The following is a 288,358-nucleotide window of genomic DNA, read 5'->3' as shown; positions in this document are numbered from 1 at the left end:
AGGGTTGGGGCCGACCATGACTCATGGCCCTCCTGCCTTGGGCGCTTTGGCATTGGAAGGATGAATGAGAATGGACAGAGACTGCTTGAGTTGTGTACCTATCATAACCTCTGCATCACCAACTCGTTCTTTCACACTAAACCCCGTCACCAGGTTTCTTGGAGGCACCCAAGATCACGTCGTTGGCACCAGCTGGACCTCATCGTCACAAGGCGAGCCTCTTTAAACAGCGTTCAAATCACACGCAGCTTCCACAGTGCGGACTGCGACACCGACCACTCCCTGGTGTGCAGCAAAGTTAGACTCAAATCAAAGAAGCTGCATCATTCCAAGCAGAAGGGCCGCCCGCGCATCAATACTAGCAGAATTTCTCATCCACAGCTGTTACGTAAGTTTCTAAATTCTCTTGAAAAAGCCCTCCAAAACACTCCTACAGGGGATGCAGAGACCAAGTGGGCCCACATCAGAGACTCCATCTATGACTCAGCAATGACCACCTATGGCAATCGTGTGAAACGAAATGCAGACTGGTTTCAACCTCACATTGAAGAGCTGGAACCTGTCTTAGCCGCTAAGCGCATCGCACTGCTGAACCACAAGAAAGCCCCCAGCGAATTAACATCCACAGCACTTAAAGCTGCCAGAAGTGCAGCACAAAGAACAGCCAGGCGCTGCGCAAATGACTACTGGCAACACCTATGCAGTCATATTCAGCTGGCCTCTGACACAGGAAATATCACAGGAATGTATTATGGCATTAAGGGAGCTTTTGGGCCAACCGTCAAGAAGATTGCCCCCCTCAAATCTAAATCAGGGGACACAATCACTGACCAACGCAAGCAAATGGACTGCTGGGTGGAACACTACCTAGAACTGTACTCCAGAGAGAATGTTGTCACTGATACTGCCCTCAATGCAGCCCTGTCTCTGCCAGTCATGGATGAGTTGGACGTACAGCCAACATAATCGGAACTCAGTGATGCCATTGATTCTCTAGCCAGCGGAAAAGCCCCTGGGAAGGACGGCATTACCCCTGAAATCAACAAGAGTGCCAAGCCTGCTATACTTTCAGCACTGCACGAACTGCTTTGCCTGTGCTGGGACGAGGGTGCAGGACCACAGGACATGCGTGATGCCAATATCATCATCCTCTATAAGAACAAGGGTGACCGCGGTGACTGCAACAACTACCGTGGAATCTCCCTGCTCAGCATAGTACAGAAAGTCTTCGCTCGTGTCGCCTTAAACAGGCTCCAGAAGCTGGCTGAGCGTGTCTATCCCGAGGCACAGTGTGGCTTTCGAGCAAAGGGATCCACCATTGACATGCTGTTCTCCCTTCGCCAGCTACAGGAGAAATGCCGCGAACAACAGATGCCCCTCTACATTGCTTTCATTGATCTCACCAAAGCCTTTGACCTCGTCAGCCGACGTGGTCTCTTCAGACTACTAGAAAAGATTGGATGTCCACCAAAGCTACTAAGTATCATCACTTCATTCCATGACAATATGAAAGGCACAATTCAGCATAGCAGCGCCTCATCAGACCCTTTTCCAATCCTGAGTGGCGTGAAACAGGGCTGTGTTCTGGCACCTACACTGTTTAGGATTTTCTTCTCCCTGCTGCTCTCACATACGTTCAAGTCTTCAGAAGAAGGAATTTTCCTCCACACAAGATCAGATGGCACGTTGTTCAACCTAGCCTGTCTAAAAGCGAAGACCAAAGTACGGAAAGTCCTCATCAGGGAACTCCTCTTTGCTGACGATGCTGCATTAACATCTCACACTGAAGAGTGTCTGCAGAGACTCATTGACAGGTTTGCGTCTGCCTGCAATGAATTTGGCCTAACCATCAGCCTCAAAAAAACGAACATCATGGGACAGGATGTCAGAAATGCCCCATCCATCAATATCAGCGACCATACTCTGGAAGTGGTTCAAGAGTTCAACTACCTAGGCTCAACTATCACCAGTAACCTGTCTCTCGATGCAGAATTAAACAAGCGCATGGGAAAGGCTTCCTCTGCTATGTCCAGACTGGCCAAGAGAGTGTGAGAAAATGGCGCACTGACATAGAACACAAAAGTCCAAGTGTATCAAGCCTGTGTCCTCAGTACCTTGCTCTACGGCAGCAAGGCCTGGACAACATACGTCAGCCAAGGGCGACGTCTCAACTCATTCCATCTTCGCTGCCTCTGGAGAATCCTTGGCATCAAGTGGCAGGACCGTATCTCCAACACAGAAGTCCTCGAGGCGGCCAACATCCCCAGCATATACACCCTACTAAGCCAGCGGCGCCTGAGATGGCTTGGCCATGTGAGCCGCATGGAAGATGGCAGGATCCCCAAGGACACATTGTACAGCGAGCTCGTCACTGGTACCAGACCCACCGGCCGTCCATGTCTCCGCTTTAAAGACGTCTGCAAACGCGACATGAAGTCCTGTGACATTGATCACAAGTCGTGGGAGTCAGTTGCCAGCAATCGCCAGAGCTGGCGGGCAACCATAAAGGTGGGGCTAAAGCGTGGCGAGTCGAAGAGACTTAGCAGTTGGCAGGAAAAAAGACAGAAGCGCAAGGGGAGAGCCAACTGTGTAACAGCCCCGACAACCAATTTTATCTGCAGCACCTGTGCAAGAGTCTGTCACTCTAGTATTGGCCTTTATAGCCACTCCAGGCGCTGCTTCACAAACCACTGACCACCTCCAGGCGCTTACCCATTGTCTCTCGAGACAAGGAGGCCAAAGAAAAATTCAAGGTGGGGGAGGCAGAAAACAGGTAACTATAGGCCAGTTAGCTTGACATCTGTCTTGGAGAAGGTGTTGGAATTGATCATTAAGAAGGCTACAGCTGGGCATTTAGAAAAAGTCAAGGTATATAAAATTATGAGAGGCATAGATAGGGTAGATAGCCAGAGTCTGTTTCCCATGGTAGGGGTGACTAAAACTAGAGGGCATAGATTTAAGGTGAGAGGGAGGAGGTTTAAAGGGGATCAAAGGGGTAAATTTTTCACACAAAGAATAGTGGGTATCTGGAATTTTTTTTTATTCATTCATGGGATGTGGGTGTTGCTGGCGAGGCCAACATTTATTGCCCATCCCTAATTGCCCTTGAGAACGTGGTGGTGAGCTGCCTTCTTGAACCACTGCAGTCCATGTGGGGTAGGTACACCCACAGTGCTGTTAGGAAGAGAGTTCCAGGATTTTGACCCTGGACAGTGAAGGAACGGCGATATAGTTCCAAGTCAGGATGGTGTGTGACTTGGACAAGAACTTGCAGGTGATGATGTTCCCATGCATCTGCTGCTCTTGTCCTTCGAGGTGGTAGAGGTCGCGGGTTTGGAAGGTGCTGTCTAAGGAGCCTTGGTGCGTTGCTGCAGTTCATCTTGTAGATGGTACACACTGCTGCCACTGTGCATCGGTGGTGGAGGCAGTGAATGTTTGTGGATGGTGTGCCAATCAAGCGGGCTGCTTTGTCCTGGATGGTGTCGAGCTTCTTGAGTGTTGTTGGAGCTGCACCCATCCAGACAAGTGGAGAGTATTCCATCACACTCCTGACTTGTGCTTTATAGATGGTGGACAGGCTTTGGGGAGTCAGGAGGTGAGTTACTCGCCGCAGGATTCCTAGCCTCTGACCTGCTCTTGCAGCCACGGTATTTATATGGCTACTCCAGTTCAGTTTCTGGTCAATGGTAGCACCTAGGATGTTGATAGTGGGGGATTCAGCGATGGTAATGCCATTGAATGTCAAGGGGAGATGGTTAGATTCTCTCTTGTTGGAGATGGTCATTGCCTGGCACTTGTGTGGCGCGAATGTTACTTTCCACTTATCAGCCCAAGCCTGGAGATTGTCCAGGTCTTGCTGCATTTCTACACGGACTGCTTCAGTATTTGAGGAGTCGCGAATGGTGCTGAACATTGTGCAATCATCAGCGAACGTCCCCACTTCTTACCTTATGATTGAAGAAAGGTCATTGATGAAGCAGCTGAAGATGGTTGGGCCTAGGACACTACCCGGAGGAACTCCTGCAGTGATGTCCTGCAGCTCAGATGATTGACCTCCAACAACCACACCCATCTTCCTTTGTGCTAGGTATGACTCCAACCAGCAGAGAGTTTTCCCCCTGATTCCCATTGACTCTAGTTTTATTTTATTTTATTTATTTATTTTTTTAGAGATACAGCACTGAAACAGGCCCTTCGGCCCACCGAGTCTGTGCTGACCAACAACCACCCATTTATACTAACCCTACAGTAATCCCATATTCCCTATCACCTCCCTACACTAGGGGCAATTTAAAACGGCCAATTTACCTATCACCTGCAAGTCTTTGGATGTGGGAGGAAACCGGAGCACCCGGCGTAAATCCATGCAGACACAGGGAGAACTTGCAAACTCCGCACAGGCAGTACCCAGAATCGAACACGGGTCCCTGGAGCTGTGAGGCTGCGGTGCTAACCACTGCACCACTGTGCTAGGGCTCCTTGTTGCCATACTCAGTCAAATGCTGCCTTGATGTCAAGGGCAGTCACTCTCACCTCACCTCTTGTGTTCAGCTCTTTTGTCCTTGTTTGAACCAAGGCTGTAATGAGGTCAGGAGCTGAGTGGCCCTGGCGGAACTCAAATTGAACGTCACTGAGCAGGTTATTGCTAAGCAAGTGTTGCTTGATGGCATTGTTGATGACACCTTCCATCACTTTACTGATGATTGAGAGTAGACTGATGGGGCAGTAATTGGCCGGGTTGGACTTGTCCTGCTTTTTGTGTACAGGACATACCTGGGCAATTTTCCACATTGCAGGGTAGATGCCAGTGTTGTAGTTATACTGGAGCAGCTTGGCTAGGGGTGCGGCAAGTTCTGGAGCACAGGTCTTCAGTACTATTGCCGGAATATTGTCAGGACCCATAGCCTTTGCAGTATCCAGTGCCTTCAATCGTTTCTTGATACCACGCGGAGTGAATCGAATTGGCTGAAGTCTGGCATCTGTAATGCTGGGGACTTCAGGAGGGGGCCGAGATGGATCATCAACTCGGCACTTCTGGCTGAAGATTGTTGCAAATGCTTCTGCCTTATCTTTCGCACTGATGTGCTGGGCTCCCCCATCGTTGAGGATGGGGATATTTGTGGAGCCACCTCCTCCAGTTAGTTGTTTAATTGTCCACCACCATTCACAACTGGATGTGGCAGGACTGCAGAGCTTATATCTGATCCGTTGCTTATGGGATCGCTTAGCTCTGTCTATTGCATGCTGCTTATGCAGTTTGGCACGCAAGTAATCCTGTGTTGTAGCTTCACCAGGCTGACACCTCATTTTGAAGTAAGCCTGGTGCTGCTCCTGGCATGCCCTCCTGCCTTCTTCATTGAACCAGGGTTGGTCTCCTGGCTTGATGGTAATGGTAGAGTGGGGGATATGCCAGGCCATGAGGTTGCAGATTGTGATTGAGTACAATTCTGCTGCTGCTGATGGCCCACAGCGCCTCATGGATGCCCAGTTTTGCATTGCTAGATCTGTTCAAAATCTATCCCATTTAGCATGGTGATAGTGCCACACAACACGATGGAGGGTATCCTCAATGTGAAGGCAGGACTTCATCTCCACAAGGACTGTGCGGTGGTCACTCCTACAATACAGTCATGGACAGAAGCATCTGCGGCAGGCAGATTGGTGAGGACAAGGTCAATTATGTTTTTCCCTCGTGTTGGTTCCCCCACCACCTGCCGCAGACCCAGTCTAGCAGCTATCTCCTTTAGTACTCGGCCAGCTCGGTCAATAGTAGTGCTACCGAGCCACTCTTGGTGATGGACATTGAAGTCCCCCACCCAGAGTACATTTTGTGCCCTTGCCACCCTCAGTGCTTCCTCCAAGTGGTGTTCAACATGGAGTACTGACTTATTAACTGAGGGAGGGTGGTAGGTGGTAATCAATGGGATGCTACCTTGCCCATGTTTGACCTGATGCCATGAGACTTCATGGGGTCCGGAGTCGATGTTGAGGACTCCCAGGGCAACCCCCTCCCTACTGTAGACCACTGTCCCACCACCTCTGCTGCGTCTGTCCTGCGAGTGGGACAGGACATACCCAGGGATAGTGATTGCAGTGTCTGGGACATTGTCTGTAAGGTATGATTCTGTGAGTATGACTATGTCAGGCTGTTGCTTGACTAGTCTGTGGGACAGCTCTCCCAACTTTGGCACAAGCCCCCAGATGTTAGTAAGGAGGACTTTGCAGGGTCGACAGGGCTGGGTTTGCCGTTGTCGTTTCCAGTGCCTAGGTCGATGCTGGGTGGTCTGTCCAGTTTCATTCCTTTTTATTGACTTCGTAGCGGTTAGATACAACTGAGTGGCTTGATAGGCCATTTCAGAGGGCATGTAAGAGTTAACCACATTGCTGTGGATCTGGAGTCACATGTAGGCCAGACCAGGTAAGGACAGCACATTTCCTTCCAGCACATTTCCTTCCCTAAAGGACATTAATGAACCAGATGGGTTTTTACAACAATCGACAATGGTTTCATGGCCATCATTAGACTAGCTATTTTTTAATTCCAGATTTTATTAATTAAATTCAAATTCCACCTTCTGCTGTGGTGGGATTCGAACCATATCTCCAGATCAATACCCGGGATCTCTGGGTTATTAGTCTAGTGATAATACCACTATGGCACCGCCTCCCCCAAATGAGCTGCCTGAGGAGGTGGTGGAGGCAGGAACAGTAGCAACATTTAAAAGGCATCTGGACAGGTTCTTGAATGAGCAAGGCATAGAGGGATATGGAATTAATGCAGGCAGGTGGGATTAGTATAGATAGGCATTATGGTCGGCATGGACGCAGTGGGCCGAAGGGTCTGTTTCTATGCTGTACGTCTCTATGACTATTAATTGAGAATAGTCTGCATGCCTTTGTGAAAGGGAGACCATGTTTAACTAATTTATTGGTGTTCTTTGAAGGAGTAACGTGCCGTGGATGAAGGGGAGCCCATTCACGTACTGTACTTGGATTTCTAGAAGGCATTTGACAAGGTGCCACATAAAAGGTTATTATGCAAAGTAGCAGCTCATGGTGTTGTTGGTAACATGTTAACATAGATAGAAGATTCGTTGGCTGGCAGAAAACAGAGTATGCAAAGTAGGTGTGGAAAGAGATGCAGTGGTTTTTGGCAAGGTTCATCCCAAGCAGCTCTGTAACACAGGAGTCTGTGCTCTACGGGCTGTTCCCAGGGACACACACTGAGATAAACATCAACTGCTGCTGGAGGACTATCAATTCGGTGAAAGACGCCCTTTGGTCTGCCCGAAACTTGCTGGTCTTCCAGCGCAAAGAGTTGCCCACAACCGAATGTTGCGGATTGGCACATTCCAAGGTCCAGGACTATGTGCTGAGGGACGCAGTAGAGCTAGGGGCAGCTGCGGCAAAGGCTCAATGGGGAAAGACCACTGTGTAAGGTCCCCCCCTACCAAGGTGAATTAAGGGGCTGGATCCATGGGAAACCCCTCAACTGTATCCAGAAAATATTTGTTTTGCAGTAAAATGTACCTGGCATGTAAAATGAAATAAAAGAGTTGTGAGGCAACTCACTCCTGTATTGAAGGAAACTGATCTCTTTTGCACTCTTTGTATTGTTTGACTTTGTGCTTTTTGGAACTGTTTTGTAATGTATTTTTCACAGTTTTTTATGAATAATGTATATTTTGGAAATAAAGAAAAAAAAGGTTGCAGACTGATATAGATAGGTTGAGTAAGTGGGCAAAAATCTGGCAGATGGAGTATAATGTGGGTAAATGTGAAGTTCACTTTGGCAGGAAGAATAAAAAAGCAGAGTATTACTTAAATGGAGAATGACTGCAGAATTCTGAGGTGCAGAGGGATCCAGGTGTTCCACTGCATGAGTCACAAAAAGTTAGTATACAGGTACAGCAAGTAATAAAGAAGGCTAAAGGAATGCTATCCTTTATTACCAGAGGATTTGAAAATAAAAGTAAGGATGTTATGCTTCAGTTATACAAGGCATTATGTGAGACCACATCTCAAATACTGTGTGCAGTTTTTGTCTACTTATTTAAGGTAGGATGTGAATGCATTGGAGGTGGGTCAGAGGAGGTTTACTAGATTGATGCATGGAATGAGCGGGTTATCTTATGAGGAAGGTTGGACAGACTGGGCTTGTTTTCACTGGAGTTCAGAAGAGTGAGGTGGGGACTTGATTGAAGTATATAAGATCCTGAACAGTCTTGACAAGGTGGATGTGGAAAGGATGTTTCCTCTTGTGGGGGAGTTCAGAACTAGGGGGCACTGTTTTAAAATTAGGGTTGCCCTTTTAGGACAGAGATGAGGAGAATTTTTTCTCTCAGATAGTTGTGTGACTTTGGAACTCTCTGCCTCAGAAGGTGGTGGAGGCGGGGTCATTGAATAATTTTAAGGTGGGGGTACAAAGATTCTTGTTCAGGAACAGAATCAAAGGTTATCAGGGGTAGATGGGAGTGTGGAATTCGAGACACAAACAGATCAGCCATGATATTATTGATTGGCGGAGCAGGCTAGAGGGGCCGAATGGCCTATTTCTTCTCCTAATTCCTTTGTTCGTGTGTTTGAATTAATTCCCAGTTAAAAGCATCTTAGTTCTCGAGGAAAGCTAAAAGAGTCGTCACTCTACACTTCAGAGAGGTGTAGACTTAGGGATGATCGGATTAAAGTTTATAAGATGATGAAAGGAATATATTGTGTTTGAACCAACAGTTTTTTCCAATTAAATAGGACAGAGAGCATCTGGGGTCACAATTTGAAGTTGTACAAGACCAGATCTAGGTTAGATGTCAGGAGTTGGTTCTGGAGAACATTGGACTTCTGGAACAGGATTTGCTGAATTCCTTCAAGCGAGAGTTGAACCTGTTTCTGCTGAGGATGGAGATTATCTTGTTCAAAAGGTCGGTACTGTATGGAAGTATCATGGCCAGAGTGATCTGGACTGGTTTTGATCACCTGGGGGGGGATTAGAGAGGAATCTCCCAAACTTGTCCCCACTAAATTGTCCTGGGTTTTAATCTGTTTTTTCTTGTCACTCCCACAGAACAGACAGATCCTGGGCAGGGTGAGGAATGTCAGTAGTATGATACATAAGGTAATTCTATGATATGGCACAGGCTGCTAGATGGACCAGAGTGTCTTTTCCTGTCTCAATGTTTGTGTGTGTTTGAAACTGAGCCCAGGATAAATGGATGATAGAGAAATCCACTTGGAACATGAATCAATTGAAACTTGAGGTTTCAATTGGGGTAATTGGCACTTCAGGTGGGGAGATGGTGACTTAGGGCAATGTCACTGGACTAGTAATCTAGAGGCCCAGGATAATGCCCAGGGGAAATGGGTTCAAATCCCACCACAGCAGTTGGTGGAATTTAAATTAAATTAGAGTCATAGAGTTATACAGCACAGAAACCGGCCTTTCGGTCCAACGCGTCTGTGCCGATCATCAAGCACCCATCTAACCTAATCCCATTTTCCCACACTTGGCCCGTAGCTTTGTATGCTGTTTCAAGTGCTCATCTAAATACTTCTTAAATGTTGTGAGGGTTCCTGCCTCTACCACCCCTTTGGGCGGTGTGTTCCAGACTCCAACCACCCTCTGGGTGAAAAAGGTTTTCCTCAACTCCACTCTAAACCTCCTGCCCCTTAGCTTAAATCTATGCCCCCTGGTTATTGACCCCTCCACTAAGGGAAAAAGTTTCTTCCTATCTATCCTGTCAATGCCCCTCATAATCTTGTATACCAAAATCAGGTCCCCCCTCAGCCTTCTCTGCTCTAAGGAAAACAACCCCAGCCTATCCAGTCTCTCTTCATAGCTGAATTAATTAATTAGTTTGATTAATTCATAAAAATCTGGAATTGAAAGCTAGTCTCAGTAATGGTGCCATGAAACTATCATCGATTGTCATAAAAACCCATCTGGTTCACTCATGTAATTTAAGGGAAGGAAATCCACTGTCTTTATCTGGTCTGGCCTACATGTGACTCCAAACCCACAGCAATGTGGTTGACTCTTAACTGCCCTATGAAATGACCTAGCAAGCCACTCACTTCAAGGGCAATTAGGGATGGGCAACAAATTCTGGCCTACCAGTGACGCCCACATCCCATGAAAGAATAAAAAAAGCAGTTTCAGATACCAGCATAGAGCAACTGGGTATGAGTGTGGTTAAACAGCAGTGTGGTAGGCAATGGAATCAACCACCAGAGGTAGATGAGGGTGGCTCTCACTTCATTTATTAAGATGTCATCCTACTAGCATACTGATGTTTCAGAAGTTTTCTCTGAGCTGAGCATTTAGGTGAAGCAGCCAACATAGCAGTGGACGTGGTCAGTCATCCCTTGTTCGCGTTCATGAGTGCAAGCTGCACCTGGAAGTATTTCAGATACTTTGGGGGTTCAGAGTTTCCAGAAACAGACCAGAGTACCTCTTCATATCAGCATCAGGTTGCATAATTCTATTCAACGACAGACAAAATTAGCCACAGCTGAAATTGTCTCTCCTTCTCTGCACACAAAGGTTGCTGTGGTTGCATTTCCTCAATTTCCCTGAATCTCTAATAGCTCAAAAGATATGATAAACAAAACAAAAAATGTCCTGGCAATCTCTGATCAATCCCAAAATCTATGGTTTCCCAACATCATGACACAATGCCAGTTATGTTAATAATTTGCATCATCCACACACCACAGTCCTCACATCTGTCCTATGGGCTGGGGTATAGGTTTTGGAGATAGTGTGAAGAGGTTTTGTAGTTTAAGGTTAGCTTTAGGTCAAAACAAGCTGGCACAATGGTGTTCATCCAGGGGATTTATGCAATGCGGGACTAAGAAACCACATGGGACACCACCAACCTGCAATATATTAACAATATTTCCAGGAAATTTTCTTAGAATTTATCAAGATAAACTTTATTCATGTGCTTTCTGAAGGACAATTTGAAGGAAGTTGCTGTTTTTTTTTATTTATGGGGTGTAGATGTTGCTGGCATGGCCAACATTTATTTCTCATCCCTAAATGCCATTGAAAAGATGGTGGTGAGCCACTTTCTTGAACTGCTGAAGCCCATGTGGTGTCGGAACACCCACAGTGCTGCTCGGGAGGGAGTTCCAGAATTTTGACTAAATGACAGTGAAAGAATGATGATATATTTCCAAGTCAGTATGGTGTGTGGCTTGGAGGGGAACTTGAAGATGGTGGTGTTCCCATGCATCTTCCGCCCTTGTTCTTCTAGGTGCAGGTTTGGAAGATGCTGTCAAAGGAGCCTTGACGAGATGCTGCCATGCATGCTGTAGATGGTACACAAAGCTGCCACTGTGCAATGATGGTGGAGAGAGTGAATGTTTCAGGTCGTGGATGGGGTGCCAATCAAGTGGGCTGCTTTGTCCTGGATGGTGTCGAGTTTCTTGAGTGTTGTTAGAACCTCACTCATCCAGGCAAGTGGGGAGTATTTGATCATACTCCTGACTTGTGCCTTGTAGATAATGGACAGGCCTTGAAGAGTCAGGAGGTGGATTACTTGCCACAGAATTTCCAGCCTCCGACCTACCGTAGTGGCCACAGTATTCATGGTCCAGTTAAGTTTCTGGTCAATGGTGACCCACAGGATGTTGATGGTGGGGGATTTAGTGATGTTAATGTCGTTGAATGTCAGGGGAAAGTGTTTAGATTCTGTCTTGTTGGAGATGGCCATTAACTGTCACTTGTGTGCGTGAATGTTACTTGTCACCTATTAGCCCAAGCCTGAATGTTGTCCAGGTCTTGATGTATGCAGGCAAGAACCTCATTATCTGAAGTGCTATGAATGGAACTGAACACTGTGAAATCATCAGAGAACATCCTCAGTTCTGACCTTATGATGGAGGGAAGGTCATTGATGAAGAAGCTGAAGATGGTTGGCCCGAGGACACTACCCTGAGGAACCCCTACAGCGATGTGCTGAGGCTGTGATGATTGGCCTCCAACAACCACAACCAACTTCCTTTGTGCTAGGTATAATTCCAGCCAATGGAGAGTTGCCCCCTGTTTCCCATTGACTTCAATTTTAATAGGGTTTCTTGATGCTACACTCAGTCAAATGCTGCTTTAATGTTAAGGGCAGTCACTCGTACTTCACTCTTGGAATTCAGCTCTTCCATCCATATTTGGATCAATGCTGTAATGAGGCCAGGAGATGAGTGGCTCTGGTGAAACCCAAGCTGAACATCTGTGGTTTTGGTAAGTAAGTGCCACTTGATAGTACTGTTGCCACACCTTCCATCATTTTACTAATGATTGACAATGGACTAATTGGGCAGTAATTGGCTGGTTTAGACTAGTCCTGCTTTTTGTGGACAGGACATACCCGGGCAATTTTTCATATTGTTGGATAGATGCCATTGTTGGAGCACAAGACTTCAGCACTACAGCTGGGATGTTTTCAGGTCCCATAGCCTTAGCTGTATCCAATGAGCTCAACTGTTTCTTGATATCATGTGGAGTGAATCGAATTGGCTGAAGACTGTCATCTGTGATGCTGGGTATTTCAGGAGGAGGCTGAGATGGATCATCTACTTTTGACTAAAGATGGTTGCAAACACTTCAGCCTTTTATTTTTCACTGACATGCTGGGCTCCGCCATCGTTGAGGATGGGGATATTTGTGGAGTCTACTCCTCCCGTTAGTTGTTTAATTGTCCATCACCACTCACAACTGGATGTGACAGAACTGCAAGGCTTTGATCTGATCCATTTGTTGTGAGATTGCTTTGCTCTGTCTATAGCACATGTAATCATGCGTTGCAGCTTCACCAGGTTGGCACCTAATTTTTAGTTATTCTTGGTTCTGCTCCTGGCATGCTCTCCTACAGTCCTTATTGAACCAGGGCTGGCATAGAAGGAGGAGTTCGTCTTATGAGGAAAGGTTGAGCAGGTTGGGCCTATACTCATTGGAGATCAGAAGATTGAGAGGTGATCTTAGTGAAACATGTAAGATTAGGAGGGGCTTGACAGGATAGATACTGAGAGGATATTTCTCCTCGTGTGGGAATCTAGAATTAGGGGACATAGTTTCACATTAAGGGGTCTTCTAATTAAGATGGAGATGAGGAGGAATTTCTCCTCAGAGGGTCATTAGTGTTTGGAATTCTTTTCCCCAACGAGTATTGGAGGCTGAGTTATTGAATATATTCAAGGTTGAATTAAACAGATCTTTGAATGACATGAGAGTCAAGGGTTATGGGGGACAGGCAGGAAAGTGGGGTTAAGGTCACAATCAGATCAGCCATGATCTTATCGACTGGCAGAGCAGGTTTGAGGGGCTGAATGGCCTACTCCAGCTCCTATTTCTAATGTTCTTATGTTCATTTGGCCTGTTGTGTCTGCGCTGGCTCTCCGAAGGAGCAATTTACCTAGTGCCACTCCCCCACCTTCTCCCCATAGCCCTGCACATTCTTCCTTTTCAGATAACAATCCAATTCCCTGTTGAATGCCTTGATTGAACCTGCCTCCACCACAATCTCAGGTAGTGCATTCCAGATCCTAACCACTTGCTGCATGAAAAAGTTTTCCCTTAAATCTGTGCCCTCTTGTTCTCAATCCTTCCACCAATGGGAACAGTTTTTCCCTATCTACTCTGTCCAGACCCCTCATGATTTTGAATAACGCTATTAAATCTCCTCTCAGCCTTCTCTACTCCAAGGAAAACAGTCCCAACTTCTCTGAGCTATCGACATAACTGGAACCATTCCCGTGAATCTTTTCTGCACTCTCCCGAATGCCTTCACGTCTTTCCTAAAGTGTGGCACCCAGAAATAGACACAATACTCCAGTTGAGGCCGAACCAGTGTTCTATACAAGTTTAACATAACTTTCTTGCTTTTGTACTCTATTCCCCTATTAATAAAGCATAGGATGTTGTATGCTTTATTAACCACTCTCTCAACCTGTCCTGCCACCTTCAATGATTTATACACATAATAACCCAGGTCTCTCTGCCCCTACATATCCTTTAGAATTGTACCCTTTATCTTATAGAGGCGCTCCGCATTCTTCCTACCAAAATGAATCACTTCACACTTCTCTGCGTTAAATATCATCTGCCATTTATCTGCCCGTTCCACCAACTTGTCTATGTCCTTTTGAAGTTCTACACTATCCTCCTCATAGTTCACAATACTTCCAAGTTTCATATCATCTGCAAATTTTGAAATTGTGCCCTGTACACCAAGGTCTAGGTCATTAAAATATATCAGTCAGAGCAAAGGTCCTAACACTGACACTTGGGGAACTCCACTACAAACCTTCCTCCAGCCCTAAAAACATCCATTAACTACTACTCTGTTTCCTGTCACTCAGCCAATTCCATTTCCATGTTGCTACTGTCCCTTTTATTCCATGAGCTACAGCTTAGCACACAAGTCTGTTCTGCAGCACTTTATCAAATACCTTTTAGAAGTCCATGTACACAACATCAACAGCATTGCCCCCATCAACCCTCTCTCTTAGCTCATCAAAAAACTCCAGCAAGTTAGTTAAACACAATTTGCCCATCACAAATCCATTCTGGCTTTCCTTAATTAACCCTCATTTGCCCAAGTGATGGTATCATTTCTTGAATCTTCCCCTACATCAAGGTTAAACTAATTGGCCTGTAGTTGCTGGGCTTATCTTTACACCCTTTGTTGAACAAGGGTGTAACATTTGCAATTCTCCAGTCCTCTGGCACCACTCCTGAGTCTGAGGAAGACTGGAAAATTATGACCAGTGCCTCTGAAATTTCCACACGCACTTCCCTCAGTATCCATGGATGCATTTCATCCAGTCCAGGTGTCTTAGAGTCATAGAGTCATAGAGACGTACAGCATAGAAACAGGCCCTTCGCCCCACCGCGTCCATGCCGACCATAATGCCTATCTATACTAATCCCACCTGCCTGCATTAATTCCATATCCCTCTAAGCCTTGCTCATTCAAGTGCCTGTCCAGATGCCTCTTAAATGCCGCTACTGTTCCTGCCTCCACCACCTCCTCAGGCAGCTCATTCCAGATATCCACTATTCTTTGTGAGAAAACTTACCCCTTTGATCCCCTTTAAACCTCTTCCCTCTCACCTTAAATCTATGCCCTCTAGTTTTAGTCACCCCTACCATGGGAAACAGACTCTGGCTAGCTACCCTATCTATGCCTCTCATAATTTTATATACCTCTATCATGTCCCTTCTCAGCCTCCTTCGCTCCAGGGAAAACAGACCCAGCCTATCCAATCTCTCTTTATAACTCAAGCCCTCCAAACCAGGCAACATCCTTGTGAATCTTTTCTGCACCCTCTCCAGTTTACTCACATCTTGCCTGTAGTGCAGCGACCAGAACTGCACACAGAACTCCAAAAGCGGCCTAACCAACGTCATGTACAACTGTAACATGACTTCCCAACTCTTGTACTCAATGACTCGGCCAATGAAGGCAAGCATGCCATACACCTTCTTCACCACCCTGTCTACCTGTGTTGCCACTTTCAGGGAACTATGTACTTGCATCCCAACGTCTCTCTGCTCAATAACACTCCCCAGGGCCCTGCCATTCACTGTATATGTCCTGCCCTGGTTTAACTTCCCAAAATGCATCACTTCACACTTGTCTGCGTTAAATACCATTTGCCAATCCCTTGCCCACTTTCCCAGTTGATCTATATCCTGTTGTAACCTTAGACAACCTTCTTCACTGTCCACTATACCACCAATTTTGGTGTCATCTGCAAACTTACTAATCATGCCCCCTCCATTCACATCCAAGTCATTAATATATATGACAAACAACAGAGGGCCCAGCACTGATCCCTGCGGCACACCACTGGTCACCGGCCTCCAATCTGAAAAACAACCCTCCACTACCACCTCCTGCCTCCTATCACCAAGCCAATTTTGTATCCAATTTGCTAGCTCACCCTGGATCCCATGTGATTGAACCTTCTGGACCAGCCTACCATGCGGGACCTTGTCAAAGGCCTTGCTAAAGTCCATGTAGACAACGTCCATCGCCCTGCCCTCGTCAATCCTCTTGGTCACCTCCTCGAAAAACTCAATCAAATTCGTGAGACATGATTTCCCACGCACAAAGCCATGCTGACTATCCCTATCCCTGGCAGACTTGGAGGGCGGAGTTCCGGAGCGGTGAGTATATAAAAAAACTTACCTCGGAGATTCTTGGAGCAGACTCGGAGGGCGGAGTTCCGGAGCGGTGAGCATATAAAAAAACTAACCTCGGAGATTCTCGGAGCAGACTCGGAGGGCGGAGTTCCGGAGCGGTGAGTATACAGAGTAAGTTACCTCGGGTGGAAAAAAAACTGAAAAAGTGACGTCACAGGAAAGCTGTGACCTGATTGGCTGGTAGGGAATCTGTACCGAATTTGAAAATAAAACTGATAAAAATTGATTAAAACACTAATTAACTAATTAATAAGTAGAGTAACTAAATCAGAGGGAGGAGATTACTGTATTTAGAAAGCATTTAATATTTATTGCAGAAATCTAGCACTAGGGACAACATAGTGAAGTGTATCATAATTTAGTAAGGATTTAATAAGTATTTATTTATTTTATATCAATTAACTAATTAGTGATAGAAATGTCAGTTAGAGGGGTGAAGTGCTTCACCTGTGAGATGTGGGAAGTCCGTGACGCTTCCAGCATTCCGGGCGACTACATCTGCAGGAAGCGTACCCAGTTGCAGCTCCTCACAGACTGCATGGATCGGTTGGAGCGGCAACTGGATGCACTTAGGAGCATGCAGGTGGCGGAAAGCGTCATAGACAGGAGTTTTAGAGAAGTGGTTACATCCAAGGTGCAGGCAGATAGATGGGTGACCGGTAGAAGGGGCAGGCAGTCAGTGCAGGAATCCCCTGTGGCTATCCCCCTCTCTTACAAGTATACTGTTTTGGATACTGTTGGGGGGGATGGCCTATCAGGGGAAAACAGCAGCAGCCAGAGCAGTGGCACCACGGCTGGCACTGTTGTTCAGCAGGGAGGGACAAAGCGCAGAAGAGCAATAGTTATAGGAGACTCTATAGTCAGGGGCACAGATAGGCGCTTCTGTGGACATGAAAGAGACTCCAGGAAGGTATGTTGCCTCCCTGGTGCCAGGGTCAAGGATGTCTCTGAACGGACAGAGGGCATTCTGAAGGGGGAGGGTGAACAGCCAGAGGTTGTGGTACACATCGGCATAGGCAGGAAGAGTGATGAGGTCCTGCAGGGGGAGTTTAGGGAGTGAGGTAGTAAGTTAAAAAACAGGAACTCTAGGGTTGTAATCTCTGGATTACTCCCTGTGCCACGTGCCAGTGAGGCTCGAAATAGGAAGATAGTGCAGCTAAACACGTGGCTGAGCAGCTGGTGTAGAAGGGAGGGTTTCAGATATCTGGACCATTGGGCTCTCTTCAGGGACAGATGGGACCTGTACAAGAAGGACGAGTTGCATCTAAACTGGAAGGGCACTAATATCCCGGCTGCAAGGTTTGCTAGCGTCACTCGGGAGGGCTTAAACTAGTGTGGCAGGGGGGTGGGAACCAGAGCAGTAGGACAGCTAGTGAAGTAAATGAGGAGGACATAGTAAATAAGGCCAGTAGGACTAAGAGGAAGAGCAGGCAGGGAGATGTTGCTGAGCACAGCGGGACTGGTGGTCTGATGTGCATTTGTTTCAATGCGAGAAGTATAACAGGTAAGGCAGATGAACTTAGAGCTTGGATTAGTAATTGGAAATATGATGTTGTTGCTATTACAGAGACTTGGTTGAGGGAAGGGCAGGATTGGCAGCTAAATGTTCCAGGCTTTAGAAGCTTCAGGCAGGATAGAGGGGGATGTAAAAGGGGTGGGGGAGTTGCATTACTGGTTAAGGAGAATATCACAGCTGTACTGCGGGAGGACACCTCAGAGAGGTCATGCAGCGAGGCAATATGGGTGGAGCTCAGGAATAGGAAGGGTACAGTCACGATGTTGGGGGTTTACTACAAGCCTCCTAACAGCCAGCGGGAGGTAGAGGAGCAGATATGTAGACAGATTTTGGAAAGATGTAAAGGTAACAGGGTTGTAGTGGTGGGTGATTTTAACTTCCCCTATATTGACTGGGACTCACTTAGTGCTAGGGGCTTGGATGGGGCTGAATTTGTGAGGAGCATCCAGGAGGGCTTCTTAAAACAGTATGTAGATAGTCCAACTAGGGATGGGGCCATTCTGGACCTGGTACTGGGGAATGAGCCCGGCCAGGTGGTCGAAGTTTCAGTGGGGGAGCATTTCGGGAGCAGTGACCATAATTACATAAGTCTTAAGGTACTTGTGGATAAGGATAAGAGTAGTCCTCGGGTGAAGGTGCTAAATTGGGGGAAGGCTAATTATAACAATATTAGGCAGGAACTGAAGAACTTAGATTGGGGGCGGCTGTTTGAGGGTAAATCAACATCTGACATGTGGGAGTCTTTCAAACGTCAGCTGATTAGAATCCAGGACCAGCATGTTCCTGTGAGGAAGAAAGACAAGTTTGGCAAGTTTCGGGAAGCTTGGATAACACGGGATATTGTGAGCCTAGTCAAAACGAAAAAGGAAGCATTTGTAAGGGCTGGAAGGCTAGGAACAGATGAAGCACTTGAGGAATATAAAGACAATAGGAAGGAACTTAAGCAAGGAGTTAGGAGGGCTAAAAGGGGTCATGAAAAGTCATTGGCAAACAGGATTAAGGAAAATCCCAAGGCTTTTTATACATATATAAAGAGCAAGAGGGTAACCAGGGAAAGGGTTGGCCCACTCAAGGACAGAGATGGGAATCTATGCGTGGAGCCAGAGGAAATGGGTGGGGTGCTAAATGAGTACTTTGCATCAGTATTCACCAAGGAGAAGGACTTGGTGGATGATGAGCCTAGGGAAGGGAATGCAGATATTCTCAGTCATCTCATTATCAAAAAGGAGGAGGGGTTGGGTGTCTTGCAAAGCATTAAGGTAGATAAGTCCCCAGGGCCTGATGGGATCTACCCTAGAATACTGAGGGAGGCAAGGGAAGAAATTGCTGGGGCCTTGACAGAAATCTTTGCATCCTCATTGGCTACAGGTGAGGTCCCAGAGGACTGGAGAATAGACAATGTTGTTCCTTTGTTTAAGAAGGGTGGTAAGGATAATCCAGGAAATTATAGGCCGGTGAGCCTTACGTCAGTGGTAGGGAAACTATTAGAGAGGATTCTTTGGGACAGGATTTACTCCCATTTGGAAACAAACGAACTTATTAGCAAGAGACAGCATGGTTTTGTGAAGGGGAGGTCGTGTCTTACTAATTTGATTGAGTTTTTTGAGGAAGTGACGAAGATGATTGATGAGGGAAGGGATGTTGTCTACATGGACTTTAGTAAAGCCTTTGACAAGGTCCCGCATGGCAGACTGGTGCAAAAGGTGAAGTCACACGGGATCAGAGGTGAGCTGGCAAGATGGATACAGAACTGGCTCAGTCACAGAAGACAGAGGGTAACAGTGGATGGGTGTTTTTCTGAATGGAGGGATGTGACTAGTGGTGTTCCGCAGGGATCAGTGCTGGGACCTTTGCTGTTTGTAGTATATATAAATGATTTGGAGGAAAATGTAGCTGGTCTGATTAGTAAGTTTGCGGACGACACAAAGGTTGGTGGAGTTGCGGATAATGATGAGGATTGTCAGAGGATACAGCAGGATATAGATCGGTTGGAGACTTGGGTGGAGAAATGGCAGATGGAGTTTAATCCGGACAAATGTGAGGTAATGCATTTTGGAAGGTCTAATGCAGGTGGGAGGTATACAGTAAATGGCAGAACCCTTAGAAGTATTGACAGGCAGAGAGATCTGGGCGTACAGGTCCACAGGTCACTGAAAGTGGCAACGCAGGTGGATAAGGTAGTTAAGAAGGCACACAGCATGCTTGCCTTCATCGGTCGGGGCATAGAGTATAAAAATTGGCAAGTCATGTTGCAGCTGTACAGAACCTTAGTTCGGCCACACTTAGAATATTGCGTGCAATTCTGGTCGCCACACTACCAGAAGGACGTGGAGGCTTTGGAGAGGGTACAGAAGAGGTTTACCAGGATGTTGCCTGGTCTGGAGGGCATTAGCTATGAGGAGAGGTTGGAAAAACTCGGATTGTTTTCACTGGAACGACGGAGGTGGAGGGGCAACATGATAGCGGTTTACAAAGTTATGAGCGGCATGGACAGAGTGGATAGTCAGAAGCTTTTTCCCAGGGTGGAAGAGTCAGTTACTAGGGGACATAGGTTTAAGGTGCGAGGGGCAAAGTTTAGAGGGGATGTGCGAGGCAAGTTTTTTACACAGAGGGTGGTGAGTGCCTGGAACTTGCTGCCAGGGGAGGTGGTGGAAGCAGATACGATAGCGACGTTTAAGAGACATCTTGACAAATATATGAATAGGAAGGGAATAGAGGGATACGGGCCCCGGAAGTGCAGAAGGTGTTAGTTTAGGCAGGCATCAAGATTGGTGCAGGCTTGGAGGGCCGAATGGCCTGTTCCTGTGCTGTACTGTTCTTTGTTCTTTGTTCTTTGTTCTAATCAGACCATGCCTTTCCAAATGCATATAAATCCTGTCTCTCAGAATCCCTTCCAATAACTTTCCCACCACTGATGTCAGGCTCACTGGCCTGTAGTTCCCTGGCTTATCCCTGCTGGCCTTTTTAAATAAAGGCACAACATTAGCTATCCTCCAGTCTTCCGGTACCTCACCCGTGGCTAATGATGATACAAAAATCTTTGCCAGGGCCCCAGCAATCACCTCCCTTGCTTCCCATAGCATCCTAGGATACACCTAGTCAAGCCCTGGGGATTTATCCACCTTAATGCACTTCAAAGCCTCCAACACCTCCTCCTTTGTAATGTTGATATGCTCCAGGATATCGGTGGTCCCTCCCTTGGACTCATGACCTTCTCCACGGTAAATCCGGATTAGAAATATTCATTTAAGACCTCGCCCATTTCCTGTGGCTCCAGATTGCCACACTGATCCTTAAGGGGACCTACTCTCTCCCTAGCTACCCTTTTACTCTTAATATACTTATAGAATCTTTTAGGATTCTCCTTTATCTTATCTGCCAGGGAAATCTCATGGCCCCTTTTTGCCCTCCTAATTTCCTTCTTAAGTGTAGTCCTACATCCCCTATACTCCTCGAGGGACTCGCTCGATCCCAGCTGCCTATACCTGACATATGCCTCCCTCTTTGTCCTGACCAGACCCTCAATATCCCTCGTCAACCAAGGTTCCCTAAACTTGCCAGCCTTGCCCTTCCATCTAACAGGAAAATTCCGGCCCTGAACTCTTCCTATCTCACTTTTAAACTTATCAACTTTAATTACAGGCAATCTATCTTATACCTCAACATCATCAATTTTAAACCCTTCAAGTGTCTGAATTACTCCTCTTTCCCCATGATCTGTGCAGAAACTTCTGCCTTGGCAAAGAGAGATGCAAAATATTTATTTAATACCTCAGCTATGCCCCTGCCTCCATGTGTAAATCCCCTTGTTGGTCCCTAATCGGCCCCATTCCTCCTTTTACCACCCTTTTCTATTTATATGCCTATAGAAGACTTTTGGATTCCCTTGTATATTTGCTGCCAGTCTCTTTTCATGCTCTCTCTTTGCTTCCCTTATTTTCTTTTTCACTTCCCCTCTGAACCTACTATATTCAGCCTGGTTCTCGGCTGTATTGTCCACCTGACATCTGTCATAATCACACTTTTTCTTCTTCATCTTAATCTCTATCTCTTTGGTCATCCAGGGAGCTCTGGATTTGTTTGCTCTAACTTTTCCCTTCGTGGGAATATACCCTGACTGTACCCAAACTATCTCTTCTTTAAAGGCAGCCCATTGCTCAATTAACATTTTGCCTGCCAACATTCGATTCCAATTTATCTGGGCCAGATCCATTGTTAGCTCATTGAAGTTGGCTTTCTCCCAGTTAATTATTCTTACTCTGGATTGCTCCTTGTCCTTTTCTGTAGCCAACCTAAACCTTATGATAAAATGATAACTGTCCCCTCAATGTTCCCCTGCTGACACTTGATCCACTTGACCCACCTCAATCCTAAGAACCAGGTCTAGAAGTGACTCTTTTCTCTTTGGACTGGAAACATACTGCTGTAGAAAATTTTCCTGAACACTCTAGGAACTCTTGCTTCCCTCTGCCCTTTACACTACTAATATTCCAGTCTATATTCGGATAATTAAAATCCATCATTATAACTACTCTATATTTCTTGCACCTCTCTGTAATTTCCTTGCAAATTTGTTCCTCTACATCTTTCCCACTAGTTGGTGTCCTATAGACTACACCAAGCAATGTAATAGCACCTTTTTGTTCCTTAGCTCCAGCCAAATAGATTCTGTCCCTAACCCCTCTGGAACATCCTTTCTCTCCAGCACTGCGATGTTTCCTTAATCAATTCTGCCACCCCTCCCTCTTTTCTTCCTTTCCTAACTTTCCTGAACACCTTGTATCCAGGAATATTTAACACCCAGTCCTGCCCTTCTTTGAGCCAGGTCTCCATTATATCATAGTATCATATTTCCACACAGCAATCTGCACCTGTAACTCACCAATCTTATTTACCGCACTCCGCGCATTCACATGCACGTACAGTAACCCTAATTTAGACTTAATTACTTTCTCCATTACTCTGATCCCACCTAATAGCTTACTATTTCCTACTCTCCTGCTATCTGTCTCTCCCAGTATTCTATGCACCTCTCTGATATTACCTCCTGGTTCCCACATCCCTGCCAAGTTCATTTAAACCCTTCCCAGTAGCACTAGCAAATTGTCCCACAAGGAAATTGGTCCCAGCTCTGTTTAGGTGCAACATATACAGCCTGTACAGGTCCCATCTCCCCCAGAGCTGGTCCCAATGTTTCAGGAATCTAAACCCCTCCCTCCTGAACCATCCCTCCATTCATCTGCTTTATCCTTCTATTTCTATACTCACTTGCTCGTGTTACAGGGAGTAATCCAAAAATTACTACTTATGAGGTCCTGCTTGCTAATTTCCTACCTAGCTCCCTAAATTCTGACTGCAAGACCATATCCCTCTTTCTACCTATGTTGTTGGTACCGATGTGAACCACAACTGCTGGCTGTTCACCCTCCCCCCTCAGGGTGCTCTGCAGCCATTCAGTGACATCCTTGACCCTGGCACCAGGGAGGCAACATACCATCCTGGATTCTGGTCTGTGGCCACAGAAACACTTGTCTGTTCCCCTGACTATTAAATCTCCTATCATGATCATTCCTCCACTATTCCTTTGCCCCCTTGTGCAACTGAGCCAGCTGTGGTACCAGCTCTGGCAGCACTCCCCAGATGAACCATCACTTTCATCAGTATTCAGAAATGAATACCTGTTGGAGAGTGATATACATTCAGGGGTCTCCTGCACTATCTGCCTTTTTCTTCTTTACTGTCTGGTGGTCGCCCAGTCCCTCTCTCCCTGCATACTCTTAAGCTGTGGGCTGACCACATCTATAAATGTGCTATCCATGAAGCTCGCAACCTCATGGATGCACTGCAGTGATGCCAGCTGCTGCTCAAGCTCTGAAACCCGGAGCTCAAGCTGCTGCAGCTGGTGACACTTGCTGCATATATGGTTATCCAGGACACGAGATGCATCCTGGAGTGCACTCGAGAAGTCAGAGCAGCCTTGCCATTCCTGTATCTATTAGATAATAAAACTTATTACGACTAATAAATGTTATTACTACTAATAAACTTTAATAAACTGCTGGATCTATTCTGAATGTGTCCCATTTAGCACAGTGGCGGTGCCACATAACACGGTGGAGGGTGTCCTCAGTGTGAAAATGAGACTTCTTCTCCACAAGGACTGTAATTGACCATGAATATAGCTTTAGTGTGATGCCATTTTGCGATTGTTTTTTTAGGTGTAAACAATGCCACAAAACTTTCAAAAGCCAACCTTCTCTTTAGCAGAAGTAATAACTATACCTTCAAGATTTTCAGTAGTGACAATAGCTTTGGCAAGGAACTCAAATGAGCAGCTTCTGGAGGGGTAGGACGACATTTCTCAAAGTTGTATTTAGCATCTCCAATAATGGATTTATGGAAGTTACCAGCAGACTCAATCTTGGCAAAGGATGGTTCAGACTGAACAAGATGCGATAAGCAGACCTTTTACAAGACAGCAGAGGAATAGAAAGAAAGAAAGACTTGCATTTATATATCACTTTTCACAACCACAGGACATCTCAAAGCTCTTCACAGAGGATGAAGTACTTTTGAAATGTAGCCACTGTTGTAATGTAGGAAACACAGCAGGCAATTTGCACACAGCAAACACCCACAAACAGCAATGTGATAATGACCAGATCATTTTTTTGTGATGCTGTTTGAGGGATAAATATTGGCCAGGTCACCAGGAATAACTCCACTACACTTCTTTGAAATAGTGCTATGGGAAGTTTTACGCAAAACTGTGCATCTGCGCAAGCAGATGGGGCCTCAATTTAACATCTCATCCAAAAGATAGCATCTCCAACAATGCAGCAATCCCTCAGTGCTGGAGTGGAGTGTCAGCCTTGGTTTTTGTGCTCAAACCCTGGAGTGGGACTTGAACCCAGGACCTTGAGACTTAGAGGTGAGAATGCTACCAACTGAGCCAGGGCTAAATGAGTGAACCAAGCCGTAGTATCAGATCTGGCAGAAATGGAAGATTTGAGCTATGAAATGTTCCATGGAACAACGTCAGTTAGTTCAGTGGCCCAGGTAGAAAAGTATGAGCAGAAATCAGACCAAGGAGAAGTGTCTCTAATACTGTCCTGGTTTGGTGGCTTCTCATGTTTCTACCTTATGTGAGCAGCGTTTGCAAGAATATTGGCATGTTTTTACATTGATTTTATTTCTAACAACGACAAAACAGTAATGTAGACAGAATTGGTTTAAATCGTGCTCTCAAAAAACCTGACTTTTCCCCTCAGTAATGCTGATAATGTTAGAGAAGGGATGAATTTCCAGACCAAGGACATTATACTGTAATATGGCTCATAATAAAAAGCTAGGTAGAGAAATATTGAGTTTAAAGAATTAAGATTGAAACACAAACTTTCAGGATATAGGCTTTTCATTACAGCAGTGGGTAGTGTAAGGGAAGGAGATTGCTGCAATATAAAATAATATGTCATTATGAATACATGCATGACAATAAAGCTATAACTCAGGAAAAGCAATGATAGAAATTAATTCTGAAGAAAGGTCACAGACTTGAAATGTTAACTCCTTTTCTCTCTCCATAGATGCTGCCAGACCTGCTGAGTCATTCCAGCACTTCCTGTTTTTATTTATGATAGAAATTAACAGTATGGTGTAATAAGGCTTGGGGCTTCTCATTTCTGTCTGGCAATCCGTTCAGAAAACTAGGTGGTCATCCAGCAGGCCAAAGGCCATAAAGGAAATGGATAAAAGAGATGCCATGTTTTTACCTGGTTGGAAAGAGACTGTTGATGCCTTTGTGAACTGTTGGTGTAAACTGGCTTGGAGAAGTCACGAACTTCCTTATTAAATCTACCCACAAAATTTAGATACAGGCTAACGTGTGCTACTCTGTACGGGTGTTTAGGATTTATGCTTTGACAATAATAAAGTAAATTGTCAAACAAGAGAGGAGGTGGTGGCGTTGTGAGAATGTCGCTGGGCTAGTAATCCAGATGCCTCGACTAAGGGTTTGGGGACATTGGGGTTAAATCCCACCACAAAAGATGGTGAAATTTGAATTCAATTAATAAATCTGGAATTAAACAGTGGTCTAATTGTTGTAAAAACCCATCTGGTTCACTAATGTCCTTCAGGAAATGAAATCTGCTGTCCTTGCCTGGTCTGTCCTATATGTAACCACAAATCTTGACATCACCAGAGGTAGTGGCACACTTGTGTACCATTGGGAGGGAGTTGCCCTGGGCATCCTCACATTGACTCCAGACCCCATAAAATCTCATGGCATCAGGCTAAACATGGGCAATGAAACCTCCTGTTGATTACCACCTACTACTCCCCCTCCACTGATAAATCAATGATTCTGAACATCAATGGGAAGAAGACATAGGGCAGCAAGGGCAAAGAATGTACTCTGGGTGGGGGACCTGCGATGTCCATCACCAAGAGTGGCTAAGTAGCACCACTACTGACTGAGGTGGCTGAGTCCTAAAGCACATAGCTGCTACACTGGGTCTGCAGCAAGTGGTGAGGGAAAAACATACTTGAATTCGTCTTCAACAATCTACCTCTTCCAGATGCATCTGTCCATGACAGTATAGGTAGGAGTGACCACTGCACAGTCCTTGTGGAGACGAAATCCTGACCTCACATTGAGGATACCCTCCATTGTGTTGTGTGGCACTACCCCCTGTGCTCAATGGGATAGATTTCGAATAGATCTAGCAACTCAAAACTGGGCATCCATGAGGCATTGTGGGCCATCAGCAGCAGCAGTACTCAACCACCATCTGTAATCTTATGGCCCAGCATATCCCTCACTCGACCGTTACCATCAAGCTGGGGGACCAACCCTGGTTCAATGAAGAGTGCAGGAGGGCATGCCAGGAGCAGCACCAGGCATAACTAAAAATGAGGTGTTAGCCTGGTGAAGCTACAACACAGCACTACTTGCATGGCAAAGAGTGGAATCAATATGTGATCGACAGAGCTAAGCTCTGCAGTCTGCCACATCCAGTTATGAACGGTGGTGGACAATTAAACAACTAAGAGGAGGAGGAGGCTTCAAAAATATCCCCATTCTCAATGATGGGGGAGCCCAGCACATCAGTGTAAAAGACAAGGCTGAAGCATTTGCATCCATCTTCAGCCACAAGTGCTGAGTGGTTGATCCATCTTGGCCTCATTCTGAGGTCACCAGGATCACAAATGCTAGTCTTCAGCCAATCCAATTCACTCCATGTGATATTAAGAAAGGGCTGAAGGCATTGGATACTGCAAAAGCTAGTAACAACATTCTAGAAATAGTACTGAAGATTTGTGCTCCAGAACTAGCTGCACCCCTATCCATGCTGTTCAGTACAGCTACAACACTGGCATCTACCTGGCAATGTGGAAAATTGCCCAAGTATATCCTATCCACAAAAAGCAGGACAAATCCAACCCAGCCAATTACCGCCCTATCAGTCTACTCTTGATCATCAGCAAGGTGATGGAAGGGGTCGTCGACAGCGCTATCAAGTGGCACTTGCTCAGCAATAACCTGCTCACTGACGCTCAGTTTGGGTTCTACCAGGGCGACTCAGCTCCTGATCTCATTACAGCCTTGGTCCAGACATGGATAAAAGAGCTGAAGTCCAGAGGTGAGGTGAGAGTGATTGCCTTTGACATCAAGGCAGCATTTGACCGAGTATGGCATCAAGGAGCCCGAGGAAAACTAGAGTCAATGGGAATTAGGGGGAAAACGCTCCACTGGTTGGAGTCATAGCTAGCACAAAGGAAGATGGTTGTAGTTGTTGGAGGTCAATTATCTCAGTCCCAGGACATCACTGCAGGAGTTCCTCAGGGCCAACCATCTTCAGCTGCTTTATCAATGACCTTCCCTCCATCATAAAGTCAGAAGTGGGGATGTTCGCTGATGATTGCACAATGTTCAGCACCATTCACGACTCCTCAGATAATGAAGCAGCCCCTGTCCAGATGCAGCAAGACCTGGACAACAACCAGGCTTGGGCTGATAAATGGCAAGTAACATTCACGCCACACAAGTGCCAAGCAATGACCATCTCAAACAAGAGAGAATCTAACCATCTCCCCTTGATGTTCAACAGCATTACCATCACTGAATTCCCCATTATCAACATCCTGGGGGTTACCATTGACCAGGAACTTAACTGGATCAGCCATATAAACACTATGGTTACAAGAGCAGATGAGAGACTGGGAATTCTGTGGCGAATAACTCTTCTCCTGACTCCCCAATGCCTGTCCACCATCTACAAGGCACAAATGAGGAGTGTGATGGAATACTCTCCACTTGCCTGGATGGGTGCAGCTCCAACAACACTCAAGAAGCTCAACACAATCCAGGACAAACCATCCCACTTGATTGGCACCCCATTTACCACTTTCAACATCCACCACTTTCACCACCGAAGCACAGTGGCAGCAGTGTGTACCATCTACAAGATGCATTGCAGCAATGCACCAAGGCTCCTTCGACAGCAGCTTCCAAACTTGCGACCTCTACCACCTAGAAGGACAAGGGCAGCAGATGCGTGGTCAACACCACCACCTGCAAGTTCCCCTCCAAGCCACACACCTTCCTAATATGGAGCTATATCGCCGTTCCTTCACTGTCGCTGGGTCAAAATCTTGGAACTCCCTTCCAAACAGCATTGTGGGTGCGCCTGCACCAGATGGACTGCAGCGATTCAAGAAGGCAGTTCACCACCACCTTCTCAAGGGCAATTAGGGATGGGCAATAAATGCTGGCCTAGTCAACAACGCCCACATCCCATAAATGAATTTTAAAAAAATTACTGTCTCTATCTAATTTTATGAATCTGTTTAAAGGTTAAAGGACTTATCCAACGTCATTGACACTCAATGCAAACTTTTCTTACTGCTGTTGACATTCTAAAGGTAAACAATTTAAGCTTCATATTTCTGTGTATTCTTCTTTTAAATCCACTGCCTCCTGTTGCAGCTTACTAAATGCAACATTGGTTCAATGGCACAGCAGGAGCCCCACAACTGGCCCAAACGTCGGGGGCCACCGCACCTTGCCATTTGTGGGAACCCCAGGTGCATTTTTCGGCCATCCAGCAACTAATTAGCTGCTGTTGGGGCTCCCATCCCTTTAAAGGATGGCACCTTCCCCCAGGAGCTGCTGGCCAATTGGAGGGCTGGCAATTCAGCAATCTCAGCAGCAGCACCAGGAGCATGGCCACTGCTGCAACTGAGCCTGGAAGAGAGGGCGCTATGGGAGCAGGCTGCCCTCCCAAGCAGGTAAATGGGGTCTGGGGACTGCTGGGACCAGTCAGGCAGGCCCCCATGAGGGGCGGCTGGGGGGATGGATGAGGAAGGGGATTTGCCATGGGAGAGCCATTTCCACCGGGGGGAGTCTCTCCATGGGCCACAGAGTGCCTGAATAAGAGAGCCATCCCTGAACCCGTAGAGAGGCTGCTAGGGGTCACCAGGCGGTCTCTGCACACAGTAGAGGGCTACCTGCTGCTAGTAAAATGCCAGCGGTAGTTGGAAGAGGCCCTTAATTGGTCACAAATGATTGAATTAGCCTCTGGCCGTGGGGCTGTTCTCCAACTTCCCTGCCTTCCCTTGCAATTTTATGCACACCCCCCCACCCCCCACATCCCACCCCATCCCCAAAGGGCTGGTAAAATCCAGCCAATTTGTCAGTGTCATGGCACAAAGCAAAGGCAAGATGTGAGGATGCTGATGGGGGTCAATTTCCAGCACTGTGTGTGTAAGATGTCAGGTGACAAAGCCTCTGAAAAAATCTTTTGGACCCATCTGAACAGGACCTGAAAGTAGCAGTTTGGGTAAAATAAAATAAGTAGAGTGGGTCAGGAAGGGACAGAGAGCTTAATAAAAATAACAGAGCATTAGTGAGTAAGGTGACATCAGAGAAAAATAGAAAAATGTTAAATCTAAAGACACTATATCTGAATGTGAAAAGCATTAGCAACAAAATAGATGAATTAATAGTGCAGATAGAAATTATGGGCACATGGTTGCAGAATGACCAAGGTTGGGAACTAAATATTCCAGGATATTGACTTTTAGAAGAGATAGATAAAATGAAAAAGGAGGTGGGGTAGCCCTGATAATAAAGGATGGGATAAAGGCAGTAGAGAGAAAGGATATTGGCTCAGAAAATCAATGTAGGATCATTTTGGGTGGAGCTAAGAAATAATAAGAGGCAGAAAATACTGGTGTGAGTTGTTTGTAGGTGCCCTAACAGTAGTTGTAGTGTCAGACACAGTAAAACCAGGAAATCAGAAGCACATGTAACAAGGGTAATACAGTAATCAGGGGAACTTTAATCTTCATATAGACTGGGCAAACCAAATTTGCAGTAATAATGTGGAGGACCAGTTCATGGAATGTATGCAAGATAGTTTTCTAGATCAGTATGTCGAAGAACCAACTGGGGATTTTAGACCTTGTATTTGCAACGAGAAAGGGTTAATTAATAACTTTGCAGTAAAGGGGCTTCTAGAGATGAGTGATCATAAGTGATAGAATTTTATATTAATTTTGAAAGTAATTTAGTTAAATCAAATATTTAGGTCTTAAATCTGAACAAAGCAAATTACATAGGTATGAGGGGTGAGTTGGCTAAGGTAGATTGGCAAACTACATGAAGATATATGACAGTAGGGAAGCAATGGCTAGCATTTAAAGAATTAATTCATAATTTGCAATAGATATTGTTATGAAGGTGTTTCCATGTTTTAATATTTTTGAGGACTTGTGGGTAAAAGTCAGTGGAAATATTTGACGAGCTGCTGGGCTTGTTTTTTTAAATAAAAGGTCACTGGAAGGACTTGAGATTTTTGTTTAAAGACAATCCTTACATGGATGTCACATGTCTTCAGCTAAATAAACAGCAGGAGCCTTGGTGACTAGGGAGAGTTGTTTACAGAGAAGTGACATGTCAAGATTTATAGTGGTCAAGAGTTGGTTTCATTTTGGATATTTTTTTGAGTCAGTTGGGGGTCAGCCTGCTTAGAGAGAAGACACCAGTTCATCCTTTCTCCACCTCTTTGAGAACCCTGAGAATCCACTGTGAAAACTGAAACCCCTGATGCCTGCCAGACTAATCCTTGACGTCACCTGAAGAGAACAGCTCCAAAACATCCCAGTGACAGCCATCAAAGCATATTTGGGATGCCAGAATAAAGGGACAACTGATATCATTCCATATCTTCTGGAGTTAAACAAAGGTAATTATATAGGCATGAGAACAGATTTGACCCGAGTGGACTGGGCAGGAAGACTACAAGGTAGGACAGTTGACGAGCAGTGGCAGATGTTTAAGGAGATATTCAATTTATTCCAACTAAAATATATTCCAGAGAGGAAGAAAGATTCTAGGAGGGGGAAAAACATCCATGGCTAAGCAAGGAAGTTAAGGATAACATAAAGATAAAAAATAAGGCATACCATATTGCAAAGGCCAGTGGCAGGCTGGAAGATTGGGAAACTTTTAAAGATCAACAAAGGGTTACTAAAAAAGTAATAAAAAGCGCAAAGGTAAATTATGAAAGAAAACGAGCGCAAAATATAAAAACGGATAGCAAAAGCTTCTATAAGTATATAAAAGGGAAGAGAGTTGCTAAAGTGAATGTTGGTCCATTGGAGGATGAGACAGGGGAGTTAACAGAAGGGAACACAAATGGCAGTGACACTAAATCAGTATTTTGCTTCAGTTTTCACGGTGGAGGACACTAGTACCATCCCAATAGTACTAGGTAATGCAGAGGTTATAGAAAGGGAGGAACTTAGAACAATCATCATCACTAGGGAAAAATTACTGAGCAAACTATTGGGGTTGAAGGCAGACAAGTCCCCAGGGCCTGATGGCCTACATCCTAGGGTCTTAAAGGAAGTGGCAGTGGAGCTAGTGGATCCATTGGTTATAATATTCCAAAATTCTCTGGATACGGGAAAGGTTCCAGTGGATTGGAAAAAAGCTAATGTAACACCCTTATTCAAAACAAAGTGATTGATGACAACGCTACGTCATCAGGATGCGCCGCGGTGCGCACGTGCGCACACGGTCTCAGGCCCTCTGCGCATGCGCTGTGGTCCGAATTGCCAGGACCAGTTTGCGCATGTGCAGATGACGTCATCGCGTAACGTCATCTTCCTCGGGGAACACGCCAGGTTGGCCTCTGCGCATGCGCAAACTGGTCCTGGCAATTCGGACCGCAGCGCATGCGCAGAGGGCCTGAGACCGTGTGCACATGTGCGTCAATCTTCCGAAAGCTTCGGCGTGAGTTTTTGAAAATGGAAGGAGGAGAGGTTTCGTCGGGCATTTTATCTCAATTATTTAGTCATTTTGGACATTTGCTTCATTTTTATTAGACAGAGGAGATTGTTCCAAGGTAAGTTGCTCTGAAAATATTTACATTGTCTGGGGCACCGCATGTGCTCCAGTCCCTGTTGTTAAGTTGGTCTGAAAACATTTCAAGGGAGGGAAGGGAGGGGGGAAGGAGGAGGGAAGGGAAGGAGGAGGGAAGGGAAGGGGGAGGGAAGGAGGAGGGGAGGGAAGGAGGAGGGAAGGGAAGGGGGAGGGAAGGAGGAGGGAAGGGAGGGAGGGAAGGAGGAGGGAAGGGAGGGAGGGAAGGAGGAGGGAAGGAAGGAGGAGGGAGGGAAGGAAGGGAGGGAGGGACGGGGGGGAAGGGAGGGAGGGACGGGGGGGAAGGGAGGGAGGTCGGGGGGGGAGGGGGGAGCAGCGGAGCGGAAGGGGAGTGCCTTTTTCTGTGCATGCGCCATAAACACAAGGACTGGCCGATGAGATGGAGCCAATTAATTTGCCCAACAATTGCCCGGAAGCACCTTCGGATGGAGGTGGCCACACGCTGGACATCAGTCGCGTGCCACAATCCATGGATCCTGAGCGTTTCACCCCCTGGCCTAATGATCTGATGGACCATACATACGCCTGCCTGTTCAAAGCTCCACTTCCCCCACCTATGGTACCCTCTCCTTGCTGTTCAGTTACACAGTCACCTGTTCCTGCACCCATCCAAGCAATGCAAGTGGACACACAGCCACATGTTTCTCCATCCGCCCTTGAAACAACCATGCAGAGCCTTGTGAGACTCCGCAATTGCCAGCTGCTGTCTATCAAGCAGAGAAGGCGTCCAAAGGGGTCAAGCACTTGGGGAACATTCAGCAAGAAGAGACTGAGCACTAAAAGAAACAAGCATGCCGTGTCCAGTGGTAGCACAAATGTGAAAGCTCTTGCTGCGTACACAACTGGTGAGGTGGGAGTGCAGCCACACCATTCTCCATCCTCAGTGTTGCTTTAAGGCAAAGGTAGATAAGAGTGAAAGAAATGGAAGATGATGCTGATAGTAGTAGGCAGGATTAAATGGGAATGGATGGGAAGACGCACGAGTAGCATAACCACTAGCAGGGAACAGCTGGGCTAAATGGCCTGCTTTATGTTCATAGTCCAAAAGAAATGTGCTTCTTTTTCCAGCACCCTCACATCATTCATGTTTTCCCTGAGAGCAGCATTGAACCATCACGAGATAGGGGCAGTTACATCATCCTGACTCCTGCAGCTGAGGTGGGTACTAAGTGATTCATTGGCCTATACTGCAGAGCATAAAGCATGCGCAACAGTAATTTCATTGGAGGGAGGGAAGCTCTGACACTGATGTTCTTTCATTATTTCCTTTCATGTAAAATGTGCCCTTGAGAAAACAATCCTTGACAGTTAAGGACGGCATTCAAGCAAAGGAGGCAGTGCAGGAGATGACGTAAGGATGTGATGATTCCTGCATCTGAGGTGGGTAATAAGTGCTTCATTGGCGACGTTATCAATTGGTGCCTTCACTGCAGAACTTAAAAAGGTGTGCACAACAGTAATTTCAGTGGATGGAGGGAGGCAAGCTCTGACTCTGATTTGCTTTTCTTCTTTTCATGTAAAACATGCCGTTGAGAAAACAATCCTCGAGACTTACGGTCAGCATTCAAGCAACTAAGGCAACTGGATCATGCTGCGGAGCTCATCACGATGTGGAAAGGAACATTGCATTTATGGATGAATTGGGAATGCACATTGGGATGCGCTTGGGGAACATTCACCAAGAATAGACTGAGCTCAGACTCTTGTGACTTTGCCTTCTTCACATGGACAATACAGTAGTGGAATAGAGAGCCAAGCGTTCATTCACCACAAGGCTCTCCAGGAACAATCTCTTTAGCTGTGCATAGCAGAGACTCGGCCTGTCTGTCTAACGGGAATGCTGGACACACAACACTCATGTATCCATGCACAGCAGTTCCTCAGATACTTAATGAACTTAATAAAACTTTTCAATAATTAAACCCAGAATTGTTGAGGTTTTGTTTTGCATGCTATTTCCCCGACTTTGCAACTGCACTTCAGATATTCAACTATGGTGGAGGGGTGGAGGTAGGGGGGTAGAGGGAGGGGTGGGGAGAGCAGGGAGGGGTCGGGAGAGCAGGGAGGGGTGGGGAGAGGGAGCATGCAAAATGCAGGGACCAGACAGTTGCAATGCCTGAAGTACTGTGGAGAAGGGGAGAAAGCAACTGGATTGGGCATCCGCAGCTGGAGGGAACGGCTGAATGGAGAGGGCCGGAAGCGAGAGGCCGTAGAGAGCCACGGGGAGCGAGCGTGCGAAGACCTTGGTGTCACCGGGTCCAGGGACTGGCCGGTAAGTCTTTTGCTGTTGTGTTTATGGCGCATGCACAGAAAAAGGCACTCCTCTTCCGTTCCGCTGCTCCACCCCCCCCCCACTCTCTCCCCTTCCTCCCTCTCCCTCCCTTCCTCCCCCCTCCCTCTCCCCCTCCCTCTCCCTCCCCCTCCCTCTCCCCCTCCCCCTCCCCTCCCTCTTTCTCCCTCCCTCTCCCTCTTTCTCCCTCCCTCTCCCTCTCCCTCTTTCTCCCTCCCTCCCTCCCCCTCCCTCTCCCTCTTTCTCCCTCCCTCTCCCTCTTTCTCCCTTCCTCTCCCTCCCTCTCCCTCTTTCTCCCTCCCTCTCCCTCTTTCTCCCTCCCTCTCCCTCTTTCTCCCTCTCCCTCTTTCTCCCTCTCCCTCTTTCTCCCTCCCTCTCCCTCTCCCTCTTTCTCCCTCCCTCTCCCTCTTTCTCCCTCCGTCTCCATCATTCTCCCCCCCTCTCCCTCTTTCTGCCCCCCCCGGCACCGCTACCGCTGGTCTCCCCGCGCTGCTCTCCCTGGCCCGCTCCACTCTCTCACTCCGGCCATTGTATTCTGCCACGTGTTTGTTCGGTTTCATCTCTGTGATTCTTTGAGCAGCGCCATCTTTAGTCCTGGCAGCTGCTACAGTCGCAAGCTGTGACGTTTTCGTGGCACATGCTGTATATGCGCATGTGCCAAAACAGCGCCACCTACCGATCGCGTTGTCAACAATTGCGGTCTATTCAAAAAGGGAGGGAGGCAGAAAGTAGGAAACTGTAGACCAGTTAGTTTAACATCTGTCATTGGGAAATTGTTAGAATCCATTATTAAGGAAGTAATAACAGGACATTTAGAAAGTCAAAATGCAATCCATCAAAGTCAGCATGGTTTTATGAAGGGTAAATCATGTTTGACTAATTTGCTGGAGTTCTTCGAAGCTGTAACAAGCAAAGTGGATAATGGGGATCCTGTAGATGTAGTTTATCTGGACTTCCAGAAGGCATTTGATAAGGTGCCGCACAAAAGGTTAATACACATTGTAAGTTCACATGGGGTTAGGGGCAATTTATTAGCTTGGATAGAGGATTGGCTAATCAACAGAAAACAGAGAGTCAGGATAAATGGGTCTTTTTCTGGTTGGCAAGATGTAACTAGTGGGGTGCCACAGGGTTCAGTCCTCGGGCCCCAACTATTTACAATTTATATAAATGACTTGGATGCAGGGATAGAAGGTACTATAGCCAAATTTGCAGATGACATTAAAATAGGTGGGACAGTAAGTTGCAATAAAGAAATAAGAAATCTACAAATGGATATGGAGAGATTAGATAAATGGGCCAAAACTTGGCAGATGGATTTTAACGTGGATAAATGTGAGGTTATCCATTTTGGTTGGAAGAATAGAAAGGCAAATTATTATCTAAATGGAGAGAAACTTCAGAATGCTTCGGTGCAGAGGTTTCTGGGTGTCCTCATGCATGAATCGCACAAAACTAGTTTGCAGGTACAGCAGGTGATAAGGAAGGCCAATGGAATTTTGGCATTTATTGCTAAAGGAATAGAATATAAAAGTATGGAAGTGTTGCTGCAACTGTACAAGGCATTGGTGAAACCGCACCTGGAGTATTGCATACAATTTTGGTCCCCTTACTTGAGAAAGGATGTAGTTGCATTGGAGGCAGTTCAGAGGAGGTTCACTAGATTGATTCCAGAGATAGGGGGGCTTGTCTTATGAAGAGAGATTGAGCAGTTTAGGCCTTTACTCTCTGGAGTTTAGAAGAATGAGAGGAGATCTAATTGAGGTATATAAGATGATTAAGGGGATTGACAAAGTAGATATAGAGAGGATGTTTCCTGTTTTGGGGCAATCTAGAAAAAGAGGTCATAGTTTTAGGATAAGGGGTAGCAGATTTAAAACAGAGATGAGGAGAAATTACTTCTCTCAAAGGGTCGGGAATCTGTGGAATTCACTACCCCAGAGTGCAGTGGATGCCGGGACGTTGGGTAAATTTAAGGAGGAGATAGATAGATTTTTAATTAGAAATGGGTTGAAAGGTTATGGAGAATGGGCAGGAAAGTGGAGTTGAGGCCAAGATGAGATCAACCATGATTGTATTGAATGGCAGGGCAGGCTCGAGGGGCTGAATTGCCTACTCCTGCTTCTATTTCTTATGTTCTTATGTTCTCTTTTTCCGTCAAGAATTAACATGTATTTGGCCAAAGTATTTTTTGTCCTTTTTGTAAAAAGATCTCTGCAGAGAAAATGTCTTGTTTTTTCTTTAACCGGTGTATGTGTGTGTTGTTATGAGTGCTTATATATTTTAAAGTTTTTTTGAGGATTCAAGTATTTTAGAGCTGGACATTGGTTTATTTTGGGAAAACTGAAAAAACTCCATGGATGGGTTTTTACAAGGGTCACTGAGAGGTCTGGCTTTGAAAACAAACAGTTTCAAATAGTTTCCCAGCAGGGGTTGTTTTTGACTTGGGGAAGATGTTTTCAGAGAAGTGACAGGTCAAGATTTATAGAGGTCAGGAGGCTTGTCTCTTGTGACATTGTTTATGGTTTCACTTTGGACAGTGAGTTAGGATATGGACAATGGTTTGAAAAAGACAGTTGGAGAAAATTTGCCAAGAAGAACAAACCACCCCAAATCAGTCTGTTCCAGCAGTTTGGAAAAAGCCTGCCAGTTTTCCATCTCTTGAAGAGTTAAAAAGCAAGTGTAAGAAGCAGACTAAAACTGTGGCTACAATCCTCCTGTAAGGCCTGTGTCTGAAACCTCCATTGCTGCATTTCCTGGAAGCCTACACAAACGGATCTTCAACCTTGGCTGAAAAGAACTGTTCGAGGAAGATCCCAGTGACAGCCATCTATACGCATTTGGGATGCCAAACCAAAATAAAGGTCATCTTCCCATATCTTCTCTTTCTTTTTCAAGGATTAGCAAGTAGTTAACCCAAGTGTTTTTTTTGTCTTTTTTTTGTAATAGAGCTCTAAAACGCAAATTCCTTTATTTTTCTGGTTAACTGGTGTATGTGTGTGTGCGTGTGAGGGGCTAAGGTAAAAAGGGAACTTTAATATTTCAATCTATGTTTATGCTTTACTTTATTACTGGTTAAGAATTGTTTTATAATAAACTGATAATTTTGTTGTTTATTAAAGAAACCCGGTTGGTGCGTTTTATTCTGGGATAAAAATAGAGTCTATGATTCACTGTATCCATAAGTGAGAAAAAGTTAACTATATGTTGTGACCTGTGGAGAAGTGGAACTAGAATAAATAGAGAAAGACAGATCTCACAGACACTTGAATGGGCCTGAAGAACTGATCCAAATCTCCCAAAAGGAAAGGAACCAGCTGAGAATATTACTACCCACCAGCCTTTCTAACAAGTTTTAGCTAGGTTACAACAACCTGGATATTATAAGGGCCTGAGCATCTCTCCTCAATAATGAACCTCCCCACTTAAGAGTGTACGGAGATGGGTTCTTGGGTTTGAGATACAGAAGACTATATGAGACAATATATTTTCTAAATTATGTAAAAGTTTATTAAAGAACCAAACATGCAATTCACATTTGATGGGAAAGTCAATCGCAACGTTAATAGTTCTAGGAAAAGAAAGTGTAATCTTAGTTCTAGTAGAGAATCCAAGTTTTAAGTTTCAATATTGTGACAGTAAAATATTTAATATATCCATCAACATTTAAAGTAACAGTTACCTTAAATCCCTGAGTAGAAAGCTACAGATTTTAGCGAGATCTCTCTATCCTAATTAAAGGGAGAACTATCGTCGCTGCGCCGCAGTAGCTGTATCTTTACCGTGAGAAACGCCGGAGTGAATCCAATGAATCTAAAGATCCACTGTGTGGTTCCAATATTTATACTGTTTCTAAGCTGCATAACGTTTTTTTTACATATAGGGGTGTTACCTCTTTGCAAGTTGGTTTATCCCCTCTATTTCCCAAATAAGGCTGCACAGCTGTTAATTTTTAGTTGAAATCTACATTATTTAATTTCTAAGAAAGGTTGAGGCGCAGGAAGCTGTGGGCACACGTGCTGGTCAACATCCTTAGAATCAGCAGGATGCTTGAAGTTGCAAATGGTGGTACATTTCCGAGCCACCTGATTGTGTTTTAAGATATCCAGCTTCCTGAATTTAGTTGACAGGTGATTTAGGTCCATCCATAGAAAATCACGGCATCAATTGTTAAACTATGGTAACTTATAATGATTATTTATGAAACTTGTATTATCAGTGCCTTTCTGAGGTGATGATGCTGATGACTTCTTGAAGCAAGTTCTTGTTTTTCAGAACCTGCCATTGTATTCTCAGGAAGAGGCAATTATGCTGCATCCTCGACCACAGGGCCATGTTACAGGCATGCTTATGAAACCTTTTTTTTAACCTTCCAGGCAGATCAACCCTGATTTTAATTTTTTAATTCCTAATTCATAGGAAAATAATTCTTTTAACCTTATAACCCTTTATTATGGCTAGATTCCTTCACAGGCTTTGATCCTTTTGCCAATCACCTTAAATCTGTGCCCTCTGGTTCTCAAATTTTCTGCCAATGGGAACAATTTCTCTTTATCTACTCTGTCTAGATCCCTCATGATTTTGAACATCTCTATCAAATCTCCCCTCAACATTCTTTTCTCTAAGGACCACAACCCAGCTTCTCCAATTTATCCATGAAACTGGCGTCCCTCATCCCTGGAACCAATTTCATAAATCTTTTCTGCACCCTCCCTAAAGCCTTCACATCCTTCCTAAAGTGTGGTGCCCATAATTAAACACAATACTCCAGTTATGAGCAAACCAGTGTTTTTATAAAGGTTCTTCATAATTTCTTTGCTTTTGTACTCTATGTCTTTATTTATAAAGCTGAGGGTCCCGTATGCCTTTTTAACCACTTTCTTGACCTTTACTGCCACCTTCAACGATTTATGCATATATACCCCCAGGTTTCTCTGTTTCTGCACCTCCTGTAGAATTGTAAGCTTTATTTTATATTGTTCCTCCTCATTCTTCTGACCAAACGTATCACTTCGCACTTCTCTGCATGAAATTTCAACTGCCACATATCCACCCATGCCCTCTTGAAGTCTATCATCATCCTCCTCTGAGTTCAAATTTTTCCACGTTTTGTGTCATCTGTAATGCCTCCTACACCCAAGTTTCAGTCATTAATATTTATCAAGAAAAGCAGTGGTCCCAGTACCAACCCCTGGGGAACCCCACTGTATACCTTCCTCTAGTCTGAAAAACAAACATTCACCACTACTCTCTGTTTCCTGTCATTCAGCCAACTTCGTATCCATGCTGCTATAGTCTCTTGAGCTTTAACTTTGCTGCCAAGCCTATTATATGGCACTTTATCAAACACCTTTTGGAAGTTCGTGTATACCACATCAACTCTCTCTGTTACCTGATCAAAAAACTCAATCAAGTTAGTTGAACATAACTTCCTTTTAGCAGATCCATGCTGGCTTTCCTTAATTAATCCACACTTGTCCAAGTGGCTCTTAATGTTGTTCCAGATTATTGTTTCTAACAGCTTTCCTACCACCGAGGTTAAACCACATTTGCCTGGATAGGTGCAGCTCCAACAACACTAAAGAAGCTTGACACCATCCAGGACAAAGCAGCCTGCTTGATTGGCCCCGCATCCAACACCTTAGACATTCACTCCCTCTACCATCGGCAGCAGTGTGTACCATCTACAAAATGCACTTCAGAAACTCATCAAGGCTCTTTTGACAGCACCTTCCAAATCCACAACCTCCATCACCTGGAAGAACAAGGAAAACAGACACATGGGAACACCACCAACTGCAAGTTCTCTTCCAAGACTCACACCATCCTGACTTGGAACTATATCGCTGTTCCTTCACTGTTGCTGGGTCAAAAACCTGGAACTCCCTTCCTAACAGCATTGTGGGTGTACCTGCAGCAGATGGACTACAGCAGTTCAAGAAGGTGGCTCACCATCATTTTCTCAAGGGCAATTAGGAATGGGAAACAAAAATACTGGTTCGTAGGCTGCAATAGGAAATTGCTCTTCCTGCTGCAGCATGGGCCCAGCAACAAAACCATCTCTGAGGCCTAGCAGTGAGGCGCATTGTTGGTGAAGCCAGACTCCCCATTGATGTCATTTGATGAAGACATGCCCCTTGAGGTCAAGCAATCAGTGAACTAATGTTCAGGTGGGTGCTTTATAATGATTTTAAGGTGTTTTGAACTCTCTTAAACACATTTAATAGCTTTTAAAAGCTTGTTTAACCTTTTATTTCACACTATCACAGAGAATCAGAGAATTGTTACAGCGCAGGAGGCCATTCAGCCCATCGTGTCCTCACCGGGGACTGGATTTTATTCTCCTCCTGTATCAGGTTCTGTGGTGGGTGGGGCCAGAAAATCGGAGCGGCAGCGGTCCACCACTGAACCCGATGCCAGGAATGCTGGGCCCAATCATCCCGACGGCGGGGAAGCTCCATGTCGGCTCTTCCAGTACTCTATGACAGGACCCGAGTTTGCATATTTAAATTACATCTTTGCATTAATTAAAATGTAATCCGCAGTGATCTTACCTCAGTTCCCAATTGTCATGGTCCTGTAGTTTTTTTTTTCTCTGGAGAATATGTGGTGTGTCTTTAATGCTGGAAAAGGAGCCGTACAGCTTTAAGAATCAGCAAGCCTCAGGAGTTAGAGAAAATGCATTTTTGGTTGCCGTTGGATACAACCATTCGGAGACTGTGATTCAAAGGGTGCATTCTCGTTATTTTGGATATAGCCACTTGGACTGAGCATCACGCAATACATTTGTTACAATTCAATACATTTGTTACAATTCACCTGAGGGATAGGATCTATTCCCATCTGGAAGAAAATGGGCTTATCAGTGATAGGCAACATGGTTTTGTGCAGGGAAGGTCATGTCTTACCAACTTAATAGAATTCTTTGAGGAAGTGACAAAGTTGATTGATGAGGGAAGGGCTGTAGATGTCATATACATGGACTTCAGTAAGGCGTTTGATAAGGTTCCCCATGGTAGGCTGATGGAGAAAGTGAAGGCGCATGGGGTCCAGGGTGTACTAGCTAGATGGATAAAGAACTGGCTGGGCAACAGGAGACAGAGAGTAGCAGTGGAAGGGAGTTTCTCAAAATGGAGACATGTGACCAGTGGTGTTCCACAGGGATCCGTGCTGGGACCACTGTTGTTTGTGATATCGATAAATGATTTGGAGGAAAGTATAGGTGGTCTGATTAGCAAGTTTGCAGACGACACTAAGATTGGTGGAGTAGCAGATACTGAAGGGGACTGTCAGAGAATACAGCAGAATATAGATAGACTGGAGAGTTGGGCAGAGAAATGGCAGATGGAGTTCAATCAGGGCAAATGCGAGGTGATGCATTTTGGAAGATCCAATTCAAGAGTGAACTATACAGTAAATGAAAAAGTCCTGGGGAAAATTGATGTACAGAGAGATTTGGGTGTTCAGGTCCATTGTTCCCTGAAGGTGGCAACGCAGGTCAATAGAGTGGTCAAGAAGGCATACGGCATGCTTTCCTTCATCGGGCGGGGTATTGAGTACAAGAGTTGGCAGGTCATGTTACAGTTGTATAGGACTTTGGTTCGGCCACATTTGGAATACTGCGTGCAGTTCTGGTCGCCACATTACCAAAAGGATGTGGATGCTTTGGAGAGGGTGCAGAGGAGGTTCACCAGGATGTTGCCTGGTATGGAGGGCGCTAGCTATGAAGAGAGGTTGAGTAGATTAGGATTATTTTCATTAGAAAGACGGAGGTTGAGGGGGGACCTGATTGAGGTGTACAAAATCATGAGAGGTATAGACAGAGTGGATAGCAAGAAGCTTTTTCCCAGAATGGGGGATTCAATTACAAGGGGACACGAGTTCAAAGTGAAAGGGGAAAAGTTTAGGGGGGATATGCGTGGAAATTTCTTTACGCAGAGGGTGGTGGGTGCATGGAACGCATTGCCAGCGGAGGTGGTAGACGCGGGCATGATAGCGTCTTTTAAGATGTATCTAGACAGATACATGAATGGGCAGGAAGCAAAGAGATACAGACCCTTAGAAAATAGGTGACAGGTTTACATAGAGGATTTGGATCGGCGTAGGCTTGGAGGGCCGAAGGGCCTGTTCCTGTGCTGTAATTTTCTTTGTTCTTTGTTCAATTTTGAACTGGCTTTTTAGTTGAAGACAGTCTGTTCTAACAGACAACACAGACAGATAGCTGGTGTTAGCACCTGAAAAAAGAGCTCTCAGCCACTTAAACTGAAGGAAGAGGATTTAGTCTGTTTAATTATTATTTTCTCTCAAAATTCTAAAAAAAAGTCAAGCCAAAACGGAGATCTCTGATAATTTAAACTGAAGGAAGGAAAGCAGCACTTACTGCTGGAATTAGACTATGGACTGTTCTACTGTGGAAGAAGCTTTTTTCCCCATCGGACGGCTGTGAGGTCTTAAAGCAACATTGGATGGTAAATTTGCAAGGACTCTAATTTTTTCAATTTTAAATGTTTATATCTTCATAGTGTTTAAGAATTTAGTTTTTCTAAATAAAAAGTTAATTTGTTGATTTAACAACACCTGGTTTGGTTAGCCTCATTCAGGGGTTAATAGATGGTACAATCTGGCTGGGTCTTTCTTTAATTTGGAAAGTATAAAATGATACGTTTGTCGATCTGTGGAGGGACGGAATTGAATTAATAGTGCATTTCTCCCACCACAATCAGAATCATATATTTTGATTGGGCGCTTTGACTGGAGCAGTCGGTCGTAACATATTAATTGGGGGCTCGTCCAGAATTTGAATAACATTTTAATTGGGGGCTCGCTTGAGATTTGAATCACATATTAATTGGGTTTCTGGATTTGAATCATATCTTAATTGGGGGCTCACTTGCAGATGAATCATATTTAATTCGATGGCTTGCATCTGGGATCATAGCAATTGGAACCTCAATTATTGGGATCTAAATCTGACACCAATTACAAAGAAATTAAAAGAACCAAGTCTCTTGTATGATAAGGTACAGTCTATACCATTGTAATGGCATTAATGGCTGTTGCAGAGCTTTTGGGAAAGCAGAATAACTCCCTGAGTGACTTAATAACTTTAACTAAGAACAAATTAAAAGAATTGGCAGCGAAATTGGGGTTGGAGTTGGAATTGAAATCAGGTACCAAAAAAGTAGAGATAATTGACATAATAGCCAAACATCTGGAATTGGTAGAAGATGATGATGATACAGATGAAGGGCAATACGAGGAACAAGGAAAGGAATACGAGAGACAAGAAGGGTAGTAGGTCCGAGAGTAATGCAGTGGAATAGGCTAGGATTCAGTTAGAAATGAAAAAAAACTGGAGCTTCAACAGGAAAAAGAAAAAGCGATAGCAATAATAAAAATTGAACTTAAAAGAGAAAGTGAAAGGGAAGAGAGGGAATTTAGGCTAAAAGAGATGGAACTAAGACAAAGGGGTAGTCTTAAATCCAAGGAAAATTTGGGTCAGGAAGAATCTGAATTTAGATCAGGACCCAACGAGAAGTTGTTTAAATTTATACCGGCTCTTCCTAGGTTCGAGAAAAGGGATGTAGAGGCATTTTTCATATCTTTTGAAAAAATAGCCAAACAGATGAAATGGCTGAAAGAAAGCTAGACACTGCTCATGCAGGGCAGGCTGGTAGGCAGAGCTCATGAAGCTTATGCCATGCTTTCTGAAGAGGTTTCTGCAGATTATGAGATGGCAAAAAAGGCTATTCTTGCTTGCGCATGAGTTAGTCCCTGAAGCTTACCGTCAGAAGTTTAGGAACTTATGGAGATTGACTGGACAGATATATTTAGAATTGGAGAGGGTGAAGCAAATGAATTTCGACCATTGGATATGGGCATTAAAGATATAAACCACATGCGAGAACCTTCAAGAATTGATTCTCTTAGAAGAGTTTAAAAACTCCATTCCTTCAGTAGTGAGAACTCATATAGATAACCTGAAAGTTTTGAAAGCTAGGCAAGCAGCAGAGATTGCTGATGATTTTGAGCTTGTGAATAAGCCAACCTATTTTGTCCATCACCCCCATAACCCCAAGAAGGATAGAAAGTGGGAGAGTGAAAGGAAGGCAAGTAGCCGGGACAAGGAAGAATAGCTGTGAATGCCCCAGGATCACCTCCTCAGGTCAGAATGGAAGGTGCTGAGGGTAGAATTGAGGTTTGCAAGCCAAAGTGTTATCATTGCAACAAAACGGGTCATCTTCGTTCAGTGTGCTGGAAATTGCGAAGTAAACCCATAGGACCTTTTGGGGTACGCAAAGTTAGTGCAGAGGAAAAGACTCTGACTGAGAGTAGCAGATGAGCTACAGCTGTGAATGTGAAACCAGATACTAAAACTAAGAGGAATGTAGAGGTTAAGAATAAAATACCTGAGAGTTATAATGATTTTTTGTCAAAGCGGAGAGTAACTCCGTATCCTGTAAGTGAGGCAGGAAAACCTATCATTATACTCAGGGATACAGGAACAACCCAGCCACTCTTGCTGGGGAAAGATATGAGGTTTCCACCAGAGAGTGCCTTGAATGCTAAAGTTTTAGTAAATGGAATTGGCGGGTGTGTATACCCGTACCTTTATATAAAGTATGCCTAGAGAGTGACTTAATATCTTGGGTAGTAACTGTACGTGTTGTCCACAGTTTACCAGTAAAGGGAATTGATCTATTCCTAGGAAATTATTTGGCTGGATCAAAAATATCAGTTTCTTCTATAGTTACAGAGGAACCAAGTGAAATTAAGGAAACGGAGCAATTACAGGAGCAAGTTCCGGGAATATTTCCTGCGTGTGTAGTTATCTGAGCAATAGCTAAACAGGATCCATTGTCAGAGGTAAAAGGGGCACCACAAATAGATAATCAGGCATCTGAAACCTTATTTGGGGATTTAGATAATCCAAATGAGATGTTTACCAGATCGTCTATCATTGCAGCACAGCAAGCTGATCCAGAGATCTACCAAATAGCACAGACGGCTCTGTCAGAAGCTGAGGTGAAAAGAGTTCTGGAAGGCTATTATATGGCAAACGGGGTTTTGAGGAGAAGATGGAGACTGCCTCATAGACCTGCTGATGAAGACTGGACAGTTGTTGAACAGCTAGTGGTACTACCTAAATATCAACTAAGGTTATTAAGGTTAGCACACAACATTCCTTTTTCAGGACATAGGGGAATTTGGAAGACCAAATCACACATAAGCAAACTGGCCAGGAATACAAAGGATGTGAGACAATTTTGTAGGACATGCCATACCTGTCAAATGGTGGGAAAACCACAACCTACCATAAAACCAGGGGATGAAGTATTAGTGTTGCTACTATCGCAGAGAAAATCATTAAAAGCATGGTTCAGTGGCCCATATAGAGTCATCAAAAGAATGGGTAAGGTAGATTACTTGATTGACACCCTGATAGCTGGAAGAAGAACGAGTTGTGTCATATTAATGTGCTCAAACCATATTACCGCAGGGAGGAGGATAACCCAGTACAGGTATGTCAGGTAAGCAGGACTGTTGCGAAGTAAAATAATAGTGATGATGAGGCAGAAGTAGGCCTAGGAAATTCTCAGATTGAACCTCCAACTATCCAATTAGTGAATGCAGAATGGCTAGGAAAATTAAAGAATAGGCTTTTACACTTAGAAGCAAAACAGGTTTTCACAATGTTTCGAAAAGTTTGTGGGGATAAGCCAGGATGTACAACCTTAGCCACATATGATGTAGATATAGGGGGAACCATTCCTTTAAAACAACATCTTCATGCTTCGGTCCAGACAGAGAGGCCCAAGTGGAAGCAGAGGTACAATGCATGCTGAAGGGCAGCTTAGATGAACCTAGTCAGGACAACTGGAATTCACAGATGGTCTTGATGTCTAAACCTGGTGGGTCAGCTCAAATTTGCATAGACTCTGGAAAAGTCACTGTGGTAAAGAAGGCAGACTCCTATCCAAATTTTCATTTAAAGGACTGTAAGGACAGATTGGGCAACACAATGTGTCTTAAAGAGACAGATGTGTCGGAGGGATACTGTCAAATTCCATTGACACACTAGGGTAAGAAAAAATAAGCTTCTGTTACACCGGACAGGGTTTTCTAGTGTCAAGTGATGCCACATAGGTGTAGGGGTACTTGAGAAACTTCTCAGAGAATAGTAAACCCAGTGCTCCTAGCTGTGTAGTTCACCTGGTTGAAGTAATGGACCATAGGGACACTTGGAAGGAAAACATGAAACAATTGAATGATTATGCTTGTAAATTTGAAATGGGTTAATTCGAACAACCTTTTGAAAATTTGAAGCTGAAATGTTCTGGTGGAACTTATTGCTGCAGTCTTAACATTTTAGAAGAGTATGCCAGTAAATGTGTAGAAAATGTGTTAGTATTTTTTCAATTTGTATTTTTTTACCCATTGTAATGAAACGCATTTCAGGAATGTACTGCTTTAAGAATCAGCAAGCCTTGGGAGTTAGAGAAAATGCATTTTTGGTTGCCGTTGGATACAACCATTTGGAGACTGTGATTCAAAGGGTACATTCTAGTTACCTTGGATACAGCCACTTGGACTGAGTATCACAAGATACATTTGTTACAATTCAATTTTGAACTGGCTTTTTAGTTGAAGACAGTCTGTTCTAACAGAGAACACAGACAGATAGCTGGTGTTAGCACCTGAGAAAAGAGCTCTCAGCCACTTAAACTGAAGGAAGAGAATTTAGTCTGTTTAATTATTATTAGCTCTCAAAATTCTAAAAAAAAGTCAAGCCAAAACGGAGATCTCTAATAATTTAAACTGAAGAAAGGAAAGCTTCATTTACTGCTGGAATTAGACTATGGACTGTTCTGCTGTGGAAGAACCTTTTTTCCCCATTGGACGGCTGTGAGGACTTCAAGTAACATCGGACTGTAAATTTGCAAGGACTCTAATTTTTTCAATTTTAAATGTTGTTTATATCTTCATAGTGTTTAAGAATTTAGTTTTTCTAAATAAAAAGTTAATTTGTTGATTTAAAGACACCTGGTTGGGTTAGCCTCATTCAGGGGTTAATAGATGGTACAATTTGGCTGGGTCTTTCTTTAATTTGGGAAGTTTAAAATGATATGTTAGGCGATCTGTGGAGGTATGGGATTTAATTAACAGTGCATTTCTCCCACCACAATCAGAATCATATATGTGTCGTTGGTGGTAACACTATCTTCAGCATGATGTGTGGCACTCACACGCCTCTACTTTCCTGTCCTGGGAAAGCTGGCGCCACCGAAGTGGGGAAGCACTATGTACTGTATAGGAGGGAGGGGTCAACTCTGCACTATGTACTGAAATAAAAACGAGAAATGCTGGTAATACTCAGCAGGTCTGGCAGCAGCTATGGAGAGAGAAGCCGATTTCAGGTCAATGATCCTTCTTCAGTTCTGTTGATGGGTCACTGACCTGAAACGTTAACTCTGCTTCTCTCTCCATAGATGCTGCCAGACCTGCTGAGTATTTCCAGCAATTCTTGTTTTTATTTCAGATTTCCAGCATTTTTCTTTTATATTGTTGCACTATGTACTGTATGGGGGGGGGAAGAGGTCAACTCTGTGTTATGTTCTGCTGTTTGGAAGGCTGGCAGCCTTTTAAAAATAGCACCAGCATCTGCTCCTTCAACAGGTGATGCCATGAATGGCTTCGCCAAGTCTACCCTGGCCACTTGATTGGGGAGTGGGGGCGTGGCAGTTGGATGCATATGCAAAGTGCCTGCCAGATGCAAGGTCGCAGCAGCACAGCAGAGTGGCAGCGTGGTGCCCGTGCGTGGCGGCCACCATTTTCTGCACCCGCCGCCGGGACCGGTGGCAGGAAAACAAGATTCAGCCCCAGCTCTCCAAATGAGGAATTTAATTTAAACTGTGAAAACTTTTAAGATAAATGGAAAAGTGCATTTGACAGTCTATACAAAGTTGAGATGGCTTAGTAATATAAGTAAAGCAGTTATTCGAAAAGCACTTATTTACTTGTTTACAGAAAAGAGGATGGCAGCATAAAAGGAGAACAAGAAGAAGAGGTCTCATAATTTTGGTGATTTAGACCTTGACATACTTCTCATTGATGTGGAAGCGAGGCATCTCCATCTTATCGGTAATGATAAGTCCAGGGCGCCTCGAAAAGTTAGCATCTTGGTGTGGAAGGAGGTTGTAGAGCAGTGACTGTTAATAGCAACTCACCACGGACCGCAGAGAAATGTTGGAAAAAACGGAATGATTTAACGTAATCTGCCAGGGTTTGTGTAGTTATCAATTAAAATTTTTGAACTCAAATTTTAAGACTTAAAAGATTAAAGGTCACGAAATGTGGATGGTTGTTTAGTGAGGTGTTCATAAAATACAGTTGCTTTTGAGATAGTGCTAATTGCTCATCTCTTATTTGCACCCCACAGAGTGGAGCTGTGAATTAGTAAATGTAACCCTGTCTCCAAAGCTTGTAAAATGTCTCACACAAGCCAACAAAGCACAAAATAATATTTATTTTGCATATCTCTTCAGGGTAAGACAGCTCATAATGCCCGGGAGCATTCATTAACTAGGGGTGTTGTGGCCTTTCTGAAGGATCTCAACGAGCGTGAATAGAGGGCAAGGCAGCTTCTGGGAATCCATCATCCTTCAGTGTCTACTGGTCAATCAGATATTGGAGTGAGAATAGGTGAGTGTCACCAGCTGAATGTTTAAACCATATAGGAGCATATGAGCTTCTGTAATGTGACAAATAAACATGCATCATCATTGCAAATGCTTTGTTCTAACAAGTACACAGCTGTCTTTGGACATACCGGCTGGTTATGGTGGTGAATCAGTGGCATCAGCCGAGGGTGTCGAAAAGGAGCCTGGGGAAGGCACTGAACCGCGGGTCACAGAGGAAAGTGAGATGGTAACTAAGCAAGAGGAGGAAGGGGGGCAGCATCCAGACAAACAGAAGGGTGCATACCCAGGGTGGGAGGGCAGGCAAAGTGGTGCTGTTACTTCTGTCCTCATGTTGCACCTTCAGGATGTTGATGTGGGGGGAGGTTGCAATCCTGTGACAATACTCACAGGCAACCTCTCCATCTCCTGGCCCCTCTTGCTCTGAACGAGGCACAGGTAGATGCCCAATGGGTAGCTCAGAAGCTGATGCCGTGGGGTCATTGGCAGGTTATGCATTACACTGGCCCGAACTCTCAGGTGGTGAGGGACCTTCAACACTTCAAATACTTGTTCCGCAGTCTTTAGTGACACATAGACTACATCAGACCCATGTTGAGACTTCAGAGGAAGAGGTTTTTTGCAGGAGTGAGGAATGTACTGGTGGGTCGACAGGACAGGCAGCTGGACTCTCTGGACTTGATCAGACAGGAGGCAAGGGAATTGAAGACGGGAAGTCTTTGTCAGGGAGGTGAGGTAGTTGAAGCAAGAGATGATGGAGTTGTGCACAAGTCTTTGTCAGCAGCTGGCCCTTTCTATTCAAAACCTTACTAAGGAAATGGTTAGCTTAGATGACTAGAGTATGGTGCAGAATAATGCCAACAGTGTGGCTTCAATTTCTCGACTGGTTGAGGTAGTTTTTGGGGCCTGCCTCCTTGCATTGCCCCATCACGATATCATAGCATAAGCCAGGATTAGCAACCCTGAGGAAGCTACATAGAGAGAGATGCTACAATGCAGACCCAACTCAAACAGAGATGCTGCAAGTTACCTTCGATAAACATCAGTCCAAACACGCATTGTATGTAGCTGTAGTTGAACTGACAGTTACTGAGAGTGAGAAAGACCTTCGGGCAGCTTCGTGGTTGGTTAGCTTTAAAAAAATCGGAACTGTCACTTAAAAGTCCACCGGAAAACATGAAGCTGCCCTGAAGGTCGGAAGCAGCAGTTCCTACTCACAGCAACGATGTTTTTAAAAAGACAGTCTTTTGGGTCTGAAAGGAAGAAACCAATGGCAGATTTCTGAAACCTCAATGTTGGAAATCCGCCATTTAGCAGAAATTTCTCATCCTTATTCTTTGCCAGTCTTATTTTCCTTTTCACCTCCCCTCTCATTATATTTGGCCTGGCTCTCACTTGAAGAATTCACCTGACATACATCATACACCCTCTTGTTTTGTTTCATCATAATCTCTATCTCCCTCGGCATCCAAGAAGCCCTGTTATTGGTTCCACAACCTTTCGCACTTGTTGGCGTGTACGCAGCCTGTACCTGAAGCATTTCTTCCTTAAAGATAACCCATAGTTCTGTTAGTTTTTCCTTTCATTCTTTAGTTCCATTATATTCTGGCTAGATCCTTTCTCATCGCTTTGAAATCTTCCCTCTATCTTATATCGTTCTTTGTTCTTCTGCATTGAGTCTAAACCTTGTCCAACACCACATCCAGCAACGCCTCCTTTCTAGTCGGACCGAGAACAAACTGATCAAGGAAGTTCTCTTGAACACAAACTGGAAATTCCTCCCCCCTCCTTTCCCTTTATTCTAAAATTATCCCAATTGATATTTGGGTAAAGTCCCTCAACATCACCATTCTATAGTTCTAGCAGATCTTTGTGATTTCCCTGCAGATTTGCTCCACTATTTCTCTCACTATTTTGACACCTACAGAATACCCCTAGTAACTTGATCATACACTTTTTGCTTCTCAACTCTAACCAGATGGATTCTGTACTTGCCCCTTCAAGGACATCCCCTCTTTCCAACACTACAATGTCTTCCCTTATCAGTACTGCCACTCCACCTCCCTTTTTTCCTTCTCTATCTTTTCTGAACACTTTATATACTTGTATATTAAGTGCCCAATCCTCATCATTTTAAATCCAAATTTTTGTTACTGCCATTACATCATAGTCCCACACTGCTATTTCTGCTTGTAGCTCACGAACCCTATTTATCACATTTTGTGCGTTTACATACATGCATTGTAATCCTGTCTTTGCATTCCTTGTAGCCCTTCGCAGTCTGCTCCCAACTAACATGGAACTAATTCCTATTCGCGTTAACACTCTCACATCATGCACTTTATTCCTCTTTTCTACTTCTTTATGCTCGTGCCCACTCCCCTGCCAATTTAGTTTAAACCCTTCCCAACCAACCAGTGAACTTCCTTGTGAGGTCATTGGTCCCAGTCCTGTTCAGATGCAACCCGTCTTTTTGAATAAGTGCCTTCTGCCCCAGAACTGGCCCCAAGAATCTGAAGCCCTCCCTCCTGCACCACGCTTCAAGCCACGCATTGATCCTATCTTCCTATTTATACTCTCGCTAGTGCGTGGCACTGAGTAACCCAGAGATTACTACCTTTGAGGTCCTACTCTTTAATGTCCTCTCTAGCTCCTGAAAATCTGACCATCGACTGTGGGAGACCAGCCAGGAGGGTACTGAAACAGTCAAGTCTAGAGGTAACAAAGGAATGAATGAGGGTTTCAACAGTAGATGAGCTGAGAAGGAAAAGAACTATAATGGAATTAACCTTGGATTTCTGTAAGAAACAAAAGTTGAGAGCAGGTTGACTGAACATGAAATGGACAGAATCAAGATTCAAAGGAAATGCCACAAATATTGTAGAAATGTAGGTTAAACCAAGAGAAAGCAATAAGCACTTGCACATGTTTCAGAGGCCATAGCCAATTGTCATCTCTTTAACTATTCATGATATTGAAAGGAGAAAAATCAGAAGAGGCTAATACTGCAGTATCAAGGGTGGGCTGATAAATTCCACAAATCCAAAAGCAGTTGTGTTCCCCCCCCAAATATGAGAATATCCACATATTAAGTACAGATGAACCTGTCCTGGAAGAATCATGCCTATTTTCACTGATCAGTATGAACAAATCCTGCAAAGCTTTCCGATGGGGCTTCCAGAAATACAATGTACTGAAGTTAAGCCAGTTTCAGATTTCCTTTGGTCCTCCCTAACCACAGGCAAAAACATTTATAGATACAAAAGCGGAGATGTGTTGGAAAAAAAATTGGATCTAAAGAACTCAACAGATATGTCAACAAACTAGAAATAATGGTTGTTTGGTTAAGACTTTATCCATCTCAGGAATGAGAGAAAGCCACCTAGTACACATAAACAAATTCATATAAACTGTAGGCCCAACCACGTTATTGAAAAGTAATCTAGTAATTTCCCACTGCAGGCACACTAACTGTACTAGTGCGTTTTAGTCATGACCTTTGTTGTATAGGAACATGAAGTTCAGCTGGTTCTAGATTCCAGGAAAGCAATACACAGCCCAGGATAGTCTGTCAATAGGAACATAGGACTTAGGAGTAGGCCATTCGGCCCTTTGAGCCTGCTCCGCCATTTCATCGGATCATGGTTGCTCTGGTTGTGGTCTCAACTCTGCTTTCCTTCTGCCCCCCAAAACCCTTGTCTATCAAAAATCTATCTAACTCAGCCTTGAATAAATTCAATGACCCCAGCCTCCACTGCTCTCAGAAGAGAATTCCACAGACTAACAACCCTTTGAGAAAAGAAAAATCTTCATCTCCGTCTTAAAAGGGAGACCTCTCATTTTTAAACTGTGTCTCCCAGTTCTAGTCTCCCCCACACAAAGAAACTCCTCCCGGTATCCACTCTATCAATAATCTTGGAAACAGCCATTTCCCATTAAATAATTTGTTACCTAAAAAAAAAGGATGAATAATTTTCAATCAGTATTCATCTGACTTAACAAGACCAGTATGTAGTGCATCAGCAAATAAAAATCCCACTTTTTGGTAATAACCCACACCTCCTGCATTTTTAAAAAGGTGCTTATCCAGATAGTCATGCACTCAGGTATGTTGGATTGGTTTATCTTTGAAGTAGCTCCAAAATGAGATGTAGATCAGGGTTGGCCAACCTTTTCAGGCAGAGAACCGCATTGCGATTTTTGCACAACCCAGGGGCACATTTCGAAAGACAAAGGGATGAAAAATTTATCTTACTGATAAAAACAGTAACAAATGTGCATTTTTGTGAAGAAGCTTCAAATGAGAAGACTAATTTATTGACTTACTTTCTCGTAACTCTATTGAAAACTGATTTAGTGACATATCTTGCATTGTTTTTGCTTTAATCAGTAGTCAGTTTCTGCCCGCACATTTGATGTAGCGATGCAGAGTATTCTGGATAGATGTCCACCTTTTAGGAGAGACCTTGATCTCTCTTCCCCCCTCTCCTTGCCCCGTGTGTGTCTTGTTCTCTCTTCCCTCCTCTCTAGGACGAGGCGACACAGATTGAAAGTTTTGTGCAAAAGATGCACTTTTTTACGCAGTGGGTGGCAATGACCTGGAACTCACTGCCCACAAGGGTAGTGGAAATGGAGACTATCAATTACTTCAAAAGGAAGTTGGATGGCCATCTGAGAGAAATAGACTTGCAGGGCTACGGGATTGAGCCAGGGAATGGGACTGACTGCATAGCTCCGTGGAGAGCCAGCATGGGCCCAATGGACAGAATGGCCTCCTTCTGTGTCGTAAGTAAATAACTCCCCCCCCTCTCTGTCTCCGTTCCCCCTCTCTCTTTGTGGCCCCTGTATCTCTGTTACCCACTTCTGTATATTCCCCCTCTATCTCCCACAGTTGCAGAGAGTGGAACGCTCTTTTAAAGGTCATTCTTTTAAAAAAGATCGTTGTCAGTTTCACAGGTGACAGCCGCTGACATCAGGAACGGCCGTTTCCCAACAGACCTGGGGTTTTCCGGCTGGCCTTTTAAAAAAAATCAGAACCCGCCAGAAAACCTAGCGTCTGTTGGGAAACAGTCCTTCCCGATGTCAGCGGCTGTCACCTGTGAAACTGACAGCGCAATAGTTTAAAAGCCGGTTCTGACAATGGGAAATTTCTCATCTCCAGTCACGGTGAAGATGAGGAATGGCCCCAGGAACAGTTTACACCTGCGGGCCGGATGGAAATGTTTGGCGGGCTGGATCCTGGCTTGCGGGCCGTATGTTGGACAACCCTGATGTAGATCATTTAGAGTTATACAAGTATAGAAAACATTTCAACTGTTATTGAAGTAGCGCCAACGTACTCAGTCACTTTACCATAGTAGGTTGACTTTTCTACCTATGTCTTGCTGCTATTGCATGCAAAGGAGGGAGGCTCCTTTTAAATGTAAATTTTCTTCCTAAGATTTTTCAGTGATAGTTAACGCTGATGCAAAACATTATAATCTTAATTTATATCAGTAATCATTTTTCATACAACAAAACTGTTGTACCATTGTTTTGAGTAAATTAGGCCAATAATCTGTGGAGTTTAGAAGAATGAGAGGTGATCTCATTGAAACAGGCTTAACAGGGTAGACACGGAGAGGTTGCTTCCCCTGGCTGGGGCAGCTAGAACACGGAGGCGGGGGGGGGGGGGGGGTGGCACAATCTCAAGATGATGGGTCAATCATTTCAAACTGAGATGAGCAGATATTTCTTCAAAGGGCTGCCAATCTTTGAAACTGTCAACTCCAGAGGGTTGTGGATGCTCCATCGCTGAGTATACTCAAAGCTGAGATAGACAGATATTTGGTCTCTCAGGGAATCAAAGGAGATGGAGAACCGGAAGGAAAGTGGTGTTGAGGCAGAACATCGGCCATGACTGTACTGAATGGCAGAATAGGCTCGAGGGCTGGATGGTCTACACTTGCTCCTATTCCTCATGTTCTTATTGTTATAAACAGACTTTAAGCATTTAGGAACAAAATTCTTTATATGGTTACGGAATTGTGAAGACTAACTCAAAAATGACGACTTTTTCTGCAACTTTTTCCCCCCAGATAATTTTAAAGTAAATTTCAAAACCTAACGTAAACAGTTTTTTTTCTAAAGACTCAAGTTCACCAAGTACTATGCAAAAATCACATGGTTATGCACTTTGATCCATGTTCTTACAAACTCTCTGGTTACACTTTTACATAGTGGCTTCTACTTTGACACCTGATGCAGCTATTCTGTTCTTTCTTGGTCGCCTTTGCCTTTTCTTTTTGTTTGGTTGTTGTGGTTGTCGGACCTTCTTTTTCAGACAACTGAGAGGATTAGGGCCCCCCCTTCTCTTGCGTTTTTTGTGCCTAGCTTCAGATTCCTTCAGCAGGCCCTGCTCTTCTTTCAAGTGTTGGATAGTTTGCTGTAGATGTACAGGGACAAGCTGATTACCATGCAAAGACTGTAGTTGTGCAATTGATTTGGGAGAAGGTTTATCCAGGACCATAGTGTTCTGTATAATGTACATCAGAGGGACTCCTGACAACTTCTTAATTTTCACGGTTAATTCTTGATCCTGTTAAAACAATTGAGACACATTTAATGAACATATTAACACTACAAGAAAGAAACTATTCAGAGGTAGAAATGAATTGATAACCAGCTGGTCTAGTTAAACATTAAATAGGTGAACTGCCGATTCGGAGAGCCAGTGCAGACACAATGGGCCGAATGGCCTCCTTCTGTGTTGTAACAATTTTGTGATGACAGTCTACATCAAATCTCCCATCTCACATCTCTAAACTTGCGTTCCTGTTTAGAAGTTAAATATGTGCTAAATTTAACATAGATAGACAATCAGATTTTGTTACTGCTGGTTGCGATCTCCCAGTAGAAAAAGAAAGAGATTTTATTTCAGAAGTTTGCATATATTTGCTTTTGGTGCATTTTCACAGGAAGAAACAACTAACCATCCGAGCCATTAACATTAATATATTAGAATACCCAGGGCCTCTTGTGAATTGAATTAAATGAAAACATGGTCCCAAATATCACTGAAATTTGTACCCACCAGTCGCCATCCCTGGCAGCCACTTGTAGCGTGCAAATGGCATTAACCATTTGCCATTATCACAGACATGAGTTACAAGGGTGCTGATTAAACCCTGTAAAGTACACTGACTATTTTCAACAGTTCAAGCAGCTGTTCACTCACCTGCCATCTGCCCTCCTTCCCCCTGTTTTAATGTATTTGAATCACCTCATAGTAAGTGTTAATTTTTGAAAGACATTCGGCAGGGCAGGGGAATTTTATTTTTATTTTTTAAAGTGGTTCTGAGTGGAATTAAGACCAACCAGTCTGTACTAGTATAAATATGATGTGGCTTAATGCTAGATTAGTACAAGGAAACAGCAGCAACTCCGTCATTCTGTTCAGGTATTTTAGAGGACGCTACTTTGAACAGAATGATTTCCAATTTTATTGACACTACCACTGTATACTGGCCATCGCATACATTGAGCAAACTGCATTTTCACAAACAAGCCAGCTGAAAGCGATGGGGACTGCATTGCATTATTTGTTCCAGCTCTGCAAGCTTTTATCTTATGACAGAACATAAACTGAACTAACATTTATAGTAATAATAGCAGCAAAATATATCAGTGGAGGAAAAACACAAAAATGGACTGCTTAGGTCAAAAAGCCTATTTCCATCTTGTAATTTGTATGTAATTCAATAATACACTTAAGCAAGCTTGTGCGCAAACTGCTCCCAAATCCCTCCCAACCCTACTCGGAAATGCTTAAGAACCTGGCTTAATCCATTCAGGAATTTAATACAGCAATTCTATTTTAGGGCAATTCTTAAAGATTGCAATCACGAATACCATATCACCCTATTGGTGATTTCATAAGAGCATAAAGCCCACAGTAAAAAGTCCAGTTAGCCAAATCAAGCCTGCTTCATTCAGTCAGTGGTCGATTGCTTGATCTTGTGAGGACAGAGTTCGTGCCTCACCTACTGATTCTCTATTTTAGGTAATGTTAAGTTCCTTCTTCTACTTCGTTCAAAATCAAATCGACTCCATGAAACTGTACGCATATAATTACATTTGGTTATTCATCAAATGAAGACCAACCCCGTTTTGATTAAAAACAAAAAGTGCTGGAAATACTCAGCAGGTCTGGCAGCATCTGTGGAAAGAGAAGCAAAGTTAACGTTTCAGGTCTGTGACCTTTCATCAGAACTGGATCCTTTTTGACGATCCCATTTGGGTAATTTACTTCTTTTTTTTTTAAGTTTACAACTAATTTGCACAATTCTCTACTTGTCCACAATAACTTCATCTGTCAGTTGCTGATATCTACCATTTGACAGGCAATTTACCTAAAAACCGAAGAGTTGAAATATAATGGCCCAAAGCTTCCTGCAATAATGCAGCTTGTGGCAACAGACATGAACTGGACTTCTTGCCTCACCCTTCAGGTAGCACTATATTTGCCCAGCAAATTGCTGGAAGTGTGAATTATTAATGGGACAGCAACATCAATTGCAAATCTAGGACCTCATGAACATCATGCCCAATGGTCAACCAATTAAATTAAAGGTACATAAAGAAACTGAACAAGTGACAGAAAAGGAAATAGGGTGACTGTGAGTGAAATTAGATGCAGAAAAAGAAATAAGGAAAGGGAAAGTGGAAAAAGAGATAGAAGGAAAAGCAAGAAAAAAATTAACAAGCAGAAGATGTAGTAACCTAGCTGTGTTTGGGAATTGTTGAGACGTTAATGATGACTGAATGACAGGATGTGTGTGCAAAATATACAAACATTCCCAAATGTAAACAGTGTAGATGGAAGCATAATCTATCAATGTCTCTTTATAATTTTAAGTGAATGGGCAAAACTTGTTGAAAATGGATTTTGATGTAGGCAAATGTGAGGTCATCCACTTTGTACCTAAAAAGGATAAAACAGGGTACTTTCTAAATGGTGTAAAGCTAGAAATAGCGAAGGTCCAAAGACAGTTGGGCGGGTGGATCCAGGCACACAGATCATTAAAATGGCATGAGCATTGTTACGACCGACCGCTCCAGTCAACGCCCCTAATCAAAATAAACGATTCTGATTGTGGTGCGAGAAATGCACCGTTAATTCATTCCCATCGCTCCACAGATCGTCTAACATATCATGTTAAACTTTCCAAATTAAAGAAAGACCCAGCCAAATTGTACTATCTATTAATCCCCGAATGAGGTTAACCAAACCAGGTGTCTTTAAAGCAACAAATTAACTGTTTAATTAAAAAAAAATCTTAAACACTGTGAAGATATAAACAACTTTTAAAATAGAAAAAAATTAGAGTCTTTGCAAATTTACAGTCCAATGTTGAAGTCCTCACAGCTGTCCGATGGGGGAAAAAAGGTTCTTCCACAGTAGAACAGTCCATAGTCTTAATTCCAGCAGTAAATGATGCTTCCCTTCTCCAGCGAATTTCAACAATTAACAATTTGCAAACACTTTCAATAGAATCAATCTGACTTTAGAGTTTTTGAGGGATAAAAGATGGTCACAGTTTAACTTCCCTTCCTTCAGTCTAAATTATCAGAGATCTCTGTTTTGGCTTAACTTTTTTTTTAGAATTTTGAGAGATAATAATTAAACAGACAAAATTCTCTTCCTTCAGTTTAAATGGCAGAGAGCTCTATTTTCGGGTATTAACACCAGATGTCTGTTCTCTGTTAGAACAGACTGTCTTCAACTAAAAGCCAGTTCAAAACTGAATTGTAACAAATGTATCACATGATGCTCAATCCAAGTGGCTGCATCCATGGTAACGAGAATGCACCCTTTGAATCGCAGTCTCCGAATGGCTGTATCCAAGGCAACGAAAATGCACCTTCTCGGTAACTCCGGAGGCCTGCTGGTTCTTAAAGCAGTACCGATCCTTTGCAAGCCTTAAAGGTATACTGCATATTCCCGGGGGAAAAAAAACTACAGGACCATGACAACATGTACAGAAAATAATCAAGAAGATTAATGGAATGCTGGCCTTTATATCTAGAGGATTAGAATACTGAGTAGAGTGCAAGTCATGCTTTAGCTATACAAAGCCCTGATCAGACCACACCTGGAATACTGTGAACAGTTCTGGCCATCACGCATTAGGAAGGATATACTGGCCTTGGAGGGACTGCAGCGTAGATTTACCAGAATGATAATTTAATCCTTGAAGTTCAGGTATGAGGAGAAATTACACAAATTAAGGTTGTGTTCCTTGGAAAGTTAAGGGATGGTTTGATTGAAGTTTTCAAAATATTAACAGATAGGGCAGACAGAAAGAAATTAGCTCCACTAGTTGGGGATGAGGGAACATAGTCAGAAAATTAAGACCCAGAGCTCTCAGGAGTGAAATTTAGTAAACACTTCATCACGTAAAGCCTGGTGGAAGTTTGAAACTCTCTTCCACAATCAGAAATTGATGCTAGATAAACAGTTAATTTTAAACTGAGATTGATAGATTTTTGTTAGCCAAAGGTATCAAGAAAAATGGGGCAAAGGTAGGTATATGGAGTTAGATCAGAGAAGCCATGATCTTACTGAATGACAGAACAGGCTCAAGGGGCTAAATGACCTCCAATATTACTCACATAATGTACTGCAAAATAAATGCTCTCACTAAGCTGTGTAGCCATGCAGCAACCCGAAAGTTGGCACACAGGTCACACACAAGCCAGCCCTTTCTAATTACTGTGCATGCACAGCTGCGCAAAAAATTTAAAGGTGCCTTGCATTTAAATAAATCTCCTGCACACTTCGTAAAAAAGGAAGTGTTGCCCAAAATCGAGGTCTTTAGAATTCCAAACTGGTTTGATAGGGTAACTGTAGAAAAGCTGTTTTCACTTGTGTGTGGGAATAGGGGGAGGAAAGAGTCCAAAACTAGGTGTCATAAATATAAGACAGTAACTAATAAATCCAATAAAGAATTCAGGAGAAACTTCTTTACCCAGAATGTGGAACTCACCACAAGGTGACGTGAGAGTGACTGTCCTTGACATCAAGGCAGCATTTGACTGAGTACGGCATCAAGAAGCCCTAGCAAAACTGCAATCATTGGGAAATCAGGGGGAAAATTCTCCATTAGTTGGAGTCATACCTAGCACAAAGGATGATTGTAGTTGTTGGAGGTCAATCATCTCAGTCCCAGGACATTACCGCAGGAATTCCTCAGGGTAGTGTCCTTGGCCCAACCATCTTCAGCTGCTTCATCAATGACCTTCCTTCAATCATAAGGTCAGAAGTGGGGATGTTCACTGATGATTGTACAATGTTCAGCACCATTCGTGATTCCTTAGATACTGAAGCAGCCCGTGTAGAAATGCAGCAAGACCTGGACAATATCCAGGCTTGGGCTGATAAGTGGCAAGTAACATTCATGCTACACGAGTGCCAGGTAATGACCATCTCCAACTGAGAGAATCTAACCATCTTCCCTTAATGTTCAATGGCATTACCATCGCTGAATCCCCCACTAACAATATCTTGGGGGTTACCATTGTCCAGAAATTAAACTGGACTAGCCACATAAATGCTGTGGCTACAAGAGCAAGTCAGAGGCTGGGAATCCTGCAGTGAGTAACTCACCTCCTGACTCCCCAATGCCTGTCCACCATCTACAAGGCACAAGTCAGGAGTGTGATGGAATACTCTACACTTGCCTGGATGGCTGCAGTTCCAACAACACTCAAGAAGCTCGACACCATCCAGGACAAAGCAGCCCGCTTGATTGGCACCCTATCTACAAATATTCACTCCCTCCACCACCGACGCACAGTGACCGCAGTGTGAACCATCTACAAGATGCACTGCAGCACCTCACCAAGGCTCCTTTGACAGCACCTTCCAAACCCGTGACCTCTACCACCTAGAAAGACTGGGGCAGCAGCTGCATGGGAACACCAACACTTGAAAGTTCCCCTCCAAACCACACTCCATCCTGACTTGGAACTATATCGCCGTTCCTTCACCGTCACTGGGTCAAAATCCTGGAACTCCCTTCCTAACAGCACTGTGGGTGTACCTACACCCCAAGGACTGTATTGGTTCGAGAAGGCGGCTCACCACCACCTTCTCAAGGGCAATTAGGGATGGGTAATAAATGCTGGCATAGTCAGCGATGCCCACATCCCCCAAACAAAAAAAAATATAAGGAGCAGTTGTGGTGAGTAGTGTAGTTGCCTTTAAGGGGAAGTTAGATAAGCACGTGAGGGACAAAGGAATAGAACGATATGCTAATAATGGTAGATGAAGTAAGGTGGGAGGAGGATTGTCTGCAGCATAAACACCAACGTAGACCAGTTGAGTGAATGACCGGTTTTGTTGCTGTAAATTTTGCGTAATTCTATTTTCTGAAATGACTATCTAATTTGTATTTCTGAGTGTCAAACAGCTTTGCATCCAGAAAATTATTGCCTTCTGGATGGCCAGATTGGCATAAAAATACTGTGAAGATAGATTTAAAAAAATTCTAAAGAACAATTCACTACTGGCTGGAGTGAGATTCCAGAGTTTCATCTATTCTCTTTCTGGGCTTCCACAGTTGAGTTTCATGTTAGGATCATAAATCACATCATTAACAGGGTCTTTACATGACTTAAAAACAAGAAATGCTGGAAATACTCAGCAGGTCTGGCAGCATCTGTGGAGAGAGAAGCAGAGTTAATGTTTCAGGTCAGTGACCCTTCTTCAGAACTGACAAATATTAGAAATGTAAAAGATTTTAAGTAAGTAAAGCGGGGGTGGGGCAAGAGATAACAAAAGAGGTGTAGATAGGACAAGGTCACAGAGAATAACTGACCAGAAGGTCATAGAACAAAGGCAAATGGTATGTTAATGGTGTGCTGAAAGACAAAGCGTTAGTACAGAGAGGGTGTGAATAGATTGTAAAGCACAAAGCACTCCAAGCACAAACATTAAAAAGATTAAAACAGAAACAGTGGGTAAGCACAGTAGAAATAAACTAAACACACTAAAAAACCTAAAATAAAATAACCAAATAAAAAAAAAATAACTAAACATAAAAAGGGGCTATCATGCTCTGAAATTATTTAATTCAATATTCAGTCCGGCGGGCTGTAGTGTGCCTAGTTGGTAAACGAGATGCTGTTCCTCGAGCTTGTGTTGATGTTCGCGGGAACACTGCAGCAATCCCAGGACAGAGATGTGAGATGTGAGCAGGGGGGTGTTGGGAAAAGTGTTGAAATGGCCAGCAACCGGAAGCTCGGGGTCATGCTTATGGACTGAGCGGAGGTGTTCCGCAAAGCGGTCACCCAATCTACGTTTGGTCTCCTCAATGTAGAGCAGACCACATTGTGAGCAGTGAATACAGTATACTACATTGAAAGAAGTACAAGTAAATCGCTGCTGCACCTGAAAGGAGTGTTTTGGGGCCTTGGATCGTGAGGAAAGAGGAGGTAAATGGGCGGGTATTACACCTCCTGCAATTGCAGGGGAAGGTGCCTTGGGAAAGGGATAAGGTGGTGGGGGTAATGGAGGAGTTGATGAGGGTGTTGCAGAGGGAACAATCCCTTTGGAATGCTGACAGGCGAAAGGAGGGGAAGATGCATTTGGTAGTGGCATCACGCTGGAGGTGGCGGAGGATGATCCTTTGGATGTGGAGGCTGGTGGGGTGGAAAGTGAGGACAAGGGGAACCACAGAATAATACAGCGGAGAAGAGGCCCTTCGGCCCATCGAGTCTGCACCAATGCATTAAAGACACCTGACCTGTCTACCTAATCCCATTTGCCAACACTTGCCCCATAGCCTTGAATGTTATGACGTGCTAAGTGCTCATCCAGGTACTTTCTGAAGGATGTGAAGCAACCCGCCTCTACCACCCTCCCAGGCAGTGCATTCCAGACCGTCACCACCCTCTGGGTAAAAAAGTTCTTCCTCAAATCCCCCTTAAACCTCCTGCCCCTCAACTTAAACATGTGTCCCCTAGTAACTAACCCTTCAACTATGGGGAACAGCTGCTCCCTATCCACCCCCCTCATAATCCTGTACACCTCGATCAGGTCACCCCTCAGTCTTCTCTGCTCCAGCGAAAACAACCCAAGCCTATCCAACCTCTCTTCATAGCTTAAATGTTCCATCCCAGGCACCATCCTGGTGAATCGCCTCTGCACCCCCTCCAGCGCAATCACATCCTTCCTACAATGTGGCGACCAGAATTGCACAGTACAGTACTCCAGCTGTGGCCTTACCAAAGTGCTATACAACTCCAACATGACCTCCCTGCTTTTGTAATCTCAGCCTCGATTGATAAAGGCAAGTGTCCCATCTGTCTTTTTCACCACCTTATTAACCTGCCCTTCTGCCTTCAGAGATCTATGGACAAACACGCCAAGGTCCCTTTGTTCCTCGGAACTTCCCAGTGTCAGGCCATTCATTGAATACTTCCATGTCACATTACTCCTTCCAAAGTGTATCACCTCACACTTTTCAGGGTTAAATTCCATCTGCCACTTTTCTGCCCATTTGACCATCCCGTCTGCATCTTCCTGTAACCCAAGACACTCAACCTCACCGTTAACCACTCAGCCAATCTTTGCGTCATCCGCGAATTTACTGATCCTACCCCCCACATAGTCATCTATGTCGTTTATATAAATGACAAACAATAGGGGACCCAGCACAGATCCCTGTGGTACGCCACTGGACACTGGCGTCCAGTCACTAAAACAGCCATCTGTCATCACTCTCTGTCTCCTACAGCTAAGCCAATTTTGAATCCACCTTATCAAGTTACCCCGTATCCCATGTGTATTTGCTTTCTTGATAAGTCTCCCACGTGGGGTTCTGGGAGGGAGGGGAAGGGGTGAGGGTAGAGCTGCGGGAAATGCGCCGAACATGGTTGAGGGCCCTGGGTGGGGCAATTCTCAGTTGAAGAAAAAGGAAGACATATCAGAAGCACTGTTGTGGAAGGTAGCATCATCAGAGCCGATGGGTCGGAGACGGAGAAACTGGGAGAACAGGAGGCAGGCACCCTGTCTGTAATAACGCTTTGTCTTTCAGCACAACATTAACATACTGCTTGCCTTTGCTACATGACCTTCTGGTCAGTTATTTTCTGTGACCTTGTCTTACCAACGCCTTCTCTTTTGTTATCTCTTGCCCCACCCCCGCTTTACTTGCTTAAAATCTTTTACATTTCTAATATTTGTCAGTTCTGAAGAAGGGTCACTGACCTGAAACGTTAACTCTGCCTCTCTCTCCACAGTATTTCCAGCATTTCTTGTTTTTATTTCAGATTTCCAACATCTGCAGCATTTTGCTTTTATTTTCTTTACATGACTTAGCAGCCCTAAGTGGCACCAGCAAGATTCATTTGCATTTACAGTGCAAATCGAGCAATTTCCCGCCACACAATTCATTTCCACGTAGAGGCTCACGCTGAGATTACAGTTTTGGCAAGACGAACAGCAAATCGTCGAGCGATTTGTTGAGAATCGGATTTCAAGGCGTATTTCTTTTTTGTCACAAACTGATTGATTTTTATTCGCACTAATAATGCCAAACGCCATGAACTTGCCATTTTTCAGCAATTTCTGAGCCAATGGTTAATGATGCGTACAAAACGCATACCTTCCCCTTAACTCAATACATTTTTAAAGTTACCTGTGTGGCCACAAAGTAATGATGAAGATTGTTGTTTTCAACCATCGACAACAAACACGTTGAGGCATCTACAGCGTTTTTCAAATGTGGGCAATTTCTAACTTGAAATCGTTGAGCAATCAATTTTGCACCATACAATTCTTTTCCGAGTGATTGCAGCTCTTTCAGGACGCAACTAGAAAATAAAAAGTACAAGATTTGATGTTTTGCTCTCCATGCATTGCAGCGACAGCAATGTACAACGGTTGATAGTTCTGGGAGAATTTACGCCAGAAGCAAGGAAGGGTGTTCTAAAACAAAACTAACGTTTGCCGTATTAATTATATGCTGGCCCCCAGTGCCATGAGAACACTTACGACGTTGTACACAGCTGGACTTCTCCCATCAGATACTTGGGCATCTGCTCTTTGATCTGGATTTTATTTTTCAGTGCGGCCTGGCAAAACGTCCCATCGAGAAGGACTTGGAAAGGTTCGCGGAAGCCGTAGTTATATTTGTAAAATGCAAGAAGTCTTTTGGCGGTTTTCTGTCGCTTAATTTTCATTTCTGGATCAAACAAAAGAAACCTTCAGAATGTATACGCGTTAATAATGATGATAAAGCTCCCCCATTCACTGTTGCACATCCCCTCCAGGTGCTACAATTCTACTGAGACTGGACTGAGCTTCTCACGCACCCCGCCGCTTGGAACCTTGGCCCAGATCTGCGCGCGCACCGAGCACTACACCCACCGCTTCCCCCGACACAAAGCGCTGCAGCAACAGTTTAACTGGTTAAAATAACAACACATTAAATGTTTAGCCCCGAAGTAGATCGCCCTCGGTGTTGTTAGATATCAGGAGTGAAAGAATCTAGTCAAATTCATTGCAAAGCATCCCGGACTGTTTTCGTTTTTAAAAAGTAGGGTGAGCGTTGTCAAAATTGACAGCGCCGGATCGAGGCACTCTCGCCCTTGGCTACACTTTTATTTTGAAAAAGCAATCTTAAAATAAGCCACGTATGCTGCAATTGTTTTTTGTTATTCCAATTTCCTGAATGACAAGGGTTTTGCTGAAGATCTGCTTACAATATCTGAGTAATTTCCCCCCCCCCCCCTTTAACTTTCTCCCGTGTCATGTTTCCAGCGGATACATTTCCCTGCGCTCCCGGTTCCGGTTCTTTCTGCGGCAAGATGGCGTCTCGGAGAGATGGTGGTGTTGCGGCTGCCGGGACCGCGGCGGCGGCTGCTGCTGTTGCTGCGGTGGCAGCGGCGCTTGGCTCTCCCGTCAAACAGGTTCAGATCGATGGGCTGGTAAGTAAAGACACCCGGGCTCGGGCGGGGATGAAACGGAGCCAAAAGCTCAGCTGATGCCGGCTGCCACAGGTCCGTGTGTTAAGTTGGAGTCCATGCCGGCGATAAATAAAGAGCATTTTAAAATATTATTTATTAATTTCCTTCCTCGCCTTTTGAAGGTGTTGACTGCTCAGATAGAGGTCGGTAGTCTGGGTACCTCACCAAAATGACGACCATTTGAGTGCCGGCTGGCTGTTATTCCGCAAGAGTGTATCTGCAGGGGCCTGATGTGATGTCCAAACACGTGCGTTTTTCTAGCAACCATCGCTTTCTTTTTGTAACTTACTTATCCGTTCCCTTAACTCGTACTTTCAATCAGTTCTAAGGCACATACATGTGCACCATAGGCCAACTTATTCCGGACCTTTTTCAACTTCATCTTACCTTTCTTGACTTTGTAATCCCCATCAAATTCTCCTACAAATCCCAGTATATATCTCGCTCCCATTGCTTCAGTTTTCTCTGTCAAGCCCTATCAGTCGCTGCCTAGAATATGCTGGTGCCATTGTAACTCCTGGTTTGGCTGAAGAATTACGACTTAAGACTGTTGTTTCTCAAGTTCAAAGCCTATGAAATCTCAACCACTGAATCCCACTCCTGACACCAATTTGTAAGATTTAGGTTCGGGAGTCACAGATACCCAAAGAAGGGGATTGTGTTCATAATGTTTAAAATAGTTTATTAAGAAGCAAACGTTTAAATATGCATAAGCTAAACAGAGAATAGATATACGACCCGTAACAGATTGAACAGATTGCTGATCCCAGTTCACACAGTAGGGCAGAATGGTATTGGCAATCTCCCTGACGGATGAGGCAGGTAAGGCTTAGGTGGTCTCTTTGGTCCTCAGTGCCCTCAGTCTTCTTGAGCTAACCAAAGCGTGGGCCAGAGCCAGGATGGATTCACCTTGAGAAGCTGTTTTCCATCCTAAGAAGACCCCCCATTTCTCATGAGCACCTGTTTATATACTTTATTTCTGGTGGCTGGTGAGTGTACCATGTCAATCATATTCAAGGTAATCCCTCCCATTTTTGTTCAGAGCTCATGGAGTCATCTCATGGCTCAGCGCTTGCTAGGACATTCTGTTTAACCTTTACTCATGGGATCCCACCGTATCAGCTTTAGGAATGTCTTGTTTCAGAGGCTGTGCTAGAATCATGTCCATGGCAGTGATAACAAGCTTACATTGTCCTGGCTGCCTGCCATAGGATCGTTCTCAACGGAGAGAGGCAAGCACGATATTATGTCTATTAATTCCATAAGAATTCTATATTCTGAAAATGATCATTTATTAGAGGACCCATTTCTTATACTCCCTCCCTTCTTGAATATTGGTGTTACATTTGCAAACTTTCAATCTGCTAGGACCGTTCTAGAATCTAGGGAATTTTAGAAAATCATAACCAGTGTATCCACTATCTTTGTAGCTACCTCTTTTAGACCCCTAGAATGCAGGTCATCAATTCTTGGGGATTTGTTGGATTTTAGTCCCTTAAGTTTCTTCAGTACTTTTTCTGTGATATTAATTACCTGAATTTCCTCACTTTTGTTAGCCCCTTGGTTACTGTCTGTTTCTGGTATGTAATATGTGCCTTCTACCTTGAAAACAGACACAAAATATTTGTTCAAGATCTCTGCCACTTTCTCATTCCCCATGATAATTTCTCCTGTCTCTGCCCTCCACCATTTTAACAGTTTCCAATTTCCTGGCTGTAACTGTCTCCTTTTCACCATGGACGTCCAATCCCTCTATACCTCCAACTGCTGCCAGTATGGCCTGAGGGCCCTCAACTTCTTCCTTGAAAGGAGGCCCAACCAATCCTTATCCATCAACACTCTCCTGCATTCGACTGAAGTTGTTCTCACATTGAACAACTTTGATTCCACTCATTCCAAATAAAAGATGTTGCTATAGGTACAGTATGGATCCTAGCTATGCCTGCTGATTTTTGGGATATGTGGAAAATTCTTTGTTCCAGTCTTACTCAGATCCCTTTCCTCACCTCTTTTCCCAATACATTAATGACTGTAGAGGTGTCACTTCCTGCTCTCACCCTGAACTGGAAAATTTCATCAACTTGGCTTCCAAATTCCACCTTTCCCTCGCCTTCATATGTTCTATCTCCGATTCTTTCCTTCCCTTCTTCGACTTCTCTATCGCCATTTCTGGGGATAGTTATCGACAAATATCCACTATGTGCCCACTGATTCCCACAGCTGCCATGACACCGCTTCCTCCCATCCCCCTTCCTGTAAGGACTCCTCGCAGTTTCTCCATATCCATTGCATCTGTTCCGACGACACCACATCCCATACTAGTGCTTCTGATACGTCTTCCTTTTTCGTCAACCGAGGATTTCTCTTCACCATGGTTGACAGGGTCTTTGACCCTGACCCATTTTCGGCACTTCTGCTCCAACCCCTTTCCTTCCTTCCCAGAACCATGATAGTGTTTCTCTTATCCCTGCCTTTCACTCCGCCAGCAACATCCCTTTATAATTTTTTTCTTGTGCACAGTCTATTCACTTGTCGGTGCAGCACTTTTAAATTTACTTGTACAGCCACGCATGTGCAGTGTCAAACGGGATGACTTGTGTGCAGCCTGCGTGGTAGCTTCTGGATTGCTGTGAGGCCATGCATGCGCGCAGCCTAGAGGGAACATTGTCCACCAGCCTCCACATTCATTTGATCTTCCTTTGCCATTTCTGCCACTTTCAATGTGATGCCACCATCAAACACATCTTCCCCTCCACTCCCCTTTAATTAATCTGAAGGGAAAGTTCCCTCTGCTTCACCCTGGTTCATTCTTCAATTCCCCTAACACAATCTCCCCTTCCCACAGGATCTTGCAATGCAAGTGCAGGAGCCCTTTTAGCTCCTCCCTTCTCATCTTCCAGGTGAAACAGCAATTTACCTGGACCTCTTTCCATTTAGTATACTGTTTTCACTGCCCATATTGTGGTCTCCTCTGTACTGAGAAGACCAAACACAGATTTGGTGATTGTTTTGTGGAACACCTCTGTTTAGCCCTCAGGCATGACCCTGAGCTTGTGGTTGCCTGACATTTTAATTCTCCGTCCCACTCCTACTCTGACCCGTTTGTCCTTGGCCTCCTACACTTTTCTAATGAATCTCACCGTAAGCTCAAGGAACAGCACGTCATCTTTCAGTTAGGTGCTTTACAGCCTTCCAGACCCAATGTTGAGTTCATCAATTTCAGATCATAACCACTGCCCCCATTTCTTCGGACAGCTGCTGTTGGTAATTATTCTGCTATTCCCATTTATACCACAAAAGACCCATCTTTTGTTCCTTTACTTGTCCCATTATTGTCTCCTTTTGCCTTGCACCATAATCCCTTTTGTCATTTAATCGCTTCTGCCTTCCACCCTGTCACAGGCCTTCCCTTTTCTTCTTTCCTCTCTTCCCTGCTTTCCCTGCCTCTGCTTGCTTAAAATCTCTTACATCTCTGACTTTTTCCAGGTCAAAGGTCATCGACCTGAAATGTTAACTTTGTTTCTCCACAGATGCTGCCTGACCTGCTGAGTTTCCAGCAGTTTCTGTTTTTCAGTATTTCTCACGAGATAAAGTTCTGCTGTACTTGACTTGTTCAAGAAAGGGAATAGGGATAACCCTGGGAATTATAGACCAGTCAGTCTTATGTTGGTAGTGGGCAAATTATTGGAGAGGATTCTGAGAGACAGGATTTATGATTATTTGGAAAAGCATGGTTTTGATTAGAGACAGTCAGCATGGCTTTGTGAGGGGCAGGTCATGCCTCACAAGCCTTATTGAATTCTTTGAAGATGTGACAAAACACATTGCTGAAGGAAGAGCAGTGGATGTGGTGTATATGGATTTTAGCAAGGCGTTTGATAAGGTTCCCCATGGTAGGCTCATTCAGAAAGTAAGGAGGCATGGGATTCAGGGAAAGTTGGCTGTCTGGATACAAAATTGGCTGGCCCATAGAAGTCAGAGGGTGGTAGTAGATGGAAAGTATTCAGCATGGAGCTCGGTGACCAGTGGTGTTCCACAAGGATCTGTTCTGGGACCTCTGCTCTTTGTGATTTTTATAAATGACTTGGATGAGGAAGTGGAAGGCTGGGTTAGCAAGTTTGCCGATGACACGAAGGTTGCTGGAGTTGTGGATAGTGTGGAAGGCTGTTGTAGGTTGCAACGGGACATTGACAGGATGCAGAGCTGGGCTGAGAAGTGGCAGATGGAGTTCAACCTGGAAAAGTGTGAAGTGATTCATTTTGGAAGGTTGAATTTGAATGCGGAATACAGGCTTAAAGACAGGATTCTTGGTAGTGTGGAGGAACAGAGGGATCTTGGGGTCCATGTCCATAGATCGCTCAAAGTTGCCACCCAAGTTGATAGGGTTGTTAAGAAGGCGTATGGTGTGTTGGCTTTCATTAACAGGGGGATTGAGTTTAAGAGCCGCGAGGTTATGCTGCAGCTCTATAAGGCCCTGGTTCGACCACACTTGGAATATTGTGTTCAGTTCTGGTCGCCTCATTATAGGAAGGATGTGGAAGCTTTAGAGAGGGTGCAGAGGAGATTTACCAGGATGCTGCCTGGACTGGAGGGCATGTCCTACGAAGAAAGATTGAGGGAGCTAGGGCTTTTCTCATTGGAGCGAAGAAGGATGAGAGGTGACTTGATAGAGGGGTACAAGATGATGAGAGGCATAGATAGAGTGGATAGTCAGAGACTTTTTCCCAGGGTGGAAAGGGCTATCACCAGGGGGCATAATTTTAAGGTGATTGGAGGAAGGTTTCGGGGAGATGTCAGAGGTAGGTTCTTTACACAGAGAGTGGTGGGTGCGTGGAATGCGCTGCCAGCGGTGGTGGTAGAAGTTTAGAGATACAGCACTGAAACAGGCCCTTCGGCCCACCGAGTCTGTGCCGACCATCAACCACCCATTTATACTAATCCTACACTAATCCCATATTCCTACCACATCCCCACCTGTCCCTATATTTCCCTACCACCTACCTATACTAGGGGCAATTTATAATGGCCAATTAACCTATCAACCTATCAACCAGCAAGTCTTTGGCATGTGGGAGGAAACCGGAGCACCCGGAGGAAACCCACGCAGACACAGGGAGAACTTGCAAACTCCACACAGGCAGTACCCAGAATCGAACCCGGGTCGCTGGAGCTGTGAGGCTGCGGTGCTAACCACTGCGCCACTGTGCCGCCCTCGCCACTCTGCCGCCCTAGCAGATACATTAGGGGCATTTAAGCGACTCTTGGATAGGTACATGGATGATAGTAGAATGAAGGGTAGGTAGTTAGTTTGATCTTAGAGTAGGTTAAAGGTTCGGCACAACGTCGTGGGCCGAAGGGCCTGTACTGTTCTATGTTCTATGTATGGAAAAGTATGAATTTATGAAAGCATCAGTAAATATAGAACAGAATATGACTTGACAGTAATAATTGCTGTTGTTACATCAAGTGTGCATTTAAAGGTGCAGTAAACTTGTTTTTGGTTTGCTGAGAGCTATTCAATTACACCACAACGAGAGCTTGCTTTTATATTGTACATTTAAAATGGTAAGACATCCCAAGGCATTTTGCAGGACTATCAAACAAATATTGGCACAGCCATATGAGGAGCTATTAGGGGAGGTGATCAAAAGCTTGGTCAAAGAGGTAGGTTTTAAGGAGTCTCTTGAAAGGAGGAGAGCTCTGATTCGATGAGAGAGAGATTTAAGGAGTGAATTACAGAGCTTGTGGCCTGGACCGCTGAAGGCATGGCTGCCAATGGTGGAGTGAAAAAAATCAGCAATGCTCAAGGGGCCAGAATTAGAGAAGCGAAGAGCTCTCTGAGGGTTTTAGTGCTGAAGGAGGTTCCAGAGATATGGAAGGGCAAAGTCAGGGAGGGATTTGAAAACAAGCAAGCACAAGGGAGATGTGTGAACGGGACTTAGTGCAAGTTAGGATATATACGGGAAATAGAATTTTGGATGAGCTTAAGTTTATGGAGGGTGCAAGATGGGAAGCCAGACAGGAGAACATTGGAATAGTTGAGCCTAGAGGTATTCAGGCATGGATGAGGGCTTCAGCAGCAAATAAGCTAAAGCATGGGCAGAGATGGGTGAAGTTAGAGGCGGAAATAGGCAGTTTGGTAGTTGAGTAGATATGGGGTTGGGAATTGAATTGGGGTCAAATAGGACACCAGGTTGAGAACAATCTGATTTAGTCTCAGACAGTTTCTAGGAAGTGGTGTTTGTTGCAGGGACCAAAGACAGTGGCTTTGGTCTTCCCAACATTTATTTGGAGGAACTTCCTGCTTATCCAATACTGCATGGTGGACAAACAGCGTGACAAATCGGGGATTAGAGGGGTTGAGAGAGGTAGTGGTAAGATAGAGCTGGTGTCACTGTGTGTTTGAAACCTGATTTGTTTTCAAATGATTTTACTGAGGGGCAGCATGTAAATGAGAAATAGGAGGGCAATGTTTGTGAATGTGTTACTTAGTTAATATTCCATCCAGTTTTAAATATGCAACAATCATCTCTCAGAATCCATATATATTTTGACAAATATTGCAGATGCTAGCGATCTGAAGTAATATAAGGAAATGCTAGAAATAATCAGCAGATCAGGTCGCATCTGTAGAGAGAGAAGTAGTTAATGTTTCAGGTCGATGACCATTCATTAGAACTGGAAGAAGTTAGCAATTTAATACTTTACAAGCAAGTGCAGAGCCAGGGAAAAGCAGATGGGGGAGGAAAGAACAAAAGGTGAAAGTCTTTTATGGGGTGGAGGGCTGGAGTGGTTAAGTATCAAAAGGGATAATGGTGCAAGGCAAAAGAGAGTGGTCATGGGACAGATAAAGAAACAAAAGATGGGTCCAGCGGAGGTGTAAACGGTAACAGCAGACTAATTCCAGCACTAGCTGCCTGACAAAATGAAATGGTGGTTATGATGTGTTGAACTCCGTGTTGAGGTTGGAAGGTTGTAAAGGCTGTAAAATGTCTAATTAAAAGATATTGTCCTATTCCTCGAGCTTCTCTTAAAGTTCATATGTATTTGTACATCAGGCAGCATCTTTAGGGAGAGAAAAACAGAGTTAATGTTTCAGGTCGATTACCTTTCACCAGAACTGGGAGATGAACTGGTTTTAAGCAAGTGCAGATGCAGGGATAATGTCTATGATGGGGCAAAGAGGAAGAGGCTCCTACGGCCTGAGAATGTTGCCATTTTATTGTTTCAAATGATTTTTTTTTTTTGCCCTCCTGGGCAAGTTAATTTTGAAGTCATAATTTAGTTTTATTTTGAATTTTACATTGATTCTCTAGTTTAAAGAAAAATTCAGTTTTTTGTGGTCTTGCTACTCTTACTGAGCCAGCCTACTCCTTTCCCTCTGGCCCTTTTGTTGTACTCCCCATGCCTTTAAGGGTACTTCTGTGGCTCCTGCGCATGGCCCTGCTCAGCCTCTCCCCACAATTTTTGCATCCATTTTCACTTCTCTTGTTTGGCTGCTCCACTGCTCCTTTCTGTCCTCTCTATTGGGCCTGACTCTGTCTCTTTCCTGGTGTTTCAGCTATTGTCTTTCCAGTTGGCTGGCTTACTGCCCTCCCTCTCTATAAACAATATGTTATCGCAAATAATATACCAATAGCATAAAATTACTTATCGCACCATGACTGTCCTTTACATAGAATGCCATGCGTAGAGAGGGAACAGTGATGAAATATGAAATGAACTAGAGGAATTATGAAATAGCCAACTGTTGAACTGAATACAAAAAAAGGACACATTTGTGCAACAGGCAAGATGGAGTACAGATCAGGTGACCCCTCCTGTACTGTCAACAAACATGTTTGTCTGTTGAAGATGAAACCCATTATCCACGTCTGAATTAGCTTTGGGGAAAACACATTGAAATGGAATAGAGCCCATTCCATGCTAACAACTCCTATCTGCAGGAACGGAACTAACAAAGACGTTTGCGGACAGACTGACTCCACAGCCAAGACTTCCCACCTGTCCTGTCCGTAACAATAATACTGTATAGTATATGGATTACAATATGTGTATCACTAATACATGCAAATATATATTTGTCCATTAGGGCCTCTTGGAACCCAAAACTAGGTCCAATTACAGCAAGCTTCTCCTTTCATCATGAAATTTTTGATTAAACTGATCTCGTTGTTGATGTGTAATACAGGAGTCAAGCTCTGAGTTTTGCTCTTTTGTTACATATCATACATCTCCAGCAGAAACTGATTATCCAACTAGTGACTTTGATATTAGCAATTATTCAATTGTAGGAGTATTGAATGAAATCAAACTACTGCAGAAAAATTAAATGGAGTGTCTCATTATCAAACATTTTCAGTTTGCCAATATTACTAGAAACAGTTAAATAAAAAGATTTGATTGATTTTAGCAAACATGCCTTTTAAAACGAATTTGTGCTAAACTTTTAGACACCTACTCTGTTTATATTTAGCAATTATAGTGCATATCATATGCAAAAGTAAATATGATAGTGCTTTTTGAGGTATTTATTTGATCACTGTTGCACATTGTTATCAATCAGATAACAATCTCTTTGAAAAGCACTTTACAGGTGAGGATTACTGGGATAGCTGCTGGGCAATGTAACTAGTTGATAACTGTCAAAATCACCACACTTTTAACAAGACAAATGCTTTCTCATTGTATATGAGGTGCACAGAATCATCCTGGTCATCATGTAATTTCACACCCTTCACCACACAAAATATGGTAACACCTGCAGCTTCCATATTTTTAAGCAAGTTTTTTCCGAAGGCCATGACTTTACAACAGTTTTTTCAACAGTTGGTGTCGGCTGTGGCTCAGTTGGTAGCATCCTCGCCCATGAGTCAGAAGGTTGTGGGTTCAAGTCCCACTTCATGGTTTGAACACAATAATCTAGGCTGACACTCAAGTGCAGTACTGCGTTGAGTGTTGCACTGTCAAAAGTGCCATCTTTCAAATGAGACGTTAAACCAATACTCCGTCTACCTACTCAGGTGGACGTGAAGGATTCCACAGCACTGTTTTGAAGAAGAGCAGGCGGGTTCTTCCCGGTGTCCTGGCCAATATTTATTCTTCATTTAACATCTCAAAAATTGATTATCTGGCCATTATCACATTTATGTTTGTGGGAGTTGCTGTGCACAAATTGGCTGCTGCGTTTCCTACCTTTACAGTGACTGCACTGCAAAAATATTTTATTGGCTGTAAAGTGCTTTGGGATGTCTGCTGCTCGTGAAAGATGCTATTTAAGTGTAAGTTTTTCTTTTTTTATATCCACACAATACTTTATATAAATTATCTGGGACTTGTATATGGGTATTACTCTGGCGCATTTAAATGATGTCTTTGCTAATAATAAAAGTTTTCTTAAGTATTTGGTGTACCAATCGATTGCGCACAAGTTGAGGGCATTGAAGTAGCTGGCTTCATGTTGAACTTTCAGACTTGCTTTACATGGATTGCTGCATGTCACCACATGTGCCTTCTCAATTTACTATCATAGTTTTAATTTTAAAACATAGCACTGTGCAATACCATCTGTTTTCTTTATTTTAATGAGCGTGATACATTCAGTTCATCCTGTTCTGGGCTTCTGTTTGGATAAAGCCCATTATTTCAACTTTAGAAGCTGCACTTGAGTGGAAGATTAACAGCAGTTGGTATGCAATTCATGTACTGTGGGAAGTACCACTAATACCTTTAATATTCAGATTCAGAAATAAAGTAGTAATTTAGAACTATCATCATATGCTGAATCTTCATGCAAGGTAATTAACATAATTTGAGCCTAATTTTTCTTATTTGTAGCCTCCTGGGCCACACGAGTAACTGTGGCTAGGTCGGTGTTTTCTGCTAGAACAAAGAACAAACAAAGAAAATTACAGCACAGGAACAGGCCCTTCGGCCCTCCAAGCCTGCGCCGATCCAGATCCTCTATCTAAACCTGTCGCCTATTTTCTAAGGGTCTGTATCTCTTTGCTTCCTGCCCATTCATGTATCTGTCTAGATACATCTTAAAAGACGCTATCGTGCCCGTGTCTACCACCTCCGCTGGCAACGCATTCCAGGCACCCACCACCCTCTGCGTAAAGAACTTTCCACGCATATCCCCCTAAACTTTTCCCCTCTCACTTTGAACTCGTAACCCCTAGTAATTGAATCCCTCACTCTGGGGAAAAAGCTTCTTGCTATCCGCCCTGTCTATACCTCTCATGATTTTGTACACCTCAATCAGGTCCCCCCTCAACCTCCGTCTTTCTAATGAAAATAATCCTAATCTACTCAACCTCTCTTCATAGCTAGCGCCCTCCATACCAGGCAACATCCTGGTGAACCTCCTCTGCACCCTCTCCAAAGCATCTACATCCTTTTGGTAATGTGGCGACCAGAACTGCATGCAGTATTCCAAATGTGGCCGAACCAAAGTCTTATACAACTGTAACATGACCTGCCAACTCTTGTACTCAATACCCCGTCCGATGAAGGAAAGCATGCCGTATGCCTTCTTGACCACTCTATTTACCTGCGTTGCCACCTTCAGGGAACAATGGACCTGAACACCCAAATCTCTCTGTACATCAATTTTCCCCAGGACTTTTCCATTTACTGTATAGTTCACTCTTGAATTGGATCTTCCAAAATGCATCACCTCGCATTTGCCCTGATTGAACTCCATCTGCCATTTCTCTGCCCAACTCTCCAATCTATCTGTATTCTCTGACAGTCCCCTTCGCTATCTGCTACTCCACCAATCTTAGTGTCGTCTGCAAACTTGCTAATCAGACCACCTATATTTTCCTCCAAATCATTTATGTATATCACAAACAACAGTGGTCCCAGCACGGATCCCTGTGGAACACCACTGGTCACACGTCTCCATTTTGAGAAACTCCCTTCCACTGCTACTCTCTGTCTCCTGTTGCCCAGCCAGTTCTTTATCCATCTAGCTAGTACACCCTGTACCCCATGCGACTTCACTTTCTCCATCAGCCTACCATGGGGAACCTTATCAAATGCCTTACTGAAGTCCATGTATATGACATCTACAGCCCTTCCCTCATCAATCAAATTTGTCACTTCCTCAAAGAATTCTATTAAGTTGGTAAGACATGACCTTCCCTGCACAAAACCATGTTGCCTATCACTGATAAGCCCATTTTCTTCCAAATGGGAATAGATCCTATCCCTCAGTATCTTCTCCAGCAGCTTCCCTACCACTGACGTCAGGCTCACCGGTCTATAATTAGCTGGATTATCCCTGCTACCCTTCTTAAACAAGGGGACAACATTAGCAATTTTCCAGTCCTCCGGGACCTCACCCGTGTTTAAGGATGCTGCAAAGATATCTGTTAAGGCCCCAGCTATTTCCTCTCTCGCTTCCCTCAGTAACCTGGGATAGATCCCATCCGGACCTGGGGACTTGTCCACCTTAATGCCTTTTAGAATACCCAACACTTCCTCCCTCCTTATGCCGACTTGACCTAGAGTAATCAAACATCTATCCCTAACCTCGACATCCGTCATGTCCCTCTCCTCGGTGAATACCGATGCAAAGTACTCGTTTAGAATCTCACCCATTTTCTCTGTCTCCACGCAAAATTTTCCTCCTTTGTCCTTGAGTGGGCCAATCCTTTCTCTAGTTACCCTCTTGCTCCTTATATATGAATAAAAGGCTTTGGGATTTTCCTTAACCCTGTTTGCTAAAGATATTTCATGACCCCTTTTAGCCCTCTTAATTCCTCGTTTCAGATTGGTCCTACATTCCCGATATTCTTTCAAAGCTTCGTCTTTCATCAGCCGCCGAGACCTTATGTATGCTTCCTTTTTCCTCTTAGCTAGTCTCACAATTTCACCTGTCATCCATGGTTCCCTAATCTTGCCATTTCTATCCCTCATTTTCACAGGAACATGTCTCTCCTGCACGCTAATCAACCTCTCTTTAAAAGCCTCCCACATATCAAATGTGGATTTATCTTCAAACAGCTGCTCCCAATCTACATTCCCCAGCTCCTGCCGAATTTTGGTATAGTTGGCCTTCCCCCAATTTAGCACTCTTCCTTTAGGACCACTCTCGTCTTTGTCCATGAGTATTCTAAAACTTACGGAATTGTGATCACTATTCCCAAAGTAGTCCCCTACTGAAACTTCAACCACCTGGCCGGGCTCATTCCCCAACACCAGGTCCAGTATGGCCCCTTCCCGAGTTGGACTATTTACATACTGCTCTAGAAAACCCTCCTGGATGCTCCTTACAAATTCTGCTCCATCTGGACCTCTAACACTAAGTGAATCCCAGTCAATGTTGGGAAAATTAAAATCTTCTATCACCACCACCCTGTTGCTCCTACATCTTTCCATAATCTGTTTACATATTTGTACCTCTATCTCACGCTCACTGTTGGGAGGCCTGTAGTACAGCCCCAACATTGTTACCGCACCCTTCCTATTTCCGAGTTCTGCCCATATTGCCTCACTGCTCGAGTCCTCCATAGTGCCCTCCTTCAGCACAGCTGTGAGATCCTCTTTGACCAGTAATGCAACGCCTCCACCCCTTTTACCTCCCTCTCTATCCCGCTTGAAGCATCGATATCCTGGGATATTTAGTTGCCAATCGTGCTCGTCCCTCAACCAAGTCTCAGTAATAGCAATAACATCATACTCCCAGGTACTAATCCAAACCCTAAGTTCATCTGCCTTACCTACTACACTCCTTGCATTAAAACAAATGCACCTCAGACCACCAGTCCCTTTGCGTACATCATCTGCTCCTTGCCTACTCTTTCCCTTCGTCACGCTGACTTCATTATCTAGTTCCTTACAGGCTTTAGTTACTACCTCCTTACTGTCCACTGACCTCCTCATTTGGTTCCCATCCCCCTGCCACATTAGTTTAAACCCTCCCCAACTGCGTTAGCAAAAGCACCCCCAAGGACATTGGTTCCAGTCCGGCCCAGGTGTAGACCGTCCAATTTGTAATAGTCCCACCTCCCCCAGAACCGGTCCCAATGTCCCAAAATCTGAACCCCTCCCTCCTACACCATCTCTCAAGCCACGCATTCATCCTGACTATTCTTTCATTTCTACTCTGACTATCACGTGGCACTGGTAGCAATCCTGAGATTACTACCTCTGAGGTCCTACTTTTTAACTTGGCTCCGAACTCCCTAAATTCTGCTTGTAGGACCTCATCCCGTTTTTTACCTATATCATTGGTGCCTATGTGCACAACGACAACTGGCTGTTCACCCTCTCCCTTCAGAATGTTCTGCAGCCGATCTGAGATATCCCTGACCCGTGCACCTGGGAGGAACATACCATTCGGGAGTCTCGTTTTCGACCACTACTCCCCTTACAATCGAATCCCCTATGACTATAGCCCTTCCACTCTTTTTCCCGCCCTTCCGAACAGTAGAGCCAGCCACGGTGCCATGAACCTGGCTACTGCTGCCTTCCCCTGGTGAGCCATCTCCCTCAACAGTATCCAAAACGGTATACCTGTTTTGGAGGGAGATGACCGCAGGGGACACCTGCACTGCCTTCCTGCTCTTTCTCTGCCTTTTGGTCACCCATTCCTTTTCTCCCTCAGCAATCCTAATCTGCGGTGTGACCAATTCGCTAAACGTGCTATCCACGACCTCCTCAGCTTCGTGGATGCTCCAAAGTGAGTCCACCCGCAGCTCCAGAGCCGTCGTGCGGTCTAACGAGCTGCAGCTGGACACACTTCATGCACGTGAAGGAGTCAGGGACATCAGCCGTGTCCCTGAGATCCCACATTGAGCAAGAGGAGCATAACACGAGATCATCTGCCATTTTTAATCTTAAGCTTAATTTAGATAAATGAAAAAGGAACGAAAAGTTTTTACCAATCTCACGATTAAAAAAAAGAGAAATAGAAAAAGCCTTACCTTATCTACACACCACCAAGTCCTTTTTTTTTGGTTAGAGGAGGAGGGCGGGTGGGAGACACTACATGTGTAGTGTCTCGGGTTCAGAAACAGCCCAAATATATAAGTTTTTACTTACCCAGCAGCCCCCTGGTCCGCCGAAAACAAAAGGAAAATTAAGTTTAAGTTGAAACTGACCTTCCCAGCTGATTACTCGCTCAGCACTCTCTGCTTCCGAATAAGCTGCTGCATGGTGATAAGAGCCTTGAGAAACCCAATATTCTGTTAGCATTTGTGTTGTTGGCACAACCTCTTCTGCTTGAGCCTGTGCTTGGTCACTTTATTCCACTTCACAACTTCTTAAACCTCAGCTGAGTATGTTTAGCCGAGCTAGGATTTGAACTTGGGACTTCATCCTGCAGGACAGTAGACTAATTTGTTTTCTTTATATTATCAACTATATCTTTAAATTATTTTGGATTTTTCATATCACCTTAAATTTTCACTTTCCAGAAATACCCTGTTGCAGACCATCTGCTACCACATTGTTCATTCTGGAGCAGAAACATAGTACAATAGGCCTGCCCATACAAAGAACAGCAGGTGCACTGTGGAAGGCTTTGAAATACAGAAATGTACCATCTGTTAATGATGGTGTGTTGGAATCGATAATAACCTAATGTTGTGCTGTTTGTGCTGAACAGCATTCATCAGTGATGAAGTTTAAAGGTTTTGCACTATGGTGGATACTTATTAGTGAATGAGGAAGTATAGGTAAAAGATACCATCTGTTATGATTGTGTTTTAAATTATCTATGTTGTACAGCTCATGACTTAAAATCCTATTCTGTATAACAGACTAGACTGAAGTCTAGAAGGCAGTGGTAATGTGCCTCAGGAATTTGATGTGAAAATTAAATGAATGCCTGTTGGAATTATTAACTATATAATTGTTTTCGGATATGAATTAATTTAAAATCCAGGGTTAAACTGACGGTGACAAATTATACTTGTGTATATACAATTAGTGCTACTCTTGCTGGAAAATGTAAAGTTCTGGAAGCTGAATAATAGTAATCCTCAATAAAACATTTAAGAAAAATGCACAAAATTGAAAACTTAAGTAACATCTCTTTGAAATTTATAAAATGTAATAGATTTTTCGCGGCCCTTTGAGAATAAAGAACATTGCAGTTTTCAAGTGTGGGGATTTCATAAAGTGCTAGAAATTGGAGCTATGGTAATTGGAAAAATAAGCTGCCTTCTGGTATGCTCAGTAAGCAGTTAACTGTTTTGTGTAAAAACAGAAAGTGTTGGAAATATTCAGCAGGTCTGGCAGCATCTGTGGAGAGAGAAGCAGAGTTAACGTTTCAGGTCTGTGACCTTTCATCAGAACTGGCAAAGTTTAGAATTGTAATAGGTTTTAAGCAAGTGAAGTGGGGGTAGGGGTGGTGCGGTGTGGGGAAGAGAACAAAAGGGAAGGTGTGTGATGGGGCAGAGGGCAGGAGAGATTAAAAAGATGTCACGGGACAAAGGCAAAGGGTGTGTAAATGGTGTGGTGAAAGACAAAGCATTAGTCCAGAGAGAGTGTTAATGACATAATGAACAGCTTTGTCCAAAAGCACAGACGTGAAAAACCAAGTTTAAGGCAGGCACATGGTTAAAAATAATGAAAGAAAATAAAAATAAAATTTAAAAAAGGCCAGTCATGCTCTGAAATTATTGAACTCAATGTTAGGTCCGGAAGGCTGTAGAGTGCCTAATTGGAAAATGAGATGCTGTTCCTCAAGCTTGCATTAATGTTCACTGGAACACTACAGCAGGCCAACACAGAAATGTGGGTATGGGAGCAGGGTGGTGAATTAAAATGGCAAGTAACCGGAAGCTTGGCGTCATGCTTGTGGACTGAGCGGAGGTGTTCTGCAAAACGGTCACCCATCTGTGTTTGGTCTCCCCAATGTAGAAGAGAGCACATTGTTAGCAGCATATACAGGATACTAAATCAAAAGAAGTACAAGTAAATCATTGCTTCACCTGGAAGGAGTGTTTGGGGCCTTGGATGGTGATGAGAGAGGAGGTAAAGGGCAAGGTAATACACCTGCGATTGCATGGGAAGGTGCCGTGGGAAAGGGGCGAAGTGTCAGGGGTAATGGAGGAGTGGACCAAGGTGTCGCGGAGGGAATGATCCCTTCAGAATACTGACTGGGAGCTGAGGGGGAAGATGCGTTTGGTGGTGGCATCAATTGTTTTGAGTACTTGGCTCATTTGAACAGTGTTTGCGTTTGGTGTGACAGCCAAAGGGAAAACTGCTGGAGTGTTTTGGATGAATTTGAGGTAAGAAGTAGGTGTTTACTTCCAAATGTTTCAACATTTTCTAATTTACATATATCTCTCATCTTTGGAAGTACAGTGCAATGCTCTAAGGCCACATGCACAAGTGAGTTAGGCAACCAGCCTTCATAAGTCCCTACCTGTTGTGGATTATAGTCAGCAGAATGGGTGTCAACGTAACAGATCTTTTAATTACTTAACATGGTGCTGTGCTGACCAATTCTAAACAAATTTCATACAAACCACTAATTTCGGACAGTTAAAGACACTGCTTTTGTCATTCACTAAGGATGCTAAAACTAAGCATTGTTATTTCACTTTGATTTATTTTGTGTCCATCGCTTCTGTGGCACCTATATTCAATAGTTAAACATTGGTATTATCAATGCTTTTATTTACATTTATGTGCTCATCAAAGCAGGGAATGTTTGTGACTGGGCATTTTTTCCCCCCCATTTTAGCTGCCCAGAGTCAGTATCCAGCATTTCCAGGTCAGGTATAACACAGTCATGCTGACTAGGAACTGGATTGAGACTGCCCAAGCTAATTTCATAAAGGGTCCTTACAGCATGGCGACTGTTGTTCTATCCATCTAGAGCAGATATGAATCCATATCCTAGAGGTGAGAGGCCAACATCTAGCCATCTTCTCTGCTCCAACCTGTGCCTTACCTCTGACTGTCAATTGCTATTGAATTTGGGACAGTTTTGTGCTGGTTAGGAACTGGATTGAAATTGAATTGATTAATTAGTGCTAGAAATGTCAGTTAGAGGGGTGAAGTGCTTCACCTGTGAGATGTGGGAGGTCGGTCCGTGACACTTCCAGCGTTCTGGACGACTACATCTGCAGGAAGTGTACCCAGTTGCAGCTCCTCACAGACCGCATGGATCGGTTGGAGCAGCAACTGGATGCACTTAGGAACATGCAGGTGGCAGAAAGCGTCATAGACAGGAGTTTTAGAGACGTGGTTACACCCAAGGTGCAGGCAGATAGATGGGTGACCGCTAGAAGGGGCAGGCAGTCAGTGCAGGAATCCCCTGTGGCTATCCCCCTCTCTAACAAGTATGCCGTTTTGGATACTGTTTGGGGGGTGGGGGGGGAATGGCCTATTGGGGAAAAAAGCAGAAGAGCAATAGTTATAGGGGACTCTTATAGTCAGGGGCACAGATAGGCGCTTCTGTGGACGTGAAAGAGACTCCAGGATGGTATGTTGCCTCCCTGGTGCCAGGGTCAAGGATGTCTCTGAACGGACAGGGGGCATTCCGAAGGGGGAGGGTGAACAGCCAGAGGTTGTGGTACACATCGGTACCAACGACATAGGCAGGAAGACTGACGAGGTCCTGCAGGGGGAGTTTAGGGAGTTAGGTAGAAAGTTAAAAGACAGGACCTCTAGGGTTGTAATCTCTGGATTACTCCCTGTGCCACGTGCCAGTGAGGATAGAAATAGGAAGATAGTGCAGCTAAACACATGGCTGAACAGCTGGTGTAGAAGGGAGGGTTTCAGATATCTGAACCATTGGGATCTCTTCAGGGACAGATGGGACCCATACGAGAAGGACGGGTTGCATCTAAACTGGAAGGGCACAAATATCCTGGCTGCGAGGTTTGCTAGCGTCACTCGGGAGGGTTTAAACTAGTGTGGCAGTGGGGTGGGGACCAGAGCAGTAGGACAGCAAGTGAAATAAATGAGGTGGAACTAGTAAATAACGCCAGTAAGACTAAGAGGAAGAGCAGGCAGGGAGATGTAGCGGAGCACAGCGGGACTGGTGGTCTAAAGTGCATTTGTTTCAATGTGAGAAGTATAACAGGTAAGGCAGATGAACTTAGAGCTTGGATTAGTACTTGGAACTATGATGTTGTTGCTATTACAGAGACTTGATTGAGGGAAGGACAGGATTGGCAGCTAAATTTTCCAGGATTTAGAAGCTTCAGGCAGGATAGAGGGGGATGTAAAAGGGGTGGGGGAGTTGCATTACTTAAGGAGAATATCGCAGCTGTACTGCGGGAGGACACCTCGGAGGGGTCTTGCAGCGAGGCAATATGGGTGGAGCTCAGGAATAGGAAGGGTGCAGTCACAATGTTGGAGTTTTCTACAGGCCTCCCAACAGCCAGCGGGAGGTAGAGGAGCAGATATGTAGACAGATTTTGGAAAGATGTAAAGGTAACAGGGTTGTAGTGGTGGGTGATTTTAACTTCCCCTATATTGACTGGGACTCACTTAGTGCTAGGGGCTTGGATGGGGCAGAATTTGTAAGGAGCATCCAGGAGGGCTTCTTGAAACAATATGTAGACAGTCCAACTAGAGATGGGGCCATTCTGGACCTGGTATTGGGGAATGAGCCTGGCCAGGTGGTCGAAGTTTCAGTAGGGGAGCATTTCGGGAACAGTGACCATAATTCCATAAGTTTTAAGGTACTTGTGGATAAGGATAAGAGTAGTTCTCGGGTGAAGGTGCTAAATTGGGGGAAGGCTAATTATAACAATACTAGGCAGGAACTGAAGAATTTAGATTGGGGGCAGCTGTTTGAGGGTAAATCAACATCTGACATGTGGGAGTCTTTCAAATGTCAGTTGATTAGAATCCAGGACCGGCATGTTCCGGTGAGGATGAAGGATAAGTTTGGCAAGTTTCGGGAACTTTGGATAACGCGGGATATTGTGAGCCTAATCAAAAAGAAAAAGGAAGCATTCGTAAGGGCCTGGAAGGCTAGGAACAGACAAATCCCTTGAGGAATATAAAGACAGTAGGAAGGAACTTAAGCAAGGAGTCAGGAGGGCTAAAAGGGGTCATGAAAAGTCATTGGCAAACAGGATTAAAGATAATCCCAAGGCTTTTTATACGTATATAAAGAGCAAGAGAGTAACCAGGGAAAGGGTTGGCCCACTCGAGGACAGAGAAGGGAATCTGTGTGGAGCCAGAGGAAATGGGCGAGGTACTAAATGAGTACCTTGCATCAGTATTCACCAAAGAGAAGGACTTGGTGGATGATGAGCCGAGGGAAGGGATGTAGATAGTCTCAGCCATCTCATTATCAAAAAGGCGGAGGTGTTGGGTGTCTTGCAAAGCATTAAGGTAGATAAGTCCCCAGGGCCTGATGGGATCTACCCCAGAATACTGAGGGAGGCAAGGGAAGAAATTGCTGGGGCCTTGACAGAAATCTTTGCATCCTCATTGGCTACAGGTGAGGTCCCAGAGGACTGGAGAATAGCCAATGTTGTTCCTTTGTTTAAGAAGGGTGGCAAGGATAATCCAGGAAATTATAGGCCGGTGAGCCTTACGTCAGTGGTAGGGAAATTATTAGAGAGGATTCTTCAGGACAGGATTTACTCCCATTTGGAAACAAACGAACTTATTAGCGAGAGGCAGCGTGGTTTTGTGAAGGGGAGGTCGTGTCTCACTAATTTGATTGAGTTTTTTGAGGAAGTGACGAAGATGATTGATGAAGGAAGGGCAGTTATCTGTATGGACTTTAGTAAAGCCTTTGACAAGGTCCCGCATGGCAGACTGGTGCAAAAGGTGAAGTCACACGGGATCAGAGGTGAGCTGGCAAGATGGATACAGAACTGGATCAGTCACAGAAGACAGAGGGTAACAGTGGATGGGTGTTTTTCTGAATGGAGGGATGTGACTAGTGGTGTTCTGCAGGGATCAGTGCTGGGACCGTTGCTGTTTGTAGTATATATAAATGATTTGGAGGAAAATGTAGCTGGTCTGATTAGTAAGTTTGCGGACGACACAAAGGTTGGTGGAGTTGCGGATAGTAATGAGGATTGTCAGAGGATACAGCAGGATATAGATCGGTTGGAGACTTGGGTGGAGAAATGGCAAAGATAGAGTTTAATCCGGACAAATGTGAGGTAATGCATTTTGGAAGGTCTAATGCAGGTGGGAAGTATGCAGTAAATGGCAGAACCCTTAGGAGTATTGACAGGCAGAGAGATCTGGGCGTACAGGTGCACAGGTCACTGAAAGTGGCAACGCAGGTGAATAAGGTAGTCAAGAAGGCATACGGCATGCATGCCTTCATCGGTTGGGACATAGAGTATAAAGATTGGCAAGTCATGCTGTAGCTGTACAGAACCTTAGTTAGGCCACACTTAGAATATTGCGTGCAATTCTGGTCGCCACACTACCAGAAGGACGTGGAGGCTTTGGAGAGGGTACAGAAGAGGTTTACCAGGATGTTGCTTGGTCTTGAGGGCATTAGCTATGAGGAGAGGTTGGATAAACTCGGATTGTTTTCACTGGAACGACGGAGGTGGAGGGGTGACATGATAGAGGTTTACAAAGTTATGAGCGGCATGGACAGAGTGGATTGTCAGAAGCTTTTTCCCAGGGTGGAAGAGCCAGTTATGAGGGGACATAGGTTTAAGGTGCGAGGGGAAAAGTTTAGAGTGGATGTGCGAGGCAAGTTCTTTACACAGAGGGTGGTGAGTGCCTGGAACTTGCTGCCAGGGGAGGTGGTGGAAGCAGGTACGATAGCGATGTTTAAGAGGCATCTTGACAAATATATGAATAGGATGGGAATAGAGGGATACGGTCCCCGGAAGTGCAGAAGGTTTTAGTTTAGGCAGGCATCAAGATCGGCGCAGGCTTGGAGGGCCGAATGGCCTGTTCTTGTACTGTACTGTTCTTTGTTCTTTTCCCAAGCTCATTTCATAAAGGAGATGTTATTTATGTCTGTGCTAATTCACTTACCCAGGTTATTAATTAGACTGAATTCAGGTAGAATTTTATGGAGGTAGGTAGATAGTTTCAAAATCCACGAGCTGACATTTACACTAAAATCCTGCTTTTACCTTAATGACTTGTGTCAAATGTCTCCAATCAGTTCATACAAATAATTTAGTTTGAAGTTATTATGGAGGCACACATGATGTAACAGCATTGCTTTGGTACTATTTGAAGGAGGAATTTTGGTTAAGAGAATGGGAAATCTCACTGCTCCTTCAGATCATTCCTGAGGATCTTTTAAATCTAGGGGTCCAGAACAGGCAGATGGGACCTTAATATAGCATCTTATCTGAAAGATCGACTCCTTCTGCTTCCGCAGTATTTTGCTTTCATCTGAAGGATGACTCCTTCCAAATTGCCCTGTCCAACAATGGATTGAATTGGAAATTGAGCCCAGAAATGAAAGAGCTAGAAAATGAGCTCAGCTGATTTTCCCAAAAAGCTGGTTATTATTACAGAGGCTCAGGCCTCCACTAAGCTAAGCTCCAGCTGTTGGGATCAAGACACCACAAGTATCTGCCTGAGTCTGCAAGTGTAATAGTACCCCTAGAATCTCTGTGCACACTTTTGCAGCAGGTGACGCATGTGAACTTCTTTCTCTGGTAGTTCAGCTGTTGGTGAGCTGAGAATATCAAATAAATTTGAGTTTAACTTGGATTTTGAGACAAGTTAATGGGAGTATTTGTGAGAGCCTGTTATAGTGAATAGACTCGCTTACTGAATGTAATATTTGAAACTTAGGACCTTGGTTGACACTATTTTATTCTGACTTTAAATTTATTTCAAAAATAAAATCATCTGTGTTTAGTCTGTTTTATTAAATAAGGAACTAAAATGAATGAACAAACATTGACATGCCTTTTCTGTCAGGAGTCTGGGCATTAACCAGCCTGCAATAATGGGAAAGGAGCTGGTGCTTTCAGCACAGGGAGGGTGCCCTCGGAGGATGCTACATGGGTGGTGTTGCTGATGTCATGAGGTGCCAAAGGATAGTTATTTGCAACTTTCCAATTGGCATTTTGGACTCAATACTGAACTTTGTAAAAGATGTATGACGTAGAAGAATTATTTTTCATCTTTAAGAGTGCAAGTGAAAAGATTCTCCCTCAACAGTGAACAACTTGCATGCAAAAAAAATCCCAAATATTGAATATTTCAAGAACATTTTGAAGGGGAAGCAATATTAAAAGGGCATTTAGATCTGGAAATTGTTTTACTCTTGAACCAAAGAGATGTGGAAATTATTTTTTTATCTTCTATAGAAAAGTAGGCATCCAGTTTTACTTGTCCATCATCCCACCTGTGTTGCCAAGATTTCCATGTAAATCATCTAACTCTACTATTCTGTATTAGTTTGTAGGCAGTGTGTAGGTGCGACCTTTGTGGTCAAGTTGAAGCAAAATAAAAATCTTCTGCATGACTGGCCTGCATCTGAACCTTCCAAATTCTGCATGTGGTCCTTTTTTAAATTTGTTCATGGAATGTGAGCGTCGCTGGCTAGGCCAGCATTTATTGCCCATCCCTAATTGCCCTCGAGAAGGTTGTGGTGCCGCCTAGAACCGCTGCAGTACTTGGGGTGTTAGTACACCGAGTGCTGTTGGGAAGGGAGTTCCAGGATTTTTCCTAACAAACCACAGCTGCTGTACAAAGGACCGGAGTCTCTTAAAATTAGCTTGCTCAATCAGGCGCATAAATGCAGAAAAATGAAGGTGAAATATTTTATTTTCAAAGATAACTGCTAATATTTGACCTAATTGGCTTCTATTTCAAAGAAAATAACCTTCCCCCAAGCCATGGGTCTTTTGCTGTGACTAGTCTTAGCCTTCTCATTTCTTCTGCTCTACAACCCCACCCCCTCCACCCCACCCTAATATTTGCACAACTTCCGACCCCTCACCCTGCCAGTAAAAATAACAACCTGGTTCGGTGCCCTGAAGTTAACCTTGGACGTTGACCAAACCATCCATTAAATAAGAATTAAAAGCAGGGCCTTAATCTCGAAGGAGCAATGGGCTTGTAGATGAGGAGGCAACCCCCACCCAGGTCTTCAGGAGCGATGAGAAATAAAGAAAAACCTGCCTCCACTCAAGGTAATTCAGGCGGTCAAATGGAAATGGAACATGCACCAGTGTGAAGAAAACCCCTTTCTGCAGATGGGAAGGGGTGCTGACAATGTCACCTTCTGCCCCTGAGTGAGCAGAACAGCCAGATCTACGTAGACAAATGTAGGCCCCTTCTTCTCTCTACACCCCCCATACTCCCCTGCTGGTCCTACCCTGCTCCCCACCTCTCCTGCATCATCATCCTTCCCTTCCTCTCTATCCCCCCCCCCCCACCCAAAACCCGAGATAAGTTCCCTGCCTTTGTTTCCCCTGACCTAATAACACCTATCCACTCTTCTTTTAACCCCCCCCCCAAAATTATTTTCTGCCCTTCTTGATTATTTTGCATTTTTTAATTCATGTATCTATGTATATATCCATATTGGATTCAAAAAACTTGGATATTGAGTTTTTATTGGCATGTCACCATGTTTGAACTATAGGTCGTGCTGAAGATTATCAAACATTTCCAGGAGGAGGGTCAAGGTAATGAAGTGGTCCAAGGAGTTCTTCTGGGACTCGTGGTAGATGATCGCCTTGAAATTACCAACTGTTTCCCCTTCCCTCAACATACAGAGGAGGATGCTGACTTTGATGAAGGTATGTTGCGGCTGGTACCTTCTTTAAAAATTTAAATTCTATTTCAAGCTCTTAAAATATTGTATTGCTCTCTGCACATCTTGGTTGGTGTCTGACAGTGTTCAAATGCCAGTTTGAATTTAACTCTGTTGCATGGTATAGGCTTCCAGTCAATGTAGGAAAATGTTTTTTGAATTGTAGCAGACTGTACTTGTATTGCCACTGAGACTTGTGTTTGTACCATTTGATGGCAGTCATCATGTTCAGTTATATAAGGCCTGCTATTGGCAGATTGGAAACTAAAAGCTCATTAGTTTTCAAAATTGAAAATTGGGCTTTGAATAATTAATCGTCACTTAAATCTTCTCTCTCATTGTGAATTCACTGGTAAAGTAATTCATTCACCATCCCACTAACACATGCCCCGTGCACATCCGTCTACAAATACATGCACACACATGTATCCATGCACACAAAAAATTGATGGTAGCTGTGAATACTCGCAGTACAGATGAAGGTGGTATTAGTATTGAATTTATTTAACTTATTAATTCCAACAGGATGATAAATTCACTACATCCAACAATCCTTTGCAACTTGAAACCACTGTGCCTATGCCCTCTTTGGTAGTTAATTGATGCAGTTCAAGTAGTCACTAATTACTATCCAGTCAGTGCTACAATACACTTTACTGAATCTTCACTTCATTAAAACCTTTTCAGTTTTTCAGAAATTATGAACCAGTTGTGCCACCATTTTGCCATGTGTTTAGTTTTGAATTGGTATTTAAAACGGCTTATTGATGGCCCATAGCTCTCAACTACTTGTGACACACATTTATCAGCAATCAGTCAACCTAGATCATATTGAGTGTGTCACTTATTATCTTGCCATCCTTTTCTTGTATATCAGGATTTAATATTTACAAGAATATTTACAAGCATAGAGAAGAAAAAAAACACATATTTTTAAGATTATTCTTGTGTTCTTTCTAGCACCCTCTTGTGGAGTTAAATAATAGATTAGGAGTGGGTTGCCTGTCGCCTTGGAAGGGGTGGGTGTTGGAGTGATACTGATACTAAAAAGTTTAGTCTTCAAAATAAAATCCCATTATAGTATTTTTAATAAGCTGTAAGAGAAGGAATTGCATTTATCTTCATTTATCTCAGGACATCCCAAAGCACCCGTTTGCACACAGTAAGGTGTCACAAGTGAGAGTGGGATAAATAACGAGTCAATCTGTTTTGGCGGTGTTGGATGAGGGGTAAATGTTGGCCAGGACACTAGAAATTGTTCAACTTTTTTTCTGCCCATCTGAACAGGCAGACATAGTTTCATGTTTCATTCAAAAGATGGCACTCTGACGATGCAGAAATCTGTGAAAACTGCACTGAAATTTAAGCATAAATCTTGGCGTGGAGTTCGAACCCACAAGCTTTTGACTCCGAGGCGAGAGTGCTACTACTGAGCCAATGATCGTTATTTGCAAAGTGTGGTGGTGATGAAGCTATTTAGCAGCAGGATACTTAGCACACAATTTGAACTAAAAAATTGGTAATGTATGCAATTTTCAGAAAGTGAATACTGTTAGTGGTTTTAATATTTCATTTTGGAATAGTTTTTAATATTAAACATTTACTCATCAGGAATTCTAAGTGAAGTTAACATTGTGATTTTGCACAATGAATTAGACCATTGGATTTTTAGCTGAAATAATTTCATTATGAATTATAATTTTTTTCATTTTAGATAATCTACAGTGGTTCATAGTTTATAGGGCTGTTGAACTTGGATTGTGAATCAGCTGAAAAATCATTTTATGCAGAACTTGTGTATGCTTTAAAATAAAATCTTTTCAAAGATTTATTTATTTAGTTTTTTATTTATTTAGAAATACAGCGCTGAAACAGGCCCTTCGGCCCACCGAGTCTGTGCCGACCAACAACCACCCATTTATACTAACCCTACAGTAATCCCATATTCCCTATCACCTTCCTATACTAGGGGCAATTTACGACGGCCAATTTACCTATCACCTGCAAGTCTTTGGATGTGGGAGGAAACTGGAGCACCCGGTGAAAACCCACGCAGACACGGAGAACTTGCAAACTCCGCACAGGCAGTACCCAGAATCGAGCCCGGGTCCCTGGAGCCTTGAGGCTGCGGTGCTAACCACTGCGCCACTGTGCTAGGGCTCCTTGATGCCCTACTCAGTCAAACGCTGCCTTGATGTCAAGGGCAGCCACTCTCACCTCACCTCTTGTGTTCAGCTCTTTTGTCCATGTTTGAACCAAGGCTGTAATGAGGTCAGGAGCTGAGTGGCCCCTGATGTAACCTGAAGTTCTGTTACCATCAAATATTTTTTCATTTGGCTTATTGTATCGGAACTGTGTTTTCTGCTAACGTTTCTATTGGCCTATTTCAACGTTTGCATTAAATTAACTTTTTGATGAAGCCGACCACAAATGAATGGGTTAAACAGAGTACTTGAGCAAACTTTGTCAGTTATTTTACCCTTGAAGACCAGCTTTCAATGGTCGTGATTGTATTGCTCAACTTTGCATTGTTGTCATGTCAACTTTTGTCATTGGGCCGTAATTTTGTGTGGCATCTTATTGAATGCTTTTTGAAACTCCCCAAGTACACTATATCCACTGATTCCCTCTTAAGGACCCTTCTAGTTACAACCTTTCAATCCAGGGGGATTGTTCTAGAATCCATGGAATTCTGGAAGATCAAAAGCAACGCTTCCACCATCTCAGCAGTCACTTCTTTCAAAACCCTAGGATGTAGGCCATCAGGTCCAGGGGATTTGTCTGCTTTTAGTTGCATTAATTTCTCCAGTACTTTTTAAAACATTAATATTAATTTATTTTAAATTCATCATTCTCACTAGACCCTTGGTTCCGTGCTATTTCCGAAATATTTTTTGTGCTTTCTACCGTGAAGACATGTAATGTCTTTCATTTCCTTATTCCCCATTATAATTTCTCCTCTGTCTGCGTCAAAGGGCCCCATGTTTACTTTTGCTAATCGCTTTCTTTTTATACACCTATAGTTGGGGACTGTGGTGGAGGTATAAATTACTTTGTGTAATCATTGCTGTTTAAATCATAAAAATGTAGTAAAATATATATTCCGTATTTTATTACATTTTATTTATATATATTGTGTATATATATATATTTTAAAAATCAATGGCAGTGCCTCGATTCGAGATTGATGTCTACTCAAGGTTGCGAGTTTCTGCCATGGGTCTTCATGTGACTGAACACGTCAATTCTCGGCCTGCAGATCTTTGAGAATGTGGGGCAGGATGTCCCATGAGGTAATGGGATCTGGAGTGCAGGATTTTCTTCTCTTCTCTGCTGCCGCTCTGCCTCATCTTTAAGGCATTTGGATTCGAAGCATGATGTAGCTTGATGGACAAGTTGTACCCTGGTAGAAGCCCTTGCGTGACTTTTTTTAATGTGGGGACCTTGGGGCGCCATCATTGTCCACATGATCTTGACAGGCTGGTGGTCAGATTTCGGTAATGCGTCGAACCACAATGACTGGGACCACCTTGCAGCTGCCTTTGCAGCCGGTGCGATACACAGTCTTCCTTTGCCTGTTCTGCCGTTGAGGACCTTTTTGGACTGCATTTTGTCTGGCACCTCCCCCCGCCCTTGCCACCATGGGTGGCCCAGCCAGGAGCAAGGAGCTCCCAAAGACATCGTTCAAGGGATTGTTGGAGTGCACAAGCCTCTCCATCACGTCCAGATGACGATTCATGGCGGGATCAATAATATATGCTGTGCTTTGCTTCAGCAATATATTTGGGCATGTCCTGAATTGTCATTGCTATTCGGCATGACTTTGGTGTGGGAAGTGCTTTAGTGTAGAGTCATAGGGCTGGATTTTAACGATCTCAGCAGCGATCTGGAAAAATTCAGCCCATGAAGATCATAGAAGGAAGCCATTTGACCCATTGAGTCCATTCCGGGTCTCTGTGGAACAATCCAGTTAGCCCCACTCCTCCATTCGATCCCCTTAGCCCTGCAAGTTTATTTCCTTCAAGTGCCCTTCAGTTTCCTGTTGAAATCATTGATTGTCTCCACTTCAGCCACCCTCGTGGGCAGCGAGTTGCAGGTCATTACCACTTGTAGCGTAAAAAAGTTGTTCCTCACATTCACCTCCCATTCTGTGTCCCCTAGTTCTTGTACCATCAGTTAATAAGAACAGTTTTCCCTTCTTCAACTTATTGACGACTGTCATAATCTATCCGATTTCCCCTCTCGCTCCTTTTCTCCAGGGAGACGTACCTAACCTTGTAACTAAAAATCCCCATCCCTGGAACTATTCTGGGAAATCTCATCTGCGCCCTCTCAAGGACCCTCACATCTTTCCTGAAGGGTGGTGACCAGAAGTTGATGCAATACTCTAGTTGGGTCCTTAACCAGACCTTTTATAAATGTTCAGCATAACTTCTCTGCTGTTGTACTCTATGCCTCTGTTGATGAAGCTCATGCTCCCATATGTTTTGCAAACCACTATCTTAATATGTCCTGTCACCTTCAAAGATTGATGCACATGAATCTCCAGGTCTGTCTGTCCCTCCGCCCTCTGTAGAATTGAGCCATTAACTATATTGCCTCTCCCTATCCCTTTTGCCAAAATGCATCACCTCTCTCTTGTCTGTATTAAATTCCATTTGCCACTTGTCTGCCCATTCTGCTAGCCTATCTGTCCTGTTGCAGGCAGTTCGTATCATCCTCACAGTTTGCCACATCTCCAAGTTTGGTATCATTGGCAAATTTTAGAATTCTACTCCGTATTCCAAGATCCAAGTCATTTATGTATAGCAATAAAAGCAGTGGTCCTAGGACTGACAGTTGCCAAACACCACTGTCTACCATCTTCCAGTCTGAAAAACAATCACTCGCTATTTTATGTCCTTGAGCCAATTGTTCTCCAGTTGGACACTGGCCCTCTTAGTCCATGAGCCTCAATTTTGTTGACCAGCCTTTTGTGCAGTACTTTATCAAACGCTTTCCTAAAATCCATATAACCAGCATACACTGCATTCTGTTCATTAACCTTCTCTGTTACTTCATCCAAAAATAGATAAATATAAAATCATAAACTGGATAAAGAATTCCAGCTAAATGTTTCACCAGAAATATTTTATGTATTATCCAAAAGTAGCACATCAAAAAGGAGTGTTTGTAACCATAATTTCCTGTTCATTATGCATGGCCTCATTTTCTTATGTGGATTGGCATCTTGTTTCTTTACTTCAGTTACAGTTATATTTCATTTACAGTTTTTAAAAATTCTGCTATAGTTTGAAAAGGTAATGTTTAAATATTACGGTGTAATATATGGTCGAACTGAAAAAATATTACTCCCTTGTGCAACCAGTGCAGTATGTCTAGAAAGGACTGAAACAGATTTTCTGGGGGCTTGTCAGTAGAGATTTCCACTAATCCTTCGTCTGTTTCAATGTGGCGCCCTCTACAGGGGATTTGTGGTGTCCGTGAACAGGCCAAGCAGCAAGCTCCTTTTTTAAGGAGGCTCTTTAACCCGTCAGACTGAACAATCCTCAATGAGACACGGTGTCCAAGCCAAGGAGTATAAAGCAAGAAATAGGTGTTTGATTTAAATCATGTACACAAAGCAAAATAAAGATTAGAAAATGCAAATGGGATTAAGGGAGAGAGATGAGTACAGAAAACTTCAAAAAGAAGTTAATTAAATCTGCAATGTTAATTTTCTTCTGAAGGAAAGCGACTTCACACTTAAATTAATTTTCCAGTGCCAGACAGGTTGTTCAGCTATTATCATTTATTACGACATGAAAAACTCACTCCTAAATGCAGGAACCCTAATTTTTTCAGTTGTCTTAAGTACAAAACTAGTGTGAAAATACCACAAGTTCACGTATCAGTGCTGAGTATATTGGCAAGGACTGCACCTGTGGAGGAGCAAGGTTTTTCTGACAGCAGCTTCTGGATTTCCATATTTAATTGCGCATGTGAGGACTCCAGAAGTTGCTATCTGATTTACCCTGTAATAACAGTGAGCACTGACCGCCTCACTGTCATTATTATAGCAAAATCTGGGCCATTGACTTGAAACAACCCTGAAACAGTGGAACACAACCCTCACCCACCTTCCCCATCACCCCCCCCCCCCCCCACCTCATTCTTACCACAAATATTTCCCTATCCCAGTTTCTTTCTGGATGAAAAAAATCCCTTTCAATTTTAATTGTTAAACAACTATCTAATTTATCTACACTTCATTTTCAATTTCCTTCCATTGTGGCCGATCTATAATATACTCCTGGTGGCTCAACTGATCCCTTGCTGTTCCTCAGGTTAGTCCAGAGGGATTCTGTTTGAACTACTTTATTCAACTCTATACTTTGATGTTTGCCTTTAAAAAGGGCTAAGAAACCTTTTCTCTTATCCTTTTTTGAAAATTTTACATCTAAGAATATTTAATTAGCAATCATGAGCCAGCTGCAGGCACGTTTCAACTATTTTAATCAACATTAGTGCCTAATTTTGGTTTTTTTTGTAATCTTTATATTAATATACATACATTTAATTTGAATTTGATTAGTTTTGGCTATTTTTCCCTTTTCTGCCAACCCACGTACTTTTTTTCCATAATTTTGTCCTGTGTAACCTCCGTCAACTCTTACTTGGAAACCTAAAGTTAATTAGCTATTATAAAGAGCAAGAATAAATTATGTTTGAGAAACACATGAAAAAAAAAATCAGCTGCACCAGAATGTATATGTATTTGAGTCTCTTTTCAACTGATGAGAAATTTTCCACATACTGGTCACATTCTATTGATTTTTTTTTTGTTAAAACTGTGGTGTTCTTTGATTGGAACTTAAAATTGTAATGACCCTTTCTGTTCATAAGATATGTACAATCAAATGTGCATGACCATCTGCTGGATTTGGTACTTAAATCCAAAATGCCTAGTCGAGTTTCTGATGCATTGCTATCTGTACAACCTGATCATTTATCAGCAGCCAAATTGGTTCCACTGAATGTTTTCTAAAATTGAAGTACAGCTCAGTAAACAAGATGCTGTGAAAGCCCACTTATGCAGCCATGGAGGAAAGGTTAGCAATTCCTTGATTGTTTTGTAATTATGAAATATTTTTTCTGTGCTATTGTATTAAATAGAAACAGGAAAATATACTTTAAATGTAATTACATGTATCAAAGAAAAAAATTCAGTTTGATGCCAAGAGGTTGAGTAAGGGACTAAAGTAACAAATATATAGATTAGCAAAGAGCACCAAGATTTTATTAGGAGTCATGATTGCAATTTTTTGTTGTATTTGTTCCTGGGATGTAGACTACGTTGTCATGGCTACATTTTCATTTGCATTGAAAAGATGATGGGCCTTTTGCTTGAGCTGCTGCTGTTCCTGTGGTGAAGGTGCTTTCTCAATGGTATTGGGCCAGGCCTTCCAGGGTACTGATGAGAAATGATGGAGGAATGGTGATGTGTGTTCCATTTCAAGATAGCATGTGGCTTGGAGGGAAACCTGGAAGTAATGGTGTTCCTGCAGTTTTGCTGCTCTTGTCCTTCTTGGTATAAGGTCACGGGGAAGGGTTGTACTACTGAAGTAAACTCCTGCAGTGCATCCTGTAGATCAGGGCTTCTCAACTAAGGGGCGGGGCCATGAGCAGGAGAGCCTTCTGCCTGGCGATTTCTCCAAACATCAATCTAGCTTCGATATGAGCTTGGCTCTTATCAACTGTTATAGAGCCATAGAGTCTTTACAGCTCAGAAGCAGACCATTCGGGCTGTCGAATCCATGCTGGCTCTTTGTCCTATCAGTCCCATTTACCTGCTCTATCCCCATAGCTCTGCAAGTTTATTTCCCTCAAGTGCCTATCCAATTTCCTTTTGAAATCTTTTATCATCTCCGCTTCCGCCACCCACGTAGGAACTTGCTGCCAGCGAGTTCCAAATCATTACCACTTGCTGTGTAAAGTTCTTCCTCATATCCCCCCTGAATCTCTTGCTCAAAACTTTTAAAATTTTTGTTTCCTCGTCCTTGTGCCAACTGTTAATGGGAACAACTTTTCTTTCTCTACCCTATCTAAACCTGTCATAATCGTGTACACCTCTATCAAATCTCCCCTCCATCTCCTTTGATGCAAGGAGAACAGCCCCAGCTTCTCCAACCTAACCTTGTAGCTAAAATCCCGGATCCCTGGAACAATTCTGGTAAATCTCCTCTGCACCCTCTCGAGGACCCTCACATTCTTCCTAAAGTTTGGTGACCAGAACGGGACTCCATATTCCAGTTGGGGCCGAAACAGAACTTTGTACAGGTTCAGCATAACTTCCCTGCTTCTGTTCTCAGTACCTCTATTTTTGAAGCCTAAGATCCCTTATGTTTTGCGAACTACTCTCTCAATATGTCCTGCCCCCTTCAAAGTTCGATGCACATGCACCCCCAGGTCTCTCTGTTCCTGCACACTATTTAGAACTGTGCCATTAAGTTTTATATTGCCTCTCCCTTGCCCTTCATGCATCACCTCATGCTTCTCTGTTCCATCTGCATTATCTTTGCTGTCTGCCATATCTCCAAGTTTGGTATCGTCGGCAAATTTTGAAATTTTACTCTGTATTTCGAGATCCAAGTCATTTATGTATAGTGCATCTGGCAGCTCACTGGAGGGCAAGGTCGCAGAGAATTCTCCTACAGAGGATTCAGATGAGGATTTTGATAGGGCGGCAGACAGGAAAGAGCTGATAGACATGCCCACAAAAGTGCTTTGTGCATTGGCAGACATGCTACAGAATCTGTTGTCAATGTCAAGGAGTTTGGAGGAGTCCTACTCTTCTAACTTGGCACAAGGCTTCATGCAGAGCTTGGAGCCTCTCCTTTCCAATGTGTAAGTGGTGGCTAACTCTTTGCCAACATGTGGACCCAGTCTTGATTCAGTGTCTGATGGCCGATGTTTCAACTTCCATTACAGCACAGGCAGCAGCCAAGCAACATCTTAATGTTGCAGTGGAATCTGAGACTGACGTCTTGAAAATGTTGCCTGCTGCTATTATGGCTGTGGATATTGGTGCCCAAAGGGGCTTGCAGAGTCTCACGAGTCCAGTGATCTGTTCTCCAGATTACTAGGATTGCTCAGGCCCTGCCTTGGGGGTGTGGCAGTGACTCCGTGGTGCATGAACCTGCTGTCCTCTCTCAGGATGACTGGTTTGTGCCTCCATGATTGCCTCGTCCCCAGTTTTTTTTTATGCTTGCATGGGATGTGGATGATGCTGGCAAGGCTGGCATTTGGTGCCCATCTCTAATTCCCCTTGACAACTGAGTAGCTTGCCAAGCTATTTCAGAGGGCAGTTAAGAATCAACCACATTGCTGTGGAGTCACATGTAGGCTAGACCAGGTAAGGACAGCACATTTCCATCCCTAAAGGACATTAGTGAACCAGATGGGTTTTTATGGCAATGGATGGTAGTTACAATTCCAGATTTTAAAAAAAAAATTAATTGAATTTAAATTTCACCAGCTGCCATAGTGGGATTTGAGCCCATGTTCCCAGGACATTAGCCTGGGCCTCTGACTTACTAATTCAGTGACATTATACCACTGTTTCCCTTGCTGTTGTCTATTGGCCAGTTAGCTCAGACTGCTGCTACCCATGCTGAGGTGGTGCAGTTCGGAGACAGGTCCTCAAGACCCAGAGCTACTCGAAGGCATATGCAGCCTCCTTCACTGAAAGTCAGTGGCCCTCCACCAGCTACTGAAGTAGTACTGTGTAGGAGCAGTAGGCCAAGCACTTTCAAGACAGGCTTTAAGGGAACGTGTTGGTGGATAAAGTTGGTATGGAATGACTGCTTTGTGGCGTCTTTTATTTCAGGATTGTTGCCAGGTGTACGTGGTGATCTCCATTGGTGCAATAGTTAGAGATGTCTGTAATTTGGGAGATCAGGATGTAGAATCGGTTTGGGTGAAGATGAGGAATAGTCAAAGAAAGAAGTCAGTAGTGGGAGTGGTCTACAGGCCCCCGAACAGTAATCATAATGTAGGATGACATATACAAGAAGAAATATTAGGTACTTGTGATAAAGGGATGGCATTAATCATGGGTGATTTTAATCTACATATAAACTGGGAAAATCAGATTGGCAATAGTAGCCTGGATGATGAGTTCATAGAATGCTTTCGAGATAGTTTCTTAGAGCAGCACGTCTGGAACCAACCAGAGAGCAGGTTATATTAGACTCGGTATTGTGTAATCTGACAGGATTAATTATAATCATTAATTAATGGGTCCTTTCTGATTGGCAGGATGTGATGAGTGGAGTCCCACAGGGGTCTGTGCTGGGGCCTCATCTTTTTACAATTTATATCAATGACTTAGATGAGGGGAGCGATGGTATGGTAGCTAAATTTGCAGATGACACAAAGATAGGTAGGAAAGTATGTTGTGAAGAGGACATGAGCTTGCAGACAGATATAGATAGGTTGAGTGAGTGGGCAAAAATCTGGCAGATGGAGTATAATGTGGGAAAATGTGAGGTTGTTCACTTTGGCAGGAAGAATAAAAAAAGAGTACTACTTAAAAGGAGAACAACTGCAGAATTCCGAAGCGCAGAGGGATCTAGATGTTCTATTGCAGGAGTCACAAAAAGTTAGTATACAGGAACAGCAGGTAATAAAGAAGGCTAATGGAATTCTATCCTTTATTATGAGAGGCATTGAAAATAAAAGTAAGGATGTTATGCTTCAGTTATATAGGGTATTGGTGAGACCACATCTCGAAAACTGTGCAGTTTTGGTGTCCTTATTTAAGGAAGGATGTAAATGTGTTGGAGGCAGATCAGAGGAGGTTTACTAGATTGATGCCTGAAATGAGCGGGTTGTCTTATGAGGAAAGGTTGGACAGGCTGAGCTTGTTTTTGCTAGAGTTTAGAAGAGTGAGGGAAGACTTGATTGAAGTTTATAAGATCCTGAACGATCTAGACAAGGTGGATGTGGAGGGGATGTTTTCTCTTGTGGGGGAGTCCAGAACTAGGGGACACTGTTTTAAAATTAGGTGTTGCCCTTTTCGGACCGAGATGAGGAGAAATTTTTTCTGAGGGTTGTGTGACTTTGGAACTCTCCACCTCAGGAGGTGGTGGAGGCGGGAGCATTGAATATTTTTAAGGTGGAAGTAGATAGATTCTTGTTAACTAAGGGAATCAAGAGTTTTCAGGGATTGATGGGAGTGTGAAATTCGAAACACAAACAGATCAGCCATGATCTTACATAATGGTGGAGCAGGCAAGAGGGGCCGAATGGTCGTTCTACTTCTGCTCCTAATTTGTATGTTTGTATGTGATGGTCCAATAGAAGGATGGTAAGCTGGGGATGTGTTGAGCGACTTGGATCTGGGGATATATTCAGGGGAATTCAGTCTGATGAGATGCTCACGCTAGTCTGTCCGGTCAGCGCATGTGCTGCTTCCCTCCCCCACCTCCCCACCCCTGCCGCCTTTCTCCTCCTGAGGTGGTCCCCGAAGCCCTGGTGGCAAGGACTGCACCCTCGTAATGGCTAGCTTGTGGAGGATGCAGGGCTCCCAACGAGAGGTTCAGACAGTGGAACTGTTGCTTCAGGATGCCAGTGGTCTGCTCCACAATGTTCCTAGTTGCAGCATGGCTGTCATTGTAGAAGCCTTTGACATGTGTGGTCGGGTTGAAGATGGGAGTCATTCGTCACGTGTATAGCAGATAGCCCTGTCACTGAGCAGCCACTCTCTAGTTTGGCGTGGTATCTTGAAGATGGATGAAACTGCGGACTGGCGCTGGAGGAAAGCATCATGACTGCTTCCAGGACAGTGGGCATTCACCAACATGATGGTCTGGGCATGGTGGGGCACACCAATTGCATGTTGAGTGAATGGTAACCCTTGTGTTTTCGTTACATCTCGTCATTGAGATGTGGTGCCAGCAAGGCCACATGCATGCACTCCATGGCTCCCTTCATGTGACCTGCCTGACCTCTTACCTCTCCCATGAATCAGCGATTCATTTACAAAGTTCAACATTAAAGCAAAACTGCTCACAATATTTTAATGCATTTTTTAGTGTTTAGATCCAATAATATATTTTATGTTTGCGTCCCGTTTGATTTATTTCCATTCTCTCCCAATGCTCCTCCCCTGCTCCGTGCTTTTTGATTGCGTGAGTCAACTGTTGTTTGAATGGTGCGCGTGGGGATAGAAGTTTTGAAGGAGAGAGATCTCTGGATGTTGAAACCACAAAGCAACGAACCCAGAGCTTGTAGCCGAATGGAAATATTTGAATAGGAACTAATTGGGCACCCAGTCAGAGACAGAAGGAAATCCTGAAGAGAGGAAAACAGCTGGTGGGAAGAACCTGCAGAATTGATCCCTCTTGCGAAAAAGTTGGCAAAAGCAGTATCCAAAAACAGTCAGAAAAGCAAAAGTGGGTGGGGGAAAATGGGCCCTTTTAATTTTGTTTGTACAGCATGCTTGTGACTGGAGTTTTAGATTAGATTAGATTAGATTAGAGATACAGCACTGAAACAGGCCCTTCGGCCCACCAAGTCTTTGCCGAACATCAACCACCCATTTATACTAATCCTACACTAATCCCATATTCCTACCACATCCCCACCTGTCCCTATATTCCTCTTCCACCTACCTATACTAGTGACAATTTATAATGGCCAATTTACCTATCAACCTGCAAGTCTTTTGGCTTGTGGGAGGAAACCGGAGCACCCGGAGAAAACCCACGCAGACACAGGGAGAACTTGCAAACTCCACACAGGCAGTACCCGGAATCGAACCCGGGTCCCTGGAGCTGTGAGGCTGCGGTGCTAACCACTATAAATCTACAAATATGAGGTGGGAAGTGGCAGGAACAACATGCAGATTCAGTTCCTGAGAAAAACACTGATCGTTAACTTAAACATGGAAGGAGGGGAAACTGAAGCAGGAGGATGAAAATGTGAGTAGTTGCTCCAAATCTGCTGCTGTTCAGGAGGGAGGTTAGGAATGATGGTGGTGCCCTGGAGCTGTGAGGCTGTTTGAGTAATGTTGCTGTAAGCCGAGATATGAATATCTGCAGCTTATGGTGTTCTAACTGGTGATGGGTGACAGGGTGGTGAAAACACTCAATAGTAGCTTTCAAAAGGGAACTGGATAAACATTTGAAGGAGAAAAATTGCAGGGATGTGGGGAAAGAGCTAGAGAGTGGGACTGACAGGATTGCTCTTTGAAAGAGCTGGCACAGACTTGAATGGCTGCTACATGTGCTGTACTGTTCTGTTGGAGGACTTTAGGTGTGCATGCCCTGATGAATGCAGCACTGCTGCTTCAGCACACAAACTTATTGGTCCCATTTAGTCTAGCCTTCGTATGCTAACTGGATTTTCAGCAATGCCATCAATGAAAACAAAGTACTGAACTAGAATGAACATTGATACGCACATGTGCTTGGCGAAGAAACTGCCACATATTGACAGAGTTGTTGTTTAGCACCACGTTTCACAAAGTAAAACAAAATAATTATTTTTGTTTAATTGTATAACTAATTTTTATACTGAAAAAAATGCTGGTTACAGGAGGTCCATGGAATTTTTATAATGCCGGAGGGAGCCCTCAGAAGGAAAACAGTTGAAAATTCCAGCTGTAGGTCATTATACTGCAGCCATGCTTGGTGATGGAGGGTTGGGATTTTGTTCAGTTGCAGGGGTGCTGATTGAATACCTTATCTGTCTTGGATGGTGTGAATGACACTAGAAGCACTAATTCTGGTGAATGTGAAGTATTCTATCACACTTCTGACTTGAGCCTTAGTCCAGGAGTACCTAGCCTCTGCCACAGTGGTGATACAGCTGTTCCAATTAATCTTCTGGTTAATGGTGACCCACAAGATGTTGATGGTAGGGGACTCGTCAATGATTGTGCTGTTGAAGGTCAGGGAGATGGTTGGGGTTTTTTTTGGACTGTGTATGGCACTAAGGAGTCCAAGCAAAACCAAGGTCAGACTCTCCATTAGCTGAAGGTTGTTGTTGGATGCCAATCCTCACAGCCCCAGAAAGTCACTGAAGATATGTGGCATGAATTAGCTACCACTAGTCAGTTCAAGCCTGGATGTTGTGCAAGTCTACAGAAGGCTCGCATAGACTGCTTCATTATTGGAGGATTGTGAATGGAGTTGGAGTCATACATAACCCCATTGTTGACATGATAGAGGGAAAGTCAGTGGTGAACCAGTGGAATAAGAATTGGTTAAGGATAGTTTACTAACTAATTCCTAGGCTATGTCGTGGTGCTGTGAAGATATACCTCCAATAACCACAATCATCATTATTATGTCAGGTATGACTGCAGTGTCACGTTTACGAAAGGAACAGTTATGAACTGAAGTGAGCTGGAGCAATTATGAACTGTAAAATGAACACATTTTGCTGAAGACAAGATGGAGTAAGAGGTCAGGTGAACCCTCCTGTACTGAAAATATACATCATGCTTGTTGGAGACTAAACTCATCATGTCTGGGCTAGTTCTGGGGAAGGCACCTTAAAATGTCGAACAGCCCATTCAATGCTAAATGGCTCCTACCTTCAAGAATTGTGTTGACAAAGACCTTCACAGACGGAACGACTCCGGATGCAAAGCCAAGATAATAGGTGGGAAATTTTTATACAGGTGCAGCTGTGTATTTCCAGTTGTCCAGACTCTGACCACATTGTTACGGTCAGGTGAGGAGGGGTCGAAAGGCTTCCCTCTTTTTTTCCCCCTCCTTGTTTGACTACAACAGGTTTAATTCGCTTTAAAAGTGGATGTACTGGCCAATTCAGTAGGTGTTTGGTTGTTCTTATGATCATCTCTTTGGCCTCCTTATCTCGAGAGACGATGGGTAAGCGCCTGGAGGTGGCCAGTGGTGTGTGGAGCAGCGCCTGGAGTGGCTATAAAGGCCAATTCTAGAGCGACGGGCTCTTCCACAGGTGCTGCAGAAAAATTTGATTGTCGGGGCTGTTACACAGTTGGCTCTTCCCTTGCGCCTCTGTCTTTTTTCCTGCCAACTGCTAAGTCTCTTCGACTCGCCACACTTTAGCCCCGCCTTTATGGCTGCCCGCCAGCTCTGGCGAACGCTGGCAACTGACTCCCACGACTTGTGATCAGTGTCACAGGATTTCATGTCGCGTTTGCAGACGTCTTTAAAGCGGAGACATGGACGGCCGATGGGTCTGATACGAGTGGCGAGCTCGCTGTCCAATGTGTCCTTGGGGATCCTGCCATCTTCCATGCGGCTCACATGGCCAAGCCATCTCAAGCGCCACTGACTCAGTAGTGTGTGTAAGCTGGGGATGTTGGCCGCCTCGAGGACTTCTGTGTTGGAGATACGGTCCTGCCACCTGATGCCAAGCATAGCAAGTAAGTAATCAATTGGACAGGTTTTCATGAGTTTAACAAAGAAAGAGGTTAACTTTATTGTACTTAAACCGAACTATTAAAATAATAAACTATGTGCCAACTTTCACACATACACACAAATAGATTACAGCGTGGGAAAGGGTAGATTGGTCGACTTAGAGTCCATAAAAAAGGGGTATACAGTCTGTCAAGCTTGGTGATTCAGCTGGCTTCTAGCTGAATTCGGTGGTCCTGAGGCTTTTCGTTTGAAGAGATAGATGACTGATTCGGTGGATCTCTTGGAGACAGTGATGTGGATGATTTCCTCCAAAGGGGTTTCTGATTGTAACTGGAATGAAGAGAGAGAGAGAGCCCCCACCCCCCCCCCCCCCCAACCCCCCAACTTGGATCTGCACGTGTCAGAGTTCAGATATTTCTCCCTGTTGCTCTAGAGAAGCACCAGATTAAAAACACGGGGAGGTGGAAGGTGGTTGTCACATGACAGTCACCTAGTGATTCAAGCATGGTGGTTGGCGATGTATTTCATTTTGCTAAAAAGAACAGGCAGTTCCCTTAAACTTCCTGGATCTTGATTGTTGCTGAGATAAGCAGACATTTTGTCTCCCCATCATGGGCAATGCAATGTAGAAAACAGTGTTGCAAATTAGGTGGTGATCTCAAGATGCTAACAAAATAATCTTTTATCTGTTCCTTTTTAAAATTTCTTTAAAAAAGTATAAATTCAGATCTCCAGTCAGTAGATTAAAGAAAATTATCATTCAACAAAGCACATTGGCGTGACATCATACATTCCTTTTCTTTTGAGGTCTTCAGCTCATCAGATGGCATTCATCGTATTTGGTAAAAGCCATTAACTTTGACCCTTACCATCCTTATCATAATTGATACAATCAGTAGCCCATTCATGTTTATGTTGGTAGATCATCACGCATAATCATGGCCATCTCCTGGATTACCCTGGGTGAGGTTAAAATGCAGACACCTTCAGGTCTTGCATTGTTTTTAACAGTGGGATCCTTTAACAGTGCACCCCTGTTGTGACTGTCTTATAGTCTTGAACTGCACATTCCCCAGACAGACTTAATTCTTCTAAACTGTTCTCATTTCCATCCAATCATCCTGGATTGTTCCAGTATTCCGCCCATTGTTTCTATAAATATCTGGCCTCCAACATATTGTCCCTGATCTGAAATAAAAACAAAAAAATGCTGAAAATACTTAGGTCTGGCAGCATCTGTGGAGAGAGAAGCAGTTAACATTTCAGGTCCGTGACCTTTTATCAGATCCCAAATCATTGTGTTACATCGTTTGTTTACACTTAACCAGTGCAGCTTTCCCCATACCAGCAGTTCAATTCCTTGCTTCCCAAAAGAACCCACACCACACACATATATATTACGGTGCCTAAAATTCAGTTACAGGAGCAATATATAAAATCCCATGCTTCTATAAACCCTGGTTTAAGTATCTCGATCATGAAAAAAAATAAAGGTGAAGGAGAGAAAAGGGCACCAAATCAGTGATTCCTTTTATATCCATAAAGCACCTTTTCAACAGGTTTTTAGTAATTACAAAATACAAAGACAGACAGCCTTCACCATGGCTATCCCAACTTCAGTTGTGGGCCCAGGCATATTATGCAGACTTTTTGAGGTTTCTTAAAGTGTTGGAAAATGAGTGTATTTTCTCAAGCTTTAGCAGTGGTGCAGGATTAGCTGGTCTGTCTTTAATGATGGTGGTAAAATGTATCAGTAAATAGGAATGATTGGCTGCCTGACCATTTGCTGACAACGCAACCACAAGGTGGCGCAGTGCTAGCACATGTGCAAATACAGCCTCTTCCACTGAACCGTCACTTTGCGATGTTTCTGGCAGCTGCCAGGATTAAAGATGACGCTGCTCAGTTTATCACAAAAAAAAATTCACCCCGAAAGTCCCCTCAATGGCTGCCATTGCCACCTCCATCCCACCCCAACAGTCCCCCACTCCCTTCTGGGTCCCCGCTTCTCCCGCTGCCCCCCCCCACCCCGCCATTCTCCGGGCGCTTGCTGTAGACCTTGCCACTGCTTCCCCCTCCCCTCGGCTGATCGTACCCCACTCCACGCTTCCCCCGCCCCCTCCAGCCGCTAGCTCCAGGCCATGCTGCCTCCCTCCTCTTGGCCACTCGCTCCCACTTTTGATAGTTCTCCGCAGCGCTGCCCGAAGAAGCAAGACTGGGTGCGAGGGGGGTAACGTGGTGGCGTAGGAGCGAGTGGCCGACAGGAGGGAAGCAGCCTGGTCTGGAGCTAACGGCTGGGGAGGGGTGGAGTGGGAGGGGGTTAAGTGGGAAGCGAGTGGCTGGAGAATGGAGGGGAAGCGAGGAACAGTGAACAATCGAAGGGGAGGGGGAGCAGTAAGAGGTTTGGAGTGAGCTGGTGGGGGGGGGGGGAAGCGTCGAGGACAGGAGCGAATGGCTGAGAGGGAGAAAGCTGGGAAGCCTGGAACAAGTGGCTGAGGGGTCGAGCAGCCAGTGTGGCGGGAGCGAGTACCCGGGGTGGGGGAAGCAGGTGGGGGGAACGAGTGGCTGAGAGAAGGCAGCGGTGTGGCGGGGTTCGAGTGGGGTGAAGTGGCGATTGAAGCAGGGATGCTGGAAGGAGTGGGGTAATGTTCGGGTGAATGGAGACGGCTATGGAGTGAGGAGGTCATTGCGTGGTGACGTCGTGCGCGCATTCGTACTGTCAGGCTGGCAAATGTTCACACGCATTGATGATGTCCGCGATCGCTATGCGCATGCTCAGCGTTGTCAGGAGTCACTTCGTTCAAGTCATGGTCCTGAGAGTAAATACAGGTGCAGAAGGCACCAGTCACTTCAGGTGAAGTAAAGGAAATACGCGCAGGAAGTGCCCAGTTTTTTGTCTTTGTGGGTTGATTAGACACATACTGGGGAGCCTTGTGGGCACATATAAACTTTAAACCACATTCTCATTAATTTTCATGTATTTCAGTCTGCAGGTATTAACGGTTCTTGGTTTCCTAATTTATCCATCAAAGAGGCACAAAGAGCAGCATCCTTTTTCAAGCCTACAGGTCCACACAATTTAGCAATTAAATAAGTGAAGTAGAATTGAATTTCCTGGGATTTGAGCCGGATTTTTAAAAGTTGCATATGGTCCAGAAAGTTGGACATCACTGATGCAGGACGCTGGATGAAAATTTTAGTGAAAACATGAATGCTCTGTTGGCTTGTGATGACCTGAAATTTCAGAAGTACAGTAATTAAGAAATACACTTTTTTCCACAACAGGAATATGTTGCATAGAGTACAAAAGAAGGAAAATTATGTTGAACCTTGATAAAGCTCTGGTTAGGCCCCAACTGGAGTATTGTGTCCCATTCTCGTCACCACACTTTTTAGGAAGGATGTGAGGTCCTTGAGGAGGTGCAGAGGAGATTTACCAGAATAGTTCCAGGAATGGGAGATTGTTACAAGGTTAGGTTGGGAAAGCTGGGGTTGTTCTCCTTAGAACAAAAGAGATTGAGGGGAGATTGAAGAGAAGTGTACAAGATTATGACAGGCTTAGATAAGTTAGACAAGGAAAAACTGTTCCCATTAATTGATGGTACAGGGATTAAGGGACACAGAATGAAGGTTTAGGCCAAGAGATGCAGGGGCAATGTGACTAAGAACTTTTTTGCGTAGTGGGTGGTAATGACCTGGAACTTGTTACCCACGAGGGTGGTGGAAGCAGAGAGTTTCAAAAGGAAATTGGATGGGCAGTTGAAGGAAATAAACTTGCAGGGCTACGGGGATTGAACAAGGGGAGCAGGACTGACTGGATTGCTCTGCGGAGAGCTGGCATGGACTCCCTGGGCTGAATGGCCTCCTGTGCCATAAATTACAGTATGCTTGATTCTGCATGTAGGGCCCATAAGATGAAATGTAAATAGGTGCACGAAAAAACAAGTCTCTTTCGACACTGGCTACAATGTAGTGTCCTCACTCTTTGTCCCCTTTCGATGACGAGTACCACATTTTAAGGTAATGCTTAATTAGCCATAGAGTCATAGAGAGATACAGCACTGAAACAGGCCCTTTGGCCCACCAAGTCTGTGCCGACCAACAACCACCCATTTATACTAACCCTACAGTAATCCCATACTCCTTCTCACCTACCTACACTAGGGGCAATTTATAACAGCCAATTTACCTATCACCTGCAAGTCTTTGGATGTGGGAGGAAACCGGAGCACCCAGAGAAGACCCACGCAGACACAGGGAGAACTTGCAAACTCTGCACAGGCAGTACCCAGAATCGAATCCAGGTCCCTGGAGCTGTGTGGCTGCGGTGCTAACCACTGCGCTGCTAATCCTACATTAATTCCATATTCCTTACCACATCCCCACCTTCCCTAAATTCTCCTACCACCTTCCTACACTAGGGGCAATTTACAATGGCCAATTTACCTATCAACTTGCACGTCTTTGGCTATAATCTGGTAGTAACAATGCGTACTTAATTACACAATCCCACAGACCTTGCTACAAAATTGATACGATTCTGTTAGAATATTATTGAAATATTATCAAAATGATAAGTTGGTTTCATTGGAAAACGAGCAGAGACCTGTAACTCTTTTGCAGTGAAATTAGTATCTTTATTGCAGCAGCACTTTTTGAAATCCCCATCCCATGCCATTCCATCTTTCCCATGCCTTGTCTCTCGTCCCATACCCATCTCAATCCTTTCATCCCCCTCATTTCATCCCCATCCCATTCCTCCATCCCACCCCTTCTTCCTATGCCATCCCCATCTTCCATTCCATCCCTCTATGCTGTTCCTCCACTGCTTTCCCCACCCCTGCCCCCAAACTAGCCCTTCTGCTAGGGTAACTTTGTTGTCGGGCTTACCTCACTGCAAAACATTTGCAGTGAAATGAGTATCTTTATTGCAACAGTACGTCTTTAAATCCCCATCTTATGCCATACCATCTCATTCCTTTCATCGCTCTCCTATCATCCCCATCCTCCATTCCATACCTCCCAACATATCGTCCCCCCACCGTGTCTGCGTCCTTTGACCATGCTGCCCCCACTCTGCATGTTGGGAGGATAAAAGAAGCGTTTGTGGGAGCTGGGGAGAGAGTTGGCACTTCATCTGACCATATCCCATATCGGCACTCGCCTGACTGTACCCCAGGGAGAGAAAGTTGGCACCTCACCTGACTGTACCCCGGGGAGCGAGAGAGACTCGGCCCCTTGCCTGACTGCCCCGGGGTGGGGGGGTGGGGGGGGGAAGAGAGAGTCAGCACCTCGTCTGACTGTATCCAGGGAGAGAGAGAGAGTCAGCAGCTCATCTGATTGTACCCTGGGGGGGAGAGAGTTGGCATCTTGCCTGATTGTACTACGGGGAGCTTACCTTCTGTTTTTTTTTCTCAGTCAGCAAACACTTCCTTGAAGCAACATTTTTACAAATTTGTCATGCATCTCATCTGACCCAAAAAAATTCACTTCTCACCTCTGTCCCAGTTGAAATTGGCGCTGAAAACTAAACATGCCCCACATGGATGACTTCCCAGATCAACCACTTCCCTGAAACAACATTTTTACAAATTTGGCATGCATCTTGTCCCACTAAAAAAAAATTTCATTTTTACTTCTGGTCTCTGTCCAGTCAAAAATGGCGCTACTAACTAAACCAAGGCACCACCCACCAATAAATGCACACCTTATTGTAACATTTTGTTCTAACATTAAAGGACCAAGTGTACTGAATGTAACAATTTTTGATCCATTTGATAGAAGTCACCTGAAATAAAGCCGGAGGGTCCTAAACCAACAGACACACTCCTTAATCTGACCAATCAAAACCGTCTAGACAGACAAAAACTGTATTATAGGTCAGGAATTAAAATTTTACAGCGCGGTGGGAAATAGAAGGTTACCTGAAGACTTGAATTTGTGGAAGTGATTCTATAAAGTAGAAAAAGATTTGCCAGTGAAGTGGAATCCAGTTGCAATTAATCTGAGTATTGTAATAAATAATATTCTGACACATTCTTTATCTGACGGTAATGGTTATATATCCTTTGATATGATTCCCATTTTGTCACTTGCAAATTGAGGCTGGTTCTTTCAGCTATTGAGCATAGCCAGTAAATAAAAACATGCAATCAGACATAAACATGTTACTGATTTGAGTTTTAATATACTGAAAGTTACTGTAATCTTCTCTAGTGTTAACTGCATTGAGGCTTTTGTATTGCTATTGTATTAACAGAGAAGATCACAGGAGGTCACTACATACTGCAAAATTAATGTTAGTCATCTAAATTCCTATTTTCAAAGCTTTTTTAGTTATATAATTGTAAATGCTCACTTTTTAAAACAAAACTGTATTTTTGATCAGTGGAAAAACAAAATCCAGGCAGTGCTCATTTTGAGTTGTGTAAGTGGCAATCTCTTGAATAACCCAAAAGCTGGCCCTTGCTCTTGTATGGATGCGGCCCTGATCGGCATGAGACACAAAGGCAGCCTGTGGCCCAGGTGTGATCCCTCCCTGGCCACTACACATGTTACCTTTGGCTAGAAAGGTAGACTGATGCCTTAGTTGGATTCCTTCCTGGCCCCGCAGCACCACGCCCCCTCCCCCAAACGTGAAATATAGAAGAGTGAGAGAAAAACAAGAGAACCGATATGGATGAGCAAAAGATGAAATAGAAAGAACGAGATGGTTGGAAGCAGGATATAATCGAGATAAGCAAAATAGGTTTAGATTTTTTAGATTTAGAGATACAGCACTGAAACAGGCCCTTCGGCCCACCGAGTCTGTGCCGACCATTAACCACCCATTTATACTAATCCTACACTAATCCCATATTCCTACCACACCCTCACCTGTCCCTATATATTCCCCTACCACCTACACTAGGGTAAGCATAAGAACAACAGATCTAGAGAGAAAAGCAGAAGAGGACAAGAGAGTTGTAAAAGCTAAGAGGTGATTTTGAAAAGCAGAATAGCACAGAAAAACACAAAAAAGGAAAGAACTAAAAGAGAAACATGAGAGGAGTAAATGCAAGATGCTCCATACAGTATGAAGTTGACAGTGACATGAGAAAGAGAGCACCTTGTCCAACTCAACTCATTGAGCAGAGGTCCACTGATAAGTATGTTTATGTGGATATTATTATTCATTAGCAATTAAACTTGCAGTGATGAGAAAGGTCATCATTCCTTGCTGTGGATTTCACTACACATTAATGACATAGCTCTGCCAACTGCTTATCCTTGCAGCTACTGCTGCCAAATAAAATAACATTCCCTATCTTCACACTTAACTTAAAACATTATTGAAAAGGATTTATGGACTGATTTCAAGGGAATTATATAGCTGGAGATTCGTTTAGTAATCTGTTTTCTGTTTAACATTACGACTTATTAGCCAGCTGAACAAGTCAACAATATTTATTTCTGTGCATCCAGATATTTTAGTGATACCTGATCCATAACTTGCACATTCTGTGAAAAGTATTTTCCTGCTACAGCCAGCATTCAATAAATTTTAACTTGGTTACACTTTGCAACCAAATAACCAGTGGAAGCCTCTGCTCAGCATGTCAGGATTAATGTAGAAATGTGAGTAAGAGAGAATATAGCAAACAGAAAAGTTGATAAGCATGACAACATAACTGGAAATTGAAGGTTAAGTATTGTTGCTATGAAATGTCTTGCATGGCATTGGTAGCACAACAGTAACTTTGTGCTGGTAATGCGGAAATGACAATCCGTAAGAATATTTTTTTTTAATAAGTCAAGCGTGAAGAAACAAAAACGAGCTCTTTTAATGTTAAAAAGTCCCAAGTCACTTTACAGAGTAATACTAAGAGGAACAGGGTACCGAGCTAAGAAAGAGTTTGAGTTATTACTGAGACCTTGTGTGAAAAGATGTGCTTTGAGAGAATTTTTAAAGAGGAGAGAGAAGTAGCAAGGTAGAGGGATATAAGGAGGCAGTTCCAGAGAGCAGGGCCTATGTGGCTGCTACGAAAAGTGGGGGGGGGGGGGGGGGTACGGTGGGGGATGCACAGGAGGTCAGGGTACGAAGATAAAGATGTGGGAAGTTGAGGTCTGGAAGAGGTTGCAGAGGTATGATGGAACAAGATTATAACACTTTATGGGACATAATCCAGCTTAAGTCTTCAGCGCTGCCATTGTTGAACAGAATTTAGAGTGGTGAGGGCACAATCCAGTGTATGCTAAAATGATGTCTTGGTCGTCTTGATGTCCACTGAAGTAAGTTGTGATTCATTACGACTGGAGGTCAGACCTGAGTATGTCACATCAGAGAAGTGGTTGCAGGATCAAGATAAGTGGTGGAGAAGTAGAGCAGCATGTTGTTAGTATACATGCAGAAATTGATACATGCCTATTGATGTCACCAATAAGCAGCATATAGATTTCAAAAAAAAGGTTTGCCAGTCGACCCTCGAGGAACTCAAGTGGCAGTTTGTAGAAGGAAAGAGAAGCTGTTGCTGGTGATAGACTAGCCTTTTCTGGTTAGGTAGGAGTGGAACTCTGCATGAGCTGTCTCCTGGAGCTGAATTGCAATGGAGAGCAATATGATCAGTAGTGAAAAATCCACAGGAAGATCTCTGGAGCAAGGAGGGGTAATGCACAAGAGTCACACAAAAATGGCTTTCTTGACTTCTGCCACTCTGGAGGGATTAAAAAACGGAATTTTGGGAGAGAAGTATGGAACTGAGAGGCACAGTGGAATTCAAGATGTGTAGATATGCAATTGGCAAAAGGACAAAGAGCAGAGAGTAGTGGTGAATGGTTGTTTTTCAGACTGGAGGGAAGTATGCAGTGGTGTCTCCAGGGATTGGTGTTGGGACCAGTACTCTGTTTAATATATATTAATGACCTGGACTTGAGTATAATTTCAAAATTTGCAGATGGCACAGAACTTGGAAATGTAGTTAACAGTGAGGAGGATAGTCATAGTCAGACTGGTGAAGTGGGCAGACACATGGCAGATGAAATTTAACCAGATACGTGTGAAGTGTTACATTTGGTAGGACGAATTAGGTGAGCCCATATAAACTAAATGGTGCAATTTTAAAAGGGGTGCAGGAACATAGAGACCTGAATTTGGAGGTATGTACTCAAGTCTTTGGAGGTGGCAGGACAAGTTGAGAAGTTTATTTTGAAAAAACATACAATGTCAAGGTCTTAGAGAGGGTGCAGAGGAGATTTACTAGAATGGTACCAGGGATGACAGACCTCAGTTCAGCAGAGAGACTAGAGAAACTGAGGTTGATCTCTTGCGAGCAGGGAAAGTTTAAGGGGAGATTTCATAGAGGTGTTCAAAATCTTGGAACGATGTTGATAAGAGTAAATAGGGAGAAATTGTTTCTAGTGGCAGAGGTTTGGTGATCAGAGGTCACAGATATAAGGTAATTGGCAGACAAACCAGAGGCAACATCAGGAAAAAATATTTTTTATGCAGTGAGTTGTTGTGATCTGGAATGCACTACCTGAAAAAATGTGGAAGCAGATTTTATGGTCAGTGAAGAGTGATGTCACTTGCCGCTGACCTGAAAGAATGCTACATGTAAAGACTTAGTGGACTCTGGAGCATAGGTTGCCTCTTCCAACGCCAGTTTTTGTTTGGGATTGTGGCATCCAACAACAGAGTTGGCAGCAGGCAGGTTGATCAGCCAATATTTTTTCACGTCCTCGCTTTGCTTTCCTAATTTCCTTTTTTACGTCACCTCTGCACTTTGTATACGCCCCTGGGCTTCCTAAAATATTAAGTTTTTTTGTGACTGTTATAAGCTTTCTTTTTCTGCTTCATTTTACCCTGTATGTTTCGAGATAACTGGGGGCTCTAGATTTGGCAGTAACACCCTTTTTTCTTTGCAGGGACATGTCTACACTGTGCCCATAGAATCTCGCTTATGAATGCCTCCCACTGTTTTGCCACTGATTTCCCTTCAAGTCGCTGTATCCAGTCCACTTTCACCAGATCGCCACTCTGCTTCTGCCAATTTAGAACATTTGCTCCTCATCTATCTTTGTCCTTTTCCATAATAATGCTTAATCTAACTTTATTACGGTCACTATCTCCAAAATGGTCACCCACTGCTACTTCATCCACTTGCCCAGCTTCATTTCCTAAGACTAAATCTAAAACTATTCCCCTTTCGTTGGGCTTGTTACCTGCTGGCTTAGAAATTCTCTTGAATCCAGTTCAAGAATTTTGTGCCCTCCACACTGTTTGTATCCCAGTTGATATTAGGATAGTTGAAATCCCCAACTATTGTTGCCCTATTATTTTGCATTCAGAACTTTACCTACATATTTGTTCTTCCATCACCCTCTCACTCCTTGGGGGTCCAAAGTACAGTCCGAGTAGTGTGGCTGCCCCTTTTTTTATTTCTGAGCTTGAACCATATGGCCTCATTTGATGATGCATTTAGCATATCATCCCTTGTCACAGCTACAATTGATCCTTTATCCAATAATGATACACCCACTCTTTTTTTTATCCCTGTCTGTATCCCGCCTGAAAACTCTATATCCAGGGATGTTGAGCTGCCATTTTTGCCCCTCTAAGTCAAGTTTCTGTTATAGCAATGATATCATGCTGCCAATTGTCTATCTGTGTCCTCAGCTGATCAGTTTATTTGCTATACTCCTTGCATTTAAATAAATCCCTTTTAACACTGCCAAATTCCTGTGCTATACATTTTTTTAACCTTTTGCATCTTCTGTCTTTCAGAATCGCTTGCTAATTTTTTGCCTCCCATTCCTTGCTCTGAATTTGTCCTATCTGAAACTGCCCTCAGGTTCCCATCCCTCTGTCCATCTAGTTTAAACCATCCCCAACAGCGCTTGCAAGCCTTCCTGCAAGGATATTCGCCCCGGTCCTGTTCAGGTGTAGACCGTCTGGCTTGTACAGGTCCCACCTTCCCTAGAGCTGGTCTCAATGCTCCAAAAATCTGAAGCCTTCCCTCCTGCGCCATCTCTCCAGTCATGCATTCATCTGGTGTATTCTCCTATTTCTATACTCACTAGCATGTGACTTTCGGAGTAATCGGGAGATTACTACCTTTTGAGGTCCTGCTTGCTAATCTCTTTCCTAACTCTGGACTCAGCCGGCAGGACTTCATCCCTTTTTCTACCTATATCGTTGGTACTAATGTGGACCACGACATCTGACTGTGCACCCTCACCCTCCAGAATGCTCTGTAGTTGCTCGGTAATATCCATTACCCTTTCACCATGGAGGCATCATACCATGCTGGAATCAGGTCTGCGACCAAGAAACACTTGTCTGTTCCCCTAACTATAGAATACCCTACCACTATTATGCTCTCGCCTTTTCTGCTGCCTTCCTGCACAGCTGAGCCACCCATGGTGCTCTGGTCATGACTCTCGTTGCACTCTCCAGAGGAACACTCTCTCCCATCGGTACTCAGAACTGAATACTGGTGAGAACGTGGGATGTCCTCCTGGGACGACTGCACTACCTACCTCTCCTTGTCCGTCTGACAGGCACCCAGTCCCCCTTTACCTGCACTCTTAATCTGTGGGGTGATATCCTCCTGAAACATGCTATCCACGTATCTCTCATCCTCGCAAATGCACCTCACTGATACCAGCTGCTCCTCGAGTTCCAAGATCTGGCACTCAAGTTTTTGCATTTGGTGGCACTTTTTGCACATGTAGTTGTCCAGGACATGGGTAGGATCCTGGAGTCCCCACATAACACAGGATGTCCATTCGGTGGGTGTGAGCAGCCCTGCCATGCCTTGAATTAATTATTTACAGCACTAAAATTGGAAGTTCAATAAATGCAATAAAATGGTTATAAATAGAACAAGTAGCCACCTATTGACTGCTGGTCTTTTTGCTGCTTCTTACTAGATAGACTTAAATGTTAGAGAAAAGGTAAATAAAAATCAGAAAAATAAAATAAGTAAGTAAATACCCACCCACCAGATACTCACTGACTAGCTCCCTGTGCCTCGGCGCATTGTTCGTAGCTCCGAAGTCTTACCCAGCCAATCACCTACCTGCTTCCCTGTGATGTTACACTTCGATTTTTTTTTTCTCTTCTCAGAACAAGGTTGTTCTGCTCTAGTAGCTTGGACTGGATAGCTGTTTTGAATTGTCTGCTGGTCCCATGCGCGCACGCTCTCTCTGACTCTGTGTCTCTCTTTCTCCCTCGGTCTTGTCTGTCTCTGTTCTGTCTCTCTCTCTCGCCGTAATTTTGAACTGCCTGCTAGTCCTGCTTCATGTTACCATGTTAATGTTAATCATAGGCCAGTATTGCAATTCATGTTAGTGGATCAAAGGTGGCATTTGACTGGAGTAAATTTTTATTGCGCTGGTTCTTGTAGTTTTTATGTAAACTAGAATTTTGCAACTGACAACGGGGTGATTTCACAGTCAGGTTTTACATGAAATTAAATTTTCTTTGCTACACCAACAGGATGTAATTTAAAAAAAATCTACATTAAAACTGTGCTAAATATTAAGCAGAATTTTACAACAAAAGCTGCAGAAAATATTGTAAAGGCATCTTTTAACCTACATTTTTGAATTAAAATCTAGATGAAGACTGCAATATTAGAGCTTTTATTGAGCAGTTTTGGATTGAACATGTGTGATGATTGTAATGGAAGGAGCAGAATTAATTGTCTGTTGAGTTGCCCCTATTTTGTTCTTTAACCTTTTTTATATTTTATATTCCCTAGCCTTTGTTTTGTTTCTACTAGCTTTTAGTTTTATCTTTGTAAACCTGTATCTACTTTTTGTCATCCAAGTGTTTAGTGTTTTAATATTTTCACCCAGTCGGTGACTACATTTTTATTTATTATAGTTTTACATGCCATATTTACGTTAGCTCTTGTTTTAAATGTACTTAATAAACCAGCCAAATTTAAAAACATTCCATAATCAAATTACCTGCTTTCTTTTCATTAATGGATAGCATTTCCCCCTCTCTGTAGTTGCACCATTTTTGTAGCTAAGAATCTTTTCCCGGTTAAAATTAGTTGTGATGAAGCAAAGTTGTACCTGTGCTGTTTCTTTGAATGTTTTTCTTTTTTTAAAAATTTAGTGGAATTGGCTGGAAATTGAAAGCATTTGCATTGGGTAGGTAATTCAATGCTTCATAGCACGTGAATAAATTTATGAAACACTCTCTGTATAAATTATTTGCAATTTTTTTTTTTAAGGTCATCCTGACCTGAAGTGTATGGAAGGTTGAAGGTATAATGTGGTAATTACTTGGGTAAAATCGGCTTAAAATTTGAGTTGAATCAACTGAGATCCCCAATATTTGCTCATGTTAGTTAGACTGTCAGGTATATAAGCTGTTGAAATTCAAAGGGAACCTTTTTGATTTTGTAGCTTGATAATGGAGTTGGCCATCATGGCTTCAGCATCACTGTAATGTGGCGCATGTCAACATTTTCCCTCTACGCAGTCTTATTTTTATTTCTGTTCATTTTCATGACCTGAATATTTTACTTTTGAAATGAATGTAAAGGTGAGTGTCTGCACATGTATTTGTTTTAGGTAAAAGTAAGAATATTGATTGTAGTATATGCTGATTATGGTTCAATTTATTACATTTTGAATCATTGCTGTGATTAACAATTGAAATAGTGTTTTGGGAGCATTTTTAATTAGCGAGCTGAAGTATACAGTTGCTTATAGGGTGTTTTCCATTATTCACCCTTCATTAGGAACTGATTATTCCTTTGCTTTCTCGTGGTCTGGATTTGGGGTCCTTGGGACCCATCTCCAGCATAGTTGTATCAGAGCTCAAGAGCTTGTGACTTCAAGATGAGAGTTACTGTGGCTGTACAAATAAAAGGAAGCTTTAGGAAAACCTCAGCAACTTTATCCTGGGTGCACTCATGCTCATTGGTGGTGGCATTTGTGTCATGAGGCTTAGGCTCTGGTATGAGCGATTTAAACACCTGGTATGCTATGAAGTTTTGTAGTTTGTAAATGAAAGCTCCATGTGAGCTGAGAGTGCTTAATGCTTGTGCACAAAGTCGAAACGTATACTCTTTGCCAGCAGGCATTTCTAATCTTAATGAGCAAAAATTCAAATGAGGAGGAGAAAAAGATGAAGAAAGCTGGTGGCAGCCTCATTCCAATGGTGGTCACTAAAGCTGGTTCTTGGACCTGCTTTCCTGCTTGGAAATTCATATGTTGTGCAGTTTTCTGCTTTAGTCTGTAAGCAGTTTTCTCCTTTCTTCAAACTTACAACTTTGGTTCAGTTGCTCATGCATTCATTAATGCACTCACCTTTTAGTGTGATATTTGTTATATAAAGTACTCCACTCTTCATGATTTTGGTCTCTGGTTTCCTCTTTCTATCCCTCTCAGCCACATTATGCATCTGTGTTTATTACGTCCTTCAATCATAATTAGACATTTGAATCAAGTTGAGAAATTTGCATTTAACTAGTTTATTTGTTGGCAGAATATATAATTGTAAATTGAAAGAAATAAATTGAGATAGTTTTGGCAGGAGGAAAAAAATGAAAGACATGTAGGAGTATTGTGCTTTGATTTTTTTTTTTTGCAGCACCTCTTGATGAAGCTCTAAGGTCGTTGGTCAGCATGCTTGGAAAGCGTAAAAGATGATGAGACTATTTATAGGATGACAATCTGGTGGTTAAAGCCTGAGGATTGCAGGAGGAAGGAAAGGCTGACCTGATGGGGATAAAATTTGATGCAAATCTACAATAATGGAGCAGAATGAAGGGGGTTACTTATCAAAGTGGACAGCACAGTGGAATTGGAGAAGAAAAGTGAGACGAGGCAAGCTTTTTAAAAAAAAAAATCAGATAGCAAATTAACTATAAAGCCCACGAGAGTTGGAAAGGAGGATCCATTGAATGACCCTCATTGCTCATTATATCAAGAATTGTAGGGTGGTAGCATATTCTGAGAAAAATTGTTTATTTTAACCTGAAGAGAGTGGTGATTTTTCATGTGTAAAATCCCGACTTTGAAATATGTTCTAATTGATCTTTGCAGATTTAGCCATTTCATTTGTAGCTTTTGTGAAATTACAAAACTGGGCTTATGCTTCTAATTACAAAACATTGTTTGATATACCAAATCAGTTCTCCTATGATCACTGTTTTCCTGGTCAGGAGCACTCTGGATTTGTGATATAGCAAAGCACAAGCAAAGTTGAGTTGGAGTTTAATCAAAATAAAATGTTCCATTTGAAACAAATTGAATGCAGCAAACTTTTGCAATCATCATTTAGCTGTTTAAAATGGAATATTTTCCCATGCTAATCCCGACTGCCTGAAAACAGGTATTCTAAGGCCAACTATTGCCAGTTGGAAGAGCAAAGCAACAACCTCATTCATCCCATGTTGCAAAAGTGTTATTTTTCCCGTCTGTGTTTCCAGTTTTGAGGTCATAACTGTTTCTGTTGTAGCCCCAAGCATGCAGACAACTGGTTTGTTGGAGAAGAAAAGTGAGACAAGAGGCAAGTTCTTTTATAAAAAAAAATCAGATACACCTTTGTCTCACATAGGGAACTTCGAGGAAGAAGAAAACATTTCTCCGTTTCAGATGAATTCAAAATCGAAAGTGTAATGCACTGTGACACTCGCATACCTGAAACAATTTTTAAAACTGAGCATTTGAATTCTCCATGGGGAAACTGATGTTTTGAAATTATCAGGAAAATCAATAAACGTGTTTAGCATATTTATAGAGTTGTGATTACAGATGTAGCAATCCATAACCAGTGAATGGGATAGATTAAAGAAAAATGGAGAATTGTTTTATTTATTATTCTGTTTTGTTATATAAAGTTTTAAAGGTTACTTATTGGAAAAGGTAACATTTAGGGAAATGGTGATTATCCAAGCGTGGAAACTACTATTTTACTTGAAGAGAATTTGGCATAAACTTGAATAGTAACTAGTGTTCCATACCATGAAACATGGTATGAAAGTATTCTGTTGAGTAATGTTGCTGCACTATTCGATCAAAAAGAAAGCAATAATTGTTGTCTGGTAGTTAGCTATTGGGCTGGTTTGTTCTCTCATTTGCTGTACATATACACATACCTATTCATTTCCCCCTTATAGGCTTTCAAAGTCACAGTAGCTAATTCTTATAAATATTATGAAGGAATTAATTTGATTGGCTAAATCTAACATTTTCTTCAAGAAATGCACTCATCTGATGTGGTTTATAACGTCCTTGAATCATACTAAGATGTTTGAATCAAGCCGATTCATGCGGTTAATTTATATTTGCTTTACACGCTTTTAAAACAAACATTCTACGTCAGTAGTTTGATGGTGGGGCCTTCAAAAGAAAAGCGGAATTCAGAATCACAATTGTTTGTTTTGGTCTAATTGATTCTCAACAGGAATGTTTATATTGAGTAATGAAGATGAATTTCTTTTACTGAACCACCAAATATATGTGGCATTATGATTTGTCACTAATGGAATAGAAACTATTCTAGAGCTACTATACTTAAAAATGGTACCCTTGTAAAGAACACATTTGTGAGCATATATGAATATTAGGTGTAGATGAGGAAGAGAATGGACACTAGAGTAGTTCCTGGGGTACTTCCGCAGTAAAGGTATTGGGGCAGAATGAGAAACCTTTGCTTTGGATATGATTGGAAAGGTAAGAATGGAACTAAGTATAGGTTGTCCAACTATGCTGGACAGTGAAGGAGAGCCATAGGCAGAAGATGGAAGATATGTCAAAGGCTTGAGAGGTTGAGGAGGGATAATGCACCACAGCCACATCCCTGAGGGATGTAATTTGTGACTTTGATTGAGACTGAGACTGGAAAACTGATTAGGGGGTTCAAATCAGTTACGCAAAAGCAAGCATGGATTTGGAAATGACTTTGGAAAAGAAGGAGAACTTGGAGATGGGGTGGTAATTTTCAAGGACAAAGGGGTTGAGGGTGAAGTTTATAACGAAAAGGATGAAGGGGTTTTGAATGAAAAGGAAACACTTAAATGCCAACTAGCATGGGATACTGGGACAGAAGTTGGGTGTCTTGTAGTTTAGTGGGAATGGGGGTCAAGAGAGCGAGAGATGGATCGCAAACACCAGATGAGCTCAGACTTGGAGGTAATTTTGGTGTAATTTAGCTTTCCTTTATTTTGTAATCTAGTACTAACACATTAGTTAAAGGTGTCAGTTTTATACCAATCAGTTAATTCTAAAACCTTGATTGAGTTATGAGTTTTATATGTATTAAGTTGTGTATGTCTTAATTATATAGCTTGAATGTAGCTTTAACAATGTCGATGTATAATAATATATTGCTTGTGTCAGCACAAAAGAATTGTGAACCCGGTCGACCTTCAGTAGCCTAGCTAACACAGAATCAGTTTTTGTACAAACTTCAAATTGTCTCTGTCAGCAGAAAGGGATGATAACTGAAGTGAATACAGTCTTGCACAGCTGCTGGCAGGTATCCTTTCACCACAAATCTCAATTAAAATAGTCTAGCAACTGGCATCACAAGGTCCAAGCCAAACATCAGGCCAAACACAAGGTGGCCTGATGGTCAGAAAGGGTTCAACGTCAGTTGGACAACCTTTACTTAGTTCCATTCTTACCTTTCCAATCATATCCAAAGCAAAGGTTTCTCATTCTGCCCCAATATCATTACTGCGGAAGTCTCGCAATGTCTCTGTGTGCAGAGAACAAGAAGATTCCCAGAAGTGAAATCACATAAGTAGAAGAACTCCAGCACGTGGCGTGGGAAAAAAAGGAAAGACCAGATAGACAGAGAGGGTTTTCGTGTCGCCTGCGGCCAAAACTTGATCGGAAGGCGCAACCGTGGTAGCTGTAAAGGCGTCGCTTGAATTTTGTTATGTATAATTCATTATTTCTTGATGAAGTTTTCCTGAATTACTACACCAAAATAAATAAAAGCAAAATACTGCAGATGCTGGAAATCTGAAATAAAAACAAAGTGCTGGAAATACTCAGCAGGTCAGGCAGCATCTGTGGAGAGAGAAGCAGAGTTGATGCTTAAGGTCTGTGACCTTTCATCAGAACTGGCAAAGGTTAGAAAAGTTTTCGGTTTTAAGCAATTGAAGGGGGAGCGGGGTGGTAAGGAAGAGAACAAAAGGGGAGGTGTGATCGGGCAGAGGGGAGGAGAGATAAAATAACAAAGATATCTTTGTTATTTTATCTCTCCTGCTCTAGTTTTCTAACCTTTTGCCAGTTCTGATGGAAGGTCACAGACATGAAACGTTAACTCTGCCGCTCTCTCCACAGATGCTGCCTGATCTGCAGCATTTTCTGTTTTTATCTTATCCTGTTGCCATATTGGTCATAGTCTTGTTGGGACAAGAGTTAAGAGTGAGACGCAAATAAGAGAGAAAACTCACTTATAGATTGAACATGAGGGAGATGGAAAAGAAACTAGGAGAAAAATGGAGCGGCACCCAAAATGGGCACACAACTGGACACGGAGTTCAGGTTATGTAGGCATGACAGAGATTCGGAGGGATGTCTTCTGGTTGCGAACAGGACAGGGAAGAGTTTATATGAGAGATTCCGAGTTAAAATGTATTGTCGCATGAAGTTGCCTTGTAGATGAGGTAAATTCAACCGGGAGCAACCAAAAACCAATGCTCCAGGTTTGGAAGTAGTTATGGAGAGAAATTATCCCCAGGAGCCATTCAAGTGGCAGATTATCAGTCAGCATACTGCTGAAGGTTGTCCAATGGAATTAGAAGGTTGAGGAGGAATGGAAAGTTGACCATATGCCATCAGAGCCCGATCTAGGAATAGGTGTGAATATGGTTTTATACCATGGTTTGGATCCACTGAGAACTGTATACTAAGCCTAGTTGACTTCCTTTTACTCTGGACATTTAACAGGTTTCATTGTTAGGACACCATCATATTCTTACAATTAGACTTCCAAGAAGTAGTGTTTCCAACCCACTCCTCCACATAAATTTTCTGCACACAATTCTGTTCATGGTGTATCATGAATATCCATGTTCTCTTTATTAACCTTTTCGATTTGCTGCTAGAATCTGAGGAATGAGAACTGTTTTATCCCCTAATAATTTCGGGAAATCAGATCTTTCTCTCTGACATGCCTGGCACATTGCCTTAGCTTTGACTGTTAATCACAATGCCTTATTAAATTGATAAAATAATATTAATTTCAACTTCCCAAAATAGATGTGATAGAAATTATAATTTCTTCATATGGTGAGTTCTTTCTGATAATGCCCCATAGCAATTTTAGTTCCTCCATTTACGAATTCTGAAAGATGGCTAGGATGGGATTTCATGGACCAGTGCACTGTTAAATTTGAAAAGTAATTTTTAATAAAGTGAGGTTCAAGGTATTGCTGCTGAAAGATTACTGGTATTGTTCAAAAGGAACTGTTGTATGTTATTAGAATAGTGTTTTCTATTTTTTGAAGTAATTCAAATACATATTAAAACAATGTTCAGAGGATCAGTGGTATTGATATTCCTGGCAGCAGCGCCAGTGTCATTTCTTGTATATTAATACATTTAAGGTAGATATTTTACATTTATATGTGAAGTGACAACTTTTAGTAGGTTTTTAAACTTTATGTAAAACTGTATGTAAAAAGGAAATTTGGAGGTTGGTCTACAACTTTATCCTGTACATAAAGAAAAATTCGAATGGGAGATGGGTGGGATGCTAGTCCTGTAGGTAACAACATATACAGACATAAGGGCGACTATTAAGCTCCCATCTTTGTTCGTCCATTCAGGATTTGAACACTTCTATCAGCCATTATGTCATTTTACTATGCCTTGTATGAATCTACAGTCTCAGCTAGCATGGAGGCCAGGAAAGGATGTTAGGCAGTTAGGCGTTTAGTGGAATGAGGGTCGGGAGCAGGAAGTCAATCTCAACAACAGGAGGATATGATGGGTTGAATCTAGAGATCACGGATTCATGGATTGCCTTATGATGGGATGGGTTCCAACCTGCCCCCTCCAGATCAATAGCTGTAGAAGTATTGTGTATAATGGGAGGGACAGTAGCTAAGCAGTTAGGAGATTAAAAGTGCAATTGCAAGTGACTTGGCAGAATTACTCTTGTCCCAAGGATGGAAGGAAGTGGGTTTAGAAGGACAATGGGGTGTTGTGGGTGGTGAGGGATGTAAGGAAGTGTCAGAGATGGACTTGTCAGTGATTGAGACCGTGGGGGTAGAGATGAGGTTGAACAGATAAGAGAGTTTATATAATGGGAGAAATTTGGAGAGGACAGGAGGTCAGAGAAGAGAGGTCAAGAGGAGCTGAAACAGGGATTGAAATCATCGAGAATGACATTTTGCTCAGTGCAGAGGCTGAAGGAGGAAAATATAGATAGGAAATTCGGGGTGGTTGGGGGGTGGGTGACATCAGACACAAGTGAGTTACACTGAGGAGGTGTGGTGGTGGTAATACCGTAGGAGCAGGTGGAGAGACCAAGATGTGATTTGAAGAGGCCCACATTGTCAGTGTAGCAGTTTTGGTGGGGCAGGGTTGAGGGTTTGATAAGGGACGAGGTATCACCACTTGTGAGCCAAGTTTCAATTAAAGCAGGATGTCAATATAATCATCCATAATAAATAAGGGTGACAAGGAGCTTGTTCATAAGGTGATTGGACATCCAGGAAGGGCGATGCATGGAGGGGTGCTTATTCTGGGTCGTCTAAGAGTCCAAGGAGCTAGTGGTGGGTGGGGCCAGTAGGATGGAAAGGACTTTGGCAAAGTTACTCATCTGTGGGCATGCTGGGTAGAAAGGAGGTTGACGAGAGTGGAGGACAGAGAAGTTGGGAGATGCTACTTCTGAAAGAGGCATTGATAGGTGCCTCAGTGGACCCTTTGGTGAAGGTGATGAAAGGCCCAGAGGGTGCCTGTGGTCCGATTCAGAAAGGATTGGAGCCCTGTATGGCAGCAGGAGAGTAAGAAGGCAGAGGAATTGGGATATGGATGACTACTATTCAAATGGGTGAAATGAACAGTGGCATGACTGGGTAGCGGGGACGAAAGGAGACAAGAGAAGGGCCAAGAGAAAAAACTAGCAAAGCTAGATAGAAGTAACTGGCTTGTATCCAGAGTGGCAGCCAAAAAGTTCCACAAAAGAACAATGAATTCAGCTTACATAGACATGCATAGATTGGAGAAATGTTCTGGTCATAAACAGGAAGGAGACGATATGAGAAAGTCTGAAGTTTTGTTGTCTACCTTTGAGACATGACACTCCAGCCTAAAATTTTGCCATCCTATGTGATGGTATGTACTTTGTCAATTAGCTTGTTACACTAGGGATACAAGTGTATCTTTGGAATGTTTATTGTGCGATCCTTTTTAGGGTTGCCGTAACCTTTTTTGTCAATTCCCCATGTTGCTCTGTGATCTTTATTTTTACCTCTTTTTTTTTTCTCATGGAGTTTGGCTATTGATAGTTAGAAACATAGAAAATAGGAGCAGGAGTAGGCCATTCGACCCTTCGAGCCTGCATCGCCATTCAATGCGATCATGGCTCTATTGCATTAACAGGTCTATTATAATGTGTACAATCATACCTGCATAGGAGCTTAGTGGAAATGGTGTAGCTTGTGAACTGCCCACTGGTCCATCAACCTGAACTTAATTTAACTCTTGTCTGCATGATTGTACCAGTACACTTGTCGCTACTTTTTGTTGAATTTATTGAATTTAATACTTTTGAATTGAAAGCACCTTTATAATACTGCAAATCCAGTGAAAAAATTCTAAAAATTAGAAGCTGAGATGAAAAATAACAGCCAGAAACCCTGTGCATAACACCCAATTGATGATGAATGTGTTTTTGTTGTATAAACAATCATATTTAGCCCTGTTGGATATAGTATTTTATGTTGTACTATGAAATACCAGTACATTAATATAAAATAAATGTATGAAAAATAAAGTATTTTTAGTATCATATTGACTTTTGCTGGGGATCAGTGGTGCCCAGACCACTGGTGGCTATTCATAAGTCATTTTCAGTGTGAGAAATGAAAGCACTTCACTTTTTTTTTTAACATGTTCCCACTTACTTTTAAAATTTAATATATTTTGCTTTAAGCTGAGCAGTACCCATCACAGTCCAACGTTACTCTCTGATGTGCTGTCACTATGGTGTGTTGTTAAGATTCTTTTGTAATCAGTGGACACAGTATCTTGGTGATTGTGGGGGTGACATCATTAAATGCATGTGCTTTGTTTACAGATTCTTAGATTTTTAGCTAGTCCGTTCTTAAGAATATATGCAATTGGGACACAGTATGCTTCTACTGGGGCACAACAGCAAGCAACATGGTTGAGTATCTTCTCTAGAATGCTCTTAACTAAAATTATTAAGTAATTTTATTGGCATTAAAAAGCTGCAGACTTAACAGGAATAGATTGTGAACTGCATTTGCTCTGAAAGCAAGCTTGAGGGAGCAGCCAAATCCTACAGTTCAAAAGACTATCGGCAGATTGCTTTTCTAAGAACGTATAGAGAGTAAATTACATCATATATCCATAGTACCCTAAGCTTTTGAAACTATATATATGTACTTTTTAAGTAAAACTTAACTGGCCCACGACCTGGATAAACTGCTACAAGACCGAGCTGATAGTCATGTTAATAGACAAATGATGTTGAATGTTCATGCTATTTGTTTTTGTCATGAACAGAGCCACCATTATACCAAGGTGACTTTTGGTTTCTATTAAATTGGATTTTAAGATTTTTTCCAATATAAACACAGTTCACAATTCTGTTCTTTTTTTATAATTGGTCACTGGCATATGTTGATTGGATTAGTCACTTTCTGTTATTACAAGCGATTCTGTCTATTCAATAAAAACTGGAAATCAGTATTGTTGGGTATTGACAATTATGTGCTCAAGTTGGTTGTAATGTAATACTTGTGATTACTGCACTCAATTTTCAACATCTGAGTATAAATGGAGTATGGAGTGGTTAATAGTATTTAGAGTCAAGTAGTTTCTTCCAGTCTGCTAACCAGCTGTAGAAAATAAATGAATGCTTTCTGTAATTTTAACTGTTGGTCTAATGAAGAGTTGCCTTAGAACTGATTAAATAAACTTTCAGGAGCCTAGTGCATGCTGACTATATTGTATGTGTATAAGTTCACAGATTTGTGACAGTGCAGAAGGAGGCCAGTCGGACCATTGCGTCCACACCGGCACTCCAAAAGAGCAATTCACTCAGTTCTATTCCCCCACCACCTTCCCGTAACACTGCACTTTCTTCCTTTTCATATAACTGTCTAATTCCCTTTTGAATGCTTCAGTTGAACCTCCTCCACTGCACTCTCAGGCAGTGCATTCGAGACCTTAACCACTCTCTGTGTGGAAAAGCTTTTCCCTCTTGTCACTTTTGCTTCTCTTACCAAATACTTTAAATCTGTGCCCTCTCATTCTCGATCCTTTCACGGTTGGGAACAGTTTCTTTCTGTCTACTCTGTCCAGAACATGGAAGCAAAATGCCCCGTTTGCATAGAAACATTGAAACAGGGTGGCACAGTGGCGCGGTGGTTAGCACCACAGCCTCACAGCTCCAGCGACTCGGGTTCGGTTCTGGGTACTGCTTGTGCGGAGTTTGCAAGTTCTCCCTGTGACTGCCTGGGTTTCCTCCGGGTGCTCCAGTTTCCTCCCGTATGCCAAAGACTTGCGGGTTGATAGGTAAATTGGCCATTTAAAAAAAAAAAAAATTGCCCCTAGCATGGGAAGGGGGGTGGGGGGGGGGGGGAGGGGTTGCGTGTGAGCGGGAAAACGGGATTAATGTAGGATTAGTATAAATGGGTGATTGATGGTAGGCGCGAACTCGGTGGGCCGAAGAGCCTGTTTCGGTGCTGTATCTCTCTATGACTCATAGAAAATAGGATTCCCATTCAAACAAGATAATGGCTGATCGTCTAATTTAGTACCCTGTTCCTGCTTTCTCCCCATACCCGTTGATCCCTTTGGCATTAAGAAATATATCTATCTCCTTCTTGAATATATTTAATTGGCCTCCACTGCCCTCTGCGGTAGAGAATTCCACAGGTTCACCACCTTCTGAGTGAAGAAATTTCTCCTCATCTTGGTTCTAAATGGCATACCCCGATCCTGAGGCTATGACCCCTGGTTCTGGACTCCCCAGCCATCGGGAATATCCTCCCTGCATCTAGCCTGTCTAGAGTCCTGTTAGAATATCATAGGTTTCTATGATCCCCTCTCATTCTTCTAAACTCTAGTGAATATCGGCCTACTCTACCCAATCTCTCCTCATACATCAATCCTGCCATTCCAGGAATCAGCCTAGTAAATCATCTTTGCACTCCCTCCATGGCAAGAACATCCTTCCTCAGATAAGGAGACCAAAACTACACACAATATTCCAGATGTGGTCTCACCAAAGCCCCGTATAACTGCAGTAAGACATCCTTGCTCCTGTACTCAAATCCTCTTGCAATGAAGGCCAACATACCATTCGCCTTCCTAACTGCTTGCTGCACCTGAATGCTCCACAATGTGGAGAAACCGTACACATGTTCCGTATGTACGTGGACGCGGCTTCAAATGATCATCAGGCCTGTCTAGATACAAGTGCAGTCACACTGGGGAGAAACCGTGTAATTGTGGGCCTAAGGGAAGGGATTTAATTACCTGTCTGGGAAATTTATCAGCACATCTGGGCAAAGGCTGTTCACCTGCTCCATGTGTAGTAAAGAATGCAGTCATTTCTCTGCCCTGCTGAAGCAGCAGTGAGTTCACACTGACAAGAGACTTTTTAAATGACCAGCTGCAGGAAATGCTATAAAAGCTCCGGGGAACTGAGGTGCCATCAATGTGTTCACAGTGGGGAGAGACTGTTCTGACCGTGGGGCTGGGTTCAGGGGATTATCTCACATCATTCACAGTGGAGGGAAACCATCGCAGGTTCTGTATCTGGATGAGAATTCAACTATTCATCCAAAGTGGAGAGATACAAGGGCATCCGCACCATGGAGAAACCGTGGAAATGTGGGGATGGTGGGAAGGGATTCAATTATCCATCCCAGCTGGAAATTCATCAACATGTTCTGAAGGGCAGCCAAAAATTTGCCAAGACTACTTTTCTAGATTGGATAGATTACTTTATATCCATTGCTACCATTGTTAAGACAAACTATACCACTGTGAACAAAAAATAAAATCACTTCATACTGGTAATGCAATCAGAATTAACGTTTCAGAAAGGTCTCTCAGACTTGAAACGTTATCTCTGTTTTTCACTCCACAGATGCTGCCTGGCTTGCTGCGCATTTCCAGCATTTTCTGTTTTTGTTTCAGATTTCCAGCATCTGCAGTGTTTTGCTTTTGCAATCAGAATTTACTGGCTCTCTCAGCTCACTTCAGGTTCTATTTCCATTCCCAATTTATTTTCTTAATTCAGTCAGCAAATGCCATTAGAGGAATGGAAGAGGTTTTGGAACAGTGAATTTGCAGACAACAGTGGACAGAAGGATGGGAAGTAGTGAACTGAACATGACCTTGTCGTAGTCTAAGAAAGGATCAAATTAATCTGTTGTACTGAATATTTTTATTTATTCACGGGCTGTGTGTTGCTGGCAATGCAAGCATTTATTGCCCATAAGGTGGTGCTGAATTGCTATCTAGGACCACTGCAATTCTTGTGGTGAAGATACCTCTCAATGCTGTTAAGTAGGGTGTTCCAGGATTTTTGACCCAGCGTTGATGAAGGAACAGTGATACATTTGTGCATCCGCATTGTGTGTTACTTGAAGGGGAGCTTAGAGGTGATGATGCTCCCATGCACTTGCTGCCCTCCTCTTTCTAGGTGGTAAATGTCGTGGGCTTGGGAGGTTCTGTTGAAGAAGCCTTGACGAGTTGCAGCAGTGCATCTTTATAGATGGCACACACTGCATCCACGATCCGCTGATGTTGGAGGGAGTGAATGTTGAGGTGATTGATGGGGTCCCAATCAAGTGGACTACTTTGTCCTGGATGGTGTTGAGTCTGTAGAGTATTTTTGGAGCTTCACTCACCCAGGCAAGTGGAGAGTATTCCGTCACATTCCTGGCTTGTGCCTTGCAGGTGGTGGAATGGTTTTGGGGAGTCGGGAGGCGAGTCACTTGCTGCAGAAAATCCAGCCTTTGACCTGCTCTTATAGTTACAGTATTTATGTGGCTAGTCCAGTTAAGTTTCAGGTCACTGGTAAACCCAGGATGTTGATGGTAGGGGAATTCAATAATGGTTATGCATTTGAATGTCAAGGGGAGCTGGTTAGATTCCCTCTCGTTCGAGATTATCATTGCCAGGGACTTGTGTGGCCTGAATGTTACTTGCCACTTACCAGCCCAAGACTGAATGGTGTTCATTGCGGGCATGGACTACTTCATTATTGAGGGGTCGTGAATGGAACTGAACACCGTGCAATCACCAATGAACATCCCCTCTTCTGAGCTTATGATGGGGCGGAAGGTCATTGATGTAGCAGCTGAAGATGATTGGGGCTAGGACACTGTTATGAATCCATCCCTAATAGGATTTCTATTTATCACAGCAGGTTACCCTCGCGGTGAAAGAAGGAATAAGACCCACTCCTGTAAAACATGTTTGCAGCTGCTGTGGAAGTTCACCTAGGAAGTAATGCTCATTAAGATTGACCTGATAATAAATGTTCTCCGTTATGGTCACCATCATGCCATTCTTTGAATATTATGTTTGAAAATTAGACTAATACTACACCTGGAGTACTGTGCACAGTTTTGTTCTCCATATCTAAGGATGGATCGGATGGATATACTTGCCTTGGAGGCAGTACAGCAAAGGTTCACTAGATTGATTCCTGCGTTGAGAGTGTTTTCCTATGACGTGAGGCTGAGCAAATTGGGCCTATATTCTCGGGAATTTTGAAGAATGAGAGGTGATCTCATTAAAACATACAAGATTCTGAAGTGGCTTGATGGGATAGTCACTGAGAGGTTGTTTCCACTGGCTGGGAAATCAAGGTCGGGGTGGTGGTGGTGGGCACAGCCTCAGGGTAAGGGGTCGATCATATTGGACTGAAGAGAAATTTCTTCACTCAGAGGATTGTGAATCGCTGGAATTCTCTACGCCAGAAAGCTAGAGATGTTCCATTGTTGAGTATATTCAAGACTGAATCAATGGATTTTTGATCTCAAACGGAATTGAGGGATATGGGGAGCAGGCAGGAAAGTGGAGTTGAGGTCGATGATCAGCCATGATCGTATTGAATGGCAAAGCAGGCTGTCACAGCTGAGTGGTCTACTCCTTTGCCTATGTTCGTAAATATACAGGATTGCCAGGGAGGGTGGGGGGGTGGTGTTGGTGGTGGGTGAGTAATGAAGGACCAGGTGACAAACATGGTCAAGGTGGTTGGAGATCTATGAATACGATTATAAAGGGCAGTCCAGTAAAAGTGATTACAGTACCTGCAATTCAGTACCTTTAGCTGTGAACTAAAAACTGTCATTGAAAAATGTAACAATTAGCATAAATACTATGATGCGCTAGATATTAAAGTTGTCTTGCAAAGTAAGTCATATTAATTCAGTGACACCTTTTTCAAAGTTTTTTTTCCTGTTTAAAAGCTTCCCATTCCAGCGATTCACAATCCTCTGAGTGAAGAAATTTCTCTTCAGTCCAATATGATCGACCCCTTACCCTGAAGCTGTGCCCACCACCCCGACCTTGATTTCCCAGCCAGTGGAAACAACCTTCCTAAGCTTACACTGGATCTTCTCTAATATTTTAACAGTCTTATGCCTGTGTGTGCTTCTAGCTTTTTGTGATATTTTTACCATTATGAACTCTGGAATGGAAACTGTAAACTTCTTGTGCTGCAATTACACTGTCATACCAATGGTGGTACTGTAGTGCTTCAGTTTTGCATTTCTTAGCCCATACTGCAGAGAGACTCCTGTGCTCTGATGAACCTTATTTCTTTGCTTTCCAAATCGCTTTAAGTTTTGCTACTAAACTATAAATAATTTAAAAAAAACAAATATTGTATAAAAATAAGTACAGAGTATGTGACTTTAGAATGGGGAGTGAATTATATCTGCATGCCCTTGCCCAATTATTCTGTGCCCTCTACCCTTGCTTCACCTGAAGACTGCTTGAAGTTAATTCTCCATTTTCAAAGTCATGGCAGTTAATGAGCAACTCAATTAAAAGTTATATGTTTAATTTCTGTGTAACTTTTTTTTAAAAGAAATTTTTCTTTCCTGTCCTTTATTTGCTGTCTGTGCCCATAAGAGCCAAGAGAAAAGTGGGAGACAAAAACCCATTACACTTTTCCACAACACCTCCAGTTGATGCCTTGTTGTGCTTTTGGTGAAGTAGAATTTTTAACGTTACTAATTATAGTCAGCTTATAGTTTACTGTTTGTCTGTTAACAGAGACAAACTAACTCTGGACCAAGGCCACTGGTCGATTTTCTTCAACCTTTTACAATTTGTATAGTTGCCACATTTCAGGGCATTTGCTCAACACTTGTTTCATTTGTGTTCATGGCAGAAAGGCAGTTTCTAAAAGGAAATCAAGTCTGCTATGAATCAAAATCTGCATCCTTGTGCTGTGAATGGGATAGCCTTAGAATTAACAATTGCCCTTTAACTGCTATAGTGCCCCAGGGATTACTTGGGATGTACACCGCTTCTGTCTTCTCCAAAAGGTAAGTACTGTATTGTTAGACCAATATGAGACATTGGCTATAAATTAATAGATTTAATTACAAATAAGGTAATACATAGAAAGACACAGCAAGAAACTAAAACAGTAAGGATGGAATCAATCCAGAAAGGGCTAAAATACCCTTTTCTAGAATGTATTTATTCCACAGTTACACAAGTTTTTTGGATGAAAGTCTTTCCACATCTACGACAATGTAGTGCTCTATGTGAGTGCCACAATTCCGATGTTGATTTGTGGAATCCAGAAATTGATTCAGGACCAAACTAAAGATATTGGAAATAGTATCTAGTGTTTAGATCAAAGGCCCTTTAGAAACAGCACTATCAGTCAACCAAAATCAAGGATGCGGTGGAGCATACCATTGCACAGAATGACTGACAAACTGGTGTTTGCACATTGTCTGTGTACCCAGAGCTGTTAATCCTTCCTCCAAGTGCAATTTAATTGAAACTCAAAACAAGACCTCTATATATTGACTAATTTATAGACCAAACATCCTGGCTCTTGTTTAGCAGACAACTGGGCTCTAGTTTTTCCTTTGACATTTGGTCAAGAAAGTTTCCATTTTTAGAATACATTTACTCCATCAATTGTTTTTCTAATAAACCCAGATAATCACCCTTTTATATTGCAATATTTTGAAGTTATTGGAAGATGAATGCTTCAGTCTTAAAAGGGTGAAAATTTGTTCCAATTGGAAGGATAACTACTATAGGGTGAGTCATTCAGTACAGCACAGACTCTTTCTTTGATTTTACCATGTGAGGTACTCGTTGAATTTATACCTTTTGATGGCAGAGATTGGGTGGGGGGTGCAGATGCTAATTTAAATCACTGCATCATGTCTTATGCTGAGATATGAAGCTTTAAGTTGGGATTGGTGCAACTGTTACAAATGAGGTCATAGGAATAATGGGGATCTTCATTCCTTTATATTAACATTGATTCAGAAGAATTAGCTATGTTCTAACACCAAATTGGCTTACGTACTTGACTACTTATTCAGCATTTAGTAACAAAGATCAAATTTGGATCAGCATTCACCAGTAAACACCTTATGGTCCTTCCTATTATTCCAAAGTGCTGAAGATATTGCTGAAGACTTGTACATCCAACATAACTGAAATTGGAGGGGGTGAGGAGGGAGCCCCTAGTCGGCAGAAGTTGCACAAAAAATCTGATGATGTCGGTCAAAATAGGGAATAGTAATTTTCCTTGCAGTACTCTGAGCTGCAGAGCATACATGTTATGATTGTTGAATGACAAACCAGGAAAGCAACAATTCAATAGGTTTTTTCCTCCAATTTTTGTTCTTTTCTCTTCCACCCTTATTTCCTATAATTAATGACTCGTACTGACGTGTAATTGCATGGATGATGGCTGGCTTAAATATCGATACCTTCCAATAGAAAATCTGAACAATTTAATTGTTTTAAAATTTGGTAGTAAAGACTGTTGATACTTATTTAAGCAGTTCATATTTTTATAAATTGCATTAAATCAGCATTTTGTGCACTTTATGAAATGGATGTAGTTGGTAAATTTACTGTTCATGATTTGTGTGTTAAATCCCACATAATGGACAGTAACAACAGTATATTCAAATCATTTTAAGTTTCTATCAGAAATATTTGACCTTTGGAACATCATATTGATAGTGGGTTTCAGTTATTTCACTGCAAGAAGCTTGTGTGAATTTGCAAGTTTTTTTTTATACTTCTGAAGTAGCTGTCATAACTCAGTCACCCAAAGAGGAAGCCCTCTTTCTATTTGAAGTGGTAGGGTAGAACTAATTGGGTAAATTTGATTTTGAACGCTACTCAATCACTTCAGATGTATTCTAGAGTTTGATTTCCCTTACGAACTTCGTAAACTTCAGTTAAGAAGTAAAATTGTGTCTTCATTCTAAGAATATTGTACAGAGTAGGATCAGAGTCATTACAGCACAGAAGTAAGCCATTTGACCCATCGAGTCCATGCGGGCTGTCTGTAGAGCAATCCAATCAGTTCCCCTGCTCTATTCCTATAGCCCTGTAGGTTTATTTCCCCCAAGTTCCCATCCAATTTCCTTTTGAAATCATTGATCATCTCCACCTCATTTTTGCTCCATCTCATTTGGGACAAAATATAAGTACTTCAGCTCTTACAGCCACGAATGGACGAGTGTCAGCTTGGATCAATTGGTAGTACTCTCACATTGGAGTTAGTTGGTTGTAGAGTCAACCCACCAATCAAATCATTTCTAATTAGATGTTTTTCAGGGGTCTTGGGTGCAGTTGGTAAAAACTTTGTGGAACTCAGGAATTGCCTGCCTGTTCTCGGTTCTGGCTGGGGTAGCTGTAGGGGCGACTAAATGGCAATCAGCCCTACTGGGTTCAGGAGGAGAAAATCAGACCAGTTTCCTTCTCCCGGTTTTTTATTCATGGGCTCCTGCTGAAATGTACTAGTACCTGAATGTCAGGTGAGCACAGGATTAGCTCAACTGTGATGCCTCTTACTGCGAACTATCCTCGTAAAACTTGTTACGTGTAAGCCAGACATTAACGGCCATCTAGGCAAGTTACTGATGGTTGACAGTAGTGAGCAGAATAATCACATTTCTGGTTTCTGGGCGAGTCACCAGAAATTACAAGTATTTTACAAGTGGGCAGATAGTTTTTCAAGAAGCTAGAGCCTTGAGGGGAAATGGTGAAAAAAAATATGCTTATGCAATGTTATACAATATTTACCATGTTGAAACAATTTGAGTATTTTTAATTGTGCTCTTAATGAATAAGTAGATTGCTCTGCATCTATGCTGCAGGTTCAGACTGCTTTACTATTAATGGTTAAAAGGTTCAGGATTGATAGTTTGGCTTTTAAGAAAAAGTGGGATTTGATCTCTCGGTGCTCTTTCCCAATTCCTTGTGTGTGACATTTAACATTTGGCTTTTGCTACTTTTTCATGATTTCTATTAGTCTTGCTTATTTTCCGGCTTATTCTGGTGGTAAGTGTGAAAATCAAACTTATCCACGCTGGAGGAAGTAACAGAGGCTACTGTTTTCAGTAACATTGTGTAGCACTCAAAATATTCTATTTCCATCACGAGTTGCACTGCATTATGGAAAAATCCAACCTCTACCCACTACTGAGCATTTCTTTAACTACTACACCATTACCAACAACAACTTGTATTTATAAAGTGCCTTTAATGTTGTAAAACATCCCAAGATGCTTCATGGGATCTTTATCAAACAACATTTGACACTGCGCCACATAAGGACTTATTAGGGCAGATGACCAAAAACTTGGTCAGTGAGATAGATTTTAGGGAGAGTGAGGGCCTCAGCAGCTGAAGGCACAGCTGCCAATGGTGGAACGATTAAAATCAGGCATGCACAATAGGGCAGAATTGGAGGAGCGCTGATATCTCGGAGGGTGTAAGACAGGAGGACATTACAGAGATATGGAGGGACAAGGCCATGCGGGATTTGAAAAGGATGAGAATTTGGAAATGGAGATGTTAAGTGTTCTGCAGAGTAACATTAAGAAAAGACGCAAGGGAAGTAAAAAATAAATATAGCAATAGGTGGCAAAAAGGGAAAAAAGTCAACACAACTATTAAAAGGGAAAACTAAGAAATAAGAATAGTTCAAGGAAATAGTTAAAAAATAATAGTTATAGGGTGGATGAAAAATAGGAAGTACCAAAACAAATGGGACCGAATAGAGTCCTTCCATTCATGTTACCCCATTTTTCCCCAGAGGAATTGGCTAGCAGTTCATTCAGGCATATTTTCGAGGGGTAACTGCCAACATTTATGTGGAGGCGCTCACCAATGTATCCAAGTATAGAAGGATCAGGAACCAATGCTATACAAATAAAAATTGGAGCCGAGGCCATGCAGACTGTTCAGTATTGTGTATAATTGTTTTTAAAGTCAATTTTTTGAACATGGTTTGAAAATTGCTCTTTTTAAAATTATATATAAAAGGTAAAATTTATTACTGATAATTATTTGCAGTTCTTAGAATAGAAATGGCAATTTTAATTTTTTTGAAGACTGTAGATCACGGCATTGATGTATTTGTGGCTTGGGCTGCTACCATTAGCGATATTCACATTTATGCTTTATTATTGACAGATTCTATAGATTTCAAACAATGTATTTATTTGCTGCATCATAAGAAATATGTACCATTTTATTCAAATAAATGTTTGTTTAAATGTGAATCTGGCCAGCCGCATTTTTCTGGCAAATAACACCAATATTCAAGTTATAATCCATCTTATTCGCTATGTTCACATTTTGCCAGATGAAAATATTAGTCGAGTAATTTTATTAATATCCAAAACGTCATTACCATTCAAAAAAACGATGAGATAAAACAAAATAATTCCTTTTTATTAGAACGTTTAGTGCAGCAGCAGAAAATGCAAATGGGTAGATATGGCGGGGCTAAATTCACTTATGCTGTGGCTATTGTAGAATAAAAATGTGGGTATTTAGAAATCTGTTTCTGAACTTAAAACTGGACAATGTTACATTACATTACCAGCACGCTTTTTCACCAATTAAAACATCAGGTTATCAGTTCAAATTTTGCATTACTGCAAATTTGATATAAATGCATCTCCTAATCATGCCTTCAGAATTTAAATTACTGGGTAATGGGAGTAATTTTCTTCAAATATTTACCGTACAAGTTTTACAGCAGAGGTCGAGAAATAAATTATTGGTTTTGTTGCAAATTTGTACTCCGCTATCTAGATGTCCCACCCAATCCAGAAAATCCAAAAGATAGCTTCCCCTTTGAGACCTTTAGGGTAGAGTCACATGATCTTCACTATCCTTGACACTCCCGAGCAGCCAGGCTTAGTGCTATTTCTTCCTCTTGTTAGCAATTGCGGCATTGCTCTGCAGTCGTCTGGGCCTGCTTTTTTTCTTTTTTATGGGATGTGGGTGTTGCTGGCAAGGTCAGCATTTGTTGCCCATCCCTAATTGCCCTTGAAAAGGTGGTGATGAGCTGCCTCCTTGAACTGCTGCAGTCCATCTGCTGTAGGTACACCCACCGTACTGTTGGGGAGTTCCAGGATCTTGATTCAGCAACAGTGAAGGAAGAGCAATATATTTCCAAGTCAGGATGGTTTGTAGCTTAGAGGGGAACTTGCAGATATTGGTGTTCCCATGCATCTGCTGTCTTTGCCCTTCTAGGTGGAAGAGGTCACGGGTTTGGAAAATGCTGTCGAAGGAGGCGTGGTGAATACTTACAGTGCACCTTGTGTATGGTAACCACTGCTGCCACTGTGTGTCGGTAGTGGAGGGAGTGAATGTTTAAGATGAATGGGGTGCTAATCAAGAGGACTACTTTGTCTTGGATGGTGTCAAGCTTCGAGTGTTGTTAGAGCCACACTCATCCAGTCAAGTGGAGAGTATTCCATCACACACCTGACTTGTGCCTCGTAGATGGTGGACAGGCTTTGGGGAGTCAGGAGGTGGGATCCGTGCTGCAGAATCCCCAGCCTCTGATCTGATCTTGGAGCCACAGTATTTATGTGGTTGTTTCAGTTCAGTTTCTGGTCAATGGTAACCCTCAAGATGCTGATAATGGGGATTCAACGATGGTAATGCCATTGGATGTCCATGGTAGATGGTTACATTCTCTCTTGTTGGAGATGGTCATTGCCTGACACTTGTGTGATGTGAATGTTACTTGCCACTTATCAGCCCAAGCCTGAATGTTGTCCAGGTCTGGCTGCATAAGGACACGGACTGCTTCAGTATCTGAGGAGGTGCGAATGGTGCTGAACATTGTTCAGTCATCAGTGATCGTCCCCACCTGACCTTATGAGGGAAGGTCATTGTTGAAACAGCTGAAGATGGTTGGGCCTAGGACACTACCCTGAGGCACTCCTGCAGTGATGTCCTGGGGCTGAGATGATTGACCTCCAACAACCACAACCATCTTCCTTTGTGCTAGGCATGACTCCAACCAGTGGAGAGTTTCCCCCCGATTCCCATTGACTCCAGATTTGTGAGGGCTCCTTGACGCGACACTCAGTCAAATGATACCTTGGTATCAAGGGCAATCACTCTCAGCTCATCTCTTGAGTTAAGTTCTTCTGTCCATGTTTAGACCAAGGCTGTAATGAGGTCAGGAGCTGAGTGGCCTTGGTGGAAACCAAACTGAACATCAACGAGCAGGTTGTTGTTTAAGTGGCACTTGTTAGCACTGTCAACGACACCTTCCATCACGTCGCTGATTGAGAGTAGACTGATAGGGCAGTAATTTGATTTGTCCTGCTTTTGTGGACAGGGCATACCTGGGCAATTATCCACATTGCTCGGTAGATGCCAGTGTTGTAGCTTTACTGGAACAGCTTGGCTAGGAGCATGGCTGGTTCCGGAGCACAAGTCTCCAGTACTACAGCTGGGCTGTTGTCAGGACCAATAGCCTTTGCAGTGTCCAGTGCCTTCAGCCCTTTCTTGATATCACATGGAGTGAATTAAATTGGCTGAAGACTGACATCCATGATGCTGGGGGCGACAAGATGGATCATCCACTTAACACTTCTGGCTGAAGATGGTCGCAAATGCTTCAGCCTTTTCTTTTGGACTGACATGCTGGGATCCCCCATCATTGAGGATGGTGATATTTGTGAAGCGTCCTCCTCCGGTTAGTTGTTGAATTGCCCAATACCATTCATGACTTGAATCTGATCGGTTGATTGTGGGGTCGCTTAGCCTTGTCTATTGCAAGCTGTTTCTGCTGTTTGGCATGCAAGTAGTCCTGTGTTGACACCTGATTTTTAGCTGTGCCTGGGGCTGCTCCTGGCATGCCCTCCTGCACTCTTTATTGAACAAGTGTTGATCCCTTGGCTTGATGGTAATGGTAGAGTATATGCCAGGTCATGAGGTTACAGATTGTGGTTGAATACAGTTCTGCTGCTGCTGATGGCCCACAGTGCCTCATGGATGCCCGGTTTTGAGTTGTCAGATCTACTCTGAATCTATCCCATTTAGCGTGGTGCTAGTGCCACACAACACGATGGAGGGTATCTTCAGTGTGAAGACATGACATCGTTTTCACAAGGATTGTGCAGTGGTCACTCCTACTAATACTGTTATGGAAGTTGCATCTGCAGCAGGTAGATTGGTGAGGACAAGGTCTAGTAGGTTTTTCCCTCTTGTTGGTTCACCCACCATCTGCTGCAGGCCCAGTCTGGTAGATATGTCCTTCAGGACTCTGCCCAGTCAGTCAGTAGTGGTGCTACCGAGCCACTCTTGGTGATGGACATTCAAGACGCCCACCCAGAGTACATTCTGTGTCCTTGCCACTCTCAGTGCTGCTTCCAAGTGGTGTTCAACATGGAGAAGTACAGATTCATCAGCTGAGGGAAGGTGCTGGGTGGTAATGAGCAGGAGGTTTCCTTGCCCATGTTTGACCTGATGCCATGAGACTTCATGGGGATCAAAGTCAATGTTGAGGACTCTTGACTGTTTATCACAGTGCCAACACCTCTGGTGAGTCTCTCCTGCTGGTGGAACTGGAAGTACCCAGGTGTAGTGATGGTGGTGTCTGGGACATTGTCGGTAAGGTATGATTCCGTGAGTATGACTTGTCAAGTTGTTGCTTGACTAGTCTGTGGGTCAGCTGTCCTAATTTTGGTACAAGCCCCCAGATGTTGGTAAGGAGTATTTTGCAGAGTTGACAGGACTGGGTTTGTTGTTGTCATTTCCAGTGCCTAGGTCATTCCATCCAGTTTGATTCCTTTTCAGATTTTGTGCAGTGGTTTATTCAATTGAATGGCTTCCTAGGCCATTTCAGAGGGCAGTTCAGGGTTGACCATCAGCCACATTGCTGTGGTTCTGGAGTCACACATTGGCCAGACCAGGTAAGGATGACCGATTTCCTTCCCTAAGGGACATTAGTGAACCAGATGGGTTTTTACAACAATAGTCACCATTATAAAGACGTCTGCAAACGCGACATGAAATCGTGTGACATTGATCACAAGTCGTGGGAGTCAGTTGCCAGCATTCGCCAGAGCTGGCGGGCAGCCATAAAGACAGGGCTAAATTGTGGCGAGTCGAAGAGACTTAGTAGTTGGCAGGAAAAAAGACAGAGGTGCAAGGGGAGAGCCAACTGTGCAACAGCCCCAACAAACAAATTTCTCTGCAGCACCTGTGGAAGAGCCTGTCACTCCAGAATTGGCCTTTATAGCCACTCCAGGCGCTGCTTCACAAACCACTGACCACCTCCAGGCGCGTATCCATTGTCTCTCGAGATAAGGAGGCCCAAAAGAAAAGAAAGTCACCATTAATGAGACTAGCTGTCAGTTGCAGATTTTTATTAATTAATTGAATTTAAATTCCACCAGCTGCCGAGGTGGGATTTGAGCCCGTGTCCCCAGAGTATTCGCCAGGGACATTACCATTACGCCACTGTCTTCCCTAATTCAGTGGACTGACATTACAATATACTTTAAACCCAAGCACATTTTGTGTTAAGTACTTTGAAAGAAAACTTGTATTTATATAGCACCTTTTGTGTGCTCATGATGTCCTAAACTCTTCCCAGCCAATTAATTACTGTTGATTTGTTGGCAAATATGACAGTTAGTTTGTGCACATTTGTCCCACATATGCTAATGAGATAAGTGACCAGTTAAATTGTTTTGGTAGTGTTTGTGGGATGAATGTTCACCATGACACCAGAAAACGCTGCTATTCTTTGAATAGTGACATGGTATGTTTGGTATCCACCTAAGGCAAATAGGGCCTCAGTTTAACACCTCATTGAAAAATACTCTGATGATGCAGCATTCCCATAGTACTGCACTGAAGTGAGTCTAAATTATGTGCATAGGTCCTAAGGAAGGTTCTAAACTTTTACCACTGATTCAAGATGACACCACAGTTGCCTGTGTATTATGTTGAAATTTATGTTCTATTTTTTGCTGTATTCCTCTTGTACTTATTAAATTACAACTTTCCCTCCTGTAACATCTGAGTTTTGGAAATGGGTGGTAGGAAAAATTTTAAAAACCACTTGTTTGTTGATTCTTAAACGAAGAGCAACAAACAGCCAGATGTGTGTGTTTGAACCATGGATGGTTATTTATTTATTTAGAGATACAGCACTGAAACAGGCCCTTCAGCCCACCGAGTCTGTGCTGACCAACAACCACCCATTTATACTAACCCTACAGTAATCCCATATTCCCTACCACCTACCTACACTAGGCAATTTACAACGGCCAATTTACCTATCACCTGCAAGTCTTTGGCTGTGGGAGGAAACCGGAGCACCCAGCGAAAACCCACGCGGTCGCAGGGAGAACTTGCAAACTCCACACAGGCAGTACCCAGAATCGAACCCGGGTCCCTGGAGCTGTGAGGCTGCGGTGCTAACCACTGCGCCGCAGTGTAAGTAATTCGTAGAAATGAGAGAGCTTGTACTGGATGTTACTGAGTAATGTGGAGATATGGGCTTGAGCTTAGTTTTCAGTAGTAGTAGCAAATTCGTCTTTATGGACTTAAGGCAAAACCGTCTGTTTAAAATCCCTGAAACATGTCTGTACTCCATAAGGGTACAGTTATACAATGTGAAAGGAAGTGAGCACAAATTACTCTTGTTACAGCCACATGGTGTGATGTGGTTGGCTCCCACTGTTCAACTCCCCATCTGACCCCAGCAAGTGTATCTGTATTAGAGTTTATCCCCTTGGTGTTTCATTTTTCAAATAACCAGACAGCAACAGGTTTTCTTAGAGTCATAGTTATACAGCGCAAAAACAGGCCCTTCGGTCCATCGTATCCATGCCAGCTATCAAGCACCTAGCTATTCTAATCCCATTTTCCAGCACTTGGCCAGTAGCCTTGTACGCTATGGCGTTTCAAGTGCTCATCTAAATACTTAAATGTTGTGAGGGTTCCTGCCTGTACCACCTCTTCAGGCAATGCGTTCCAGATTCCGACCACCCTCTTGTGAAAACATATTTCCTCAAATCCCCTCTAAATCTCCTGCCCCTTACCTTGTATCTGTTATGCCCCCTGGTTATTGACACCTCCGCTAAGGGAAAAAGTTTTTTCCTATCTACCATATCTATGCCCCTCATAATTTTGTATACTTCAATCAGGTCCCTCCTCAAGCATCTCTGCTCTAAGGAAAACAACCCTATCCTATCCAGTCCCTCTTCATAGCTGAAATGCTCCAGCTCAGGCAACATTCTGGTGAATCTCCTCTGCACCCTCTCCAGTGCAGTCACATCCTTCCTATAGTGTGGTGCCCAGAACTGTACACAGTACTCCAGCTGTGGCCCAACTAGCATTTTATACAGCTCCATCATAACTTCCCTGCTCTTATATTCTGTGCCTCAGCTAATAAAGGGAAGTATCCCATATGCCTTCCTTACCACCTTATTTACCTGTGCTGCTGCCTTCAGTGATCTATGGACAAGTACACCAAGGTCCCTCTGACTCTCTGTACTTCCTAGGGTCCTACCATCCATTGTATATTCCCTTGCCTTGTTAGTCCTCCCAAAATGCATCACCTCTCACTTCTCAGGGTTAAATTCCATTTGCCACTGCTCTGCCCATCTTACCAGCCCATCTACATCGTCCTGTAATCTAAGGTTTTCCTCCTCATTATTTACGACCCCACCAATGTTCGTGTCATCTGCGAACTTACTGATCATACCTCCTATATTCACGTCTAAATCATTAATGTACATTACAAACAGCAAGGGTCCCAGCACTAGTGCACCACTGGTCACAGGCTTCCAATTGCAAAAACAACCCTCGACCATCATCCTCTGTCTCCTGCCACCAGCCAATTTTGCATCCAATTTGCCAAATTGTCCTGGATCCCATGGGCTCTTGCCTTCTTGACCAATCTCCCATGCGAGACCCTATCAAAAGCCTTACTGACGTCTATGTAGACTACATCAACTGCTTTACCCTCATCTACACACCTAGTCACCTCCTCGAAAAATTCAATCAAATTTGTTAGGCATGACCTCCTGACAAAGCCATGCTGACTATCCCTGATTAATCCCTGCCTCTCCAAGTGGAGATTAATCCTGTCCCTCAGAATTTTTTCCAATAGTTTCCCTACCACTGATAGTCTCACTGGCCTGTAATTGCCTGGTTTATCCCTGCAACCCTTCTTGAATAATGGTACCACATTTGCTGTCCTCCAATCCTCTGGCACCTCTCCTGTGACCAGAGAGGATTTGAAAATTTGTGTCAGGGCCCCTGCAATCTCCTCCCTTGCCTCACATAACAGCCTGGGATACATCTCATCTGGGCCTGAGGATTTATCCACTTTTAAGCCCGCTGAAACCTCCCCCCCCCCCCCCCCCCCCCCCCCCCGGCGCCCCTTTCAATGTTAGTTTGCTTGAGTATATCACAATCCCCCTCCCTGATCTTTACACCTACATCCTCCTTCTCCATAGTGAACACAGATGAAAAGTAATCATTTAAAACCTCACCTAAGTGCTCCGGCTCCACACACTCATTGCCACTTTGGTCCCTACTCTTTTCCTGGTTAACCTCTTGCCCTTAATATACTTATAAAATGCCTTGGGATTCTTGTAAGTTTTAAAAACAAAAAGTCAATTGTTTATTGATCAATACGCCTTATCCTGAAATTATCACAACCTCATTCGCTCGCGCGCACACAAGAAGGGAAAGTAGTAGGGGGCTTTTAGTGGTGAAGGGTTACGATAACCCTGTTGAATTCTCTTGAGACTCAATTTCTGGATAGTTGCAGGCCTGAGATGATTGTAGTTTTCTCTCTTGGATGAAGGTTCTGTTGAAGATGGTGGGTAACTGCCCGTTCTCTCTGCTGTATAATGTAGATGTCGGATTTTTTCAGCAGGGCATGTGCTTTCTGGAATGCCAGCTGTTAAAAGCTTTACTTTCTCTCCCCCTCCTTTTAAGGTAAAACTGTGTCACTTCTCCCCTCCTGTTAGGAGACATTCTGCTTTCTTCCCCATGATGGTCACACAATGGCCCAAGACATGGCTACTTTACACCTCCTTTTGTTTTAGAAGGCATTCAATTCTGGAATGTTTTCAGAATAGGTGCGAGAAGGTTTCATTAACACCAACACCTTTTAACTATGAAGATTTGTCCTTTGTCTTTGTCTGACTGGATACACAAAATGCTAATCCCCTTTTTCTTTGGTGGCCATTTTGGACCATTGCTCACTTCTTAAAATAAAGGTTCATTTTTTAAAGACAAAGTCCAATTTTTCATAATCCTTCAGAGTTAGTCTGTGAATGATGTGCGTGACACTCTTAAGCCTGCATTACAGTAACATCCTGCTGGACACGAGATCTCTGGGACAACAAGGGATTTTCAGTTCTAGTGTGAACTCACTGCCCATAGTTTGAATTCACGCTCTCAAGTGCAAAAATCTGCATCAGTGTTGTACTGATACTTCAGCATTATGGTAGAGTTTGTGCTGTATCAATATGTAAAGTTAAACATGTGCCTTCCATTAGGGATTAAATTCTGTAAACCTCACTGTTGGGAAAAGTACCTGTTTAGGAACAGTGTTTATTGAACATGAATTCTGGTCTTCATCTGCTCATATGGTCCCTTTATGATCAGGTATGAAAGATGTCTAGGGTCTTCACCTGGTCTTATTGTAACAGGGTTTAACTTTAAAAACACTGTTTTGAACTCCCCCTTTGGTGAATCCTTCTTCACCACTTTGCAATTATAAGGCGAGCACAACCAGATTTTCTCAGGTTTAAAGAAGAAAAGTGAAATTTATTAAAACTTAATACGGTTAATGCCTATGGATATACAACGCACCCACTCTAGCAAGCACACGCGATACATGCAAATAGGGACAGAAAAATAAAAATAGAGGTTTGAGGCAATATCTGAAGAGGGGTTTTTACTGTGCTTCGAGCTCACTGTAGAGTCCTTGATTGTAGGTAGTCTTGCTTTTCATTGGGGCCCAGTATTCTTTAAACCTTGTTCACTGTAGGAGACTCTTCTGTCTTGGGTTTCATGTGTCTTCACTGGGTCTTCAGTTCCATTCAAAATGACCAATGGCCTGTTAGTCATGTGACTAAACTGGTCTGACCACCTCTGTGTATTGGGGAAGCAAGGACCGGATCCCTTGTTTCAACACTGTCTGCTAGCATGCAGAAAAGGTCTTTTTGGCGAGGGGCCTGGCAATTCCTTGTGATGGACCCTCTTTTCTTCCCAGCACCAATGTTAAGTTTTAATGTTCATGTGGTGAAATACGTCTCTCATTCTTGGCAGGTGGGAGGGCTTGCCTGACATCCCCTTTTACCTCAACTAATTAAGTGAATTCTCCAACTCTAAATTATAGACTTGGGTTCCAGATAAAAGCCTGATCATGAGGTGTGTGCTTTTTAATAGACTTCCTTTTTTCCTGTTTTCCTTTTTTACAAGTGGTGAACATGCTAAGGTTCAGTTCAATTTGCACCAGCAGCCTTACAGTTCTTTCTCAAGTTGCTATTCATATTCTAGCTTGGACAGTATCAACGGTATTTGACCATAAATACAAACATCAACAATAGCAATTTGCATTTATGTAGTACTTCCCATGTTGGAGAAAATGTCTGAGCACTTAACAGAGATAACAATTGACCTGTCATCCAGGTGTTCATGATTCCGTCAGCAATTATTGGATGATGAGTTATAATATTGGACAGGGCACTAATTGTTTCAGGCTCCCATTATCACCGTGGCTGAGATCAAGTAGCTCACAAATCGGGTATTGAATCTGCTTTCTTCCTGATTAAAATTACTTGCTATGCAGTGTACTCAATACTGAGCCACTAAGAGATCGAAGAGATGATTGTATTAGGCAGAGACAATAGGTTCACACGAGTTCATTTAACCTTGATTTTATGGATTTAAATGTGGATGTTTTTTGTGGAGGGCATTCTTTTGTTCCCACTATCCAGGAATAATGGCCATTATTTGGCAACTTCAGTTTACCAAGCTCCAGGATTGTTAGTTACTATGGCTTGAAATATACTTTTTGAACAAAACTTGTAGGGAAAAATGTATTGTAATTTACCTAGACTTTTTATCGAGATCCTGACCTGACCTGACTCTTCAGAAAATTTCCCACCTAACTAAGCCAGTATCTCTAAAGTTGTGTGTAAATGTGATCTGAATGAATTAAACATCTCATGCACTAGGTGGCAGTCTATTTCATAAGTTGATGAGTGTGAAGACTATAGTTTAGCCTTATAGTTTAGTTAAGTTCTCAAACTTGTACTAATGTCCAGCTTAATCAAGCTGGACCCTACCCAGAAGAATTCATAGTTTCTCCAGCCTTTCTAACAGGATTACCAAAAATAACTAACTGCAAAGCATCTAATGCCATCAACCTCACCCTCATTTACATTTGTTGTTTCTTTGTTTGTCCCCTTGTATCTCTTTAGAATTGAGAATTGGTTTGAGAATACCTGTTTCACTAAACTGCTTTTCTTATTGTGCTTTCTAGTCTGCTATCTTTTGTTTTTGCATGGTACACCCCTTAACCTTATCTGTCCTTTTTTTAAAAGCACAAGCCAATGTCTTCATTTCTTTATCTTTTCCCCCACCTCCACTCTCCAAAACCTTGCTATATGTTTAATATGGCACTTCAATGATCCATTCATTTTTACTTTCAGGTATGTAATCTGTGGTACAGGTTTCCTAAAGGAAACTGGCTATCTCTCAATTGTATGTATTAGTGAGATTGCAATTTAAAAAAAAATCAGGAGGGATTGAGTTTACAGCTGTGCTGTGTTTGCATAATGCATATTTTTATACTGTCTTGCTTTTTCTGTTTGTTGGTTTCAATTGTTCTAATCCCAGTTGTTTTAAGGGCCATAGCAGACCTTTTGAAAGGCAATTTCTCACTTCTGGCATATACTGCTTAATGAACATTGTCTACAGTTAATTTCTCCCTACTTTTTCTGCTTGCTTTATTTTTTTTTCAAAAATTCAATTTTCTCTACTCCTGAATACCTATGAAAATTTAAATAGTAGAATGTTGAATTCTATTCTCACTTGGTCCTGTTATAATGATTTTTATTTTGTGCTTGCACCATGCCAGTATTTCAAACTATTCCATGGTTACCTGAAATGCAATATTTCACAATACTTTTCATTATCGTCCAGCATCTAGCTCATCTACTTGTGGCGAGGGCATTCAGAATGATGATGGCGGTAGTTCAGATAAAATTCAGATGATTAACCCTTTTATGCACATAATTTTTAAAAAAAACTTTAAAATAGTAAGTAGTCAGGTCTTGTGTGTGGTATTTTAATATATAACTTTCAGCAGCATTGTATACAAAAATTTTATCTTTTGTGCATTTATGCTAGTGTACACCTGTAGCATTGGTGCGGAGCAGTTTTGCTTCTCATTGACTTTCCAGTTGCTGTGTAAATGCAACCTCCCACTTGGGACCCCACACACCAGAGCAAAGCTGTGCAAGACTCCATCAGAAGGCAGGGCTACTTTGCCACAGTCCGTTCGGTGGTTATTGTTTTTACACTTCTCGGTCAGTGCAAGGCTGAAGCCATATAATGCTCTCATCAAACTTGTAGTTCTTTGGGCATGTGGCTTTTGTTATGTATGCTACAAAATGTAAGAAATGTGTGTAACAGTTGTATTTTTTTCATGAAATTATACTTGGAATTTCATGTTTGAATATTTTTCCATAAAATTGCTGTCATTTGGCCATCAGTCTCCATGTACAACCTACATTTTCAATATTGTCACTTCTATACTATTGTCACTTTTTTAAAGTCAGAATTCATTTCAGTAGATTCCCAATTTATATTTGAATGCATATTGACATTTTTCACTTTCTCACAATTTAATACAAAGTAATCATCACAGAGTACTTTATCTAACGCATACCTTGAGAGTTAATGAAAATAACTCAACCAAGGAAAGTAAGTGACCAACTGAGAGACTTTACTGAAAGGTATCCTGTTTGATATTTGGTTGACTTCTCCATTTTAGGGAAATTGACTTGAATAAAAGCAAACCAGCAGAAGTGATCAAAGCTACACCAAAGCAAAATATTTCAATCATTATGGTCAATACAAATGTCATAAAGTGAAATGTGTATCCATTGACTAACAAATAAATGAAAATGCAATTTGTGCCTGCTTTTACAGTAGGAGTGGGTGGTGGTCTCCATTGAAATGATGAGTTGCACTGTTAAATAGAGGTCCACAGAGGAACATGCTTGGGACCAATACCCACATTGACGTCACTAAAAGCAGTTTGTTACCTAACAGCAGGACAGGTATGGGAGCCAACTTGTTTACACTGTTGCATGCAGCCAACAGTGTGTGTGAAGGCCTTCTTCAGTCAGCTGTACTTCTTTCTACAAACACTTCCTGTCAACATTTTTGCAATATAAATTCTTAATACATTTACAAAAAAAACCTGCCTGTGGAAGCTTCTCATTGTAATTACTCCTTCCTGCCAATGGAGGTACGACCACACCATTACTATCAAGAAGGTATAATTATAGCATGACCAGTTTACATTGGCGTTTTGTATTATAAATGCAAACAAAAAATGATAGAAATATAGACACAAGGACAGAATGTATGCCTCTAAAATGGCAACGGAATCAATCATATTTACATCCCCTGGTTCAATTATCACCAGCCTTCTATCTCAACTGAGGACTACATTTGATCATGGCTTCAGTCTGCAATGACGTGGAAAGTTGACTAGTAAAGTTAGTGTGTTAAGATGACTAATTGACCCAAGTCAGATGATGTTGGTCTTAGAAGTGGTTTGTTTGACAGGTTTTTGTTCCTTTTACAATCAGACACCAACAGTTGAAATGTTCCAGCACTTTCTGTTTGCATTTCAGTTGAAATGTGTGCTTGTTATTTTATCTCTTCTGCTTTCTGACACGGATTCGGCACCATAACCTTATATTAAAGAGTCATGTATGTGGAGAAGCTTATGGTTTTTAAAATTTGTTTTGCCAAGCAGCAATTCTACTTTTTTACAATTCTGTTTTTATCCAGCATATGTATTTCCAAGGGCATCACTAAATGCTGATCAGAAGTGGGCAACTTGATTGATATGTTTTTTCTTTCCTTGCCATAACCTAAGACTGCTGAGGCAAATTGTAGCTCACTTGCCATGGCAGGTAACTTGCTACAGGCAGAGGATCAAGCATGGGACCCCTGGTTAGTCTGGCTCACTAGCTCAATGGACAAATACACTGAGTCATCAGGTGAGCTTTTCCATGTTATCTCGCCTAAGCTTTTCTGCAGGGAGAATTGATTTAATTTTCCCCATGCCCATCATTCCTGTCATTTGATGAGACTGACTAAATAGCCCAGCAGTGTCTCTCCCTTTATCCCAGCACCAACCATGCTTGATTAAAGGGCCAAATGAAGAATTGTTGCACATCGTTCAAGTGGAGCAAATCAATTGAAGGACCAGAGATAGGAAGGAGCAAGGCTATGAGGATGAAAATTTCAAATTTGAAGATTTGGAGGTTCAGGAACCAAGGTAGATCGGCGAGGGCAGGGAGGATAACTCAATTATACTTCATATGGGATATGATATGGGAGTAGAATTTTTGACCAGGAGAGCATTGGATATTCATGTATTGAGGTGGTAAAGACATAAATGTCTTTATCATGAGCTGATGGGCGAAAGCAGGATCAATGCCAGGGCTGTTACTAAGGTGAAAGTAGGAGATTTAATGCTGGAAATAATAAGGGTAGAAGCTCAGCTTGGGTTGAGTAGTGCTCTGAGGTTGCAAATAGTCTCGTTCACCTTTACGAAAATGAGTGAGGGGTGCCGTATCAGTGGAATGGGTACAGTTTGCGACTATGTCAAAGATGTTGGCTCACATCTTCCCACTGTTTAATTTGAGGAAATTGCGGCTTATCCAAGATTGGATATTGGACAGACATTCTGATGAGAGCTATTGGAGGACTTGAAAGAGATGGTGAAAAGGTAATCATTAGATCAGTTTTCACATATATAATGTCTGTGGATGTTGTCGGCAATGCAGCATGTAGATGAGAAGGTGGACCCAAGGACTGATCCTTTGGGGACTCCAGAGGTAACATTCTAGGAATGGGAAGAGAGGCTGTTGTTGGATATACTTTCACTACTATCAGGTAAGTAAGAGTTGGGACGCTACCACTGAGCTGGATAGCAGAGGAGAGGTATTGGAAGTGGATGATGTGGTCAACTGTGTCAAAGGCTGCACACTTCATAGTTTGTTAAAAATGAGTGAGATGGGAAAACAATTCTCTTTTATATAAAGTTACAGGAACTCTGAATAAAGTTTTCACCTGTCAAAAACATGCACCAGTTTCTTGCATATATATATTAAACTTGGGTTGGGGGTGGGGGGGTGGTGATTGTGAAATGAAGGAAACTACATTATTAAATCTAGAGCATTTGAAAAATCAGACGTTGGTCTTTATAAGAAATTTGCACCATTGATCAGCTAGTTAAGTAACAAAATTTGTGCTTGGTTATAGCATATTCCTGCTGTCATCCAATGTCTGCACACACCACTTCCAGCAAAAAATAGCTCAATAGCGACTGGAAGTGGGAATCCTGTCATCCTCCCTAACGCAAGGTTGCTAAAGCTAATTGCTAATGTGTGAGAGCAACAAACTCAGCACAGACAAGGGATTAAACCTGGGATCTTTGTAATTGGTCTGGTAGCATAGTGATTATGTTGCTGGGCTAATCATCCAGGAAATGAGAGTTCAGATCCCTAATGGCAGGTTGAGAATTTGAATTCAGTTTGTATTTTAAAAGAAATTTGGCTGTAAAAAGCTGATATCACTAAAAGTAACCATGATGATGTTTGTTGTTAAAAACTCAACTGTTTCACTAATGTCCTTTAGGGAAGGTTACCTGCCATCCTTACCCACTCTGACCTATATGTGACTCCAGTCCCACTCCAACGTAGCTGACTCTTAACTGCCCTCTGAAGTGCCTAGTGAGTGACTTAGTTGTATCAAATTGCTATTAGCTGTTCAAGATGAAGGCTCGCAACCATTTTCTCATGGAAACTGGAGACTGACAGTACATGCCAGCCTTGACAGTGATGCCCACATCCCAAGAATGAAGAAAATCTTCCAGGTTGCTCACATGAGCCATTGGGGGAGCACAGTTTTCGTTTTGAAACCGACCAATGCATATTTTTGACAGCATATTCTATTTTGTCAAATGTCCACTTCAGCTTATCTTGGGCAGAATTGGAGCTAATCTGTGTCAGCAATCAGATGTCATGATGTCAATCCTCTCTGGTTACTAGTACCTGAAGCAACTGCTTGTCTTCGAACCCTGCTGTAAGCCCATTAGAAGCCACATTGTTCACTGGCAAGGTGTCCTATTGACAGAATGCCCAAGCTCTTCAAATATTAAAAGATCAAGAATTTGTATCTTTTCTGGTTCTATTTCTTTCAAGAAACATAAATCAAGTTCAAAGGAATATACTGGTTTGAGTAGAGAATGTTCTCAAAAGTGTTCCAGGAAAGATGAACCATATTAGCAGTATTCATATTGAATCATCCAGCCAGGCTCTTTTTATCATTGAGATGTATAGAGAAGAGATGTGTATGTGGAGATCGGTCAAGTAGCGTTGTTATACTTACAACTTTAAAATTGTTTTTTTGGTTTCCTGATGTGCTGCTATATAAAAACACTGCCTAGTGTAGCATTAAGCCACACAGAAGATCCATTCTGAAGAAAGGTCACAGACCTGAAATGTTAACTCTGTTTCTTTCTCCACGCATGCTACCAGATCTGCTGAGTATTTCCAGCATTTTCTGTTTTTATTAAAGAAGAGCCAAGATTGGATTCCCAGTCTGTACTAAGATCCCAGCCAGGGCAACTAGTTGATACAATTGCCCCTAGTTAGCGGAAAAAAATTAAGTAGGATTCCTACTCCTATCCACTGGAAAGATTGTACCCATGGAAGCCTGATTTGTCTGTGATGTTGTTTCAACCCCCAGCCCTTTCCTCCATCTTGCCGCTACCATGGCCAACGTTCACTGTCTAGCTCGGCCAAAGTACTCGATGATAACTGGCATCTGTGGAACATAGACCAGCAAGGAAAACTGGCATCAGTAGAACATAGATCCAGGTCTTCAGGTGACCAGGAGGAGAGAAAAAATGCCAAATATAAGATTTAGGGAAAATTTGTACTTTTGTCGTCTTGAATTTCTTTTATGAGTCATAGAGTTATACAGCACAGAAACAGGCCCTTTGGCCCATCGTGTCCATGCCGGCCATCAAGCACCTATTTATTCTAATCCCATTTTCCAGCACTTGGCCCGTAGTCTTGTATGCTATGGTGTTTCAAGTGCTCATCTAAATACTTCTTACATGTTGTGAGGGTTCCTGCCTCTACCACCTCTTCAGGCAGTGCGTTCCAGATTCCAACCACCCTCTGGGTGAAAAATGTTTTCCTTAAATCTCCTCTAAACCTCCTGCCCCTTGCCTTAAATCTATGCCCCCTGATTATTGACCCCTCCGCTAAGGGGAAAAAAATTCTTCCCATCTAACCTATCAATGCTCCATATAGTTTTGTATACCTCAATCATATCTCCCCTCAGTCTTCTCTGCTCTAAGGAAAACAACCCTAGCCTTTTTAGTCTCTTCATAGCTGAAATGCTCCAGCTCAGGCAACATCCTGGTGAATCTCCTCTGCACCTCTCCAGTGCAGTCACATCCTTCCTATAGTGTGGTGCCCAGACCTGTACACAGTACTCCAGCAGTGGCCTAACTAGCGTTTTCTCGAGCTCCATTATAACCTCCCTAGTCTTATATTCTGTGCCTCAGCTAATAAGGGCAAGTATCCCATATGCCTTCCTAATCACCTTATCTACCTGTGCTGCTGCCTTCAGTGATCTATGGACAAGTATACCAAGGTCCCTCTGACCCTCTGTACTTCCTAGGGTCTTACCATCCATTGTATATTCGCTTGCCTTTAGTCCTCCCAAAATGCATCACCTCACACTTCTCAGGATTAAATTCCATTTGCCACAGCTGCGCGCTTTTTACCAGCCCATCTATATTGTCCTGTAATCCAAGGCTTTCATCCTCACTATTTACGACACCACCAATTTCTGTGTCATCTGTGAATTTACTGACCATACCTCCTATATTCGCGTCGAAATCATTAATGTACACTACAAACAGCAAGGGTCCCAGCACCGATCCCTGCGGTACACTACTGGTCACAGGCTTCCACTCGCAAAAACAACCCTGGACCTCTGCCTTCTGCCACTAAGCCAATTTTGGATCCAAATTGCCCTGGATCCCATGGGCTCTTACCTTCTTAACCAATCTCCAATGCGGGACCTTATCAAAAGCCTTACTGAAGTCCATGTAGACTACATCAACTGCTTTACCCTCATCTGCACATCTCGTCACTGCGTCGAAAAATTTAATCAAGTTAGTTAGACACACTCTTCCCCTGATAAAGCCATGCTGACTATCCCTGATTAATCTCTGCCTCTCTAAATGGAGATTAATCCTGTCCCTTAGAATTATTTCCAATGGTTTCCCAACCACTGATAAACTCACCGGCCTGTAATTGCCTGGTTTATCCCTACTACCCTTCTTAAATAATGCTACCACATTCGCTGTCCTCAATCCTCTGGCACCTCTCCTGTTGCCAGAGTGGAATTGAAAATTTGTGTCCGAGCCCCTGCAATCTCCTCCCTTGCCTCACAAAACAGCCTGGGATACATCTCATTTGGTCCTGGGGATTTATCCACTTTTAAGCCCGCTAAAACAGCCAATACTTCCTCCCTTTCAATGCTAATATGTTCAAGTATATCACAATTCTCCTCCCTGATCTCTACACCTACATTGTCCTTCTCCATATTGAACACAGATGAAAAGTAATCATTTAAAACCTCACCTATGTCCACGTAGATTGCCACTTTGTTCCCTAATGGGCTCTGCTCTTTCCCTGGTTAACCTCTTGCCTTTAATATACTTATAAAACGTCTTAGGATTTTCCTTTATCTTGCCCGCCAGTGTTTTTTCTGTCCCTTCGTCGCTCTCCTAATTACTTTTTTAAGTACCCCCTACACTTTCTATACCCCTCTAGTGCCACTGCTGTTTTCAGTGCTCTGTATCTGCCATAAGCTTCCTTTTTTCCCCTGATCCAATCCTCTATATCCCTTGACATCCAGGGTTACCTGGACTTGTTGGCCCTATTCTTCACCTTAATGGGTACATGTTGGCCCTGAACTCTCACTATTTCCTCTTTGAATGACTCCCACTGTCTGATGTAGACTTTCCTAAAAGTAGCTGCTCCCAGTCCACTTTAGCCAGATCCTGTTTTATCATATTGAAATTGGCCTTCCCCCAATTCAGTACCTTTTATTTCTGGTCCATCTTTATCCTTTCCATAACTACCTTAAATCTTAGAGTTATGGTCACTATCCCCGAAATGCTCCTCCACTAACACTTCTACCACTTGTCCAGCTTCATTCTGTAGGATTAGAGTACTGCCCCCCTCACCCCTCCTCTTATTCTTCCATGGGATGTGGGCATCACTGGCAAGGCCAGCATTTGTTGCCCATCCCTAATTACCATTGACAAGTGAGTGGCTTGCAAGGCGATTTCAAAGGGCAGTTAAGAGTCAACTACATTGCTGTGGGTTTGGAGTCACATGTAGGCCAGACCAGATAAGGATGGCAGATTTCCTTCACTAAAGGACATTAGTGAACCAGATGGATTTTTACAGCAATCGATGAGAGTGTTCGTAATGGTGCCATGAAACTATCTTTCAAATCCAGATTTTTTAGTAATTAATTGAATATTATCAATTAATTGATTTTAAATTGCACCAGCTGCTGTGGTGAGATTTCAGCCCATGTCCCCAGGGCATTAGCCTACCTTGGCCTCTAGATTACTAGTCCAGTGACATTACCACTATGCCACCATCGCCCATGATATATAAATTTGATATACACATTTAATTTTGTCAGTTTAAATTTTGTTTCATAATGAATTGATCATTCTTGAGTCCAAAGTCTAGCTATGATATTGATGCAAAGTAATTGCCATGGTAACGTTGGCATATTTTGGACTGGCTGACTATTTCCATTGCTTAACAGATTTTAAGATCGCCTCGTTCTCATTTAGTTCATGGCCATATATTTGCACAAATGATGACTCATATTTCCTGTTACTTCAGTCCTTTCTCTGTCATCCATGCTGAACAAGAAAGCCAGAGCTGCTTTCATTCATACCAAAGAAAATAGGGTTGATGTTTGTGTAGATGCAGCTTATTTTTTGAACAGTTGACAGTTTTTCATTAATTTCAAGTAATTGTCCTCAAAGGATATTCTACACCTGTTGAGGATTCTGCAGAGCTCACAGTGATGTCTTGATTCAGAATCTGTTTCTTTAATGTAGAATTTTTAAAATGACAGTAAGAGCTGTGAAGTTTGCTATCTGAGAATTATAATTTATGTTGCTTCTAAGCACATACCACAAAGACTATCCCACATTACACCACATTAAATTTCACAACACAGCATAAATATTGATCAAAATGAACATTACTGGTAGGTTTGTATCAACAAGAGACCTGATCATGGAATTTATCAAAATAATTGAAGGAACTGAAAGACCAACTTCTAAAAATCATAATTTATTATTATGGATATATTGCTTGTTTCAAAAATGAAGGAAACAGATGTCTTAACTGACAGGGCAGTGCATAATATTTTACAGACAAAACTGAGAAAATAGAAAGGAAAATATGGATTAGGGTGACAGGCTGATAGTTTCACTAAAAAAAGCTACGTTTCTATATGCTTTCATTGTATCTTGCATTAATTCGTTAGCTTGCAAAAATGTTGCTGTAGGATATGAAATAGATGTTTAATCAGTTGCAACTGTGTTTTGTGCAAGTAAAAATACTCGTTTTACGGGGTTTGCTTTGAGCATGAAAGAAACAATTTGTAAGTGTTACAGCCGCAAGTCAATCGTACTGTTTTCCCGGGTGAAATCTGGTAATGGACCACAGCTAATGTGCTATTCAAATGTATATTTCAGTCTTCTGTGACGATGATAAATACTTTTGCATGAGATTTTGCAAATTATCTTGGTTTCCATGGTAATAAAGCTTGATCTATCTTTTAGTAACTGTTTGCTTCCGGTGATATAAATTTGGTACTTTCGGAGCTCAGTTAATGCTGTGGTCGCCTATGGTTCTGAATGTGTTCACTGTGATGTGAAATAAATCGGAAGAACTCTGAAATTAATAGAAATATATGATTGTTCTTCTTGTTTCCTGTGTTTTGGTTTGTGGGAGAGGGGTTGCAGAAGTCATCCATTTCATATACTCTTTCAAAAGCACTGATGAGCTGAATCATATTTACTTTTATTCGGGTACAGTTAAAATCTCATCCACCTTTTAGTATTTTGATTTACTTCAGAGGTTTAAACTCTGGTGGGTATGTTAACTGTTAAATGTATTATCGGGAACCCCAAAATTACTGTTTTCACCCATCGACCAGCTAATGTGTCTCCATTTAGAATAGGGGAATAACAAACATAATCAGGCTGCCACTGTGTCTCAAAAGGATTTCAAACTAAATTTGGACAATAACTAGGATCTATTCAACCAATGATCAAAATGGTGATGCTGCTCAGAATACCAAATGGAACTGTTTATATTTTCCTCTTGGCAGATTATTTTGATTTTAACAAAAAAAGTAATTTTACCTCTGTCAAATACCACGCTTTTAAAACAATTTAGAAGTACTTATTTTTATGTCCATTATTTAGATGCACAATGTTGTAATTAATGGTGCACTAAAGAACAATTTGCTGTTTTATTTTCCTCTGCTATGTTCATTGTATTATAAGCTTCAGTTTACTTTAGTTTAGGTTTACTTTAGGTAGGGAATATGGGAATAGGTGGTAGGGTTAGTATAAATGGGTGGTTGTTGGTCGGCACAGACTCGGTGGGCCGAAGGGCCTGTTTCAGTGCTGTCTCTCTAAATAAAATACTAATGACATTACTGAGTGTAGGTCTGTGGCGTTTTCTCTCACCAGATGGTTTTGGTTTTGCAAAAGTCTTGGTTTCTCAGAAATGAAACTGTTGCCAAGATTGGAGTATTGTAAAATAAATACATAAAGTTTGTGTATCGATGTAGAAAACTGGGACCTGAGCATTTGGTGCATGTTGTACAACACTTTTATAAGTTAGCAGTATATGACAATTAATGCACTTTTTAAAAACTTTTTTGATAACTTTTGTCAGTTTATAGGCTACAGGATACCAAAGGAGGGGTAACTACCAGGATATGTTAATGCTGCTGGTACTTGACACAAAGCAGTATGTTTGTCTTTTGCTGCCAGGGAGGAGCCACCTGATCTTTCAGATTGGTCTATCAAAATCTCTCATTTAAAGAATTACAGCCGCATATCATAGTCCACCCTATCATGTCATAAGGCATTAATATATCAAAAATGCTACTGGTGTCCTTTGCCTTTAGATTGATGAGGGCATGTTCCTCTTATTTCCAAAAGGTGGTATTCTATCTGCTACCTGCTGTGTGTAATAAATAAAAGGGAAAATGAGGCAGCATAAAGCAAACTGTACTGGAAAGAAACATATCACATAGGAGACAAAGATTCTAAAATGTAGGGAAGAAAATTCTGTCACTTCTATCTTGAAAGGCTCATTCCCAGCAAATCAGTCTCCCACCCCAGTTGCTCCTCCTGGCACACCCTCCATCTTTGCTACTCTATATAAGAATGCAGAAGTGGGACTACACCTGGGGCACAACTGAACTTGTCATCAACTCCACCATTATTGTGCTTTCCCATGCCTCGCTTGCTTCTGCCAAAATCACTCTGAGGGGACAAACCCTAGGCAGCTGTCTGACTGGCTGCCTACTCCACTGCTTGATCCTGTCTTCTCTCCCTGTACCTCTAATACCAAAATGTGAATTGCTCATAGATTGATTTGTTAGAATTCTGACCAGCAGTCACTGCTGTTTCATATCCTTCCTCCTCACCTCTGTCCCAGATCTCTTCCCCAGTTTCCCAACCACTCTCACCTTGATCCCGAGTAACTTTGTAGTTTTTGCTCCATCTCCCAACTGTCCTTTCCAAATTATTTATCTATGATGCCCATCTCCTGTTTCCATGATCCTCTCTCCACTCATCTCCTGATCATTCAGTTACCACTCCTGGATCAATGCAAATCCCTCCATGGTGGCACTCCACCCTATTTCTGCAGTATTTTCTAGATTCACTTCTTGCAGCCTTTTGGTTTTCTGGCTCTGGTTTCCTGTGTATCTTTCCTTTACTCAGCATTAATGGAAGAGCTTTTAGCTGCCTAGGCCCTGATCTCTGGAATTCCTTTCCAATATCCTTTCAACTTTCTACTTCAAAAATCTGTTAAAACCTGTCTTTTCATCCTAGTCTTCAATTGCACCTCCTTAACACTCTCCCTCTAGTTTGGTGTTGCGTTCCTCTTATTGCTATTGCAACTCTTTAAACTGCCTTGGAACATGATGTAAATTCAAAACACTATTATCAATGCATATTATTACAGTCTTAAGTCGTACCTGTCCTACAAGTACTCAATGCTGGCACTTGGGTAATTATAACCCTCTGCCACATCCCCCCCACCCCCCCCAAAAAAAAAAATGGGTGGGATTGAGTTGGGTGGGGAGTTAAAATTTTCAAACCCAAACCCGAACCCAACCCGCTTTGCATCTGTCATCTGGTTTCAAGAGTGTCGGGATATCAAGAAACAACTGAAGGCACTGGTTGTAGCAAAGGCTATGGGATCTGACAACACCCTGGCTGTAGGACTGAAGATTTGTGTTCCAAAACTAGCCGCTTTCCTAGCCAAGCCAAGTACAGATATAACACTGACATCTACCCGATAAAGTGTAAAATTGCCCAAGTATGTCCTGTCCACAAAAAGCAGGACAGATCCAAACTGGCTAATTACCACCCCATCAGTCTACTGTCAATCATCAGCAAAGTGATAGAACGTGTCGTTGACAGTGCTATCAAGTGGCACTTACTCACCAATAACCTGCTCACCAATGCTCAGTTTGGGTTCTACCGGAGCACTTGGCCCCAGACCTCATTATAGCCTTGGTCCAAACATGGACAAAAGAGCTGAATTCCAGAGGTGAGGTGAGAGTGACTGCCCTTGACATCAAGGCAGCATTTGACAGAGTGTGAAATCAAGGAGTCCTAGCAAAATTGAATTCGATGGGAATCGGGGGGAAATCTCTCCACTGTTTGGAGTCAAATCTAGCACAAAGGAAGATGGAGGCCAGTCATCTCAACCCCAGGACATGGCTGTAGGAGTTTCTCAGGGTAGTGTCCTAGGCCCAATCATTAGCTACGTCATTAATGACCTTCCGTCCATCATAAAGTTAGAAGTGGGGATGTTCACTGACGATCACACACTGTTCATTACCATTTGCAACTCCTCAGATAATTGAGCAGTCCATGCCTACGTGCAGCAAGATTGGATTACATTCAGGCTTGGGCTGAAAAGTAGCAAGTAGCATTCATGTCACCCAAGTGTCAGGTAATGAGCATCTCCAATAAGAGTGCATCTAACCATCCACCCTTGACGTTCAACAGCGTTACCATTGCTGAAATCCCCACCATCAACATCCTGGGAGTTACCATTGACCAGAAACTTAACTGGATCAACCATGATAAATGGGTCCTTTTCTGTTTGGCAAGATGTAACTAGTGGGGTGCCGCAGGGTTCGATTCTCAGGCCCCAACTATTTACAATCTATATTAATGACTTGGATGCAGGGATAGAAGGTACTATAGCCAAATTTGCAGATGACACTAAAATAGGTGGAATAGCAAGTTGCAATAAAGAAATAAGAAATTTACAAATGGATATGGATTGGTTAGGTGAATGGGCCAAAATTTGGCAGATGGAGTTTAACGTGGATAAGTGTGAGGTTATCCATTTTGGTCGGAAGAATAGAAAGGCAAATTATTATTTAAATGGAGAGAAACTTCAGAGTGCTTCGGTGCAGAGGGATCTGGGTGTCCTCGTGCATGAATCACAGAAAACTAGTGTGCAGGTGCAGCAGGTATTAAGGAAGGTAAATGGAATTTTGGCATTTATTGCTGAAGGAATAGAGTATAAAAGTAGGGAAGTGTTGGTGCAACTGTACAAGGCATTAGTGAGACCGCACCTGGAGTATTGCACACAATTTTGGTCCTCTTACTTGAGGTAATGTAGTTGCATTGGAGGCAGTTCAGAGGAGGTTCACAAGATTGATTCCAGAGATTTGGGGGGTGGGGGGGGGTTTGTCTTATGAAGAGAGATTGAGCAGTTTAGGCCTTTACTCTCTGGAGTTTAGAAGAATGAGAGGAGATCTAATTGAGGTATATAAGATGATTAAGGGGATTGACAAAGTAGACGTAGAGAGAATGTTTCATCTGGTGGAGCAATCTAGAACAAGAGGTCATAGTTTTAGGGTAAGGGGTAGCTAATTTAAAACAGATGAGGAGAAATTACTTCTCTCAAAGGGTCGAGACTGGAATTCACTACCCCAGAGTGCGGTGGATGCCGTGACATTGAGTAAATTTAAGGAGGAGATAAACAGATTTTTCATTAGTAAAGGGTTGAAGGGTTATGGAGGAAGAGTTATGGAGAACGGGTAGGAAAGTGGAGTTGAGGCCGAGATGAGATCAGCCATGATCATATTGAATGGCGGAGCAGGCTCGAGGGGTTGAATTGCCTACTCCTGCCCCTAGTTCTTATGTTATATACATTCTGTAGCTACAAGAGTAGTTATTTTATTTATTATTTAGAGATACAGCACTGAAACAGGCCCTTAGGCCCACCGAGTCTGTGCCGACCATCAACCACCCATTTATACTAATCCTACATTAATCCCATATTCCTACCACATCCCCACCTTCCCTCAATTCCCCTACCACCTACCTATACTAGGGGCAATTTACAATGGCCAATTTACCGATCAACCTGCAAGTCTTTGACTGTGGGAGGAAACTGGAGCACCCGGCGAAAACCCACGCGGTCACAGGGAGAACTTGCAAACTCCACACAGGCAGTACCCAGAATCGAACCCGGGTCGCTGGAGCTGTGAGGCTGCGGTGCTAACCACTGTGCCTGGGAATTCTACAGTGAGTAACTTTCCTCCTGACTTAGGAACATAGGCTGAATGGCTTACTCTTGCTATCATTGAGCATGTTGAAGACAGAAATTAATAGATATCTAATGACATCAAGGGATATGGCAATAGCGTGGGAAAGTGGCGTTGAGGTAGATGATCAGCCACGATGTAATTGAATGGTGGAGCAGTCGCATTCGTGCCACCCAAGGGTCAGGCAATAAGCATCTCCAATAAGAGAGCATCTAACCATCCACGCTTGACGTTCAACAACGTTACCATCGCTGGATTACCCACCACCAACATCGAGCCTGCTCTACCATTCAATTAGATCGTGGCTGATCATCTACCTCAATGCCACTTTCCCGCGCTATCCCCATATTCCTTGATGTCATTAGTATCCCGATATCTATCAATTTCTGTCTTGAACATGCTCAATGATTGAGTTTCCACAGCCCTCTGGGGTAGAGAATTCCAAAGATTCAGCGCCCTTTGGTGAGGAAATTCTTCTTCTTTTCACTCTTAAATGACCTACCCCTTATTCTGAGACTATCTCCACTGGTTTTAGACACCACCGCCTCTTCCCCCCCCCCCCCCCCCCCCCCCCACCCCCTCCCCAGCCGTGGGAAACATCTTATCTGCATCCACCCTGCCACGCCCTGGAAGAATTTGTAAAGTTTTAATGAGATCACCTCTCATTCTTCAAAACTCTAGAGAATACAGGCCCAGTTTCTCAATCTCTCCTCTTAAGACAATCCCGCCATCCCAGGGATTGTCTGGTAAACCTCAGTTGCACTCCCTATGTGGCAAGTATATCTTCCCTTAGACTCCCCAAAGCCTGTCCACTGTCTGCAAGGCACAAATCAGGAATATTATGGACTACTGTCCACTTGCCTGGATGGGTGCAACTCTGACAACACTCAAGAAGCTTGACATCATCCGGGATAAAGCAGCCCACTTGACTGGCACATCATCCACCACCGGTGCACAGTGGTAGCAGTGTTCACCAATCACAAGTTTCACTGCAGCAACTCACCAAGCCTCCTTTGACAGCACTTTCCAAAATTGCGACCTCTACCAGCTAGAACAAGGCAGCAGATGCATGGGAACATCACCTGCAAGTTTCTCTCCAAGCCACACACTACCTTGACTTGGAACTATACAGCCATTCCTTCACTGTCGCTGAGTCAAAAATCTGGAACTCCTGCCCTAACGACACTGTGGGTGTACCTACGCCACATGGATTGCAATAGTTCAAGAGGCGACTCACCACCACCTTCTCGAGGGAAATTAGGGATGGGCATAAGGACATGGTCAGGTGACCAAACCCTCTCCCAGGACTTAAATATTTTAATCAGGCTGCGTCCCTTGGATTCTATCTCTCTTCCAGCTTTTGCATGGTTATCTTAACCACTGCTCACATTTTTTCGGACAGGAGGTGCTGGTAATGGTCCTGTTACTGTTTACTGCTCTTCTGGACCCATCATTTTTTTTTTACTCATCCCATTGCGCCTCCCTTTTGTCTTGAACCATCACCCCTTTTTGCCATTTAATCACTACAGACCTGAAATGTTAACTCTGTTTCTCTCTCCACAGATGCTGTCAACCTGCTGAGTATTTCCAGCACTTTCTAGCTAACAGGAAACAGGGAGTAGAAATCAATGGGTCATTTTCTGGTTGGCAAGATGTTACGAGTGTTTTGCCACAGGGATCAGTGCTGGGGCCTCAATTTTTTACAATTTATATAATTACTTGGATGAAGGGGACTGAAGGTATGTTTGCTAAATTTGTTAATGACGCAAAGATAGGTAGGAAAGTAAGTTGTGAAGAGGACATGAGGTTACAAAGGGATATAGATAGGTTAAGTGAGTGGGCAAAGATCTGGCAAATGTAGGAAAATGTGAAATTGTCCATTTTGGCAGGGAGAATAAAAAACATTATCTAACTGCTGAGAGATTGTAGAACTCTTGAAATGCAGAGGGATCTGGGTGTCCTAGTGCATGAATCGCAAATGGTTAGTATGCAGGTTTAGCAAGTAATTAGGAAAGCTAATAGAACAAAGAACAAAGAACAAAGATAATTACAGCACAGGAACAGGCCCTTCGGCCCTCCAAGCCTGCGCCGATCCAGATCCTCTCTCTAAACATGTCGCCTATTTTCTAAGCTTCTGTATCTCTTTTCTTCCTGCCCATTCATGTATCTGTCTAGATACATCTTAAAAGACTCCATCGTGCCCGCATCTACCACCTCCGCTGGCAAATGCGTTCCAGGTGCCCACCACCCTCTGCGTAAAGAACTTTCCACGCATATCCCCCCTAAACTTTTCCCCTTTCACTTTGAACTCGTGTCCTCTAGTAATTGAAACCCCCACTCTGGGAAAAAGCTTCTTGCTATCCACCCTGTCTATACCTCTCATGATTTTGTACACCTCAATCAGGTCCCCCCTCAACCTCCGTCTTTCTAATGAAAATAATCCTAATCTACTCAACCTCTCTTCATAGCTAGCGCCCTCCATACCAGGCAACATCCTGGTGAACCTCCTCTGCACCCTTTCCAAAGCATCCACATCCTTTTGATAATGTGGCGACCAGAACTGTACGCAGTATTCCAAATGTGGCCGAACCAAAGTCCTATACAACTGTAACATGACCTGCCAACTCTTGTACTGAATGCCCCGTCCGATGAAGGAAAGCATGCCGTATGCCTTCTTGACCACTCTATTTACCTGCGTTGCCACCTTCAGGGAACAATGGACCTGAACACCCAAATCTCTCTGGACATCAATTTTCCCCAGGACTTTTCCATTTACTGTATAGTTCACTTTTGAATTGGATCTTCCAAAATGCATCACCTCGCATTTGCCCTGATTGAACTCCATCTGCCATTTCTCTGCCCAACTCTCCAATCTATCTATATTCTGCTGTATTCTCTGACAGTCCCCTTCACTATCTGCTACTCCACCAATCTTAGTGTCGTCTGCAAATTTGCTAATCAGTCCACCTATACTTTCCTCCAAATCATTAATGTATATCACAAACAACAGTGGTCCCAGCACGGATCCCTGTGGAACACCACTGGTCACACGTCTCCATTTTGAGAAACTCCCTTCTACTGCTACTCTCTGTCTCCTGTTGCCCAGCCAGTTCTTTATCCATCTAGCTAGTACACCTTGGACCCCAAGCGCCTTCACTTTCTCCATCAGCCTGCCATGGGGAACCTTATCAAACGCCTTACTGAAGTCCATGTATATGACATCGACAGCCCTTCCGTCATCAATCAACTTTGTCACTTCCTCAAAGAATTCTATTAAGTTGGTAAGACATGACCTTCCCTGCACAAAACCATGTTGCCTATCACTGATGAGCCCATTTTCTTCCAAATGGGAATAGATCCTGTCCCTCAGTATCTTCTCCAGCAGCTTCCCTACCACTGACGTCAGGCTCACCGGTCTATAATTACCTGGATTATCCCTGCTACCCTTCTTAAACAAGGGGACAACATTAGCAATTCTCCAGTCCTCCGGGACCTCACCCGTGTTTAAGGATGCTGCAAAGATATCTGTTAAGGCCCCAGCTATTTCCTCTCTCGCTTCCCTCAGTAACCTGGGATAGATCCCATCCGGACCTGGGGACTTGTCCACCTTAATGCCCTTTAGAATACCCAACACTTCCTCCCTCCTTATGCCGACTTGACCTAGAGTAATCAAACATCTGTTCCTAACCTCAACATCCGTCATGTCCCTCTCCTCGGTGAATACCGATGCAAAGTACTCGTTTAGAATCTCACCCATTTTCTCTGAGTCCAAGCATAACATTCCTCCTTTGTCCTTTAGTGGGCCAATCCTTTCTCTAGATACCCTCTTTCTCCTTATATATGAATAAAAGGCTTTGGGATTTTCCTTAACCCTGTTTGCTAAAGATATTTCATGACCCCTTTTAGCCCTCTTAATTCCTCGTTTCAGATTGGTCCTACATTCCCGATATTCTTTCAAAGCTTCGTCTTTCATCAGCCGCCTAGACCTTATGTATGCTTCCTTTTTCCTCTTAGCTAGTCTCACAATTTCACCTGTCATCCATGGTTCCCTAATCTTGCCATTTCTATCCCTCATTTTCACAGGAACATGTCTCTCCTGCACGCTAATCAACCTCTCTTTAAAAGCCTCCCACATATCACATGTGGATTTACCTTCAAACAGCTGCTCCCAATCTACATTTCCCAGCTCCTGCCGAATTTTGGTATAGTTGGCCTTCCCCCAATTTAGCACTCTTCCTTTAGGACCACTCTCGTCTTTGTCCATGAGTATTTTAAAGCTTACGGAATTGTGATCACTATTCCCAAAGTAGTCCCCTACTGAAACTTCAACAACCTGGCCGGGCTCATTCCCCAACACCAGGTCCAGTATGGCCCCTTCCCGAGTTGGACTATTTACATACTGCTCTAGAAAACCCTCCTGGATGCTCCTTACAAATTCTGCTCCATCTGGACCTCTAACATTAAGCGAATCCCAGTCAATGTTGGGAAAATTAAAATCTCCTATCACCACCACCCTGTTGCTCCTACATCTTTCCATAATCTGTTTACATATTTGTACCTCTATCTCACGCTCGCTGTTGGGAGGCCTGTAGTACAGCCCCAACATTGTTACCGCACCCTTCCTATTTCTGAGTTCTGTCCATATTGCCTCACTGTTCGAGTCCTCCATAGTGCCCTCCTTCAGCACAGCTGTGATATCCTCTTTGACCAGTAATGCAACTCCTCCACCCCTTTTACCTCCCTCTCTATCCCGCCTGAAGCATCGATATCCTGGGATATTTAGTTGCCAATCATGCCCTTCCCTCAACCAAGTCTCAGTAATAGCAATAACATCATACTCCCAGGTACTAATCCAAGCCCTAAGTTCATCTGCCTTACCAGCTACACTTCTTGCATTAAAGCAAATGCACCTCAGACCACCAGTCCCTTTATATTCATCATCTGCTCCCTGCCTGCTCTTCCCCTTAGTCACACTGACTTCATTATCTAGTTTCTTACAGGCTTTTGTTACTACCTCCTCACTGTCAACTGACCTCAATTGGTTCCCATCCCCCTGCCACATTAGTTTAAACCCTCCCCAACAGCGTTAGCAAAAGCACCTCCAAGGACATTGGTTCCAGTCCTGCCCAGGTGTAGACCGTCCAATTTGTAATAGTCCCACCTCCCCCAGAACCGGTCCCAATGTCCCAAAAATCTGAACCCCTCCTTCCTGCACCATCTCTCAAGCCACGCATTCATCCTGACTATTCTTTCATTTTTACTCTGACTATCACGTGGCACTGGTAGTAATCCTGAGATTACTACCTCTGAGGTCCTACTTTTTAACTTGGCTCCTAACTCCCTAAACTCTGCTTGTAGGACCTCATCCCGTTTTTTACCTATATCATTAGTGCCTATGTGCACAATGACAACTGGCTGTTCACCCTCCCCCTTTAGAATGTTCTGCAGCCGATCTGAGACATCCCTGACCCGTGCACCTGGGAGGCAACATACCATTCGGGAGCCTCGTTTTCGACCACAGAACCGCCTGTCTACTCCCCTTACAATCGAATCCCCTACGACTATAGCCCTTCCACTCTTTTTCCCGCCCTTCTGAGCAGCAGAGCCAGCCACGGTGCCATGGACCTGGCTACTGCTGCCTTCCCCTGGTGAGCCATCTCCCTCAACAGTATCCAAAACGGTATACTTGTTTTGGAGGGAGATGACCGCAGGGGACTCCTGCGCTGCCTTCCTGCTCTTTCTCTGCTATTTATTGTGAGGGGAATTGAATACAAAAGTAGGGAGGTTATGCTTCATTTATACAGGGCATTGGTGAGACCACATCTAGAGTATTGTGTACAGTATTGGTTTCCTTATTTAAGGAAGGATATAAATGCGTTGGAAGCAGTTTAGAGAAGGCTTACTGGACTAATAACCTCGTTCCAGGTGTCTTGTGAGGAAAGTTTGGACAGGCTAGGCGTGTATCCACTGGAGTTTAGAAGAGTAAGAGGCGACTTAATTGAAACATATAAGATCCTGAGGGTTCTTGACAGGATGGATGTGGAAAGGATGTTTCCCCTTGTGGGAGAATCTAGAACTAGAGGTCACTGTTTAAAAATAAGGGATTGCCCATTTAAGACAGATGAGGAGAGATTTTTTTTTCCAAAGGGTCATGATTCTTTGGAACTCTCTTCCTCAAAAGGCAGTGGACGCAGGGTCTTTGAATATTTTTAAGGCAGAGGTAGATAGATTCCTGATGAGCAAGGGGGTGAAAGGTTATTGGGGGTAGGTGGGAATGTGGAGTTGAGGTTACAAATCAGATCAGCCATGATCTTGTTGAATGGCGGAGCAGGCTCGAGGGGCGAAGTGGTCTACTCCTGCTCCTAATTCATATGTTCGTAAACCTTAATATTGTTTCTCTCTCCGCAAATGCTGCTGAGTTGCTGAACATGTCCAGCAATTTTTGTTTTTATTTGTGATAAAGGAGATCTGCTTTCGGGGTTCCGCTCTGGATTTTCTGTTAGGGTTTTACTCTCTTAGCCTTGGTCTTTCCCGAGACGCCCACAAGGCAGTGGGGTTGTTAGGGCCCCTGCTCAGGGCTAGGTGGATACTGGGGGTGAGGGGATGGGAGGGGTGTGGAGGCAAGGGGGTGCGACGGGGGAGCTGGGGAGGGGGTGGGGGGAAGGGAGTGTGAGGGGGTGAGCTGGGAGGGGGGCATGAGGGGGGGGGGAGGGGGTGGGTGCAGGTAATAAAACATTCATCAGCTCCCACCATTGTCCTTTAGTGATCTGAATGCTGGTGGGGTACCTTCATTAATTGGTTAGTAGTAAAGCACTTAAGAGAGGACCTCATCAGGGTAATCGGGCTCTCGGTGCACCTGTTCGCTCCCATCTGCATCATCTTCGTCAACAAGTGGATCGTGAACCTGGCGAGCAGGCCAGCCCACAGTCTGCACGGCCTCCTCAATATCAGCGTCCCTCCGGCTATCCCTATTTCCCCTTTTAGATCCACATCTGCTTTGCAGCGAGGCGGCCAACATCCCCAGCATATACACCCTACTGAGCCAGCGGTGCTTGAGATGGCTGGGCCGTGTGAGCCGCATGGAAGATGGCAGGATCCCCAAGGACACATTGTACAGCGAGCTCGTCACTGGTATCAGACCCACCGGCCGTCCATGTCTTCGCTTTAAAGACGTCTGCAAACGCGACGTGAAGTCCTGTGACATTGATCACAAGTCGTGGGAGTGAGTTGCCAGCGATCGCCGCTGGCGGACAGCCATAAAGGCGGGGCCAAAGTGTGGCGAGTTGAAGAGATTTAGCAGTTGACAGGAAAAAAGACAAATGCAAGGAGAGAGCCAACTGTGTAACAGCCCCGACAACCAATTTTATGTGCAGCACCTTTGGAAGAGTCTGTCACTTTAGAATTGGCCTTTATAGCCACTCCAGGCGCTGCTTCACAAACCACTGACCACCTCCAGGCGCTTATCCATTGTCTCTCGAGACATGGAGGCCAAAGAAGAAGAAGAAAAAAGGAGTTCTGCACATGTGTATCTGGACTTCTTGAGTGGCTGATTTTTAATATCAGGAGAGATTAGAAAGAAGTTTGTCCCTTTTCATAATATTATACAGATTGTAAAGTAAATTTATAAGTTTCTATGAGGTTCAATGCAGTTGCACTACACTTGATGTGAACTCCAAGGAAATAGGAAACTATCTACTGGAGATGGTCTTGCATCTCTTGCTGAATTGCATTCAAATGGCAGGTTGAAAGCATGATTAGTTATATTATCTTCATTAAATAAGCAACTGAAACCACTTCCCAACAACATAAAATACACCCTCAATCTCTCCATTTTAGATCATATATTCTTATTTTCAAACTTTTAAAAATTAAAATGAAAATTAGGAGTTGGTATCTAATTTTGTGAAAATGTTCTCACAATTGAACTTGTTGGGCACTAGAGACAGTTAATCCTTTTCCTGACTTGATGAAGATATTTGATTTCATGTTTTTGTTTACACATTTGAAAATATTGTAAAGCTGCAGTGCCCTGAAACAATTGAAATGTAATGCATTCGAATAGTACTTGCCAACTGGTATAGACTGTTTAAAATATTTTATTAAGCCTGACTGTCTCTTGGCATAACAAGGAACAAAGTGAACATTGAGTTTTTATTTCTTTGAGGCTATTATTTTGTTGGTTGATTTCAGTTGAATCTAACTTCCAGGCATATGAATTATAATATCCCAGCTCTTCACCCCAGAAAGTATCCAAAATTTGAGATAAAGCTAAAAATCATTTTTGCAGTTGTGTTTTTCCTCATTTAGCTACTTTTTATCCAGCTGCTGGAACGTTGTTGAAAGCAGCCAGAATGACTCACCGACTCCAGTGCTGGCAAAAAGATTTCAGTAAAGCTTAATGAGCATATGAAATTTTTGTTTTCGTTCATTTTATCTGGGGCGAAGCATCCTTTTCCCTTCCAAACTTGATATGAACCTATAGTGTATATTTTAAGCTCTTTTAACATAAGGATGAAGTGCTGGTGATTATAGGTCTGATTGTTATTGTGGCAATTTGAACTGATGATTTTGGAGCATCACACAAGTGTATTGCTGCATTGGGGTATTGGCTCAACAGTGATATTTTAATATATATATATAATTCCCCTGCAGCATATTGGCATCAGTCATCTAAATGAGATTAATGAAAACCCTGTGATTGATTTTCCTCCCTGTGGGAAGTAGCTAGCACCTCCCTCTTGACATGCCATAATTAGTGACTTACCATTTAGGGAATTGCAGATGTGATGCCACGTCTTATCACTTTGGTATATGACTCCATCATGTTGCTAATAAGCTTCTGCATTTTCTAAATTGTCGCTATATTGGTGCTTTGTCAGCAGTCTTGGCCAGAGTTTAGGAAACAGAGCTGTTCCCTTGCAATATGAGTCTGTTCAGGGGAAGAACTGGAACTTGACCCATAGAAGTAAAAGCTGCTGCAGCCTGCTGGCTTTCCTCATCAGTTTCCTTTACTCTGTTACTGACTGCTTTTCCCACTCTTCACTACTGTTGCTTTGAACCGGGACGTTCTGTCTAACCTTCCCATTGCAGCTTGAGGATTCCAGTTCTTTGCTGTTCCTGTGTGCCAACAAGTTACAGAATATAGGGTTGGGGGAGTGAGGGGCTTGGTGAAATATGGGGTAAGGGTTGAGTGCAAAAATGCAGGCCAAACAGTGGTAGATTCAAAACAGAGAGCCAGTCACAAGTTGAATCAGTTTGTAATGTTTTTTTTCAATGAAGCGAAAACTGAACAAGTGTAAAACTGTTGAGCTGTACTTTGATTAGCACTGCACATTCCATCTTTGGACAACAGATGGAATTTGTTTTTCAAAAATTTAAAAACATCAAGTAATACAACACCTGTGCACAGGGATCAGTATTCTATCACAGATAATGTTATTAGGATATTGGCATCAGATAACTTTATGTTCTGTAGTATATTGGTATCAGTCCTCAAAATGAATAATGACAACCCTGTGATTGACTTTCCTCCCTGTGGGGAGTAGCTGGAACCTCGCACTGGTAGCTTGCCATTATGCACTCTTCAAAATGTAATCTTTTCTCAGCTGAATTTTGCTTTTTAGTAAAAATTATTTCAAATGTTAATTGTTATAAAGCAGGATTACAGAAGTGGACAGTCTGATTTTAGAAGGACTTAATGTGTGCCCCCCGCCCCCATTTTGATGTCGAAATGTTTGCATTTCTCAAAGGATCAAAGACCATTCAACTTGTAAAGCTGTCAATCATTGACTACATTGCTGCAAGGATGTGATTTTGCTTGAGTGATCACAAGCAGCAAAAATGGGATCTGACCTGGGAAATGATTCAAATATACAAACGATAGCTACTTTTAGTGGCGTGGATCAGGAGTTGCCACAAAATTACTCATTCTGAAAAGGTGAAAGCAGAGCAAATTTATCTTAAGTCAAAACATGTTTTCAGAAGGTTTCTTTGTGTGCAGGTGAGGTTATACTATTGCAGCATTTTTACATTGAATGTTGATTTTTCTTTAAAGTTGGGTGTTTTTCTTTGAAAAATAAGGTCTGCCCAATATTAATGTGCAATTACTGTACCAGCATGTAATAAATTTCTGTCTTGATGGACCATGAATTGTTAAATGTGGATGACATACTAAAAAATTAAGTGAGACTAGACTATATTCCTAATGATCATTATTGGTGAAAGACCTCTTATATCTTTGGAGTGAAAACTATGGGGATATTTAGAATTTGGGCCACATTTCCCCAGTAATTGAGTGACTTTCTCCATATCCCAATATTCTCCATTAAATCCCATATGTTAAAAGACAGAAATTTTGGGCTGATTTTCGTTAGCATCCCGATGTCTGGTTTTGGGGTGTCGTTGGGGGAGGGGGGGTGGGTGGGGGGTGTGGTGGGTGGAAACCAGAGCAACAGCAGCCGCCGTGGAACCTGACACCGGGATTTCCGGACTCCATCTTCCTGGCAGGGGGGAAGTTCTGTGGCAGCCTGGGACATCGCACCTTTGCATGAATTAAAATGCAAACCGCAGTGATCTTACCTTCAGTCCCCGATCTTCAGCACGATGTGTGGCACTCATGCGCTTTCACTTTCCCGTCCAGGGAAAGCTGGCGCCATTGAGGTGGAAATGGGTGAACTCTGCACTCTGTTGGGTATGGAGGTTAAGCGGTGAATTCTGCATTATGGTGTGCTGTTTGCAAGGTTGGCAGCCTTTTACAAATGGCGCCATTACCTGTCCTTCAAAAGGTGACAGTGTCACTGAGGCTGCCCCGCCACATGTTTGGGGGGTAGGGGGCGGCCGCTGTAAGTAAGTAAAGTGGCCATCCACCGCTTAATCATGGTAGCGTGGGTCCCATGGGGGATGGCCACCATGTTCCATGCCCGCTGCCGCTCCCAGTGGTGGGGCTACAAAACCCAGCCCTTCCTCTCTAGCCATCATTTCTGATCTTCAAAATCATCTAGCTTTTTAATTTTTTTAGTCGCGTTCATCATAATGCTGCCTCTCGCTCCCAATCTGGGTCTTGCACGTTTAAGTCAATGAGAGTAATCATAAACAATGTTCTTTAAGATAGATTAAAATGGTTTGTATCTATTATTTAACCAAAATTAGAGATCCAAGGGACTAGGGAGAATGAGGAAATGAAGGAAATTAGTATTAGTAAGAATGTTATATTGGAGAAATTAATGGGGCTGAAGGTTGATAAGTCCCCAGGACCTGATATTCTACATCCCAAAATGTTGAAAGAGATATCTATGGAGATAGTGGATGCATTGGTGATCATCCAAAATTCTATAGAATCTGGAACGGTTCCTGCAGATTGGAAGGTAGCAAATATCACCCCACTATTTAAGGAGGGAGAGAGAAAACAGGAAAATACAGACCTGTTAGAGTTACATCAGTAGTAGGGAAAATGTTAGACTCTATTCTAAAGGATGTGATAAATGGACACTTGGATAATCTGACTGGGCATAGTCAACATGGATTTATGAATGGGAAATCACGTTTGACGAACTTGATGGAGTTTTTTGAGGATGTTACTAACAGAATTGATGAAGGAGAGTTGGTGGATGTAGTGTACTTGAATTTTCAGAAGGCTTTTGATAAAGTCCCCCACAGGAGGTTGGTTAGCAAAATTAAAGCACATGGGATAGGAGATAATATACTGGCATGGATTAAGGATTGGTTAACAAGCAGAAAACAGAGTAGGAATAAATGGGCCATTCTTGCGTTGGCAAGCTGTGACTACTGGGGTACCGCAAGGATCTGTACTTGGGGCCCCAATTGTTCACTATATATATATATATGATTTGGATGTGGGGACCAAATGTAATATTTCCAAATCTGTAGATGACTCAAAACTAGTTGGGAATGTGTGTTGTGAGGAAGATGCAAAGTGGCTTCAAGGGGATTTGGACAGACTTAGTGAGTGGGCAAGAATGTGGCAGATGGAATATAATGTGGAAAAATTTAAGTTTATCCATTTTGGTAGGAGGAATAGATGTGCAGAGTTTTTTTAAATTCATTCATGGGATGTGGGTGTCACTGGCCAGGCCAGCATTTATTGCCCATCCCTAATTGCCCTTGAGAAGGTGGTGGTGAGCTTGTTAAATGGTAAGAGATTAGAAAGTGTAGATGTACAATGGAACCTGGGTGTCCTTGTCAATAAGTCACTGAAAGCTAATATGCAAGTGCAGCAAGGAATTAGGAAGGCTAATGGTGTGTTAGCTTTTATTGCAAGAGGAGAGTACAGGAGTAGCGCAGCCTTGCTTCAATTGTATAGAGCCTTGGCTAGACCGCGTCTCGAGTACTGTGTGCGGTTTTGGTCCCCTTACGTTAGGAAGGATATTATTTCCATAGAGGGAATGCAACGAAGGTTCACCAGACTTGTTCCTGGGATGGCGGGACTGTCCTATGAAGAGAGATTGGGGAAACTGGGCCTGTATTCTCTAGAGTTTCGAAGAATGGGAGGTGATCTCATTGAAACCTACAAAATACTTAAAGGGATAGACAGGGTTGATGCAGGTAAGATGCTTCCCCTGGTTGTGGGGGGGTGGGGTGGGGGTGGGGTGCGCAGTCTAGAACCAGGGGACACAGTTTCAAAATAAGGGCAGAGATGAGAAATTTCTTGATTCAGAAGTTTGTGAATCTTTGGAATTCTCTACCCCAGAGGGCTGTGGAAGCTCAGTCATTGATTATGTTTAAAGTAGTGATTGACAGATTTCTAAATACCAAGCATATAATGGGATATGGGGTTAGTGTAGGGAAAAAGGCATTGAAGTGGCTGATCAGCCATGACCCTATTGAATGGCGGAGCAAGCTCGATGGGCTGAATGGCTTACTCCTGCTCCTATGTTCCTAACCATGCTGCTTCTTACAGGCGAAGCATGTCTGTACATTTTATAGAACAGTTTTACTTGTAGGAATAAGCATAGTTTAATAAGCAAAGGGCTATAAAAGTCAAATGTATTAAAACAGGAGGCAACTGACCAGACAATTTGAAAAGCATTTTAAATTTGACCGTCAGAATTCAAATGATACCCTTTCAATATATGTGACAAGTACCTTAATTACTGTACATAAGATGCTGCATAATATCAAACCCAATTGAAAGTATAATTGGGCTAAAATTTGTCATCTTTTTATTCATTCATGGAATGTGAGTGTTGCTGGCTAGGCCAGCATTTATTGCCCATCCCTAATTGCCCTTGAGTAGGTGGTGATGAGCTGTCTTCTTGAACTGCTGCAGTCCATGTGGTGTAGATAGACCCACAGTGCTGTTAGGAAGGGAGTTCCAGGATTTTGACCCAACGACAGTGAAGGAATGGCAATATAGATCCAAGTCAGGAAAGTAGTGTGGCTTGGAGGGGAACTTGCAGGTGGTGGTGTTCCCATGCATCTGCTGTGTTCTGGTGCACACTTAGAGTGTGACTGTCCTGTGTTTTTATTTTAAATAAACAGTGCTTCAACAATGAAAAGTGATGAATAAACATTCTCATATTTAATCTTTTTTCATGTCAACCAAAACCAGCAGCAATGCTGACTAAAATCTTGCATTCTGTAATTTTAGAGCAAGCCTGGTGGATGCTTCATGATAGCTGTTTTCAGATCTATGGAATAGCATATTTTTGTTTTGTAACTTTTTAAATCCTCTAGTTATTTGGGATGGTTATAAGCCACCAGGCACATTTCCAGTTAGAGGAAGCAACAGAAGATTATTTTGAGAATTAAGTAGCAGTCAAGTTTGATCAACTTTGAGTCATCAGCCTTGTGTAATTTTAATGTCTGGGGTGTGGCTGGCCATTTTGTTTTGCGGTGTTGAACATTTTAGACTCTCTGTAAACAATATTCTAAGGAAATGGTATAAAATTGATATCTTGTTTTTTTTTTTAGTGGTCTCTAGCCTAAATAATGGCTGTCACTATACAAAATAAGCTGGACATTTCTGAAAGCCCCTTGCCATGTTGGATAATCATTGCTAAATACTTTAATGTCTAACAATGATGTGTGTAAGCATATCAAATTTATTAAAATTCTGCACGGGCCAAAGTAGATGAAGCTAAGTTATATTACATGCTGCCTATTTCCCATTAACTGTAATAGTTGCTGATTATCCAGGATCTATCTTCTAACTATAGTCTTAGAATTAATATTTTCAATTTTATTTTGCCTTGAAACAGTTTCTACATGCAGCATAATAATGTGCTTGAATCTTAAAATCTCTGACCAGAAGTAGATTTTCTGCAGGGATTGTTAAAATGTTTAACCTGTGCTTTTGAGTATCTCTTAGAGATTTTAATGCTGGTTGAAGATATTTTACTTTGATCGATAATTTCAGCCATTTCAGGCCTGATTTAAATGTGTTCCACAATGCAGGGACAATATAAAATAAAGGGTACAACTCTGAAGGGGGTGCAGGAGCAGAAGGACCTGGGTGTATATGTGCATAAATCATTGAAGGTGGCAGGACAGGCTGAGAGAACAGTTAACAGAGTATACGGCATCTTAGGTTCATTAATAGGAGCATAGCATACAAAAGCAAGGGAGTTACGTTAAACTTGTGTAGAACAATGGTGCGGCCTCAAATGGAGTATTACGTCCAGTTTTTTTATTCGATCATGGAATGTGGGCATCGCTGATTAGGCCAGCGTTTATTGCCCATCTCTAATTGCTCTTGAGAAGGTGGTGGTGAGCTGCCTTTTGGAACAGCAGCAGTCCATGTGGGGTAGGTACACCCACAGTGCCGTTAGGAAGGGTGTTCCAGGATTTTGACCCAGCAACAGTAAAGCAAAGGCAATATAGTTCCAAGTCAGGAGGGTGTGTGGCTTGGAGGGGAACTTGCAGGTGGTGGTGGTACCATGCTTCGGCTGCCCTTGTCCTTCTAGGTGGTAGAGGTCACAGGTTTGGAAGGTGCTGCAGTGCATCTTGTAGATGGTACACACTGCTGCCACTGTGCATTGGTGGTGGAGGGAGTGAATGTTTGTGGATGGGGTGCCAATCAAGCGGGCTGCTTTGTCCTGGATAGTGTTGTTGGAGCTGCACCCATCCAGGCAAGTGGAGAGTATTCCATCACATTCCTGACTTGTGCCTTGTGGACAGGCTTTGGGGACTCGGGCAGTTAGTTACTCGCTGCAGGATTCCTAGCCTCTGACCTGCTCTTGTAGCCACAGTATTTATATGGCTACTCCAGTTCAGTTTCTGGGCACCACATTTTAGGAAAGATGTGAAGGCATTGGAGAGAGTCCAGAAAAGGTTCACAAGAATGGTTCCAGGGGTGAGGAACTTCAGTTACATGGATAGATTGGAGAATTTGGGCCTTTATTTTTTTGGAGGAGAAGGTTGGGAGGAGATTTGATAGAGGTATTCAAAATCATGGGTCTGGATAGGGTAGATGGGGAAAAACTGTTCTCATTGGTGGAAAGATTGAGAATAAGCGGGCACAGATTTAAGGTAATTGGCAAAGGAAGCAATAGCGACATGAGGAAAAACTTTTTCATGTGAGTGTTTTTGAACGTTTTGAGTACCTTTCACACTGAAGGGTGACGCCACAATGGAAACCACAGTTATCATATACAACAAGCACAAGTAAATCCATAAAACTATAAAAATCTGCATGGTAGCTAGTGGATTCAGTTAGTTGGATCTTTTTTGCTCCTTCACATCAGAGTACTTCACTATTGCATGTGCCTACATAAAATCAATAACCTATGGGCTGAACTGGGGGATAATTATCAAATGGTAGCATTTAAATCAGTAGGTTTTACTGTCAGATATATGGGGGTAGTACTCCTTTCTGTGCTGTGAGAAGAGTTGATAGTTGAGAACAGTGTTTAATTTTTTATTTGAGTGGTGAAGTTTAATGAGCAAAGTTTTATAAATCATAAAATATATTAGCAGTGTAAACTGTATTATAAACTTGTAGCTTAGATTGTAAAATTAACATTTTAAAATTAGAAAATTATGGTTTTTTTTTTGCAGTGCAATACCAAATGGAAATGATGAGAAGCTTGCGTCATGTTAACATTGACCACCTCCACGTCGGCTGGTACCAGTCAACTTACTATGGATCGTTCGTCAGCCGAGCCCTGTTGGACTCCCAGTTTAGTTACCAACACGCAATTGAAGAGTCTGTGGTCCTCATCTATGGTCAGTGACGTTTTCCTATTCATTTCTTTTACTGCACTGTTTACCTGGCAGTGCTGCCTGGCAGCCCCTCTCAGTAAATACCAGCCCAGTGTCTGCCTCAGCCCCAGCAGCAGCTCAGTCTAGACAGGGTTTCCTTCTTTCTGTTTATTTTTCTTGCTATCAGAGCCCTGATGTGTACATTCTGGAATGCTGAAGTTGCTGCTTCAATTTTTTTTCATTCCTCTTCCCCCTTGTTGATGGCGGGTGGAACGGGACCAGATGTCTAACAAAAACTGATTGCTTGAGTCTGGCTCAGTACGTGACCTTACAGTTATGACACATTTTGCCAGATTTCGCCTCTGACAGGCGCTCACAAAACGTAGACTGTTCTTAGCACAAAGATTTTCTTCTTTCTGCTCATTTAGTGGCGTTTCCTTTACTCACTAAACCAGATGTTCTGTGCAGTATCATAGCTGTAGGTAAAACATCTTTATTGCCTTCCTCAAGCTCGCTATTTGCCATAGCTGGCAGGCTGTTACAAAGTTTCCAACCGAGAAGTAAATGTTACATCCTGAATATCTGTCAGAAAAAATACTAATGAACACGATTAATCTTTGGGTAACACAAAAATTGTTTCAGTATGTTAACAATCGGATTACAGTAGAAAAGCTGTTAAAATATACTTTATTCATTGGAAATTTTTTTAACATTTCCTGCTGAATTTTCCAGTTGTATCAAATTTTCTGTTCTACATCATTACTTATATGTAGGAGTTTCTTTTTGTGTTTCTCCTTCTGTTCAGTTTTTCATTTATTTGAAAATACTTCAGCATAGTTACTCCCAAGTTTAGTAAATATAATTAACATGCAAATAAAACCTGTGTACCTTGAAGATGGTGTAGTGGAATTGCAACTAAACCCAATTCCATTTTATCAGTAGAAACCTTAACCAATTAAATCTCTTCAAGCACGAAACTGAGATTATATTAAATAAGTCAATAATGGACTCAAGATAAATAGATTCCACTGTATGCGTATGGACTTTGCAATCTTCAGATTGGGTGTATGGGTTAAATCTACACATGGTAATGTGATGGTAGGTTGCATTGCTATTCCAGTGCAGTTTTCCATGGAACAATAGGAGTAGCAATTTCCCACGCCATGCATTTTATCAAATACCTAGGTAGGGAAACTGGAGTTGCCACAAATTGTTCTTCAATACCCCACTGTGGGTTGTCTGTCCACCATTCTTATCCAGAGAATGGTGCTTAATACTGATGAACGAAAGCCAAATTTGTCACTTAGAAGATAATTGTGGATAATATATTCCTTGTGAATTTTTGGTAGCGTTGGATACTTTTTCATTTTTTGGACACTGTCATCTTTAAGCATTCCCAGATCTGACTGGTTTCGTATGATTTAAATATAACGCAAAGCTGTCTTTACTCTGCCCCAACAATGTGTTTCACACTGTAGTCAGAAGAACACCCGTTTTCCATCTTGCTGCCAAATAAAAATGCTTGAGAATCAGGTTGTCTTTGCTATTTCATAGCTTTCGCTCTCAAAGGTAGATATTTTTTCAGATGCATTTCAGTTCATAATTCCAGAGAAGTTTTGGAGTTTGACTGCTCTGACCAGGAATATAAAATATAGCCCAAGGATATTTAATATATTAGTAAGCCAAAGCAACAAAGAGCTCTTATTATGGATAGAAGTTTATCTTTCCCACCAAGAATAGGGGAGTCACTGTACCAAATTATAGATTCCTTATATGCAGCTTTTAAAAAATTCGTTCATGAGATATGGGTGTCACTGGCAACACCAGAAGTTATTGCCCTTTAGGAGCCATCTTCTTGAACTGCTGCAGTCAATGTGGTAAATGTACTCCCCCAGTGCTGTTTGGGCAAGAGTTCCAGGACCTTGACACAGCATGATGAAGGAATATTGATATATTTCCAAGTCATGATGGTGTTTGACTTGAAGGGGAACTTGGAAGTGGTGGTGTTCCCATGCGCCTGCTGCCCTTGTTCTAGATCATAGAGGTTATGGATTTGGGCAATGCTGTTGAAGATGCCTCAGTGAGTTGCTGCATTGCATCTTATAGATGATGCACACTGCAACCACAGTGTGCTCGTGGTGGAGGGAATTAATATTTAAAGTGGTGGATGGGGTGCCAATCAAATGGACTGCTTTGTCCTGGATGGTGTCAAACTTCTCTAGTATTGCTGAAGCTGCACTTATCCAGGCAAGTGGATAGTATTCCATCACACTGCAGTGTCCTGACCAATGTTTATCCTTCAATCACCTTCACAAAAATAGATTATCTGGTCGTTATCGCATTGCTGTTTGTGTGAACCTGCTATGCTCAAATTGCCTGCAGCATTTCCTACATTACAGCAGTGACTGCACTTCAGAAGTAGTACATTGGCTTAAATGCTTTAGGATGTCCTGTGGTCATAAAAGGTACTGTATAAATGCAAGACTTTTTCTTTTTTCCTCACTTGTACCCTGTAGATGGTGGAAAGGTTTTAGGGAGTCAGGAGGTGAGACAGTTGCTGCAGAATATCCAGCTTGTAGCCACTGGTCCGGTTAAATTTTTAGTCAATGGTAACCCCCAGGATTCTGATGGTGGGGGATTTAACAATGGAAATGTCAAAGGTGTGTGGATGGATAGACTTTGTAATCTTGGAGAGAGTTATTTCCTGGCACTGGTGTAGCGTGCATGTTACTTGCCATTCATCAACCAAGTCTGAATGTTGTCCATGTCTTGCATGTGGGCATGGACTGTTTCATTATCTGATGAGATGTAAATGGCACTGAACGCTGTACAGTCATTAGTGAACATCCTAACCTCTGACCTTATGAAGGGAAGGTCATTGATGAAGCAGCTGAAGATGGTTGGGCCTAGGACACTATCATCCTGCAATGATGTCTTGGGACTCAAATGATTGGCCTGCAACAACTACAGCCATCTTCCTTTGTGCTAGGCATGACTCCAGCCAGTGGAGAGTTTTCCCCCTGATTCCCATTGACTTCAATTTTGCTAGGGCTCCTTGATGCCATGCTTAGTCAAATGCTGCCTTGATGTCAAGGGCAGTCACTCTCCTCTCACCTCTTGAATTCACTTGAATGCACTGTCCATATTCCTGTTGATCAGTTTGCTGATGATTCGGTGTAGGCTAATGGGGCAGTAATTGGCTGGATTAGATTTTTCCTGCGATTTGTGGACATGACCTACCTGAGCAATTTTCCACTTTGTCGGGTAGATGCCAGTGTTGTAGTTGTACTGGAGTAGCTTGGTTAGAGGCGCGGCCAGTTCTGAAGTCTTTAACATTACAGCCGGAATGTCATTGGGGCCTGTAGCCTTTGCTGGATGCAGTACGCTGTTACTTATTGGCTGAAAACTGGCATCTGTAATGGTGGGGATCTCGGGAGGAGGCTGCGATGGATCATCCACTCAGCACTTCTGGCTGAAGGTGGTTGCAAGTACTTCAGCTTTGGCTTTTGCACCAACATGTTGGACTACACCATTATTGAGATTGGGGGTGTTCATGGAGCCTCCCCCTCCTGTTAGTTTAATTGTCCATCACCAGGCACAACTGGATGTGGCAGGACTGCAGAGCGTTGATCTGATCTGTTGTCTGCTCAGTTGCTTACTTCTGTTTGTAGCACGCTGTGTCCACTGTTTAGCATGCATGTAGTCCTGTGTTGTAGCTTCACCAATTGGCACCTCATTTTCAAGTATGCCTGATGCTACTGCTGGCATGCTCTTTTTTGCACTCCTTATTGAACCTTGGTTGATCTCATAGGGTGAGGGTTATGTTGGGCCGTGAGGTTACAGATTGTGGTGAAATACAATTCTGCTGCTGCTGATGGTCCACAGTGCCTCACGGATGCCCAGTTTTGAGTTGCTAGATCTGTTCTGAATCTATTCCATTTACTCCAGTGGTAGTGCCACACAACATAATGGAGGATGTTCTCTGTGTGAAGACGAGACTTTGATAGACTTGATAGCACTGTCAGCAACCCCTTCCATCAGTTTCCTGATGATTCGGAGTAGGCTCCTGAGGACTTTGCAGTGGTCACTCCTACCATTATTGTCATGGACAGATGCATCTGTGACCTGTAGATTGGTGAGGAAGAGATTAAATGGGTTTTTCCATCCTGTTGGTGTTCTCACCACCTGCCACTAGCCTAGTCTGACAGCTATGTCCTTTAGGACCCGGATGTCTTGGTCAGTAGTGGTGCTACCAAACCACTCTTGGTAATGAACATTGAAGTTTCCCCCATCCAAAATACATTCTGTGCCCTTACTACCCTCGGAGCTTCTTCCAAGTGGTGTTCAACATGGAGTACTAATCCATCAGCTGAGAGAGGGCAGCATGTGAGTAGACCCATGTTTGACCTGATGTCATGAGACTTCACAGTGTCCAGGGTCAATGTTGAGCATGCCTATGGCTACTCCCTTACGATTCTATACTACTGTGCCACCACCTCTGATTTGTCTGTCCTGTTGATGGGACAGGGCGTGCCCAAGGATGGTGATGGAGGAGTTGGGGATATTGGCTGAAAGTATATGATTCTGTGAGTATGACTGTGCTGCTTGACTAGTCTGTGGGACAGCTCTCCCGATCTTGGGACATGTCCCCAGATGTTAGTAAAGAGGACTTTGTGTTAACTGGGTGGGATGTGCCTTTGTCTTTTCCTCAACTGATGCCTGGGTCGCTGCTGAGTGGTCTGTCCGGTTTTATTCTTATACTTTGTTGCAGTGGTTTAGTGCAACTGAATGACTTGCGAGGCCATTTCAGAGGGCAGTCAACCACATTGCTGTGGGTCTGAAATCACTTATAGACCAGTAAGCGCAGCAGATTTCCTTTCCTAAAGAATGTTAGTGTACCAGACGTGTTTTTACGACAACCCGTTAGTTACGTGGTCACTATTATTGATATTGGCGCTTATTCCAGATTGATCAACTGAATTCAAATTCTGCAGCTGCTGTGGTAGGATTTGAACTTGTATCTCCAGATCATTGGTCCAGTCTTCTGGATTACTAGTCCAGTAACATAACTATATGCTGCTGTTCCCAGTTGCAGGCCCACAGAAGAATGTTGGACAACCGCATGTCCTGTTTTTTGTATGTGATATCCAAATATAATAATTGCTCTTCCAACACATGCTGTAGAAATCCGTTTTAGATGCAGCTCCAAATGTCTGTAAATAGTCCCCTCGCTTCTAATAGATTCAACCTAGGTCTTTTTTTTCATCTATCTTCATCTGGCGAGTGTTCTGTAACTAGAGAAGAGTAATCAAGGTGAGGATCCAATGAGACTGATACGACAATCATAACTTTTCTACAGTAGAATGACATGATATCATTTGAGTGGTTATTTCTTATTTCTAAAAATTAACTTCCTCTTTTTCTCTCCTTTATGTTCCCAGATCCCATTAAAACTGCACAGGGCTCTCTTTCACTGAAGGCATACAGACTTACTCCAAAGTTAATGGAAGTTTGCAAGGAGAAAGATTTCACTCCTGAAGGGTAAGTTTGTCTGCAGGGAAGAGTTAAAGAAAACCTGTCATTACCTAAAATTTAGCACTGATTCAAAATCCATTTAGTTAGCTGTTCTGGAACCACCTTTTTACACAGCATTTAGATTCATTTAGAAATTGCATCTAGAGTTGTTCAGTGATATAATGCAATTTGTTTGTATTGACTATTTTAAAAGTGGTTTTATGAACCATGAGAAACGTATCCTATTGATACGTGTGCTGTAGTTTTCTTCATTTACAGTTTGTATTGCTTTTAGTTTTTTCTGCAAACCAAAGCAGTCTTGAATAGCATCAGATATTAGACATCAATCAATTTAAATACTAGTTCTGTATTTCCCACACATGTCGAGCTTAAAAATTCCACCATAACTTGTATAACGTGAGTATTCAATGTACATGTCAGTATTTTGGAAATAATTGAACAGTTCAGATCAATTACTACTATCAATCTTCCTCAGTCTGTACAGTAGACTAGATTAAATCATTAGTTGACAAATCATTCTTATCTAATTTCATTCTAGTCTGCAAATTGTTGAAAGGCATATGCATTACATCTAAGCTTCGAGGAATGGAAAAAAGGCATTGGTACAAAAAACTTTTTTTGCCTTGAGTTCACAATTTAACTAATGTCTTAATTTGCATTTCAGCAGAATATATAATACTGCCATTATGCCATAAACATTACATGTAAAAATGAATTACTGTAAATAATTACAAAAAAGAGAAAATTAAGTGTGGAACCACTCACTAGGTCTAGTTCATCTTACTTTCCAGGTTAAGCACTGCAATTGTGCGGTGTCATCCTTTTAGTTATAGCAGCTTCTTGCAGTCAGTGATTCAGTGACTGTTTCATCTGTCAGTGGAGCTGATTTAAAGAGAATAGCTGTACCTGTTGGATTTGGAATATGCTATTATATATGAATTGAGATGTATTCAAAATATGTATTGAAATTACATTTTGTTCAGCGCACTGCATTTCTAAATAAAATTAGTTGTGTATAATTGCTAATACTAATATTTTATGATTTTTTTTAAACAAAATGATTCCTGCTATAGCATTTGGTATTTCAATCAAAAGCAGTATATGTTAATACATCAGATTTAATCAACCAGTATTGTATCAGTGCACTTATAACTCTCCCATCTTAGTAACATGTCAGAAGAATTCACAAATTAAGGTTAACTTTAACAAAACTTTATGGTTAATCCTGATCAAATTGAAGGATGTAGTGTACACAATTGCATCACAAAAGAGTGCCTCATAGATACAAGTAAACTGCTCAATCCATCCAAGCTTTTTTGACTGAACACTTCCTTCCTGAAACTGCCTAATTTGATGTTTGAGTAAGTATTTGACACATTTGTCTGATCTCATTGAGCATGAGTATGGAACTGGTGCAAGAATTTCTCAATGTTAAACCCGTATTGCAAGCTGTAAAGCCTCGGGAAGGAATACGACTGGAGTAGGTTCTGTTATAACAGTACATTGGTTCTGTCTGAGGTTTAGAATAATTGTCGACTAGTTGTAATTTTGTCCTGTAAATTAAGTACTAGTCTTGTTGTGCTTTCCAGGTCCAAATAATTAACATACTTTTGTATTTCAAATATGGGGCCAGATTTTGAAAGGGCCATGGGATTGGGAGCCAGTATTGATGCGCTTTAAAAATTACAGTCCCAGGGGTCTTCTCCATAACCCGTGCCTCTGGGAGAGCCCACAACTTTTAATGGGAGGGTGGGGGGGAGGGAACAGGGAAGCCACTCCCCTCCAATTAAGGGGCCATTAAGTTCCTTTAGGAGCTCAGAAACAGGGTGGGGGTGGTGGAGTCCGCACAGCAATTTTCAAAGAGGAATCCTGTGAGCCCGACCAGTCTGGTGCACAATAGTGCACAGCTCTCGGGCTCGTAGTGGGTAGGGGGATAATTTTGTTGTTTGAGCAAGTAATGTTTTAGGCCCACGGGGATCTTGCGCCAGGTCCAGCGCAGGACTTTTGGGGAGGTACCCTTTCTCTCCTATATTGCGCAGCACAGAAACAGATCATTTAGCGCATTTGGTCTCTGCAAGTGTTTATGCTCAACAAGAACCTCCTCTAACCTGACTCCATCTCACCCTATCAACATATTCTCTATTCTTTTCTCCCTCATGTATTTAAGGGGAAGCTAGACAAGTGCATCTATGCCAGTTGTCTCAACCACTCTATGTGGTAGTGTTTCACATTTTTATCACTGGGTAGAGAGGTTATTCCTGAATTCCTTATTGGATTAAAGACTATGATGTATTTATGGCCCCTAGTTTTGGACCACAAGTCGAAATAATTTCTCTACATCTATCCTGTTGAACCCCTTCATAATTTTAAAGATCAGTATCAGGTCACCTCTCCGTCGTCTTTTTTTTTCTAGTGAAGAAAGCCTTAACCTGTTCAATCTTTTCCGATAGTTGTACGCTCTCAGTCTGGTATTATCCTTGTAAAACTTTTTTTGCACTTTTATTTATTTATTTATTTATTTAGAGATACAGCACTGAAACGGGCCCTTCGGCCCACCGAGTCTGTGCCGACCAACAACCATCCATTTATACTAATCCCATATTTCCTACCACACCCCACCATTCTCCTACCACCTACCTATACTAGGGGAAATTTACAATGACCAATTTACCTATCAACCTGCAAGTCTTTGGTTGTGGGAGGAAACCGGAGCACCCGGAGGAAACCCACACGGTCACAGGGAGAACTTGCAAACTCCTCACAGGCAGTACCCAGAACTGAACCCGGGTCGCTGGAGCTGTAAGGCTGCAGTGCTAGCCACTGTGCCACTTTCTCCAATGCTTTTATATCTTTTTTATAATATGAAGACTAGAATTATGCACAGTACTCTGTGTGGTCCAACCAAGTTTCTATATATAAGTTTAACATAACTTCTCTGCTTTTGAATTCTTGTGAATTGTATAAAATATTTTTAAGTTTAATTTCTTTTCATCTGGAGTTTCAGATGAAGGGTAGAGACCAGTTGGCCAATAGTAGCTACATTTGGACATAGCCAATAGAATCATTATACACAATGAAGTGACAAAAGTGACAAAGAAGCATTGAGGAAAAACTGTCACGCAGCTAATAATTTTAATATGTGGCTTGAACAAAATATCTCAACAAGGAAGATGAAGACTGGTAGAGAGAAGTGAACAGCCATTCACAATTTGCTGGGGTCCAATTAGACCTTCTAAAGCTGCTATAATCGAGCAAAATGTCAAAACTGCCTTTAATGGAATGTGTGGGGAATAAAAATAAAGTGGACACTCTGTATGCCCATTCAAATGGTTACTTAAACAGCCCATTGCATAAGTTAAACATCTCAATGCATTGGCTCGGGCAAAACCTTTAAATCAAAGGTCTATAGCATGAGTAAGCCAGAATGCTGAGGTGTTGAAGGGGAAGGCTGAGAGAAGGCGACTGGAAGAGGCAAGAAAGCCAGAAGGTGCAATCAGGAGGCAGAGGGACTGAAACTAGTCAGCTTCTTTCGTCTGTAACAGGAATTTGATTTCCTTATTGAGAAAACAGAGGATTGGTAGACAGTGTGAACCGCAGCTCCATGGGAAAGGGAGTAGAGGGAAGGGCAGTGAGCATAGGAGGAGACTAATGTTAGTAGTAGAAAACTCCATAATCAAACAGGTATATTTGTGGATATATTTACAATCTAAAACAGTTCTCCAGTTCCCAGAGTGAAATAAGTCCAGGAACACATGGAAATAGTTTTGAAAGGGTTTGATTGAGCAGACTTTAGTCACATTCAACATAGTAACTAGCAATTGGATGAGACTGAAGAAGGCGTTTTGTTCAAGAAGCATTGGGAGCTTGGTAGAAAGCTGAAAAGCAAGATAATCAAGGTTTTAGTAAGCTCAGGAATACTGTGTCATATATTGGATCAGATAAGCAGAGGAAGATTAGACAGTTAAATGCGTGATACAGGAATTATGATGTATGGGGGACGATTTCAAGTCTGTGAGGCATTGAGCCACTTCTGGGAAAGGAGGTGGCTGTAAAGGAGGGACAGATTCCACTTGAACAAAACTGACAATATCCTGGCATAGAATAGTGCTGCATGTGTGAGTTTAAACTAATAAACTTTTTGGAAAGTGAAAGACTTAACTCAGACTTAAAAATAAGCACAGCGAAGCTACAAAACTATATAAATAAAACAGGGTTACTTTAAGATAGATAGAGAGCTTAAGAAGGAAGATGTTGAAGAAAAGAAGGGACAAAAATGGATAATAATTTTGTCAGTTGAAGTTTTTTATGTGAATGTGAAATGTATTTGAAATATTTGGAGAACTAGAAGCATTAAATAAACATTAAATAAAATGAAGGATAGTGATATTGTACCCTTGGTGGAAACTTGGCTTAAGTTAGGCTAAGACTGTGAACTATTTTAAGTTTTCAAGGGAGATAGTTCAGAGACTAGGATTAGCCTTTTTAATGAAGGTCTCATTTACAGTTGTTGCAAGGAAAGTTTTTATTGGTGCTTAAACAGATTCTGTCTGAATTGTGTTGAGAAATAATTAAAGGGGATATGTTGCTATCTTGAGAATATATATATAGACCACCAATTAGTAGAAAAGATATTTAGTATGTTGTCATGCCCTGTACAGGCATGTCCTATTCATAACTTTAAACATAGACTATATTCAGCATAGTATTTTCTGGAACTGAATTTTCCTTTCATTTTAAGTGAACTGCAATGGACATTTAAAAGTGGACATAGGTTGCAAAGGTAACCATTGAAAGTCAGCTGACTTTCGACTTGTGTATTCAAGAACTGACTCACTGTCTGAAAGGACAAATGAATACCTTCCAAACTAAGAGGTGTCATCAACGCCCATTCTGAAACCATAGGGAGACATTCCTGAATTGAATAGTTTTCTCCTGAAACAAAAGTGATTGTCTTAACCCTCCTCAGGATGAATGTCTTAGAGTAATAAAGAGGATGAGGCTAATCAACCTAGACCCCCACCAGATTTGAAAAAGGAACTGTGAGAAGTCACGTGGTTAGGTGGCCACATTGGTCTCTTTTTTTTTTTAAAAAAAAAGGCTGCATTTGCTGACAACGCAACCACTAGGTGGTGCAGTACTGGCACATACACAGATGCAGCTTCATCGATTGAAATGTTTCCGACCACAATATTACAGGCAGCTGCCAGTAATAGAGATGGCACTGCTCAATTTGACGCAAAAAAACGAATTGGACCCAAGCCCTCACCCCTTAATGGCCTCAATCGCCACCTCCATTCCCTCCCCCAACAGTACCCCACTCCCTCTTGCAATTGCTTCCTCAACTGCTGCGTTCAGTTTCCTGCTCGCTCCCGGGATCGCACCTTCTCTTCACCACTTCCTCCCGTGCTTATCACTTCATCCCGCCGTTCTCTAATGCGCCTGTCTGCTTGGGGCTTTGCCCCCTCCCCTTCATGTCCCAGAGAAGTGGTGAGGCGGGGAGCGTGTGCCGAGTGGGGCGGGGATGGGGTGAGGCAGGGAGCGAGCTGCAATGGGTAGGAATGGGTGAGGCGGGGAGTGAGTGGCAATGGGGGGGGTGAATGGGCGAGGCGGGGAGTGAGCAGAGAGAGGCTGGGAAAGGGGTGAGGAGGGGAACAAGCGGTGAGGCAGGGAAGGGGCGAGGCAGGGAGCGAGCAGTGAGGGGGTGGGGAAGGGGCGAGGAGGGAGCAAGCGGTGAGCAGTCGGGTGCGCGAGAGAATGGGGGAGGGAGCAGCGAGCAGACGGGCAAGGGAGAGAATGGTCGGAGGGAGTGGCAGAGAAGCAGCGATTGTGGGAGGGAGCGGGAAACTGAATGTGGTGATTGAGGCGGGGGGGAAGCGGGCATTGGGGGGGGGTGAGGCAACGCTCGGACATCATTACATCTGATGTCATTTACGTGGTGTTGTCAGCGCACGCACGTCCAGATTCATACTGGCAAGCTGCCTAATGCTCGGACGCACTGATGACGTCAGCGATCGCTCTGCGCATACTCGGTTAAAAAAATCTTTAAGTACAGACTGCAAAAAAAGCAGCAGGCAGTACCATCTTGCCTTAAAGGAACTGGAGGTTGTAACATCTTAATGTCTCCGAACATGTTCCTTTTCAAGTCCACCAGTACAGAAAACTGACCTCCTGGTAATAAGTCTACAAGCAACTAACTTCGTGACCTGCTGAAAAATCCATCTCTTTGAGAGAATCCTGTAACGACTTCAATATATGACTCCGGCTGTCGAATACATCTAACTACACTTCAGGAGTGAAAACGCCACCTTATCTGGGCCCGCAACACATGCCTTTTCCCCAAGACGAGCCAAATCACATGACTTTGCTTGTAATTTGTAAAAGTGCACTATCCTTTTTAACTGCTTTCTTTCTCATGAGTGGTGAGTGAGTGACGAGCGTTAGACTTTCGGGGTGAACATGTGAATAAGTAAAAATAAGCCTCTTTATTTAAACCCACGAAAAGCATGCTGCTGGTTATTCAAATTGGCCATACACTCTGAGAAAAACGCACATCTTCCTTGTCAAAAACACACTGATTACAGATATTAAAGGGAAAAGAACTAGTGTTTCAGTTCTCTCTCAATTCTGTCTGTAACAATGTGGATTGTAGGCAGTTTAGAGAGAATTGCTGCAGTAACAGAGTTAGAATAAAGATAGATATTAATTATCCTAAGGGTAGACTGGGATAAGGTAAAAATTTGTGGTCAAATTGGGAATGAGCCACAGACTATGAGGGGAATTTTATGCTCTCCCTGTGGCGAGTTTGGAGGTGGGGAGAGTATAAAATCAAGTGGGATGGTGGCAGGGGTGGGGAGTTAGCCTGAACTAGTTCTGAGTAATGCAGCAGGGCAAACAAGTGATCTGAAGTTAGGGACACACTTTGAAAGTAGTGACCATAATCTAATTAGGTTTTATCTGTACAATAAACGAAGAAAGAGAGGAGTCAAAGATGAATTGACTAATTTCAGTGGAATGAAAAGGAACTTTTTCCAGGTTGATTGGCAGGAGTAGCAGATCAAACAGCAGACCAGGAGCGGGAGATGTTTAAATAAGAAATTAATAAAAATCACATTATAAACATTGCAATTACGTTTATGAAAGTTTCTTCAAAGGCTGGAATTCTGTGAATAAATGAAGAGATTGGAATAATAGTGAGGTTTCAAAAAGAAGGGTATGATTAAATAGAAGGAGTATATAATACAAAGAAATTGAGAAATATAAGAAGTATGGGTGGGAAGCAAAAGGGGGTAGGTTGGGAAAGCTAAGAGAAAGTACGGAAAGATTCTGAGTCATTAAAGGGAAATGAGAGATTTTTATAAGCATATAAATAAAAGGATTATCAAAAAAAATGGGTTGGAATCACTTGGAGATGAAGTAGGCTTTCTGGTAACTGAGTGAGGCAGTGACAAATGGTTAATAAACATTCGTCTGTTTTTCCAGAAAGTGAACCATCGCAATACCTGAAGAGGATGTGGAAGGATGACGACTGGAGATAAATTTTCAAAAGGAAACTATTTTTTAAAAAAAGTTTATGGGATTAAAAGTATAAAATTTGCCTGCCGCTATGTTGCTATGTATCCCAGAATAATGAAGGAGGATGTAGATGAGGCAGTTATCATGATTTTCCTAAAATATTTGGAAATGGGAACTGTGCCAAGGAGCAAGAGAACTGGGATGCAACTAGGATCGTTGAAATAATATTGACTTTTTTTTTATTCATTCATGGGATGTGGGCGTCGCTTACTAGGCCAGCATTTATTGTCCATCCCTAATTGCCCCTGAGAAGGTGGTGGTGAGCTGCCTTCTTGAACTGCTGCAGTCCATGAGAGGTAGCTATGCCCACTGTTGGGAAGGGAGTTCTAGGAGTTTGACCCAGCGACAGTGAAGGAATGGCGATATGGTTCCAAGTCAGGATGGTGTGTGACGTGGAGGGAACTTGCAGGTGGTGGTGCTCCCATGCATTTGCTGCCCTTATCCTTCCAGTTGGTAGATGTTGGAGGTTTGGAAGGTGCTGTCTAAGGAGCCTTGGTACATTGCTGCAGTGCATCTTGTAGATGGTACACACTGCTGCCACTGTGAGTCGGTGATGGAGGAAGTGAATGTTTGTGGATAGGGTGCCAATCAAGCGGGCTGCTTTGTCCTGGATGGTGTTGAGCTTCTTGAGTGTTGTTGGAGCCTCACCCATCCAGGCAAGTGGAGAGTATTCCGTCACACTCCTGACTTGTGCAATGTAGATGGTGGACAGGCTTTGGGGACTCGGGAGGTGAGTTACTTGCCACAGGATTCCTAGCCTCAGGATTCCTAGCCTCTGACCTGCTCTTGTAGCCACGGTATTTATATGGCTACTCCAGTTCAGTTTCTGGTCAGTGGTAGCCCCTAGGATATTGATAGTGGGGGATTTGGCGATGGTAATGCCATTGAATGTCAAGGGGAGATGGTTAGATTCTCCCTTGTTGGAATGGTTATTGCCTGGCACTTGTGTGGCGCGAATGTTACTTTCCACTTATCTGCCCAAGCCTGGATGTTGTCCAGGTCTTACTGCATTTCTACATGGACTGCTTCAGTATCTGAGGAGTCGCGAATGGTTCTGAACATTGTGCAATCATCAGCGAACATCCCCACTTCTAACATTATGATTGAAGAAAGGTCATTGATGAAGCAGCTGAAGATGGTTGGGCCTAGGACACTACCCTGAGGAACTCCTGCAGTGATGTCCTGGAGCTCAGATGATTGACCTCCAACGTCCACAACCATCTTCCTTTGTGCTTGGTATGACTCCAGCCAGCAGAGGGTTTTCCCCCCTGATTCCCTATGACCTCAGTTTTGCTAGGGCTACTTGATGCCATACTCGGTCAAATGCTGCCTTGATGTCAAGGGCAGTCACTCTCCCCTCACCTCTTGAATTCAGCTTTTTTGTCTATGTTAGAACCGAGGCTGTAATGAGGTCAGGAGCTGAGTGGCCCTGGCAGAACCCAAACTGAGCGTCACTGAGCAGGTTATTGCTAAGCAAGTGCCTCTTGGCACTGTTGATGTAACCTTCCATCACTTTACTGATGATTGAGAGTAGGCTGATGGGGCGGTAATTGGCTGGGTTGTTTTTTATGTACAGGACATACCTGTGCAATTTTCCACATTACCGTGTAAATGCCAGTGCTGTAGCTGTACTGGAAGAGCTTATCTAGGGGCCTGGCAAATTCTGGAGCACAGGTCCTCAGTACTATTGCCGGAATATTGTCAGGGCCTATAGCCATTGCAGTATCCAGTGCCTTCTTTCGTTTCTTGATATCACACGGAGTGAATTGAATTGGCTGAAGTCTGGCATCTGTGATGCTGGGGACTTCAGGAGAAGGCCGAGATGGATCATCAACTTGGCATTTCTGGCTGAAGATTGTTGCAAGTGCTTCAGCCTTATCTTTCACACTGATGTGCTGGGCTTCCCCATCATTGAGGATGGGGATATTTGTGGAGCCACCTCCTCCAGTTAGTTGTTTAATTGTCCACCACCATTCACAGCTGGATGTGGCAGGACTGCAGAGCTTAGATCTGGTCCATTGGTTATGGGATCACTTAGCTCTGTCTATCGCATGCTGATTCCGCAGTTTGGCACGCAGGTAGTCCTGTATTGTAGCTTCACCAGGTTGACACCTCATTTTGAGGTATGCCTGGTGCTGCTCCTGGCATGCCTCCTGCACTCTTCATTGAACCAGGGTTGGTCTCCTGGCTTGATGGCAATGGTAGAGTGGGCATATGCCAGGCCATGAGGTTACAGATTGTGGTTGAGTACAATTCTGCTGCTGCTGATGGCCCACAGCGCCTCATGGATGCCCAGTTTTGCATTGCTAGATCTGTTTGAAATCTCTTTTATTTAGCACAGTGGTAATGCCACACAACACGATGGAGGGGATCCTCAGTGTGAAGGCGGGAGTTCGTCTCCACAAGGACTGTGCGGTGGTCACTCCTACCAGTACTGTCATGGACAGATGCATCTGCGTGAGGCAGATTGGTGAGGACGAGGTCAAGTATGTTTTTTCCTCTTGTTGGTTCCCTCACCACCTACCGCATACCCAGTCTAGCAGCTATGTCCTTTAGGACTCTGCCAGCTCGGTCAGTAGCGGTGCTACTGAGCCACTCTTGGTGATGGACATTGAAGTCCCCCACCCAGAGTACATTCTGCGCCCTTGCCACCCTCAGTGCTTCCTCCAAGTGGTGCTCAACATGGAGGAGTACTGACTCATCAGCTGAGGGAGGGCAGTAGGTGGTAATCAGCAGGAGGTTTCCTTGTCTATGTTTGACCTGATGCCATGAGACTTAATGGGCTCCGGAGTCAATGTTGAGGACTCCCAGGGCAACTCCCTCCCAAATGTATACCATTGTGCCGCCACCTCTGCTGGGTCTGTCCTGCCAGTGGGACAGGGGCTACCTGGGGATGGTGATGGCAGTGTCTGGGACATTGTCGGATATGATTCTGTGAGTACGATTATGTCAGGCTGTTGCTTGACTAGTCTGTGGGACAGCTCTCCCAACTTTGGCACAAGCCCCCAGATGTTAGTAAGGAGGACTTTGCAGGGTCGATAGGGCTGGGTTTGTCCTTGTCGTTTCCGGTGCCTAGGTCGATGCCAGGTGGTCCATCCGGTTTCATTTTTATTGACTTCGTAGCGGTTAGATACAACTGAGTGGCTTGCTAGGCCATTTCAGGCCATGTAAGAGTTAACCACATTGCTGTGGGTCTGGAGTCACATGTAGGCCGGACCAGGTAAGTGCAGCAGATTTCCTTCACTGAAGGATATTCGTGAACCAAAATCGACAATGGTTTCATGGCTCTCATTAGACTAGCTTTTAATTCCAGATTTATTAATTGAATTCAAATTCCACCTTCTGCTGTGGTGTGATTTGAACCCTGGTCCCCAGAGCAATGCCCTGGGTCTCTGGGTTACTAGTCCAGTGACAATACCACTATGCCACCACCTCCCCTATTAGTTGGGGGCTAATTTATGTGGACTTGTAGACAGCAGGTTTTCTTGACAAATTTATTTGAATTTTTCGAAGAAATCACAAGTGTAAAGGGAATCCAGTGCATATAGATTTTTTTTTTTTTAAATTCCAAAAAACATTTGATAAGGTGACACGTAAGCGACTTTGGTCTGAAGATTAAGGAACATAACATTAAAGAGAATGTAGCTGCTTAACTAAGAAATGTATTGAATACAAAAGCAAGGAAAGGATATTAAATTTACTCAAGATATTGGTTAGGCCACCATTGGAATATTTTATGGATAACCCATTACAGAATACTGAAGCAGCTTGTGTCCATATGCAGCAAGACCTGGACAAAATTCAGGCTTGGGCTGATAAGTGGCAAGTAACATTCACGCCACAGAAGTGCCGAACAATGATCTCCAACAAGAGAAAATCTAACCATCACCCCTTGATATTCAATTGCATTACCATAGCCAAATCCCCCACTAACAGCATCCTGAGGGTTACCATTGACCAGAAACTCAACTGGAACAACCGCATAAGTACTGTGACTGCAAGAGCAGGTTAGAGGCTGGGAATTCTCCACTTTCCTGGATGAGTACGGCTACAACAACACTCAGGAAGCTCTGCACCATCCAGGACAAAGCCGCCTGTTTGGCACCCCAACCACCACCTTAAACATTCACTGCATATACAAGATGCACTGCAGCAGCGCATCCTTCAACAGCACCTTCCAAATCCACGACCTCTACCATCTAGAAGGGCAAGGACAGCAGACGTGTGGGAACACCACCAACTGCAAATGCCCCTCCAAGTCACCCACCTTTCTGACTTGGAAATATATCTCTGTTCCTTGATTGTCACTGGGTCAAAATCCTGAAACTGCCTTCCTACCAGCACTGTGCGTGTACCTACCCTATACGGACTGCAGCAGTTCAAGAAGGTAGCTCACCCCCACCTTCTCGAGGACAATTCGGGATGGGCAATAAACGCTGGCCTTGCCAGCGATGCCCACATCACATGAGAAAAAACAGGAAAGGATCCATCTGAGAGGCTATAATTATGAACAAAAGCTTATTAAATTGGGGCATATATATACACACACACACACACACACACACACACACACACACGTGAACAGAGAAGGCTAAGGAAGAAGCTAATAAAAATTTTCAAAATTGAGGTTTTGAGAGTATAAACAATACGATTATCTCTACTGATTGTGGAGTCGATAATGAGAATATAGACGTAGATTATACTGGAACAACTAAGGGTAAGTTAAAAGCAATAATTAGAATATGTGCAGTGTTGCAAGATTTGAAGGCTTGCATTTATTTCTTAAACAGAAAGAATTTTGTCCAGCAAACTCCTCTGGATTATGTGGAGCAATATGTGTTTTTGTCAGTGGAGGGAGCTCTGATGTTTTCGTAGCTCACATGCGCCCTCTAGTGTCTGAACCTTGATAGTGTTGCAGTTCGACATTGAGTAAACCTGTATATTATTTGGCACAGAACCAAAGTACACGTAGTGCAGATTTGCAACTGTAATAACATTGGTCATCTGATGAGCATTCCACACACACATGTAGAATCATCTGTCATTGTTTTTGGATGTTCTAAATAGCTTCCTAAATTGAGGTTGTGGCCCATCAAAACTAGGTAAGGGATGCAAATATGCAATAAAATATGGCTTTTTACATGGCTGCAAATCTGTCTTGGATTTTTACTATCCAAAGTGGGCTTTGTTTTTGCAAAAAGACTTTTTGACAAATGTATGTCTCAAGGTATGATGCGTCAATAAGGGGAAATGGAATTGTTTGTCAGCTCCCAACACACTAGAAGCTGGCTGCAAGGTAGATGTGCTTTTACCTCAACCATACAGAGTGCCCACTATTTTACATTCTATGACCTTTTTTCCCCAAATTTTTCTCTATCTCCTTTATTCCCTTACAAGTGGCAATTCATGTTGGCTACGCAAATGCTGCCCAACAGACATTGGTCAGTTTCAGCATCAATAACTTGTGTTTTATTTAACTGCTTTAACATAGTGAAATGTTTTAAGGTGCTTCATAGGATTGTTACCAAACAAAATTTGAAAGAGCCACATAAGGAGATACTGGGGCTGATAACCAAAAGCTTGATCAAAGACATAGGTTTTAAAGAAAGTCTTAAAGGGGGAAGAGAGGCAGAAGGATTAGGAAAGGAATTCAGGGCCTTGGCAGCTGAAGACATGGGTCGTCAGTGGTGCAGTGATTAAAATTGGGAATGCTCGAGAAGCCAGAATTGGAGCACAGATATCTGAAGGATGTAAGGCTCGAGGGAATTACAAGGATAGGGAGGGGCATGGCCATGGAGGGATTTGAAAACAAAGATGATAATTTTAAAATGAAGATGTTGCTTAATTGGAAGCCACTAAAGCCAGTGACACTTTTTTGCCTTCTGAACATATATATTAGGCTGTTTTGGTTTTTGGGATCAATTGTTTTGGTAATTCACACCCACTGGATGGGGATGCTGTGTTGATGTTGCGAGTTATATCAGTGGGTCAAAAATCTTTGTTTTATGTTAATTGGTAGATCTCCTGCATTGCCACTTATTGTATTAACATGCACAGGATACCATATATGTACATTTATTGTTCTGTTACTGAAATAGAACGCTTTTTAAAAAAAAATCTATTTGCTCAAAGTATTCTGAGGTAAATTATAGGTTGATTGATGATGGTTTGCAAATTCACAGGTGATTGTATATTTCTGGTTTAACTATTTTAATATTTTGGAGTGTGACTTCTGCAGTGCAATAGGCACTCTCAAGACTTTCCATAGTAGATTTTTCTTCCCATTCTAACTTTGTTTTGTATATTATAGAATGACCAAACTACTTTGTTTCTCCAATAAAAACAAATATCAAAATCGGTTTTAAAAAAAAGTAGCTTTATATGGATTGCATTGAGATGGAATAAACAAAATATTTTGCCTATTGATATATTTATGCATTCTTTTGAGTCATCAGCTACATCCTTTAATCATTTTAAACTGCGTTGGACAGTGATTTCATACTGGCAATTTTTTTCATAAGTATTCTCTCTCACAGGCATTGAATACTTGCTGGTGTAGAACTCAATGAATGTCTGTCACACTTCAGAACCTTGCCAAAGTAGCAATTCTTCTTGCTTAGGTATATCTATAATAGGAGTAACTGAATAATGTCCAACAGTGTAAAACCTAAATGTTCCCAAGTCCACCTTTTTTTTTAGCATTCTCGCTCCTATCATGGTTAAGTTTAGGTCATTTCCACCAGATCGAACCTGAAACTTTCCTGGTCTGCATAGCCCAGCTACTCATTGGATAAAGTTGCTGAGCATCTGGAGAGTCAAGAAACATCTTGAGTTGAAATACTGATCATACAAAATCCTTAAATTATTTATAGGTTTCCTGCTACTTTCAGGATTCAATTTAATCCAACCAGATGGTTGGTCCAGGTCCTGTGATGTCAGTTACTGCCCTACTCTAATTGGGCCTTAATTGATGAAACATTTTGCCAATAATTGAGATAAAAACCTATTCATTACAGTTGTTATATCCTGGGACAGTATGAATTTGTACAGAAATTGATTCTCTTTTAGCAAAGTTAAGAATTCTATCAGGGTCACGATATTTTTTCTGCTGACTTTGTGTCACAGTGACTTCCAAAGTCCTACTGATATTGAAATCCTTACAAGCTTAAGACTGGTTTTTAAACTTAATACTTTTACATTAAAGTCCATTCTTTCTAGCATGATTCATTAATTACAACTCAATTAAGGTCCATTGCTTTGTAATCATTGTTTTCTTGATTGTTTACTACTAAATACATTAATACAGTTACTGATACAAGACACAAAAATGACTTCTTTGGTCATGTGTTAGCATTAAGATGGCTTACTTGACCTTGTTAATTATTAGAGGATACAGTGTAAAAATGGTCAAATTAACCTAACATCTAGCTACCTAAACCTACTTAGACATTGAAATGTTGTAAATCTGAAACCTTGAATAAAGATACTAGCAGCTCCAAGAAATTAATAGAATTGTCATTAAAATGAGTGCTGATTATAAACCCATATGAACAAATGCAGCTGTGGTTATTTTTTTTTTAAAGAGTGAAATGGGTCCAAATATGTAACTTCAAAACCAAAATGAGCCCATCTCACTCCAAATGAGTAATGGTTGCTGTTTGAGGACTAATCACGTTCATAAACAAATTTGAATAAGTGCCATTAATTTCAAGAATTTTCATCTTGTCTTTATTAACTAGAATAAAGAAGGCACTCATTACTTCTGAGAATATGTTCGAAGAAGTGCCTATTATTATCAAGAATTCTCACCTTGTCAATGTGCTGCTGTGGGAACTAGAAGAAAAATCAAATGTGGCTGAAAAACAGGAACTTCTCAATCTCGCTAGTGGGTAAGTTTGTTTTCTTTAATCTAGTTGCTTTCCAAGAGTTTGTCTTTTTGTAAAATAAATCTGTCTTGTAAGAGTTGACATCTTATTGGTATCTGTGACAATAATGTTGGTAGATATGTCGCTTGCTTTTCAGACTTGTTTGGCTAATGTAGTTACGAACCATGAATGCACTTTTATCAGTTTTGCTGCAGTTCTTTGACCAGTCACTACCATGGTAATTTTTGTAGCACCAGCTGTTTGCTTAGACAAGAGGTTTTGTAATGAACATTTTCCTCATTTCCTTTCCTGTTTGCTACAGTATGTGCCTTAGGCAGTGGTTGTACTCAATTACCCTAACCCAAGGGGCCTTTTCTGGTGTGTGAGTCTTGACAATGAGCATTGATTGAGGACATCACAGCCAATTGTGACCTCGCACAACATCCATACACAAGGTCTGGAAGTGGTGTTTAGAAAGAGTTCAGGAGTGGAAAGCCTGGTTGATTTTTCTTTCCCCAACACAGAGCAGCAGAGGCTAAGTGTAGTGTCTCTACTGCCATCTGGCACAGTACAGAGTAGGAATTTAACTCTCTTCAGTAATTTTCCAAACATCTTTTCCCTCAGTTGCTTTGGTATTTATCTCCGCACCCATGCGTTTCTTGATCACTCTCGAAATTGTGCACAACATTATTATTTGTGCTACTGTATAATGTATTATACTTTGTATATTTCACCTGAACCTTTTTTTTAATAGATCCTTTTTATACTGTGTTGAATCTCAATTTTCTGTTCACATTGGTTACACCAAAAAGAGACGAAGTCTGACTGTAGCTTTAAGAGACTTTATTGTAGTACTTAGTGGTTACATCATCAGCAAAGTGAACAACAACAACACCTGGGCTCTCCTCCCTCTTCCTCTGTGCTGGAGGAGGGAATTCAAGCCTTTCTTATAGTTCTTCTTACAAATCAGTGACACCCCCTTTATGTTCCCAATTGGTTTACAAACTCTGCAGTTTCTTGGTGTTAGGGCCTGATTGGGGCACTGCCTTGTCACCTCTCCCTCAAGCAGTTTCTTATTCCCCTACCTTCCTGGAACGTTGGGCTGATTGTCATACAAAGGGTAGTCTTCAACAGCTGCAGCTGTCCTGCTAGGTTTTAGCTGGTTAGTCTATTTCTACTGATAAGCAGTCCCTACAGCACTGAATAGACTACTATGAATTTCTGATAAGCTGTCTGCTGAAGCTCTAAAGCTATGAAGTCATTACTGATGAGCTGTTTCTGCAGCTCAGAGGTTAGTTTGTTAGCAATACATGATTGATTGATTAATTATTTCATCTTAAATGTCCCCATATTATTCTGTTCTTAAAAATTCTGTTCTCATACTGAAAACAGTATTTGAGAGTTTCATTCGTTGGTTATCAGTGGAACAGGCGATGCTGTTTTCACAGCATCAAATAATAATTACTGAATTTGTTTTGCACAGCTTCCATATTTTCCAAAACAAAAATCACGTGGCCAATGTGACCACATGAAGGTGCTCCCTCCATTCCACTAGGCATGGCTGCAAATAGCTACTGAAGCTTTATCAATCAGGACACTTGTCTTCATCGGCCGAGGCATTGAGTACAAGAGTTGGGACGTCATGTTACAGTTGTACATAACGTTGGTTAGGCCGCATTTGGAGTACTGTGTGCAGTTCTGGTCGCCGCACTACAGGAAAGATGTGATTAAGCTAGAGAGGGTGGAGAAAAGATTCACAAGGATGTTGCCTGGTTTGGAGGGCTTGAGTTATAAAGAGAGATTGGATAGGCTGGGTCTGTTTTCCCTAAAGCGAAGGAGGCTGAGAGGGGACATGATAGAGGTATATAAAATTATGAGAGGTATAGATAGGGTAGATAGCCAGAGTCTGTTTCCCATGGTAGGGTTGATTATGACTAGAGGGCATAGATTTAAGGTGAGAGGAGGTTTAAAGGGGATCAAAGGGGTAAATTTTTCACACAAAGAATAGTGGGTATCTGGAATGAGCTGCCTGAGGAGGTGGTGGAGGCAGGAACAGTAGCAACATTTAAGAGGCATCTGAACAGGTACTTGAATGAGCAAGGCATAGAGGGATATGGAATTAATGCAGGCAGGTGGTATTAATATAGATGGACATTATGGTGGGCATGGACGCGGTGGGCCGAAGGGCCTGTTCCTATGCTGTACGACTCTATGATTCTATGAGGATACTCGAGGACATTAGATACGCAGGCAAAGTGGAAATATAATGAAGCATTTGGGAAAAGAGCAAGGAAATGGGATTAGGATAGACAGCTCCCATTGTAGAGCTAGCATGAGCACATAATTTGCACACTCCAGCTTTATAGCTGTAGAGACTAAATAAATCTTTTAGTGCTAAGATTTCAAAACAATGAAATATGCTATTTGACCTTTTTTCATAAGCAGTATCCACACAGATAAGAAACAAAAGCACCTTATCTCTGCTATAACAGGAAGGAGTGATGGTGGTCTGCAAGGAAAGTGCTATGTTTGCCTTCAAACTTGCACTTAGTATCCAGCAAATTACTTGTGCAGAAAGCACGGGTGTAAAATATAATGAGGTTCAGTTGCAAAGGTATTGCAGAATGAAGATTGTTGGATTTGAAAACATGATTTAGATTGCAGACTGGCCAGATGGATAATTTCAAGTTCAGATGTATGAATCCCAGAATGCAATTGGGATATGAGCAGTCTGTACCCAGCAATGACTCATTTTGTGTTGAACTGTTGCTGGTCTGACTGCTGTAGAAACCACCCTTTGTAGATATAATAGGATGATTTTGCACAGGCAAGATAGATTTTAAAACAAATGAACATGTGACTTTTGTTGCCACCTTTACCAAAGTTTATCAGTTAGCAAAGGCCTTTTGGCTATGCTGCATATAATTCATGTTTTAAAGGTTACCAATGCAATTTAAATATTCAAAAGCAACCTAGATTTATAAGTTATGAGTGTGTCAAGTCTGAACCACCTACAGGCACATACCTTTATCAGTTAAAGGATTAACATGTAACTCTCAGGAATGTAATTATGCAGTGAAAAGTCAAGACCTTTTAAATCTAGAATTTGGGGTTTAGTAGCCAAATGAAGACCCTGGATAGTTGTCTGAAATACTCCGAGATAATTGCACTTCCCCACTGAAGGTAAGTAAAAATGTAAATTCCATACAAGTTTTTAATATGCAAAATAACTTTTGTACACCATGCACTTATTTGTTTATATTAGAATAATGAATGCCTGAGACAGAATTACCATACTGTCATTACCTGGGCACAAATACAAATCAGCAGTTGCTGTAAAAAGAGGGCATTTTGCATGTTGTTCATGCTAATCCGTTTGTTTGTCTGATTCAATGTTAAATCTCTAGTGCCTTTCATTTGTATGTGTAAGAAAGAGATTGGATGGTGGGTGTCAACAGACAGTTTGATTGCAGGGATTATCATATCTCAGCCGCTCGGCCCTAAATTGTCTTCATCTGATATCCACATAAGACTTACAGCAGGGATCACTGGACATCAATGAGGCAAGGAACCCTAGTTTTCTTTGTTTTTAATTCTCCCCTTGCCCCAATCAGAGAAGTGAGGCCATTTGGAGTGCTCAAACCTGGAACACTCCCTGCCTGAATTGTTCAAGTGCTCACTACTTTAAACTGAGCCACAGGGCAGCTGAGGAAGATAGGAAAGCACGTGACAGGGAGACACCAATTTGATTCATCATGCTGGCCCAGAGTTCAAAAGCATGGTGCATAATTCACCACCTATACCTCTCAATTTGTTTCTCTCTCAAAAATGCCTTTTCAACTCCTCCTCAAATTGCTAATGTTATCGGCCTTAGACAGTGCACCCTAACTATTTTAAGTGAAACTAATCTGTTCATTCACCTTCACTCATTGCCATTTCTGTGGCTGTGGTAAACAGTTTCTTTGTATTCCACTTCACAGTATCCTTAAGGATCTAAAATGCCTCGGCAAGGTCCTCTCTCAATCTTCCCTGATGTCAGCAAACTCAGTTTATGTTGTTTCTCTTCATCATTTGTGTCCAATGTCTGGTATCAGACAGGTAGCCCTTTTCTCCACCTTTTCCAGAGCTATGAGGCCCTTTATGTAATATTGCAAACCAGAACTACACATTGTACTTCACATTAGGCAAATATCATATCCCTTGACATGTTTTATTCCATAATTCAGTTTAATCCCCGAGCCTATGTGCCTTTTATTTAAACTGCTGCTGTGCACTGTTGCACGTGGTTTCAACAATTTTTTGACCAATAATCCTTTTCCTGGGCTCTATTCTGTAGACTAACACTGTTTAGTTTATGGGTCCAATGTTTGTTCTGCTTCTCTGTTGTCATTATTTTGCATTTGGTGACTTTAAATTTCAGTTGCCATTTCCATAGTCTTATCTTCCCAATCTATCTGGTGCCTCTGCATCTGAACAGTTTGCTCTTAATTGTTTACAACCCCTTGTACCTGGGCAACATTGACAATTTTTATCAATCATCTTTCAATATTCACTTTCAGATTATTGAAAAACAATGTGAATAGCAAAGGTCCCAGCACGCACTGAGCAATGACATTAATATGCAATGAATATTTAAATTAAATGGAATTAGTTAATAAGTGAACTCAATGAAACAATTCAATTTTTATGTGATATTTTATAAGTGTATCATTCAATGTATAACTAACACTCTGCCTCAACAGAATGTACCTGAGAAGCTTGCTAATTTTGTTTTAGAATGCCTTCAAATTGAACTGAAAAAGATGGATGCCAGTTAAGCACATGTTGCAGTTATGCATTGAACTCTAGGTGAATTAAGATGTACAGCACTGTTAAATGGAGCAGTTTAAATTGGTTTGTAATCAAATTAAATTTGATTTTGGTTATTAGATTTTCTCTTCACACCTATCTGTGTCACCATTGTCCTCTCACTGTTGCTGGAGTACTTGGTGCAGCTGCCTGCTGATTCCTTGGCCGTTATCCCTCATGTTAATTTGTGTTTTCCACTTTGCCATGCCAGCTGCTCCAGTTACTGTGCTTGGGGAGAATACGCTAGCCTCCTGGCAACATGTGTTCCTTTAAACCTTCATAGTAATTTTACCCAGGTACGGTATTTTGGAATTATTTAGTAAAGCTAGCTCATCTCATTACCTCAGTGGGGACTTTCTAAATCATTGACCTATTTATTACACTCTGGGTGGATTTGATATTTGTTTCTGACAACATTCTTGTTTTGTGCTCAATGAAATACCCTTAAGATTAACTTCTGTCGTTCAAACCAGTGCTTGAACTTCTGAAATATTTTTGGCATGTTTGACGTGTCTAGTGAAATGCGAATTTTAATCCTTTCAAAAATGCCGTCAGTGAGAATTTGCACATAGTCTTCACTAGAATATTTGTAGGCATAGTTCTGGTGGTAATCGCCAAATTAGAAAGCTGAATGTTTGGGGAGAGGTGGCAACGAGAGAGAGTGAGAGACTTTCTGATGACAGCCATTCTTCCTAGTCATAGAACTGAGCTTGTGGCTTAGACATTGATGATACTGCTGGTAGTTCTATATAAAAGTTGAAGACTGAGTTTATATATGTAGAGCATTTTTGCCACTGGTTCAGTTTTGACTCTGCCTATATTGAGACTTTGCAAATGTGTATAGATTATTAAATTGGGGCCTCTATTTTTATTGGAAGACTCAGTCCTCTGGGATTACATGCAGAAATTCTTGCATGTTTTAAACTGCTTGCAGATATTGGTGCAGTTCAACCTTTATTTAACTCCCAAGCTTTAGTTATTTTCCGCTGTCCTTAAAGATGCACTTTTCACAGCAATCAGGTAGGTGACCTGCGTCAAAGTTGCTCCAGTTTTACTTTGCAGCTGGTAAGTAGGATGTGAGTGAGAGCAGCCTCCTCTCTAGTGGGGGAGGTGTCTTGCCTCCATTCAGTGCTGCTTTATCTCCATCAAGCTAGCCAAGGTAAGACTGGAAAGTTGTCACAAGAGGTCTTGTGAAATCGGATAATGTTAAAACATACATCAGTTATGATTTTTGTGCCTCACTTTGTCCTGCGACCTAAGACATACAATTTTTATTTGGAGGTTCCATTCTCTTCAGGTTGACTTAGGACTGAATTTAGTGAGCCCGCCACCGGTCCCAGCGGCGGCCCCGGAAATGGGCGCCGTCCGTTGTGTCATGCGGGCGGCTGCCCCACCGGGATCGGGCGGCTGGTGGCATGGGGCCCCCCCAATTAAGTGGTGGGGATGGGAGGCAAGCAGCCAAATATGGTGTCAGATGACTCCAGAGCAGGTGCTGGCACCATATTTAAAGCCCTACCAGCCCTGTTTGCATTGCTTCCTTGCAGTCACTTGCAGCTGCTGCTCAAAACTGTGAACTGTTCTGCATTGACTCTCGGCCGCTTAAGACAGGCCCCGCAGGATGGCCGAGCCAGGGATGTCTCCCTCCAGATTCTCCTCCAGGCTGCAAGAGAGGCAGGACATCCTCGTCCCCAGTGATGGCAAGATGAGGTCCTTCCACCTGACCAAGCAAGCCTGGATGGGGATCGCTGAGGAGGTCAGTAGCCATGGGGTCACCTTCCGGAACTGGGTGCAGTGCCGCATGAGGATCAACAATCTCCTGCGTTCTGCCAAGTTGAGTGCTCCACACCTCTCTATTTTAGTGATTGCAAGTGGCTACACAGGACGAAGTGGGGCATGGGGAGGGTGACACGACAACAGCGATGGCAGAGGCATCATCGCATCCTGGCAGAAGCATGGCTGCATCTCATCCACAGGCCGCCTTCGCTAATCCTCACTGTTTCACATGGGGATTCCAATCTCTCCATCTGGTATGGCACAGCGCCCTGTGTCTCTGCCAATTCCAACACCTCTTCCTTGACTATGGTGAGAAGCGAAGATCCGGAATGCCTCCGCCTGCTCGGGCTGTCTCCCTCCTGTTGTGGGGCTCTCTTGACCTGCAAGAGGAAATATGCAGATGGTCATACTTCACAGACAGAGTAACATGACAGCTCTGTGAGTGTCAGCCCCTTGTCCCCTGTTAGACTTTCACTTATAGCTCGTGCTGCTGTCCGCTCTGAGAATTTTAAGGTGGTAAGCTCTGAAAGAGGGCCACAGAAGATGTGCTGTCCTGTGACTCTCCTGCAGCTTCCACCAACGCAGATGCTTTCACCTCGGTGGGTTTCCACAGCTGTAGAATCAGGATCTCTAGCTGGTGAGCTGCACATACGCCCGAGCAGCTGGCTGAGGCTGTGACAGCTGAGGCCTCTAACAGTCAGAGGACTGTGGGTAGCCAGGCCCATGCTGAGCCTCTGGTGTCGACAGCATGGAGCATACTGGAGTTGCAGGGAGAGGTAATGCAACATCTGGCGGCGATGCCAGAGTTCATGTGCAGCCATGAGCGGACGATGGAGTCCACCCATGGCATGAGCACTGCCATGTCTCAGGCATGTGAGCGCATGGCTTCCTCCTTTGAGAGGTTGCTGGCTCTCTTGGAGAGCCAGAACCCATAGATGTGCGCAGACCTGCACACCATTGCCTTGACCATGAATTCAACACAGCAGTGGCAAGGCAAGAGAAGGACAAGGCACCTGGAGTCTTCTCCGGTTCTTCGTGGTTCTCTGGTGAGCAGGGAGGTGCAAGTGAGCCTTGAAAGGGAGGAGGAGAGGCTGACCTTCACAGCTGGGGGCTCCCCTCAGGGTGCTCAGAGTATTGGTAGTGGTTGCTCAGCCCCTCCGACAGAGTCCAGCTCCAGTAGTTACAATGCCTGAGGACAATCCTGCACCAGTGCAGGAAACCCTCAGGCAGCTTGGTCCTTCCAGGCCTCAGGCAGCCAGAAGATGGCCACCGAAGTCATACAGGCCAAGGAGCAGCCTGATCAGCAACCTGCCTCCAGCCCAGCTGCTGTCATTGGGTTCACACCTCATAGAAGCACTCACAAATGTATAAAGAAAAGCATCAAGACACACTTGGGGGTTCACGGGTATTTGATATCTGATGTGATGGTTAATATAAAGTTCTTTTGCTCAAGCCATTAACTTTCATTGTGCACAAGCACCAATATCCTGGGTGGGAGGTTTGCTAGAGCTCTTCGGGAGGGTTTAAACTAGTTTGGCAGGGGGATGGGAACCGGAGCCACAGATCAGTGGATGGAGTAGCTGTTGAACAGGCAGATAGAGTGCAGAGAGTCTGTGAGGAAGGTTAGACAGTTGACAGGGCAAAGTTGCAGCCAGTATGATGGGTTGAAGTGTGTCTATTTTAACGCAAGAAGTGTCAGGAATAAGGGTGATGAACTTAGAGCATGGATCAGTACTTGGAGCTACGATGTTGTGGCCATTACGGAGACGTGGATATCTCGGGCAGGAATGGATGTTGGATGTTCCGGGGTTTAGATGTTTCAAAAGGAATATGGAGGGAGGTAAAAGAGGTGGGGGAGTGGCACTGTTAATCAGGGATAGTATCACAGCTGCAGAAAGGGAGGTCGTCGAGGAGGGTTTGTCTACTGAGTCATTATGGGTGGAAGTCAGAAACAGGAAAGGAGCAGTCACTTTGTTGGGAGTTTTCTATAGACCCCCCAATAGCAACAGAGACATGGAGGAACAGATTGGGAGGCAGATTTTGGAAAGGTGCAGAAGTAACAGAGTTGTTGTCATGGGTGACTTCAACTTCCCTAATATTGATTGGAACCTCCTTATTGCAAATAGTTTGGATGGAGCAGTTTTTGTCAGGTGTGTCCAGGAAGGTTTCCTGACTCAATATGTAGATAGGCCGACTAGAGGGGAGACTATGTTGGACTTGGTGCTTGGCAACGAACCAGGCCAGGTGGCAGATCTATCGGTGGGAGAGCATTTCGGTGATAGTGATCACAACTCCCTGACCTTTAATATAGTTATGGAGAGGGACAAGAGCAGACTGGATGGGAAAATCTTTAATTGGGGGAGGGGGAATTACAATGCTATTAGGCAGGAACTGGGGAGCATAAGTTGGGAACAGATGTTCTCAGGGAAATGCATGACAGAAATGTGGAGGTTGTTTAGGGAGCACTTGCTGCGACTGCTGGATAGGTTTGTCCCGATGAGGCAGTGAAGGGATGGTAGGGTGAAGGAACCTTGGATGACAAGAGATGTGGAACAGCTAGTCAAGAGGAAGAAGGAAGCTTACTTAAGGTTGAGGAAGCAAGGATCAGACAGGGCTCCAGAGGGTTACAAGGTAGCCAGGAAGGAACTGAAGAATGGACTTAGGAGAGCTAGAAGGGGACATGAAAAAGTCTTGGCGGGTAGGATTAAGGAAAATCCCAAGGCGTTCTAGACTTATGTGAGGAACAAGAGGATGGCCAGAGTGAGGGTAGGGCCGATCAGGGATAGTGGAGGGAACTTGTGCCTGGAGTCGGAGGAGGTAGGGGAGGTCCTAAATGAATAGTTTGCTTCAGTATTCACTAGTGAGAGGGACCTGGTTGTTTGTGAGGACAGCGTGGAACAGGCTGATATGCTCGAACAGGTTGAGGTTAAGAGGGAGGATGTGCTGGAAATTTTGAATGATATGAGGACAGATAAGTCCCCGGGGCCAGACGGGATATACCCAAGGATATTACGGGAAGCGAGGAAAAGATTGCTGCGCCTTTGGCGATGATCTTTGCGTCTTCACTGTCCACTGGAGTAGTACCGGATGATTGGAGGATGGCAAATGTTGTTCCCTTGTTCAAGAAAGGGAATAGGGATAATCCTGGGAATTATAGACCAGTCAGTCTTACGTCGGTAGTGGGCAAATTATTGGAGAGGATTCTGAGAGACAGGATTTATGATTATTTGGAAAGGCATGGTTTGATTAGAGACAGTCAGCATGGCTTTGTGAGGGGCAGGTCATGCCTCACAAGCCTTATTGAATTCTTTGAAGATGTGACAAAACACATTGATGAAGGAAGAGCAGTGGATGTGGTGTATATGGATTTTAGCAAGGCGTTTGATAAGGTTCCCCATGGTAGGCTCATTCAGAAAGTAAGGAGGCATGGGATACAGGGAAAGTTGGCTGTCTGGATACAAAATTGGCTGGCCCATAGAAGTCAGAGGGTGGTAGTAGATGGAAAGTATTCAGCATGGAGCTCGGTGACCAGTGGTGTTCCGCAGGGATCTGTTCTGGGACCTCTGCTCTTTGTGATTTTTATAAATGACTTGGATGAGGATGTGGAAGGCTGGGTTAGCAAGTTTGCCGATGACATGAAGGTTGCTGGAGTTGTGGATAGTGTGGAAGGCTGTTGTAGGTTGCAACGGGACATTGACAGGATGCAGAGCTGGGCTGAGAAGTGGCAGATGGAGTTCAACCTGGAAAAGTGTGAAGTGATTCATTTGGAAGGTCAAATTTGAATGCAGAATACAGGCTTAAAGACAGGATTCTTGGTAGTGTGGAGGAACAGGGGGATCTTGGGGTCCATGTCCATAGATCGCTGAAAGTTGCCACCCAAGTTGATAGGGTTGTTAAGGCGTATGGTGTGTTGGCTTTCATTAACAGGGGAATTGAGTTTAAGAGCTGCGAGGTTATGCTGCAGCTCTATAAGGCCCTGGTTCGACCACACTTGGAATATTGTGTTCAGTTCTGGTCGCCTCATTATAGGAAGGATGTGGAAGCTTTAGAGAGGGTGCAGAGGAGATTTACCAGGATGCTGCCTGGACTGGAGGGCATGTCCTACGAAGAAAGATTGAGGGAGCTAGGGCTTTTCTCATTGGAGCGTAGAAGGATGAGAGGTGACTTGATAGAGGGGTACAAGATGATGAGAGGCATAGATAGAGTGGATAGTCAGAGACTTTTTCCCAGGGTGGAAAGGGCCATCACCAGGGGGCATAATTTTAAGGTGATTGGAGGAAGGTTTCGGGGAGATGTCAGAGGTAGGTTCTTTACACAGAGTGGTGGGTGCGTGGAATGCGCTGCCAGCGGTGGTGGTAGAAGCAGATTCATTAGGGGCATTTAAGCGACTCTTGGATAGGTACATGGATGATAGTAGAATGAAGGGTAGGTAGTTAGTTTGATATTAGAGTAGGTTAAAGGTTCGGCACAACATGGTGGGCCGAAGGGCCTGTACTGTTCTATATTCTATGTTCTAAGCCTTAATTGTGAGCTGCTGACTTCCCCCTTCCCCCTCAGTGGAATGCCAATGTAGGCACAGCCCTCATTTAGATATAATCGTGTTTCAGCTAGGCACAGAACACAAATGGAAAGGAGGCGACAGACTACATGCATTGAGGTCAGTCTTTATTGTTTTCTCTGTGAATGGATATCAGGGTGGCTGGAAGCAGGTAATTATGATTGTCTTTTACCTCCTTGGCACGTCGCTCAATCTGCCTGGCTTCCGGTACAAGGACTTCAACATCGAGTGCTGCTTGCTCCTCTCTGTCCTCTGTGTTTTCCTCATCAGTGGAGGAGTGTCACTGAGGCATCGTGTCGTCATGCAAGGCCTTCCCCCTTGCAGTACTAGATTGTGCAGAGCACAGCAGACCACCATGATACATAAGACCCTCACTGGGGCATACTGCAGGGCTCTACCGGATCGATTGAGGCACCGGAATCTCATCTTCAGCAGCCCAATGGCCTGCTCGATGGTCGCTCGGTGGAGCCGTAGTAAGTATTGTACCTCTCCTCTGCTGCATTTCAAGGGTTTCTTACAGACGTGAGTAGTCAAGTGTTCAGTGGGAGCCCTTGTCCCCAAGAATCCATCCTGGAGGCGAGCAGGGGGGGAACCTGAAAAGCTGTGGCACCTGGGACTGCCGAAATATGCAGGCATCGTGGCCGCTTCCCAGGAAGCGGGCACAGACCTGCAGGAAACACTTTCAGTAGTCACAGAGCAGTTGAACTTTGATGGAATGATAGCCTTTCCTGTTGATGAAGTTGGCTGGCTAGTCCGTGGGAGACTTGATGGCCACATGCTTGCAATCTATCCCACCTTGCAGCCAGGGAAATCCAGCATTGGCCTGAATCTAATGGCCCTCTCATCCTGTCAAGGTCGGTCTGGTAGCATACATGGTCGCTGGCCCTCTTGGACAGGGCGTTGGTCACCTTGACACAGTGGTGGCTGCTGCCTGTGAGACCCCACGCATATCCCAGTGGATCCTTGGAATGATCCAGATGCATAAAAGCTTAGTGCCGCTGTGATCCTCAGGACCACTGACATTGGGTGGCACCCAAATCCCATAACAACACATTCTGCAGCAGGATGCATAAACTGATGATGGCCTCCCTGTCTTCACTGACATTCGGAGGTAGCTGATCTGCGTCTGGTGCACTCATTGGCATAGGTGGGCCCTTCTTGGCATGGCCGGCTGGTGTTGCTCTTGTCATGGAGCTTCATGGGGCAGGCACGGATGCCTCTTGGCCCTCCCTCCTTCAGAGGCGCCGCATCACAACATGGGGTTCCAAAAAGACAGGGTGTATGAGACCCGTGCCAGGTGTGACCAGTCGGCCTACAGCGTGTTGCCAAGGGAGAGACGACCTTGCTTTGCCAACTGAGCTTTTGCTGTTTCTCCCGGCAGACTCCCTGATGGCCCTCAGTGCTCAAGTTTGCTGATGGCCAACCCTCTCGTCCAGCTGTATTGGCAAACACACATCTCACCCAACAGTTTGTTCACCAGATACAGCCACACAATCCCAAACCTCTTCCCCAAACTTGCAGAGCCCTCCAGATTCCCACCCCCTCACCCTTTCTGAGCATACAACACTACAGTCCGAAAATGGCCTTTGCAACCCCCTCTCCTCTTATGCAGTGATGGTTATTGCTGCCTCCCAATTGCAGCACTGAAGACTCACCTTGGTGCTGCCAGCTTTTAACGGTTGTGAACCCGAAAGCACGTGAGCCACCTGCCATCCACTTAATCCCAAGACCCTCATTAAAACGTGATGAATGATATGCTAATGTATTGAAAGTAAGTATTCTACAATTTAAAATACATTCCCGCCATGTCGGGGTGTCAATTCCGCCTTGGTATTTTCCTGCCGCTGACTAAATCTGGAACCGTCACGGTGCTGGATTTCCAGGAAGACCCTCTAACGCAATTCTCAGTCTCCCCATGCCACCATTCCTGTTTCAAATGGCTGCACAAAATTATGCCCTTGTGCAGAAATCTCTGAATTTGGAACATTAGTACAAAACTCAGAAACAGAGACTTAGCAAAATCTATTGGACAATATTTTATCCTGAGGTGAAGTGTGATGGATGGATGGATGAATGAATGAATGGGAGACATGTTCCTGAAAGGAAAAGGGCAAGTTAATCTAGGGGTTATATAGAAAAGCTTCGATTATTGTACTGGTAGTAATTTTAATGGCATTGTATTTTTAAGAGCTATACTTCCTATTCCTCTCTCATATGTGTTCTGTGGTGCAACATTTTACTTAATCATTAATAAGTCACATGTGAAAAACAAAATTTGCATGTTTCAAAATTAAATTTTAAAAATTAGATTAGTGGGCGCTTCTGCTAAGAAGGACACCACTAACTTTTGAACGAATAGCTTGGAAATCCAAAAGGTTAAAATTTTGTTTAAAAAGAACACATGCCCAGTTTGTGAATATTATACCTCAGCATTGATATTCAAAGGAATATGCCAGTTTAATGCTTTTAAAATGCTAATAAAGGTCATGCTTAATATACTTGGTATACTTTATCTTCACATATTTGCTTGCTTTGTTGATGGCAAGTTATGGTGGTGGACAATTAAACAACTAACAGGAGGTGGCGGCTCTACAATTAACCCCATCCTCAACTATGGGGGAGGCCAGCACATCAGTGCAAAAGACAAGGCTGAAGCATTTGCATCCATCGTCAGCCAGAAGTGCCGAGTGGATGATCCATCTCGGCCTCCTCCTGAGGTCCCTAGCATCACACATCTTCAGCTAATCCGATTCACTCCACGTGATATCAACAAATGACTGAAGGCGCTGGATACTGCAAAGGCTATGGGCCCTGACAACATTCTGGCAATAGTACTGAGGACGTGCTCCAGAACTAGCTGAGCCCCTAGCTGAGCTGTTTCAATATAGCTACAACACTGGCATCTACCCGGCAATGTGGAAAATTGCCCTAGTATGTCCTATATACAAAAAGCAGGACAAATCCAACCCGGCCAATCACCACCCCATCAGTCTACTCTCGATCATCAGCAAAGTGATAGCACTGTTGACGACCTGTTCCATCAACCAGCACTTGCTCAGCAATAACCTGCTCACTGATGCTCAGTTTGGGTTCCGCCATGGCCACTCGGCTCCTGACCTCATTACAGCCTTTGTTCAAACATGGACAAAAGAGTTGAACTCCAGAGGTGAGGTGAGAGTGACTGCCCTTGACATCAAGGCAGCATTTGGTTGAATATGGTGTCAAGGAGTCCTAGCAAAACTAGAGTCAATGGGGATCGTGGGAAAGTTCTCCACTGGTTGGAGTCATACTTAACACAAAGGAAGATACTTGTTGGAAGTCAATCATCTCAGTCTCAGGACATCACTATAGGAGTTCCTCAGGGTAGTGTCTTCGGTCCAACCATCTTCAGTTACTTCATCAATGACCTTCCCTCCATTATAAGGTCCGAAGTGGTGATGTTTGCTGATGATTGCACAATGTTCAGCACCATTCACGACTCCTCAGATAATGAAGCAGCCCATGTCCAGATGCTAGACCTGGACAATATCCATGTTTGGGCTGATAAATGGCAAGTAACATTTGCACCACACAAGTGCCAGGCAATGACCATCTCAAACAAGAGAGAATCTAATCATCTCCCCATGACGTTCAATGGTAATACCATGGCTGAATCCCCCACTATCAACATCCTGGGGTTACCATTGACCAGAAACTGAACTGGACCAGCTGCGTAAACACTGTGGCTGCAAGAGCGGATCAGAGGCTAGGAATTCTGCAGCAAGTAATTCACTTTGTGATGTCCCAAAGCCTGTCCACAAGGCACAAGTCAGGAGTGTGATGGAATACTCTCCACTTGCCTGGATCGGTGCAGCTCCAACAACACTCAAGAAGCTCGACACCATCCAGGACACAACAGTCTGCTTGATTGGCACCCTATCCACCACCTTCAACATTCACTCCCTTCACCACCAATGCACAGTGGTAGCAGTGTGTACCATCGACAAAATTTACTGCAGCAACTCGCCAAGACTCCTTTGACTGCACCTTTAAAATCCACGACTTCTACCACCTGGAAGGACAAGGGAAGCCTATGCATGGGAACACCACCACCTGCAAGTTTCCCTCAAAGCCACACACCATCCTGACTTGGAACTATATCGTCATTCCTTCACTGTCACTGAGTCAAAATATTGGAACTCCATTCCTAACAGCACTGTTGGTGTACCTACCCCACATTGACTGCAGCTGTTCAAGAAGACTTACCTGAAGTCCGGGGCAGTGGCAGGCTCTCTGGCTTTGTTGGCGCGCTCTGTTTTTGATAAGTGGGGAGAAAAAAAACTAACAGTGACATCACTGAAATTCTTTGGGCTGATTGATCAGTGGGTGGCAGCTGTTGTTGCCTGTGGATCGCTTAGATACAGCTGAGTTTAAAAAAAAAGGTTCTTTATATTAAAAAAAAAAGCCCTAGGATAGTTGCCTGTAATTTTGTAATGATTACTAGCTGGAATAGTGCTGTTTGCACAGAGCGGGTGGGGTGGGGGGGTCTTTGGTTTCTTTCTTTTCTGCCTTTTCAACCTCAACGGTACAGAGGATAAAGCTGATTGTCAATAGCTGGTAAGTTATTACACTAGTTAAATTTCATTGTAAAGCTAAGTAATGACAGGGCAGCTCAGCCAAGTGGAATGTGCCTCTTGTGGTATGTGGGCGTACCATGTGACCTCGACGAGCATATCTGCAGAAAGTGTCTCCGGCTGCAGAAGCTTGAGCTTCGGGTTTCGGAGCTCGAGCGGCAGCTGGAGTCGCTATGATGCATCCACAAGGTGGAGGACTACGTGGATAGCACATTTCAGAAGGTAGTCAACCCGGTGCCTAAGCGAACACAGTCAGAGAGGGACTGAATAGCTGCCAGATGGACAAGAAGGTCAGGGCAGGTAGTGCAGGAGTCCCCGGAGGGCATCCCACTTTCTAACCGGTACTTAGTTCTGAGTACTGACGGGAAGGAGGGTTCCTCTCTTGAGTGTAGTGAGGGTCATGACCGAACATCATGGGTGACTCAACTGTGCTGGGAGGGAGGAAAAAGGGCAAGAGAGCAATAGTGGTAGGAGATTCTATGGTTAGAGGAATAGATGGGCATTTTTGTGGTCACAGACATGATTCCAGGATGGTATGTTGCCTCCCTGGTGCAAGGGTCGTGGATATCACTGAGCGGCTACAGATCATTCTGGAGGGCGAGGGTGCACAGTCAGAGGTTGTGGTCCACTTTGGTACCATGGTATAGCAAGAAAGAGGGATAGGGTCCTGCAGGCTGAGTTTAGGAAGTTGGGAAAGAGATTAGCAAGAGGATAACAAGGGTAGTAATCTCTGGATTACTTCCAAGGCCATGTGCTAGTGAGTTTAGTAATAGGAAAATACACCAGATGAATGCGTGGCTGGAGAGATGGTGCAGGAGGGAGGGCTTCAGATTTCTGGGGTATTGGGACCAGTTCTGGGGTAGGTGTTGCCCGCATAAGCCGGATGGTCTGCACCTGAACAGGACTGGGACAAATATCCTTGCAGGAAGCTTGGCTAGTGCTGTTGGGGCTGGTTTAAACTAGATAGGCAGGGGGATGGGAACCTGAGCATAGTCTTAGATAGGACAGGGAACAGGACGCAGAAAATTAGCAAAATTGGCGAGTGACCCTAAAAGACAGAAGAGGAATAGGTTAAAAAGTGTTAAAGGGTATTTATTTAAATGCAAGGAGTGTAGTAAATAAAGCAGATGATTTGAGATCACAGACACATGGCAACACAATATTGTTGCTATAACGGAAACTTGGCTTAAGGAGGGGCAAGAATGGCAGCTCAACATTTAGAGTATTCAGGCGTGATAGAGAGATAAAAAGTGGGGGTGTAGCATTATTAGTCAAGGAATCAATAACAGGTATGATATGCTAAATGAATCATCAAATGAGGCCATATGTGTGGAGCTCAGATAAAAAGGGGGCAGCCACATTACTGGGAGTGTACTATAGACGCCCAAATAGTGAGAGGGAGATGGAGAAACAAATTTGTAGGCAAATTTCTGAGTGCAATAACTTTAGGGCGGTGATGGTGGGGATTTCAGCTACCCCAATATCGACTGGGATACAAACCGTGTGAAGGGCACAGAGGGGACAAAATTCTTGAACTGCATTCAAGAGAACTTTTTTAGCCAGTGTGTAACGAGCCGAACGAGAGGGGGCGCAATTCTAGATTTAGTTTTCGGTAATGAAGCTGGGCAAGTGGATAAAGTAGCAGTGGGTGACCATTTTGGAGATAGTGACCATAATATAGGTAGTTTTAGCATAATCATGGAAAAGGACAAAGATAAAACAAGAGCAAAGGTTCTAAATTGGGGGAAGGCAAATTTTATGAAACTGAGAGGTCACCTGGCAAAGGTGGACTGGATACAGCTACTTGAAGGAAAATCAGTGGCAAACCAGTGGGAGGCATTCAAGAGCAAGATACTACAGGCACATTGTAGGCATGTCCCCACGGTAAAGGGTGGTACGGCCAAATCTAGAGCTCCCTGGTTATCTAGAAGCTTACAGGGTAAGTTAAAGCAAAAAAAGCTTATGATGATCACAAATATCTTAATACTGTAGAAAGCCTAGAGGAGTATAGAAAGTGCAGGAGTGAAGTAAAATAGGAAATTAGAAAAGCAAAGCGTGGACATGAAAAATTATTGGCAGGTAAAATCAAGGAAAACGCCAAGATGTTTTATCAGTACATTAAGAGTAAGAGGATAACTAAGGAAAGGGTAGGGCCTATGAGAGATGTACAGGGGAGCTTGTGTGTGGGTGCAGAAGATGTGGGCAGGGTTCTTCGAGTTTTTTTTTGTCTGTCTTCACAGAGGAGAGGGTTGATGCAGATATTGTAGATAAAAGAGGAGGAGTGTGAAATATGAGATGAGCATATTGAGAGAGGAAGTGCTTGAGGGTCTGACATCCCTGAAAGTGGATAAATCGCTAGGACCAGATGTTTTGCATCCCAGGCTGTTAAAGGAAGCCAGGGAGGTAATAGCAGATGCACTGAGGATCATCTTCAGATCCTCACTAGATACTGGTGAAGTACCGGATGATTGGAGGTCTGTGAACGGTGTACCATTGTTTAAAAAGGGTGCAAGGGGTAAGCCAAGTAATTATAGGCCAGTCAGCCTGACTTCGGTGGTGGGTAAATTGTTAGTTTATCCTGTCCCTCAGAATAGATACTTTCACTTAGAAAGGCATGGATTAATCAGGGATAGTCAGCATGGATTTGTTCAGGGAAGGTCATGTCTTCCTAACTTGATTTGTGATTTTTGAAAAAGTAACAAGAAGGATTGATGAGGATTGTGGATGTGGTTTACATGAATTTTAGTAAGGCATTTGACAAGGTCCTGCATGGCAGACTGGTCAGTAAAATGAAAGCCCATGGGATAGAGGGGAAGGTGGCAGGTTGGATCCAGAATTGGCTCAGTGAAAGGAAACAAAGGGTTGTAGTCGGATGTTTTTGTGAATGGAAAGTTGTTTCCAGTGGTGTTCCACAGGGCTCAATGTTGGGTCCCTTGCTGTTTGTGGTATATATTAATGATTTGGACTTAGATGTGGGAGCATGATTGGGAAATTTGCTGATGACACAAAAATTGGCCATGTAGTTGATAGCGAAGAGGATAGCTGTGGACTCCAGAAAGATATCAATGGTTTGTTTGAGTGGGTGGAAAAGTGGCAAATGGAATTCAATCCTGAGAAGTGTGAGGTGACGCATTTGGGGAGGGCAAATAAAACGAGGGAATATACAATAGACGGGAGGATGTTGAGAGGTATAGAAGAAGTGCGAGACCTTGGAGTGCATGTCCACAGGTCCCTGAAGGTGGCAGGACAGGTAGATAGAGTGGTGAAGAAGGCATATGAATGGCTTTCCTTTGTTGGCTGAGGTATATAGTACAAAAGCAGGGATGTGATGCTGGAACTGTATAGAGTGCTAGATAGGCTGCAGCTTGAGTATTGCGTGCAGGAAGGACATAATTGCTCTGCAGAGAGTGCAGAGGAGATTTATAAGAATATTGCCAGGGCTTGAAAGTTGCAGCTATGAGGAAAGATTGAATCGGTTGGGGCTGTTTTCCCTGGAATTGAGGAGGCTGAGGGGTGACTTGATTGAGGGGTACAAAATTATGAGGGGCGTAGATAGGAAGGACCTGTTTCCCCTGGCTGGGAGGTCAGTTACCAGGGGACACAGATTTAAAGTGATTGGTAGAAGAATTAGAGGGGACACGAGGAAAAACTTTTTCACCCAGATGGTGGTAGGTGTCTGGAATTCACTGCCAGGCTCGGTGGTGGAGACAGCGACCCTCAGTTCTTTTAAAACGTACCTGGACATGCACCTAAGGTGCTGTAACCTGCGGGGCTATGGACCAGGTGCTGGAAGATGGGATTAGTTTGGGTGGATGGCTTATTTGGCTGGCGGGGACACGATGGGCTGAATGGCCTCCTTTTGTGGTGTATTTTGTTCTATGTTCTAAGACAGCTCACCACCATCTTCTCAAGGGCAATTAGGGATGGGCAATAAATGCTGGCATAGCCAGCGACACCCACATCCCATGAATGAATTTAAAAAAAATACACAGATGATCAGCACTACATTGGCACAAACCACCTCCTGTTTGGAACAGCTGTTTCTCGGTTTCTGTATAAAATCCACATATCATTAGTTTTGTACCTGAGTATTAGCTGCTTGTTCTGGAAAATTCCATTTATATGTGGTCTAATTTGTAACACAAATGGAGCCATCAATCTTTTTAAATGAGGCACAATATTTTTCTAGGTAAAATCATACCCTTCCTGCCAATTTAAATCGGCTTTACGTTTTGTTTGACCATCTGTGAGCTCCTAGCAGCTGACAATCTTGTCCCTTGAGTTGCCTTGCTGTTATTCAACCAGTTTTCCCCTCAAAATTCTTAAGAGGACAGATAAAGTTAGAGGGGTTAGTATATTTTTCTGGTATGGTAGCAGCAAAGAAAATTTGCCATCAGTCATAACATTAGCCTGTTTCCACTCACAGCTAATGCAGGGGTAGAATTTACAGTTGCACCCATCTTAATGTTGAGCCATTTGAATTTACATGAGTAATATTCTGTATTACTTTAAGGGAATTTTGTATCAGTACTGTTTTGTGATGGAGTGGAACGACATAGGTTAACAGCTGCAAATTCCCAAAAGATGCATTCCTACGTTAATGGTCTAATCGCTGAGCAAACAATAAGCTTGACTTTCTCTAAATTGGAGAGGAGTGGCGAAAGGGATGCACGGTTGCATTCAGTTATAAAGCAGCATTGTTGGAGCTCTTTGGAGAAAGTTACTTACCTGTTCTGTTGACCAAAGAATGAATCCGAGTGTTACGACCAGATGAGAAGGAGTCTAGGGTTCCCTCCAGCCTTCACCTGGTCTTGAAGCCTGGCTACCTGACCCGAGCCCAGCGAGACCCGACTACATGTGTCGGGTTCGGGTCAGGTCTATATTCCGAGTCCAGCATTCGGGCTCGGGTTGGGCTGGACAGTGCTACTTCCAGGAAGTCACAGGATCAGGCTTACCCATGATTCCCCACAGTTCCATCTGCAGGAATAGCCTACTGCCGGAAGGGATGAACGATATTTGTGTCGGGTTGGGTGTGGTAAAAAATTAAAGGACTCAGACCCGGGTCAGGTCGGGTCTGGGTCAGATTTTAATTTTATGCCCGAGCAAGACTTTACCTGGTCTTACTGGAACAGGGTTTAATTTTAAACATACCATGTTTTTAGCTCCCCCTTGGTGAATCCTTGTTCGCTGCTTTCCAATTGTAAGGCAAAGAAACCAGCCAAACAGGTTTTCTTAGGTTTAAAAAAGGAAGGTTGAACTTTATTAAACTTAAACTCCAATTTGGTTAACGTGTATGGATATGCGACGCGCCGACGCTAGCATGCATAGGCGTTACACACATGCAGATAGAGACAGAAAAGAGCAGAAGAAAATATAAAGTGGAAAAGTTTGAGGCAATATCTGAATATGGTTTTGGTTACTGTTTTTCGAGCTCACTGTAGAGTCCTTGATTGTAGGTGGGTCTTGCTTTTCGTTGGGGCCCAGTATTATTCTTAAAGCTTGTTCAATGTAGGAGACTTTTCTCTCTTGAGGTTCATATGTTCTCAGTGGATTTGGAGTTCCATGAAAAAGAGATGGGAGCAGACAGTAGAGGCTGTGGCGAGCCAGCCAGGAGAGGACTTTGCAGTCCAGGAGCAAAACTCTCTCTCTTTCTCCTCTCTCTTTCTCCTCTCTCTTTCTCCTCTCTCTTTCTCCTCTCTCTTTCTCCTCTCTCTTTCTCCTCTCTCTTTCTCCTCTCTCTTTCTCCTCTCTCTTTCTCCTCTCTCTTTCTCCTCTCTCTTTCTCCTCTCTCTTTCTCCTCTCTCTTTCTCCTCTCTCTTTCTCCTCTCTCTTTCTCCTCTCTCTTCCTCCTCTCTCTTCCTCCTCTCTCTTCCTCCTCTCTCTTCCTCCTCTCTCTTCCTCCTCTCTCTTCCTCCTCTCTCTTCCTCCTCCTCTCTCTTCTTCCTCCTCTCTCTTCTTCCTCCTCTCTCTTCTTCCTCCTCTCTCTTCTTCCTCCTCTCTCTTCTTCCTCCTCTCTCTTCTTCCTCCTCTCTCTTCTTCCTCCTCTCTCTTCTTCCTCCTCTCTCTTCTTCCTCCTCTCTCTTCTTCCTCCTCTCTCTTCTTCCTCCTCTCTCTTCTTCCTCCTCTCTCTCTTTCCCTCCTCTCTCTCTCCCTCCTCTCTCTTCTTCCTCCTCTCTCTCTTTCCCTCCTCTCTCTCTCCCTCCTCTCTCTCTCCCTCCTCTCTCTCTCCCTCCTCTCTCTCTCCCTCCTCTCTCTCTCCCTCCTCTCTCTCTCCCTCCTCTCTCTCTCCCTCCTCTCTCTCTCCCTCCTCTCTCTCTCCCTCCTCTCTCTCTCCCTCCTCTCTCTCTCCCTCCTCTCTCTCTCCCTCCTCTCTCTCTCCCTCCTCTCTCTCCCTCCTCTCTCTCTCTCCCTCCTCTCTCTCTCTCCCTCCTCTCTCTCTCTCCCTCCTCTCTCTCTCTCCCTCCTCTCTCTCTCTCCCTCCTCTCTCTCTCTCCCTCCTCTCTCTCTCTCCCTCCTCTCTCTCTCTCCCTCCTCTCTCTCTCTCCCTCCTCTCTCTCTCTCCCTCCTCTCTCTCTCTCCCTCCTCTCTCTCTCTCCCTCCTCTCTCTCTCTCCCTCCTCTCTCTCTCTCCCTCCTCTCTCTCTCTCCCTCCTCTCTCTCTCTCCCTCCTCTCTCTCTCTCCCTCCTCTCTCTCTCTCCCTCCTCTCTCTCTCTCCCTCCTCTCTCTCTCTCCCTCCTCTCTCTTTCTCTCAAACTGTCTGTACAGTTCAGAAAAACTCAGGTTGATCAGGTTAGTCATGTGGCTAGCTGGTTTGACCACATCTGTTTGTGAATTTGGCTATCTTAGCAGTCATCCTGGAATGTTTTCTTCCTCACCTTCAATGTCTGGTGATCAAAGTCCATTGTTGGTTGAATGTGTCAGGGAATGGTCCTTTGTCTCCACAAGCACTGTCTATTAGTATGTAAATGTTGTTTCCAGCCATGGCTGATCTGTTTAATAAGTTATTTCTTCGCTCCAGCAACAGTTTAAAAATCAATGTTCATATGACAAAATTAATATGCCTCATTCTTGGCAAATTTGGATCTGCATGACACCGAGCCATAAGAAGTGTGGGAAAACCACATTTCTTCAGCGAGAAATGTCTTATTTCAGATTATAAAATTTTTTTGCACCTGAAGAGCTCTATTGCATGTAAAGGGAGCATTGCTGTCCAGTGAATTAGTGGGTATGGGTTCACTGAGAGAATCCCCATATACTGAGTTGCAACTGTGGTACTATTTGTGATGTAGGCCAAGCCCTTCCCTGCAGAGAACAAGGGAAAGTTCTGCTTTAGCCAACCGTGAACACCTAGCAGCTACTTTGAGAATGATGTTAGAGGAAGACTGGGTTTGGTTGATCCACCCTGTCGGACCAGGGTTGTTGTATGGTGCAGAGAGGGGACAAAATAAATAGCCGGTTTCTTCAGCAAAGTATATCAGTAAAGTGCTCCACAGGAAGTAAAAATATCCATGATTTTCCATTGGTTTCCTATCTCCTCCCCCCTCCTCCATTTGAATTTGCTGAATGCTTCTGAAATTCATCACCCTTTATTTGGGAATGCCATGGCTATTCACGATGAAAGAGCTTCAAAATGCATATTACAGCTACAGTTTAGCAAAACAACTTTTCACCCAACTGAGAGAAAACAAACAATGTGAAAGGAAAGATTTAGAATTGAGAACACACATTGAGAAAGCAGCTTTCATGAGCTCAAGGCAACCGAAAGTGCTTTACAGCGAATGAAGTCCTTTGAAATGCAGTCGGTGTAGGTAGATGTGGTGCCAATATGTGCACAGCAAGGTCCCACAAACAGAAAGGAGATGAGGATCTTTTATTTGTCATTTTGATTTAGGCATAGCCAGGCTGCTGAAAAAACCTCCCTGCTCTTTGAATGCTGCCATGATAGGATAGACGTAAAATATCTTTAATGTCTCATCCAAAGGATGGCATATCCAACAGTTAAGAACTCCTTTCACGATATTGAAGTGTAGTCTAGGTTATGTGCTTAGGTCTGTGGCATGGGGCTTTAACCTAAACCTTCTGACTCACAGGTGAGCGTGCTTTCACTAAGCCAAGGCGGATGCCTTGGCAGTAGAAATAAATGGAAAGAATCTGAATTCTAAATTGCTTGTGGAGATGCACCAAACATAAATCACATCCTTTCCCACAAGGTGGGGAGTGGGTGAGGGAAGGAAACTTGAGTTATTAACCATTCACTGAGCAGTGTTTGCAGAGTCATAGGACTATGTGTTACTTTTAAAAAAAAAGTGATCTATGGATATTTACTTACCATAGATTTTCTTTTGTTTTCTTTAAACTAAGAGAATCAGTAATTACATTTCTTAATTTTAAACCTTGACTCTGTTGTTTAAAACATGCTTTGTGCCTACATTCAGTATTGGAATCTGTCCCAGTTAGATACATGAAAACTTCTGAAATTGCACATTTCCTAGCTTGTTCTTTACTTGAACTTGTCATAGTATTAGACATTATGGTATTTTTGAATGCAGTCTCTTTTAAAAAGAAACCTCGAGTATTCTGTGTAGGAATTGTGGAAAATATATTAGTCAGAATTTGAACAAAAAAATGTTCATGTTCCAGGAAGCATGTGTTGCATTTTTTCTTCAATTCAGTCACTTTGGTGTTTTATTTCCGACATAAAGTTGTCAGGTATAATGAAAATGTTTTAAAAGATCCCCTTTCCCTTTAAAAACAAAACTTGGACATTTGTTTTTAACATCATACGTAAGGGATAGTAGACCAAATCACAGTAAATGCCAAATGTCGTAGTAAAACTGTGCATTTTTCCACTTTGAGTAGTCACATTAACCTTTCAAGAAATCTTATAAGTTGTAGTTTGATTTTGAAGATAGGGTTTTCAAACCACATGATGATCTTTTTCCAATTTGTTCATGGTTCTATCTTGCTTTAGTTGAAAAGTGTAATTGATTAAGGCCTGTGGATGACTGACCAGCGTATATTGAATTGTTACCACTGGCAACTCGCTGTTCCGAATGTAAAGGAAGTGTTAAATCTTTGATCAGGGCAAGAACAAAGGTTATGTGAGGATCAATCAAACAAACCTTTTGATGCATCTTGTTCTATTAGGTGCAATCAATAGGTATAATGTCTAACCTTTTGATCTCTTCGATTTCAGTTACTAAGTGTGACTTGAGCCTGTAAAATAACAGCATCCTTCATAGGAATAAGAATGTGCAGAAATTGGCTGCCAGTAATTTTTTATTCTAAACAATTTGTTGGAATGTTCATTTATCTGTACTCCAAGAACCTGTTGTTTATTCAGTGGATGTGGTACTGCTGACTTACAGTGAATTCTGCATTCTGCTAATAAATGTTATTTGACATTGCATTTTCATGGTGATGTAACCTGAACTATGAATAATGAAATTATCAGTTACACCTCTGAATCAAAGATTGTGAGTTCAAGCCTCGCTACATAATTTAGGCTGACACTTCAGTGCGGTACTGAGGGAGTTCTGCACTGTCTGTTTAGATGAGATATTAATTGTCCTCTGATGACATAGATGATTCCATGGTAGTATTTGAAGGAGGGCTGGGAAGTTCTCAGAGTGTCACAGCTAGCATTTTTCCCTCGACCAACACCACCGAAACAGATTATCTGGTAATATTGCTATGTGCAAATTTGCTGCTGCATTTCCTTACATTAAAACAGTTACTACACTTCATTTGTTTTATTCTTGTTCAATAATTTTGTGATGGTAAGCAAATATTTTATCTGGACACTAAATATATATGCAGTGTTGTCACATGAGCATTTGAATGAATAAAAGCTTGTTTGGTCAAGAAGGAAAGAGAAAATAGGCATATATATTGTGAATTTAAGTTATTAGAAACTGTACACCATGTATTAGTAATTGTCCAAACCAGACAGAGAATTCCAAAGATTCACAACCCTTTTAGTGAAGAAGTTTCTCCTCATCTCAGTCCTAAATGATCCACTCCTTACCCTGAGACTGTGCCCGCGTGTTCTAGATTTCAGTCAGTAGTGGTGCTACAAAGCCACTCTTGATGGACATTGAAGTCCTCCACCCCCAGAGTACATTCTGTGCCCTTGCTACCCTCAGTGTTTCATCCAATTGGTGTTCAACATGGAGAAGCACTGTTTCATCAGCCGGGGTGGGGGAGGGTTGCAGTAGGTGGTAATCAGCAGGAGGCAGCCTTGCCCATGTTTGGCATGATGCAAATGGCAACTCCCTCCCAACTGTATACCACTGTGCCAACACCTCTGGTGGGTCTGTCCTGCCGGTGGGAAAGGTGATGAGATACCCAGGGATGGTGATGGAGTCTGTGACATTGTCTGTAAGGTATGATTCAGTGAGTATGGCTGTCGTTTGACTAGTCTGTTGCACAGCTTTTCCAGATTTGGCACAAGTCCTCAGGTATTAATAAGGAGGACTTTGCACGGTTGCCTGGGTAGGTGTGCCTTTGTCGTTTCCAGTGCCTAAGTTGATGCGGCGTGGTCCTTTTTCTTTTATTCTTTTTTGACTTTCCTGTAGCGGTTTGATGCAACTGAGTGGCTTGCGAGGCCATTTCGAGCAGTTGAGTCAACCACAATGCTTTGGATCTGGAATCACACATATAGGCCAGACCTTTTAAGGATGGCAGGTTTCATTCCTGAAATGACATTCATAAATCAGTTAGATTTTTATGACATTTTGGTAATTTTATGGTCACGATTACAGAGACAAGCATTTGCTGCCATAGTGGGATTTGAATTAGTGTCTCCAGAGCATTAGTCTGGGTAATGTTACCATTATATCACCGTTCCCTTATGGCCCACTGATGCTCACTGTCTCGGCATGAGCAATAGCTACCTGGGCAAGATTTAACAGGACTGCCACCTGAAATATCACAGCCTAATTTAAAGTTATACATTTTATACACCAAATCAAAAGATTATACAGGAGCATGAGCTGCGTTTTTTTTTAGGCGCCTACAGCTGGTTTACATCTTCCAGCTGAGTGGAAGTGAAAACACTGTTTTTCTGGAAGAACGTAGACCCTCAAAGAAAAGGAGGTGGAATAAAGCCTTGTTTCATTCTTGTTCAGTAATTTTGTGACGCGTGTTAAGGGGGAGGCTGTGGTGTAGTGGTATTGTTACTGAACTAGTAACCCAGAGACCCAGGATATTGCTCTGGGGACAAGGTTTCGAATCCCACCATGGCAGAAGGTGAAATTTGAATTCAATTAATAAAAGAAATCTGGAATTAAAAAAAAAGCTAGTCTAATGATGGCCATGAAGCCACTGTCGATTGTTGTAAAAACCCATCTGGTTCACTAATGCCCTTTAGGGAAGGTAATCTGCTGTCCTTAGCTGGCCTGGCCTACATGTGACTCCAGACTCACAGCAATGTGGTTGACTCTTGCATCCCCTCTGAAATGGCCTAGCAAGCCACTCAGCAGTATCTAACCACTAGGAAGTCAATAAGGAATAAAACCAGACGCACCATCTGGCATCGACCTAGGCATTGAAAACTACAATGGCAAACCCATCCCTGTTGACCCTGCAAAGTCGTCCTTACTAACATCTGGGGGCTTGTGCCAAAGTGGGGAGTGCTGTCTCACAGACTAGTCAAGCAACAGCCTGACATAGTCATGATCATGGAATCATACCTTACAGACAATGTCCCAGACAACTCTGTCATCATCCCTCTGTATGTCCTGTCCCTGTGGCAGGACAGACCCAGCAGAGTTGGTGGCACAGTGATATACAGTCGAGGGGGAGTTGCCCTTGGGGTCCTCGACATTGACTCTGGACCCCATGAAATCTCATGGCATCAGGTCAAACATGGGTAAGGAAACCTCCTGCTGACTACCACCTACTGCCCGCTCCCCCCCCCCCCCCCCTGCCTGAGCTGCTGAATCAGTACTCTTCCATGTTGAACAGCAGTGGGAGGAAACACTGAGGGTGTCAAGGGCGCAGAATGTACTCTGGTTGGGGGACTTCAATGTCCATCACCAAGAGTGGCTTTGCAGCACCGCTACTAAGCGAGCTGGCAGAGTCCTAAAGGACATATCTGCTAGACTGGATCTGCGGCAGGTGGTGAGGGAAAAATATACTTGACCTCATCTTCACCCATCTGCCTGACGCAGATGCATCTGTCCCTGACAGTATTGGTAGGAGTGACCACTACACAGTCATTGTGGAGATGAAGTCCCGTCTTCACATTGAGAACACCCTCCTTCGTGTTGTGTGGCACTACCACCGTGCTAAATGGGAGAGATTTCGAACAGATATAGCAATGCAAAACTGGGCATCCATGAGGCACTGTGGGCCATCAGCAGCAGCAGAATTGTACTCAACCACAATCTGTAATCTCATGGCCCGGCATATCCCCACTCTACCATTACCAGCAAGCCAGGAGACCAAACCTGGTTCAATGAAGAGTGCAGGAGGGCATGCCAGGAGCAGCACCAGGCATACCTCAAAATGAGGTGTCAACCCGGTGAAGCTACAACACAGGACTATGTGCGTGCCAGACTGCGTTGGCAACATGCGAGAGACAGTGCTAAGCGATCCCATAACCAATGGATCAGACCTAAGCTCTGCAGTCCTGCCATATCCAGCTGTGAATGGTGGTGGACAATTAAACAACTAACTGGAGGAGGTGGCTCCCCAAATATCCCCATCCTCAATGATGGGGGAGCCCAGCACATCAGTTTGAAAGGTAAGGCTGAAGCATTTGCAACAATCTTCAGTCAGATGTGCCAAGTTGATGATCCATCTCGGCCTCCTCCTGAAGTCCCCAGCACAGTGGCGCAGTGGTTAGCACCGCAGCCTCACAGCTCCAGGGACCCGGGTTCGATTCCGGGTACTGCCTGTGTGGAGTTTGCAAGTTCTCCCTGTGTCTGCGTGGGTTTTCTCCGGGTGCTCCGGTTTCCTCCCACAAGCCAAAAGACTTGCAGGTTGATAGGTAAATTGGCCATTATAAATTGTCACTAGTATAGGTAGGTGGTAGGGAAATATAGGGACAGGTGGGGATGTTTGTTGGGAATATGGGATTAGTGTAGGATTAGTATAAAATGGGTGGTTGATGGTCGGCACAGACTCGGTGGGCCGAAGGGCCTGTTTCAGTGCTGTATCTCTAATCTAATCTAATCACAGATGCCGCACTTCAGCCAATTCGATTCACTCCACGTTCTATCAAGAAACAACTGAAGGCATTGGATACTGCAAAGGCTATGGGCCCTGACAATATTCCGGCAATAGTACTGAAGACCTGTGCTCAAAAAGCAGGACAAGTCCAACCCGGCCAGTTACCACCCCATCAGTCTACTCTCAATCATCAGTAAAGTGATGGAAGGTGTCATCGACAGTGCTATCAAACGACACTTGCTTAGCAATAACCTACTCAGTGACACTCCGTTTGGGTTCCGCTAGGTCAACTCAGCTCCTGACCTCTTTATAGCCTTGGTTCAAACGTGGACAAAAGAGCTGAACTCGAGAGGTTAAGTGAGAGTGGCTGCCCTTGACATCAAGGCAGCATTTGACCGAGTATGGCATCAAGGAGCTAGCAGAACTTGTGTCAGTGGGAATCGGGTGGAGAACTCTCAGCTGGTTGGAGTCGTTCCTAGCACAAAGGAAGATAGTTGTGGTTGTTGGAGGTCAATCGTCTCAGCTTCAGGACATCACTGCAGGAGTTCCTCAGGGTAGTGTCCTAGGCCCAACCATCTTCAGCTGCTTCATCAATGACCTTCCTTCAATCATAAGGTCAGAAGTGGGGATGTTCGCTGATGATTGCACAATATTCAGCATCATTAGCAACTCCTCAGATACTGAAGCAGTTCGTGTAGAAATGCAGCAAATCCTGGACAATATCCAGGTTTGGGCTGATAAGTGGCAAGTAACATTTATGCTGCATAAGTGCCAGGCAATGACCATCTCCAGCAGGGGAGAATCTAACCATCTCCCCTTGACATTCAATGGCATTACGATCGCTGAATCCCCCACTATCAACAACTTGGGGGTTACCATTGACCAGAAATTAAACTGGAGTAGCCATATAAATGCTGCAGCAACAAGAGCAGGTCAGAGGCTAGGAATCCTGCGGCGAGTAACTCACCACCTGACTCCCCAAAGCCTGTCCACCATCTGCAAGGCACAAGTCAGGAGTGTGATGGAATACTCTCCACATACCTGGATGGGTGCAGCTCCAACAACACTCCAGAAGCTCAACACCATCCAGGACAAAGCAACTCTTGGGCGGCGCAGTGGTTAGCGCCGCAGCCTCACAGTTCCAGCAACTCGGGTTTGATTCTGGGTACTGCCTGTGTTGAGTTTGCAAGTTCTCCCTGTGACCACGAGGGTTTCCGCTGGGTGCTCCGGTTTCCTCCCACAGCCAAAGACTTGCAGGTTGATAGGTGAATTGGCCGTTGTAAATTGCCCGCAATGTAGGTTGATGGTAAGAGAATTGAGGGAAGGTGGGGATGTGGTAGGGAATATGGGATTAATGTAGGATTAGTATAAATGGGTGGTTGATGGTCGGCACAGACTCCGTGGGCCGAAGGGCCTGTTTCAGTGCTGTATCTCTGTATGACTCTATGACTTGATTGGCACCCCATCCACAAATATTCACTCCCTCCTCCACCGATGCACAGTGGTAGCAGTGTGAACCATGTACAAGATGCAATGCACCAAGGCTCCTTCGACAGCACCTTCCAAACCCACGACCTCTGCCATCCAGAAGGACAAGGGCAGAAGTTGCATGGCAACACCACTACCTGCAAGTTTCCCTACAAGCCACACCATCCTGACTTGGAACTGTCTCACCGTTCCTACACTGTCGCTGGGTTAAAATCCTGGAACTCCCTTCCTAACAGCACTGTGGCTGTACTTACCCCACATGGATTGCAGCAGTTCAAGAAAGCAGCTCTCAACCACCTTCTCAAGGGCGATCGGGGATGGGCAATAAATGCTGGCCTAACCAACGACACCCACATCCCATGAACGGATAAAAAAAAAATTCATCTGGACACACAAATTAGTATTCATTGGTGCGACATGGGCATTTAAATGAAAAAAGCTTGTTTGGTCAATAAAGAAAGGGGAAAACAGGCATGCATGTTGTGAATATAAGTTCAGAAGATGATATTAGAAACTCTGGTATTAGTATTAATTGTCCAACACACACTTTCCTTGGGGGCTTTCAGGGTGGGTTTCAAATAAATTTAATAATCTACTAGTTGAGAACTCTCACTACTTTCTGTATTATGTGACCTGTGTGTATATAGTACATTTGGCAGGCATTTGCTTTTACTCAGCTGTGCTTTAGTTGCTGTGATACGCCATAAAATTTTCAAAAGAGTTTGTGCCGAGTTCGAAGCTTTGTATAGGAGCTGCTATTCAGTAGTCAGTTACTGATGAGGACTTGAATGGTCAGGTCAAGTGTAAAGCAGCACAGAATAGATCATTTAAAGCTCTGCACCTTAAGGTGCTGTTTAGTAATAAGACCTAGGTGGCAAGTTTTTGTCGCATTCTTAAAAATGAAAATATATAATTACAGAATTCCTATTTATAAGAATGTATGTATAATGACCTGCAGATTACCCTAAAAAATTTGACAAACATCATATAGATTTCTATTTTTCTACTGACAGTTAAATGCTTGTTGCACCTGGCTTTGCTCATTTAATGCTTCCAACTTTTTTTGGCTTAGAAAGGTGAGGGATGTTAGTTTGACTTGGTCTTTCCAACCATCCAGTGTCAACACCAAGCACTTCCAGATCAGGTAAAGCGTGGGTTAATAAATGAAACCCAGAACGGATCCGTTAAAGGGAAATTGTGTTTGACTAACTTGATTGAGTTCTTTGATGTATTTGGGTGGGGGGTGTGGTGGTTAATGGTGGTAGTGCAGTTGATGTTCTGTATGTGGACTTACAAAAACCATTTAATAAAGTAACACTCTCCGCTGGTGGAGTCATACCTAGTGCAAAGGAAGATGGTTGTGGTTGTTGGAGGTCAATCATCTAAGCTCCAGGACATCACTGCAGGAGTTCCTCAGGGTAGTGTCCTAGGCCCAACCATCTTCAGCTGCTTCATCAATGACCTTCCTTCAGTCATAAGGTCAGAAGTGGGGATGTTCGCTGATGCTTGCACAATGTTCAGCACCATTCGCAACTCTTCATATATTGAAGCAGTCCATGTAGAAATGCAGCAAGACCTGGACAATATCCAGGCTTGGGCTGATAAGTGGCAAGTAACATTCGCGCCACACAAGTGCCAGGCAATGACCATCTCCAACAAGAAAGAATCTAACCATCTCCCCTTAACATTCAATGGCATTACCATTGCTGAAACCCCCACTATCAACATCCTAAGCTACCATTGACCAGAAACTGAACTGGAGTAGCCATATAAATACTGTGGCTACAAGAGCAGGTCAGAGGCTAGGAATCCTGCAGCGAGTAAATCCTGATTTCCCCAAAGCCTGTCCACCATCTACAAGGCACAAGTCAGGAGTGTGATGGAATACTCTCCATTTGGCTGGATGGGTGCAGCTCCAACAACACTCAAGAAGCTCGACACCATTCAGAATAAAGCAGCCCACTTGATTGGTACCCCATCTTCAAACATTCACTCCCTCTACCACCGAAGCACAATGGCAGCAGTGCGTACCATCTACAAGATGCACTGCAGCAACGCACCAAGGCTCCTTTGACAGCACCTTCCAAACCCACGACCTCTCCCACCTAGAAGGACAAGGGCAGCAAATGCATGGGAACACCACCACCTGCAAGTTCCCCTCCAAGTCACACACCATCCTGACTTGGAAATATATCGCCATTCCTGCACTGTTGCTGGGTCAAAATCCTGGAACTCCCTTCGTAACAGCACTGTGGGTGTACCTACCCCAAATGGATTGCAGCAGTTCAAGAAGGCAACTCACCACCACCTTCTCGAGGGCAATTAGGGATGAGCAATAAATGCTGGCCTGGCCAGCGACGCCCACATCCCATGAATGAATTTTTAAAAAAACCTTATAAACCTGTAAGCAAAATAGATGTCATGTGATTAAAGGGGTAATAGCTGCGTGGATACGAAATTCACTAAGGGATAGAAAGCACAGAGTAAGGTTGAGTAGTTTTTTTAGAATGGGGGTGCGGGGAAGTACAGTAGTATACCCCAAGTGTTCATATTAGGACTGCTGCTCCATTTGATATATATTGAAGATCTGAGCTTGGGCAAACGGCATAATTTTAAGGTTTGCAGATGACATGAAACTCGGAAATATAGTAAACAGTGAAAAGGACAGACACATAGCATATGAAAGTTAATGCAGAAAAGTGTAAAGTGATTCATTTTAGAGACAGATTTAGAAAAGACAGTATAAACTAAATGGTCCAATTTTAAAGGAGGTGCAGGGACAGAAAGGCTTATGTATGTATGTACACAAACCTTTGAAGGTGACAGAACAAGTTGAAAAGGTTGTTTAGAAAAAGTGGGCTGGATTTTATGCAGCCCTTGATGTCTAGATCTGTGCCGGGGGACCTGAAGATGGCTCTGCATGAGGCCCGCCACGGACCCTGATGCCGGCAGGGCCCGGCCCAATCCTCTCGACAGCGGTGAGGCTCAGTGGCGGCTCCCCTGCCGCTGAGTGATGAGACCGCAATCAGCATATTCAAATTAATTAAATTAATACATTAACAGATACTTACTTCAGATCCTGAGGGGCCGCCGGCTGCAATCTTTGGCACGGCGGCCGGCACTCCCGCACTTTCAGATCCCCGTCCGGGGAAACGAGGCACAACTGTGGTGGGGAGGGCTGAGGAGGTAAGTTTATCAGTGTCGATGGTGGTGGGTGGGGGGGCAGGGGGTGATGGGGGATGGGATCAAATAAATGTAATGGGTGTAGGGGATGGTGGGGAAGAGTTGAACCTTAAACTTTGTGCAGTTTGAGGGGAGAAGGTCAGATGTAAAAGCTGAGTGTTTTTGTGGGGGATGGAAGGGCAAATAGTCATCATAATTGTTATTGGGGGGGTGGGAAAGGGGCAAAAGAAATGTTTTCATTTAATTTTGGTGTATAGCGATTTAAATATCCCAACAGTGCTGACTGTCCTTTAAAAATGGCGTCAGCGCCTGCACACAGGCAGCTGGAGTCATTACCAGGGACAGACAGCCCATCGCCTCCACGTGATTGGTGGGGGGGTGCGGGGTGCGCCGCCTGCTGTATTTTTTGGCGGCGAGCTCTTAGAATCCAGCACAGTGTGTGGGTTTCTGGGCTTTATAAATGGAGGTATGAGTACACAAGCAAGAAAGTAATGGTAAACTTTTATAATCACTGGTTAGGTGTTCAATTCCAGCATCTCACATTAGGAGAAGGTATAGAAGAGATTTATTAGAATTGAACCAAGGATGGCGGATTTCAATTATGTGGGGAGATAAAAGCTAAGATTGTTCTCCTTAGAACAGAAAAGGTTTAGAGGAGATTTGATTGATGTATTCAAAATCATGAAGGAACTGGATAGCATAAATCGGGAAACTGTTTCCAGTGGCAAAAGGGTTGGTAACAATAGGACACAGATTTAAGGTGACTGGCAAAGGAATTTGATTTGAGGAAAAACATTTTTACGCAGCTAGTTATGGCCACGCTGCATGAAAGGGCCAGGAAGCAGATTCTTTTTTTCAAACAGTGATTTGGTATTGTAAGGCAAAAGTGCTCATACATGGATATTTCATCATTATTTAACTTGAAATAAGCTGTCAACGTTGTATTCTTGTTTGCTGCTCGTGTAATGATGGCTTATTCTTGATTTTCTTGAAAGTAAACCTCCTGCATGTCAGGCAAGTGTACAGGCATTCTAATATGCGATTGATCATGCACTTTGTTTTCTAACAGTGTCCACATTGCTTTGGGGCATTAACTTAACAGGCATTCAAATATGTTGCGACTTCCAATCCTGAGTGTCGTGAAACAGGGCTATGTTCTCGCACCTACACTGTTTGAGATCATCATCTCCCTGCTGCTCTCTCATGCATTCAAGTTCTCAGAAGAAGGAATTTTCCTCCATACAAGATCAGGTGGCAGTTTGTTCAACCTTGCCCGTCTAAAAGTGAAGACCAAAGTATGGAAAGTCCTCATCAGGGAACTCCTCTTTGCTGACGATGCTGCATTAATATCTCACACTGAAGAGTGTTTGCAGAGACTCATCGACAGGTTTGCGGCTGCCTGCAATGAATTTGGCCTAACCATCAGCCTCAAGAAAACGAACAGCATGGGACAGGACGTCAGAAATGCCCCATCTGTCAATATCAGCGACCACACTCTGGAAGTGGTTGAAGAGTTCACCTACCTAGGCTCAACTATCACTAGTAACCTGCCTCTCGATGCAGAATTAAACAAGCGCATGGGAAAGGTTATGTCCAGACTGGCCAAGAGAGTGTGGGAAAATGGCGCACTGACGCAGAACACACAAAAGTCCAAGTGTATCAAATCTGTCCTCAGTACCTTGCTCTACGGCAGCGAGGCCTGGACAACGTATGTCAGCCAAGAGTGACATCTCAATTCATTCCATCTTCGCTGCCTCCGGAAAATCCTTGGCATCAGGTGGCAGGACCGTATCTCCAACACAGAAGTCCTTGAGGCGGCCAACATCCCCAGCATATACACCCTACTAAGCCAGCAGCGCCTGAGATGCCTTGGCCATGTGAGCCGCATGGAAGATGGCAGGATCCCCAAGAATACATTGTACAGCGAGCTCGCCACTGGTACCAGACCCACCGGCCATCCATGGCTCAGTTTTGAAGACATCTGCAAACGCGACATTGATCACAAGTCGTGGGAGTCAGTTGCCAGCGATCACCAGAGCTGGCGAGCAGCCATAAAGGCGGGGCTAAAGCGTGGCGAGTCGGAGAGACTTGGCAGGAAAAAAGACAAGCGCAAGGAGAGCGCCAACTGTGTAACAGCCCCGCCAACTGTGTAACAGCCCCGACAACTAATTTTATCTGCAGCACCTGTGGAAGAGTCTGTCACTCTAGAATTGGCCTTTATAGCCATTCCAGGCGCTGCTTCACAAACCACTGACCACCTCCAGGCGCTTATCCATTGTCTCTCGAGACAAGGAGGCCAAAGAAGAAGTGTCCACATTGCTTCGGGGCATTAACTTAACAGGCATTCAAATATGTTGCAACTTCATCCCATATCAGTTTGCCTTTTTTTTTGGGCCTGCGGTCTCATTTCTATGCTTGCAGAGTCATGTCCCTTGTCAACATATAGTACTTCATGCTTTTTATAGATGACCCAACTTCAACATTAATATAAGCGTTATATTAAGATTAAATACATCAAAAATAGTTCTGATAAAAGGTCACGGACCTGATTTTACTTTTGGCGGCGGACATAAACAATGGCGGACCGCATGTCGCGGAGCCACCGCGGTATTCAGCGTGGCGGCTCATTTAAATATCTGGGGCGGACCGCCCAGTCCAATGACGTGGAGGGGGCGGGCGGGCGGTCCATCTCCTGCAGTGGTGTCAGCAGCCTTTGCGCAGGTGCTGATGCCATTTTTAAAGGGATTCAAGCCCTTCCATTAAATTTCCATATTTAAAGAAATAGGTTTCCAAAATTGTTTTTAAATATTTAAATTGCCCCCCCCCCCCACTCCCCCAACAACCATGCAATGCATTACTTGCCCTCTCTTTCTCTGTCCCCCTCACCCCACAAAAACACAGCCCCTGCCCATCTGAATCACCACCCGCCCCCAAGTACATAAACTTTAAATTCTAATCCTCCCAACCATCCCCTAAACCAATGAGATTCGTTTGACCGTGCTTTCCGCCCGCAAACCCCCCCCACAACACTGAAAAGCTTCCCTGCTTCCCCCCTCCTCACCAGTGTTATGCCTCAGTTTCCCAGACGGGGATGCAAAGGCGCAGGAGTGTCGGCCACCTGCACCAATATCACAACGGGGCAGAAGGTGGAGGCAAGGAGGTAATTAATTACTTTATTTAAACTTATTTACATATGTAAATTTTGCTCCCATTGCTGAGTGGGGGGGGTGGTTGGGACTGCCACCGCTGGCAATATTGGGCCGGGCCTTTCTGGCGTCATGGCCCATGGCGGGCCTCTGCCTAGACATTTTAAGGCCCCCCGCCATGACCCCCCATGCCGGGGGGGTGGGGCGCTGTAAAATCTCAGAATCTCAGCCCTCTGTTTCTCTCTCCACAGAGACTGTCAGACCTACTGAGTATTTCCAGCACTTCCTGTTCCTATTTCAGATTTCCAGTATTTTGCCTTTGTATTATTTGTAGTCAAGTTATTATCTTGTAACACTGCTTCTTTAAATACAGGACTTCTAATTATTCTTTCACCAAAGTCTTAATAAAATCAAAACTTCTCATTCTGGAAAAAAACTACATAAAGCTATCCATGTGTAAAAACAGACCTAAGAATTATAACTACAAATTTTGTCAAAAGCCTGGCCTTGTGACGGCTAATATTATTCAAGGAATAAACATTATTTCCTTGAAATCTGCTTGTTATAATTTCAGCATCTATCACCAATGAAAGCAGCTTCCTAACTATCAATCTTGTTCCATGATAAAGTCCTTGTTTCGGATTCAAGTTTCATAGCAATATTTGAAGTGTTCCTTCTTTAGTTCCAAGCCATTGCGGTGGTATGCCCATTGGAGTTAGACTGTGAAGAAACTCCGGCGGGTACAGACTGTTAATCAGTCGCTGATGTATTATTTTAATTCACCTGACAGCTTTTCTAAAACCTGTTCATTCGAATCTAGTGAGTCTTAATTTTTAGCTCAAAGAATAGCTTATGAATAATTTGCATCAAATGCATCAATGATTTCATCAAATAGGAAATCAACAGTTTGACTCCTCGGAAAAACAGTACTCCAGTATTTCAATTGAATCTCCCAATTTTCCATCTCCTTATTTAAGAAGCCAATCTCCAAACACTTTTTTGGTGGGTGTTACTCTCATGTTTTCTTTAAGTTTGATTTTCCTCACCTTACTACAATATATCCTCTCGCTCAAAAGGAATAATTGGTACGAGCGGTTGAAAATCACCACCTGGCAAAAGAATTTTCCCTCCGAATGTCATATTGTTATTCCTTTAAAAATTTAAGTAAATGATCCACCACCAGGAAGCAGTATGTTGATATCATTGAACTTTTTTCCATATAATGAGCTTTGACTTGCTAATAAGTTCTACTACTCTAGATTTTGCTTTCAATTTGCATGTTGAAGACTCGTGAATTGATATTGGAATTTTGAAAAGCGATTGCGCTGTTTGACCTCCAATGAGAAGAGTAAAGGCTATGCTAGTTGAAGAGTATGGCAAAACTACATCTCCTTTGCCTTGTATCATATGCAATACAGAGTTGTAAACAAAGGTTTTCCCTGTTCCCGTGGGACTGTGGGAAAAGAACGCTTTGCTTTTTCTTTCGTAGATAGCTTGGAAGACCTCATCAACAATCGGCTTATAATCATGGTCAAGCTTTTCTTTATCAAGATTGCCTTTGGCTTCCTCTTCCAAGATGTCTAAGTAAGTAGTGCTTGCTGGCAATCTGTAAACTCGTATTATTGCCCGTAAAAAAATTCCTCAATGTAATACAGTGTGTCACGTTCATGAAGTGCAGCAATGAAAATACAAAAAATAAACTGGAGTTAAAAAAAAATTAGAATAATTTTAAAAGATGGTCCACTTGCTTTCAACAAGATGGAGGGTACAGAGTCACATAACAAATATCACCTCCTGCACTACAATACACATGCAATTAACCTGTCTACATGGAAATGAGATAGCTTATCACACATGGATGTGAGCTATACACAAAACGAACTAAGACAAAAATACTCCCAGACACGCTGTCTTCAACTATCCTTCATCACAATAGAGTGTGAACAGCCCTCGTTATCAACAAGGGGCCATCAAAAGCCAACCAGTCTATCAAGAATTGAGACTTAAAGTTAACATGGGTGAAACTAACACTCAATGAGTTTACCTTTAAAGGTAATCGCTTTGAAGAACAAAGGAGTCTTTCCAGCTCAGTCATCAACATTCAGTCTTTCTCCAACCACACGGTCAGCATCAAAAGCTATTTTGAATTTCAGCACAAGGCTGAGTGAGAGAGAGACACCAGTTCCGGCTAACATTTGAATTCTGCTGAGACAAGTTGAAAGCCAACTGCAGCAGAGAAAAGAGAGTGCCTTTTGAAGCAACTCCTCTACCTGTGAAAACTGAACCAAGACCATCAGCACTGTCTTCAAACTGAAGTGAACTGCCAGAAGTCTTCAGCAACCCAGAAAACCAGCAAACAGGCCTGCAACTTTAAAATTCACCTTTTGAGACGATCTCGCAGGTTTTCTTGAAACAGCAGACATTTACATCTTGAACTCTTAACACCTCTTACCCTTTACCTTCTATCTATCTCTTCTTGAGTGTGCTTGGGCGGTGTTGCGATAATTTCAGGTGATGAATATTGTTCAATAAATATTTAATCTTCTGTTTTAAAACCTATGAGAAAACTTGTCATTATTTATTTGGCAAACAAAACATGGGGCTGAAACACTAATTTAAGCAAAAACACTGTCTGTGGTCAGTTGGGAGGTGAACAGTGGAAACCAGCCATGCCATCACCCACCTGACCATAACAAGTGAATGAGAATAAGCTGTTTCTTCTGAGTAAGTGATTAAAAAGTCGTCTTCACTCATTGCCACCTTACATTTATTACATAGTGCTAGAGGATCTTCTGGATTATAAAAAAACACAGATGGTGGCACAAGGTGTTGAAAGTAGAGTTACATCTAAAAGCATTTTCACATTCAGAATCATCATCCAAAAGACCTAATTCAATCGCTGCATACTAGTATGTAGAACATACTTTTTCTATTCACCATTCGGTTTGCAAACTGTTAACAGATCCTCAAAAGATTTTGCGGCCTTAACGTGTAGCGACACCACTCTTAAAAATAATGTTCTTCATCTTTTGGCCCCACTCTAATTATTCTTCCTATTGTTGATTTACCTCCTTGCTTATGTTCCTTCCAAATACCTTGCTGTTTTTCAAACATGGTGATTTGGTATTTCGTAGTAAAAATACTCTCACGTGGATATATCGTCATTGTTTAACATGAAATAAGTTGTCAGCAATGTATTCTTGTTTGCTGCTCGCATGGTGGCTTCTTGTTCTTGATTTTCTTGAAAGTAAACCGCTTGCAAGTCAGGCAAATGTACAGGCATTCTGATATTTGTATAAAATTGATCATGCATTTTGTTTCCTAAGAGTCTTCACATGGCTTCGGGGGCACTCACTTAACGAGCATCCAAATATGTTGTGACTTATCCCATACCAATTCTCCATTTTCTTCAGCCTGTGGTCTCATTTCACTGCTTGCACAGTTATGTCCTTTGTAAACATATTTGTATAGGTATTTCAAGCTTTTTATAGATGAACAAACTTCAACATGAATATGAGCATTATATTTTAAGATTAAGTATGGGTCATAAACTACTACCCAACGATTATGGAGTCCATATCTTCCAACTGTAACTGTCATGTTTGTATTGCCTCTCTTATATTGGGGATAACCATCAGTGTTCTCTGGTTTTTTTTTTTAGAATTAGAACATTACAGCACAGTACAGGCCCTTCGGCCCTCGATGTTGCGCCGACCTGTAAAACCATCTGACCTACACTATTCCATTTTCATCCATATGTCTATCCAATGACCACTTAAATGCCCTTAAAGTTGGCGAGTCTACGACTGTTGCAGGCAGGGCGTTCCATGCCCCTACTACTCTCTGAGTAAAGAAACTACCTCTAACATCTGTCCTATATCTATCACCCCTCAACTTAAAGCTATGTCCCCTCGTGTTTGCCATCACCATCTGAGGAAAAAGACGCTCACTATCCATCCTATCTAACCCTCTGATTATCTTATATGTCTCTATTAAGTCACCTCTCCTCCTCCTTCTCTCTAACGAAAACAACCTCAAGTCCCTCAGCCTTTCCTCATAAGACCTTCCCTCCATACCAGGCAACATCCTAGTAAATCTCCTCTGCACCCTTTCCAAAGCTTCCACATCCTTCCTATAATGCGGTGACCAGAACTGCACGCAATACTCCAGATGCAGCCGCACCAGAGTATTGTACAGCTGCAGCATGACCTCGTGGCTCCGAAACTCGATCCCCCTACTAATAAAAGCGGCGCAGTGGTTAGCACCGCAGCCTCACAGCTCCAGGGACCCGGGTTCGATTCCGGGTACTGCCTGTGTGGAGTTTGCAAGTTCTCCCTGTGTCTGCGTGGGTTTTCTCCGGGTGCTCCGGTTTCCTCCCACAAGCCAAAAGACTTGCAGGTTGATAGGTTAATTGGCCATGATAAATTGTCACTAGTATAGGTAGGTGGTAGGGAAATATAGGGACAGGTGGGGATGTTTGGTTGGAATATGGGATTAGTTTAGTTTATAAATTCTTTTGGAAATTTTTTACAACATTAATCGTCCCACATACACAGTGAGTTGGGATTGAGAGTCCTGCAAGGGTCAGGTACCATGTTTGTTTTAACAATCTTGAAGCGGCTTCCTTGTTGCTCGGACATACAAAAATGCACTTGGCTTCCCGAGTATATGTTTTATTGTTAAATCATGAAGCAGCCGTTTTAGTTTCATGTGAAAAACTCTTACAACAATATCTGGCCAATGTTCTGGACATTGATAAAGTTCAATGCTTTCAGCGATTTCAGTCCATCTTGGATTGCAAGCAAACATAATAGATCCAACTTCCCAAATTTTCTTCTTATGGCGTCTTGATACTACTGCATTGCACTTGGGCTGGCTTGAAACATCGATGGCAAATAAATGTATTGCTAGGCATAGCGTTGTATTCAGCTGCTCTGTTATGCACATAATCTAACAGGCCTTGATAAACCTCGACTCGTAAACATTTCTGATTTTGTTTGATATAATTAAGCCAGTTCCCTTCAACTCCAACCTCAGCATTGCATGGATTTGTGAAGGGCAAATAGTATTTGACTAACTTGCTGGTGTTTTTTGATGTACAGAGAAGGTTGATCAGGGCAATGCTGTTGATGTAGTGTACATGGACTTCCAAAAAGCATTTGATAAAGTGCCACACAACAGACTTGTGAGCAAAATTATAGCTCATGGAATAAAAGAGACAGTAGTAATAACATGGATACGAAATTGGCTGATTGTCAGGAAACGGAGAGTAGAGGTTAATGGATGTTTTTCAGACTGGAGGAAGGTTTTTGTGCAGTTCCCCAAGGGTCAGTGTTAGGACCCTTGCTCTTCCTGATGTATATTAATGACCTAGATCTTGGTGTACAGGGCGGCGCAGTGGTTAGCACCGCAGCCTCACAGCTCCAGTGACCCGGGTTCAATTCTGGGTACTGCCTGTGTGGAGTTTGCAAGTTCTCCCTGTGTCTGCGTGGGTTTTATCCGGGTGCTCTGGTTTCCTCCCACAAGCCAAAAGACTTGCAGGTTGGTAGGTAAATTGGCCATTATAAATTGCCCCTAGTATAGGTAGGTGGTAGGGAAATATAGGGACAGGTGGGGATGTGGTAGGAATATGGGATTAATGTAAGATTAGTATATATGGGTGGTTGATGGTCGGCACAGACTTGGTGGGCCGAAGGGCCTGTTTCAGTGCTGTATCTCTAAACTAATACAAAAACTAATACATTGACCGTATGCTGCTGGAACAGTTTTCCAGTACTATGAAGTATGCTAAGTCCTTCCCATACAGCAAGTCTCTATGCATTAAATTGAAGGGTTGTTACCTTGTTTCTGACTGCTGTTCTTCGCTCTTCATGTTCCAAGAGGACTAACCATCCTTGTTCCCTGTATGGAAATAGTAAAAGATAAGTCATGGGATCGAGATTAGGACTTAGAACATTAATATTCTGGCATATATCTATGGGTGCGTTTAAAAAAAAATTGCAGTTAGCAATCATTTCACTAAAACAACATTTTTCATCTCCGTCAGTTTAACACATTACTCTGAAGTAATTCTACAGCTTTTGCACTCAGCCTTCCTTATAAGATTCTTAGCTGCATAAGAGAATATGTATTAAGAAAAGGCCATTAATCCCCTGTAGTTTGCACTGTTGCCGAATCTCCCTAAAGACAAAAAAAATTTGCATCTATTCAGCACTCGTGTCTTTCCAATGTCGCAAAGCACCTCGCATAGAATTAATTATCTGGTGCAATTCTGTGAGGTAAAGTGGCAACTGTTTAGTGCATAGCAAGGTTCCACAAACTCCAGTGAGAAGTTTTAAAAATTGCAGTTAGCAACCATTTCACTGAAATAACTTAGATGGCAGAGATTAGAAAGGCCACACCTGGTTGTAAACGGAGGACCTTGCGTCTTTCTCAAGGTCCCTTGTATCAGATGGATCCAAAAATTTGTTGTACTCGGTACACTTAGTACCCGAATGTGACAATAAAGCACTGCCCACCAACAGACACATCCCTTAAACTGACCAATCAAAACAGTCCAGACAGGCAAAAACTGCATGCTGTTATAAATTATAATTTAGCTAGGAGTTCCTTGATTATTAATCCATTTGAAAAGGAATCCTTCAACCAAAAAAGTTTGGCAAACACTGATTTAGCCTGACATTCTAGCGCAGTACAAAGGGAGTGCTGCATTGTTGGAGGTACCATCTTTCGGATGACAAGTTAAGCTGAGAGCCTGTCTTCCCTCTTAGCTGGGTGTAAAAGATCCTATGTTACTACATTGAAGAAAAGCAGGAGTATTTTTCCCATGTGTCCTGGGCAATATTTATCCCTTAACCAAGATCACTATTTTAAAAAAAGTTTATTTGGTCAGCATCGCATTGCTGTTTGGGAACTTGCTGTGCACAAACTGACTGGTCTGTTTCCTACATTGCAACAGTGTAAGTACTTCAGTGGCTGTAAGGCTCTTTGGGACAACCTGAGATTGTGATAGGTATTCTATAAATGCAAGTTTTTTTTTAAACTAAGAGCTAGGTTGAGACTGCCCAAACTCATTTCACAAAGCACTCTTGGAGTCATCAAAGCTTTTCATCATGGAATGGATTAGAACCTTGGTCCCAATCTTCCATAATTTATAAGAAAATATGTCAAAACCTATTAGCATTGACACAGTCCAAGGAAACTATTGGAGTGCATTACTTTAAATAGTTCTGGGGCGCTGCAGCATTTCAAAGAATGTTTTGCGGTCATTCATGTTTAGCTCATTAATCGTTCAAGGCATTATTATATTCAGTAAACCCTTTAATTGTCAAAACATTTGGAAGTACTAAAGAAAAAATGTGTGTCTATGCATTCTATCATGGGGTTTAAAATAGATATAATAGTGGTTGTAATGCATATTTTACAAAACAATTATTGTGTGCAATCAGAATCTTAATATTCTGGCTGATGGTGCTAAAATTTAAAGTAAATATGCCTACTATATTTAAAGTAATTATACCTATTTTATGTCAGCAGACCTATGGAGATTAATTTATTCCTTCTGTTTAAGTTCCCAAAAAGAGATGTTCTCTTAATTTGTTCTGCAAAGATTTGTTTTAGCTTTTTATTTATCTTATCAACTTTGTCTAGCAATCTAAAACCCCATTAGTGTATCTCCATGTATACATGCATTGACGATGTTTAGGTGCCTGTGTCAGTTATATTATGCAAATTACTACCTTGATAACTTGATTCCACCAAAAGGCACATGGCAGTCTTTTTAGGTTGTACAAAGCCGACATCCATTTTTATCATTTATTATTCAAATGAGCATAAACGAAGAAATTTGGCTCTCTGGTAATGTTAAAAAAAAATGTCACTGACATTTGGATGCTGGTTAGAAGAGCACTGCAAATAGATTTAAGTGATTTGCTCACCCATTTTGTGTATGGTGTGGAGATAGGTACCAGTGCCAAACCAATATCTGCAGTATTAATATGGTAAAGTTTAAAATGCAACTTTAATAATCTAAATTTAAATGCACTGCAAAAGTAGCTTTGGTGCAGCACTTCAAAGTAACTTTTCAAAGTACCACTGTAAAATAATCAAATTGTAAACTTATAGCAAGTATTGTTGCCAACTTGGAACAAAGTGTTCACTTGCTGATCTGTAACAGCAGCTAAGAAAGAACATTAAAACATTTTTTAGTGCATCCCTTCAGGCGCAGAAACTGTTCAGAACAGACAAGAGTTGATAGGAGGTGGTGTACCCTTCTATTTCAGGGATACCAGGAAGGTAAACAAAATCATTCCTGTGGAATATGGTAAGCTACAGAATGAACTACTCTAGTTATTCATAGCTAACTCTTTAAAAAATCCAAGCTAATATGTGATGTATGCTACAAGCCATCAGGTCAGTAAGGGGAAGAAGACTGCAGAGATAGGAAGAGAATGTGAAAATAGGGAAGTTATTTTTAACAAGAGACATAAACCATCTAAATAGAAATTGTGACAACCTAAGAAGTTTAGTATCAGAATTAGTAATTATATTAGACTTCGTAATGGCCCAACAAAACAACAGTAGGCATTGCCCATCTTTACGTGGGTGTTATTGAACAACCCAGATCATGTATAGGAAATGGAAGTTGTAGCATTGCACGAATGGTATGATCTGTAAGTCTGAAATGCCGACGGCCAAGAACTAGGTATATAAATTTAAAAGGGTGGCGCAATGGTTAGCACCGCAGCCTCTCAGCTCCAGGGACCCGGGTTCGATTCTGGATACTGACTGTGCGGAGTTTGCAAGTTCTCCCTGTGACCGCGTGGGTTTTCGCCGGGTGCTCTGGTTTCCTTCCACAGCCAAAGACTTGCAGGTTGATAGGTAAGTTGGCCATTGTAAATTGCCCCTAGTGTAGGTAGGTGGTAGGGAATATGGGATTACTGCAGGGTTAGTATAAATGGGTGGTTGTTGGTCGGCACAGACTTGGTGGGCCGAATGGCCTGTTTCAGTGCTGTACCTCTAAATAAAATAAAATAAATATACTGAAAGGAAGGAGCTACTAAAACGAATGGATTGGGGGAAGTTCTTGAACAACACTTGAATGCAGATTAAGTAGAACACCTTTAAAGGAACCACGCTGAACATGTAGGATAGATGTGTGCAAATTTAGACTAAACAAACAACCTTAAATGGATGAACAAGCAAAGTAAAAGTAACATAAAGACATCTACAAATCCTGCAGCAAGTACATGAAAGGGTTCACTCAGATATATGTAAGAAAATGCAGAAGGCTAAGCAGAGAGGCAAAGAGAGATGTCTGAGAAATTATAGAAGTTGAGCCTAAACATGACGACTAAATATTTATTTGATTCTACAACCGAAGTAGAGCATTTAAGGAAGAAGTGAAAACCATAAAAGATGCAGACAGACTTGAAACGGAGTATAAAATAGTAAATTTTCTGAAAAATTATTTACTCCAAATGATTTAAAGGGGCTGATGTGAGCAGTTTTCCTGCTGAACTGGTGATATTTAAGTGAAATCAGTGACCGATATATAAATGAGGTGAAAGTTCTAGGCAGGCTAAACAAACTCAAACAAGTAAAATGTCAAAGAGAAAAGGTATTTACCCCAGAGTGCTGAAAGAGACACCCAATGACCATTATGGGGGTGTCTGTGGACACTGGGGAGATACCAGTAGTTTGGAAACAGGCCAGTGTGATTCCTACATTCAGGAAGGGTGACAAACATGCATGGGCATCTATAGACCCATTAATTGTTCTTTTATATTGAGTAAAATAATAGAATTGATTATCGGGAGTAAAATTGAAGATTGTGTAATACTAAACAAACAGCAGGCAAGTTAGAGTCAGAGGGGAACCTCCTTAACCGCTTTGAGGAAGTAACATTCCAAGTGGGTTGTGGGAAGCTCTAGTGTACTGAGACTAGCAAAAGGCACTTAACAGGCTTTCAGACCAAAGGCTGTTTGTTAACCTCAAAAGCTCTGCAGTTTCAGGGTAAACAGTAGATGTGAACAGTAGAAAATGATGAGTATTTGTTATGGGGGAAATGGTAGGATGGGGGAAAATAATGAGTGCAGTTCCCCAGGGCTCCATGTTCAAACCACCACTGATTCAGAAACTCAGTGCATATAGGTCAAACTGACCAGTCTGCTCAGGAACTCGAAAATGAGTTTGACAAATTGAGTGGTCAAAACAATTGTTGATAATATTTATTATGGACAAGTGCAAAGGAGAAATAGGTGACTCACATACTTTTGATTGTATTGAAATAGCTAAGGAAGAAGTTGAACAAGGTCTAAGACTTTAGGAGGCTTAACGCTCAGCATGTCCAAGCAATGCAGAGTAGTGATTTAACTAAGCCAACACAATATTGATCTACAAAATTAAGACAGACCAGATCGGATTTTGCAAGAATAATAATGGTTTGTTAACAATGCACACCATTATTAACGTGCAAATCGGCCAGCAGGTTCAGCTAAGTGAGAAATATGCATCGAGTTGCAAATCTCAGCCTGCTGGTGGATTTACGCTGTTCCAGCATTTGTTTCCCACAAACAGTATCTTGCCCTTACCCTTCCTGTTATTAGAATTAGAATTAGAACATTACAGCACAGTACAGGCCCTTCGGCCCTTGATGTTGCGCCGACCTGTAAAACCATCTGACCTACACTATTCCATTTTCATCCATATGTCTATCCAATGACCACTTAAATGCCCTTAAAGTTGGCGAGTCTACGACTGTTGCAGGCAGGGCGTTCCATGCCCCTACTACTCTCTGAGTAAAGAAACTACCTCTAACATCTGTCCTATATCTATCACCCCTCAACTTAAAGCTATGTCCCCTCGTGTTTGCCATCACCATCTGAGGAAAAAGACGCTCACTATCCATCCTATCTAACCCTCTGATTATCTTATATGTCTCTATTAAGTCACCTCTCCTCCTCCTTCTCTCTAACGAAAACAACCTCAAGTCCCTCAGCCTTTCCTCATAAGACCTTCCCTCCATACCAGGCAACATCCTAGTAAATCTCCTCTGCACCCTTTCCAAAGTTTTAAGAACTTGCTGGATTTGCATATCACCCATTCAGCTTGCCAAAAAAAGCTATATCTGGTAATTTACAAAATACCGTTTTAACAAGGGCATTGCATTAACAATAATCTCAAGCAACTTCTCTGGCCCCAAAATTGAACAACTAAAAATGTGGCATCTCATTCCTTTAGGTGGTAGATCATTGCTAAAATGTTGAATTTATTTATTTTTTCCTTTCTGCCTCTTTTCTCTCTCAATCCACTCTTCATTTACCTCTTTTTAGTTCTCTTTCTGTACCTAATTTGTGTCTCATTCAATGTCTTTTTCAGTAGTTCCTCTGTTTCTTTCTTGATCCTTAAATCTCATAGCCAATACATTGATGGCCTTGCCTTTCGCTGAAGTCCCAAAATGCCTGTTGCCCTTGCCACACCATTATCAGTTCACACTTCCAACAAGTTACACGCAAAAGAATTTCGAGGTACAAGGGGCACCTAAAAAAAAAAAGCATGGAAATTGACAGCATGTTGGGAAGCTGGTTCCAACCCGCCAGCTTCCACACTTAACTCCAGCCCGTTAGGCTACGTGCAAGCAACTCCCTCGGGAGGCAGGTTATCAATTTCACTATATTGCACACTCAATTGCAGTGATATTAATGACTTTCGGGCTTTAGCTGTAGTTCCACGGGTTTACCGAGCTTCCTGAGACTCGCCAAGACAAGAACGCCAGTAATTGAGGGGGCTGACAACGTCCGGGAATTATGCCAATAAACAATAAAACCTCACAGCTGGTTTCTTGCCAGTTTCTGCAAAAGGCTTTGTTCTCTGTACTTGTGCTGAAAGGTTACATCCATAACTTTGGAGGTTTGTATGTCTGATCTGCATTTTGGAGCTGTGGTCCATCATCAGATCAGCATGGGTGCCACTTATGCTGTTTTACATCGGATCTCAGATGAGGATCAAAACAGAAGCAGTAACAACCTGCTCTTCACAGACCTCCCGCTCCACAGAAGAGAGGGGACGAACAGAGTGCTTCAGATCGCAGGAGGCTGTATCTGTAATACAAGGTGTGCAAGCAGAGGTTAATCTTCCTTGACATGTCAGAAGACTTGCTTTTGTGCCAGATGGTGGTGGAAATTTGCAGCCTACTGAATAAGACCTGCTGCCAAGTGGATCTGATGGCCATGCTTTGCCAGTGGCTGTCAAAGTTACCACTGCCCTGAATTGCTCCTTCCAGGATCTTGCAGTTGGCGGTCCACAAATGTGTAAGATAGGTGACCGACGGCTTGTTTGCCAGAGCTGGCAATTAAGTCAACCTGGCCAATGGTGACGCCAGTCACTGTGAGCGAGCACTCGGGTTTGCATCTCTGACTGGCTTCTCACAGGTGTGATATTGACTGCATGCATGTGAGAATCAAGGCACCCCCAGATCCCCCAGGGTAGTCATCAGCCGTAAAGCTTCCACTTCATCAGCATGCTGCTGGTGTCCAACCACAAAAAGATGTTTATATGTGTGCACACAAGATTTCTGAGCAGCAGCCATGATGCTTTCAAAAGAACAAAGAACAAAGAACAAAGATAATTACAGCACAGGAACAGGCCCTTCGGCCCTCCAAGCCTGCGCCGATCCAGATCCTCTCTCTAAACATGTCGCCTATTTTCTTAGGTTCTGTATCTCTTTTCTTCCTGCCCATTCATGTATCTGTCTAGATACATCTTAAAAGACTCCATCGTGCCCGCGTCTACCACCTCCGCTGGCAACGCGTTCCAGGTGCCCACCACCCTCTGCGTAAAGAACTTTCCACGCATATCCCCCCTAAACATTTCCCCTTTCACTTTGAACTCGTGTCCTCTAGTAATTGAAACCCCTACTCTGGGAAAAAGCCTCTTGCTGTCCACCCTGTCTATACCTCTCATGATTTTGTACACCTCTATCAGGTCCCCCCTCAACCTCCGTCTTTCTAATGAAAATAATCCTAATCTACTCAACCTCTCTTCATAGCTAGCGCCGTCCATACCAGGCAACATCCTGGTGAACCTCCTCTGCACCCTCTCCAAAGCATCCACATCCTTTTGATAATGTGGCGACCAGAACTGTACGCAGTATTCCAAATGTGGCCGAACCAAAGTCCTATACAACTGTAACATGACCTGCCAACTCTTGTACTCAATGCCCCGTCCGATGAAGGAAAGCATGCCGTATGCCTTCTTGACCACTCTATTTACCTGCGTTGCCACCTTCAGGGAACAGTGGACCTGAACACCCAAATCTCTCTGGACATCAATTTTCCCCAGGACTTTTCCATTTACTGTATAGTTCACTCTTGAATTGGATCTTCCAAAATGCATCACCTCGCATTTGCCCTGATTGAACTCCATCTGCCATTTCTCTGCCCAACTCTCCAATCTATCTGTATTCTCTGACAGTCCCCTTCGCTATCTGCTACTCCACCAATCTTAGTGTCGTCTGCAAACTTGCTAATCAGTCCACCTATACTTTCCTCCAAATCATTAATGTATATCACAAACAACAGTGGTCCCAGCACGGATCCCTGTGGAACACCACTGGTCACACGTCTCCATTTTGAGAAACTCCCCTCTACTGCTACTCTCTGTCTCCTGTTGCCCAGCCAGTTCTTTATCCATCTAGCTAGTACACCTTGGACCCCAAGCGCCTTCACTTTCTCCATCGGCCTGCCATGGGGAACCTTATCAAACGCCTTACTGAAGTCCATGTATATGACATCGACAGCCCTTCCCTCATCAATCAACTTTGTCACTTCCTCAAAGAATTCTATTAAGTTGGTAAGACATGACCTTCCCTGCACAAAACCATGTTGCCTATCACTGATGAGCCCATTTTCTTCCAAATGGGAATAGATCCTATCCCTCAGTATCTTCTCCAGCAGCTTCCCTACCACTGACGTCAGGCTCACCGGTCTATAATTACCTGGATTATCCCTGCTACCCTTCTTAAACAAGGGGACAACATTAGCAATTCTCCAGTCCTCCGGGACCTCACCCGTGTTTAAGGATGCTGCAAAGATATCTGTTAAGGCCCCAGCTATTTCCTCTCTCGCTTCCCTCAGTAACCTGGGATAGATCCCATCCGGACCTGGGGACTTGTCCACCTTAATGCCCTTCAGAATACCCAACACTTCCTCCCTCCTTATGCCGACTTGACCTAGAGTAATCAAACATCTGTTCCTAACCTCAACATCCGTCATGTCCCTCTCCTCGGTGAATACCGATGCAAAGTACTCGTTTAGAATCTCACCCGTTTTCTCTGAGTCCAAGCATAGCATTCCTCCTTTGTCCTTTAGTGGGCCAATCCTTTCTCTAGTTACCCTCTTTCTCCTTATATATGAATAAAAGGCTTTGGGATTTTCCTTAACCCTGTTTGCTAAAGATATTTCATGACCCCTTTTAGCCCTCTTAATTCCTCGTTTCAGATTGGTCCTACATTCCCGATATTCTTTCAAAGCTTCGTCTTTCATCAGCCGCCTACACCTTATGTATGCTTCCTTTTTCCTCTTAGCTAGTCTCACAATTTCACCTGTCATCCATGGTTCCCTAATCTTGCCATTTCTATCCCTCATTTTCACAGGAACATGTCTCTCCTGAACGCTAATCAACCTCTCTTTAAAAGCCTCCCACATATCACATGTGGATTTACCTTCAAACAGCTGCTCCCAATCTACATTTCCCAGCTCCTGCCGAATTTTGGTATAGTTGGCCTTTCCCCAATTTAGCACTCTTCCTTTAGGACCACTCTCGTCTTTGTCCATGAGTATTTTAAAGCTTACGGAATTGTGATCACTATTCCCAAAGTAGTCCCCTACTGAAACTTCAACAACCTGGCCGGGCTCATTCCCCAACACCAGGTCCAGTATGGCCCCTTCCCGAGTTGGACTATTTACATACTGCTCTAGAAAACCTTCCTGGATGCTCCTTACAAATTCTGCTCCATCTGGACCTCTAACACTAAGCGAATCCCAGTCAATGTTGGGAAAATTAAAATCTCCTATCACCACCACCCTGTTGCTCCTACAACTTTCCATAATCTGTTTACATATTTGTACCTCTATCTCACGCTCGCTGTTGGGAGGCCTGTAGTACAGCCCCAACATTGTTACCGCACCCTTCCTATTTCTGAGTTCTGTCCATATTGCCTCACTGCTCGAGTCCTCCATAGTGCCCTCCTTCAGCACAGCTGTGATCCTCTTTGACCAGTAATGCAACTCCTCCACCCCTTTTACCTCCCTCTCTATCCCGCCTGAAGCATCGATATCCTGGGATATTTAGTTGCCAATCATGCCCTTCCCTCAACCAAGTCTCAGTAATAGCAATAACATCATACTCCCAGGTACTAATCCAAGTCCTAAGTTCATCTGCCTTACCTACTACACTTCTTGCATTAAAACAAATGCACCTCAGACCACCAGTCCCTTTATATTCATCATCTGCTCCCTGCCTGCTCTTCCCCTTAGTCACACTGACTTCATTATCTAGTTTCTTACAGGCTTTTGTTACTACCTCCTCACTGTCAACTGACCTCAATTGGTTCCCATCCCCCTGCCACATTAGTTTAAACCCTCCCCAACAGCGTTAGCAAAAGCACCTCCAAGGACATTGGTTCCAGTCCGGCCCAGGTGTAGACCGTCCAATTTGTAATAGTCCCACCTCCCCCAGAACCGGTCCCAATGTCCCAAAAATCTGAACCCCTCCTTCCTGCACCATCTCTCAAGCCACGCATTCATCCTGACTATTCTTTCATTTTTACTCTGACTATCACGTGGCACTGGTAGTAATCCTGAGATTACTACCTCTGAGGTCCTACTTTTTAACTTGGCTCCTAACTCCCTAAACTCTGCTTGTAGGACCTCATCCCGTTTTTTACCTATATCATTAGTACCTATGTGCACAATGACAACTGGTTGTTCACCCTCCCCCTTTAGAATGTTCTTTGCCAGTCCACGCTTTTTGATCTCTCCACACCTCAAAACAAACTTACCAGCTGGCTACTTAGAGACAAAGGATATCCACTTAAAGCGGCTGATAACACTTGTGAGGAACCCAACCATTGAGGCCCAGGAGCAATAAATAAAATCCATATGACAACCAGATGTGCCATTGAGCAAGCCATCAGCATGCTGAAGGTGTGTTTCAGGGAGACAGTGGCGTGGCGTAATGCGGAGACATTTGCTTTGCGCTAATGCCGCTGGACTAGTGTTACAAAGGCCCAGGCTAATGCCTTGGGGACAAGGGTTCAAATCCCACTATGGCAGCTGGTGGAATTTAAATTCAATTAATTAATTTTAAAAATCTGGAAAAAGCTAGTGTCAGTAATGGTGCCATGAAACCATTATCGATTTTCATAAAAACTGATCTATTTTGCTAATTTCCTTCAAGGAAAGAAATCTGCCATCCTTACCTGGTCAGGCCAGCATGTGACTCTGGACCCAGAGCAATGTGGTTGACTCTTGACTGCCCTCTGAAATGGCCGAGCAAGCCACTCAGTCGTCAAGGGCAATTAGGGATGGGCAACAAATGCTGGGCTTGCCAGCGGCGCCCACATCCCATGAAAAGAAGAAAAAAAATGTTTGGAAAGATCTGAGACGCTCTTCAATAGGCACCAGCCAGGCTCTCCATGGTCACGGTGTGCTGCACAACATTGCATAGCAGTGAGGTTTGGGCCTGCAGAGGAATAAGGTGCAGAGCGCAGAGCCTCTTCAGATGATTCTGAGGAGGTAGAACATAATGCAGTGAAGGCACCAGCAGCAGCACCCAAAAATGGACACGCAGGAAAATGTAGAAACAAGTAATATTTATTTGGATCAAAAATTAAACAAAAACTTAACATTCCAACATTATGTAACAGTCATGTGCACGTACCCTTGTGCAACTCCAAATCTTGACCCCGCTTCTTCCTAGCATGTCTATGTGGTGCAACCCCTGTGGCTTCAGTAAAGGTATGGTCAGGCTGCACAAACAGCTGCTCTGACTGCTAAGATGCTCTTAGCCAATGTCCTCTGGGTTTTGGGGCCCATGAGGGCCCTGGCAAAGATTGGACGACCTTCACCTGTGCAGGGGCAGATTTAGTCATTGGGACACAAGGCAGCACGTGGGGCACTAACGGCAGGGGTCGGCAACGAGTGAGAAGCGGAAGCCCTGCTCTCTCTTCCACCCCCCTCACTTCCCTGCTGTCTTCCCCCACCCACCCCCCCACTTCCCTGCTGTCTTCCCCCCACCCACCCCCCCACTTCCCCGCTCTCTTTCCCCCACCCACCCCCCCACTTCCCCGCTCTCTTTCTCCCACCCACCCCCCCACTTCCCCGCTCTCTTTCTCCCCCCCCCCCACGCCCTGCTCTCTCTTCCCCCCCCCCCCCACGCCCTGCTCTCTCTTCCCCCCCCCCCCCACGCCCTGCTCTCTCTTCCCCCCCCCCCCACGCCCTGCTCTCTCTTCCCCCACGCCCTGCTCTCTCTTCCCCCCCCCCCACGCCCTGCTCTCTCTTCCCCCCCCCCCACGCCCTGCTCTCTCTTCTCCCCCCCCCCCCCACGCCCTGCTCTCTCTTTCCCCCCCCCCACGCCCTGCTCTCTCTTTTCCCCCCCCCCACGCCCTGCTCTCTCTCCCCCCCCCCACGCCCTGCTCTCTCTTTCCCCCCCCCCGCCCTGCTCTCTCTTTCCCCCCCCCCCACGCCCTGCTCTCTCTTTCCCCCCCCCCCCCACGCCCTGCTCTCTCTTCCCCCCCCCCCCCCACGCCCTGCTCTCTCTTCTCTTCCCCCCCCCCACGCCCTGCTCTCTCTTCCCCCCCCCCACGCCCTGCTCTCTCTTCCCCCCCCCCCACGCCCTGCTCTCTCTTTCCCCCCCCCCCACGCCCTGCTCTCTCTTTCCCCCCCCCACGCCCTGCTCTCTCTTCCCCCCCCCCCCCCCCACGCCCTGCTCTCTCTTCCCCCCCCCCCCACGCCCTGCTCTCTCTTCCCCCCCCCCCACGCCCTGCTCTCTCTTCCCCCCCCCCCCCCCCACGCCCTGCTCTCTCTTTCCCCCCCCCCCCCAACGCCCTGCTCTCTCTTTTCTCCCCCCCCCCGTGCCCTGCTCTCTCTTCCCTCTCCTTCCCCCCCCCCGTGCCCTGCTCTGTCTTCTCCCCCCCCCCACGCCCTGCTCTGTCTTCCCCCCCCCCCCCCACGCCCTGCTCTCTCTCTCCCCCCCCCCCCCACGCCCTGCTCTCTCTTTACCCTCCCACCCACGCCCTGCTCTCTCTTCCCCCCCCCCCCCCCCGTGCCCTGCTCTCTCTTCCCTCTCCTTCCCCCCCCCCCCACGCACTGCTGTCTTCTCTTCTCCCCACCCCCCCCCACGCCCTGCTGTCTTCGCCCCCCCCCCCACACCCTGCTCTCTTCCCCCACCCCCCCCCACACTTCCCCGCTCTCTTCCCCGTGCTCTCCAGCCATTGTGTGCTGGCATGGGTTTCTGTTGCCTTTCTGTGATTATTTGAGCAGCGCCATCTTTAGTCCTGGCAGCTGCCTGAAAATCGCAGGCTGTTACGTTTTAGTGGAGCAGGCTACATTTGTGCATGTGCCAGTACAGCGCCACCTGGTGGCTGTTAGCACTTCTAAAAGGCTGCATTTGTTATCAGGAAATTATTCTCCATACAGAGTGTGATTAACATATGAAATAGTCTTCTGGATATAAAGTTGTGGAGGTAAAACCCTTGGCAACATTTAAGGAAAAATTGGGGTACTGCAGTGGGGGACTTGAGGATCTTTCTGCATGGATGAATTTAGATGTAGGGAATGGCGTTTCTCATCCATACCTATTGTGAATTCATGCATAAATCATGTTAGACCTGATTGGGTTATGCAGATTCTGATCTGTTGACTACACTTCTGTGACAAATTATACCTACTTAGCTAAATTGGGTTACTGAACTACAATCGGAACAAACCTAAAATAAGATGTCTTTTCTCTTTACAAATGCTGACTGGCTGTGTTGTGTTAGATGCATGGATCTTAAATTATTTTTGCTTCTTACCTTAGCAGTCACATTTCAATAAAATAACTTTTCTGGTTGTATACCTTGATACCATCAACTATTTTGCACACTTTAAAGGGTTGTCCCTTTGGAAAAAGTCATTAAAACATTATGGATATCGAAATAAAATTACTTTTTGGCCATATACTTGGGTTCCTATTCTTTGCCTAGCAAAAGCAGCTTGAATTCACCAGCTGGATTGCTGAAAATGGTTGGAGGCTCAGGGGATGTATGTATCTTTCAATCCTCCTATCCTTTGGCAGCATTACTGGCCTGGAGCAAGTCTGTATTGACTTTAGTAGATGCTGCAGTATGGGTAAAATACCACCAGTGTTGCTTTCTGGCTCACTTGTATTGTAAGCAACACAATGCATCAGAGTTCCAGAAATGTTATTGTCAGTAGTTGAGTTGGTTGTGGAATACTGGCCATTCCTAACTGCTCATTTCTTTTCCCTATTGGAGCTTTGATAGTATGGTCTGCTGAGACAAGAGGGTTTCACTCTTTTCTGCGATTGTTCTAAAATAGAGTACAAATGTATTTTGTTTGAGAATGAATAATGGATATTTTTGCATAATGTACAGAACTTTTTCTTTATATTTCATAATATTTGTTTCTTACAGAAATCATCTGGAGAAGAATCTTCAGCTGTTAATGGACAGAGTGGATGAAATGAGCCAAGATATCATTAAATATAATACTTACATGAGGAATGTAACTAAACAGCAACAACAGAAACAGCAAGTAAGTAAAATCAAAGCTGCAACTTCCTGTATTGGCAAAGTTTGGGATGAAGAAATACCATCAGTATGGTATCACTACAAACTGTGGTAGGCACAGACTTTACAATTGCCCAGTGATTATGTCATGGAGGTTATTCTTAACTGGGGGAAATGAATCACACCCTTTGGATTTCATGCTTAAAAACCCTTTAAAAGAAAAACATCCTTTTTGTTGGCCTAGTATTTTTCTTTTCTCGTTTTTTTCTGTTTCTTTTTGACACTGAGTGCTCTGTTGGCCTCCTCTCTTCCCTCTGGGAAAGGTCAATTTTCCTTTATGTGCTGAGTCAAAGCTTAGGTATTTGGCAACCATTTGAAAGTTGTCAGTGTTGGTGCTATGAATATAATTGCATCTTTAGATACACATCTATGAATTTTGTTCCTGTGTATTAACTTGAGATGAGCATATTTCATCTGCACCATTAACCTTTTGGTGTAAAACAAATTGTGTATTGCAGTTTAGAAATGAAAGCTTTTTTTACATTCCTAATAATTATTACTCCTAAATTTAATCTGCAAAAAAGTGTATGGTTATTATTGTAAAATTGTTATTAAATATTGAATGGAGTGGGGAGGTCATTTAAGCGTATTTGTGGTTTATTTGTTTCCAGAAGTAAGGTTGTCATGTTTTGGCACGTTTGACCATTTTTCCATAGAAAGGATTTGAAAAAGAGTTTCATTTGTACTTTTTATAGCAAAGTCCATTCCTACAAGTCGTCTTTTAAAATAAGTCCCTGAGTCAGAAGGTGGTTACAATGTGAATGAACTAGGTAATGAAGTTCCTTCCCCAAAGATCAAAGGCAGCAAGCAACTTGTTAGCTTGTCACAATAAACATCTTGCATCCATGCAGTCAACAGAAGTTGTCCATAGGCCCTCGCCTCTGATTATGCACACGGTGTTAAGATAGGGACAGAACAACACACTGATATTAGGATTTTTAAACAAAATGCTACTCGGGCAGTCTTTTGCCAAGCACAGAAGGTAAGGATGCTGGACGGTAGTTAGAAATTATTTTAAGTCCAACAAAGTGACTCACTGAAATGGAGAAGTGTAGCACGTTCATAACACCAAGCCTGTTTGAATTAAGTGAATCCCATCATAACTATTGCTCTTCAGATTCGTTTTCTGTCTGAGAAATAAAATGACAATCATTCATATCTGGCCTGATCTAATCTTGTCAGATTTTTTTCTTAGCCCCTTCAATTTTTTCAAAGGTGGACTATCTACAAATGCACGAATATAGTTTAGATCACAAAAGGGATGGCCTATTGTTACAGCTTCCATCATATAGTTAGAATGGGGCAGTATGGGCACCCTGCTTGGACTTCTTATGGCGATCACCTGCACCATGCCACCTAAGAGAATATATGAACTTTTACCAAGGATGGGCATAGTTAATAAAGAATAATTTACACAGTTAACTTACCTTCACGTGGCACTGACAAATGTTTGTACTAATTAGACATTTTACATTTCATTTTGGAAAAAGTGAGTATAGGTGATTAAGACCTTATCTTAACATTAAGATCTTCCCACTCTCTTCCCCACCTACCCACCCACCCACCACATGAATGATTTAAAAACAAGTGTAATCTAAAACAGTTATCGGTAAACTTTGATTTGGCAGCATAAATTCAATTAACAATTTCTCTGCAGTATCTACACAGGCGCCAGCTCGAAAATACCCAACGTCAGAGTCGTGGCGAGGCGCCATTGCCAGAGGAGGATCCTACCAAGTTATTCAAACCCCCTCAGCCACCACCAAGACTTGAGACGCTACTTGTTGCAGGTTAGAGATTTAGAGGGGAAAATAAAGGAGCGAACTGAATATTAACTCTTCCAGGTCAAGTGTCATACAGTGAGGTGCACAGAAAAGCCTTTGTTTCTGTCCCAACCTCAGAGGTTCTGACAGAGGGTCAAGACATGAAATGTTAATCATCTGTGTTTTCTAGGGATGCTGACTGACTTGAAGTGTTTCTAGCATTTTCTGTTTTTTTTTTTGTTTTTAGAAGAGCACCCTCTGCTGCACCAGTTGTTGCATGAGATTGGGTGCGTTTCTTCCACTGTGGCACGGATGAAACTGCGATATACATGTTTTTTCAATTTTCTCCATATTGGGGTGATTTAAGGCACAATGTTTTTCCATGGCTTGGAGCTCTTGCCTTGAACAGTTCTCTGGAAGTCCAGCAGGAATTAAAATTGATTGTAGCCTCACCAACATTTCCTTAAGTACTTCCCACTCTTCTGTTGTACTGCTCCCAACCATTATTGTGTTCCAGTAATTTTTTTTCTAAAAAACAGTATTTGCATTTCTTCTCAGTGTGCTCTTCCCATGACCTACAGTTTTGTCTCTGCCTTATTTTCATTCCATCGTCAGCATTGCAGTTGCAATATAATGATTGCTGGATCCGGATGCTCTGCTATTTTATGTATAATGCCTGGCAAACTATTAAGGTTAGATTCAGAATTGGTGTCAACCTTGTTATTTGAAAACTCCTTAGCTGGACAAATTAAGTAGTGAAGGAACAAACCCCCACCAACCATCCATGATTAATGTTCAGGCCTTTGCTTTCAATAAATAATTTGCTTATTGGTCTTCTCTTGTCCATTTCTTACTTTCTTTGATCTCATTCCATAAGAACTCAGCTGCATCAGACTAGGGTTTTGTATGATTTCTTTATATGGATGCAGTGTCTTTTAACATGTTGCTCCATCACCTGCTATATTATGCCTACCCCTTCTGTTGACTCCAAGGTTTTCTAGTCAATTAGAATGAGAACATTACAGCGCAGTACAGGCCCTTCGGCCCTCGATGTTAGTAGTCATAGTCAGAGATACAGCACTGAAACAGGCCCTTGGGCCCACCGAGTCTGTGCCGACCATCAAGCACCCATTTATACTAATCCTACATTAATCCCATATTCCCTACCACATCCCCATCAACATTAATCCCATATTCCCTACCACATATTCCTTACCAGCCCATTTATATTTGTCCTGTAATCAAGACTTCCCTCCTCACTATTTACACCACCAATTTTCATGTCATTTGTGAACTGACTGATCTTACCTTCTATATTCATGCCTAAATCAGTAATGTACACTACAAACAAGGGTCCCAGCAACGATCCCTGTGGTACACCACTGGTCGCAGGCTTCCACTTGCAAAAACAACCCTCGACCATCACCCTCTGCCACTAAGTCAATTTTGGATCCAATGTGCCGAATTGCCCTGGATCCCATGGGCTCTTACCTTCTTAACCAATCTGCCATGCAGGACCTTATCAAAAGCCTTACTGAAGTCCATGTGGACTACATCAACTGCTTTACCCTCATCTTTCATCTAGTCACCTCCTCGAAAAATTCAATCTAGTTAGACACGATGTCTCCCTGACAAAGCCATGCTGACTATCCCTGATTAATTCCTGCTGCTCCAAGTGGAGATTAATCCTGCCCCTCAGAAATCTTTTCCAATAGTTTCCCTACCACTGATGTTAGACTCACTGGCCTGTAATTACCTGGTTCATCCCTGCTACCCTTCTTGAATAATGGTACCACATTCGCTGTCCTCCAGTCCTCTGGTACCTTTCCTGTGGTCAGAGAGGAACTGAAAATTTGTGTCAGAGCCCCTATCTCCTCCCTTGCCTCACATAACAGCCTGAGATACATCTCATCTGGGCCTGGGGATTTATCCACTTTTAAGCCTGCAAAAACAGCTTATACTTCCTCCCTTTCAATGCTAATATGTTCAAGTATATCACAATCCCCCTCCCTGAGCTTTACACCTACATCATCCTTCTCCATAGTGAACACAAATGAAAAATAATCATTTAAAACCTCACCTATGCCCTCCGGCTCCACACACAGATTGCCACTTTGTGTTGCGCCGACCTGTGAAACCATCTGACCTACACTATTCCATTTTCATCCGTATGTCTATCCAATGACCACTTAAATGCCCTTAAAGTTGGCGAGTATACTACTGTTGCAGGCAGGGCGTTCCACGCCCCTACTACTCTCTGAGTAAAGAAACTATCTCTAACATCTTTCCTATATCTATCACCCCTCAACTTAAAGCTATGTCCCCTCGTGTTTGCCATCACCATCCGAGGAAAAAGACTCTCACTATCCACCCTATCCAACCCTCTGATTATCTTATATGTCTCTATTAAGTCACCTCTCCTCCTCCTTCTCTCCAACGAAAACAACCTCAAGTCCCTCAACCTTTCCTCGTAAAACCTTCCCTCCATACCAGGCAACATCCTAGTAAATCTCCTCTGCACCCTTTCCAAAGCTTCCACATCCTTCCTATAATGCGGTGACCAGAACTGCACGCAATACTCCAGGTGCGGTCTCACCAGAGTTTTGTACAGCTGCAGCATGACCTCGTGGCTCCGAAACTCGATCCCCCTACTAATAAAAGCTAACAGCCCTATTAACCTGGGTAGCAACTTTCAGGGATTTATGTACCTGGACACCAAGATCTCTCTGTTCATCTACACTACCAAAAATCTTCCCATTAGCCCAGTACTCTGCATTCCTGTTACTCCTTCCAAAGTGAATCACCTCACACTTTTCCGCACTAAACTCCATTTGCCATCTCTCAGCCCAACTCTGCAGCCTGTCTATGTCCCTCTGTACCCTACAACATCCTTCGGCACTATCCACAACTCCACCGACCTTAGTGTCATCCGCAAATTTACTAACCCACCCTTCTACACCCTCTTCCAGGTCATTTATAAAAATGACAAACAGCAGTGGCCCCAAAACAGGATCCTTGCGGTACACCACTAGTAACTAAATTCCAGGATGAACATTTGCCATCAACCACCACCCTCTGTCTTCTTTCAGCTAGCCAATTTCTGATCCAAAGCTCTTAAATCACCTTCAATCCCATACTTCCGTATTTTCTGCAATAGCGTACCGTGGGGAACCTTATCAAATGCCTTACTGAAATCCATATACACCACATCCACTGCTTTACCCTCATCCACCTGTTTGGTCACCTTCTCAAAAAACTCAATAAGGTTTGTGAGGCACGACCTACCCTTCACAAAACCGTGCTGACTATCGCTAATGAACTTATTCTTTTCAAGATGATTATAAATCCTGTCTCTTATAACCTTTTCCAACATTTTACCCACAACCGAAGTAAGGCTCACAGGTCTATAATTACCAGGGCTGTCTCTACTCCCCTTCTTGAACAAGGGGACAACATTTGCTATCCTCCAGTCTTCCGGCACTATTCCTGTCGACAATGACGACATAAAGATCAAGGACAAAGGCTCTGCAATCTCCTCCCTAGCTTCCCAGAGAATCCTAGGATAAATCCCATCTGGCCCAGGGGACTTATCTATTTTCACACTTTCCAAAATTGCTAACACCTCCTCCTTGTGAACCTCAATCCCATCTAGCCTAGTAGTCTGAATCTCAGTATTCTCCTCGACAACATTTTCTTTTTCTACTGTAAATACTGACGAAAAATATTCATTTAACGCTTCCCCTATCTCCTCTGATTCCACACACAACTTCCCACTACTATCCTTGATTGGCCCTAATCTAACTCTAGTCATTCTTTTATTCCTGATATACCTATAGAAAGCCTTAGGGTTTTCCCTGATCCTATCCGCCAATGACTTCTCGTGTCTTCTCCTTGCTCTTCTTAGCTCTCCCTTTAGATCCTTCCTGGCTAGCTTGTAACTCTCAAGCGCCCTAACTGAGCCTTCACGTCTCATCCTAACATTAGCCGCCTTCTTCCTCTTGACAAGCACTTCAACTTCTTTAGTAAACCACGGCTCCCTCGCTCGACAACTTCCTCCCTGCCTGACAGGTACATACTTATCAAGGACACGCAGTAGCTGCTCCTTGAATATGCTCCACATTTCGATTGTTCCCATCCCCTGCAGTTTCCTTCCCCATCCTACGCATCCTAAATCTTGCCTAATCGCATTATAATTTCCTTTCCCCCAGCTATAATTCTTGCCCTGCGGTATATACCTGTCCCTGCCCATCGCTAAGGTAAACCTAACCGAATTGTGATCAATATCACCAAAGTGCTCACCTACATCTAAATCTAACATCTGGCCGGGTTCATTACCCAGTACCAAATCCAATGTGGCATCACCCCTGGTTGGCCTGTCTACATACTGTGTCAGAAAACCCTCCTGCCCACACTGGACAAAAACTGACCCATCTAAAATACTCGAACTGTAGTATTTCCAGTCAATATTTGGAAAGTTAAAGTCCCCCATAACAATTACCCTGTTACTCTCGCCCCTGTCGAGAATCATCTTCGCTATCCTTTCCTCTACATCTCTGGAACTATTCGGAGGTCTATAGGAGACTCCCAACAGGGTGACCTCTCCTCTCCTGTTTCTAACCTCGGCCCATACTACCTCAGTAGACAAGTCCTCAAACGTCCTTTCTGTCGCTGTAATACTCTCCTTGATTAACAATGCCACCCCTTACCATCTTCTCTGTTCTTACTGAAACATCTAAATCCCGGAACCTGCAACATCCATTCCTGCCCCTGCTCTACCCATGTCTCTGAAATGGCCACTACATCGAGATCCCAGGTACCAACCCATGCTGCAAGCTCACCCACCTTATTCCGGATGCTCCTGGCATTGAAGTAGACACACTTTAAACCAAGTTCTTGCTTGCCAATGCCCTCTTGCGTCCTTGTAACCTTATCCCTGACCTCACTACTCTCAACATCCTGTACACTGGAACTACAATTTAGGTTCCCATTCCCCTGCTGAATTAGTTTAAACCCCCCCGAAGAGCACTAGCAAATCTCCCCCCCCAGGATATTGGTACCCCTCTGGTTCAGGTGAAGACCATCCTGTTTGTAGAGGTCCCACCTACCCCAGAAAGAGCCCCAATTATCCAGGAAACCAAAACCCTCCCTCCTACTCCATCCCTGCAGCCATGTGTTCAACTCCTCTCTCTCCCTATTCCTCGCTTCGCTATCATGTGGCACGGGCAACAACCCAGAGAGAACAACTCTGTTTGTTCTCGCTCTAAGCTTCCACCCTAGCTCCCTGAATTTCTGTCTTAAATCCCCATCTCTCTTTCTACCTATGTCGTTGGTGCCTATGTGGACCACGACTTGGGGCTGCTCCCCCTCCCCCTTAAGGATCCCAAAAACACGATCCGAGACACCACGAACCCTGGCACCTGGGAGGCAACACACCAACCGTGAGTCTCTCTCGTTCCCACAGAACCTCCTATCTGTTCCCCTAACTATGGAGTCCCCAATGACTAATGCTCTGCTCCTCTTCCCCCTTCCCTTCTGAGCAACACGGACAGACTCTGTGCCAGAGACCTGTACCCCGTTGCTTACCCCTGGTAAGTCGTCCCCCGCAACAGTATCCAAAACGGTATACCTGTTGTTGAGGGAAACGGCCACAGGGGATCCCTGCACTGCCTGCTGGTTCCCTCTCCTTCCCCTGACGGTAACCCATCTACCTACTTCTTTTACCTGAGGTGTGACTACCTCCCCATAACTCCTCTCAATAACCCCCTCCGCCTCCCGAATGATCCGAAGTTCATCCAGCTCCAGCTCTAGTTCCCTAACGCGGTTCTCGAGGAGCTGGAGTTGGGTGCACTTCCCGCAGATGCAGTCAGCAGGGACACTCTTGGCAACCCTTACCTCCCACATTCTGCAGGAGGAACATACAACTGCCTTAACCTCCATTCCCACTATTCTAAATTCCTGACAAATCTACTGAAAAAACAAAAAAAAAAGGTCAAAACTTGTTAGGTTAGCAATCCGACGGACAGAACTTTTTAAATAAAAAGCTTACCTTATCAACACACCAGAGTCCTTTTTTTTGGTTAGAGGAGGAGGGTGGGTGGGAGACACTACACGTGTAGTGTCTCGGGTACAGCCACCACCCAAATATAGTTTTTACTTACCCAGCAGTCCCCTGGTCCTCCGAAAACAAAAAGGGAATTAACTTTTAACTTCCACTGAAATTGACCACTCAGCTGCAAGTTCGCTCCCGCACCTCCGCTACTGTCAAAGCTGCTGCCACCAAAACTAAAAGAAAGTGATTTTAAACCACCCAAGTATCTAGTTTTTACTTCCCCAGCAGTCCCCTGGTCCTCCGTAAACAAAAGGGTATTAACTTTTAACTTCCACTGAAATTGACCCCTCAGCTGCAAGTTTGCTCCTGCACCTCCGCTTCTGTCAAAGCTGCTGCCACCAAAACTAAAATGTCCTGGTTTAACCCAGATCTCGCATTCCTATTATTTTGCACATTTTGTTTAACCATATATATTTCCAATTCTGCAAACTTAAGTATTTCTGGCATTAGTTTAAAAAAAAACTATTTTTTTCCCTCCCCTATATACCTCCCTACTTTTTGTTTTTTTTGTTCTTATCCGCCACCCGACCACACGGATTGTATGCACTTTAATGTTATCGCCCCTCCCTGTGCATTAGTGTAGATGAAAAGAACTTCGGAGCATGAGAAACTTGGGCTAGGTAATGGGGAAAGTAGCTAAGTATAAAGGAAAGCATTTTCAATTTAAATAATCTTTCTGCCCACCCTAACCAAGTTGTAGGAAAATCTATTCAATGAAAAGCTACATACTGATCAGCTGTGCCTTCTAATTCTTTTATTTTTGTAATCCACTTGAACATAAAATTTGTGGTAAATTTTATGGGGCGGCGCAGTGGTTAGCACCGCAGCCTCACAGCTCCAGCGACCTGGGTTCGGTTCTGGGTACTGCCTGTGTGAAGTTTGCAAGTTCTCCCTGTGACCGCGTGGGTTTCCGCCGGGTGCTCTGGTTTCCTCCCACAGCCAAAGACTTGCAGTTTGATTGGTAAATTGGCCATTGTAAATTGCCCCTAGTATAGGTAGGTAGTAGGAGAATGGTGGGGATGTGGTAGGGAATATCGGATTAATGTAGGATTAATTTCAATGGGTGGTTGTTGGTCAGCATAGACTCGGTGGGCCGAAGGGGCTGTTTCAGTGCTGTATCTCTCTATGACTATGACAAATTCTGCTTTTAAAATTTTTTGTAAGAGATTTTCTCATGGCACAAATTTTAGTTGCTTCCCAGAGAGTGAGATAAACAAGCAAACATGAAAGATGGCCTAAGCAACCACCCAGATCTATTGCAGTTTTCCCTTGGGTCAGTCCAAATATTGCCAAAAGTGTTTCAAAAGGCAGAGTGGTTTGGGCTATTTTCCACTCTTTGATGCAAGTGAGGCTGAAATTGGATCCCTGGGAGGTGCCTCTATTAATGCAGACTTCCAGATGGAAATTCTTTTAAATATCTCTGTCCTACAGCATTCTAGAAAGGAGAGGAATGGGATTACCATACCAGATTTTGGAACAGATTCAGTAAGAATTTGTGGTAGTCCTGTTGATTTAGTCTAGATTGGGCAAATAGACAGTATTCATTCAAACTGGGCACTGAGCTGCTGACTCAGGAAGAGCAGAAAATACTTCAGAATCCCTTGAACAGCTGGGAACTTTATTTACCAATCTTTTGGCAGTGTCTTTGTTGCCATTTAGCAATTAGTAGTAAAGTTAGAGCAGCAAAGGTCATTGAACCTGGCATTAAGATTAAAGTCCTAATCCCTTTTCCTTAAATTGTACTCCAGAGCTTCTGTTTAAATGAGTATCAACTTTTTGCGTTCACTGTGCCATGTGCATATCTCATGATTGGTAAGCAGCAGAACATTGCTCATTTGGTACAGATTTTTAGACTTTTAGATCCATATGTTCTCTATTACATTACCATAGAATTGTGGAGAAAATTAGATGTTTTCAGAAAAGTCTCAGTGTTTTATAATTGCTTTGACACTGGTCACTTTAGACAGTTGTGGTTGGTGCTGTGATTTATGTAAGGGCTGTATTGTAACCTATGGTATTGGTTAGCTTGCATTCATGCATTAAAACATAAAGTACAAAAGAGATGTGGATATTAAATATTGATAGAAATTTACATTTTTCTGTGCAATATTTAATAGTGTGAATTATTGCCCTTTGAAATCTGCTTTTACATTTTCAGACTGCGTTTTTGATCATTGAGTTCCCAGAGTCTTTAATTTTGTTTTCTCCCTCTTTCAACTCTTAACAGGACAAATCAATACCTACTGCCAGCAGATCAAGGAGTTTACATCACAAAGCATGGGCAAATTATTCATGGCTGAAGCTCTTCAAGGTCACAACAGCTAAAATCTCAATTGAATGTGCTGTAGCTCAATGTGGTGTTCAAATCCAACAAAGTGTAATTCTGAAAACCAGCCAGAAGCTGATTTTTCTATAAAGTGAGCTTTCATATGTCTGAAACCGATATTGCAGATTCAAGTTAGCACAGTTTATATGAATTCAATTAAAATAAATATGAATTTGGTGACTGTTAGTCTTCGTGCTTTTCTTGAACGTTTTAGCTGACCGTAAAAGCTTGCCAGTGGTCGAGAATATTGTTCCAGTTGTTACGACCAGGTGAGAGGGGTCTCTCTCAGCCTTTACCTTATTGTAACGGGATTTAATTTTTAAACACACTGTGTTTTAGCTCCCCCTTGGTGAATCCTTGTTCACCACTTTCCAATTATAAGGCAAATAAATGAGCATAAACTGGCTTTCTTAGGTTTAAAGGAGAAAAGTGAAATTTATTAAAACTTAAACTCTAATTCGGTTAACGCCTACGGATACATGCCACGCTAGCATGCATACGCAATACGCACATGCAATTAGTGACAGGAAAGAGCAGAAGACAAAAATAAAGTAGAGTGGTTTGAGAATATTTGAAGAGTTTCTTGTTACTGTGCTTTGAGCTCACTGTTCTTTTGTAAGTAATTCATGCTTTTCGTTGGGGCCTAGTATTCTTCTTAAACCTTGTTCACTGTAGGAGACTTTTCTCTCTTGGGGTTCATGTGTCTTTAATGGGTCTTCAGTTCTGAGAAAGAATTGGGAGCAGACAGGAGAGAGATGTTCTCAGTCCAGGAGCTTTGAGTTCAAATTCTCTGTGGTAAGTTCAAATCCAGAAAACTCCAACAGTCAGTTAATCATGTGACTGAACTGGTCTGACCACCATCTGTGTATTCGGCCATCTCAGCAGTTAAACTGGAATGCTAGCCTCTCCACCTTCAGCGTCTGGTAATCAAAAGTCCATTGTGGATTAAATTGGAGCAGGGAATGGCCCCTTTGTCCATTCCAAGTACTGCCTGTTACTATGCAAATGTCTTTTCAGGGCTTGGCAACCCCTTGTAATAGGCCTTTTCTTCTCAGCAGCAATTTTAAGGTTTAATGTTCATGTGGCGACATAATGTGTGCCTCATTCTTGGCAGGTGGGGGCCTGCATGACACAGTAAATTATATATTAACATCATCTTACAATGGTTCAGTGGTCTTGAAATATGTACTAGTTTTACTATTTTCCCCCCTCCCCTTTTGTTAAGTATTGCATCAGCATTTCTTTTCCCTTTGCACACAGACCAGCTTCAGCCATAAACTAAGGGCAATTTATTTTGAATGAGTTTTTAAACAAATTACCTCCTCTGCCCCTTTAGTTCTGCCTTAGGACTCCTCACCAAACCTCTCAGTTACCTGGCTAAAACTGGCCAGGCAACTTGCTGCCAACATTGCTCTAAAAGCAGGTCCAGCAAAATATGAGTGACAGATTTTTTTTGTAATCTTTTTTATGTTCCCTACAGAGAAGGATTACTGCCTCTTAAAGTATTGTAGATGAGTATGAACCTTCAATAGGTATATCCTGATTATAACATTTATTACCCAGCTACATGGCAGAAAATAGCCAGACTTGCAGTATAAATGGACCTGAATTGGAAATACATTTTCTACTGTTGTACCTTAGTTAGTAGGTTTGTTTCACTCGTGGTTAATGCCATATATATAACAAGTGAAAAATAACTGCAATAAGTTTAATATGAAGCCCAATTATCCTTCATTTCACATCTTTGACCCACAGCACAGAAGAAATATAACCTGGTATGATTAAAATTTGGAGAAACCATTCTACACATGAAAATATCAGTTTGACATTGTAGACAAGTTACATGTAGCCACCTATGCCCATGACGTAGAGTCATTATGGCACAAATGGAGGCCATTTGGCCCATTGAGTCCATGCTGACTCTCTGTAGAGGAATCTAGTCAGTCCCATTCGTCTGCTCTATCCCTGTAGCCCTGCAAGTTTATTTGCCTCAAGTGCCTATTCAATTTTCTTTTGAAATCTTTGATTGTCTCTGCTTCCATCACCCTCATAAACAGATAGTTCCAGACCATTACCACTCGCTGTGTAAAAAAAGTTCCTCCTCACAACCCCCTTTGCATCTCTTGACCAAAACCTTAAATCTGTCTGCTAGGTCCTTGTGTGATCAGCTAATGGGAGTAGCTTTAATAAACTTGTCATAATCTTGTACACCTCTATCAAATCTCCCCTCAATCTCCTTTGCTCCAAGGAGAATGTTCGGCATTAACCGAATTAGAGTTTAACTTAAATAAAGTTCAACTTTTCCTCTTTAAACCCAGGAAAACCTGTTTGGCTGGTTTCTTTGCCTTACAATTGGAAAGCAGTGAACAAGGATTCACTAAGGGGGAGCTAAAAACACGATGTTTTAACGATTAAACCCTGTTACGGTAAGACCAGGTGAAGGCTGAGAGGGAGCCCTAGACCCCTTTCCCACTTGGTCGTAACATTAAGTTTAAAGAACAAAGGTTGAACTTTATTAAACTTAAACTATAATTCGGTTAACACCTACGGATACACTACGTGCCCACGCCAGCTTGCATACGCAATACACGCATGCAGATAGAGACAGAAAAGAACAGAAGAAATAAAGTGGAAAAGTTTGAGGCAATATCTGAAGACGGTTTTGGTTACTGTTCTTAGAGCTCGCTGTAGTCCTTGATTGTAGGTAGGTCTTGCTTTTCATTGGGGCCCAGTATTATTCTGAAACCTTGTTCGATGTAGGAGACTTTTCCCTCGAGATTCACGTCTTCAGTGGATTTGGAGTTCCGTGAGAAAGAGATGGGAGCAAACAGGAGAGGTCTTCTCACTCCAGGAGCAAACAGTCTTTTTCAGTTCAAACTCTTTGTACAATTCAGAAAAGCCCAGGTCACCAAACAGGTTCGTCATGTGACTGGCTGGTCTGACACATCTGTTTGTGGATTCCCTTGTTTTAGTCGACCCTGGAATGTCTCTTACACACAATACTGGTGCTCAAAGTCCATTGTGGGTTAAATTAGAGCAGGGAATAGCCCCTTGGTCCCTCCAAGCACTGTTTGTTAATATGCAAATATTTTTTCCAGCCATGGCTGATCTGTTTAACAAGTAATTTCCTCGCTCCAGCAACAGTTTAAAATTAATGTCCATATGACAAAATTAATATGCCTCATTCTTGGCAGATGGGTCGGGGGGGGGGGGGGTGGTCTGCATGTCACCTCCACACCCAGTTGAGAAAAGCGCATTTCATTAACCAGGGTCGACAGAGAAAATATAAGATGCAGGAAAAAGCGTGTCTCTCTCTCTCTCTCAGCCATTCACATTCATTCATAAATCCTACGACGACTTATAGCCTGTCTTTTCTTGGTAGCAGTGCTGCTTTAAACTGACCTATTTTTGGCATCCCAATAAACATATTTTTCTTTGGGGAGGTTTTCCTTCAGTTTGCCTATTTCCATGACTGCCTAGGGTGTCTTTGAGATGGTTAGTTTTAAAATTAGCCCTAAGTTGTAATGTTTTTTCCAGGAGAGCCAGTAGTGGGCGGGTCTATCCTGAACTCCCTTTCAGTGCCTTGCTGAGTCATGTTAAAGCTTTTGACTTCAGGAGATGGGTGGTTCTCTTTTTGTCTGACTGTGCGGGAGGATTCTTTGCTCATCTCCCCTTTGTTCTCTCGGATATCCTGCCTGCAGGAATTGGTGCAGACTCTACTGCATTCCCTGTGGCACTTCGACTAGGTGAGGCATCTCTCGGTTTATGTGCCCCCTAGAAGTCTCTCTTTGCCTCTGCAGGCTCCTCTAAATGCTGTTAGCAACTCTGGTGGGGTGCTTCTAGTGTCTGCATTTATGTAAGAGGGTGTGGGGTCTAACATTTCGCATTTTTCAGGCTTGACTGACCGAACTGTAGGGTTTTCATCCGGGATTACCCCCGGACTTCTTTTAATGTGCCTTCTTGGTCGCTTTTTCCCCTTCCTTTCTACATCTTTGCCAGCTTTGTGCCTGCCTGTCCCTTTTGTTCTCAATGGGAGTCCCTTACAGTTCACCAGCCCTCTGCTGGAGGGTCCTCCTGACACTGGTACAGGACTTAGTGGTGCAGGTTTCACCGTAGGTTGGGGTTTCCCCTCAACCTGGCACATGTGGCAACTCCTGCACTATTCCCTCACATCTTTGTGGAGTTTTGGCCAGTCAAACTGCTGTCTTATGTGGGCTTTGGTCTTTCGTATATTGGCATGTACAACCATTGTAGTCTCGTGGGCCCTTCTTAATATTTCTCCCCGGTACCTCTGTCACCACTATCTGGTGAACTACTGTCCACTCCTTGCTCTCAGGTCCGTGAGGGGAATTCCATTTCCTCATCAGTACTCATTCTTTAAATAGTAGCAATCCGGGGCTCCCTCTGCTTCACTTTCAGACTGGGCAGCTTGTGCTAACTCTCGCAATACTGGGTCGGCTCGTTGATCCTCACCTAGGGAAAGTCCATTTAATTCATTCCCTGGGTCTCCTAATTTTCCAAAGAAAGTCTCAGACAGACAGACCTGGTGATCTGCCTGCAGTGACAGTGCAGTCTCCTCTGGGGGAGCTGGTTTGATCATGGCCTGATCCACTACACATTCGGGAAAACTGCAGGGGACCGTCTTCTGCCATTGCCCTGTCTCTCTGACCTCCTGAGGTCTTTCTTTCACTACTTGGGGGCTACCACCTTCACCCCTGCCAGATCATTACCTAGGAGCAGGTCAACCCCATCCACAGGTAAACTTGGGACAATCCCTATGGTCACCGGTCCCGAAACTAGGTCGCACTCCAAGTGTACAGGTACAGGCATACACTGCCCTTCAATACCATTCACCACCATTCTGGTGTTCACTGCACTCTCTGGGGGAAAGGTCAAGCCTTTTCCGAGTAAAAGGGAACTAGTGGTTCCATGTCCCTGAGAATTACTCTGGGCTTGCTTGCCCCACTCTGAGTATGGGGTTTCTTTCCCTTCAGATACAAAACTCTGATAACCTTCAGGAATCCTATTGAATTTTCCTGCACTTGCAGCCGTAAGCTTCCTGGGTCTCGCTTTTACTGTAGTTAAAGCCACAGCTTGTTCTGTACTTTCCATCAGGTTCATTTCTTCACTGAGCGGGTGTGCCCTTTAGTTTTCCCTTTAGTTTCCAGCAGCCAGCTTTAAAATGCCCTGCTTTATTACATTGGAAGCACACAGGTCTCCGGGTCTCGCTCTTGCTCACAGCACCTTCCTTCTTGGCTAGAGGAGGACCCCCTATGTTTCCTTTCCTTTCTCTCCTGGGACTGCTTGGGCTCCTATCCCCTTCCCACCCTTTGTCCTTTTTGGATCTGTGGAGGTGACTAGGGAAGGTTCTCCCCTGGGAAGCTGACATAAATTAAAGCAAACTCATCAGCCAGAACGACTGCTTGCTGGGCTCTCTAAACCCGCTGTTACACTACATGGCTCTTTATGGAGAGTGGGAGAGAGTGTTTAAATTCCTCTGCCAGAATTACTTCTCTGATCCTCATCGCAGAGCTGAACTTTAAGAGCCCTCAGCCACTGGTCAAAAGCCAGCTGCTTACTTCTTTCAAATTCCAGAGAGGTTTGATTAGCTTGCATTTTGAGGGTTCTAAACTTTTGGCGGTCAGCTTCAAGTGTCCATATTGAAAATGCTGGTCCCTTTAATGAAACCGGACTTAATTCAGTGTTAATAGAGAGCAGGTGATGCTCATTGCAGTTTGCATTTACGTGCTGGGTTTTTCCCCAATCAGGGAGTTACCTCTGGCCAGAGAGTTAGTCCAGAAGGGAAGAGTGGGAACTGATATTTGGACTGAACTGTGAATTGAAAATAAAACAGTTGTGGATCAGAGAATGTCATAGACTTCCTCGTTTTGGTGAATGGATATCTGCCTGTTTAACATTGAGTACTAATTCATATGCCCCCAGGATAGCATTTTTGGTCAGTTCATAATTTGGTGAACTCTCATCTGGCAACAAGAAATTAACCTCATGGGCTTTTCCAGTTAGCTTGCTTTGTATTAAAAGAGACCAAGTTTCAACTGGTCATTTTAGCTGCCTTGCCAGTTTCTCAAAAGACACAAAAACGCTTCTACATCATCTTCGTTGAATTTTGGAATTAGTTGAGCGTGTTGTCGCAATTATGCTCCTCCATATTGGCCATGCTTTCTCTGGGGTTACTCTGTCACCCCTTAGTTCACTCAAGTCGCTTTAACTGTCTTTCTTTGCATATATTTCTGGAATATTCTCTCCCCCACCCCCCCCTCTCTCTCTCTCCTTTCTTGTTACTTCTCCTGTCTTTCATTTTCTCTTCCTCTTTCCCTGTCTTCTAATTCAAGTTTCCTTTGTTCCAGTTGTATCTTTGCTAGCAGTAGCCTGTCTGGGTCTACTTCTAACACTGCTTCTGCTTCTTCAGATTCAAGGTAAAAGTGGTTGGCCTTAGGAGTTCAGACTTGTCACGTACAGTGATTCCACACTGCTCAGCTATTTTTCTCAACCCCTCCATAGACAGTGCTTTTAACATATCCCAAGTTACTTCAAGTGAGAGCTACTCACTTCAGTTGCAGACATGTCAGTATTCAATCACACTCAACCACAAGAAAACCTGTATTAATCCTACTCTTTTTTTTTGGATTGGGAACAATTTGGCTTCCCACTTCCAATTTCTCTCGTTTTTCCGTGGGTAAACATCCAGACGCTAGCACCCAAAATTCAGTTACGACCAGGTGAGAAAGGTGTCATGGGGCTTTTCTCAGCCTTCACCTGGTCTTATTGTAACAGGGTTTAATTTTTAAACAGTGTTTTAAGTTCCCCCTTGGTGAATCCTTGTTCACCGCTTTCCAATTATAAGGTAAAGAAATGAGCACAAACAGGCCTCCTTAGGTTTACTGAAGAAATGTGAAATTTGTTAAAACTTAAACCCTAATTTGGTTAACGCCTATTGATGCATGCTGCGCCCCACGCTAGCATTCATAAGCGATATGCACATGCAAATAGAGACAGAAAAGAGCAGAAGAAAAGTAGTGGAGCGGTTTGAAGCAATCTCTGAAGAGGGGTTTTTGTTACTGTGTTTTGCGCTCGTTATAGAGTCCTTTATTGTAGGTAGTCTTGCTTTTCATTGGGGCATGGTATTCTTCTTGGACTTTATTCACTGGAAGACTTTTCTCTCTTGGGGTTCATATGTCTTCAATGGATTCTGAAGCTGTTGCGAGGGAGATGTTCTCAGTTCAGGAGCCAAGAGCTTTTCAAACAACCAACTGGTTTGACCAGGTCTCTTCTGTGTATTGTGACAGGGGCTGGTTCCTTTGTTCCAACACTGTCTGCTAATGTGAAAAAAATGTCTTTCCAGCCAGGGGCTTTGCAACCCCTTGTAATAGGCCGCCTTTTCTTGCCAGCAACAATTTTAAAATTTAATGTCCATGTGGCGAAATATGTGCGCTTCATTCTTGGCAGGTGGGGCCCTGCATGACATAGTATTTAATATAATACAAAAATGGGAACTTGAAAGATGCACTTTTTCTGGACCTGTAAAAGTAAATCTTTTGCCCTCTCCATGCTGATTATTTTGGTGAGTTTGGAGTAGGTGGAGGCTTCACCACATCTCTGTCACCAGCTGTGCTCTCCAAGTTCCCACTCCCTGATCCTAATATTGTTCAGTATGCCTGACCCTACATTGGTGGGCCTATTGAAATGTCATGCCAATAGATGGGAAATATCTCAACTGACATATTTCCCTTTATTTGTGTTGTTTGAATGCAAGATGCAAAGGATGCTTATTGGACTCAGACCTCCAGCATGCTAATGCCAGTGTGAAGACGTAGAAATTTGTTAACCTGCCAAGGCTTCCACTAGGTGCTCATGGGCTGTTGCTCTGCACAGGTTAAAGAGGAGGTCATAAAATTTTTAAGAATTTTCCTCCCACTTTGCAGACGCATCCAAACCCCTAATTTATTTCAGAATTTTAAGTCCGATAGCAGCAGCCAAATTTATAGCTCTCGACGCCTGACTTTAAGTGCCTAATTCAGCTAAACCTGTTCCACTATTGGATCCCTGCAGAACCTTCCTTCCCCAAGCAATAAGGATTATTCAGGCCTCAGCGCGAGACCTTATGCGATGGCCTTATGAAGATAATGCACTGTATTGTGATCAGGAAGTTGGCTGATTGTTTTCCTTCCCAAACTCCAAGGCCCTGAGACCAGTTATGGTCATATTGCCACTCTAGCTGAGATCAATAGACAGAACCTTGGATTTGAGATGATGGCATTGAGATTTATCAAAAAGTGAAACTTATTGGGCCTAATACCATTTTTCTGTTGCTATATTTCTTGGGTTCTCCTTTAGTCATATTAATGCAGTGAATGGTAGTTTTAAACAAAATATGAGAGTATTGTAGTAAAAACAGAAAGTGCTGGAAATATTCAGCAGGTCAGGCAGCATCTATGGAGACACAACAAAGGTCACAGACCTGAAACGTTAACTCTGTTTCTCTCTCCAGAGATGCTGCCTGACCTGAGTATTTCCAGCACTTTCTGTTTTTATTTCAGATTTCCAGCATCTGCATGCAGTATTTTGCTTTTATTATGAGGTATTGTAGCTTTAACACCAGTGTCATAACTCTGTGTTAGCAGTGATTTTATGTAGTTCATTCTGAGCTCTAGAAAATGTTTGCACTCATCACTGAGAGATATCTGTGCCTGAGGGAACAATCCAGTTTTCCTCTTCTCTCTGACTTGTGCTCCTCTTCCTCCTCCCCCTCCCCTTTGTCTCGGGAGACAATGGGTAAGCGCCTACAGGTGGTCAGTGGTTTGTGGAGCAGCGCCTGGATTGGCTATAAAGGCCAATTCTAGAGTGACAGAGTCTTCCACAGGTGCTGCAGATAAAATTGGTTGTCGGGGCTGTTACACAGTTGGCTCTCTCCTTGCGCTTCTGTCTTTTTTCCTGCCAACTGCTAAGTCTCTTCGACTCGCCACTCTTTAGCCCCACCTATGTGGCTGCCTGCCAGCTCTGGCGATCACTGGCAGCTGACCCCCACGACTTGTGATCAATGTCACAGTACTTCATGTCGCGTTTGCAGGCGTCTTTAAAGCGGAGACATGGACGGCCAGTGGGTTTGATACCAGTGACAAGCTCGCTGTACAATGTGTCCTTGGGGATCCTGCCATCTTCCAAGCGCCTTACATGGCCAAGCTATCTCAAGCGCCGCTGGCTCTGTAGGGTGTATATGCTGGGGATGTTGGCTGCCTGGAGGACTTCTGTATTGGAGATACGGTCCTGCCACCTGATGCCAAGGATTCTCTGGAGGCAGCAAAGATGGAATGAGTTAACGTCGCTCTTGGCTGACATACGTTGTCCAGGCCTCGCTGCCATAAAACAAGGTACTGAGGACACAGGCTTGAAACACTCGGACTTTTGTGTTCCGTGTCAGTGCACCATTTTCCCACACCCTCTTGGCCAGTCTGGACGTAGCAACGGACGCCTTTTCCATGCACTTGTTGATTTCTGCATTCAGTGACAGGTTACTGGTGATAGTTGAGCCTAGGTAGGTGAACTCTTGAACCACTTCCAGAGCGTGGTCGCCAATATTGATGGATGGAGCATTTCTGATGTCCTGTCCCCTGATCGTTTTCTTGAGGCTGATGGTTAAATCAAATTCGTTGCTGGCAGCCGCAATCCTGTCGATGAGTCTCTGCAGACACGCTTCTGTGTGGGATGTTAATGTGGCATTGTCAGCGAAGAGGAGTTTTCTGATGAGGACTTTCCATACTTTGGTCTTCGCTCTAAGACGGGCAAGGTTGAACAACCTGCCATCTGATCTTGTGTGGAGGAAAATTCCTTCTTCTAAAGACTTGAACGCATGTGAGAGCAACAGTGAGAAGAAGATCCCAAACAGTGTAGGTGCGAGAACACAGCCCTGTTTCACACCACTCAGGATAGGAAAGGGGTCTGTTGAGGCACCGCTATGCTGAATTGTGCCTTTCATATTGTCATGGAATGAGGTGATGATACTTAGTAGCTTTGGTGGACATCCGATCTTTGCTAGTAGTCTGAAGAGACCACATCTGCTGACTAGGTGAGATCAATGAAAGTAACGTAGAGGGGCATCTGTTGTTCGCGCGTTTCTGCACTACTGTTTTATTTATTTAGTTCAGCATTCTGTTTGCTTTGTTAATTGCTTTTGCAATTCTAGATATTCTTTTAATTTCATCATTAGATATTTCAGTGTCCTTCATGGCGTAATTATGTCACCCATTTTTTTTCCTATGTGCAGTATTTACCACTTGATCTTAAATTTGACCTGCCATCATTCTCCCCAATTCAATTCTTAGTTCCTAAGTTGTTTTCTCAAAATCAAATGCTGCATCTAGTTTGGTATCGTCTGCAGATTTGACCGATTTACAATGGGTTTTCTCAATCCAAAGTTGACGGAAAATAGAAACAGCAGCGGCCTTGATACCCAATCCACTCAGCACCTCCCCTAACCTTGGCATAATTTCTTTAACAAGTAGCAAATTCTCACAGCTTTGCACTTAGAAGCTTTATCAAATACTTTTAGCAAGTTTAGGTATACCACATCATAGGATTTCCACAGTCCACTTGCAATATCACTTCAAAAAACAGTCAAGGAGATAGATTAGGCAGAATTTTCCTCTTCTAAATCCATTGTTAGAATCAAAATTGTGTTTGATACTGCCAAAATATTGGACTACCTGATGAATCAACTTGGTGAGCTTTGCAGTATGTTTTCATACATGGTGAGTATTTTGGTTTATATATGCGTATTGTGACGGAAACCATACCAACCAAAAGGAAACATATTAATTTCGTCATATGGAATGCTGCTTGAACCCTTTTTACTGGACATTGAACATAACTTGTTTAAAAGAACCACAGAACCGAACAGCTAAAACATGGCTGCACAGTTGCATTCTGAGAGACAATTGCATAGAGAGACAATGGGAGTGCTCACTGATACAATTAGCCAGATGGGTTTTGTCAATAGTGGTGATCAAAAGACTTTGAGAGCCACTGACTTTGTGATAGACAAACCTCCACCCCCCTACTGAGTGTGACTGGAGAATTTTTGAAATCAACAATCCTCAAAGACAGTGCTGTTTCAAACAAAGAGCTGGTCACATGACTTACCTGCTGGCCAGACTGGGAAGTGATTGAATTGTGCCTCACAGAAAGGTTTGGGGCAGACTGCAAGTTGAAGACCAAAGAGAAGGGAAGTCCCTCTCTCAAGTAAAATCCCAGGGACCCACAAAAGCAACTTAAGCCTCAAGACAGAGGACCCCTTCAGCTTTCTGGTACCAGCAAAACAAGTTTGAAAGTGTGCACTGGGCTCCAGTGAGAACTGCAAGTCTTAACTCCAATCAAAGACTTTGCATCCAAACCAAAGACAGTAACTGAATTTCATTTACTACTCCAACTGTCCCCCCCCCCCCCCCACTTTATTCTTTCTCCCCCTCTGTATCTATTTGTGTGTGTGTGTTTATCTCGTATGCATGCTAGCGTGGTTGCATTGCATATTTTAGTAATTTTAACTGAGTTAGAGTGGTAAGGTTAATAAACTTACATCTTTCTTGTTTAAATCTAAGAAAGCCTGTCTGGTTAGTTCATTTACAATTACACTTAGAGAGCAGTGAGTAAGGACTCAGTGAGAGGTTAAGCTAAAACACTGTGTTTTAAAAAGTTACGCCCTGCTATGACCAAACCAAGAAAGGGGCCAGAGGGGAGCCTGAGACCCCTTCCTTACCTAGCTGTAACAATAGAATTACCTAGACTGCGCAGCACAGAAAAATTTGGCCCAACTGGTCTTTTTGCTCTACAAGAGTCTCATCATCTCTTCATCTAACCTTAACAGCATTACCTACTTTCCTTTCTTTCATGTGTTTATCTAGCTTCTATGCTATTTGCCTCCACTACTCTTTGTGGTAGTGATTTCTGCATTCTTACCACTCTTTGGGTTTAAAAAAATTCTCCTGAATTCCTTATTGGATTTATTAGTGACCGTCTTATATTTATGGCTGCTAGTTTTTGCCTCCCGCACAATTGGAAGCATCTCTTTCTACCCTATCAAAACCTTCATAATTTTAAAGACTAGGTCACCCCTCTGCCTTTTAGTTTTTGTAGATAAGAGTCCCAACCTGTTCAGCCTTTCATGATAAGTGTATCCTCTCAATTCTGGAATCTTCCTTGTGAATCTTTTTTGCATTTTCACCAGCAAAGCGTGGATAAATGCCAGGGGGCCATCTTGTGCTTTTTTGGCTTTCCGGAATGATTCATGTTCAAGGCTTAGTGAATGGGGTTGTGTCCTTTCTATGCATTATTTATTTGAGAAACTTGCATATTACACACACACATTTGTGAACTATTTAAGCAGCTGAAGAATAAAGGTAAACTTTTCACTTTATAGAAGCAATCATCATTTCTGTAATAATACTCAGACCAGGCGACTAAAAATTGAATTGTTTTGACATCTGACGTATGTTCTCAACCTTTTGCCATATAATACAGTTTAGGTTCATTTTAACCTCCAAGGACCCAAAGGTAATTGGATCCATTGAAGATACCTTTTCATCTCTCAGCGAAAGGGAGGCAGTACATCCCTTGAATTCATAGTTTAATGGGCGGCAGGCACATCAAATGTCCACAGTCTTTAAACTTACTGTGGGGTCTTAATCTTAGATCACATGAATTAATGCAAGGCTTCTTTGGATCGTGAAGATGTTGCCATGAAAAGTGATCTCACTGCCAGTTCCATCCTTAAGTTAAAGAGATTACAACAGGAGAAGCTGTGTTAATTTGTTGCAATTTGCTGTAAGAATTATGGAAGTTGTTTATCCACATTTTGATTTTTTTTTTTAAGAAAGCAAGCTAATGGGGATATGAAATTTTCATACAGTGTCCACTTGAGCTGAGCAATTATTTAACCTACAGAATATAAAGCTTAAATACACTCTCTAAATGCAACCCAAGTCCGGAAGGGTAGAATCGATAAATTGTATCGCTGGAGATTTTGTTCACTTCAGGTGATCATTGTGTAGAAATTTCTCACACACCACAATGGTTTACTGAAATCCTGACTATTCTTCATGTCGAAATGGATGGATTTTTTTTCTATTATGTGGACAGAAGAAAGGTCTTTCTCTTTAATTTTTTGTATCCTGTGGATCCAAAGTTCTGGAGCCCCCAATTTCCCACAAAACTCTTTAATTTTTGCAGATTCACTAATGTCCATTAGGGAAGGAAATCTGCTGTCCTTACCTGGTCTGGCCTACATGTGACTCCAGACCCACCACAATGTGGTTGACTCTTACATGCCCTCTGAAATGGCCTAGCCAGCCACTCAGTTGTATCTAACTGCTACAAAGTCAATAAAAAGGAATGAAGCCAGACGGACCAACCGGCATTGACCTAGGCACCGGAAACGGCAAGGGCAAACCCAGTCCAGTCGACCCTGCAAAGTCCTCCTTTCTAACATCTGGGGGCTTGTGCCAGAGTTGGGCAAGCTGTCCCACAGACCAGTCAAGCAACAGTCTGCATAGTCATACTCACGGAATCATAGCTGACAATGTCCCATATACTGCCATCACTATCCCCGGGTCTGTCCTGTCCCACCAGCCAGACAGACCCAGCAGAGGTGGCAGCACAGTGGTATCCAGTCGGGAGGGAGTTGCCCTGGGAGTCCACAACATCGACTCCGGAGTCCATGAATTCTCATGGCATCAGGTCAAACATGGGCAAAGAAACCTCCTCCTGATTACCACCTACCGCCCTCTCTCATTGATGAGTCAGTGCTCCTCCACGTTGAACACAACTTGGAGGAAGCACTGAGTGTGGCAAGGGTGCAGAATGTACTCTGGGTGGGGGACTTCAATATCCATCACCAAGAGTGGCTTGGTAGCACCACTACTGACAGAGCTGGCCAAGTTCTAAAGGATTTGGCTGCTAGGCTGGGTCTGTGGCAGGTGGTGAGGGAACTAACAAGAGGGAAAAACATGCTTGACCTCGTCATCACCAATCTGCCTGCCGCAGATGCATCTGTCCATGACGGTATTGGTAGGAGTGATCAACGCACAGTCCTTGTGAAGACGAAGTCCTGCCTTCACATTGAGGATACCGTCCATCATGTGTGGCACTATCACCATGCTAAATGGGATAGATTTCGAACAGATCTAGCAATGCAAAACTGGGCATCCATGAGGCGCTGTGGGCCATCAGCAGCAGCAGAATTGTACTCGACCACAATCTATAACCTCGTGGCCCGACATATCCCCCACTCTACCATTACAATCAAGCCAGGAGACCAAACCTGGTTCAATGAAGAGTGCAGGAGGGCATGCCAGGAGCAGCACCAGGCATACCTCAAAATGAGGTGTCAGCCTGGTGAAGCTGCAACAGAGGACTAGCAGCATGCAATAGACAGAGCTAAGTGTTCCCATAACCAACGGATCAGATCTAAGCTCTGCAGTCCTGCCACCTCCAGCCGTGAATGGTGGTGGACAATCAAACAACTAACTGGAGGAGGTGGCTCCACAAATATCCCTATCCTCAATGATGGGGGAGCTCAGCATATCAGTGTGAAAGATAAGGCAGAAGCATTTGCAACAATCTTCAGCCAGAAGTGCCAAGTTGATGATCTATCTCTGCCTCCTCCTGAAGTCCCTAGCATCACAGATGCCAGACCTCAGCCAATTCGATTAATTCTGCGTGATATCAAGAAACGACTGAAGGCACTGGATACTGCAAAGGCTATCGGCCCTGACAATATTCCGTCAATAGTACTGAAGACCTGTGCTCCAGAACTTGCCGCGCCCCTAGCCAAGCTGTTCCAGTACAGCTACAACACTGGCATCTACCCGGCAATGTGGAAAATTGCCCAGGTATGTCCTGTACACAAAAAGCAGGACCAGTCCAACCCAGCCAAATACCACCCCATCAGTCTACTCTCAACCATCAGTAAAGTGATGGAAGGTGTCATCAACAGTGTCATCAAGCGGCACTTGCTTAACAATAATATCCTGCTCAGTGACACTCAGTTTGGGTTCTGCCAGAGCCACTCATAGCCTTGGTTCAAACATGGACAAAAGAGCTGAACTCAAGAGGTGAGGTGAGAGTGACTGCCCTTGACATCAAGGCAACATTTGACCGAGTATGGCATCAAGGAACCCTAGCAGAACTGGAGTCAACAGGAATCAGGGAGAAAACTCTCTGCTGGTTGGAGTCATACCTAACACAAAGGAAGATGGTTGTGGTTGTTGGAGGTCAATCATCTGAGCTCCAGGACATCACTGCAGGAGTTCCTCAGGGTAGTGTCCTAGGCCCAACCATCTTCAGCTGCTTCATCAATGACCTTCCTTCAATCATAAGGTCAGAAGTGGAGATATTCGCTGATGATTGCACAATATTCAGCACCATTCGTGACTCCTCAAATACTGAAGCAGTCCGTGTAGAAATGCAGCAAGACCTGGACAATATCCAGGCTTGGGCTGATGTGTGGCGCGAATGTTACCTTGCCACTTTAGTGCCAGGAAATGAACATCTCCAACAAGAGAGAATCTAGCCATCTCCCTTTGACATTCAATGGCATTACCATCGCATGAATCCCCCACTATCAACATCCTAGGGGCTACCATTGACCAGAAACTGAACTGGAGTAGCCATATAAATACAGTGGCTACAAGAGCAGGTTACAGGCTAGGAATCCTGCAGCGAGTAACTCACCTCCTGACTCCACAAAGCCTGTCCACCATCTACAAGGCACAAATTAGGAGTGTGATGGAATATTTTGCACTTGCCCGGATGGGTGCAGCTCTAACAACACTCAAGAAGCTCAACACCATCCAGGACAAAGCTGACCACTTGATTGGCTGGCACCCCAACCACAAACATTCACTCGCTCTACTACTGATGCACAGTGGCAGCAGTGTGTGCCATCTACAAGATGCACTGCATCAACGCACCAAGACTCCTTCGACAGCACCTTCCAAACCCGCAACCTCTACCAACTAGAAGGACAAGAGCAGCAAATACATGGGAACACCACCATCTGCAAGTTCCCCTCCAAGTCAAACACCATCCTGACTAGGAACTATATCGCCGTTCCTTCATTGTCGCTGGGTCAAAATCCTGGAACTCCCTAACAGCACTGTGAGTGTACCTACCTCACGTGGGCTGCAGCGGTCCAAGAAGGCAGCTCACCACCCCCTTCTTAAGGGCAATTAGGGACGGGCAATAAATGCTGGCCTAGCCAGCGATACCCACATCCCATGAATGAATTAAAAAAATTAAGGTAAAATGCCCTTTGTTCCCAATTTATTGTCTCTGCAGGGATCCAAATAATCTCAACCACAAAAGATGCGGATTCTAACCTGAGAATCACCAGTTTACAGGTCAGATTCCTGTTTGATAAATCTACCACAGAAAAATTTTTATTCCTCACCCAAATAATTTTGCTGACAGTAAAATAAAAACAAATGAGTGCACAGTACAATAAACACTGATCTGTTCTTGATTTATATATTTTCATTTAGATTACTGAGTTGAAAGAGTGTTAAACACTGCAATAAATTCTTAAGATAATTGCATGTAAAATATTCTTCTTGTTTATTTTCTTGTTATTTGATATCCTTCCCTGAAATACCCAGAATATTGTTGTACTAGTTCCGTGATGATTAACATCATTTTACCCTTACACCTGCATACATATATTAGTCTTTATTGTCTTCACTGGCTGACAGTAAGAAAACTTTGAAAAAAAATTGCGTTTTATATGAGAATTAGAAATTGGTAACCCATATGAATTCATGAATGGGAAATCACTTTTGACGAACCTATTGTAGTTTTTTGAGGATGTTACTAACAGAACTGATAGTGGACGTGATATACTTGGATTTTCAGAAGGCTTTTGATAAAGTCCCCACAGGAGGTTGGTTAGCAAAATTAAAGCACATGGGATAGGAGGTAATACTGGCATGGATTAAGGATTGGTTAAAAGGCAGAAAGCAGAGAGTAGGATTAAACGGGTCATTCTCATGGTGAGCGGTGGCTAGTGGCGTACTGCAAGGATCAGTGCCTGGGCCCCAGCTGTTCACAATATATATCAATGATTTGGATGTGGGGGCCAAATGTAGTATATCCAAGTTTGCAGATGACACAAAATTGGGTGGGAATGTGTGTTGTGAGGATGATGTAAAGCAGCTTCAGGGGGATTTGGACAGACTTAGTGAGTGGGCAAGAACGTGGCAGATGGAATATAATGTAGAAAAATGTGAGGTTATCCACTTTGGTAGGAGGAACAGATGTGCAGAGTATTTCTTAAATGGTTAAGAGATTAGAAAGTGTAGATGTACAAAGGGACCTGGGTGTCCTTGTCAATAAGTCACTGAAAGCTAACGTGCAGGTGCAACAAGTAACTAGGAAGGCTAATGGTATGTTAGCCTTTATTGCAAGAGGATTCGAGTACAGGAGTAGTGATGTCTTGCTTCAGTTGTATAAAACTTTGGTTAGACCGCACTTGGAGTACTGTGTGCAGTTTTGGTCCCCTAACCTTAGGAAGGGTATTATTGCCATAGAGGGAGTGTAATGAAAGTTCACCAGACTTGTTCCCAGGATGGCGGGACTGTCCTATGATGTGAGAATGGGGAAACTGGGCCTGTATTCTCTAGAGTTTCGAAGAATGAGTGGTGATGTCATTGAAGCCTACAGAATACGTAAAAGGATAGACAGGGTAGATACAGGTGAGATGTTTCCCCTGGTTGGGGAGTCTAGAACCAGGAGATACAATTTCAAAATAAGGGGGAAACCACTTAGGACAGAGATGAGGAGAAATTTCTTTACTCAGATGGTTGTGAGTCTTTGGAATTCTGTACCCCACAGGGCTGTGGAAGCTCAGTCATTGAGTATGTTTGAAGCAGAGATTGACAGATTTCTAAATACAAATGACATAAGGGGATATGAGGATAGTATGGGAAAAATGCATTGAAGTGGATGATCAGCCATGATCATATTGAATGTGGGGCAGGCTCGATGGGCTGAATGGCCTACTCCTACTCCTATGTTCCTGTATGAGTCATTGCTGTTTAGGGTTCCACCAATTACAAACTACTTCAGCTCTGCTGTTATGAATTTGGATGGCAACTGACCTGAATTCTTCAGAGGTTCATTTGGTAAAGTTGATGTGTAGGTGAATCATGCAGACCAGGTTTTGTTCCCGGTCTGCTGAATTAATTGGGCTCAGGCACTGCTAGCTATTGATGCCTGCTGTATATGCCAAGTTAGGATAGGATCGGCTTTGACTTGACCACCACAGCTAAATAGATTGCTGAAGCTCACTGTCCAGGGTCACACATTAAGCATGACTAGTTGATTGAGGTGCTGGAGGGTGACTGGCACCTATGAAACCGTACATCATCATTAGTCAATACCCCGTATGTAAAGGACATCTTAGAAGGATTTGCATACACAGGTGGGTGCTAAGCAGGAGGTGAAAGTATTTGGTTTGGGAAGGGGAGACTGAAAGCTTGATTGGAAATCAGGTGCTGAGGGGTAGCATATAGATTATGAATTAGGGGGAACCAAAGATAGACCCTGGGAGCAGCAGAGTTGACCACATGGAGACAATCTTGCATTATATGCATAAAATGTATATATTTTTTGTGACATTTTCAAACTAAAATCTCCCACTTGTAATGAGTTCTTTATGTTGTCTGATGAAACATAAATGGGATGCGTGGAGTCCAGTTGGTTGAAGATCTCAAACAACTTTATTACAGCTAAATATTATATACAGTACAGATCTAACTATTTAAGAACCTTCCTCTAGGTGTTACAGTTGCAGAGTGACTCTGGCATGTAGTCACATGACTATACCCTGGTACTTAGCTCATTAGCATACTGAGATCTTAAAGGGACATCACTCTTAAAGGCAATCATACAACACTTGTCCTTAATTATTATCTTAACTTTCTCAAACTTTTTATCATTTATAGTTACATTAATCTTAAATTAATTTTTTTCCACTGTTAGATTTTTCCGGCTGGGCTTTTGTGAGTAGGTGCAGAATTGTGTGCTGGTGAGCACAGAAGCAGAAAGCCCAGTCATTGGCCTGATTTTGGGTTCAGTGGCAAAACAACGGTGCTGGTTGCTGACCTTGAAGAAAACTGCTCACAAAGATCTAGCGAGCTCTGTGGCATGGGTTTTCCCTTTCCTGACAGCAGTTTAAATCTGGCGCCAAATCAAAGGGATGTCTTGGTGCACAGCAGCACTGATGTCAGCAAGCAGGTAAGCAGCCAATCACATTGCAGTCTTCACACACAGAAAAGCAGGAAGTTAAAAGCACTTAATATCCTTCACATTTAATTCAAATTTTCAGATAGCGAAATAAATAATTTAAGAAAAATCTAAAATATTGATAAACAAACTTGTAATTTTTTTTATCATTATGGAGAAATTTGACATTCCACAAATGTAAAATTAGCTTGTAAGGTCCAGTGAGGCTCTTTAACAGCACTTATGAAGTTAGTATGCCATTAAAAACCCAGTTATACCTCAGTTGATAAGGTGGTGAGAAGGGGCATCCCCATCAGATCCTTCTTGTATGCCTGCAGTTTCACTGCCTCCAGACGCTTCCTTCGAGTCAGCTGTGGTAGGGAAGAGACCATCGCCCGCCTCCTTCTGGAATGCATCTTTGAAAAGCAGGTGTGGAAAGAGATGCAGTGGTTTTTGCCCAGGTTCATCCCAAGCAGCTCCATAATGCAAGACTCAGTGCTCTACGTGCTGTTCCCAGGGCTGCACACCGAGTTAAACATCAACTGCTGTTGGAGGACCATCAACTCGGTGAAAGATGTACTTTGGTCAGCCTGAAACTTGCTGGTCTTCCAGTGCAAAGAGCAGTCAACGACTGAGTGTCGCAGACCGGCATATTCCAAGGTCCAAGCCAACACTAAAACTTGGAGCAGCCACCACTAAGGCTCAATGGGTAAAGCCTCCCTGCCACGCTATACTGAGGGGCTGGAAACTGTGTAAAACCCCTCGTGCTGTTTGCAGTCGAGAATGTTTGACGTGTAATGTAAATGTACATTGTAAATATAACCTGTAATGGCAAGTGTAGTGAAGCACCTCATGTACTGTATTAAAAGAAACTGACCTGTATTGCACTTTATGTAATGTTAAATTTGAATTGTTATGTAATATATTTTTACAAATTTTATGAATAATGTATATTTTTGGAAAATAAGATGTAAAATTTTCAAGGGTTTTTACAATGAGACTAACAGCTTAACAGTGGATGTTCTCATCAATTCAATTGATTGCAATCTGAGGCGGGGTGGGGTGTCTCAACAGTGCACCCTCTGGAGAAGCATAGAATCACTGACAGCAGCTTCTGGATTCTTTTTATTCATTTGTGGGATGTGGGCGTCACTGGCTAGGCCAGTATTTATTGCCCATCCCTAATTGCCCTTGAACTGAGTGGCTTGCTGGGTCATTTCAGAGGGCATTTTCAGAGTCAACCACATTGTTGTGGGTCTGGAGTTACATGTAGTCCAGACCAGGTAAGGATGGCAGATTTCCTTCCTTAAAGGACATTAGTGAACCAGATGGGTTTTTACAACAATCGATAATGGTTTCATGGTCACCATTAGACTAGCTTTTAGTTCCAGATTTATTAATTGAATTCAAATTTCACCATTCAAACCCATGTCCCCAGAGCATTAGACTGGGCTCTGGATTACGAGTCCAGTGACATTACCACTATGCCACTGCCTCACCTTCCATGCTATTCTGAATGTGTGTTCTCCTGAAGTTGCTGTCAGTTTCAGTGGGGTAATGACAGTGAACACTGACAGTTTTGCTGTTATTACTACTGTAAAATCTGGGCCATTACTTGTTCTTATTTCTTTAGCTTACTTTTAACTTTTCATTTTACACTCGATTTGTAGAGCCTCTCTATATTTCCTTTTCTCTTTTCCTTTCCATGCTCACCAACATTTTTCTTATCTAGATTTGCCCCCTGCACCTCCCTCACCTCTATATCCAACCCGCTGCTGTGCCCCAAAAAGATGTAAAAAAAAGCCCAAGTTTGAACTTAAGGGACAACTCTTGACATAGAAGATAAGAAAGCATGGAATGTGAAATGATCATTCAGGGAATCAAACCTGTT

The 288,358-nt window shown here is 43.3% G+C and overlaps 2 protein-coding genes across 2 annotated transcripts; one reads left to right on the top strand and one right to left on the bottom strand.

The window, feature by feature from the left end:
* Window positions 1-52,490: 52,490 nt before the first annotated feature.
* On the bottom strand, window positions 52,491-65,531 carry utp23 (UTP23 small subunit processome component). Its single transcript, XM_068032174.1, has 3 exons — window positions 65,195-65,531; window positions 64,839-65,013; window positions 52,491-55,732 (listed from the first exon to the last, which is right to left on the bottom strand). The coding sequence occupies exons 1-3, from the start codon at window positions 65,380-65,382 to the stop codon at window positions 55,367-55,369; spliced, it is 729 nt and encodes a 242-aa protein (XP_067888275.1). The 5' UTR covers window positions 65,383-65,531; the 3' UTR covers window positions 52,491-55,366.
* Window positions 65,532-65,987: 456 nt separating this feature from the next.
* eif3hb (eukaryotic translation initiation factor 3, subunit H, b) lies at window positions 65,988-267,360 on the top strand. The gene is made up of 8 exons (XM_068032173.1): window positions 65,988-66,129; window positions 89,693-89,849; window positions 179,230-179,397; window positions 184,815-184,914; window positions 200,220-200,369; window positions 256,827-256,947; window positions 258,640-258,772; window positions 267,082-267,360. Exons 1-8 carry the CDS (start codon window positions 66,010-66,012, stop codon window positions 267,177-267,179), a joined length of 1,047 nt encoding a protein of 348 aa, XP_067888274.1. The 5' UTR covers window positions 65,988-66,009; the 3' UTR covers window positions 267,180-267,360.
* The last annotated feature ends 20,998 nt before the right edge of the window (window positions 267,361-288,358 follow it).

This window comes from Heterodontus francisci, chromosome 5 (assembly GCF_036365525.1).
Source record: "Heterodontus francisci isolate sHetFra1 chromosome 5, sHetFra1.hap1, whole genome shotgun sequence".
Taxonomy (NCBI): Eukaryota; Metazoa; Chordata; class Chondrichthyes; order Heterodontiformes; family Heterodontidae; genus Heterodontus; species Heterodontus francisci.
The sequence above is the reverse complement of the archived record's forward strand: the minus strand, read 5'-3'. Positions and strand labels throughout refer to the sequence as shown.

Bases quoted from the DNA above. Each gene is read 5' to 3' on its own strand.
- eif3hb (XM_068032173.1), top strand. From the start codon at position 66,010: ATGGCGTCTCGGAGAGATGGTGGTGTTGCGGCTGCCGGGACCGCGGCG. The intron at 184,915-200,219 runs GTAAGTTTGTCT...TTTATTAACTAG, and splicing joins AAAGATTTCACTCCTGAAGG to AATAAAGAAGGCACTCATTA. The intron at 256,948-258,639 runs GTAAGTAAAATC...ATTTCTCTGCAG, and splicing joins AGCAACAACAGAAACAGCAA to TATCTACACAGGCGCCAGCT.
- utp23 (XM_068032174.1), bottom strand. From the start codon at position 65,382: ATGAAAATTAAGCGACAGAAAACCGCCAAAAGACTTCTTGCATTTTAC. The intron at 65,014-65,194 runs GTAAGTGTTCTC...TTTATTTTCTAG, and splicing joins GTCCAGCTGTGTACAACGTC to TTGCGTCCTGAAAGAGCTGC. The intron at 55,733-64,838 runs GTAACTTTAAAA...TTGTTTTAACAG, and splicing joins ATTACTTTGTGGCCACACAG to GATCAAGAATTAACCGTGAA.